This window comes from Choloepus didactylus, chromosome 7, assembly GCF_015220235.1.
Source record: "Choloepus didactylus isolate mChoDid1 chromosome 7, mChoDid1.pri, whole genome shotgun sequence".
Classification (NCBI taxonomy): Eukaryota; Metazoa; Chordata; class Mammalia; order Pilosa; family Megalonychidae; genus Choloepus; species Choloepus didactylus.
Genome location: NC_051313.1, coordinates 84345354 through 84586859, shown reverse-complemented (window position 1 = coordinate 84586859; position 241506 = coordinate 84345354). Strand labels below are relative to the sequence as shown.

General features: G+C 36.6%; 1 protein-coding gene and 1 pseudogene across 1 annotated transcript; both read right to left on the bottom strand.

Annotated features, from left to right (window-relative positions):
• Window positions 1-11857: 11857 nt before the first annotated feature.
• On the bottom strand, window positions 11858-240267 carry LMBRD1 (LMBR1 domain containing 1). Its single transcript, XM_037842304.1, has 16 exons — window positions 239985-240267; window positions 234206-234382; window positions 207030-207090; window positions 162939-163036; window positions 160751-160818; window positions 147583-147671; window positions 135599-135672; window positions 86280-86405; window positions 83027-83179; window positions 48644-48708; window positions 48187-48289; window positions 47533-47637; window positions 45667-45816; window positions 44218-44296; window positions 12580-12671; window positions 11858-12399 (listed from the first exon to the last, which is right to left on the bottom strand). The coding sequence occupies exons 1-16, from the start codon at window positions 240060-240062 to the stop codon at window positions 12283-12285; spliced, it is 1635 nt and encodes a 544-aa protein (XP_037698232.1). The 5' UTR covers window positions 240063-240267; the 3' UTR covers window positions 11858-12282.
• LOC119539136 lies at window positions 65193-66579 on the bottom strand (annotated as a pseudogene).
• Window positions 240268-241506: the final 1239 nt, after the last annotated feature.

Here is a 241506-nt window from a genome sequence, read left to right as displayed (position 1 = left end):
AATAACCTCCAGAATGACCTCTTGAGTCTATTTGAAATCTTTCAGCCACTGCAATTTTATTGTTTCATTTCTTTTCCCCCTTTTGGTCAAGAAGGCTTTCTCAATCCCATGATGCCAGGGCCAGGCTTATCTCTGGGAGTCATGTCCCATGTTGCCAGGGAGACTTACACCCCAGGGCTTCATGTCCCATGTAGTGGGGAGGGTAGTGAGTTTATTTGCACAGTTGGCTGAGAGAAAGAGCTCACATCTGAACAACAAAAGAGGTTCTCTGGGGGTGACTCTTAGGCATAATTATAAGTAGGCTTAGCTTCTCCTTTGCAGAAATATATTTCTTAAGGGCAAGCCCCAAGATTGAGGGCTTGACTTATTAAATTGGGATTTCCTAATGCTTCTGAGAATATCAGGAATTCCCCAGGTGAAGAAAGTTTAATATTTCCACAAGAAATATGATTTTGAGACAAATAAAGGATTGAATATACATCATCTCACCCCCCCCCCTTTTTTTTTTCAGAACTCTTAACTGTAACACAGTGTTCTTTTCTATAAAACCATTTTCAGGCTATTTCTCTCCTGATCTAAATCTTATTGTGGCCAGACTGTACAACAGAAATAAACCATTTTTCCTTTTTCATAGGCTCACAAATTAAGACTTTCCCAATTTTTCAAAATACAGCCCAAAGGGCTACATTCAGGAATGCTGTTAGAATTAGAATTTCCCATTTAAAGAGTTTCAAATAATTACTAACCAATTAGGAACAACTGAACAATACAAATGCAGTACACACCAATTAACAATTAGACAACACTTAATATATTTAATACCAATTAACTGCTGGATTACTTATATTTCAGGGGTATACTCAATAGAGAGACTCAGGTTAGGGCCCTGAACCCCATCAGAATGGTACTCAGAAAGCAGAAAAGATTTAGAGGTCCAAGCAAGGGGGCTCACTCTAGGAGCTAAACCCAGCAAAATCCAGGTCTAGGGATCTTGAACCTCCTTACTAACTTCCAGATCCACTTTTACCTTGGTGAGCCACTCACCAGTCAGATGTCTGGACCTGGAACTGGAAACTGTTTCTACCTTTGATGTTAGCTTCAAGGCACTGATAAGCCTGGAGTGCTGTCAGGGCAGGAAAAAAAGAAAAGCCCAATTGCCAAGTCTCTAGACTAGCTGGTCTAGTAACTGCACTGTGCCTACTTGTACTGCTGGGGCTACTTTGGGCTGTCAGACTCCTGATTTCTTAGGGATCTTGTACCACCAGAGTCACCAAAATGATAAAGATCAAATGAGGGGTTCTCTGCCTGATGTGCATGACAGCCAATCTTTGATACCAGCATTTCAAAGAGAGAGTTTATTGCTAAGCATGCAGCAGAGATTGGCCTAAAAATCTGTCTCCCTGAACTATAGTAACTCTGATAGTGTTATAATATCAAAAGATGGGCAGGCTTGATGATGAAGTTAGAGATGATCTAATTATTAAGCTTGTACAGACTGATAACATGCTAGCTTTGTTTAGTAAGATAGTTTATGAACTGGAGAGAGTTCTGGGTTGGCTCAAGTTCCTTCATTAGTAAGCCTTAGGGACTGTCTTTGTGATCATAAGACTAAAGATGTAAAACAGGAAAAAGCAGATCCAGTCACAAGGTTTTTATAATGACAACATAAAGGTTATATAATTATGCAATCTATCAGAGATCAAGGCACCTGGGTTGCAGTTCAGTAATTTCAGGCATTTCCTTTTGGCTACTTTACAATATACAAGAAGGTAAGAAAGGATCTATGTAATGATTCAATAGTCATAATTGTTAATTGTTAACTTGCAGTTACTATACTATGTGCTTTACATATATTATTGTTAATTTCACAGCAAGCTGCCCCAGATCACAGAGTTTAATAAGCAGTTGAGCCAAATGAATATAACCCCAGAGTCTGCTGGACTGCCAAATCTGTGCTTCCAGGTTGGTGGAATCTTGGAGTCAGTTGCAGCAAAGCCAAAGTATGGAGGGGAATCAGACAGGTTTCTGAGCAGCAGTGAACAAATAGTGGGGGTTAGGTGCTGAGAATGGGTGGGAGATGAGAAAGATGGAGACCAAGATGTAATGCTAGGGTAAAGCCCAGTCAGGGGATAATGACAATGTAGGGTTACTCATGCTAGTTGGTTAAAATCAGTCAAATGCTCAGGACAGTTGAGTTGTGTAAATGGATACTGCAGAACCGAGAAGCCTTCTGGTGGGGCTCCTAAGGACTCGGGATACTTTCCCTGAGCCCACTCTCTCTTTAATGGCGTCTTCTGAAAATATCCATAGAGTCTAGTTATTTTCCTTTTTTTTTTTATTCTAAAATTGCTTAATATTATAAATACATAACATTTATATCTTTTTCTAAAAGGACTGTCAAAACAAAGTATAAATTTGAAGTTACTGCAATTATTATTGCAGGGACTGAATGTGTTTGTTTTTGTTTCTTTGATTGCTTCATTTAGAAATTAATAGTGAGGAACAAACTCATCTAGGATAAAATGTGTTAAATTGTTTAGATGCAGTTTTCAACATTGTTTTTTAAATATATATTAGGGAAAATATGGTACTTGTACCTATGAGCAGCCTGGAACAAAGCAAAAAATTGCAATAGTCATAAGGAAATCCAAGAGAGAAAGAGAGTTGACATGGTTTAGAAAAATGTGGAGAAATAGTTCTCACTCAATAGAAAAGTAGAGTCACGCTGAGAAATGTGGGGCCTCCATAGTTGAAATTTCCTCTTTTTTTCTGTCAAACCAAAGAGAAGAAGATAGAATTTTGAAAGAAAGACGCTCAAAAGAGCCTCTGGAGGAATTAATTCAACAACTAAATAAGGGAGAGACTGAGATAACAGACAGCTTCCATTTTAAGACAAGCTACTGGGAGTGATTTGGCTTTGATACATGTGAAACCATATTTTTTTTTAACACAGAAAATTGACACCTGAAGTAGCATAGATGAAAAATTAAAGTTCAGCTTTTAAAGCTTTAGGAGAAAGAGGAAAAAGAATTAAGATAGAAGAGTTAAAGGAAAGACAGAACTAAGTAATTCATTATATTTTGGTATTTACATGCCTTTAAATTTTCTACACATATTTGTCCTGGTTATAAATAAATATACTATGTAATTTTAATTCTAAGTTTCAGAAAAAAAAATCATTGACTGGAAAAGCTCCTTTTTGACAGAGACCATGCTTTATGTATGTTTATAGCATTCTTCTTTGCTCTGCTCAGTCAGCCCGTAAGAAATTGTTATTAAATGAATGGAAAAAAAATCTCTATTTTTGGTTAACTCCCCCTTTGGGGAACTTATCCATTTGCACAGTGGGGTCAGAACCTAGGGCCCAGGGCCAAACTCAAAAGCTTTCTTAGAACATGCATTTGCAAATGTGTGATTCTCTCTGGTGGAGATTGTGGCCAACTGGAGAATACATGCCTGTTTCAGTTTGTTAAAGCTGCTGAAATGCAACATACCAGAAATCAATTGGCTTTTTCAATGGGGATTTATTAGGTCACAAATTTATAGTTCTAAGGCTATGAAAATGTCCAAATTAAGACATCAAGAGGAAGATACCTTCTCTGAGGAAAGGCTGCTGTCCTCTGGGGTTCCTCTGTCACTTGGGAAGGAACATTGTGATGTCTGCTGGTCCTTCTCTCCTGGGTGCTGGTTTCAGTGGCTCTATCCAAGTATCTCTGGGTGTTTCCTTCTGAACATCTGTGGGTCCTCTCTTGCTTCTCTGGGCATTTCTCATCTCTGCCCTCTCTTTGTGTTTCTGCCTTTTATCCTTTCATAAAGGGCTCCAGTAAAGGAGTAAGACCCCCCCTTGAATTGGGTCACATCCCAATTGAAACAACCTAACCAAAAGGTCCCACCTACAATAGGTCTTCACCCATGAGAATGGATTAAAAGAACATGGTGTTTTCTGGGGTACATAACAGTTTCAAACCAGCACAATTCCCCACCCAAAAGCATTAAAATTCATTTTAGGTTTAAAACCCTGAGCCTTCCTAAATTGTTTGTATGGGGAGTGGCCTTTTTGATATTTTCTTAGGGACTACTATGTTCTGGGAACTGTGGCTCCTTTTGATAACTCAACAAGGTAGGTAACAGCCTTATAGAAATAAAATAACTTGCCTAAACTCACCCAGCTACTAAGTGACTGAGGTTGGATTTTGCTGCGTCTTCTGTTTCTACTTTAATACACTGCTAATGGCAGCAAGTTTGCTGTAGGTGTGCATGTTAGGAAACAGATGCCTATGTATTAAATTGCAAATTCCAACCTCTAAAGTGAAAACAAATGTTTCATTCAATTTTACTTTGTACATGTACCATCATTGCTGAGTTCAAAAACATTTTTTTTTTTTATTCATGGCTTAAGATGAAGAAAGTTTTACAAATGTTATTTTTTGAATTCACAATGTTCCCATGAGGAATTGAAGTCCTCCACTCTGTACATTGAAGGAACCAGAAAAAACAAAACCTTGGAGACAGGCTATACAGTCACCTTTTTAAAGCAACCCAGCAAGACAGCAACATGAAGAATGTGGAACCCAATGTCTTGTGCTTCACAATTAGGCACTCTAACTACTACCTACTGCTCTTTTGCTTGAAATGATTGTGATGTTTTATTCTTACATGTCATTATTTGGAGTTCTGAAATATAGTTTGAAGAAAATAAGGTCACTAAGAAGAAAAGTAAATACATTAATAGTGATGATTTACACTGCAAAAAGTTTTTTTTAGTAAAACATATTTACTCTCTAGGATTTCTTGCAGTCTGAGCTCTCCTCATACAATTAGATGCTTATATTTTAATCATTAAGTACTTAACCTAGAGGTTAAGGTTCAGGGATATTTCTTAAATATAGTGTGGTTGGAGCCCTGATGATTAATGAGCATTAAAAAATAAAGATAAAGCATCTTAGATAAACAATAACAACAATAATATTTAGGGCTTATCACCTACCAGGCATTATTCTAAGCACTCTGCACTAATTTAGCTCTCCCAATAAGCCTATGAAGGCAGTAATATTACTAATCCAATTTACAGATGAGGAAAACTGTGGCACAGAGACAAAAGTCAGCTGTACTCACATTTTTTCAACATGAGAATCATGAAATTCTCTCTAACCAAAAGAGAGAAATGGGACACAAATGTTAGAGGTGGAAGTCAACTTAGTATATTGTCATGTCTGACATTTCTCAAACTGGTCTCCATATAAGAAGGTATAGGACAAATGAATCTCTAGTCAAGTAAGTTCAGAGACCACTCATACCTTCTTCGTTACTTCATTGGTCAGAGACAATTTTCTCATGATTTCCCACTTTCCCTTCCTCTCCCCATGCCCTCTGCCTCATAAAGTTAGGGTACTAATACGCTTTTACCCTTAGGTCTCATTCCACCCCTCTCCTTCAATGTTCCAATTTTAATCAACTGTATTTTTATTGTCAAGGCTGATATTACATTCAGTGCTATAATCAATATCACTATATTTTGACAATAGATTGATTCTGAAAGTGTATTACTGTAACTATGTAAGTAGCATTCTTTGAAGATCTCAGTAGTATTCTGTGTGATCATCTTTTATTGTTTTCCCAGACCTCCTAACTGCTTCTTTTCCTTTCTCATACAATATGCACCTGCCATCTCCTTTGGTATAGTAGCACTGAGCTAAAGAATTCAGTTCCAGAGTCATTTGCCAGGACCTTGCTGCATGGCTGAATAAATTGATGCTTGTTTGAAGGTTGCTTAGAACATGAGAGCTTTGACCTTGTGGAAAGTCATGACACTAGGTGATCTCTAAATTAGGATTTTCAGAAAGACTTCAAAGGAAATGTTCTTTATGAGTAGAAGTTACAATGCTTAAATCAGTTTCATGAAAATATAAAGTTGAAGCCATCCCATATGACTGGGAGGAAAAAATCCTTAGGTGAAAATAAAAGTAAACCTCTGTGCTGGTTTGGATGTATTCTGTCCCCCCCAAACGCCATGTTCTTTAATGCAATCTTGTGGGGGCAGATGTATTAGTGTTGATTAGGTTGGAATCTTTGGATTAGGTTGTTTCCATGGAGATGTTTCCCATCCAACTGTAGGTAATTCCTCTGATTAGATTATTTCCATGGAGGTGTGGCCCCGCCCATTCAGCACCGGTCTTGATTTAATCACTAGAGATCTATAAAAGAACACACAAACAGAAGGACCTCAGTGCATCTGAGAGTGACATTTCAGACAGCAGCTGAGAGACACATTTTGGAGAATAGCATTGAAAGCAGACTTTTGCTAATGCTTCGGAGATGCTAGCCCAGAGTTTGCTCTGGAGAAGATAAGAGAGGACAAAACACCCCAAGAGCAACATTTTGAAGAATGCACAGGAGCTGAGAGAGGAGCTGGAACACAACCTGGGATCAGCAGACGCCATCCACATGCCTTCCCAGCTAACAGAGATTTTCTGGATGCCATTGGCCTTCCTTTGGTGAAGTTATACTCATGTTGGTGCCTTAATTTGGACATTTTCATGGCCTTCAAACTGTAAATTTACCAAATAACCAAATAACCCCCTTTATAAAAGCCAATCCAATTTCTGGTATTTTGCAAAATGGCAGCATTAGCAAACCAGAACAACTCCTAAGTAGGTCAGAAGCAAATTTTTAGAATCTAAGGAAAAATATTTTTAAAAAATACAGCTAGCAAAATAAAGAGCTAAGTGGTTTGACAAAACAAAACACAAACTCACTCATAGAAATAAATGAAAAGTATTTAGAATATTCATGAAAATATGATAATACTTCCAAACTTCTAGATAGCAAAAAACAAAAACAGACATTAAATATATTTTTCCCTAAATCACAATGCAGTTTATATAGGCTTAAACCATTTATACAGGTTTCAAGCTTCTAACTAGCAATTATTCACCTGCAAACTGAATGTCATCCATGTGTAAGGAGCTATGGTAGGCACCAGGAACAAACTGAAAAATCAGATGTTGTTCAAGGATCTGGAATCCAAAGGAGGCAGATACAAAAGTAATATAATACACCATACAGGGTATCATATGAGTAGGGGTGAGCCGGCATGTAACTTTGCCTGTGGGAGTTAAGGAAAGCCACACCAAAGAGATAAGGCTAAGACTTGAAGAACCAGAATTTTTCTAGGAGACAAAGTAGAGGGGAAGGGCATCACAGGCAGAAGGAACAATAGGGTAAAGATGTAAAAAATTATACCCTTGGATAATGGTGAGAAATTTGTTAGTTTGGCATATATAAAAGATGTGATGATGGCAGAGACAAAAAAGATGAGCTATCCTTTCAGAAAGGAGCCATGATTTATGTCATCAAGAAGAACGATGATGGTTGGTATGAGGGAGTGATGAATGGAGTGATGGGGCTCTTTCCTGGCTATTACGTTGAGTCTATCATGCATTGTTCTGAGTAAAGCTCAGCAGGGCTGTGCTTCCCTCACAGGAATAGTCAGGTCTTCTCAGATTGTCAGCAGGCCCTGGGGATTACCCTTCAGTGAAATGAATGAAGGATACAAATGATTAACAACTACTTTTTTTTTTTTTTTTTTTTTTTTTGTTCCAGTTGGCTCTAATTGTCCGCCTTGATCCCTAGTCTCTATAGGGTCATCTGTTTGAAGATTTCCCCAAAAATGTCTCTATAGTTTTTAAAGCTCTTCTGTGTTATATCCTGAGAGGACTTCTAGAACTTCAGGTTGGGATAGTGCCTAGTGCGTAATTTACATATAACACAATACTTGTGTTTCGGTATGCTAAAGCTGCTGGATGCAACGTACCAGAAATGGAATGCAGTATACCAGATATGAAACAACTTTTATCAAGGGGGACTTATTAGGTTACATATTTACAGTTCTAAGGCCATAAAAGTGTACAAACTAAGTTATCAACAAGAGGATACCTTCACTGAAGAAAGGCGAGTGGCGTCCAGAACATCTCTGTCAGCTGGGAAGGCATGTGGCTGGTGTCTGTTGGTCCTTTGCTCCTGGGTTGTGCTGTTTTCACCTTCTGATTCCAGTGGCTTTCTCTTTAAGCATCTGTGGGTTCTCTGGGCTTCATCTCTTAGCTTAACATCTCCAAGTGTCTTTCTGTCTGCATCTCCAATCATCTGGGTCTGTGCTGGCTCTGAGCTCTCTCCCTGAGCTCTCTTAAGGACTCCAGTAAACTAATGAAGACCCACCTTGAATAGGCAGGGTCATGTCTTCATGAAAACAACCTAATCAAAAGATCCCACCCATAAAAGGTCTGCCTCCACAAGAGTAAATTAAAAGAACATAGTCTTTTATGGGGTAGATAGCAGATTCAAACCAGCACAATTTGGAAATTGAAACCAACAACACATTAAAAGAATTATACACCATGATCAAGTGGGTTTTATCTCAGGTATGCCCATCTCTGTTGACACAGAAAAGGCATCTGGCAAAATTCAGCATCCTTACTTGATATACACTTCAAAAGACAGGAAGAGAAGGAAGCTTCCTCAACGTGATAAAGGGCATATATGAAAATCTCCAGCTAACATCATACTCAGTGAAAAATTGAAAGCTTTCCCTCTAAGATCTGGAAGAAGATTAGAATGCCCGCTGTCACTATTGATACTCAGTATTATATTAGAAGTTCTAAGTGGAGCATTTAGGCAACAAAAATAAAAATAAAAAAAGATACCCAAATTGGAAAGGAAGAAGTAAAATTTTCACTATTTGCAAACAACATGATCCTATATATAGAAAGCCTTGAAAAATCTACAAGAATGAGTTAATACATGAGTTCAGCAAAGTGGCTGGTACAAGACGAATATGCAAAAATCAGTATTTTCTATACACTAATCTGAGAAGGAAATCAAGAAAAAAAATTCCATTTACAATAGCAACTAAAAGAATCAAATCTCTAGGAATATATTCAACCAAGGACTTGTACACAGAAAACTATAAAACATTGCTAAAAGAAATCAAAGAAGACCTAAATAAATGGAAGGACATTGCATGTTCATGGATTGGAAGACTAAATATTGGTAAGATGTCAATTCTACCCAAATTGATTTACAGATTCAACACAATCCCAATCAAAATTCTGTCTACTTTGCAAAAACGGAAAAACCAATTATCAAATTTATTTGGCAGTGGTACTTGTAAAGAAGTATGATGCTGGAGACGTCACACTTCCTGACTTTAAAGCGTATTACAAAGACACAGTGGTCAAAAAAGCATGTTACTGGCGTAAAGGTCGATATACTGACCAATGGAATCAAATTGAGAGTTCAGAAATAGACCCTCACATCTATGGTCAACTGATTTTTGACAAGGCTGCCAAGTTCACTGAACTGGAACAGAATAGTCTCTTCAATAAACGGTGCTCAGAGAACTGGCTATCCATATGCATAAGAATGAAAGAGGACCCCTATCTCATACCTTGTGCAAAATTAACTCAAAATAGATCAAAGACCTAAACAAGAACAAGGACTATATAACTCCTAGAAGAAAATGTAGGGAAGCATCTTCAGGATCTTGTGGTAGGAAATGGTTTCTTAGTCTTGACACCCAAAGCACAAACAATGAAAAAAAAAATAGTTAAATGGGAACTCCTTAAAATTAAAAACTTTTGTGTTTCAAAGGACTTTATCAAGGAAGTGAAAAGACAAGCTCCTCAATGGCAGAAAATATTTGGAAAGCACATATCTGATAGGAGTTTAATATCCAGAATATGTAGAGAAATCCTACAATTCAACAATAAAGACAAACAACTCAATTAAAAAATGGGCAAAAGACTTGAGTATGGTATGTAAATACATCTCAATAAAACTGAATTTAAAAAGACTTGAACAGGTACTTCTCCAAAGGGGAAAACCAAATGGCTAAAAGCACATGAAAAAATGCTCAACACTGCTAGCTATTAGGGAAATGCAAATCAAAACCATGAGATATCATTTCACACCTACTACAATGGACGCTATTAAACAAACAAAACTACAAATGTTGGAAGGATGTGGTGAAATAGGAACACTCATTCATTGCTGGTGAGAAAGTAAAATGGTGCAGCTGCTGTGGAAGACAGTTTGGTGGTTCCTCAGGAAACTAAGAATAGTCTTCTCATATGATTTAGCAAACCCACCACTAGTTATATACTCAGAATAACTGAAAGCCGGGACCTGAACAGACATTTGCACACTGATTGTGCTGGTTTGGATGCATTGTGTCCCCTAGCACTCTATGTTATGCTGTCTCTTTGGATATACTAGCCCAGAGTCTACTTTGCGAAGCTAAGCCCAGAGACATTTTGGAGAACGCTGTTTTGAAACGCAATCTGGGAGCAAGCAGACGCCAGCCACGTGCCTTCCCAGCTAAAAGAAGTTTTCTGGACAACCAAGGGCCTTTCTCTAGTGAAGGTATACTCATGTTTATGCCTTGGTTTGGGCACTTTTATGGCTGTAGAAATGTAAATTTGTAAACAAATAACCCCCCTTTATAGAAGTCAATCCATTTCTGGTATTTTGCATAATGGCAGCATTAGCAAACCGGAACACTGATGTTCAAAGAGGAATTATTCACAATCCCCCAAAGACGGTAGCAACCCAAATGTCCATAATCGGATGAATGGATAAACAAAATATCATACACACACATACACACACACACACACACACACGAACATTATTTTGCTCTAAGAAGTAAGTCTTGTTGCATGTGACAACATGGATGAAACTTAAGGACATAATGTTTAATGAAATTAGCCAGACACTAAAGGACAAATACTGTATGATCTCACTGATATGAAATAGTTATAAGGAAACAGTTAGTTAGAATCTAGAATATAGGTTAACCAGGGGGACAGAATTGGGGTAGAAAATTGGGAGCTGATGCTTAATTTATGCAGAATTTCTATTAGATTAATTGTAAATGTTTGGACATGGATAGAGGTGATGGTAGCTCATTATTGTGAGGGTAATTAAAAGCACTGAGTTGTCTGTGAATGTGGTTGAAATGGGAAGTTTTGGGTTGTATATGTTACTAGAAGGAAAGTTAAATACAAAACATGGGACATATAACTGTGAACTCTGTCATGGATAATGGACTATGGTTAATAGTACAAATATAAGAAAGTTCTTTCATGAATTAAAACAAATGTACAACACTATTATACAGTGTTAATAATAGAGTGGTATATGGGAAAAAATACGCCTAATGTAAATTATGGACCATGGTTAACAGTAACATTTCACTATTATTTTTTCATTAATTGTAAGAAAGGTACCACATCAATGCAAAGTTTCAGCAATGGGTATGCAAGAATGCTGTATTTTCTATGTGACTTTTCCGTAAACCTACAACTTCTATAATTTAAAAAACAACTTAAATACCAAAAAATATGCTAAGTGAAAGAAACCAAACACGAAGTACTACATATTGTATGATACCATTTATATAAAATGTAAACATAAATAAATTTCTAGAGACAGAATTACATTAGTAGTTACAGGGCTGGGTAAGGATAGAGTGATTGAGAGGTGACTGCTGAGGGGTATGGAGTTCTTTTTGGAGTAATGAAAATGCTCTAAAATTGACTGCGGTGATGAATGGCACAACTCTGTGAAGATGCTAAAAGCCACTGACTGTACACTTTGGAATGATAATAATATATGAAAACAAAAAAGTCTACCTAAAACAACAATATATACACCTTAAATACCATAAGGGTGGTAAGATATCTGCTGGATTAATATACAAACAATATAACATATTTTAGAATGTCATGGTAGTGTGAAATCTCTTCATGAAACCTGTGAGTGGCAGTAATAATTCTATGTAGAAAACTGAAAACAAGTTGCATATGGGAGTAACATTTATTTATCATCCATATTGTGATTATTACCTAACAGACAATCAGAAACACTTTAAATTCCACATTACTCTAGAGACCCAAAGGCACAAATACAAGTGATTTATTATGTCTTTAAAAAGCAACAAAAGGAATATTAATTATGGAAGATTTTTAATCAATTCAACACTATTATACATTATAGAAAACAATTTTCCACAAACATTCCTTCACAAAGCCAGTATTTTTGTATTTACATAGCATTATAGTAATTTTAAGTGTTTATCTATGATACAGTGTTACTTCAGAAAACATAAAAATATAGTTTTTTTAATAGCCATGCTCCCATTTTTGATGAAAGCTAATTAGTTCATCCTGATGTTAGTTTAACACTTTAAAAATGCATAATAGATAAAATCTTTAAGACAGAAGACTGTTAAACAGAATACACAGAGGGCTCATCATCACTTAGGTCTGAATCATCTTCATTTACTCCTTCAATGACTGATTTCTTCCCTTTACAACAGGATACAATTAATCCAATCAAAAAGACCTGTAAATGTAAGTAAGATATGTGTTATTTCTCAACTCTAAAATCATCCAGAAAACAATGAGTATAAACTCCAGTGGCACTACTATGATACAACGGAACTGCTAAGGTACAAACAATTAAAGAGTTTTTAAAATTTTAATTAAAGGAAGGTCAAATCATTCCTAGGAACCATGTACTTACCCCAAGAAAGGCCCAATTACCAAAATAATATGCAGCACTAAAGAACCAGAACTTGTGAAGGAATAGGTATGTCCGGGTAACAGTACATTGATCTATAAAAGGAAATAAAGGGCTATGGTGAGACAGTAGTTTCTTCTTAAAATTAACTATTAATACCACATAATCAAGGTCGTAAAGCTAGTGTTGGAGATGGGAATGAAATCTAGGTCTGTCTCCAAAGTCCACTCTTACAACCACCTTAATATAGTGTTATATAACCGATTTTACATATGTTTCAAAACGAAGGCCAAGATAATCCTAGATTTCAAGAGTAAAAAAAAAATTAATTGGCTAGTTCAATTTCTTTGAAATAGAAAACTTATTTTAACCTAGAATGCCAGACTGTCCTAAAACAAAGCAGAGATAAAGATTTCCTGATGAACATCAAGAAAAAATGAGTAAAGTAATCAGATGTGGTTAGTACTGAGTTGTACTTATCTAAGAATCCAATTCTCAGGCAGCTCAGAGGTATCTTAGACTTGAGAGTTATATTAAAAGTCTCATGTACATTGGCAGTTAATATTAATTTTCTCCTTCTCCTCTTCAATGTATAACTGAATCCATGATAAAGAACAGGTCTGAAGAGCTAGCTCAAATGGTCACAAAATAAACATTTATTCTTAAGATTTTAGAAGAAAAAAAGGAAAATAATTGATTAGACATTAGTATCACGACTACTCTGGAAATGTTTATTAATTTGCTGCTTCTATGGTCAAGACAGATACAAATGGATTTGCCGAAATTCAAATGTGTATAATTAAGTAAGATAATACACTGCTTAATATTATATACCTTTAAATAAAAGTACCCAATTTAAATGTTTCAAAAGTGAAGAAAGGGACAGGTTTGGAATGATGTAAAAAGCTTATTCACAATATTTTTAAAAAATAAGAACAGTATCTTCAATGGCTTCAGCATTATGTAAGTTCCATTGTACAAGTATAAATCTGTGTGAAAAAAGTCACTGAAGCTTCTCAACATTCCTAATGCTGTACACTTAAAACATAAAAGTTCTATTACTTGTTTCCATGCTTGAAGATATTTTTGGGGTCAGAACTTGACTGAATTAGAAATGTCAGGGCTAGCAGAGGGATTACAAGACAGAGACTGAAGTGGCAGAAGCAGGAAAAATCAAATTATTTTCCCCCAGAGGTGTAGGAATCCATTCAGTGATATTTTAAATTGGTTTATCCCTTTGATTTTTGTTGCTCACCACCAAGTGAATATCTCAAACATTTTTAATCACATTTTTTTAATATGTTTTACATTTTCAGAGGCTCTGGACATTGACACAAACCCCCTAAAATAACATAAGGTAAAATCATTGATAGTGTGCCACTTTATTTTTGAAAAATGCCACTAGACCTAAAATCTACACACATAAGTACATAACTCTCTACAGTAATTTATATATACACACACATATATAAATGTATATACCATTATACTTATATTTATATAGAGTGGCATTTACCCACAGAAGAATTGTGGTTCATAAGTCCTATGCATATATTTCATATTCAAATAATGATTTTACCCTGAATAAATGGACAGGGGTTCTTTCCTCACCATCTGCTGTCTTCCACCTGCTCACCTGAATCACAGATATCTAGGAGATCTATATAAATGTCTTTCTACAATTAGCTGACTAAAGAAATTACAATAAATATTTTGAATTTTGACTTTCAAAGTAAATTTAAAATGTTGGCTATTTCACTGAAGGAACTGTGTTTTAAAATGAGAAGTATTCAGGAGACTTCTGACTGTTGTACCTCAAAAGGATATACAATAATTCCAATTAAAATAAAGATTAAGTATTAATAATGAAAAACTAAAATTAGGGGCTAGATAAAACTTTTCTCCTTCTGATGACAGGGTGGCCATACAAAAATGATCAAAAATAAAAGCCAAGACAGGCAGCTGGAGCAATGAGAATAAATCAAAGCCATTTGAATCTTGCTACTGCCCTCTTTCTCCATCTCTTTTCACATATCATCAAACTACAGAAATACTAATAGACAATGCAGCTAAATCTTTGGTTCTCACAAAACAGCAGCCTTTACAAATTTATCTAAGTTTCATATGTTTGTTTCCCTCTAGATTACTTACTATGTCATTTTAAATGTATATTGACTGCCACTAATATAACTTTATTAACTATGATAAGTTAATTATGATAAGCAGCACCTCCTACTTTAAATATATATTTAAAAAAACACATTTAGTGTTGATTTAAGCCACAACTAAGTCATCATGTTAAACCTTCACTAGAAATCAATATATAATTAATTACAATCTATAATTATACTTTATTTCTAAGACAAAGACTTATGCTACAAATGCATATAGAGAGAAGGCGTATGTGAAAACTCATGTGCCAAGGAGAAAGAATTTTGAAGTAGGCATTTTGTTTGACTAGTGACCAAAATATTAGACTATGCCACTTATGCTTGTCCATAATTATTATTATTATGGTTTCTGACTGAGGTCTTGCTACTACAGAATATTTATAACATATATATAAATCTTAACTATACACAGGCTAAAGAGCTTGGACTGTATTCTGAAATGATTGGGAATTACTTAAGGAGGGAGGTTCACCATGTCAGGAAACTATTCAAGTGAAAACAGGAGTTCATTAATCTCACGTAGGATGTAGGAATGGAAAGGAAAGTTGGATTTGAGAGGTTCTTTAGGAAGTGAAATACATATATATAAAAGTATTTGAGAAACTAGAAACATACCTCCAAATAAGAAAAGGGGAGAAAAATTAAAATACTTAATAAAAACTAAAGTATATTTATCTTAAAATTTAATGGGTGGCATGCAGTTAAATCTTACTGGGGAAGCTAGGTAAAAGGGAAAGAAATAACTGGGAAACATAAAAAATCATAGAAATTCTAAAGGAAATTGTTTTATTATATTTTAAGAAGACACAAACTGCATCAGCTTAATAAAAAAGACAGTCTTTACTAGAGGTTTTGTACTAAAGAATGAATTTTACAATGACCATATTTAAGAAACAGTATAATTTGTATTGCACTCTGATTAGGGTTAATTAAGGTTAAGGTATTTTTAAGGTGCTAAAATATATATTGCTTCTTTAGGGAAGAATTCTCCTAATTTTATATATATTACTAATTGGCAACATAAAACTTACTAAAAGTATCACATATAACTTGTAAAAACAATCATAATTAGTGAACTCTAAATTACTGAGATTTACTATCTGCTAGTTTTAATTATCCAAGGATACTCAAATAAAAAACACAATTGTTTTCTATCACTTTGTTTTATCTATTTCATAAAAGATTAGGGAGTATGGTAGAAAACATTAAAGATAGAGACAAAAAAAACTTAGATTTAGCTCTTGAGTCTGCCACTTTGAGGTAAGTAACTTCTAAGTCTTAGTTTCCTTGTAAGTGATGTATGGATAATATCTGCTTGTGGTGGGGTATAGATAAGATACAGCGACCTTCTGAGAATTAAATTTAGAGAGTAATCTACATATGATAAAAATTTGAATGTTTTAGAAGTCGGCAACCTTAACCAATAATCTATAAATGAGTGACTTTGAAACTTCACAAAATTACTTAGGTTGGCTTTTGTGTGAACTCCTGGAGAAGTGAAACAGCTTACATATAATTAAGTTCTCTATATTGTTTTAGTTGAGCATTTATCAACATAACCAAATGTTATCTAGAAAAAGAACCTTGACATTAGATGATTTTCTGGGTTTCCAGCAATATCAAAGAAAAATGGTGTCCTGATCAATAACAATTTTCTGGTCTGCATAGGTGATCTCATCTAACAATGGACATAATATATGACACTAACCAATAAGATCAATAAGGCCCTCTTTCTGACCCTACCCTTACTTAGAAATTGTGTGACAAATTTGGTTTTCCATGCAGATTCTCTCTCTGCTAAGAATTCACTAACCCTGAGACTCTGGTTTTCTTAACAATTATACTGCCTATGGTAACTAAACTTCCATCTGGCTGATACATTAGTCTCTCCTCTGTTAGATTTTATAAAACCATATACAGACTCCAGAGACCAAGAAATAGCAGCATTCTTAGATAATAAGTTTCTCTCATCACTCTAACTAACTTCAATACTGCTCTACCTACCTCATAGGTATCCTAGAATCTAATGAGGTTAGCAACACAAATTTATTATTTGTCAAATAAGAGATTACAAACTTATGTTACTTAACCAAGAAGAATTATTTGAATTGTTAAAAAGAAAGCTTTCTGACTCAAGATGACAGAGAGCACAGGCAGCCATGTGTTTCTATCCTTCTGAGAAATTCATTATTGTACACAAATAAAGCCAGAGCAAACTCTTAGCAGAGAAGAGAATAAAAAGAGGACCAATCAGCAGATAAGAGATTTCAACACTCATCTGGACAACAGAAAGCAACATTTAAAGGTCCCCAGTAAAAGAGCGGGGTTCTCTCCCATGTGTCTTAAAATATAATTTGAAGATCAAGAAACTCCAGCTACATGCACAGAGTTCCCAGTTATGAGACTTCCTAGTTCCTGATTCATAAATACAAATGGGCATAAATATGAATGGATAATCAGATATCTACATAAAACTATCAGCATGAGGTGCAAGTAACAAGATAAACAGAATTGTTCCAAGTAGAAACAGTAATTTTACTTAAAGAAAAAACATTAAGAAAAAAGTTTAGTATCTTCAGATATAGAAGATATTATGTCCACAAAATAAGATTAGAGTACTTGAAAAAGAACAATCAGAACAATAAAGTATTCAGGGAAAATATGGGTTTGATATATGAAATAAAAAATTCAGGAGAATGACAATAAAGCTGAATCTGGAGAACAATTTCAGACAGAAATTATGAAATATGAGATGAGACAGACAGCCAACTGAAGAGATGGAGCAATTAATGACAAAGAGCTCCAGAAAGGGAAAATGAAGAAAACAGAAAGAAACACTCAAAGAAGAAACAGATTTCTTAGCAATTATAATGAAAGCTAGAAGATGATATAATGCTTTTAGAGAGAAAATTTTTTCTTATGTGGAATCCTAAGCACAACTGAATTATCCATCAATAATGAGGATGAAATAAAAACTATTCAGATATTTATGTTACACCATCCTTTTTCTTTTCATTTTTTTACAAAGGTTTTTTACATACTCTAGCAAAAATGAAGCTCAGGGAAAGAAATCAAGAAAGAGAGATACAGTTTATAAGATATCAGACGTCTAATAAATAGAAAACATAGGATGATAGCTGAGTAGCAAAAAGCAACCGGTCCAAATAAAAACAGTAAGTCAAACAAACAAAGTGAGCAAGGAGCTAGAAGATATTTGGCATATCAATACATTATGTTATATTAACTATGTTACTTGGATAACATTTTTCCAAAAAAGGAAACAAATAAAAAAAAAAGTGGTCCAATTCCACAAATGTTGTTTGAGGGTGACAAAAAGATATATTTTCTTATCCTGAAGGAGCTTACACTCCTATAAAGAAGTAGGATACAGGTGAGATATATAAATGACCATAAATCAAGAGAGAGGTAACTTTATACAAAGTATAAATGCTATGGAAATTCAAAGGAAAAAAGAAAAGTGTACACATGTTTAAGAAGGCTGGGAAAAAATTACAAGCCATACTAAGAAACAGGAAGATACGGCTCAATTGTGAGAACAAATTAAAACTTCAGCGTAGACAGAATTTGGAATAACTAATCAAAGAAGTTCAAACAAATCTCCTAAATCAATTCAAGGAGATGAAGGGAAATATGCATGTAGAGATAAGGGCTATTAAGATAATGTGTGAGCATAAAGAAGAATTTGAAAGTATAAAAAGAAACATAATAGACATTATGGGGATGAAAGGCAGAATAGTAGAGATTAAAAACATAATAGAGGCATACAACAGCAGATTTGAACAGGCAGAAGAAAGAAACAGCAAATCAGAAGGCAGGACAATTGAAATCATACAGTCATAAGAAGAGATAGAGAAAAGAACAGAAAAATTGAGCAGGGTCTCAGGGATTTGAGTGATAGCACAAAGCACACAAACATAGGCATCTTGGGTTTCCCAGAAGAAGAGAAGGGAAAAGGGGCAGAAAGAATATTTGAGAAAATAATAGCCAAAAGTTTTCCAACTCTTATGAAAGATGTAAATATACGTGTCCAAAAAGCACAACATACTCTAAACAGAATAAATCCTAATGGACTTACTCCGAGACACACACTAATCAGAATGATAAATGCTAAGGATAAAAAGAATCCTGAAAGGAGCAAGAAAAAGCCAGTCATCACATACAAGGGATCCTCAATGGACCAAGTTCTGATTTCTCATCAGAAACCAAGGAAGTAAGAGGTAGTGGTTTATCTTTAAGGTACTGAAAGGGGAAAACTGCCAGCCCCCCATTTTTTATCCGGCAAAACTGTCCTTCAAAAATATGGGGGAGTTGCAAATATTCACAGATAAACAGAAACTCAGAGATTCGTCAATGAGACCTGCCCTACAAGAATTACTAATGGAGTCCCACAGGTTGAAAGAAAAGATAGGAGAGAGTGGCTTGGAGTAGCGGGAAGAAATGAAGATTATCGGTGAGGGTAACTAAAAGGACGTAAAAGGATAAATGCAAAACCCAATAGTACCATATCCTCAATACAACTTTACTCTTTAGTTCCTATAACAGAATACAGTTGAACAAGAAAAAGGCATATTTCCTGATAATGTACATGCAAAATATAAAGTGGTAAGGTAGGACAAAAACATCATGAGGTGAAACAGAGATATGAGTGCAGAGACTGTGTATGCTATTAAAGCTAAATTGGTATCTTTTCAAATCTGTATGTTACAGATTTGGTTGTGTAATATAACCCCCAGGGTAACCACAAAGAAAGTATTTAAAAATTACAGAAATGAGAAAGGGATAAGTCAGATACATCACAAAAGATCTATACAGATATGAAGGTTGCAATAAGAAGAAAAGATATCACATAAAAACAAAAGTTCAAAAGGGCTGAAGTAACTACTGCTTTTACAGTAATAACACTGTATGTTATTACTCCTCAAAGACACAAAGTGGCAGAATCGATAAAAACCATAATCCAACTATATGCTGTCTATAAGATACTCACCTGAGACTCCAAAATACCAATAGTTTCAAAATGAAAGGTTGGAAAAAGGTATTCCATGCAAACAGTAACCAAAAAAGAGTTGAGGAAGCTATATTAGTATCAGACAAAATAGCCTTTAAACAAAAAACTGTCATAAGAGACAAAGAAGGACACCATATATTTTTAAAAAGGGGGCAATCCACCAAAAGAAATAACAATCATAAATATTTATGCACTTAACCATGGTATCAAAAAATATGTGAGGCAAACACTGGCAAAACTGAAGGGAGAAATAGACATCTCTACAATAATAGCTGGAGGCTGTAGCATACCACTCTTATTAACAGATAGAACATTTAGACAGAGGATCAATAAGGAAACAGAGAACTTGAATAATATGATAAATGAACTAGACCTAAGAGACATATACAGAACACTGTACCCCAAAAGAGGAGATACATGCTTCACAAGTGCTCATGGAACATTCTCTAGGATAGACCACATATTGGGTTACAAACAAGTCTCATTAAATTTAAAAAGTGTGAAATTAGACAAAGCATCTTCTCTGACCATAATAGAATGAAGCTATAAATCAATAACAGGCAGAGAACTAGAAAATCCACAATATATGGAAATTAAAAAAAACACAATTAGTGGATCAGAGAAGAAACTGCAAGAGAAATCAGTAAATATCTCAAGATGAATGAAAACAGAATACAACACATAAAATCTTATGGGCTGCACCGAAGGCAGTGTCGAGAGGGAAATTTATAGCCTAAATGCTTACCGTAAAGAAGAAAGAGCTAAAATCAAAGACTTAACTGCACACCTGGAATAACTAGAAAAAGAACAGCAATCTAATTCCAAAGCAAGAGAAAAGAAAGAAATAACAAAGATTATGAGAATAAAAAAAAAAATAGTATCAACAAAACCAAAAGTTGGTTCTTTGAGTACATCAATAAAATTGACAAACCCCTAAGCTAGACTGACAAAGACAAAAAGAGAGAAAATGCAAATAATAAAAATCAGAAATGGGAGTGGGTGCGTGGGCATCATTACCACCAACCCCATAGAAATAAAAAAGATCGAAAGAGGATATTATGAACAACTGTATGACAACAAATTAGACAACCTAGATGAAATGGAGAACAATGTACACAGATTCTATATGAAAGAGAAGACCTCAACCAACCAATTACAATTAGAGACTGAATCAGTTATCAAAAACCTCCCAACAAAGAAAAGCCCAGTACCAGATGACTTATTAGTTGAAGTCAACCAATCATTTCACAAATAATTAATACCAATCCTGCTCAAACTTCTCCAAAAAACTGAAGAGGAGGGAACACTCTCTAACACATTCTATGAAGCCAACATCACCCTCATACTACAGCCAAAGATGCTGAAAGAAAAGAAAATTACAGACCAATTTCTCTAATGAATACAGATGCAAAAATCCTCAACATAATACTTGGAAATCAAAACCAACAACATATTAAAAGAATTATACACCATGATCAAGTGCATCTCAGGTATGCAAGGGTGGTTCAATGCAAGAAAATTAATGTAATATACCATGCATTCACAAACAGAAGGGAAAATCCACAGGCTCATCTCTGTTGACACAGAAAAGGCATTTGACAAAATCCAGCATCCTTTCTTGATAAAAAACACTTCAAAAGACAGGAATAGAAGGAAGCTTTCGCAACATGATAAAAGGCATATATGAAAAATCCCCAAGTAACATTGTACTCAATGGTGAAAAACTGAAAGCTTTCCCTCTAAGATCTGGAACAAGTTAGGATGCTCACTGTCACTACTGTTATTCAATATTGTGTGAGAAGTTCTAGTTAAGAAGTAAAATTTTCACTATCTGCAGATGACATGATCCTATATATAGAAAGTCCTGAAAAATCTACAGGAAAGCTACTGGAGCTAATAAACTAATTCAGGAAAGTTATGAGGTCTAAGACCAACATGCAAAAATTAGCAGTGCTTGTACACACTAGACATGAGCAATCTAAGGAGGAAATCGAGAAATACTCCATTTACAATAGCAATTAAAAGAATCAAATATCGAGGAATTCATACAACCAAGGATGTAAAGGACTTATACACAGAAAACTACAAAACATTGCTAAAAGAAATTTAAAAAAGGCCTAAATACATGGAAGGACATTGCATGTTCATGGATTAGAAGTCTAAATATTGTTAAGATGGCAATTCTACCCAAATTGATTTACAGATTCAACACAATCCCAATCAAAATTCTCACAGTTTACTTTGCAGAAATGGAAAAACCTATCAAATTTATTTGGTAGTGTAAGGGGCCCTGAACAGCCAAAAATCATCTTGAAAAAGAACGAAATTGGGAGACTCACACTTCCTGACTTCAAAGCATATTACAAAGCTATAGTGGTCAAAACAGCATGGTACTGGCATTAAGACAGATATATTGACCAATGGAATCACACTGAGAGTTCAGAAATAGGCCCTTACATCTACGATCAACCAACTGTTGACAAGGCTGCGAAGTCTACTGAACTGGGACAGAATAGTCTCTTCAATAAACTGTGCTGGGAGTATTGGCTATCCATATGCATAAGAATGAAAGAAGACCCCTATCTCATACCTTGTACAAAATTAACTCAAAATAGACCAAAGACCTAAACATAAGAACCAGGACTATAAAACTCCTTAAAGGACTTTGTCATGAAAGTGAAAAGACAGCCTATTCAATGGGAGAAAATATTTGGAAACCACATATGTCATAAGGGTTTAATGTCCAGAATATATAATGAAATCCTATAATTCAACCATAAAAAGATGAACAACCCAATTAAAAAATAGGCAAAAGACTTGAACAGACATTTCTCCAAAGAGGTTATACAAATGGCTACAAAGCACATGAAAAGATGCTCACCATCACTAGCTATTAGGGAAATGTAAATCACAACCACAATGAGGTATCATTTCACACCCACTAAAATGGCTACTATTAAAAACACAGAAAACAACAAGTGTTGGAGAGGATGTGGATAAACAGGAACACTAAATCATTGCTGGTGGTAATATAAAATGGTGTAGCCAATGGGGAAGATGTTTGGCAGTTCCTAGGTAAGTAAGTATAGAAGTACCATAATATGATCAGGGAATCCTGCTACTAGATATATACACAGAAGTGAAAGCAGAGGCTAGAACAGATCTTTGCACACCGATATTCGTAACAGCATTATTCACATTTGCCAAAAGATGGAAGCAACCAAAGTGTCCATCAAACATTGAATGGATAAATGAAATGTGGTATATACATACAATGGAATATTATTGAGCTGTACAAAGGCATGAAGTCCATGGATGAATCTTGAGGACATTATGCTGAGTTAAATAAGCCAGACTCAAAAGGACTAATGTTGTATGATCTCACTGATAGGAACTAATTATAATAAGCAAACTGAGAGCTAGAATGCAGAATATAGGTTACCGGGGATAGAATGGGAGTAGAGAATTTGTATAGAATTTCTATTTAGGTTTATTGTAAAGGTCTGGAAATGTATTGTGAGTGTAATTAACAGCACTGTATTATATAAATAAATGTAATTAGGAGAAACCTTGGGTTGTATATTTCTAGAATAAAAATTAAAAGATAAAACATAGGAACTTATGAACCCTATTGAAGATGACAGTCTATAATTAATAGTACAAGAATGTTATATACCTAATGCAAACTATGGATGATGATTAATAGTGCTATTTTAATGACCTTTCATTGATTGTAACAAATGTTTCACATCAATGTAATGTGTTGGTGATGGGGTGTTTTATGGAAATCCTGTATTTTATGCATGATTGTTCTGTAAACCCACAACTTCTCTAATAAAAAAATTAACCCCTCCCCCCCAAATTTTCTTAACTATTATTTTTACTGCTTAGAATTTACAGTACTTTGGGGATGATGATTTAGAAGATCCAAAGCACACATAAAAGCTGTAAAAGGAGGCTGTGCTTATGTCCTCTTTTTCTCTCAGTGCCTTTCTTTACAGCAACGAGAATTGCTATGGAAGCTCAGTAAATACTATTTCTTCTACTGGGGTGGGGGTGGGGGAAGAAGGCTGGGTTTGAAATGAACCTTGTAAAATGTTTGGGATTATAACTAATGAAAATGGGTTGGGTGTAGTGGAGTCCTTTTGAAATATTTCAAGAACAAATAATTGAAAAATAAAGATAGAAAAAGATGGTATCTTCAGAAAATGTATGAATAAAAGTTAGAAACTTGTGGGATGGGCTAAATAGTGGCAGTGCTTTAAATGCTAGACTGAATTTATCAGATGATGAGGGGGCAACACCCAAGGTTTTTTGCTGGAGGAATGGCATTAACAGGCAACTTTAGAGCAGTGGTTTCCAGACCTGATCCATTAGCATATTCTTGGGCCTCATCCGAGACCCCTCAATTAAAAACTTTGCAAGCTATTTTAGAAACCCTCCAATGATTCCAATACCTACCAAAGTTTGAGAACCACTGCTTTAGAACAATTAAGCTAAAAGCACTATGTAGTGTGAATCAGACTGAAGAAATAGTTAAAAGGTATGATAATGAAGGTGAGATGTGAGAGTTAGCCTGTAGCAAATGATTAGGTGTGGAGAAAGAGTAAATGAAGAAGACTGCTTTGGGAAAAGGTGATAATATAAGAAACAGTGAAGTCAATAAGTATAGTCCAAAATCTTTATCTAATAGTTTGTACTGTCTTCCCCCAAAACTATCCACTTTAAATATGCTTATAAACACATTATTAAAGTAAGGCAAGACTATGTAACTACATTATTTTCACATGATGATAAGAGCTACCCAAAGACAGTTAACAAATTAACTTCTTTGCTTTCTTTCTTGACCATGAAGTAATGCCTTAACCCTACCCACATAACAATTACACATACGCTTTCAACCATAATGAAAACCTAATGAGAAAATGTACAGTGACCAACAGTGGGGCTGAGAAGTTACTAGTTCTCTATTTATGAAGGAATACCAGGAACAAAACAGTCAAACAGACTGAAAAGTAAATATGCATAAACTTATTAGCTGCAAACAGATTTTAAATTAAAGATAATTTTCTTGATATTATCAAAAGTATAGTGACACATTAAATAAATATTTTCTAAAAATCATGGGCAGCATTCTTGACTCCTTTCTCCTCCTGTCCGCCCCCCCCCATACCCCATACCAAACTCATCAGCAAATCCTATTGGCTCTATCTTCAAAATATATCCAGATTCTGACACTTCTAACCACTACCACCACCATGGTTCAAGATACCATAAGCTCTCTCTTGCATTACTGCAATAGTTACCTACCTGTCAAATTACTTTTGCCCTTGGCTCATTGTAGTCTATATCAGCGGTTGGCAAATTTGCCCATAGGCCAAAGCTGACCCGCCACTTGTTTTTGTAAGTAAGATTTTATTGGAACAAGGCCACAGCAATTCTTTTATGTATTATTTATGGTATGCTGCAATGGCAGAGTTGAGTTGTTTTTTGTTTGTTTTTCCAGGCAGAGTTGAATTTTGTGACAGACACCATTATGGCCCACAAAACCTAAAATATTTACTATCTAGGCCCTTTACAGAAAATTTTCTGACTCCTGGTCTATATGCAGTTATTCCTTTGGAACATAAGTCGCATATTGCTCTTCTGCCAATATCTTTTAGACACTCCTCATCTGAAAGTAAAATGTGAAGTCCTTAAATTTGTCTACATTTTCAAGCACACTAACAGTTTGCACTTGCTGTTAACTCTGTTTGGAGTTATCACTATCTGCTCTTCCCCAGATAGCCACATTTGCTCCTAACTTCCTGAAAGTCTTTTTGCTCAAATGTCACCCTGTTGGTAAGAATTACCTTTTCTATTCTATTTAGAACTTGAAATCAAGCCTCCTTCTGGACACCACCTAACCCTCTTTGGTATTATATTTTTCTCTATAAAATACATCATCTGACATAGTTATTTGTCTCCTTCCAATAAGTAAGCTCCACTGGGACAGGAATATTTGTGTTTTGTTCACTGTTGTATCCCTAGTACTCAAAACAGGGCCTGTCACACAGTAAACAATTATTTGTTAAATGAAAAACACAGGAAAAATAGATAAGCAAAATTAAATGATCATATGGAACACTGGAAATTACGACATTTATATAATCATCTTAGAACTTCAAGATTAACAGAACTGTGGTTTTCAGTATGACTGAAGAAGTTGTCTGTAAAGGTACTTGAACTGCAACACAGCCATTAATAGTAATATTTCGCAAATAAACAGGATAGCTTTATAAATAGGGCTAGCAAAATTATCACAATTCTAATAGTTACTTATTCTTATCTTTTAAACTAACTTTACCAACCCTATCCCCAAGTTTGCAGATTATAAAACAACAATGCCATATAGTTTTTTTTTTAAAGGCCACAACTCATGTTCCTGAGTCAGAGGGACAGCACAACTTCTAGTCTCCTGAAAAAGGGTTTTCTTTTTAGTAACGAAATTCCAGAAATATAAAATGAATTCACTTCACTTTACTTGGGGTAGGTGGTGGTAAGTTGATAGTCCATGTTCAAACCTGCCTTTTAAATCAATGTAATAACAGACTGGGACCATTCTTGTTTCGAATTATATTTATGGACCACCTTCTGGGCGACATCAATGAAAACTGTCATCACAAAGTATCAGTGTCACTTTTTTTTACCTCAGCCCTTGAGGCTTCCTTCCTAATAAAATCCCTTGACCAGCTTCAATTTTCAGCCTGTTAAAACTGGCTTTCTTTAAAATGAATGTTTTACCTATAACTATATAAATCTAACATAAAATATAAACCTGTGTAGAAATTCTTTTAATAACATTAGTCCCCCCCCCTTTTTTTTTCTTGCTTAAACACCAAATTAGACTTTGGAGGGATAAATCACTTGAATTCGTGGTTAAGATAAAGAAAGTGTTTAAACAGAATTGCTTAGATACCCGGACTTCTAAATAAAATTTCCAGGAACCTCAGAAATTCAAGTAGAAAGGAATATGCCATATTCCAGGAAGAGATGGTAGCAAAAATTTAAGAACCAAACTTTTAAAGAAGCCTCAGCAGCTATCCTACCCACTACCATTTTCAACAACCTGGAAGGAAAAAAAATCTCTGTAATCAATATACACCTGGAAAATTTATGCTGCTATTTTGTCTCTCATTGTTTTCATCCTTAAAACTGCTTTAAAAAGGTTCATTTTAAAATTACAGAATGAAAGCTATTTATTTAAAAAGTATCTACCTCTTCTCCTCACTCCAAATCTCATTTCCCTGACATATAACCAGTTTTAGACTATATGAACAAAAGCATAAAAAATGAGATAATATTGTATGTATTTTTCAACCTACTATCATATGGTATATACTTTTCTATGTCAAAATACATAAAAAAACAGCCATGTTCCCAGGGAAGGGGCCACCCCTCCCTGTCCCCTCAGGGAGGTTGATAAGTCTAAGCCAATCAGGTGCTTCATATCTTCTTGACAATGATTGATTTAGGCATAGGCATATGACATAAAGCTGGCCAATAAGACATAAGGGGACACATGTTAGGGGAGGGGTTTCTGAAAGAATCACAGAGAAGCTGACTTGGAGCTTTGACATTATTAAGATTGAATTAACCCTCCCTGCCTCTAAAAGGTGATAAATCTGCTCATTGTTTAATAAGCCACTTCTAGTTGGTTTTTACTGCTTTCAACCTCAAGATTCTTACTGACCTACAAATGACAAATATCTTTCCCAGAAACTTTGTGAGGTGAAGGCAAGGGAAAAAGACTTATAGTTAAAGGGTAGGATTGATAGCAGTCTAAAACACACATACTAAGAGTTACATCATTACACTGTATATAATGCAATTTAAACTGTCCTCATTGATGAATATCCAGTCATGTTTTTATATTTTGTTTTGTTATTTTTACCTAAACTTAGTGGGACTTGGAAACTGGTAAGCTAATGGAAATGTGGAAAAGGGTGAATATAATTCCAAAATTTCTGTCTGTGTAAACAGGTTAAGGGACAGAAGATAGGACAACTCACCCTACCTGATGATTTGGGAATGTGGAAGGGAGAATTGTTCAATTGTGGATCTGAGGTTTGAGGGGTTGGCAGGACCTGCATGCCCATGAAGATAGGCAGTTAGAAAATGGCAGAAATTTAAAATTCTGAATTTTTTATTTTCTCCCCATTAAATTACTCAGTATGATTAGGCTTATAAATTTTCAACTGTCAACTCTCCAAAAGTCTACTAGTAAACCTCATAGGGCTAGCAAAGCAAAGTTTATTAAGCTAACTGTAATGAGAGAGAACAAGAAAAGACAAGACAGAGAAGGGTGCTTATACGATTTTAGGGGGTAGGGAGGGCTGGAGGACTTTAAGCAACATCTTGCAGGGTGGGGGCTAGTTAGAGTTGGGCTGAATTTTGATACAACAGCTTTGGATTGGTGGGCACGGTGAAGTCACAAGTCCTGGAGCAAGTCTTATTGAGCAATTAATTTTGATAAACTATTTTAGTTGTTTCAAAGTTAGGATTTCCTGGAGCAAGTCAATAAACTATTTTTCTTGTTCTCAGTATTGCTTAACATAGGGACAGGGAAATATGCCCAGGGCCCAAAATTGCTTAATATAAGAACATTATGTTAGTGTCAGTTCCCCACATTTTATGAGATTAGAAAGCTTTTAAAATTTATTGATCAGCATGTTAGAATGGTTTGGACTTTAGATGGTCTATAATTAATTGCTAAAATTAAATTTGGTACTCTGGAATGGACAATATGCTGCAGTTGACAGAGAAAATTTGGGAAATAACCACAAAGATGATGACTGGGTTGCTGACACTAACATAAGAAACTGCATTGATTAGAAAATCCACCTGCATTAGCTTTCAATGCAAATGCTTCACATAGGAAAATGTAAAAATCTCTCCGTTATTCAAAATAGGTGAAAGTTACAGGAAAATCTTAATTATTTAAGAAAGTTGGATTATGTCAACAAATGCAAAATACCATCTTCACATCGAAATTGGTGGGTTATTAAAAATATTAAAAAATTCTTCAATAAGTTTTCAAGTAATATGTGCCTTCAGAGAAAAGGCTTAATTTTTGATGCGTTTTTAATATCATCTCTGTGGATTGAAACTGTACATTTGTACACAGCCTTAAAAATAATAGATTCTGTAAACCTAGTAAAAAGAAAAGACTCACTTTATATGATTATGTCTTTAATTAAATCAAAGTTATAACAGGAATGACAAGAAAATCTATTATTTTGTAGCAGACTCAAAAATAAACAAAACAAGAAAGATTAACTTAACTTTCAATCTAAACAGTTTAGGGAATTACTAGATAGTATTGTATTCACTAACTTTTACATTCAAAGTAAGTTCTGACACTTTTTTACAGCAAATTGCAACATCATGTTGAACCACTAGGGATATAAATGTAAATTTATGAAATTAATGGGAAATAATGTATAATGACCCTTGAAATGGGATTTAGAAATAGTTATTTTGGGTGGTTCCATATCTTGGCCAACACTTGTTTGGTATTGTCAGTTTTTAAAATGGTAGTGGTCTGGATGATGTATACTGTTTCTCACTGTGGTGTTCTTCCCCGCCCCACCAACCACCTTTATTTTTCCCTCAGTATATAAGCACTTAGGTTTTCTGAACTGCATATTATGTACATGACCTCTTAACATTTCACTATTTTTTTTTTTTAGCAGAAGGCTATTCTTTTACATAACCACAGTAAATTATCAAATTCAGGAAATTTAATATTGATATGGTATTTAGATTTACTCTACAGTTCATATTCCAACTCATTAATCCTAGTAATATTCTTTATAGCACTTTTATCCCCCAGTCCAGGGTACAATTCAGGATCATGGACTGCATTTTGTTATCATGTCTCTTTAGTATTTTTCAATCAGCAAGAGCTCCTCTAGTTAGATGTCCTCTCTATAGGTCTTTTTTTTCTTTAACATTCTAGTTTATATTTGAAAAACTGTTCATAACTTTTATATGGTTCTTTATTTCCCTTATACCCTTTCCTATGGCTCCCACAAAAAATGGAGAAAAGAAAAAAATTATTTATACCTAACATACAACATCTTAGACAAATGTTTTTCGAGGGATTAAGTAAACTGGACGTTCTATGAAGATAGGTCAACCTGACTTTTGTTGCCAAAAGCAAAACAGCCATTTAAACAAGTTTTATTCTTAGAGAAACAGAAAATGTATTTTGAATCATCTTTTGATAGTGGGATTGCTTACTCCAAAACTTAGTATTTAGCTACTGTTTAAAGCAAAATACTAATACAATTTTATTTTACTAGTTTTCCTATAACATTATCCTTATTCAAAATTATTCTCACTTTTCCCTCTGTAGTCCCTATACATAATTATAAGCCTGCTTTAGCTTTCAATTTTAAGTCTGTTCAATTTTTTAATAATTCATGTAGTTTGGTTAGCACACCAGTTTCTATTTTAGCATCATCTGCTAACTTGAGTCATCTTAACCAACTGTCCTAAAAATATAAAACAAATCGAGTGAAAACCTACCCCTATAGATCATCTGATTAATTTTTAAGGCTCTCTATTTATATATTGAACTAGCGATATACTTAATCAAATTAAACACATGAAAATCAAGTTTGATTTATATAGATCTTTCCATATCTGGTTACAATAATACATTAATGTCAAAATGACAATGCAAGTTTCCTTCAAAAAAAAAAAATAAAATAATTAAATAGGACAGCAGAAATAAGATTTTGGGATCATGGATTTTTAAAAACAATCATCTGGTAACATATAAATTTTAAAATATAATGTAGCTCCTTACTCTTGGAAGATAAATTTAATAAACTGATGGAAGAGTCCCAGAAGTAATGATATCTTTACTACAGGTAATATAATGTACCTCCAAGGGACCTGAGAATACTGCCCAAAGTGGTCTCTCACTAAAGAGAAATCTTGTCTTTTAAGCTGTAATGGTGTTTTTCTTTAATGGTAGGCTTATCACATGGCTCACTCTATCTCTATTGCATTGCTATGTACTCTGGGGGTATTCATACCCCGATTAAGGACCAGACTTAGGATGCAAAAGTTCACTAAGATCTACATAAGCTACAATGGTTTAAAAACCTTTGGTTTTAATAGTTTAAACACCATTAAGTCCCCAAGAAGAGCTGAAACTGTAGTTAAAAAGGTGATCCGATGTCAACACTTAAATTAACCATACCCTGTCTTTAAAATTCTGAACTTTAGGAGATCCTTAATTAGAATGGAAATAAAATAATTCATGACGAATAACTATTGTGCTCAAAACAATATACTGAAGTATATTAATATGGCTAGAGAATGGCTAAATTACTCTTCCTCTTTTGGAATTCCTCTTCCATATTCTCACCCTAATCAGAATCTTGAACCTTAAATACTTACTGAGGGCTAGAACTGATCTGAGCAAATTTGCTTCTGCTTGGACCCCTCCCTAACTGAGGCACACTATATCCACAATGGTCCCAGCCAGAAGCTCTGTTTCCTTTCCTGCTTTGATATATTCTGCCTTTAAGTCCCATCAACTCCACCTCATTAATCTCTCAATGCCATTCTTCCTTTCCACTATCCTTAGTTCTAAGGTCCCTTTCACCTCTCACCTTGGTATTTCATTAGCCACCCAACAAGTTGCCTAATCTTCAGTCTTGCCTCCTGCCTTCAAACTTACACAATGCTGAGTGGAGATTCTGAACATAAATCTGTTCATCTCTCTCCCCTATTTCAATTTCATCAGTGGTTCCTCACAGGTTTTAGGAAGAAACACAAACTCTTCACAATATTGTATACAGGTCCTTCATTATCAACCCTTTTAATGGTGTAGCTGCTTCTGAATTCTCCCCAAGAGAATAGGATGAATGAATAATGATTAAAAAAAAAAAAAAGGGCAGCTAAATGTTTTGAACAATTATGTTTAAGGCTTTACATTTCCATCTCCTTTGATTTTCAACAATGAGCCTTAGTAGTAAGTTGCAGAACATCTGTGAACTAAAGTAATTTTTGTTGTTGTTTTCAGTGATGAAAAGACAGTTAATAGAATACCTGTTATGAAAAGAGATGCTATGGCTTAAAGAAGAAAAAGAGGAAATATGATAATTATTTTAAGTATCTTAAATAACAGAAGTAACAATAGCTGATTCTCAACACACATTTCTCTTGCTTACCAGTAACTTCTAGCCTTCGGTTTCCTGCTCTGAGCAGTTAATATAATTGCCTTCTCAAAGGTAAGCAGTGACTTCCTGATTTCCCAATCTACAGCTTAAGTCCTTCAATTTTACTCAACTGCCCTTCACTCTATGATCTAATGCTTTCCTTAAAACATCTCCTAATTTAGCTTTCATGGCATTCAACTTTTATTTTCTACCTAACTTTCTTTAAAAGACAATCACCACAAAAATCTTTCAAGTATATGTAAAATAATCTAATACTCTGTATCACAATCAAGATTTAATAAGTTTTTAAATAACATTTTGCATATCTGTTTCAGGTATTTTTCTTTAAACAAATGAAATACTTAAATGCAGTTGAAGCCTTCATTATTGCATTTCAGATTTCATTCTCCTATCGTTACCTCCAGTGAAGTCAACTGGAATTGGGATGAGCTTTAGGGGACAAAAATCTGCCGTGTGCATTGGCTGGCCTGTATTGGCATTCTCTTTCTCTCTCTGGATATTTCTTTTAGGGTTTTCTTGATTGCTACAATTTCTAATCTATGGCTAGTGCCACCTGGAAATTGTGTTCATTTTCTGTTGCCTTAGAACCTTTGTAATAGTAGAATTAAGATCCACCTATTGGGATCACCTTATGTAATTTTCAAATTTATTTTAGATATTGATGCTGGACCTTGGGGTACACATGTATGGTTTCATGGAACCTCACAGTTATCAGATATTGTGATGATGAGGGACTGTTTTTTTAAATAACATACTGTACTATGACTTACTCCATTCCTCAACCCTATCTACTTAACAAGGAATATAAGCAGTAATGTGGATCTGAATTGGGAAGGGACTTATTTTAGTTTCCTGGCTGCTAAAACAAATGCCATACAATGGGTTGGCTTAACTACAGGAATTTATTGGCTCACTGTTTCAGAGGCTAGAAGGTTTGCTTCCTCCCAGGGCTGGTATCTTCTGGCTGGTTAGAAGTCTTTGGGGTTTCTTCACATGGTGTGCTGGTTTGAATGTATTATGTCCCCCAAAACGCCATTATCTTTGATGTAATCTTGTGTGGGCAGACATATCAGTGTTGATTAGACTGCAGATCATTGACTGTTTCCATGGAGATGCGCCCCACCCAACTGTGGGTGATGATTCCGATTGGATAATTTCCATGGAGATGTTATCCCACCCATTCAGGGTGGGTCCAAATTAAATCACTGGAGCCATATAAATGAGCTGACCAATAGAAGGAACTCAGTGCAGCTGAGAGTGACATTCTGAAGAGGAGCTACAGCCAAGAGGGACACTTTGAAGAATGCATAGGAGCTGAGAGAGAAGCTGCAGATGAGAAACAGTTTGAAGATGGCCGTTGAAAGCAGACTTTTGCTCTGGAGAAGCTAAAAGAGGACAGACACCCAAAGAGCAATTGAGAGTCACATTTAAGAGAGAAGCTGAAGCCTAGAGAGGAACGTCCTGGGAGAAAGCCATTTTGTAACCAGAACTCTGGAACAGACACCAGTCACGAACCTTCCCAGCTAATGGAGGTTTTCCAGGTACCACTGGCCATCCTCCAATGAAGGTACCCCCTTACCTTGGACACCTTATGGCCTTAAGACTGCAACTTTGTAACCAAATAAACCCCCTTTATAAAAGCCAATCCATTGCATTCCAGCAGCATTAGCAAACTAGAACACATGGCAATGTACATGACAATGTCTTCTCCTTTTTCTTCTGGGTTTTGCTGACTTCTAGCTTCTGACCGCTCCCCATGGCTTCACCTTCTGTGTCCTATTTCCTTTACTTATAAGGACTTTAGCCATATTGGATTAAGGTCCACCTTTATTCAATTTGGGCATACCTTAACTAATAACATCTTAAAAGGACCAACAGGTGGACTTGCTGCCCTCCCCCTATGTGGGACATGATGTCCAAGGGATTGTAAATCTCCCTGGCAACGTGGGACATGACTCCTGGGGATGAGCCTGAACCTGGCATCATGGGATTGAGAAAGCCTTCTTGACAAAAAGGGGGAAGAGAAAAGAAACAAAATAAAGTTTCAGTGGCTGAGAGATTTCAAATGGAATCTAGAGGTCATTCTGGAGGTTATTCTTATGCATTAAATAGATATCCCTTTTTAATTTTTAGTGTATTAGAAGGAAATACCTGAAACTGCTGAACTGCAATCTGGTAGTTTGGATTCTTGAAGATGACCGTATAACTAAATAGCTTATATGGTGTGAATGTGTGATTTTGAAAACCTTGTAGTTCACACCCCCTTTATCCAGTGTATGGACAGATTCGTAGAAAAATGGGGACAAAAATTAAATGAATAATAGGGGGGAAGAGAGGGTGGGGTGTTTCAAGTGTTCTTTTTTTACTTTTATTTTTATTCTTTTTTTTGAGTAATGAAAATGTTCAAAAATTGTGGTAATGAATGCACAACTATATGATGATACTGTGAACAACTGATTGCAAGGTAAGTGAATATATCTCAGTAAAATTGTATTAAAAAAGACCCTACATACAAATGGATTCACACTCACAGGACCAGGAGTTGGGACGTGAACTTGCCTTTTGTGGGGTATATGCTTCAATCTTCAACAGAACTATACAAATGTTACTATGGAACAGAAAAGAGTTTTGTACTGTAAGAATCTTTCTTGAGGAATTTTTTTTTTTTTCATCTCAAAATGGGCTTAAAAGGTGTTGCTGCTCTAAGGTTTATTAATAGTCTCTATAAGGCAAATTGTTCTGTGTTCTCTTCATTACCCTGGGACACCAGGTTGACGAAAGGCTATGTATGTGTACTATGTATGTATGATGGAGTATGGGACTATTTCTTGATACTAGTAAAAAAGCATTCCCTTATAAGCTCTTGAGCTGCTTCTCTTATGATCTCTATACTTTCTTCCAGGACAGTCTTATTCAGTCTGAAGTAAATATCAGCTCTATGGTGAGCCTCTCATCCCCTGGCTATTCAGTTTAACACTTCCCAAGGTAAACTGTGAAGGAATTTTGCAGATGGGATTAAAGCAACTGATCAGCTGACTATAACTTTTCAGTTGGCTTTAAAATATAATATCCTGGATTATCCAGATGAGTCCAATGTAATCACATGGGCCTTTAAAAGCAGAAGAGGAAGGCAGAAGAATTATCAGAAAAGTGTGGCACAGAAGAGAAGGCAGGAACTATGAGCAGAAGAAGAAATCAGAGAGATATGCAGCGTAAGAGACTACCCGTCATTACTGGCTTTGACGATGGAGGTAGAATTGCCATAAGTCAAGGAATTTGGACAGCATCCAGATGCTAAGAATGATCCCATAGATTGATAGCCATAAAGGAAACAGGGAACTGAGTCCTACAACCTCGTTGAATTGAAATCTGCTACCCAAATGAGCCTGGAAACAGATTCTCCCCTAGAACTTCCAGGGAGGAGTCTAGTTCTAACTGAAATCTGATTTCTGCTTTGTAAGAGACTCTAAGAATAAAAACCAATCAAACCCTTCTTCTGGCCTAAAGAACTGTGAGATAATTTGTGTTGTTTTAACCTACTAAATTTGTGGTAATTTATTACAAAGCAAAAGAAAATAATACGCTTGATTTGTCCCTTCCTTTTCTACTCCTGTCGCAATCCTTATTTACCCCTGATCCAGATTAATATTACAATATCTGACATTATGTGTCTTGAATGACAGGAGTCTCAGTAATACTATATATTTCATCAACACAAGAGTTATTTCAAGAATGGAGTCAAAACTCTTTTAAGGCATTAAAAAACCTCTACAATCTCAAACTTACTTCATCTTTTCATTGCATTCCCCAAATATTCAATGCTTCTGCCACAATTTATTGTTAGTATAACACATGCCAAATATATTTATGCCTTTATGCCTTGTTAATGCAGGCTCGTTCTCTGCTTGGAATATCCTCTGTTTTTTTGTTTGTTCATTTAGATTTTACGTATTCTTTTGGGTCCAGCTGAAATGTTATACTGCCCCCTAGGCAAAATAAATCATTATCCCTTTCTGCCTTTCTATAGCATTTTGTTTATAATTTCATTATAGGTTGCAATTTATTTTTCCTTGTATTCCAATGATTTATTTTCATATCTAGCTCCTCTATTAGGCTGTATACTTTCTCTGTCATCTTTCTCCCAAAACTTAACTCAGTTTTCATGTCTGTTGTGTTTCTTTGTTATGGCACAATGAAATTTAACCTTTCTATTTTGACCCAAATACTTATAAAATTTCCAAATGTATATGCTCCTTTTAACAATACCTTGTTTTAAACAATTTTATTTACATTTAAACCTAAATTGTCTAGGTTTAGATTATGTTACCAATTAATATAAAAATACAAACGTAAAGGGCCCTTTGTTGTGATCTCATGTAAAATTTAAAACTTGACTTCTAATTTGCTCAGTTGATTCACTTGCAACATTTAAACAATATATTATCTATCATGATAAATTAAGTAATGATGCCAATGATTATGGCTAAATCATTGTATTCATTCTGTTAACAGATTATTTTAATCCTAAAGTGCCTAAGACTATTTTTAGACTAATGACTCTTTTGAGTCCTAAACATTATAAACACTTAAGACTAGGGTTTTGGGAATGATTTGTTTAGTTTAATAAATATCAGACCATCCATATAGGAACAAAATATTACTTAAAGTCTCTAAAATGTACTTAATATTGATAAGAGATCAATATATATATATATATATATATTTAGAAATTGTTGCTCTAACATCTTTCCATAAAGATGACCTTTTCTTGGAAATAGTTTCAATTATAACATAAATTAAAATTTTTGTTTCTAAATCTAAAAATCATTCTCCCAAATTTTGTCAGTTGCAACAGACACATGGGAAAGGTAGTATCAAGTGTGTTATGGATTACTTTTGTTATAGCATCAACTTCTCCAGTCAAATGTTCCCACAAAAATGTACAAAGTATAAGGCATTGATTTTTTTTTTCTTTAGTTTGTGTTTAAAAAGATACTGCCATACCAGTCTGTGGTGGATTGAAATGTGTACCCAGTTTGGACATATTTCTGGTCTTGGACTGTACTCTGGCTGGTGTGGACCCATTATAAATAGATCTCTTCAAGATGTTACTTCAGTTAAATTTGGCCCAACTGAAATCAGGTTGGGCTTTAATCTGGATTACTGGAGTCCTTTATAAGCAGAGTGAAAGTCAGACCAAGAAAGCAGCCACTGGAAATAGCCAGAAGCCCTAAATCAATGTAACCTGGAGGACACAGGAGAGAACATCGCCGTGTGCACTGCCATATGACAGAAAAGCCAAAAAACAAAACAACAACAACAACAAAAAAAAAACCTTTTCAGATTGCTGGCCAACTAGAAGATAGTGACTCCAGGAGGAAGCAAGCCCTCTCGCCTCTGAGCCATTAAATTCCTGTAGTTAAGCCAACCTATTCGATGGTATTTACTTTAGCAGCTGGGAAACTAAAACACTACTAAACTCATGTCCTACCAAATCTGCTTCTTCATCTCTCTATCATTTTATTTAAACTATTCTCTTAAAAATCTACCCTGACATCCCAAATTCAATTATCCTATTTCTATTACCTTCTTCAGGCATCCACAGACAAATTTAAAGTTTATATATATGCTACAGAAAAAAAAGGTTTGGAATAATAAATCCATAAACCTGAAGGGTATGTTTTCAAACTGCAAAGCAACATTTCAAAAGATAAAGTCAACTCAAATGTTTAAGAAAAATAGTTAGCAGTTCAATGGGAGTCATTTGTAACTGCTGTAAATTAGATTAGACTTCAAAAGAAAAATACTGAATGTGATTCATAAAAAAGTTATAGTTGAGTATCACACTAGACTAAAGGTTATTGATTTGTAATATACAAATTCACTCAGTTCAACAAGATAGGACCCCTTAAAGGTTTCAAAATTATGTTGCAACATTAATTTGTTTTTATTTGTTTTTCTGCTAAGGTTTCAATACTAGTTTAACAATTTGAGGAAAAGAATCTATTTGAGATCTTCAGGATCATCTTCCCCTTTGCAAAAATAAATAAATAGATTACAAATCAACTCAACAGTAATTTTTCACTCTGTTTTCATCTAGCTAAAAATAACAATCCAAAGTACTTCAACTATCAACCCTACCTGTAACATTTCAAAGTAAAAATATGAGACTGAAAACATTAAAGGAGAATTAGAAATTAATTGGTATTGATTCTAAGATTTTACCGATTCTAACATTTTACTATTATTTCTTTGGCCAAAATAAAGTTATGTTCACCATATTTGTTTCTCCATTTTGATTCTGCTCCTTTCTCCCAGTTTTACAGTCCCTTCCCTTATTTCCCTATGCATCCTGAATCTGTGGTTTATCACTTTATTCTCTAACTCTCAACTCTGACTTGCCCTTTCATTTCCATCCTCGAATCCCCAATTCATGTCAATCCTTCAGCCCACCTTCCCCAGGTAACTTAAGCATTGATGGAGTCAAATCAATTGTCAGATTTGTTCAACAGGTATACAAAGCTACGATTTCACCTCTGTCCTTTGACATATTTTTCTAACATTTAATTTATCTTTAGTAGATCCTTCTATTCTCCTTAATGATATATCAATAACTTTTACCACTCTTTTTCAATTTTCTACCCCATGGCCCAGTTATTCTCTCTCAACAAATGACCAGAACTTAGACTTCACAGCAAACTGATGCAAACATAGAAAAATGCCAACTTCCTGCCCATCCTTATTAAGAAATTAGTATTAACTATTACTTGCTGCCTTTCTTGCAATCTAGAAAAAGCAGTATATCCCTCCTTTTATCTAAAGCATTCTGGCTCTGGTGTTCTTAATACCATCTCCTCTGAAACTGGATGATTCTGGACCATCATTTTTCCTCTCTGGCATTTTTCTTCAATCTCTCCCTCTCCATTAGCTCCATCCCATCATTTCTGAAGTATCTCCTAATCTTAAAAAAAAAAAAAAAAAAATTCCTTGACACTGCACCCCTTTCTCTAGTTTCCATCCAATCTTGCCCAGTCTATGTTGTAAATTTCCATAAAGACTAATGTCAACTCATTCACTGCTTTATTTTTATTCAATACAATTAATTTTTATCTCCATCACTACAACTTTTCTTACTCACTTTCAGTCTTCTTCATTGTACCTTCTTCATCTGCTTGACCTTATATAATTATTTTCCCCAGAGTTCCAGTTTCCAGTATCTTCTTATTCTCTATTCTCCGAGTTCTTTACACATATATTCAGCTGACTCTGAGATCTCCCCCCTGAATGTCCCTGAGATATCTCAAGTTGACTAATCATTTCTTCCCACATTTCTCCCTAATCTCAATATATTTTTTTTATCCCAGCTGGTAATACCAAAATTTATCAAACTACCCAAAAACCCAAGGGTCATTCTAGAATCTTTCTTTTCCCTAATCACTGCTCTAGATCCAAGCACTAATGAATTCTCTCAATTTACTCCCTAAATTTCTGTCATAATTCCATGCCCTCATGGCCACTGTCTTGGTTCAGGGTTTCACCACCTCTCTTGAGTTACTGTAAATAGTGCTGCCTCCCTCTAACTGATTTCCATGCTTCCAGTTTCAATTTCTCAAATCCTTTCTCTAACTGCTAAAAAGTTACTGAAAATAAATCAGATCATAACTTGCACTTTATTTCTTAAAACTCTTCATTGACTCTTTAGTCACTTTCTAAGATCTTTTGTATTCTGATTCTTAATTTTTCAACCTCATTTCCTCCCTCCTTCCCAGACTCATCCCTATAATTTAAAAAACAACACATGATCTAAGATGGCGGCACAAAGAGGAATGGAAGCTATTTAGTACCCCTGGAACAACTAATAAACAACCAGGAACAGCTAGTAAAGACTCTGGAATAACCACTGGGGACAAGCGTGACCATCTACTCATCATACAATGACCTGAATTGGGAGGAATGCCCAAGATCGCAGCATAAAATCTGTAAGTAAAAACTGCGGATCCAAGCCACAGCCCTCTCCTCTCCTCTCCCCACAGCCCAAGCTGCAAAGTCCCGTGGTGCTAGAGAGAAGCTCTCTCCCAGCAAGTTAATATAGCTCAGCTGAGCTCCAACAGGGGCTTTAAATAACAAGCATGGACTGCTCACTATGGCTACGAATCCCCAACAAGCAGACAGAGGCTTTGGGTGATGACTGACCTTGGAGAGCCAGAGAGTGGCCATGGACTGGCCTTGAAGGGGGCTTTCTGTCCCTGTTTCAGCTCAGTGGAGAAAGCCTCAGCCACTTTCAGTTCCCAGTGCTCTGACCCAGACAAGGGTGGAGACAGCACAGGCAGAGTCTATTCAAATGCTAATGACCTCTCCCTAGGGGGGTTATCTTCCCTAAGAGGAAAGGGGTAGGACCCAGCTCTACTACCAGCTTTCCATTCAGAACCAGACCCCAGAGCCTGGGGGAAAACAGCCATGGGCCACACCTCCTTACACCAGTCTGGAGTTGCAGGCTGATAGGCACCACCTGCTAGGCGGAAAAGCACAGTAACCTGAGGCATCACAAGGTGTACCAATTTTCTAAGACACACCCTCAGGGAAACCAGATACTGAATATTCTTCCTTCTGGGACCTGAGCCCATTCTGGTGTGGGAAAACCTGATTGGGGTAACCAAGGAATCCATGCCTAGACAACAGGAAATTACAGCCTACCCTACAAAAAAAAAGTTATGGTCCAGTCAAAGGAACAAACTTACACTTCAACTGAGATACAGGAATTTAAACAATTAATGCTAAATCAATTCAAAAAGTTTAGGGAAGATATGGCAAAAGAGATGAACCGTATAATGAAAACACTGGGCATACATAAGGTAGAAATTGAACATTCGGAAAACCAACTGGCGGAATCCATGGAACTGAAAGCCACAACACGAGATGAAAGACACAATGGAAACATACAACAGCAGATCTCAAGAGGCAGAAGAAAACACTCAGGAAATGGAGAACAAGGCACCTGAAAGCCTACACACAAAAGAACAGGTAGAGAAAAGAATGGAAACATATGAGCAACATCTCTGGGAACTTAAGGACAAAGTAAAAAGCAAGAATGTACATGTCATTAGTGTCCCAGAAGGAGAAGAGAAGGGAAAAGGGGGAGAGGAAATAATCAATGAAAATTTCCCATCTGTTAAGAAAGACATAAAATTATGGTTCCAAGAAGTGCACCATACCCCAAACAGAATAGATCTGAATAGGCCTACAACAAGACACTTAATAATCAGATTATCAAACGTCAAAAGATAAAGAGAGAATCCTGAAAGCAGCAAGAGAAAAGCGATCCATCACATACAAAGGAAGCTTGATAAGACTATGTGCGGATCTCTCAATAGAAACCATGGAGGCAAGAAGGAAGTGGGGTGATATATTTAAGATACTGAGAGAGAAAAACCACCAACCAAGAATGCTATATTCGGCAAAACTGTCCATCAAATAAGAGGGAGAGCTTGGAATATTCTCTGACAAACAGACAGTGACAGAGTTTGTGAACAACATATCTGCTCTATAGGAAACACTAAAGAAAACACTGCAGACAGAAAGGAAAAGACAGGACTGAGAGGTTTGGAAAACAATTTTGGGAGATAGTAGCACAGCAATGTCAGTACATTGAACAAAGATGACTATGAGGATGGTTGAAAGAAGAAGGTTGGGACCATGTGGGACACCAGAACAAAAGATGAAGGATAAAGACTGGGACTGTGTAACTCAGGGAAACCTAGGATGCTCAATGATTGTAATAAAAGGTACAAATATGTTTTTACATGAGGTAGAACAAATGAATATCAACATTGCAAGGTGTTAAAAATAGGTTGGGATTGGGGGGAAAATATAATCAATGCAAACTAGAAACTATAATTTACAGAAACATTGCTTTATGCTTCCTTTAACATAACAAAGGCGATATACCAAAGCTAAATGCACATGGTGGGGGTGGGGATTAGGGGAAGGGTATGGGACTCCTGGCATTGGTGATGCTGTTTGACTCTTTATTCTACTTTAGGTTAATGCTATCTTTCCTTTTGTTGCTCTCTGTCAAGTTTTTTTGTTTGTTTGTTTTTCTCTCTCTCTTTCTTTTCTTTCTCTTTTGTCTCTCTGCCTTCTTTGACTCTTCCTCCTCCTTTGTGGAAGAAATGGAGATGTCCTTATATAGATAGGAGTGATGTGCTAAATACATAAATACGTGACTACACAGGGAACAACAATTGTTTACTTAGGATGGAATGTATGGTGTTTGAACAAAACCATCTTAAAAGAAATGGGTTGATGAAGAAACCTTGAGGGCACTGTATTGAGTGAAATCAGACAGACACATAAAGGCTAATATTGTGGGGTCTCACTGATATAAACTAATTATAATATGTAAACACAGAGACATGAAATATAAGTTACCAGGATAAAGAATGAGGCTAAAGAATGGGGAACGGTTGCTTATTATGAGCAGAATGTTCAACTAGGGTGAACGTAAATGTTTGGAAATGGACAGGGATGATCGCTAGCATGTTGTGAGAATAACTAACAGTGCTGAATGGTGTGTGAAAGTGATAGAAAGGGTAAGCTCAAAGTCATGTATGTCACCAGAAGGAAAGCTGGAGATTAAAAGATGGGAATGTATAAAACAGTGAATCTTGTGGTGGACAATGTCCATGATTAACTATAGAAATATTAGAAATCTCTCTCAGGAACTAGAACAAATGCATGACACTATAACCAGAAGTTAATAATATAGAGGCTTATAGGAAAAAATATATACCTATTACAAACTATATACTACAGTTAGTAGTATTTTAACATTCTTGCAACAGTAGCAAATGTACTATACCAAAACTATGAATCAATAACGGAGAGGGGCATGGTTAGGGGTATGGGAGGATTTGAGTTTCCTTTTTTTGTCTTTATTTTTCTGGAATAATGAAAATGTTCTAAAAATTGAAAAAAAAATTGTGTTGATGGATGCACAGCTGTATGATGGTACCGTGGGCAACTGATTGTACACTTTGGATCTTTGGATAGTTGTATACTATGTGAACAATCTCAATTAAAAAAAAAATATATATATATATATATATATATATATATATATATATATACACACATACCATAACAATGTTTTAAATTCTCTTGAACATACACCCATGCAGTTTAAGGATAATTCTGTTCATATACATTTTTCCTCTTCCTAAAATAGCCTTCCACTGATGCACATTACCTGATACATTCTTCTTTAAGCCTGAAATGCAGCTTGGATATCCCTTTTCTGAAGCCTTTTTTTTTGACCACCATTCCATATTGAGCCCCTCCAGGCAGTTACTCACTTCTTCCTCTGGGCCACTGTTGTTCCTCATGTTGCATTTATCACATTATATAATTGACCCCACTAAAATCAGAATTTATCTTTTTTAAAATGGAACCTATGAATGATCTATAAAGACAGACAATGCATTTGACACATCACCCTGAAATACAAACATTTTGAATGCAAGGTTCAGAAGAAACTTGCAAATTCTGAAAGTTTGAATACTATAATCAGGATTGAATACTATAATATACAAAGGGGGCATGAAATCACCTTAACAGCTCACAGAAAACAGTCCAAGCAATTCTCTAAAAATACACAGAGGTTAAGAGCACAGAAACACAGAGTTTTTTTGTCAGAAAACACAAAGTACTTAGCACACCTGGTACCCAGAGGTGGTACCTGGAACACAACTGCATGTTCTTTAAAGTTAGCTCCTATTATTAGTTAACACTTTCTTTATTCTAAAGTAGCTAGAATTGGATGTAGTAAAAGTTGTTCTAGACTATAGGTACTTTTGGTCTCAATCCTAAGAATTAGGGATTACACCAATACGTTCTTGAGGTTTTTCAAGGAAAAAACGTCATTAAGAGTGATTTCTTATTATGCCAGTAAATGTGATAAATAATACCTACTTCTAGTTACTTCAGAAATAACAAATGTGTAATGGTCTTTTCCCTAATAGGAAGAGTCTAATGATAAAAGTTTAAGTCTATTGAAGAGACTTAACAAATTCTACTTCTTAAATAACAATTCCTGTCATACCACATAATAAAACAAATGGATCAAATGATTAACACAGTAAAATGGGAGGAAATTCTTCTCTTAAAGAGTTATAAATTCTAAGATAACTGATAAAAGCTGATATACCTTCAGGGGCATCGGCATCACATCTCTTTGGCACAGACATGCTTGAATTACCTTTATGGTCATTATAAGTTGCATTGTTCTGGAAAATAAAAATATAGTTAAAATGTAAATATTAAACTAACAAATATATTTTGATTTAAAAAGTAATCACATTATGAATTTTATACTGTTTTTCTTAAACTACATTTATCTTATATTCTAAAAGTTAGGCAAAATTTGAATTAGAAAAAGAATAATGGTACACCTTAATAATAGCATTTTTGGCAACAATCTTTAGGTTCCATGATGATTGGGAGAGCTTCTTCCCAGAACAAACCCTATATCTAGTCCAAACACAGAATTCCCAAATAAACGGACTACTTATTTTTCTGGTGTGGAACAAGAAAAGGTATCTTTTGTCCATGTAAAAGCATGATCTTCATTCATTCACAGAAAAATGTTTAATAAGCATGAGCTAGTAAACTAGATACAAGAGAAAAGAAGCAGGAAGAGAATTAAAAGGTATAAGAAACACAATTCAGGTGATCTCCCAGTATAGTGTTTCTCAACCTCAGGTCATTTGTGTACCTTCATCATGATTCATGGCATATCTTGTTCCATCTACTTTATTACTTAATATTGTTCAATAAACTAACTTTTTTTAAACTGAACAATACTATGGATAGCATTGATTAAATATTTGATGTGCTTGTTATATTTTATTTTTGCTTTTAATTACATGTTCAAGTAAAGTAAGCACCAAAGTGTAAAGAAGTGATCTGGGAAGACAGTATTAATAATGAAAAGTTCCATTAGGGCAAGGCTTGAACTAGGCCCTGAAATATGAATAGGATTTGAATTGTAAGAAAGTAGGGCAAGAAGTATTTTAGAAGAAGGAAACAAATTAAACAAAGGTTGCATCAGAAATGGTCAAAATATTTTACAATGTCAGAAAATCCAAACTGGCTGTTCAAATACAACTAGCAACTACAGTCGGCTCTTGAGAGATAAATAGCATAAAGAGATCAGTGGAAACAATTTGAGGATAGAAATCATGTTAAAAGAGAATCCAGTTACCCACAAATAAGATACTGATTAAGCTGAGGTGGGATTCACAGTACCAATGAATACTGTGCTCATCAAAATATTTTTGAGGAGTCATGTTATTAAAAACGACTTAATACATTAATTTGTAGGAAGTACTAGGAGCTTTAATAAAGTGCTGAGATAAAGCTCAGTAGTATAGCACCATGGGAACCACTTATGAAACTACTGTAATGAAATTCAGCGTGTTATTTTAAAAAGAACTTACAAGGAAACAAAAATTGGCTAAAAAAATGAAAAATCATTTTAAGCAATATTTTAATTTGATGGCCTAATAGTCATATGCCAGCCTTCTTTAAATAAGATCTGCTTAAAACATCACTATCTTTAATATCAAAACAATCAAGTTTAAAATTTTTTACCTACCTCTATTAAGTAATTTTGGCTTCCATACATAACATACTGGGGAGCAAGACTATAAATCATGTAGCTAGTGTGAAGGACAATAAGCAGAAGTATCATGCAGAGAAATAAAAGTGCTTGGGGCCTGGTTCTACCTCTTCTGATTTTATATAACTGGAAAGAAAAAAGACAGTGAAAATATATCAGCAATATGGTTTATTTGTAAGGCCTTGGGTCCTGCTCTTGGATTAGGTTCTATCATATTGTTCTATCAATTATTTCTTTCCCCAAAATAAGCACACAAATTCTTCATCATTCCAGAAAAATTATAAGAATGATAACATAATTCTTTCCTTGTTAAGCTTTCAGGTTTAATTTTATATTTTACATTTATATTTCATTTTAAAAAATGGCAAAATACCTATATCCAAAGACCCATTAAAATTCAGAACTCAGAAAATATAAAACTATTCACATGGTGTATTTCCAGACAAACCTTCTAATATTATTGTGTAACAACATCTGTTATAATTTCATAATGCTAAGAAGAATTGTGAATGATCTCCAGTTCTAGGTAAGATTAGAAGAATGAGATTAAACTGTAAGTACTAATAATATATTTATAGCTATATATTATTTTCCTACATAAGAACAGACATATCACATTTATAAATACTCATGACATCCTCATAATAGCCTATAAAATTTAGTTTATAATTTATAATAACCTTGACTACAAACATTTTCACATATATCTATACTATAGGGCAACTAAATATGGAAACTGAAATATAAGGAAGCCAGTGACTTGCCCCATTTCAAAGGCAGAGCACAATTTTATTTTAGCAACTAAGATATCACCTCACTGTTGTATTACTAGATTGTAGTAAAGTACACAGTAACTGAACTCCAATTCTGGATGGTATGACAATGTATTCATCTAAAGTTCTATGTTTCCCATCTTCCCTTACACCTAGCTGTAGCCATGTAATAAAATATTAAAGATGGAGAGGAAAATAGAAGTCTGCTAGAGATTTCTGGGTAAGTCTTGCTTTATTGATACAAATGTCACTCCTCCCTTTAATCTTTTCCCTTAACTGGAACAAGGACAGGATAAATAGAGCTGCAGCAACCGTCATGTAATCATGAGGGAAAGGCCATGAGAATTACAGAGACAATAGACCTGACATTTTTGAGCTACTGAAGCAATGCTACATTTTTTTTTCCCCTTAGCAAGAAGCCCTTCAATAGTTCAAGCCCACTCACTGTTTAACTGGGTTTTCTTTTACTCACAGCAGCAATTAGTCACTACTTGATATAGCTTCATTTAAAAGTTCTTAATTTTATCTCAAAATAGATATAAGAAGACAGTATCTTTTTCTCCAATCATTCAGTAATCTTTAACTCCTAGTAGGGAAGCCCATCTGTTGAGCTTCAGTGTATCCATTTGTGCTTTGATGTGTTTCTATGCAGCCAAACACTACAGAAAATAATTATTGTATCTAAACCAGGGTTTCTCAACCTCTGCACTACTGACATTTTGAGCCAGATAAGTCTTTGTTGTAGAGGGCTGTCCAGTGCATTGCAGGATGCTCAACAGCCTCACTGGCTTCTACTCAGGAGATACCAGTAGCAACTCTCAGTTGTAACAAACTTTCCATGTCTCCAGACTGCCAAATGTCCACTGGGGCGGGGGAGGTGTCACACTAGTTGAAAACCACTGCTCTATACAAGAAGTGATTTTATGTTAACATAAAATGAAAAAGCTGCTATTTGCATTATTTTTGCTATCAAAACACAACTTTTGTATTATAAGTCTAAGATAACTTGAAATGATGGACATTAAGCACAAAATGATGAGAAAAAAATAAAATTTAAATATATACTCACTCTGATCCAAAAGAACCATATGCCAATATTTCGAATCCCCGCCATTGAAGTAAAAATAAAGTACATAACAATAATTGTTATGAGAATATAATCAAGAGGAAAAACCTGAAAAAAGATAAAATTAAATTTAATACACAAAACGCAAGGGCTTTAAAAATCATATAAAATTTATTGAAAATGTCATTGTTTATATTTAACAATGTTTAAAATACCAAACCTGATTTAGATCAGGCTACTGTGATAATACAAAAAACAAAACAAAACAAAAAACACACACACAAAAAAAAAACCACTCAAAAAAAACAAATTATTACCAACTTATTTAGTACCTTTATCCTAAGAAAAATCCCCTAATAAACTAAAAATTACATTTATATATAGAATAAAAGACTTCATTAAAAATGAAAACCAAAAATAGTTAAGAAAAGTTCACTTTAAGTTTTATGACTTCAAAATCAAATTAAATATGAGTCTGGCAATATATAAATATAAAAATCTTTAAAGCAACATAGTGTGAAAATTATATATAAATGAAAGTAGCAAAGGGTAAAACCATATTCTAAAAGTATTACTAGACTTGTTGGCAAAATGGTTTTATGTGAAAGAGAATGTCAAGCGTTTGCTAGAGTATAAAAGAATGGACTTTTTACTTACTGTCTGTAGTACAGGCAAAAGCATATTTAGTGGATTACTCAGGTTAGCTCCAAAAATTATGAAACCAGAATCTATTCCAGCTGAATGGAGAGCTTTATCCAAACTAAAATAAAAAATTATAAAGAATGAATTGATATATGTAACACTAACATATTTACAAAGCATTTAAATTAGTTAGAATATCATCATAACTTAAGCATGCAAACTCAGTGTAGTCAAAGAAAAACCATGGATAACAAAAATTAAACCTCACATATATCTTATGGATTTTGATATAGTATAAAAAAAATACAGTCTATTACTGGACCTATTTAGTCATTCTTTAGTTAATGCTGTAGAACACTTCAAGTGAAATATCTGCTTAATATGAATAGCCTATACGAATGGAATTCAGCAGGGAAAATAATATCACAGAATTTGTATACGTGCTCTAGGAAAATGTGTCTACTCTACTTACTTTGACAGGAAGAGAGAAATTACAAACAGCAATGCAACTAAGATGAAAAATATTCCCCAAATGATCTGAAAGCAAAAATATATTCATTAAAATACAGTTTTGAGTTGATATTAAAAAGCACAAAACCATTTTGCTCAACATGAGTTGCTAGCATAGAATAATGATTACCAAAATGATCAAAGATACATTTTAATTTAGTATATAATCCCAGGCATCTGTCACATAAATTTTCATTATAAGGCTATTTGAGAACAGGTACCAACAAAAGAGATAAGGCATTTGAAGTCTTCATTAATAAACAAACATATGAGATTGTTGTGCTGTATCAAATACGAGGTTTGTATATAGTTATATTCAAATTAAACTTCAAAATTAACTGAAAAATACGTTTAAGATTAACACAGATGCAAAAAAACACAAAACAAAAACAAAAACAAGATACTAATCACCTTATATTATCCTGTTAAACACAGGGAACACGGAACATTTACCATAGAAGTAATGATGTACATAGTAGTTAAATTATATAACAGCCAAGAAAAGTCTACATAACTGAAAATATTCCTGAAATGGAGTATTAACAACATTGAAGAAACTGTCATGTAAACCAATGTTTCTGTGGAGAAATGTATTAATTGTAATTGGTGGAACACATTTCCTTCTACTGAACTAATTTTATATTAGAGATGGTTTTAAAGAACCATGATTGGAACTGGGTCTCTAAGGAATCAAATTTCAGAGTTAAAAAAAGGGTGAAACCAATGTTAGTGACAAAGTAGGCTCTTTTTTCTTGACACGTTCTTCCCCAAGTTCCAGGGGCAACTGGGCTGTAGCGTTTGCAAGGCCAGGGAATAAAAGGAGAATTCTTCTAAGCACAGTTAAATGGTTTTGACTTCTTCCACTGAAATTGATAGAAACAGATGGATAACATCACTAATGACAGGGAAATATTTTCATCTCACTTCAATGACCAGTGAAAGTTGAGGGGATTAAAAAAAAAAAAAAAGTACCTAAACTGGCATTGAAAGATGATTTTTAGAAATGACTGTAGGCCTGTGTTCTGGGGAATTCTTCAGTTCTGAGAGGTGCCATAGGGGCTTGTTGGGAAGCAAAGGGTTGCAAACAGGAGGGAGTCAAGGAAACTATAGTTATCACTTAAAAATAGAAGAACTCTGAATGTACCTATTTTATATACTAAGATTCCACAAGATGATTCATTTGTTATAAAAGGGTTTCATTGCTGAAGAAGTTTGAAATGAATGCTTTATAGTAACAAGTGTTCATTAGTAGAGGGCAAAAAGAGGCTTACACATTCTTTTTCTGCCGGAGTTAGACACTTACATTTGATACTTAGGTTAACTAGAAGGCAATAGTCTTATATTGAGGCACCACAAGTGAAACACATTACTCCTTAATAGCCTGTTAACAAAAATTAGCTTGGCATGAGGCAGTATAATTGCCAAATGCCAATTATTAGTAGAGGTACATGACATAGAAATAGCACTTGAAGTTAAAATTCCCTATCCTTAATGTCCTTTTTGGTAAAAATAAAATCCTAAACTATCTTCCTGATCTGTTGGCATGTATGGCCAGATACAGACTGTCCTGTTATAACTGCTTAACAGAACACAGAAATAAGTGCAGGAAACAAAAATGACAGAAAATACTTATAAAGACCAAGAAAACTATATATGAATAAATATGAGAACATATACCAAAAGTTACAGATTCACATTGGTGATGACCATTTAGAGTTGATCTCCACTCTTATAAATCACACTCTAGCTATGTCAACTATGAAATAAAAAAAAAAAAAGCTATAGAAGTTACATCAGCAAAAAATAGCAGAGTAAGAGCCTCTGAAAATTATTTATTTCATAAAAGCAATGAGAAAACCGGCATACTGTGTCAGAATCAACTTTTCCAAGGCTCTGGAAATTATCCAAAGACTTACAACAACCCAGAAGTATATATTCAATAAATATGGCTAAATCTAAGTAAGCACACTGAGTTTTTATGGCATTTTAACTTGCTATTGTACCAGTCCTACTAGTCCACACTATGGTAGCCTTGAAAAATAGCTTGCAAGTACAGTAAAAAACAGAAGTTCAGCAGATATGAGAGGAATGAGAGTCAGGCTGGTGATCTTTCAAAGTCTTATTCCCAGAGAACTGTCATTATTTGACTCGTCTGGAGGTTCTTTAGAATACCTCACTTGCATGACTGTATTTGACCTAACTTGGAGCTTACACAGTAAAAAAAAAAAAAAAAAAAAAAGCCTTTTTTCCATGGGCATTTGTTGAAAACAACTACAAGAAATTTAGCAACTTCATGGCCATGAAAGGTGGTGAGTAACAGGGCAAAAAGTAAAATAAGCAAAAAGTTTAAGCTGAGGAATGAGATATCCATTGGGACTCTAAAAAGCTCTGAAATATTTCTGGGAAACCAGAATGCCTTCCACATGCCCAGGACTGTGCATGTGCTCAAGAAAGATCTGAGAAGGCTTAATCTCTCATCTCTGGCTGTCCTTGAGGCTCTGTGTAAGCAGGAAGTGAAAGCCAGGGCAGAGTTATAAAGTGCCTTTTGAAATGTTCAAGTTATGCCCCAACATGCACACACAGTCCCTTGGCAAACATTGGAGACTTATTGGTTCCAGACATTTAAGAAAATTTCTGATCATTAAACTAGTCAAGAAGAGACTTCACTGGCCACTTACAGCAAAGAATATAGACTTAACAGAATTGGTTCAGAAAAGTCACTAAATAATAAACAACAATAACAAAGAGGAACAACAGCATACTCTGGGGAAGGGGAAGAACCTTGTTTCCAGAGTTGCCCCATTATATTATTTAAAAGCAAAGAAACAAAGTACGGCCCATATGGAAGGGGAAGAAATCAACAGAAAACATCCTTGAGAAAGCCCAGAGTTTGGACCTACTGGAGCTCACTAAATGAGCTTTTAAAAATATGTCCAAAGAACTAAAGGAAAACATGTCAAAAGGACTAAAAGAAATTATGACAATGATGTCTCACCAAATAAAGAATATCAGTAAGTATACAGAAATTAAAAAAAAGTGAAAATTCTGGAGATGAAAAATAAAATATTTGAAATGAAAAATTCACTAAGAAGGGCTTAACAGCAGATTTGAACAGAGAAAAGAATCTGCAAACTTGAAAATAGGTCAATTGAGATGATCCAATCTGAGGAACAGAAAGAAAAAGGAATGAAGAAAAATGAACAAGCATCAGAGACCTGTGGGACACCATCAAATAAAGCAACATAAGCATGATGGGAGACCCAGCAAGAGATGAGAGAAAGGGCACAAAAAATATGTGAAGAAAAAAATGGCTGAAAATGTCCCAAATTTGATGAAAAACATTTACCTACACATCCAAGAAACCCAATGAACTCCAAGATACAAACTAAGACATGACATAACTGTAAACATCCTAAAACAGAATCTTGAAAGCAGCATGCAAGAGTGACTCATCATGTAAAAGGAACTGTCAATAAGATTGAAAGCTGATTTCTGATTACAAACCATAAATACCAGAATATAGTGGAATGGCATATTCAAAGTGCTGAAAGGGAAAAATAATCCTGTCAACCAAGAATTCTATATCCAGCAAACTATCCCTCAAAAATAAAGGAAAATTTTAAGACATTACTAGGAAACAATAAATGAGCAAAATTGTTGCTAACAGATCTGTACTGAAAGAAATACTAAAGGGAATCCTTCAAGATGAAATGAGAGGATACTAGACAGTAACTTGAATCCACATGAAGACATTAAGGGCACTGGTAAAGATAACAACATAGGTAAACATAAAAGAATTTTTTTTTTGGTAACTTTTTTTCCTATGTGATTTAAAACATAACTGCATAAAGCAATAATTATAAATCTGTAATGAAGGGAACTGTATTGGTTTGGATATATTATGTCCCTCCAAAAACCATATTCTTTAATGCACTCTTGTTGGGGCAGACTTATTCATCTTTTTGATTAGGGTGTGGCCTCTTGATTGAATGTTTCCATGGAGATGTGACTCCACACATTCAGGGTAGGTCTTGATTAGTTCACTGGACTACTTAGAAGAGCTCCAACTCAGACGCTTGCTGACACTTAGATGCTAGCCCAGAGTTTGCTCCAGAGAAGCTGAGAGAGGACAAAACGCCCCAAGAGCAGCTGAGAAAGACTTTTGGAGAGATGCTTGGGAGCTGACAGAGATGCTGAGAGATGCTTGGAGAAGTCTGGAGATGCTACCCCAGAGTTTGCTCTGGAGAAGCTAAGAGAGGAACCCAGATGCTTAGATGAACTGAAAAAGCTAAAAGAGATACCATTTTGAAACGCAACCTGGGAGCAAAGGAACAGCAGACGCCAACCATGTGCCTTCCCAGCTGACAGAAGTGTCCCAGACACCATCGGCTGTTCTTCAGTGAAGGTATCCTCTTGCTGATGCCTTAGTCTGGACACTTTTATGGCCTTAGGACTGTAAATTAGTAACTGAATAAATCCCCTTTATAAAAGTCAACCCATTTCTGGTGTTTTGCATAATGGCAGCATTAGCAAACTGAATAAACTGAATAAACTCAATGTATAAACATGTAATTTGTAAAACAATAACACTACAAAGGAAGGAAGAGGAATAGGGCTATTTAGGAGCAAAGTTTTTATATACTATTGAAAATTACACTATTGAACTAGATTATTATAAGTTAAAATGTTAACTGTAATCCACAGGACAAATAACTAAAAATTATACAGTAAAAGAAATGATAAGGTGTTAAAATACACTACAAAATATTTAATGCAAAAAGGAAGTAATGTGGGAATAAAAGGAAAAAGACTTAAGACATAGAAAAGCAAAATGGCAGCTGTAAATCTTATACTCAGTAATTAATTTACATATAAATGGATTACACACTCCAATAACAGTCAGAGATCAGCATAATGGATTAAATAAAAAAACATGATCCAACCATATTCTATCTACAAGGGACGCATGTTGTTGGAAAGAGGATGGAAAAAAGATACATCATTCAAACAGTCATCAAAGAGAGCTAAAGTGGCCCTATTAATATCAGACAAAATAGAATTGAAGACAAAAATTATTAATAAAAACAAAGAAGCACATTTTATAATGAAAAAGAAATACAAGTCTCAATACAGGAAAAGGTCCACTACCAAATCGTGATAGAAGGTTAAGAGTAGTAGACAGGATGAAGAGAAGGACATCTTTAAGAAAAACAACCAGTATTTAAAATTAAAAATAAAATATGGTCAAAAAGTAAAAAAAATAATGTTTCTTTTCTAACCATTTAGTCCCTGTTCCGCTAATCAGTAACTACCATAGTTTCTTACGAATCCTTCCAGAAATGGTGCGTGTATATGTGTGCGTGTGCGCGCGTGTGCACACACACATTAAAAAAAAGAGTATCATGTATAATATCTACAACCTGGGCATCAGTTTCAGTTAAAATATAACATGTCTTGACAACATTATAAACATTTGTTCAGGATATGATTTCTATTTATATAAATACATAGGGCTTTCATTCATTTTTATGGCTAGGAAGCACAATACTTCCTTATATGGGTGTTACAGTTCATTACGCCAGTATCCTACTAATGCATACTGGTTGTTTTCATTATTTGGCTATTATAAACAATGCAGCAACGAACAAAAATGATTTTTTCATTAATAGATTTCATTTTTTAGAACAATTTTAGATTTACAGAAAATTGAGTTGATAGTACAAAGAATACTATGCCCCATTCCCCTGGACATAACATTGCATTTGTCTGGTACAATGATTATTTTTAATGAAAGTGCATAGTTTCATTAAGGTTCTCTTCTTGTAGTATGGTCTGTCTGGGGTTTTGACAAATGCATAATGTCACATGTATCCATCTTTAACAGTATCATATAGTATAGTTTTACCAGCCTAAAAATCCTTTGCTCAACCTATTCATTCCACTCCCCCACACCAAGAAACCCTGACAACCACCAATCTTTTTACTGTCTCTAAAATTTTGCCTTTTCCAGAATGTCACTGTACTGGTTTGTTCATATTATGTCCCCCAGAAAAAGCCATGTTCTTTGATGCAATCTTGTGGGGGCAGACATATCGGTGGGGATTAAGTTGCAACGTTTGGATTAGGCTGTTTCTGTGGAAATGCGCCCCACCCAAATGTGGGTGATAACTCTGACTGGATAATTTCCATGGAGGTGTGACCCCACCCATTCAGGGTGGGTCTGAATTAGCTCACTGGGGCACTATAAGCTCAGACAGAAGGAGCAAGCTTGCTACAGCCAAGAGGGACACTTTGAAGAACACACTGGAACTGAGAGAGGAGCTTCAGCTTACAGAGACATTTTTGAGATGGCCTTTGAAAGCAGACTTTTGCTCCAGAGACTGAGAGGACAAATGCCCCAAGAGCAACTAAGAGTGACATTTTTGAGGAGATGCAGCCTAGAAAGGAATGTCCTGGGAGAAAGCCATTTTGAAACCAGAACTTTGGAGCAGATGCCAGCCATGTGCCTCCCCAGCTAACAGAGGTTTTCTGGACACCATTGGCCAGCCTCCAGTGAAGATACCTGATTGCTGATGTGTTGTTACCCTGGACACTTTATGGCCTTAAGACTAACTGTGTAACCAAATAAACCCCCTTTTATAAAAGCCAATCCATTTCTGGTGTTCTGCATTCTGGCAGCATTAGCAAACTAGAACAGTCACATAGAGCTGGAATCATACAGTATATGGTCTTTACGTTATATTTGCAAGTTTCACTTAGTAATAATTATTTAAGGTTCCTCCACGTCTTTTTGTGGCCTAATAGGTCATTTCTTTTTACTGTTAAATAATATTTCATTGTATGGATGTACTACAATTTATCCATTCAACTTTTTTTTTAATTTTTAAAGACTTTTTTAATATTAAATTCATACATCAAAGTGCTCTCTGTTTTTACCCAATAAAAGAATTTACTATCAGATACCATGTCCTGCAGAAGCTCAAATAAAAATTAAGTCCCTAAGCACATTGTTTTCCCTTTTTTTAATTTTAAATTCAGTTTTATTGTGATATATTTACATAGCATAGAATCATCCAGTGTACAATCAACTGTTCACAGTATCATCATACGGTTGTACATTCATTACCCAAATCAATTTTTGAACATTTTCCATACTCCAAAAAGAATAAAAATAAAACTAAAAATAAAAGTAAAAAAAAACACCCAAAGAATTCCATCCCACCCATCCCACCCTATTTTTCATTTAGTTTTTCTCCCATTTTTCTACTCATCTGTCCATACACTGGATAAAGGGAGTGTGAGCCACAAGGTTTTCACAATCACACTGTCATACCATGTAAACTACACAGTTATGCAATCATCTTCAAGAATCAAGGCTACAGGGTTGCACTTCCACAGTTTCAGGTATTTCCATCTAGCTATTACAAAACCCTGACAACCACCAATCTTTTTACTGTCTCTAAAATTTTGCCTTTTTCAGAATGTCACTGTACTGGTTTGTTCATATTATGTCCCCCAGAAAAAGCCATGTTCTCTGATGCAATCTTGTGGGGGCAGACGTATCAGTGGGGATTAAGTTGGAACGTCTGGATTAGGTTGTTTCTGTGGAAATGCGCCCCACCCAACTGTGGGTGATAACTCTGACTGGATACTAATAAAGGGATATCTATATACGCATAAAAATTCCCTACAGAGTGACCTCTCGACTCCATCTGAAATCTGTCAGCCACTGAAACTTTATTTTGTTTCATTTTGCTTACCCCTTTTGGTCAAGATTTTTCACTTGCCCACGATGCCAGGTCCAGGCTCATCCCTGGAAGTCATGTCCCACATAGCAGGGAGGGCAGTGAGTTCACCTGCCCAGTGGGCTTAGAGAGAGAGAGAGGCCACATTTAAGCAACAAAGAGGTTCTCTTAGGTGCAATTTTAAGTAGGCTTAGCCTCTCCTTTGCAGTGACAAGCTTTACAATGGCAAGACCCAAGATCGAGGGCTTAACCTGCTAAACTGTTAGTCTTCAATGTTTGTGAGAATATCAGTAATAACCCAGGTAGGGAAGTCCAACATTTCTGTATTTTCCCCCAGTTCCTCAGGAAGGCCCAGAAAATAATTTCATACTCTGCCCAAATTACTTTGGGATGTATCGGATTTCACACTAACCTGTACAAACCTACCAGATCTCACCTCCAATTCAAAGTTCCATGTAATTATGGTGTTTCAATAAACTGACCATAAAAGTTAAATTATTTCATGTGCTGCAGAAAACAGAGATCCTGCAACAAATAAACATCTTTTCCCTTGGTCTCACACAGAAATTGAAGTTTTAAAGCGCATTAATAACATCTTTTACCCTTTGGTATGATTTGCCTTAGTTTTAATCAGATCCACTTCATTCATCTCTCTAATTGAAGTCTGCAATCTTTTTCAGCCTTTTTTTTAACAGTTGCAGTATAAGGTAATACTGACATTCATAGCTGCCTAGCTCTAGCACTGAGTTTCAGGTGTCACTCAGATACCCAAAGTTCCAGAGACCAACCAGGTTATACACAAAGAGCTCAGCATCTCAGAATTTGGAGATAACCATTACAACTCAGGAAAAGATGTGACTGCTGTAAGAGCTTACAATCTAGGGACCATTACAATAAGCGTTTCCCCAATAAGCTGTGCTCTAAGATGCAATTCTCAGAGTTTACACATTATAGTTGGTCCATATTAGTGAGGCATCACAATGTTTGTCTTTTCGTTTCTCGTGTACTTCACTCAAAATGTTGTCCTCAAGATCCAGTCACCTGGTTGTGTGTCTCACAGCTTTATTCCTTCTTGCAAATGCTCAATATTCTATTGTATGCATACACCACAGTTCACCATTCTGTTCATCAGTCCACATACCCTTAGGCCATCTCCATCCATTGCAAACCGTGAATACTGCCACCATAAACACCAGAATGCAAATGTCCATTCTTGGGTACCTGCTCTTAGATCTTTCAAGTATATATCCCATAATGAGGTTGCAGGACTTTTTGGCACCCACATGCTTAGCTTCTTGTGAAACCACCACACTGCCCTCCAGATAGGCTACACCATTCTACTTCCACACCAACAGTAAATAGGTACACTCCTCTCTCCATGTTTTCTTCAGGACTTGTATCCCTTTGTTTATAATTTTCCCTGCAATTCTATAGATATATTCACATACCATATGATCATCCACAGTGTAAAATCAGTTGTTCACAGTATCATCTAGCTGTGCATTCATCACCATAATCAGCACTTGAATCTATTCATTACTCCAAATTCTTTTTTTAAAAATAAAAAGATAAAAAAAATACAATACAATAATAAGGTCAGACAACACTACCACCAAGAATCCCATACCCCACCCTTAATTCCCCTCTCATAGACATTTAGCTTTGGTATATTGCCTTTGCTACATTTAATGGAAGCATATTACAATGCTACTGTTAACTATAGACACCAGGTTGCACTGATTATATTTTTTCCCCAATACCATCCCTATTTCAACACCTTGCAAAGTTGACATTCATTTATTCGCCCACACGTAAAAAGATCTTTATATTTGTACATTTACTCACCATAACTGACCACTCTAGGTTTCACTAAGTTATACAGTCCCAGTCTTTATCCTCTATCTTTCCTTCTGGTGTCATAGATGCCCCTAGCCCTCCTGTTTCAGCTTTACTCACATCTTTGTTCAGTGTACTTATAATATTGTGCTACCATCACAAAGAATTATGTTATCCTTTTCTGGATCTATATAATCAATCCTGTTTAATATTCTATACTTCAGCACCAAATGCCCAATCTCTACCCTCTTTCACCTGATAACCTGTGTTCTCAGCTTTATCGCCAAAGTTTACTCATTTATGTTAGTTCATATTAGGGAGACCATACAGTATTTGTACTTTTGTTTCTGGCTAACTTCGTTCAACATAACATCCTCAAGGATTGTCCATGTTGTTATATGTTCCATGACTTTAATTTCTCTTACACCTGTGTAATATTCCCTTGTGTGTATATACCACAGATTGTTTATCCACTCATCCGTTGAGGGACATTTGTACTGTTTCCATCTCTTGGCAATCGTGAATAATGCCACTATAAACATCAGTTTACAAATGTCCGTTCGTATCTTGGTTTTCAGTTTCTCTGAGTGGTAATGGAATTGCTGGATCACATGGCAGTTCCTGAGGAACTGCCACACTGCCCTCCAGAGTGGCTGCACCATTCTAAATTCCCATCAACAGTGAATAAGTGTGCCTCTTTTTCCACATCTTCTCCAGCACTTGTACTTTTCTGTTTATTCAGTAATGGTCATTCTAGTAGGTGTGAGATGACATCTCATTGTGGTTTTGATTTGCATTTCCTTAATAGCCAGTGAAGTTGAACATCTTTTCCTATGTTTTTGAGCCATTTGTACTTCCTCTTCAGAGAAGTGTCTATCCATGTCTTCTGCCCATTTTTTAATTGGGTTGTTTTTCTTTCTGTTGCTGAGTTGTAGGATCTTTTTATATATTCTGGATATTAAACCCTTATCTGATATATGGTTTCCAAATATTGTCTCCTATTGCATAGGCTGCCATTTTACTTTACTGACAAAGTCCTTTGATGTGTAAAAGTGTTTAATTTTGAGGAGATCCCATTTATCTATTTCTTCTTTCATTGCTCGCACTATGGGTGTAAGGTCTAGGAAACCACCTATGTCACAACTGTCACAACATATTTAAGATATTTCCCTACATTCTCTTCTAAAAGTTTTCTGTTCTTGGCTCTCATGTTTAGGTTTTTTATACAATTAGAGTTAATTTTTGTACAGGGTATGAGATAGGAGTCCTCTTTCCTTCTTTTGGATATGGATATACAGTTCTCCAAACACCATTTATTGAAGAGCCTGCTCTGCCCCAGTTGCTCTGGCTTACCTGCCATATCAAATATCAATTGTCCATAGATGAGAAGGTCTATTTCTGAACACTCAATTCAATTCTATTGGTCAGTATGTCTAGCTTTATGAAAGTACCATGCTGTTTTGACCACTGTAGCTTTGTAGTATGCATTAAAGTCAGGTAGTCTAAGACCTCCTACTTCATTCCTCTTTCTCAAGATATTTTTGTCTATTTGGGGCACCCTGCCCTTCCAAATATTTGGTTATTAGTTTTTCTATTTACGCAAAGTAAGTTGTTGGGATTTTAATTGGTATTGCATTGAATCTATAAATCAGTTTAGGTAGAACTGACATCTTAACTATGTTTATTCTTCCAATCCATGAACATGGGATGTTATTCCATTTTTTTAAGATCCTATTTGATTTCTTTTAGCAGTTCCTTGTAGTTTTCTGTTTTTATAGGTCTTTTGTGGCCTTGGTTAAGTTTCTTCCTAAATACTTGATTCTTCTTTTGATTTCTGCATGCTGATATTGTAGCCTGTCACGTTGCTGTATTCACTGATTAGCTCTAGTAGCTCTGCTGTAGATTTTTCTAGATTTTTCTGGATTTTCTAGATATAGGATCATGTCATCTGCAAAGAGTAAAAGTTTTACTTCTTCCTCTCCAATCTGGATGCCTTTTATTTCTTTTTTCTTGCCTAATTGCTCTAGCTAGAATTTCCAGCACAATGCTGAGTAACAATGGTGACAGTGGGCATCCCTGTCTTGTTCCTGATCTTAGACGGAGAGCTTTCAGTCTTTCCCCAATGACTATGATGTTAGCTATAGTCTTTCATATATTGCCTTTATCATATTGAAAAGTTCCTTTCTATTTCTATCCTTTGAAGTGTTTTCATCAAGAAAGGATGTTGAATTTGTCAAATTCCTTTTCTACATTGATTAAGATGATCATGTGGTTCTTCCACTTTGATTTATTGATGTGGTGTATTACATTAATTGATTTTCTTGTGTTGAACCAGCCTTGCATACCTGGAATAAATCCCACCTGGTTGTGGTGTATCATTCATTTAATATGCTGCTGGATTCAATTTGCAAATCTTTTGTTGAGAATTTTGCATCTATATTCATTAAAGAGATTGGTCTACAATTTCCTTTTTTTTCCAGCCTCTTTCTCTGACTTTGGTATTAGAGTGATGTTCGCTTCATAGAATGAGTTGGGTAGCTTTCCCTCTCTTCAATTTTTTTGAAGAGTTTGAGCAGCATTGGTACTAATTCTTTCTTGAATACTTGGTAGACTTCACATGTGAAGCCATCTGGTCCTGGGATTTTCTTTTTTGGGAGCTTTATGATGAGCGAGTCAATCTCTTTACTTATGATTGGTTTGTTGAGGTCCTGAATTTCTTCTCAAGTCAGTATTGGTTGTTCATGTTTTTTAGGACGTTGTCTGTTTTGTCTAAGTTGTCTATTTTATTAGCATATAGTTGCTCATAGTATCTTCTCGTTATCTCCTTTGTTTCTGCAGGATCAGTAGCTATGTCCCCTTTCCCATTTCTGATGTTATTTATTTGCATCTGTTCTCTATTTTTTTTTCTTTGTTAGCCTAGCTATGGGTCTATTAATTTTATTGATTTCCTCAGAACCAACTTCTGGTTTTGCTGATTCTCTCTATTGTTTTCCTGTTCTCAATTTCATTTGTTTCTGCTCTAATCTTTGTTATTTCTTTCATTCTGTTTGCTTTGGGGTTAGTTTGCTCTTCTTTCTCTAATTCCTCCAGGTGAACAGTTAATTCCTCAATTTTTGCTCTTTCTTCTCTTTTGATATGGGCATTTAGGGCAATAAATCTCCCTCTCAGCACCACCTTTGCTACATCCCATAAGTTTTGATATGTTGTGTTTTCATTGTCATTTGCCTTGAGGTATGTTCTAGTTTGCTAATGCTGCCAGAATGCAAAACACCAGAAATGGATTGGCTTTTATAAAAGGGGGTTTATTTGGTTATACAGTTACAGTCTTAAGGCCATAAAGTGTCCAAGGTAATGCATCAACAATTGGGTACCTTCACTGGAAAATGGCCAATGGCGTCTGGAAAACCTCTGTTAGCTGGGAAGGCATTTGGCCGGCGTCTGCTCCAAGTTCTGGTTTCAAAATGGCTTTCTCCCAGGACGTTCCTCTCTAGGCTTCAGCTCCTCAAAAATGTCACTCTTAGTTGCTCTTAGGGTGTTTGTCCTCTCTTAGCTTCTCTGAAGCAGAAGTCTGCTTTCAACAGCCATCTTCAAAGTGTCTCTCATCTGCAGCTACTCTCTTATCTTCTGTGTATTCTTCAAAGTGTCCCTCTTGGCTGTAGCTCCTCTTCAAAATGTCACTCTCAGCTGCACTGAGTTCCTTCTGTTGGTCAACTCATTTATATGGCTCCAGTGATTTAATTTAGACCCACCCTGAATGGATGGGGTAACACCTCCATGGAAATTATCCAATCAGAATCATCACCCACAGTTGGGTGGGGCTCATCTCCACAGAAACACTCAAAGAATTACAATCTAATCAACACTGATACATCTGCCCATACAAGATTACATCAAAGATAACTGGCATTTTGGGTGACATAATACATTCAAACCAGCACAAGTTATTTACTAATTTCTCTTGTAATTCCTTCCTTTACCCACTAGTTGTCTAAGAGTGTTGTTTATCCTCCAAATATTTGTGAATTTTCTGACATTCTGCTTGCTGTTGCTTTCCAACTTCATTCCATTATGATCCAAGGAAGTGTTTTGTATAATACCAGCATTTTTAAATTTATTGAGACTTGCTTTGTGACCCAATATGTGGTCAATCCTACAGAATGATCCATGGACATTTGAGAAAAATGTGTATCCTGCTGTTGTGGGGTGTAGTGTTCTATATAAATGTTTGTCAAGTCTAGTTCATTTATTGTACAATTCAACATCTCTTTTTCCTTATTGATCCTCTGTCTAGATGTTCTATCCATTGATGAAAGTGGTGTATTGAAGTCTCCAACTATTATTGTAGAGGTATCTACTTCTTCCTTCAGTATTGTCAGTATTTGCCTCATGTATTTTAGAGCACTCTGGCTTGGTGCATAAATATTTATGATTATTATGTATCCTTTATGAATTGTCCCTTAATATATAATGTCCTTTTTTGTCTTTTTAATTGTTTCACATCTGAAGTCTAATTTGTCTGATATTAAAGTAGTTACTCCCACTTTTCTCTGGTTGTTGTTTGCATGAAATGTTTTTTTCCAACCTTTATTTTCAATCTGTTTTTCTCCTTGTGTCTAAAGTGAGCTTCTTGTAGATGACAGCATATAGATGGGTCCTGTTTTTTAATCCATTCTGTCAGTCCATATCTTTGTATTGGGGAGTTTAATACATTAACATTTAGTGTTATTACAGTAAGGGCAGTGCTTTCTTCTACCATTTTGTCTTTTGGATTTTATAAGCCATGTCTTATTTTTTTTCTCTCTCTCTTTTTACCCTTCCTGATAGTCTTCATTTCTACACTCTTCTCCAAACCTCTCTCTCCTGTCTTTTCCTATCACACTGTAGCACTCCCTTTAGTAATTCTTTTAGTGCAGGTCTCTTACTCACAAACTCACTCCGTGTCTGTTTGTCTGCAAATATTTTTTTTTTAATTCAGTTTTACTGAAATATATTCACATACCATACAATCATCCATGGTATACAATCAACTGTTCACAGTACGATCATGTAGTTACGCATTCATCACCACAATCTATTTCTGAACATTTTCCTTACATCAGAAACAATCAGAATAAGAACAAAAAATAAAAGAAAAAAAAGAACACCCAAACCATCCCCCCCATCCCATCCTATTTGCCATTTAGTTTTTGTCCCCACTTTTCTACCCATCCATCCACACACTAGACAAAGGGAGTGTGATCCACAAGGCCTTCACAATCACACTGTCACCCTTTGTAATCTACATTATACAATTGTCTTCAGGAGTCCAGACTACTGGGTTGGAGTTTGGTAGTTTCAGGTATTTACTTCTAGCTATTCCAATACATTAAAACCTATGAGGTGTTATCTATATAGTGCATAAGACTGTCCATCAGAGTGACCTCTCGACTCCACTTGAAATCTCTCAGCCACTGAAAGTATTTCATCTCATTCTGCATCCCCCTTTTGGTGAAGAAGATATTCTCAATCCCACAATGCCAGGTCCAGATTCATCCCCAGGAGTCATATCCTGCATTTCCAGGGAGATTTACACCCCTGGGAGTCGGGTCCCACGTAAGGGGAAGGGCAGTGAGTTCACCTGTTGAGGTAGCTCAGTTAGAGAGAGAAAGGGCCACATCTGAGCAACAAAGAGGTACTCAGGAGGAGACTCTTAGGCACAATTATATGCAAGTTTAGCCTCTCCTTTGCAGTAAAGAGCCCCATGAGGGCAAGTCCCATGATAGAGGGCGTGGCACATCAAACCGCCAGTCCCAATGTTTGTGACAACATCACTACCAGTCCAGGTGAGGAAGTCCAACACTTCTGCACCTTCCCCCAGCTCCTCGGTGGGGGTGGGGGGGGCAGTAAGGGGGGACTGTAAATATATTTTTTATTCTCTGCCCAAATTACTTTGGGATGTGTCACTATTTCACTCTAACCTATACCAACCCACCATATCTCACTTCCAATTCAAAGCTCTATGCAATTGTGGTGGTTGAACAAACTGACTGTAGAGTTATACTGTTTAGAAAATATAGCTCCTTGTCTGCAAATATTTTAATCTCTCTCTCTCATTTTTCTTTGATTACTAATTGTACACTGAAAGCAGTAAGAGGTTCCACAACACCAAATAAACCAGTTATGAGGTTGTTTTTCCCCAAGATAAAGTTTAACAGCTCCAGCTTCTTCAGTGTTTATCAAAATACAAAAGAAAAAAAGGATAGAGGTCATCTTGTTCCGATGGCAAATCTGACCCTGGCAGGAGGAGGGAGTGAAAACTACTTCACACATATACAGACGGGCACTCTGAGACGGGCTGTGCATTCTAGAATGGAATGACTCTCCCAACCTGCATGCATTTCTGGAGGTGACACCCCAGGGCCCCTGAGAGATCTGTTGAGTAAACGCTGGGAGTAACAGGCTCTCGGCTCTGGCAAGTGGTTTCCAACAAAAGCACCACACAGCTGACCAAAATAAAAGGCTGGTGGCTCCTTGCTTTCTTCTCAACTGAGAGCCAGAGGCTGCTGCCATGCCCATGGCCAGTGCACAGGCCCTCCTGCAGATTGAGTGGCTCTGACACAGGGGGGACGTCTGGGGCCCCAGAGACCCAACAGAGAGGCCGCTGGTCTCACAGTGGCCGGGGCCTCGCCACAGCTTCAAAGCTTGTTTCCTAGGTAACCCAGTTGAGCACAAGTACAAACACAAACTCTATGAAATACAGGATGATCCAAAGACAAAGTGTAATTACAGGGATCTCTATTGTGACCATGCAAAATTTGATCGTGGGTTTGACCTGCGTCACCTTCAATACAGACGATCAGATGGACTGTATTCAGGTTGTTACTGCAAAACCTACACTAGGCATATTTCTCCCTTCTGTGTGTTCAAGCGTTCTCCTTATCTTTTATTTTTAACTAGTTTAAAAAATGCACTAAGTTTGGGTTAAAAACCAACCTCCAAAATGGATCTCAACATAGATCTAAAGCCAAGCAGAGGCACTCTCAGCTCTTCTAATACAGTAACCCCCAGAAGCCCAGGTGCCAGTGTACCTGAAATCCCTTCTCAGTACTAAACAGCGAGTTGATTTTCCTTTTTTTTTTTCAACAATAAAAAAGCTCAGTAATATTGCATAGGAGTACCAGAAACTGCCTCATTGGAAACAAAAACTATTTACATTAAATAAAAAACCTGTTTGCAGGCTGCATCTGCCACATTTACAGCATGGTGCAATACATACTGTGACCAAAACCCATGTAAACAGCTTCTGGCACTCAATACCACAGAGTAGCACAGTTTGCTACATGAGAGTAAAGCCGAGGGTGAAGAGGAGGAAGGAAGAGGGAGAGGAGGGAGGGGGGGAGGACACGGTCTTGGTTCACTTCTGATTTCGGAGCTGACTGGACAGCCAGTCCAGTCCTAGGTACAGCCCGTCCCCACTGGTGGCACAAAAGGCCTGAATGCACCACTTTCTGTGGTGCAGAAAATGCAATCCCAGTTTATCTCTGATTTCAGCAGCGTTCATGGCATTGGGGAGATCCTGCTTGTTAGTGAACACTAGTAAGATAGCATCCCTCAGCTCATCTTCAGCCAACATCCTCATGAGCTCCTCGCAGGCCTCGTTCACACGCTCTCTGTCATTGCTGTCGACCACAAAGATCAGACCTTGTGTGTTCTGGAAGTAGTGGTGCCACAGAGACTGGATCTTATCCTGCCACTCACGTCCCACACGGCAAAGCTGATGTTTTTGTACTCTACAGTTTCCACATTGAAGCCTATAGTGGGAATAGTAGTTACTATTTCACCAAGTTTCAGTTTGTACAAAATTGTAGTCTTTCCAGCAGCGTACAGGCCAACCATGAGAATGCACATTTCTTTTTTGCCAAAAAGGCCCTTGAAGAGGTTAGAAAAAATATTCCCCATGCTTGCAGGATAGTGTAATCAACACTGGCCAGAGAAACCCCCTCAGCAGCCGTTGTAGCTGCTGCTGCTAATGCTAGGAGCCAGGCGTTGGTTTTGCTCCCCTCTCTCTCATTTTTGAAGGACAGTTTTGCCGGATATAGAATTCTTTGTTGGGAGTTTTTCTCTTTCAGTATCTTTTAATATATTATACCACTGTCTTCTTGCTTCCATGGTTTGCAGAGACATTTGTGCATAGCCTTATCGACCTTCCGTTGTATGTGACTGATCACTTTCCTCTTGCTGCTTTCATATTCTCTCTTTGTCTTCAACACTGGACAATCTGATCAGTAGGTGCCCTGGAGTAGGTCTACTGGGATCTATTCTGTTTGAAGTATGCTGTACTTCTTGAATCTGTAATTTTATGTGTTTCATAAGAGTTGGGAGATTTTCGGTGATTATTGCTTCTGTTATTCTTTCTGCCCTTTTCCGCTTCCCTTCTCCTTCTGGGACACCCATAACACCTATATTTGTGCACTTCATTTTGTCATTCAGTCCCTAAGACCCTGTTTGTATTTTTCCATTCTTTTCCATATCTGTTCTTTTGTGAGTATGATTTCAAATGGTGTCTTCCAGTTCAGTGATCCTTTCTTCTGCCTCTTCAAATCTGCTGTTGTATGTCTCCATTGTGTTTTTCTTCTCTTCTATTGTACCTTTTATTCCCAAAAGTTCTGCCATTTGTTTTTTGAAACTTTTGAGTTCTTCCTTGTATCTTCTTTATATCTTTCACCTCTTTTGCCATATCCTCCCTCAGCTCATTAATTTGATTTTTGAATTGATTTAGCATGTTTATTTGGACATCTTTAATTAGTTGTTTCAGTTCCTGTACCTCAGTTAAGTATTAGTTCATTACTTTGAGTACTCCATATTTTTGCATTTCCTAGTACAGCTTGTTATTTTTAGCTGTCTTGGCATCTCATTTTCTCTATTAGTTTATTCTGGAGTTCATTTTCACTGTTTTATCTAGGGTTTTCTTTTTGGTTGGCTTTGTTTTCTATCTGTACTCTGGCGTTCTGTTCAACTTATTCTAGACATCTAACATAGCTTCTGTTTAATTGATCAGAATTTTTCACCTCTTGTTTTTCTGTTTCCTGCCCTGCTTCTCTATAACCTTTCTGTGAGAGGGTCTCCTTAGGTATTATCAATCCCACTCAGATTTTCCCAGTCCAGACAGGCCCAGGTCTCAGGAGGAGGGTATGAAATTTCCCTGAGAATGAGACTCCACAGGTTGCCAGACCCGCCTGTGAAGCATCTAGACTCTGTGCTTTCCCTAGCCTGTCCTGTAGGTGGCGCTTGTCAGCCTGCAGCTCCCCATAATGGGAAGAGGTGCCACAGATGTCTTCAGTTCTCCACAAACCCTGTTTCTGCCAGTGGCATAGCTGGCTGAAGCTGGTTTCTGTTTTCCAGTCCCTGGGGTCTGAGTTCTTTTAAGGATGGCTGCCACTTGAGCTGGGCATCCCCCCTCCTGCCCTGCCTTTTCTTGGGGAAGTTATGCTCTTTAGGAAATTGTCTCCCAAACTAGACTCATTGCTTAGTCTCTCAGACCTATCTTAGCTCTGCCCTTGCCTGGGTCCAGAGGCCAAATGCAAGTATCTGAAGCTTTCAGTAGTGAGCTATATAGAATAGTTACTTCAAGAAAAGAAAGAAAAAAAGAAAAAATAAAAGAAATTCCTTTGCAAGACCTTTCCCAGCCCCCAAGTTTTATCAGTCCGAGTATAGGCTAAGGATAGGAGTTACTCTCAGATAACTTTAATTCCGCCCTTGCCCAGGGGAGTGCTGAAGCAGGAGCTCTGATGGGCTATCGAAAAGTAAAAAGATACAGAGTTGCAGAGCAAGAAAAGAAAAAAAGGTGGTGGTGGGGACCCAAAAAAACCTTTTCAGATCTGGACCGCCTCCACTGTTTGGAAGAGAAGGGGAAGAATATAAAAATATAAAACTACTTATTTAGGAGACTCAAAGTGGTATCCCAATATGAATGTCAGAAGATATCTGAGACAAACAAACAAAAAGGGATAAAATAAAGGAGTGAAGACGACTAAGGAATATAGGAATAAACAAATCATTAAATGAGCTTGAACTCAAGAGACTCTTGTGTTGTTTGCTATTTCTGTAAAATAATAAAGCTTCTAGTTTTATTTTATCATACATAGTTAAGAAACAATTTGGGGAACTTCTAGTTGGCAAATGGCAGTGTGAGATACTCCAAGGTTCAGTTCCCCCACAGAATATATGAGCAACTAGCAAACATTAGCACGACCATCTTCCTCAGAGCTTCAGAAAACAGTCAAAGTGTTGCAGAAACAGGGCAAATGCCAAATTAAGAATATGGATCTTAAAAATGATAGGGAAAGCTTCTGTCAGCCTTGCTGGGCCCTCCCCTATCTCACCCTGGCTTGGTGTGGAGCTGGCCTGCATGATCCTTTTTCTGCTGGAAGCAGATTAACCCTTACGTGCATTGCTCAGGACACTCTCTGGCTTGCTTTGCAGAACTTGCTCTGCAAAAGAAAGCATTTTGCAGAAGTTAAATCAGTATAAGAAACTATCAAATCAAAACAGCCTTGAGCACAGCATTACTGGCTTTAAGACATACAACAGAGCACCCAGGAGGGAGAGGAAAATTCATTCCATATAGAGATAAGTGGGCATATGGATTCATGTAAAATTGGGAATTCCTAATGCCATGAGTGTATGCCCAGTACAAGACACATGCTAAGAAAAGAACACACCTTTACATGATCCATAGGAGGGCTAAGCTCTGAAGGAGAGTACCAGCCAACACAAAAACAATTTGGAAAGACTGTGAAAGGTGTTTTTTGCATTGATTTGTTTTTGCTGGCTCCCAGTACTCAAGGAAATCCCTGTCATATCACAGCTAGATAAAAACTTAAGGAACAGACAGCTCAGGGGTTAAATTACAGCATTAACCCTTTAAAATATTAAAATTAACAATTTGAATCAAAAGATTACAAGATGAACAAAACAAAACAAAAAAAAAAAAAAAAAAAAAAAAAAAATGAAGGCCCAACCAAAGGAATAAGATAAAATAATAGAAGCCATAAACAAAGAATACCAGATTTTTAAATACTGAAAACTTTAAAAAATATGCTCCAAGAACTAAAGGAAATCCAGGAGAAAGAACCAAAGGGTATCAGAAAAATGAGGTATGACCAAAAATGGAAATCCCAATAAAGAGATAGAAATTAGAAAGAGAAACAAAACAGAAATCCTAGAGATAACGACCACAAAAAACTGAAAAAAAAAAAAAAAAAAAAAAACCTAGAGGATTCAACAGCGTATTGGAACAGAAAGAAGAATCAGTGAATTTGCAGATAAGACAACAGACATTATTCAGGCTGAAAAGCAGAAGAAAAAAAGAATGGAAAAAACTGAACAGAAACTAAGAAACCTGTAGAACACTGAAGTGTTTTGAAACTATGTATGTACTCCCAGAAAAACATGTTCTTAAAGTTAATTTATTCTTGTGGATGTGAACCCATTTTAAGTAGGATCTTTTGATGAAGTTAATTCAATTAAGGCATGGCCCAGTGTGGGTCTTCATCCTCTTACTGGAGACCTTTATAACAATGAAATTCAGGCAAAGAAAGAGAAAGTCACAGAAGCAAGAAGCTGAAAGCAATAAAACTCAGAAAAGAAGGGGAAGACCAGCCAATCCTGCCATGTACCTTGCCACATGACAGAGGAGTCAAGGATCGGCTGCAGCCAGTCTTCAGGAAGAAAGCATCACCCTGATTTGGACATTTTTCTCACTATCAAAACTGTAAGCTAATAAATTCCCATTGTTAAGCCAACCCATTTCATGGTATCTACTTTCAGCAGCCTTGGAAACTAAAACAGACACCATGAGGCATACCAATATACACAAGATGGGAATCCCTGACAGAGAAGAAAGAGAAAGGGGCATAAAGAATATTTGAAAAAATAATGGCAGAAAACTCCCCAAATTTAATGAAAAATATGAATATACACATTCAAGAACCTCAACAAATACCAAACACAATAAACTCAAAGAGATCTACACCAAAATACATTATAAGCAAAGTCTCCAATGCCAAAGACAAAGCAAAAATTCTAAAAGCTGCAAGAGAAGCAGCATGTCATGTATAAGGAAGATTCAATAAGATTAAGTGCTGATTTTATATCAGACACCATGGAGGAAAGAAGGCAGTGGGAAAAATATTTGAAGTGCTGAAAGAAAATAATTGGTAACTGTGTTGGTTTGGATGTATTGTGTTCCCCAAAATGCCATGCTCTTTGATGCAATTTTGTGGGGGCAGATCTATTAGACTGGAATTCTTTGATTGAGTGTTTCCATGGAGATGTGACTCAATCAACTGTGACTGAAACATTTGATTGGATAATTTCCTTGGAGGTGTTACATGGCCCATTCAGCGTGGGTGTTAATTGGATCACTGGAGTTGTATAAAGGAATTCAGAGAGAAGGAGACAAGAGCCGCTAAGAGTGACATTTTGAAGAAGAGCCACAGCCAAGAGGGACACTTTGAAGAATGCACAGGAGCTGAGAGAGAAGCTGCAGCTTACAGAGACACTTTGGAGATGGCCTTTGAAAGCAGTCTTTTTTTTTGCTCCAGAGAAGCTAAGAGAGGAGAAATGCCCCAAGAGCAACTAAGAGTGACATTTTTGAGGAACTGCAGCCTAGAGAGGAACGTCCTGGGAGAAAGCCATTTGAAACCAGAACTTTGGAGCAGATGCTGGCCATGTGCCTTCCCAGCTAACAGAGGTTTCCCAGACACCATTGGCCATCCTCCAGTGAAGGTACCCAATTGTTAATGCCTTAACTTGGACACTTGATGGCCTTAAGACTGTAACTGTGTAACCAAATAGACTCCCTTTATTAAAAGCCAATCCATTTCTGGTATTTTGCAAAAGGGCAGCATTAGCAAACCGGAACAGCAACCAAGAATTTTAAATCTGGCAAAACAACTGTCTATCTAAAATGAGGGAGAGATGAAGAGGTTCACAAATAAACAAAGGCAGAGGAAGTCTGTCACAACTAGATATGCCCTACCAGTAATGCTAAAGGACATTCTTCAGATTGAAAGGATACCAGACAGTATATCAAAGTGACATGAATATGTAATGATCTCCAGGAAAGGTAACAACATGGGTGATTATAAGTGACGTAGAATTGTATTGTATTTTTGGTATATGACCCCACTTTTACTTCTTATAGGAACTTACTGCAAATGCATAAAACGTAATGATAAAGCTATGGTATGGGACACACAATATATAAATATACAATTTGGGGAAATAAGAGAAGCATAGGAAAATAGTTTGTGTATGTTACTGAACTTGAGTTGGTATTAAATCAAACAATATTATAGATCTAGGGTGTTAAATTTAAGCCCCATGTTAACCACAAGAAAATATCTGGACAATATACACAGAAGGAAATGAGGAAGGACTAAGAATCATTTACTACAAAAGGTGAAATAAATATGAAAGTAGGCATTAATGGAAGAATGGAAGGTTCGAAAAAGGAACAAGACTTACTAAGACCAAATAGCAAAATGGCAGAAGAAAGTCCTGCATTATCAGTAAATACTTTAAATGCAACGGATTAAATTGTCTGGTCCGTAGGCAGTGATGGGAAGAAAGGATAAAAAAGCATGACCTAACTACATGTTGTTTACAAGAGATTCACCTTAAATTCAAAGACATGCAACTAGTAAACAACAGAGAGCTGGGGTAGTTATACTAATATCAGATAAAATAGACTTTAAGACAAAATCGTTACAAGGGACAAAGGAGAACACTATATACTGATCAAGAGGATAATTCAACAAGAAGATATAACAATTATGAATATATATGTATCTAACAGTATTGCCCCAAAATATATGAAACAAATACTGACTGTTTGAAGGGAGAAATTGATGTTATTACATTAACAGTAAGAGACTTCAATACACCACTTTCAATAGTGAACAGAACATCTAGTCAGAAAATCAATAAAGAAATAGAAGACTTGAACAAGACATTACACAAGGCATATAAACCAACTAGACCTAATTATAGGCTGCCAAAATGCAAAATACCAGAAATGGATTGGCTTTTATAAAGGAGGTTTATTAGATTACAAATTTATAGTTCTAAGACCATAAAGTTGTCCAAACTAAGGCATCAACAAGAGGATACCTTCACTGAAGAAAGACTGCTGGCAATCTGGGGTTGCTCTGTCACATGGGAAGGCACATGGCGATGTCTGCTCATCGTTCTCTCCCAGGCTCCAGTTTCAAAATAGTTTTCTCCAAAATGTCTCTGGGTGATCTCTCTCAAAGCATCTCTGAGCTCTCTTTGAAATTTCCCTGCTTTTCATTCTCTCACAGAGGATGCCAGTAAATGGATTAAGACCTACCTTGAATGGGCGGGGTTACATCTCCATAGAAACAACCTTATCAAAAGATCCCAACCACAATGTCTGCCCTCACAAGATTGGATTAAAAGAACATAGTCTTTTTCTGAGGGTACATAACAGATCCAAACCAGCACATCACCCAATAACAGAAGAATACACATTCTTTTCAAATGCATGTGGATCATTCTCCAGGATAGACCATATGTTAGGTCACAAAACAAGTCTCAATGAATTTAAAAATACTGAAATTACACAAGGCATCTTTTCTGACCACAGTGGAATGAAGCTAGAAATCAATAATAGGATGAACTGAAAAATTCACAAATTTGTAGAAATTAAACAAAGACACTAAAACAACCAATAGATCAAAGAAGAAATCACAAGGAACATTAGGAAATAACTTGAAATGAATGGAAACAAAACGACTACATGCAAACACATACGAAATGCAGCAAACACTGCTCAGAAAGCAATTTATAGCTCTAAATGTTTACATAAAAAAAAAAAATCTCAAATCAGTGATCTAAACTCACAACTTGGAAGAAAAGGAAGAGCAAATGAACCCAAAATGAGGATAAGGAAGGAATTAAGAGATTTAAGGGGAGAATAGAAAAAAAGTAAAATCTAGAAATCTTTAGTTAGCCTGACATAAAAAAAGAGAGGATGAAAATAACTAAATTTTAACTAAAAAAATTTAAATAAAACAATTTTTGGTTAAAGTTTGTACCATCAGCAAATTCAAAGCTTCACTTTATACTTAAGAGGTATTTTCCAATGGCTTCATTCTTGAAGTTCGTCATTTCAGACTTTAATTTTGAAGTATCATCATTTTAGGAATTTCCAAAGCATTCTACTCTGAAAAGTGATGTTATTTATACTAGGTTTATCTTGTTAAAGTAAAATAAGAAGAAACATACTACATAAATCTGTAACACTTTTTTTTCACATCAGTGACACTACAGTTAATATTCAATGGCTCAAAATAGTATCTTTAAATATAGGTTAAATATAGATGCCTGAGTGAGCAGGTAGCCTCAATATTATATCAATTTCTGAAGTGAGCAAGTGAAGCACATTACAGTAAAGAGTAAATCGTATGCAAAAAAGCTCTTTAAGAATCACAAAGGAGTACCAGCTTTATAATATGATCTTTGTGGAAACTCTTTAATTCAATCGAGCTATCCCCAGCTGCAGAAAAAGGTTAATTTGAACATAATAAATGCTCCTAGTACAATGTTTGACATATTAATATTCAGTAGCTTTTATGAATGAAGTTCCCTTTAAAACTACTGCTTTGAAAAATTAAGTTCAATGGACTGTCTTGCCTCTGTTACTTTAAAAACTTTTTTTCTGCAGTAACAACAGGTCATTTTCCCTAAACAGCTAATTTTCAAGTCCCAATCCAAGCTTTTATATGCACTTGAGCCTCAATGTAAAGACAGGTTAGAATGCTTACAGGTAGGTTACTCTCCATATTAGAAATTCAACATTCATACCATAAAGTTACTGGCAATCCACAAAGACACTGTAAGTTATGGGACCTCTAATACCTAATTACTATCAACAAAAACACCAATTATTTTTAGCTCAAACTAAGAAATACACCAAAACCTAAAACTTACCTCGCAGATGAAGAATGACCAAGTAAAAATGTGCAATGCAAACTTACACATCCAATAAAATATATAATAAACCTTCTTTAAAGTTAGAAAATGCCAATCATTGTCTTTGGGCATTTTCATAAAGTGGTCCAAAACAAAGAAAAAGTATACATGCTTTAAATACTAGTCTTTGAAGAAGAAAGCCTGCTACATATTTAAACATAATTCATATTCAATTTCAGATAATTCCAGGAAGACAAAGTTTAGTAAAGAAAAACTGAAATATTCCTACAGACCTTCAAAACCAAGGACTATCAGCATGTGATAAAATTATATTTCATTGCTTGCTTATCTTATGAAATTAAGGTGTGTTTAGGTTTGCTTGTTTATTGAGGGAGTTGGAAAACAGGTGGGACAAATAAAAATCTTATTTTTACTAGTTCTTTATTATGGGTCTTATTCAAATGAACAAATTTCTTTTTTAAAATGTAAGCAATATAATTAGGAATGTAAATTTATAACATGCTATGTAAACACAAGAGGTATACATAGGGTAAAATCTCTATGAACAATGGACTGTATGATTAGAGATGTGTCAGGTATTACATATAAAAGCTGTGTTTTAAGGAGCCATTAATATATGCTAATTAGATGCTTATTTTTTTATGTTCAAAGGCAGTATTTGAGAAATTGAAAGTTTCTATAAATAGAACTAACTATAAGAATAGCAGCTGCAATTTTCTGAGCTGTTTACATCAAAAGGCACTGTATAGCAAACATTATTTCATTTATTCCTCACAACAAAAACAAGTATAGAATTCCATCTTAAGGATGAGAAAATTGAAATAACAAGAAGTAACACAGTTGGTGAGGGGCAGAGCAAGGACTCAAACCCAGGTATACTGGACAGCTAAGCACCTGCCCTTAACCATCATGCTTTTGAAACAAGGTGTGCATTTCCCAGGGACCACATGGGAGTGTGAGGTAACAAGATCAACATAGTGCATCTACATAGGTATCTACACTTGTGGAACAAAAATTGTAGAAAATAGACTTTAAGTTTTGCATTTGCTAAATTTAAATGTAATATATATTATAATAAGAAAAATATGGATACATAGCACAGAGTGAAAGGCAAGAGTATCACAAAATTTCTAGATAAAATAACTTCAAAGAATTTTGAATTGGGAAATTCTTTGGGGTCTTAAATCATCTTCAGTGTGTATAGTTGGTATGAATGTGTAAAGAAGTGAGTGTACCTATCTCTACTCTCTTCCACTAAGTCTATTTGGATGCTGATGTTTAAGAACCACTGAGACATAGCATAATGCTTCCTATTTCGGAATTATATCAACTGTGGACAAACAAGTGATATAATAATTTTCATGTTTCATGTTTCATTTGAACAAAAAATTCAGTGTGTATCTCTTCAAATTCACGTTAAACCTTCAATTACATAACAATAACTTTGCACTCCCAGAGCTTTCCTTCAGGAATGTCTATTAAACTATTCCTAATTTAGGACCAGATAATGGCAACATAGCTAAGAATTTAGATTAATGTTCAAGAATGTTATATTTATATAACAAATGAACAAAAGGCAAACTGAGTAACAACTACAGCTTTACCAAGGGTAGAAGTTAATCTCTTTTGACAGCATGTACAACAAGTAGGTAGAATACACAGAAGCAGAGTTTGGAAAATTGACTTTAGATGATAGTTTAAGAACACTCCAGGGTACTTTCACTTACAGCCATGACTAATTAATTTCTACAAGACTTGCCCCTCCTCCATAAACAACTAGACAAACAGAAAACATACATTTAAAAAATCTTCTCCCTTATATTTTGGAATATATAGGAGGTACAGGGCTATGAGATCCCTGAGGAAAGGAAAGTAAATGAGGTAAACAAAAATTATAGCCCCAGGTTTCTGGCTAGAAAACTTTTGAGATGACAGCACAGGAAGGAGCAATGGAAGTAGAAAACAACAGTCTCACTGAGTTTAATAAAAGAATGGAGCTCAAGGAGGCTGAGATGGTGTGGTGTGAAGCCGTATATATCCCCAGAAAAAAGCCAGTCTTCAGGAAGAAAGCATTGCCTTGATGATGCCTTGATCTGGACTTCTTTTCAGCCTCAAAACTGTAAGCTAATAAATCCCCATGGTTTAAGCCAACCCATTTTATGGTATTTGCTTAAACAGCCTAGGAAACTAAACCAGATTTTGGTACAAGGAGTGGGGTGCTGCTATGGCAAATACCAAAAATGTGGAAATGGCTTTGGAATTGGGTAAATGGGTAGAGGCTAGAATAATTGTGAGGTGCTTAAAAGAAGGCCTAGATTGCTTGGAAGAAACTATTGGTATAAATATGGACACCAAGGGTACTTCTGATGAGGCCTTGGATGGAAATGATGAATTACTGGAAACTGGAGGAAAGGCAGTTCTTGTTTTAAAGTGGCAGAGAACTCGGCAAAATTGTGTTATGATGTCAAATGGAAGGCAGAACGTGAAAGCCATGAACTTGGATATTTACAGTTGAGGAGATTTCAAAGCTAACTATGGAAAGTACAGCCTGGTTTCTCCTTGCAGCTTATAGTAAGCTGTGAGAGGAAAGGGATAAGCTGACAACTGAACTCCTGGGCACAAAGAAAACAGAAATTGAGGGTTTGGAAAATTCTGAGCTTCTGGAAAGTGAGACCCCAGAGAACAGTGTTCCATTTGAGGGTTTAATTGAACATGGGGATCCAGTTAGCCATTTCAGTGCAAGTCAGGATAGGAGGTACAGTTATCCAGGAAGGATCTGTGGGAAGTCCTACTGTCTGATGGTTTGGACCACTGTGAACCACATGCAAGGCCACCAGTTTTTTTTGTATAATTTGTATGAATGGAACCACTGCCACCCTGGATCAAAAGAAACAGAGAAATGACAAATAGAAGGAAAAAATCACTTAAAGGGCAGAATGGTGGAAGCTGAGGTCTGGACCAAAGATATCTTGTTGAGCCAAGAAAGCAGACACACCCATGTCTGTGGAGGGGGTGAGTCTGCCCTGGTGCTTGAAATGAGCAGGCCTTCCATCCTGTTGTTCAGGAAGTGCTGCCACCTTATTGCTTGCAGAGGAGGGAGCCTTCACCTCACTGTTAAGGGAGACATGACCGCTAGGCAAGCGCTTGGAAGGGGTGAGGCTGCCACACCATCAGATCTAGAGGACAAAACATTATTCCAAAGATGACTCTCAGACCTTGAAATCTAATGGAGTGTGCCCTGCAGGGTTTCAGAATTGCTTGGGATCCATGACCTGTTTTCTTTCCAATTTCTCCCTATGGGAATGGGAATGTTTATCCTATCCCTGTCCCTCCAGTGTACACAGAAGTAGATAACTTGTTCTCTAGGTTTCACAGGTCCACAGACAGAGGGGAACTGCACCCCAGGACAAACCACACCTATAACTGATTTTGATGAGACTTTGTACTAATCATTGTTTCTAAAATGACTCAATGCTTTCAGGATATTGTGATGGATTGAATATATTTTGCATATAGAAAGAACATGTCTTTTGGGGGTCAAGAGGATGGAATGTAGTGGTGTGAAGTTGTAGGTACTCCAGAAAAACAGGTTCTTAAATTTAATCCTTTCTTGTGGGTGTGAACCTATTTTAAGTAGGACCTTTTGTTGAGGTTACTTCAGTTAAGGTATGGCCCACCTCAATCAGGATGGGTCTTAATCCTATTACTCGAATCCTTTGTAAGTGGAATAAAATTCAGACAGAAGAGAGAAGTTCTCAGGAAGCAAGAGGCTGGACATCGATGGAACCTGGAAGAGAAGGGAGAGACTGGAGGTGCTGCCATGTACCTTGCGATGTGACAGAGGAGCCAAGGATCGCTGACAGCTAGCACCACAATGCTGTTCTTTAGGAAAAGAGTATCACCTTGATAATAACCTTGATTTTGACTTTGTTTTAACCTCAAAATCACAAACTAATAAGTTCTCATTGTTTATTCCACCCCATTTCATGGTTTGCTTAAGAAGCCTAAGAAACTAAAACACATAGCTAGAATTCTGTGAAGCAAAGAATGCTGAGAAAGAGCCACAGAAATCTGAATCAGGGTTCCCTTGAATCTGTTATTGAGTACTAAGGAACACGGAGAGGGCAAGCAAAGAATTACTGTTATAAGCTGAAGAATTTCCTATACAATGTTGGGAAACATTTGTGTTCCAACTAATCAGAGAGAGCTTTCAGTAAAGACTCTAAAAGGATCATACCTTAGTAGTAGGGCTAAAGTAGCCCTATCCTGAAAAAGGTTAAAAACAAACCTTGAAAAATCAAGCTGATCCACAAGTAAATGAACTTCAAGTCAACAATCTTTGAAAGCAGGTAACAAAATTCAGACAATCAAAAACATAATACAACATTCAGCATCCAATTAAACATTATAAGACATATAAAGGCAGGAAAACGTAACCCAAAATATCACTCAGAATTAGAAGAAAAATAAGTCAAAAGAAACAGACCCAGAAATAAAATAAAAGGGCATTTAAAACAGCTGTTAAAAACATGCTCATGGATTTAAAAGAGAACAATCATAGTAAAGAAATGGAAGAACAACCTTATATCTACTAAAGAAATTGAATTTGTAGTTAAAGAAAACTCCAGGCATGTAAGTCTTTACTAGTGAATAAAAGCCAAAATTTAAGGAAGAAATAATAGTCATACATAAACTCTTTCAGAAAATAAAGTAGGTGATAACACTTCCCGACTCATTTTAGTAAAATATCATTACCCTGACACCAAAAGAAGATACCAAAATAGAAACTTATATACCAATATCTCTTATGAATATAGAAATAAAAATATTCAATAAAATATCAGAAAATCTAGTCCAGAAACTTATTATATAAGAAAGATAATATCATGACCAAGTGGCATTGATCCTAAGAATGCAAGGTTGGTTCAATATCTGAAAACTCCAAATATAATACACTGTCATGGAATAAAGAAGAAAAAATCATACAATTATCTCTATAGAGTCAAAAAAAGTATTTAACAAAATTCAATATCTATCATGATAAACAAAGGAAAATTTACAAACTAAGAACAGAAGGGAATGTCCTTTATCTAATAAAAGGCACCTAAGTAAAATCTCCGGTTAACATCATACCTAATGGTAAAAGGCTGAATACCTTTTCCCTAAGAAAAGAAACAGGGCAAGGATGTCAGTTCTCACCATTTTTATTTAACATTATACTGAAGGTTCCAGACAGTGCAATAAGGAAAGGAAAAAAAAAAAAAGCAATTGGAAATCTCAGATTTGAAAGGAAGAAATAAAATCATATTTTAGCAGCTGATATGATCATGTATGTAAAAAGACCTAAGGAATCTAAATAAAGCTTACTAGAAATAAAAAGTTGCAGGATACAAGGTCAATGTAGAAAAAAATTGTATTTCTACATACTAGCAATAAATAATCGAAATCTGAAATTAAATAGGAAATACTTGCAGACAAATTTATCAAATTTATTTACAATACTTCTAAAGTAAACACTACAAAACACTACTAAAAAAGAAATTTAAGAAAATTTAAGTAAATGGAAAGATATATCATGTTCATGGATTGGAAGACAGAACATTGTTAAGATTTCAATTCTCCGTGAATTTACCTATAGATTCAAAGTAATCCCCATAGAAATTGTGAGTTGATTCTAAGATTTGCATGAAAAAGCAAAGGACATAGGATAGCCAAAACAATTTTGAAAAAGGAAAAAAAAAAAAAAAAAAAAATGAAGAACTTACATTACCTGATTTCATGACTGATTATAAAGCTCCAGTAATAAAGTATTAGTGTAAGGACATACAGGTCAGTGGAACAGAAGAGGGAATCCAGAAATAGATCCACATGTATAGGATCAAATGATTTAACAGCAGTGCCAAGGAAATTCAGTGAAAAAAAGGGTAAATGTTACAAAAAAATAGTGCTGAAACAAACAGAAAACCACACGGAAAAAAATAAATAAAACCTGACCCTTAAGTCGTACCATCTCCCTGAATTAACTTAAAATGGACCACAGACCCAAACATAAGAGCTAAAAATATAAAACATCTAAAAGGAAATAGAAAGTGTTTGCTACCAAGGGTAGACAAAGGTTTCTGAGGACAAGAATATAAACTAAAAAGAGAAAACATATATATATATATAAATGGATTCATCAAAATTTAAGGAACATCTCTTCAAAAGACAGTGTTAAGAAAACACAAAGGCAAGCCACAAACTAGTAGAGAGCATTCACAATAAATAAATCTGACAAAGTACTTGATCTAGAGTATATAAATAGCTCTTACAAACTCCTTAATAATACAAAAATTCCAATTTAAGAAAAGGCCAAAGGATTAAACAGACATTTCACAGAAGATATACAAATGGCCAATAAGTATATGAAAAGATGCTAAATATCATTGATCACCAGAGAAATCAAAACCACCATGAGATACAGTCATCAGAGTAACCATTACACACATTTATAATGTAGCTGTCAACAAGGATGTGAAACAATTGGAAATATATTGCTGTGGGAATGCAAAATGGTACAACCACCTTGAAAAGCACCTTGGAGGTTTCTTATAAAATAAAACACACATTAAAATATAACCCAGCAATTTTACTCCTAGGTATTTATCTAAAAGAATGAATGAAAGGAAAACACATCTACACAAAGTTTTGTATATACATGTTCATATCAGCACTATTCATAATAGTCCTGTTTTAGTTTGCTAATGCTGCAGAATGCAAAACACCAGAGATGGATTGGCTTTTGTAAAACGGGGGTTTATTTCGCTACACAGTTACAGTCTCAAGGCCATAAAGTGTCCAAGGCAACACATCAGCAACCGGGCACCTTCACCGGAGGATGGCCAATGGCGTCCGGAAAACTTCTACTAGCTAGGAAGGCAGCTGGCGTCTGCTCCAAAACTCTGGCCTCAAAACGGCTTTCTCCCAGGACGTTCCTCTCCAGCAAGCTTGCTCCTCTTCAAAACATATCTCCCAGCTGCACTCAGTTTCCTCTCTTTGAGTCAGCTCATTTATATAGCTCCACTGATCAAGGCCCACCCTGAATGGGAGGGGCCACGCCTCCATGGGATCATTGCATCAAAATCATCACCGACAGCTGGGTGGGGCACACTCCAAGCAAATCCAACCAGCACCAAAACTTCTGCCCCACACAAGACCACAAAGATAATGGCATTTGGGAGACACAATACACTCAAACCGGCACAAGTCCCAAACTGGAAAAAATCCAAATCTCTAAGCATAGATGAGTAGATAAACAAATTATGATATAACCACACACTGGACTACTACTCAGCCAAGACAATGGAAAGGAAAGACAATGCAACCTGGATGAATCTCAAAAACATTCTGCTGAGCCAAAGAAAGCAGACAAACAATTGAATGCTCTATGATTCCACACAGATGAAATTCTAGAACACATAAAACTAAACTATAATGACAGAAAGGACATCAGTGGCTGCCTGGAGCCAAAGCCTAAGGGGGCACAAGGTAGCATTTTGGGTGCATGAAAGGGATGTTCTGTATCCATATATCTACATTTGGCATGATTATTACAGATTGATTTATCTGTACACTTAATAAAGTTAATTTAAAAAATCCCTTTAAACATATGTTCAGTGAAATGGGACAGAGCATGTTTAAAAGAAGGTAGGTAATCTTAGTGATCAGATTGTAAATTTTTAAAAGAAGCTAAAAACAATTTAGGATTAAAATACGGTTTGGGGAGGGTTTCATCATATCTTTGGCACTTCAAATACAAATCACTTTGGTGAAAAGGACTGGGAGTTCTTCAAAACTTCCAACAGAACGTTAAAAAAGCAATAGATAGTAGGACTGATTATGGTTTATTTCTGAAGAACTCTTTGAAAAGAGGAGCTTTTAAGGGTGAGTAGTAAGTGTATTTCCTTTCTAAATAATTAGAAAGTAAGACAAAGCAGCATCAGGATTCAACCTGACTGATCTTTGATGGAGCTCTCTGAAATGTATATATATTTTTTAATTTAGCCAAAACTCACTTTCTAGCTTCATGTTGCCTTTCCCTGCAAAACAGTCTATTCATTGGACTTTCTGAATTACAACTTGCATACTACTGCATAAACAGCTCTGATGTTTGATATGTTCTCTGCAATCGAGATACAGACTGGGCACATATGGAAGTCTATGGCCAGCAGTTTTAACTAACTTTTTAGTCCCAGAGACATGTTATGATGGCATTAATTCAATCAAGGTACTTAAGTTTAGGTACTTTAGTCTGAAGAATTGCAGGCAGGCAAATGATGGTTTCCAAAAAAGAGAAAACAATGGTTTTCCATCTCAAATAATATTTTCTGAGATATATTCTCTAACAATGAGGCAAATTCTACTACTTTCAGTTAGGATTCCTGAGTTCTAATATGGGTCTCAGATTTCCTATTTACAGAAAAGTACAAGCCTGCAAAATATGCTGACAGCATACTACATAACTTATCTATATTTTTATTTAAATTTTCTAACAACTATTATAATCTTTACATTATTCATGAGTAAATGAAGCTCAAACAGGTTACGTAACTTGTCTTAACTACCAAACGGCAGAGCTATTATTCAAAATTGGGACATTTTTAACTCCAAAATCTATGCTCTTAAGCACCATGCTGTATTGCCTCAGGAGAACTCAATCTCTCTGAGAAGTACTGTATACATTTAGACGAATAATGACAGCTTAATTTTTTTAAAAATCCATTTACCTTCAGGGGACGCAGAGCACCACAAAATTTTGTCCACCAGCTGTTTTCAATGAATTCTAAGTGCCTCTCTCTTTTCCTAAGTGTTCGTAACCTTTCTTCAAATTGTTTTAAGGCGCGTTTATCCCTTGCTGGCAAAGGTCGACCATCTTTGCTCTGCAAACAGCAGAAACAAAACACAGTTTTTACCATTAAGGTCTTAATAAAGTACCCATAAGATTTAGCAGATTAGTCAACAAAACTTTTTTTAGGTTTGGACACTCTTAGGAAAATTTACAAATTGGAAAATATTGACAACTGCAATGTGACAATAAAAATCTCTAACCCAAGGTAAGCATCAACTTGTGGATGTGTGCACATTTACTTCTGACCTCCCTTCTGATCACTGTTTTCCAAACATATGGTAAAATTAAGTGGAGAGAGCTAACTTTGTTAAAGGCACCAGAGGAAAAAAATGGTGTTTGTTTATGAGAGGTGCTATTATGTACCTTTTAGGTTATACTGCCTGCCTTCAAACTGTATTCTTCTATCCCTGATATTGATATATTTTGCCATATCCTTTCTTGCTCTGTGGTCAAGTGATTATGTTTTATAGCACATTTGAACTAATTTGTCTCAGCCTCCAATTCAAATACAGCAGAATGACACAGCACTAGTGTAAGTGGCATAAAAGGTTTTCACAATTGTCAATAAATGCCACTCCCTCATTCTCCAAGTACATAAGCAAGTAAGTCATGCTTTCTTTGGCTAATCTATCTGACAGATAATTTCTCTCTATATTTATGTAATGCTTACTGCAACCATAAGCAGAACCTTTTTCATGATGTCTCATAGTTGACATTTCCCACTTGAATTCCCCTGCCTCTGAGTGTCTTCAATGCAGTACAATAATAAGCTACAATAATAAGATATAACTACTAAACACAAAAAAAGGAGGAATGTAAATCTGTTTGCTTTTACTGGAAAGAATGAGGAAAATATTTACATGTGATCACATTTTTAAAATGAAAAACATTAGATATTAGAACATTACTATCCCTATTGAGGTTTAAACAGGTTCTTAGCAGATTCACAATATATTGCTCCCCAGTATATCCTAGAGAAGACTCAGTTTGAAATCACAGATATAATGATGATGCCCAAACAACCTTTGGTAAAAATATTTACATAGTTATAATCATCTCTTTATATCATGGCACCACCATACTCTTCTGGTACTAGTCATCCTCTTCTATACCTTATCTCATTACTTCTCAAACTTAATAAGTAAACCTGAAAAGTTTGTTAAACACAAATTTCTGAACCCTTCCCCCAGATTATCTGTTTAGTAGGTCTTGGATGGATCCTAGAATTTGCATTTTTAACAGATTCCCAGGACATGCTGATGACACTGATCCAGAAACCACATTTTGCATAAACTGTACAATATTTACTTGTCTTCACTTCTTATGTCTGGTACAATGGGTATTATTAAATTGGATCCCAGAGACGGTAACTTTGCAGAAACAACAGAAGAATACTCTATTCTATAAGACAGATCCAAATGCTTCAAGTCCGTGGTATGAAAAGGAGGCACATTTTATATCTTAACCCTAACAATTTTTTCTCAAAACTGTCATTATTTGTATTGTGTTGCTTGTCTCTTTTCTTACCAACTTGAAGATGCTCCTTATCTGTTACCTATACTGCAGATTATTTTCTCCCATACTGTTAGTTTTTTAACTTTCTTTATGGTATCTTTTTTCAATAAAGAAACTTTACAATATAAAAATTTAGAATTAGCCAATCTCTTAACTAGCATATGGGTTTGGTGTTTTGTTTAGAAAGGTCTTCTACACACCAAGATAATAAAATTTTACTCTTACTTTCTCCTACTGTTTTATAAATTTTATATTTGAGATGAATTCAGGATCCATTTTTCTACATGATATAAGTATCATGCAAATTTCATTTTGGTCTTTTATAGGTTATATTGAATTTACACCTGAACTTGTGAAAAACTGTCATCTCTACAATATTTATTTCAATGTTCCATTATATATTTCAGTACATTTTATAATTTCGCCTAACAAGATACTGACATCTGTTATATTATTGTTTGTAGCAACTACGAATGGAAATTTTTCTATTACATCATCCAACTGGTTAATGATTTTAACAAACATGTATCCAGGTACCTTGAAAACTCTTATTAATTATAATCTGTTGATTCCTTTTTTTTCTTGGTAGACGCTAGCATCTGCAAATAAAAGTTGTTTCCCTTTTTCTCTTCCCCAATGTTTATACCTAATGTCATTCTTGTCCAACTAAGACCTATAGGAAAATGCTGATGAGTAGCAATACTACTTGGTATCACTATTCTATATCTGACTTTAATGGGAATGTTTCTATTCTTTTGCTATTAAGTATGGTGCTCACTACAGGCTCCTTTTGTTAAGTAGTTTCTTCGCTTCTAATTTAGTAGGACTTTTTTAAAAAAAATCGTTACTACAAATTGAGTTTAACCAAACATTCTTTGCAATCTATTAAGATGCTTATATATCTCAGTTAATCTCAATATCTTAAACTACTTCCTTATATTTCCTAATATCTCATCCTTGCATTCTTGGGATAAAACTAATTTGATTCTTATGAAATATTTTATTACAGTGTAGGTTTTAATTGCTAATATTTTTATCTATGGCTTTTAAATACTTGGCTCTACTTTCATGAGAGAACAGTTTATGGTTTTCTCTTTCTGTGTGCTACTATTACTGTCTTGTTTCTGTATCAGAATTATGCTAGCCTAGCAGAATAAATTAGAAAACTTTCCACTTTTACTACATTCTTTGAATAATTTAAGACGTATCTATTAATTGAAAGAGGAAGAAAAGCTTTTATTTTATTTTTAGAAGTGCATATAATTGGCAAGTAGTTACATGTAATTTTTAGCCTATTCAACTAGTACACAAAACCTAAACATAAGTGAGAGTAAAATCTGGTGGTACACATAGAATCAGCATACCTGAGAACTAGCAATGTCTTATTTACACATAAGCAGATTTTTTTTTTTTTTTAGTTGTTAGAACGTTGAAAGAAGTTCTAACTGCCAAGGTCCTACATTTGACGAGGACAAACTTTTAAAATATGGGCTTGTTTCTTCAAGGATATGTCACACAAAAAAAATTGAACAACGTTAAGAAAAATGGGTTTGTCAATATCTAAGTCACATCAGATAAGCAGCTCAATATGCTTCCCAATTACAACACCAACTCACTTTTGATTTAATTGTTTGAATGTGTTGCTCCACTTCTTCAATGTCTTCAGTATTTTCTAAACGTTCATATGCAGCACTTCTAGTGCCTTTTATCAGATTTAAAGGTAATGCTGACATGCCATAGGCCTGTAAGGAACAAAATTGAAATGTGTAGTAAGAATAGTTTAAACCTTAAACACAATTTTCAGGGAAAAAAACATCCTTTAAAGTAATAACTTAGAGTGAGCAGTTATGAAATCACGATGAAATTCTCTCATAATTTACTGTTTATTTCACATGTACATTTAAACAGTTACATTTATAACACTAAGTATTTCGAGAATAGTTAATATACCTCAAAGGGCAAGTTACATATTTTCTGTAACTATAATAATTTATAAAAGCAAGAAATTTACAGCTTAAGGCTAATCAGGGGTTAAGATAGTGGGAATTAGTAAAAACAATTTACAAAATTATTTTCCAAGGGAAAAAGAAACTATTTTAGTCAAGTATAGCAAACCTTTAGTAAAATACGTATTTTAATATACTCATGGTATGTGATTAGTATATCAATTTTATGAATATACAGGTTTTTAAAAAAACGTAGTGATATATGTACTTCTTTATTAACTCATTAAGATCTGGCAGTAAGTTTCTAACTACTGAATTTCAAAGTAATAATGAAGGCAAATTATATTCCTGAAATAAGTATGAAATGATTTGAAATTATCTGAGATTTCTACTGTTGCAAAGTCACAGGTACTGTTTATATTGCTTTGAACTAATGCCTACATTTTTTTCTTTTTAATGCAGTTTTATGGAGGTATACTGACACTCCATACAATCCATCCAAAGTATATAATCAATGGCTTACAGTATCATCACATAATTGTGCATTCATCACCACAATAAATTTTAGAACATTTTCATTACTCCAAAAAAAAAAAAAGAAAAGAGACAATCCCAAACATTCCATATCCTTTATTCCCCCTTATCATTATTAATATGAAAACATATTAAGACACTACTGTTACCTATAGTCCATAGTTGGCAACAGGTAGGTTTTTCCTATATACCACTCTATTATTAACTCCCTGTAATACTTCATACATTTGTTCTAGTTAATGGAGGAAATTTTTCATGTTTGTACAGTTAATCACAGTCATGGTCACCACAAGATTTACTGAGTTATACAGGCCCAAGTATTAATCTCTGGCCTTCCTTCTGGTGACATACATGACTCTGAACTTCCCCTGCCACCATATTCACCAACAGTTCAGCACTATAAATTATACACACAATGATGTGCTACCATCACCTCTATCTATTTCCACTCATTTAAACTCAGCATAGTAAAAATTCTGTGCACATTCAGCAACTGCTTCCCATTCTCTAGCCTCATTTTATCTCCTGGTAACCGATATTCTAGATTCTATGTCTATGAGTTTACATATTATAATTAGTTCATATTAGTGAGATCATACAATAATTGTCCTTTGTTGTCTGGTTTATTTCACTCAACATAATGTCTTCAAGGTTCATCCATGTTGTTGCGTGCTTCAGGACTTCATTCTTCCTTACTGCTGAATAATATTCCATCGTCTATACATACCACATTTTGTTTATCCTTGATCTGTTAATGGACACATGGGCTGTTTCCATCTTTTGGCAACTGTGAATAATGCCACTATGAACATTGGTGTGCAAATGTCTATTTGTGTCCCTGCTTTCAGATCTTTTGGGTATATACTGAGTAGCAGGACTGCTGGATCGAAGAGCAACTCTATACTTGGCTTTCTGAGGAAGAGCCAAACTGTCCTGCACAGCTGCTGTACCATTTTACATTCCCATCAACAGTGAATAAGAATTCCTATTTCTCTCCATACTCTCCAACACTTGTAGTTGCCTATTTGTTTAATAGTGGCCATTCTAATAAGTGTGAAATAACACCTCATTGTGGTTTTGATTTGCATTTTCCTAATAGCTAGTGAAGATGAGCATCTTTTCATGTGCTTTTTAGCAATCTCTATTTCCTCTTTGGAAAAATGTCCATTCATGTCATTTGCCCATTTTAAAATTGGGTTGTCATTTTACTGTTGAGTTGTACAATTTCTTTGTGTAACCTGGATATTAATCCCTCATCAGATATGTTGTTTCCAAATATTTTCTTCCATTGAGTCGATTACCTTTTCACCCTTTTGACTAAGTCCTTTGAAGCACTTAAGTATTCAATTTTGAGGAGGTCCCATTTATCTAGGTTTTCTTTCATTGTTTGTGCTCTGGGTATCAGGTCTGCCTACCACTAGATCTTGAAGATGTTCTCTAAATTTCTTTGAGGAGTTGTATGGTATTGTCTCTAATTTTTAGGTGTTTGCTCCATTTGAGTTAATTTTTGTTTGGGGAGTCAGATATGGATCTTCTTTCATTCTTTTGGATATGGATATCCAATTGTCCCAGCACCCTTTCTTGAATAAACTGTTCTGTCCTAGTAATGTGGACTTGGGAGACTTGTCAAAAATCATTGATAGTAGATCTGAGGGACTATTTCTGAACTTTCAATATGATTTCATTGATCAGTATGTCTATCTTTATGCCAGTACCATGCTGTTTTTTTTAAATTCAGACTTACTGAGATATATTCACATGCCAAATAATCAACAGTGTACAATCATTGTTCACAGTACCATCATATAGTTGTGCATTCATCACCACAATCAATTTTTTAACATTATTTTCATTACTCCAAAATAACAAAAATAAGAATAAAAAACCAAAATATCCAATCTACCCCACCAACCCCTATTATTCATTTAATTTTTTCCCCATTTTTCTACTCATCTGTCCATACACTAGATGAAGGGAATGTGAGTCACAAGGTTTTCACAATCACAAAATACACCATATAAGATATATAGTTATATCAATCATCTTCAAGAATCAAGGCTACTGGGTTGCGGTTCAACAGCTTCAGGTATTTCCTTCTAGCTATTCCAATGAACTAAAAACTAAAGAGGGATATCTATATAATACATAAGAATAACCTTCAGAATGATCTCTCAGCTCCATCTGAAATCTCTCAGCCACAGAAACTTCATTTTGTTTCATTTCTCTTCCCTGTTTTGGTAAAGAAGGCTTTCTATATCTCACAATGCCAGGTTCAGACTCATCTCCAGGAGTTATGTCCCACGTTGCCAGGGAGATTTATACTCCTGGGAGTTATATCACACGTAGGTGGGAGGGCAGTGAGTTTACCTGCCATGTTGGCTTAGAAAGAGAGGCCACCATGTAAGCTATAAAAGAGGTTCTCTGGGGGTGACACTTAGGCACAATTGTAAGTAGGCTTAGCTTCTCCTTTGCAGTAACAACCTTCATAAGGGCAAGCCCAAGGTCCAGGGCTTAGCCTTGTAAATTGGTAGTCCTCAATTCTTGTGAGAATTTCAGTAATTCCACAGATGGGGAAATTTAATATTTCCACATTTTTCCCCAGTCCCTTAAGGAGACTGCAAATACATTTTTATTCTCTGCCCAAATTACTCTGGAATGTATCAGGACTTCACACTAACCTATACAGACCAACTAGATTTCACTCCCTTTTCAAAGTTCCATGTAATTGTAGTGTTTGAATAAACTGACAATACAAGTTAAATTATAATGCTGTAGAAAATATAGATTTTGCACCAAATAAACGTCTCTTCCTTTGGTTTCACATAGAAGTTGAAGTTTTAAAACATTGTCAATATCGTCCTTTACCCTTTAGTCTGATTTGCCTTCGTCCTAACCAGATCAGCTTCATTCATACCTCTAATTAAAGTACTAACTCTTTTTCAGCTTTTTTAACAGTTGCTGTATGGGGTAATACTGACATTCGTAGCTGCTGAACTCTAGCTCTGATTCTCAGGTGTCACAGAGATACCCAAAGTTCCAGAGACCGACCAGGTTTTACGTAGACAGCTCAGCATCTCAGAATTTAGAAATAACCATTACAACTCAGGAATAGATGCAACTGCTGTAAGAGCTTACAATCTAAGCAACTTTACAATAAGTCTTACCCTGATAACCTGTGCTCTAAAATTCAATTCTCAGAGTTTGCACATTATGTTTAGTACATGTTAGTGAGGTGTTACTATGTTTGTCTTTTTCGTTTCTGGCTTATTTCACTCAATGCTGTCCTCAAGGTCCATTCAGCTGGTTGCATGCCTCACAACTTCATTCCTTCTGTAGCTGCTCAATATTCTATTGTATGTATATACCACAGTACACCATTCTGTTTATCAGTGATGTACCCTCAGGCCACCTCCATCCATTGCAAATCATGAATACTGCTGCCATAAACACAGTATGCAAATGTCCATTCCTGTCCCTGCTCTCAGTTCTTCCAAGTATGTACCCAATAATAGGGTTGCAGGACCTTATGGCAACCCAATTCTTAGCATCTTGTGGAACTACCACCACACTTCCTTCCAGATCAGCTGCACCATTCCACTTCCCTAACAACAGTGAATAGATACCTCCCTCTCTCCACATTCTCTCCACCACTTGTATCCCTCTGATTATTTTCCCCCTGCTATTTTATAGACATACATTCACATAACATACAATCATCCACAGTGTACAATCAATTGTTTACAGTACCATCATATAGTTATGCATTTATCATCACAATCAGTCCTTGAACACATTCATTACTACAAAAAAGTTAAAAGAAGAAAAAAAAAGAAGAAAAAATAAAAACAAAACACAATAGAAAGGTCGGACCCACCACCACCACCAAAAATCCATACCCTCCCTTATATCACCCCCTTACAGACATTCAGGTTTGGTATATTGCCGTTGTTACAATTACTGGAAGCATATTACAATGTTATTGTTAACTATAGACTCTGGTTTGCACAAATCATATTTTTTCCCCAATACCATCCCACTTTCAAAAACTTGCAAAGTTGACATTCACTTGTTCTCTCTCCTGTAAATACATTTTTATATTTGTAAATTTAATCACTATCATTGAACACCCTAGGTTTCACTAAGTTATATACCCCCAGTCTTTATCTTCTATCTTTCCTTCTGGCATCATACTTGCCCCAAGCCTTCCTCTCTCAACCATACTCACACTCAGTTTTGTTCAGTGTGCTTACAATAGTGCACTACCATTACACAGTATTGTGCTATCCATTTCTGTATCTACACAATCAATCCTGTTGAACATGCTATACCCCTTCAGCATTAAATGCCTGATCTCTATCCTTTTTCTGTCACCTGATAACCTGTGTTCTCAGTTTGAACTCTCAAAGGTTGTTTATTAATGTTAGTTCATGTAAATGAGATCATACAATATTTGTCCCTTCATTTCTGGCTAATTGTGCTCAACAGATCATCCTCAACGTTCATCCACACTGTTATATGCCCCATGACTTTATTAGGTCTTACAGCTGTGTAATATTCTATCATATGTATATACCACAGTTTGTTTATCCACTCGTCTGTTGATGGACATTTGGGCTGTTTTCATCTCTTGGCAATCCTGAATAATACTGCTAAGAACACTGGTTTACAAAAGTCTGCGTCTTAGCTTTCAGTTCCTCCAAGTATATACTCAGTAATGGAACTGCTGGATCACATGGCAGTTCTATACTTAGCTTCCTGAGGAACTGCCACACTACCTTCCAGAGTGGCTGCACAATTCTAAATTCCCATCAACAATGAAAAAGTGTGCCTCTTTCTCCACGTCCTCTGCAGAACTTGTTCTCTGGTTTTGTTTTGTTTTTTTTTGATAGTGTCTATTCTAGTAAGTGTGAGATGATATCTCATTGTGGTTTTGATTTGCATTTCCATAACAGATAGTGACATTGAGCATCTTTTCATATGTTTTTAAGCCATTTGTACTTCCTCTTCAGAAAAGTATCTGTCCATGTCTTTTGCCCATTTTTAAATTGGGCTGTCTGTATTTTTGTTGTTGAGTTGCAGGATCTCTTTATATATATTCTGGATATTAAACTCTTATCTGACACATTGGTTTCCAAATATGTTCCTCCCATTGCGAAGCCTGCCTTTTTACTTTTCTGACAAAGTCCTTTGATGCATAAAAGTGTTTAATTTTGAGGTGATTCCATTTATCTATTTTTTTTCTTTCATTGCTCATGCTTTGGGTGTAAGGTCTAGGAAACCACCTCCTATAATAAGATCTTTAAGATATTTCCCTAAATTTTCTTCTAAAAGTTTTATGTTCTTAGCTCTAATGCTTAGGCCTTTGACCCATTTTGAGTTAATTTTTGTATAAAGTGTGAGATAGGAATCCTCCATCATTGTTTTGATTATGGATATCCAGTTATCCAAACACTATTTATTGAAGACAGTGCTCTGCCCCAGTTGAGTTGCCTTCACCGACTTATCAAATACCAATTGTCTATAGATCAGAGGGTCTATTTCTGAACACTCAATTCGATTCCAATTGTCAGTATATCTAACTTTATGCCAGTACCATGCTATTTTGACCACTGTAGTTTTGTAGTATGCTTTAAAGTCAGGTAGTGTGAGACCTCCCTCTTCTTTCTCAAGATATTTTTGGCTATTTGGGGCACTCTGTCCTTCCAAATAAAATTGGTTATTGATTATACTACTTCTGCAAAGTTGTTGGGATTTTAATTGGTATTGCATTGAATCTATAAATCAATTTAAGTAGAATTGACATCTTAACTATATTTAGTCTTCCAATTCCTGAACACGGTATGGCCTTGCATTTATTTAGGTCTTCTTTGATTTCTTTTAGCAGTTTCTTGTAGTTTTCTGTGTATAGGTCTTTTGTGGCATTGGTTAAGTATATAACTAAATATTTGATTCTTTTGGTGGCTATCATAAATGGATTTTTTTTTCTTGATTTCCTCTCATGTTGCTCATTACTAGTGTATAGGAATACTGATTTTGCCTGTTGATCTGGTACCCTGCCACTTTGCTGCTTTCATTTATTAGCTCTAGTAGCTTTGCTGTAAATTTTCTGTATATAAGATTATATCATCTGCAAAGAGTGAAAGTTTTACTTCCTTTCCATTGTGGATGCCTTTTTGTTTCTTTTTCTTGCCTAATTGCTCTAGCTAGAACTTCCAGCACAATGCTGAATAACAATGGTGACAGCGGGTATCTTGTCTTGTTCCTGATCTTAGAGGGAAAGCTTTCAGTCTTGAGTATAATGTTAGATGTAGGTTTTTCATATATTGCCTTTATTACATTGAGGAAGGTCCCTTCTCTTCCTATCCTTTTGAATGTTTTCATCAAGATAGGATGTTGAATCTTGTCATATGCCTTTTTTGCATCAATTGAGATGATAATGTGGTTCTCCCACTTTGATTTATTGATTTGGTGTATTACCTTAATTGATATTTTTGTGTTGAACCAGCCTTGCCATAACTGGAATAAATCCCAGTTGGTCAGGATGTACAATTCTTTCAATGTGCTGCGGGATTCAATCTGCGAGTACTTTGTTGAGAATTTTCGCATCTATATTCATCAAAAGAGATTGGTGTGTAACTGTCTTTTCTTGTAGTATCTATGGTTTTGGTATGTTGACTTCACAAAATGAGTTAGGTAGCTTTCCCTTCTCTTCAATTTTTTTGAAGAGTATGAGCAGGATTAGTACTAATTCTTTCTTGAAGGCGTGGTAGAATTCACATGTGAAGCTATCTGGTCCTGGGCTTTTCTATTTTGGGAGCTTTTTGATGACTGACTCAATCTCTTTACTTGTGATTGGCTTGTTGAGGTCATGTATTTCTTCTTGAATCAGTGTTGGTTGTTCATGGCTTTCTAAGAAGTTGTCCATTTCATCTAAGTTGTATAGTTTATTAGTATACAGTTGCTCATAGTTTCCTCTCATCTCCTTTATTTTCGTGGAGTCAGTAGTTATGCGCCTTTTCTGGTTTGCTAAAACTGCCATCATGCAAAATACCAAAAAATTGAGTGGCCTTAATAGAGGGGATTTATGAGGCTACAAATTTACAGTCTAAAGCCATGAAAATGTCCAAATTTTAGGCATCGACAAGAGGATACCTTCACTGAAGAAAGGCTGATGGCGTCTGGAAAACCTCTGTCAGCTGAGAAGGCAATTGGTTGGTGTCTGCTGGTTCTGTGCTCCTGGGTTGTTTCAAAATGGCTTTCTCAAAAACGTCTCTGGGCTTCTGTCTCTCTTGGCTTCTCTCAGCTCTTTGCTTAGTTCTCCTGGGGCATTTCTCTCTAAACATCTGAGAGTCCTCTCTTAGCTTCTCTGGAGCAAACACTGGGCTTCATCTCTTAGCTTAGCATCTCCAAACGTCCTTCTGTCTGCATCTCCCAGTATCTCCAAGCATCTGGGTCTGTATCTGCAATTAGCTTCTCTTCAAAAATGTCTCCCTCAGCTTCTCTGAGATTCTGCTCTCCATGAGCTCTCTTGAAGTACTCCAGGGAACTAATCACTGGATGGGTGGGGTCACACCTCCACGGAAATGATCTAATCAAAAGGTCTCACCTACAGTTGGGTGAGTCACATCTCCATGGAAACAACCTAATCAAACATTGCTGTACCAGTTTGGATCTATTATATCCCCCAGAAAAGCAATGTTCTTTAATGCAATCTTGTAGGAGAAGATTTACTAGTCTTCTGATTAGGGTGGAAACTTTTGATTGAGTGTTTCCATGTTGATGTGAGTACACACCTGTGGGCGATACTTTTGATTAGATTATTTTCATGGAGGTGTGGCCCTGCCCATTCAGGGTGGATCTTGATTAGTTCACTGGAGTATTTAAGAGAGAAGCTAAGAGCTGACACAGGCCCAGATGCTCACTGATGCTTGGAAATGCTTGGAGATGGAGACAGAAGGATACTGGAGATGCTAAGCTAAGAGATGAAGCCCACAGTTTTTCCTGGAAAAGCTAAGAGAGGACCCCCAGACACAGAGAGAAACATCCTGTGAGAAAGAAGCAAGGACGCAGAGAAACTGAGAGAGAGTTGCCAATACAGACACCCAGAGACATTTTGGAGAAAGCCATTTTGAAACACAACCCAGGAGCAAAGGACCAGCAGACACCAGCCATGTGCCTTCCCAGCTGACAGAGGTGTTCTGGACACCATAAGCCATTCTTGAGTGAAGGTGTCCTCTTGTTGATGCCTTGTATGGACACTTTCATGGCTTTAGAACTGTAAATTTGTAATCTAATAAATACCCTTTATAAAGGCCTATCCATTTCTGGTATTTTGCAACTCTAGCAAACTGGAACAGTTCCACCTTAATCAAAAGACTAATAAGTCTGACCTCACAGGATTGTACTGAAGAACATAGTTTTTGTGGGGGACATATTAGATTCAAACAAGCATGATCCCCTTTTCTATTTCTGATGTTATTTGCACCCTCTCTCTCTCTCTCATTTTTTTTTAACCTTAGCTAAGGATCCATCAATTTTACTGATTTTCTCTGGGAACCAACTTCTAGTTTTGTTGATTCTCTACATTGTTTTCATATTCTTATTTTCATTTATTTCTGCTCCAGTCTTTGTAATTTTTTTTCCTTCTGTTTTCTTTGGGGTTAGTTTGTTGTTCTTTCTCTAGTTCTTCCAGGTGAAAAGTTAATTCCTCAATTTTTGCTCTTTCTTCTTTTTTAATATAGGTGCTTAGAGCAATAAATTTCCCTTTAAGCACTGCCTTTGCTGTACCCCATAAGTTTTAATATGTTGTGTTTTCATTTTTACTTTCCTCAAGATATTTACTAATTTCTCCTGTGATTTCTTGCTTTACCCACTGGTTGATTAAGAGCCTGTTGTTGGGCCTCCATATAGTTGTGAATATTCCAGACCTCCACCTGTTACTGATTTCCACCTTCATCCCACTATGATCCAAGAAAGTGTTTTGTATACTATCAATATTTTTAAGTTTAGAGACTTGCTTTGTGACCCAACATGTGGTCAATCCTACAGAATGATCCATGAACATTTGAGAAAAATGTGTATCCTGCTGTTGTGGGGTGTAGTGTTCTATAAATGTCTGTCAAGTCTAGTTCATTTATCATACAATTCAACATCTCTTTTTCCTTATTGATCCTCTGTCTAGATGTTCTATCCATTGATGAAAGTGGTGTATTGAAGTCTCCAACTATTATTATAGAGGTATCTTCTACTTCTTTCCGTATTGTCAGCATTTGCCTCGTATTTTGGAGCACTCTGGCTTGGTGCATAAATATTTATGATTGTTATGTTTTCTTCATGAATGGTCCCTTTAGTATTTCTTGTAAAGCAGGTCTCTTATTCACAAAAGCTCTATTTGTCTGAAAGTATTTTAAAGTCTCCCTCATATCTGAAGGACAGTTTTGCCAGATATAGAATTCTTGATTGGCAGTTTTTCTCTTTCAGTATCTTAAATATATCAAACCACTGCCTTCTTGCCTCCATGGTTTCTGCAGGGAAATCCATACATAGTCTTATCAAGCTTCCTTTGTAGGTGATGGATCATTTTTCTCTTGCTGCTTTCAGAATTCTCTTTGACTTTGACATTGGACTATCTGACCAGTAAGTGGCTTGGATTAGGTCTATTTGGAGATATTCTATTTGGGGTACTCTGTGCTTCCTGAATCTGTTATTTTATGTCTTTTATAAGAGTTGGAAAATTTTCATTGATTATTTCCTCCATTATCCCTTCTGCCCCTTTTCCCTTCTCTTCTCCTTCTGGGGCACTCATATAACGTATACTTGTGCCCTTCACGCTGTCATTCAGTTCCCTAACACACTGTTCATATTTTTCCATTCTTTTCCCTATCTGTTCTTTTGTGTATATGATTTCAGATGTTTTGTCTTCTAGTTCACTTATCCTTTCTTCTACCTCTTCAAATCTGCTGTTGTATGTCTCTATCGTGTTTTTCATCTCTTGTATTGTGCCTTTCATTCTCATAAATTCTTCCATTTGTTTTTTCAAGCTTGCATATTCTTGACAGTCACCCAGGGTCTTCTTTATGCCCTTCATCTCTTTTGCTACATTTTCCTTCGGCTCCTTGATTTGATTTAGAAGATTTGTTTGAACATCTTTAACTCCTGTGTCTCAGTTGAAGTGTTAGCTTGTTCCTCCTGCCTGGTCCATATTTTCATAATTCCTAGTATGACTCATAATCTTTTGCTGTCTAGGCATCTTATTTTCCTGATTAGTTCATTCTGGAGCTTGTTCTCACTCTTTTACCTAGGGTTTTCTTGTTGGTTGACAACATGTTCTTTAGTGTTCAGTTCAACTTATTCTAGACCTCTAGAATAGCTTGTTTAGTTGATCAGAAGTTTTCAGCTCTTGTTTTTCTGGTTCTCGCCCCTCCTCTATATAACGTTTTTATGAGGGGGTCTCCATAGCAATGATTGGCCCCAATCAGCTTTTCCCAGTCCAGACAGGCTCAGGTCTCAAGAGACAGGTGTAATCCATATCAAGTTTCCCTGAGAATGAGACACCATGCTGTTTTGATCACTGTGACTTTCTAAATATGCTTTAAAGTCAGGAAGTATGAATCCTCCCAATTCATTCTTCTTTTTCAATATGGATTTTGCTATTTGAGGTCTGTTTCCCTTCCAAATAAATTTGATAATTAGCTTTTCCATTCCAGAAAGTAGGTTCTTAGAAATCTGATTGGTATTGCATGGAATCTGTAGATCTTAACAACATTTAGCCTTCCAATCCATGACCACAGAATGTCTCTTCCTGTGGGGAGGACTTCCCTGTCTCTGCTGTCAGCAGTAGCGATTTGGATGAAAATCATGCTGCCTCAAAGCTGCTGGCCTTGGGGGTGGGGAATGGGTGCTGGGAGCCATAGTGGAGTTCAGTCACTCACTGCAGTTTCTTTTTGTTGAGAATATGGTGCCACAGGTGCCCCAGGCTCCTCCCTGAAAAGGATCAAAACTGCGGGATCCAGACACCCAACTTTGTCAGCCAGCAGTTGGATCAGAACTGTGCCACATCCCCCTCTTTTCCTGGCAGGAGGATGTCCCTGTCTCTCCCAGTCTGCAGCAGCCATCCAGGTGAGAAACCAGCCAACCCAAAGCTCCTGGCCTCAGGGGTGGAGGACGTGCACTGGGAGCCCTGGTGGAGTTGAATCCTACAGTTTTTTTTAAAAAAGATCTAAATATTTATAAATAATCTTAAAGTAAAATTGCCAAGTATCACTTCCTGGTTACAGCAACAGGCTCTGAAGCACATACAACATTATATATTTAGATCTTTTTCATTTGGTGATTAAGCACACAAGCTGCATTACTCAGTCACCCCTGTAGTTATCTAGAGTCATGAGACTGAGTTTGAGAATGCATGTTGGCAAAAGTGATAAAACACTTCTAGGCTGAAACCTTACCCCCCAAATATCTTGGATGGTATTTTCTCCCATGCTTTTTGCTACCTAGCTGTCAATTTCAAGGATGGTCTCAGATATCTTTAGTGCCCATTTTAATTACTTTAGATATTGATTAAAAATTGATTAAACCACAATTCAAATGGCAAAGCATGAGCTTTTTTTTTAATAGACAATATGAACAAAAAACACCTCACTAAAAAGAAATCTCATAAACCTATGAATTTTATCAGATAATATCAATTCCATAGAGATAAATAACTGGCTGTAACTACCCAAAATGCCAATATTTATATTTTTTGAAGGAGAAAACCCTGAGTTTTAAATACTGTTAAAACATAAAAATGTTCTCATGGTTTCCCTATCCTCATTTAAAAAAAAAAAAAAAATTGTGGGGGTAGAGGGGAGAGGTTTGTTTATATTAGAAGAAAATGAAATCCGGACAGATTTTAAATCAATTCTTGTCAAATTTATACTTGTCAAGGTCTTGATAAAATAAAAGGAAAATATAGAATTGGCTTAAAATTTTTATTAACATTAAATTTTATATCCTTAAAACAGTAAAAATGTAAAGCCAAGGAGCCTGTGGGAGCTAAAATATTCTTTAACCTTTTCTTATAGGTCTTTCCTATTCCTATCAGCATTTTAACTTCGATTCTAATATTTCCATATCCTTTTAAACACTGGAAAAGAGTAACATAAAATTTTAAAACTCTGATGAACACATAGTATTAACAATGATTATTTAGCAATTCTTCACATTCACAACTTTTAAGCAAAAGCCAGTATCATATTGCTTATTTCAACCAAATGCCAAGACAATATTTTGCTAAACCCATTTTGTATTCTTGTATATTTCCTAGTCCTCCCAACCTTTTTTAAACTAGACTTACTTTCCCCAATGCTTTGTTATTGTGTTGGACAGACTTGGGTCCTTTAATGTACTAATCTCCTTACTCAATACTATTTCCCTAGGAATCTGTTGGTCTATTCAATGTTAATAATGTGGCCCTTATTTAGAGTCTACATACAGATACAAGCTCATCTATATTCTTCTAACTCATCTGCCAGTCTTACTTTCTACAAATTCATCCTCTATACTGTTTCCAAAATGAGCTTGCTCTAACACCCAAGTTGAATTATGTCATTCACCTAACAAATACTGTATGCTTTACACTCTCCAGGACTAATAAAGGTAGTTTTCAAAGTACTCTAGGAGGTGTCCCTAGGATGCTAGAAAGGTGCCTCTAGGGTCACTACAGAAGATGAGAAGGCACCTAGCCATGCAGGGACATGGGGCCCTACTGCTACTTTGACTAGAGCATCCTACATTGTTCATCTATTTCATATGTAAGATTGTTTGAACAGTTGTTTTGCTATTTTTTTTCCCAATAAGAGGTGGAATCATTGGTTTTAAGGATATACTCCAATCATCTAATCATGGTATACAAAATCCCATATGACCTGATCCCTACCAACTTGTCTAACCTTATTTCTGGCCTTTACCATATATATATCTAAATTCCAGCCATGCTGAACTGTTTACTGTTCTTAAACATTCCAATTTTACATGAGTTCAAACTGTGTCCAGTATCCATCCCTTTGCATATACAGTACCTTCATCTAGAATCCAACCTTCTCACCCTATTTTATTAGCAAATTTCAACACTTTTCAGCTCTCAGCTTAAGTACATCATGTCTGAGAAACATTCACTGACTTGTAAATAAGCCTTGTTTGTAACTCAATTATAGCACATAACATTGTACTATAATGGTCAACACATTTGTTTTATCACTAGATCTGCCAAACTTGAATTGGAAAGTACTTAAAAAGACAGATTTTTGAGTCAGACAAGTAACACCTGCAGATGTTACTTGGTACTTAAGGACCAGGCTCCAATTCTTTATCCTCCATCCTTAATGCCAATAACAAACATTTCTTAAGTTAATAAAATTATTTTCCTAAGAAGATAGTATTAGACTAAAAATCTTTTAAAAACAGAGACCTTATAATTCACATCAACTAATTTCTTTACACAGAAGTGACATATTTATTAGGTAAGTTGAACCGAATTCCTAAATAGCTTAATTTAAGAAATGAAAGAAAATAAAAACATGTCTTGCCAACAGCTTAGTACCATGGGGCCAGAATACAACAACCTCTTTTGAATTTTTAATTGTTTGAAGAGAGCAAGTAAGAAAAAATAACCAGCATTTTGGTTACTGACCTTTTAGCTTGTTTCTACACTGCAGTTAAGTTTCAATGATAATCAGGAAATCTAGCTATAATATTTAGGTTATGATAAATTTGACATAAAACATTATATGAAACATCTAATCATTGCACCTTTAAAGCTCTTTAAACAAAGATCTTTTGAATTTAACCTCAAACTTTTTGAAGAAAAAAAAAATCTGAAAATACCCTTTTCAGAAACAAAAAACTTTTATTGCTTACTACTGCCCTCTAGTGAGTTACCAGAAAATCAACAAGTTTTTAGAGGTGATCTTTTTAAATGCTTCTAGGTCTGTCACAATTGCCTCCAATTTTATCTGATTCAAATTCCAAGAAAAAAAAATCACCATCTGTATTTTAAAACCAAAACATTTTGAAAGAACATATACCAATTACAAATATTTCTAATACCTTTTTGTACTGCTCAGTTTAGAACAGCACTGATTCCTTATATACCTCACCTCTACATAGGATGATGGTTTCCTGTGAGCCTAATTACTGCCAAGGGTCAACATCAAGCACTTCATGGAGGCTGAATAAATGCCTTGCACATATTTGTAACATTGATTATTCCAGGACACCTATGCTGTTATGAATAATTGACAATTCATTTAACACACATTCGATTAAGATTTTCCTTTTAAGTGTTTCTTGATTCCAAGATTCATATGTATTTCCTCACATTTAACATCAGTTAAATTTGGATACATTTTAAGCAGAAGTGATGACATAGTTGTCATTACCTACACATACAAATTTGGACATAGCTTGTTACATTATAGTTATTAATATAGTGATTATTAGGAATGACTGTTCTGGTTCATGGGGCAGACGACGTTTCGTGGGTACAGTTGAGTTATGTGATTACTGGTATGAGCGTCGAGTTTAATTCCCACTTAAAATGCCTAAGAATACTATGACTTGACATTGAAACAAAAAATAAATGTGTAAGGAGAGAGACATAGAACAAAGGCACATAAACAGTGGAGGAAACAGTCGTTCGAACAATGAGCAAAATTCTATATTTTCTTGCCAAAGTAGCAATCAAGTGATTTATGAGCTTAAGAAAGGAAGATACTGAAAGCAGAAGCCTTGTTGTATTTTGCTATTTAGATATGTGTGAAGGGATTGCCTTTTATACAGCAAGCCAAACAAGAACAACAGCTTAAGTTTACAAAATGGATGTCAGCAGCTTGAAAGAAAACCCCAGAGACAAGAATGGAACACTCTTAAGAAAAACTGCATCATTAATTCTCTTGATAGCACAAAACACAGTATTGTATAGTAAAACACAGACATCAATAACCCACTCAAAAAGCGATTCAGAAAACTCAAGACTCAAAATGTAAAGTTTTTGGAATGGCTTTCCAATTTATTTCACTTACATATTCCTTGTTACGTATGCAGAAGAGTAACATGATTTTTAAAAAGTGTCTATATAAGTGTAAAAGACTTCTTTCACTCAACATAAAACAAAAATAAAAATAAGAAAATATTGGCAAGGTTTTTTCCTTTCAGTGGTACACAAAATAAAGTTGCATCTTACAATCAATGACATAGATTCAATGAAATATGGTATCACGTCGAAGCCTGAGAAATGGGACTTTTAAAAGGGATTCCTGTATTCAAAGATTATGGCGAACCACTGCTCTAGTTCATGCGGGCAAGACAACTTTTGATGGGTACAGGAAGAAAAGTTTTATTTCTACTTTGGAATCACCAAATCCTTAATTTGTCAACCTTTAATCCATTAGTTTATATTTTATATTAAATGTACACAGATTAGCATAATAGTATGTATATAGTTCATAAACACATCTTGAAGGGTATATTCAATTTTATACTGGTAAGGTTATAAGATAAAACATTCAGTAGTCACTACTTCTATAGGTGCTTCAATGATCCACATGATCCATTTTGTATGAAAATATAATTTTTCAACATTTCCCCACTTGGTGGCACCAAAAATTAAAACATTTGTATAAATATTTGTACCTAGAGGTTTTATGTTTTTTAATCTAAAAAGTAGATTTGCTTTCAATTTAAGCTTAAAACAAAGGCAAGGTAATATGCTATCTGACCATCTTCTAAAACTGGATTTCCAATATTTGGTTATTCCTTAGGACATGGTAAAGTGGTCATAATGTTAGTAAAATTTAAATAATCAATGTACTTCTAAAAGAAACAATAATGCAGGTACAAGAAATTCACACTTGACAGGTATGTAAAGAACAAAAACTTTTCTACAGTCTCCATACGAGTAATTAGATTACAGATACTATAACAGACATGATTTCAGCTCTAATAATTAATTTCCTGTATTCAGGTCAAATTACTCCAATAACAACCTCCTAGTTTCAGGACTTTAATTAAAATTAAACCTCTTCTACATCCCATGTAAATATGCACTATACACTTTCTCATGCTACACCATATGGAAAGCCAAATTCTTATCTTTCCATAAGTTAGGAGAAAACTCTGCATTCCAACTGCAAGCAAATATGATAATTAGTGTCATTAACAATAAAACCACCTATCTCAAACTGCTGATTTTCAACTAATTGTTACTAAAGTTTAACTAAGGCCTTTTGTGCTGTAGTTAGCAAACAGGCTAGACACCCTAACCCTAACTCCCTCTGAGCTCCCTTTTCAATTGTCTCCAATCTAGAAATAAGGTCTTTTAAGTGTTTCTTTTTTATAAGGGAAATTAATAAGAATCAAAAAGTTACAAATGGGATGAGTCTCTATTACTAAATTGAACATTATGTACTTAACTTTAGATCAGAGCTCTGTAAACTTTTTCTGTAAAAGGCCAGATAGTAAATAGTTCATTCAGGCTTTGTTGGCCATGTTGTCTCTGTCACAACTACTCCACTCTGCTGTTGCAGCTCAAAAGCAGCCATAGAAAATATAGACATGAATGAGCATGGCTGTTTCAATAAAACTGTTATCAAAAACAGACAATGGGCCTGTTTGGCTGGGAGAACTCTGCTTTAAATCAGGAATGTAAAAGTAAGTACATGCATGGAAGGCTCAAGTCATTTTTATATTATAATAGTGGGATCATAAGCCCTACAAAAGTATGTATTCATATTAAAAACATTTATAATAATCTATGATGAGATAAAGTTAAAAATATAATCTTAAAATACAAAGAGTACATATATAAGGCAAGATAAGAATTAGAATTTGAAAATTGGTTGGTCACCGTCTAAAGAAATAAAACCTCTAATTTGGTAGACACAAATAGTCAATATAGTTAAGAAGGAAATAATCACTGAACTCAATACAGAAGTCTCCAAAAAGTGTCCTCAACCTTTTAACTTCCCTTTTACCAAATCTATACTCAACAAATAGAAATATTCAATTAAGGAAGAATTTATGTTACTCTATTATAAAATACAAATTTGCATTTATCTATCTACCATAGTCTTATAAATCTGAGATGTATAAAAGTAATATCTGATCAACCTCAAATGAAGTGATAACTTCTAATCTAACAAAGCTTAGAACCAAATTCTGATTTATAACAACAAACTTCAGTACTATCCACCTGAGATCAAATGAGGGAATTTTAGCCATGAATTGACTACACAGTGATATTAATATAAGCAATGTGTATCAAAGACTTAGTGTAACTGAAAACTTTTCATAATATAAGACTTCCCTTATAACAAAAAAGTATAACCACCGAGGCACATTTCTGCTGTAATGCTATTATTCACTCACCATTATCTTAATATTAGGAGAAACAAAGTAAATTCAAAGACTAGCATTTCATGGTAGTAGTTTGGCTTTCTTCATAGTATTGAACTATACTGCTGCTTCAAAGTTTCTGATTTTCAGAGGACTTTTTCAGAAAATGATTAACTGTTTAATGAATACTTGAGAGATGATATAACAGGAAGTAAAAGTTTTTATAAAGTAATTACAGTGAATGTTAAAACAGCAGAATCATATTGTCATCAAAATCACATGAAGTTTCCATGCATGTACACACTGTACTTCAATGGATGGGCTATGGAGGTGGATTTTTTCCAATTATTAGCTAATGTGTCATGTAACAACATGCTTGGCCTGTCACTTGGTTATGCAATTCCTGCTTAATTTTTTAAAAATACCTTAGACTCCCATATTTTATGAAGTTGTTCTTAAAAGTGACAGATTACTGATATTTTAGGTTGCATAATTTCAAATTTACAACCATAGAATTTGTATAAGAGTAGACTACAATATGCTAATGACACTCTGTATGTTTAATTTTAAAAACAAAAACACCTCAGAGCGCGATTATTTCTGGTATAAATGAGGTAACAAAGCCTAAACAAATGATAAAATTTCTTCAAGATAACCTGGCTGATTGATAGAAGATCCAGACTATAGTGTGGCTCAGGATTCCCCGGTCTATATTCTTTCTATCTTGTTATTTATGATTCAAGGAATTACCCTACAAAAAGAATACAACTTGACACCCACTAGAAGATGGCTTCATAGAGAGGAGTGAAAACTAGTTAGTCCCCTGGAACAACTAACAAACAACAAGGAACAACTAGTAAATAATCCGGAACAACTTGGGGGACAAACGTGACCGTCTACTCATCATACACCAACCTGAACTGGGAGGAACGCCCAAGATCGCAGCATAAAATCTGTATGTAAAAACTGCAGATCCAAGCTGGGAGCCCCCTCCCCCCACAGCCTGAGCTGCAAAGCCTGGTGGAGCTACAGAGCAACTCTCTACGAGCAAGCAAACACAGGTCAGCTGAGCTCCAACTAGGCTTTTAATTAACAAGCGTGGACTGCTCCATACAAATCCCCAACAAGCAGACCGAGGCTTTGGGTGAAGACTGACCTTGGAGAGCCAGAGGGTGGCTGCAGACTGGCCCTGAAGGGGGCTTTGCAAATGTCCTTGTTTCAGTTGAGTGGAGAAAGCCTCAGCCATTTTCAGTTCCCAGTGCTCTGACTCAGACGAGGATAGAGATACCACAGGCAGAGAGAGACCACTGAAATGCTAATGACCTTTCCATGGGGGTCTATCTTCCCTTAGAGGAAAGGGGTGGGGACCCGCTCTACTATCCGCCTTCCATTCAGAACCAGACCCCAGAGCCTGGGGGAAAATAGCTACGGGCCACACCTCCTTACACCAGTCTGGAGTTACAGGCTGACAGGTGCCACCTGCTGGGCAGAAAAGCACAGTGACCCCAGGCCTCACAGTGTGTACCAATTTTCTAAGACAAACCCTCTGGGAAACTGGAGACTGAATAGTTCTTCCTTCTGGGACCAGAGCCCGTTTTGGTCTAGGAAAACCTGATTGGGGTGACTAAAGAAAGCATGCCTAGACAACAGAAAACTACAACCTACACTAAGAAAAATGAAGTTATGGCCCAGAAACAAACTTACACTTTAACTGAGATACAGGAATTGAAACAACTAATAATAAGTCAACTAAAAAAATTTAGGGAAGATATGACAAAACAGATGAACCGTATAATGAAAACACTGGATGTACATAAGGTAGAAATTGAAAGGTGGAAAAAACAACTGGCAGAATCTATGGAAATGAACGGCACAACACAAGAGATGAAAGACACAATGGAAACATACAACAGCAGATCTCAAGAGGCAGAAGAAAACACTCAGGAACTGGAAAACAAGGCATCTGAAAGGCTACACACAAAAGAACAGATAGAGAAAAGAATGGAAAAATACAAGCAATGTCTCCGGGAACGTAGGGAAAAAATGAAAATCTGCAATGTATGTGTCACTGGTGTCCCCAAAGGAGAAGAGAAGGGAAAAGGGGCAGAAGCAATAATGGAGAAAATAATCACTGAAAATTTCCCATCTCTTATGAAAGAAATAAAAATTACGGATTCAAGAAGCGCAGCATACCCCAAACAGAATAAATCTGAATAGGCCTACAACAAGACACTTAATAATCAGATTATCAAACGTTAAAGATAAAGAGAGAATCCTGAAAGCAGCAACAGAAAAGCGATCCACCACATACAAAGGAAGCTTTGTAAGACTATGTGTGGATTTCTCAATAGAAACCATGGCGGCAAGAAGGAAGTGGTGTGATATATTTAAGATATTGAAAGAGAAAAACCACCAACCAAGAATCCTATATCCTGCAAAACTGTCCTCAAATACAAGGGCAAGCTTAAAATATTCTCTGACAAACAGACGACGACAGAGGTTGTGAACAAGATACCTGCTCTACAGGAAACATTAAAGGAAGCACTGTAGACAGAAAGGAAAAGACAGGAATAAGAGGTTTGGAAAACAATTTTGGGAGATAGTAGCACAGCAATGTAAGTACACTGAACAAAGATGACTGTGAGTATGGTTGAAAAAGGAAGGTTGGGACCATGTGGGACACCAGAACAAAAGACAAAAGATAAAGACTGGGACTGTGTAACTCAGGGAAACCTAGGGTGCTCAACAATTATAATAAAAGGTACAAATATGTTTTTATGTAAGGTAGAACAAATGAATGTCACAATTGCAGGGTGTTAAAAATAGCATGGGACTGGGGGAAAATACAATCAATGCAAACTAGAGACTATAATTAACAGAAACATTGCTTTCTGCTTCCTTTAATATAACAAACGCAATATACCAAAGCTAAATGCATACAGGGGGAAAGGGGAATAGGAGAAGAATGGGGACCCCTCGCATTGGTGATGTTGTCTGACTCTTTATTCTACTTTAGGTTAATGCTATCTTTCCTTTTCTTGCTCTCCAGCTATCAAGTTTTGGTTTTTGTTTGTTTTTCTCTCTCACTGTCTCTTTTCTTTTTCTTTTGTCTCTTTGCCTTCTTTGACTCTTCCTCCTCCTTTGTGGAAGAAATGAAGATGTCCTTATATAGACAGTGGTGATGGTGCTGAATACATAAATACGTGACTATATAGGGAACCAACGATTATTTACTTAGGATGGAATGGATGGTGTGTGAACAAAACTATCTTAAAAAAATGGTTTGATGAAGAAACTTTGAGGGCACTATATTGAGTGAAATAAGACAGACACATAAAGGCAAATAATGCAGGGTCTCGCTAATATGAATTAATTATAATATATAAACTCACAGACATGAAATATAAGTTACCAGGATATAGAGTGAGGCTTAAGAATGGGGAGCGGTTGCTTATTATGAGAGAATGTTCAACTAGGATGAACTTAAACATTTGGAAATGGACAGGGGTGATGGTAGCATGTTGTGAGAATAACTAACAGTGTTGAAAGGTGTGTGAAGGTGGTGGAAAGGCTAAGCTCAGAGTCATGTATGTCACCAGAAGGAAAGCTGGAAGTTAAAAGATGGGAATGCATAAGAGAGTGAATTTTATGGTGGACAACGTCCCTGATTAACTATAAAGATATTAGAGTATTGTGGGAGGCGGGGCAAGATGGCGGACTGGTGAGCTGTATGTTTTAGTTACTCCTCCAGGAAAGTAGGTAGAAAGCCAGGAACTGCGTGGACTGGACACCACAGAGCAATCTGACTTTGGGCATACTTCATACAACACTCATGAAAACGTGGAACTGCTGAGATCAGCGAAATCTGTAAGTTTTTGCGGCCAGGGGACCCGCGCCCCTCCCTGCCAGGCTCAGTCCCATGGGAGGAGGGGCTGTCAGCTCCGGGAAGGAGAAGGGAGAACTGCAGTGGCAGCCCTTATCAGAAACTCATTCTACTGATCCAAACTCCAACCATAGATAGACTGAGACCAGACACCAGAGAATCTGAGAGCAGCCAGCCCAGCAGAGAGGAGACAGGCATAGAAAAAAAACAACACGAAAAACTCCAAAATTAAAGCGGAGGATTTTTGGAGTTCTGGTGAACATAGAAAGGGGAAGGGCAGAGCTCAGGCCCTGAGGCGCATATGCAAATCCCGAAGAAAAGCTGATCTCTCTGCCCTGTGGACCTTTCCTTAATGACCCTGGTTGCTTTGTCTCTTAGCATTTCAATAACCCATTAGATCTCTGAGGAGGGCCCTTTTTTTTAATCCTTTTTTCTTTTTCTAAAACAATTACTCTAAGAAGCCCAATACAGAAAGCTTCAAAGACTTGCAATTTGGGCAGGTCAAGTCAAGAGCAGAACTAAGAGAGCTCTGAGACAAAAGGCAATAATCCAGTGGCTGAGAAAATTCACTAAACACCACAACTTCCCAAGAAAAGGGGGGTGTCCGCTCACAGCCATCATCCTGGTGGACAGGAAACACTCCTGCCCATCACCAGCCCCATAGCCCAGAGCTGCCCCAGACAACCCAGTGTGACGGAAGTGCTTCAAATAACAGGCACACACCACAAAACTGGGCGTGGACATTAGCCTTCCCTGCAACCTCAGCTGATTGTCCCAGAGTTGGGAAGGTAGAGCAGTGTGAATTAACAAAGCCCCATTCAGCCATCATTTCAGCAGACCGGGAGCCTCCCTACATAGCCCAGCAGCCCAGAACCGCCCTGGGGGGACGGCACTCACCTGTGACATAGCACAGTCATCCCTCAACAGAGGACCCGGGGTGCACAGCCTGGAAGAGGGGCCCACTTGCAAGTCTCAGGAGCCATACGCCAATACCAAGGACTTGTGGGTCAGTGGCAGAGACAAACTGTGGCAGGACTGAACTGAAGGATTAGACTATTGCAGCAGCTTTAAAACTCTAGGATCACCAGGGAGATTTGATTGTTAGGGCCACCCCCCCTCCCTGACTGCCCAGAAACAAGCCCCATATACAGGGCAGGCAACACCAACTACACACGCAAGCTTGGTACACCAGTTGGACCCCACAAGACTCACTCCCCCACTCACCAAAAAGGCTAAGCAGGGGAGAACTGGCTTGTGGAGAACAGGTGGCTCGTGGACGCCACCTGCTGGTTAGTTAGAGAAAGTGTACTCCACGAAGCTGTAGATCTGAGAAATTAGAGATAAGGACTTCAATTGGTCTACAAATCCTAAAAGAACCCTATCAAGTTCAGCAAATGCCAAGAGGCCAAAAACAACAGAAAATTATAAAGCATATGAAAAAACCAGACGATATGGATTACCTAAGCCCAAGCACCCAAATCAAAAGACCAGAAGAGACACAGCACCTAGAGCAGCTACTCAAACAACTAAAGATGAACAATGAGACCACAGTACGGGATACAAAGGAAATCAAGAAGACCCTAGAAGAGCATAAAGAAGACATTGCAAGACTAAATAAAAAAATGGATGATCTTATGGAAATTAAAGAAACTGTTGACCAAATTAAAAAGATTCTGGACACTCATAGTACAAGACTAGAGGAAGTTGAACAACGAATCAGTGACCTGGAAGATGACAGAATGGAAAATGAAAGCATAAAAGAAAGAATGGGGAAAAAAATTGAAAAACTCGAAATGGACCTCAGGGATATGATAGATAATATGAAACGTCCAAATATAAGACTCATTGGTGTCCCAGAAGGGGAAGAAAAGGGTAAAGGTCTAGGAAGAGTATTCAAAGAAATTGTTGGGGAAAACTTCCCAAATCTTCTAAACAACATAAATACACAAATCATAAATGCTCAGCGAACTCCAAATAGAATAAATCCAAATAAACCCACGCCGAGACATATACTGATCACACTGTCAAACACAGAAGAGAAGGAGCAAGTTCTGAAAGCAGCAAGAGAAAAGCAATTCACCACATACAAAGGAAACAGCATAAGGCTAAGTAATGACTACTCAGCAGCCACCATGGAGGCAAGAAGGCAGTGGCACGATATATTTAGAATTCTGAGTGAGAAAAATTTCCAGCCAAGAATACTTTATCCAGCAAAGCTCTCCTTCAAATTTGAGGGAGAGCTTAAATTTTTCACAGACAAACAAATGCTGAGAGAATTTGCTAACAAGAGACCTGCCCTACTGGAGATACTCAAGGGAGCCCTACAGACAGAGAAACAAAGACAGGACAGAGAGACTTGGAGAAAGGTTCAGTACTAAAGAGATTCGGTATGGGTACAATAAAGGATATTAATAGACAGAGGGGAAAAATATGACAAACATAAACCAAAGGATAAGATGGCTGATTCAAGAAATGCCTTCACGGTTATAACGTTGAATGTAAATGGATTAAACTCCCCAATTAAAAGAAATAGATTCGCAGAATGGATCAATAAAAATGAACCATCAATATGTTGCATACAAGAGACTCATCTTAGACACAGGGACACAAAGAAACTGAAAGTGAAAGGATGGAAAAAAATACTTCATGCAAGCTACAGCCAAAAGAAAGCAGGTGTAGCAATATTAATCTCAGATAAAATAGACTTCAAATGCAGGGATGTTTTGAGAGGCAAAGAAGGCCACTACATACTAATAAAAGGGGCAATTCAACAAGAAGAAATAACAATCATAAATGTCTATGCACTCAATCAAGGTGCCACAAAATACATGAGAGAAACACTGGAAAAACTAAAGGAAGCAATTGATGTTTCCACAATACTCGTGGGAGACTTCAACACATCACTCTCTCCTATAGATAGATCAACCAGACAGAAGACCAATAAGGAAACTGAAAACCTAAACAATCTGATAAATGAATTAGATTCAAATGACATATACAGGACATTACATCCCAAATCACCAGGATACACATACTTTTCTAGTTCTCACGGAACTTTCTCCAGAATAGATCATATGCTGGGACATAAAACAAGCCTCAATAAATTTAAAAAGATTGAAATTATTCAAAGCACATTCTCTGACCACAATAGAATACAATTAGAAGTCAATAACCATCAGAGACTTAGAAAATTCACAAATACCTGGAGGTTAAACAACACACTCCTAAACAATCAGTGGGTTAAAGAAGAAATAGCAAGAGAAATTGCTAAATATATAGAGATGAATGAAAATGAGAACACAACATACCAAAACCTATGGGATGCAGCAAAACCAGTGCTAAGGGGGAAATTTATAGCACTAAACGCATATATTAAAAAGGAAGAAAGAGCCAAAATCAAAGAACTAATGGCTCAACTGAAGAAGCTAGAAAATGAACAGCAAACCAATCTAAACCAAGTAGAAGAAAAGAAATAACAAGGATTAAAGCAGAAATAAATGACATAGAGAACAAAAAAACTAATAGAGAGGATAAATATCATCAAAAGTTGGTTCTTTGAGAAGATCAACAAGATTGACAAGCCCCTAGCTAGACTGACAAAATCAAAAAGAGAGAAGACCCATATAAACAAAATAATGAATGAAAAAGGTGACATAACTGCAGATCCTGAAGAAATTAAAAAAATTATAAGAGGATATTATGAACAACTGTATGGCAACAAACTGGATAATGTAGAGGAAATGGACAATTTCCTGGAAACATATGAACAACCTAGACTGACCAGAGAAGAAATAGGAGACCTCAACCAACCCATCACAAGCAAAGAGATCCAATCAGTCATCAAAAATCTTCCCACAAATAAATGCCCAGGGCCAGATGGCTTCACAGGGGAATTCTACCAAACTTTCCAGAAAGAACTGACACCAATCTTACTCAAACTCTTTCAAAACATTGAAGAAAATGGAACCCTACCTAACTCATGTTATGAAGCTAACATCAATCTAATACCAAAATCAGGCAAAGATGCTACAAAAAAGGAAAACAACCGGCCAATCTCCCTAATGAATACAGATGCAAAAATCCTCAACAAAATACTTGCAAATCGAATCCAAAGACACATTAAAAAATCATACACCATGACCAAGTGGGGTTCATTCCAGGCATGCAAGGATGGTTCAACATAAGAAAATCAATCAATGTATTACAACACATTAACAAATCAAAAGGGAAAAATCAATTGATCATCTCAATAGATACTGAAAAAGCATTTGGCAAAATCCAACATCCCTTTTTGATAAAAACACTTCAAAAGGTAGGAATTGAAGGAAACTTCCTCAACATGATAAAGAGCATATATGAAAAACCTACAGCCAGCATAGTACTCAATGGTGAGAGACTGAAAGCCTTCCCTCTAAGATCAGGAACAAGACAAGGATGCCCGCTATCACCACTGTTATTCAACATTGTGCTGGAAGTGCTAGCCAGGGCAATCCGGCAAGACAAAGAAATAAAAGGCATCCAAATTGGAAAAGAAGAAGTAAAACTGTCATTGTTTGCAGATGATATGATCTTATATCTAGAAAACCCTGAGAAATTGACGATACAGCTACTAGAGCTAATAAACAAATTTAGCAAAGTAGCGGGATACAAGGTTAATGCACATAAGTCCGTAATGTTTCTATATGCTAGAAATGAACAAACTGAAGAGACACTCAAGAAAAAGATACCATTTTCAATAGCAACTAAAAAAATCAAGTACCTAGGAATAAACTTAACCAAAGATGTAAAAGACCTATACAAAGAAAACTACATAACTCTACTAAAAGAAATAGAAGGGGACCTTAAAAGATGGAAAAATATTCCATGTTCATGGATAGGAAGGCTAAATGTCATTAAGATGTCAGTTCTACCCAAACTCATCTACAGATTCAATGCAATCCCAATCAAAATTCCAACAACCTACTTTGCAGACTTGGAAAAGCTAGTTATCAAACTTATTTGGAAAGGGAAGATGCCTCGAATTGCTAAAGACACTCTAAAAAAGAAAAACGAAGTGGGAGGACTTACACTCCCTGACTTTGAAGCTTATTAGAAAGCCACAGTTGCCAAAACAGCATGGTACTGGCACAAAGATAGACATATAGATCAATGGAATCAAATTGAGAATTCAGAGATAGACCCTCAGATCTATGGCCGACTGATCTTTGATAAGGCCCCCAAAGTCACTGAAGTGAGTCATAATGGTCTTTTCAACAAATGGATTGATTTAGGTGATAAATGTACAACTATGTAATGGTACTGTAAACAATCGAAAGTACAATTTGTTTTGTATGACTGCGTGGTATGTGAATATATCTCAATAAAATGAAGATAAAAAAATTAGAAATCTCTCACAAACTAGAACAAATGTATGACACTATAACTAGAAGTTAATAATAGAGAGGCATATAGGAAAAAAATATAAACCTATTGCAAACTATATACTACAGTCAGTAGTATTTAACATTCTTTCCTCAACAGTAACAAATGTACTATACCAAAACTATGAATCAATAATGGAGGAGGGGTGGTTAGGGGTATGGGAGGATTTGAGTTTCCTTTTTTTGTCTTTATTTATTTTCTGGAGTAATGAAAATGTTCTCAAAATTGAAAAAAATTAATTCAGGAGTATGGGAGGGTTTGAGTTTCCTTTTTTTGTCTATTTCTTTTCTGGAGTAATGAAAATGTTCTAAAATTTGAATAAAAAATTAATTGTGATGGATGCACAGCTGTATGATGGTATCATGGGCAACTGACTATACACTTTGGATCTTTGGATAGTTGTATGGTGTGTGAACAATCTCAGTAAAAAATATATTAAAAAAAAAGAATACAACTTAAAGTAGGAGTCTGTTGGTAAATTCTTTGGTTAGGTTAGGTAGCCTATCACAGAAACACTCATTTTTATACAATTAAAATTACAATTTTCTCAAACTGAAAACTAATACCATGAGCTTTTAACAAACATTAACTTGTAAAGGTAAAACAGAAAAGATGCTAAAGTTATTAAATGTACAGGAAAGAATTCACACCAATTAAGTTTATCTTTCTAAATCAAATTAAAAGATATATGCAATCATTCAAAAATTAATCTACCTATCATAACGTAAACTATACTAATCTACTACATAGTCAACTATCAACTTATACTTTACAACAACTACATATTAATAACTGAGGCTGTATCAATACATTCCAAAGCAAAATGCTTTAATGAACCTACAGATACAAGCTTGTTCTAGTTTGCTAATGCTGCCGGAATGCAAAACACCAGAGATGGATTGGCTTTTATAAAAGGGGGTTTATTTGGTTACACAGTTAGTCTTAAGGTCATAAAGTGTCCAAGGTAACACATCAGCAATCAGGCACCTTCACTAGAGGGTAGCCAGTGGTGTCCGGAAAACCTCCGTTAGCTGGGAAGGCACGTGGCTGGCATCTCCTCCAAAGTTCTGGTTTCAAAATGGCTTTCTCCCATGATGTTCCTCTCTAGGCTGTAGTTCCTCAAAAATGTCATTCTTAGTTGCACTTGGGGTATTTGTCCTCTCTTAGCTTCTCCGGAGCAAGAGTCTGCTTCCAATGGCCGTCTTCAAAATGTGTCTCATCTGCAGCTCCTGTGCCTTCTTCCAAGTGTCCCTCTTGGCTGTAGCAAGCTGGCTCCTTCTGTCTGAGCTTATATAGTGCTCCAGTAATCAAGGCCCACACTGAATGGGTGGGGCCACACCTCCATGGAAATTATCTCACCTACAGTTGGGTGAGGCACATCTCCATGGAAACACTCAAAGAATTCCAATCTAATCAGCACTAAAATGTCTGCCCCACAAGATTGCATCAAAGAATATGGCTTTTTCTGGGGAACATAATACATTCAAACCGGCACAAAGCTGTATCATCTGTGAAAATAGTACAAAGGAATCTAGCCTTGGTTATCATTTATTCTAAGCATCTGTTTATCGGTAGCTCTCAGAATAAACCATGAAGGTTATAAAATTTTGAATTTCCAAGGTTAAGAGTTTGAAACTTAAAATGTTATCTTCTGAGACACACTTCCAGCCTTCTGAGACAGACTTCCAGCATGACAGTGCTGCTAACCCTCTTCCCATCGAAGCTGTTAAAAACTACTTAAAAAACAAAGCAAAACATTTAAAGCCTTTGGAAATGAACTTAAAGGGAAATAGCAAATGAAATATCTATTTAAGAACACCTACAAAAATTTGGTAAGAAAGATGAACATCTGAGGTATTGGAACCCAGATTGCTCCACCCTCCCCTATCCCAGTTCCACAAGGTCGAGATGACTACAACTGCCACACCAGGAACAAGAAGCTCCCTCTCCCCTCAACTCCCACTCAGAGGACTCAGCCCAGGAGAAAAGGGACTTCAGAGTTTTTTATTCAAGACTCAACTGCCACTTGCAGACCCAAGTACAAAGCAAGTGCTTTAGAAAAGTGGTGCTCCCTTTGGCCATGCAGTCCCTACATAGTGGGCTTTACCTTGAGCACCATGTACTAAGAGTGGGGTCCTAATAATCCTTGCCCTGGCTAGTGAGGTGTGGTTCCAGACTGTGAAAAGCAAACCAAGAGGAACTCTGGCCTCACATCCCTGCTTCAGTATCTCTGTTCCTAGAGCAGAGGTCTCACTCAGAAAGAAGTCTGCCTTGTCCCCACACCCAGCTCCAAGGCCCAGACTCAAAGATTTTAAAAGAAACAGTCCTTAAAACAGATAGCTCATCATCTCTTCCCAAAGGACTGACTTCACTTGTAACAGAGCATGAAGAAAGCAAAGCCGAGGGGCTCACTCAAAAAACGTGGAGGTTGAGATGAAAAGCAATTGAGAGGAAATTCAAAATACAGGCTAAACTGCACTCCAGCTGGTTTAAGGAGAGAAATGGAGGAAAAGCCAGCTTGGAGGAGCCCTCCTGAGGTCAGAACAATTATCAACCACTAACCTCAGAAGCTATTCCATCAAGGAGGGCTACAACTTGATTAGATTAGTTTTAGAGGATTATATCTGCCTCCAGGCATTGTTGTAAACAATAGAAGGATCAGTCTGCAAGTAGTGGAATTTAACAGCTGGGTGTGGCAGGAAAATCTCTGAGAGAGCCCTACCAGTGTAACAGTCATCCCATGGTGACTGTGGGCATACACAAAGCTGCACTTCCCAGAAGCAACATCAGACACAATACTGCGGGCAGCAAGTACCTAGAGTTGCTATAATATATTACCTAAAAGGTTCAGTTACCAACAAAATATTGCAAGGCATACAAAGGAACAGGGAAGTATGATCTACATGCAGGAAAAAAGCAGGCAACGAAAACTGCTTCTGAAAGCTACTACATACTGGATTTAAGAAAAAGATATTAGTCATTATGAATACGTTCAAAAAACTAAAGGAAAGCCTGATTAAAGGAAGAGTAACCTTTACACTGTATCCTTCACAATAATAGGATTAAGGCCCAACCCCATTCAGTTTGTCCACACCATAATTCAAAATAACATCTTCAAAAGGTCCTGTTTACAAGGGGCTCACACCTGCAAAAATGTATTAAAATTAAGTACATTTTTTTCCAGGGACACAAAATTCAACCTACCACATTTAGGTTTGCCAACTAAAACCTAAAGCAAACAGTAGGAAGGTAATAAAAGAGTGGGAATTAATGAAATAAGAGTAATAAAATAATAGAGAAAATAAATGAAAGTCCAAACTGGTTCTTTGAAAAGATCAACAAAAGTGACAAAACTTGATCTAGTTTGAGCAAGAAAACAGAAGACTCAAATTACTAGAATCAGATATGAAGGAAGAACAATAATACCAACATTACAGAAATAAAAGGATTATAAAGAATACTATGAACTCTTACATGCCAACAAATTAGTTAACTAAGATAAAATGGACAAATTCTTAGAAAGATACAAACTAACAAAAACTGACAGAAGAAGAAACAGACAATCTATAACAAGTGAAGTGATTGAATCAGTAGACAAAAGGACCCACAAAGAAAAGCACTGGTGGACAGCTTTGACAGCTTCACAAACTTAAAAACAAATTCTTCACAAACTTAAAAACAAACAAACAAACAAAAGAAACAGGAGAGAACAATTCTCAACTTATTCTATGAGGCCAGAATTACGCTGATAAGAAATCAGACAAAGATATCACAAAAAACTATATGCCGAAGTCTGTTATGAATATGGATACAAAAATCCTCAGCAAAATACTAGCAAATTCACTCCAACAACATATGAAAATAAATATATATTATGACCAAGTGGGATTTACCCAAGGAAGCAAGGTTCTTTTAACACTTTAAAATCAATGACCTATCAATATAATAAAAGAACAAAAAACACATAATCATCTCAATAGACACAGAAAAAGCATCTGACAGAGTTGAACACTTTTTCATGATAGAAACACTCAACCAACTAGGAATAGACTGAAATGTCCTCATTTTGATAAAAATCAATAAAAAAACCCACAGCTAACATTACATTTAATGGTCAAAGACCTCATGCTTTCTCTATAAGATTAGGAACAAGCAAGGATGTCTGTTCTCTCCAATTTTATCCAACATTGTATTGGAGGTTCCAGACAAGGCAATTAGGAAAAAAAAAAATAAATAAATAAACAACCAAAAAACAGTATCCTGATTATAAAGGCAGAAGTAAAACTATTTCTGTTCACAGATGACATGATCTTGTATATAAAAAATCCTAAGGAATCCACTAAAAAACTATTAGAACTAAGAAAAAAATTCCGCAAGGTTGCAGGATACAAGATCCTACCAGTGAGATTATACAATATTTGTCCTTCTGTGTCTGACTTATTTTGCTGAATATAATAATGTCCTCAACATTCATCCATCAACCAGTTTTTTTAAAGACAGTTTTGTTCTTGACCATACATTCCATCCTAAGTAAACAATCAAAGGTGCCCTGTAACAACACGTAATTATGCAGTCACCATCACTATCTAAGGACATTTCCATTTCTTCCACAAAGAAAGAGGAAGAGTCAAAAAAGGTAGAGAGACAAAAGAAAAAGAAAGAAAAAAATGACAGCTAAAAAGCAACAAAAGACAAGACAAAATTAAAATAAAGTACAAGAAAAGAGTAGAAAACATCACCAATGCTAAGAATTCCATACTCACGCCTTATATCTCCCTCTTATAGGCACTCAGCTTGGTATATCACCTTTGTTACATTAAGGGAAGCATAATACGATGTTTCTGTTAACTAAAGACTCTAGTTTGCATTGGTTGTATTTTTCCCCAACCCACCCCCTTTTCAACAGCTTACAAGGCTGACATTCATTTGTTCTCCCTCATGTAGAAACATATTTGTACATTTTTTCACCATCACTGACCACTCTAGGTTTCACTAAGCTATAGTCCCGGTCTTCACCTTCCCTCTTTCCTTCTGGTGTCCCACATGCCCCTAGCCTTCCTCTTTCAACCATACTCACAGTCATCTTTGTGCAATATACCCACATTATTGTGCTACCATCACCCAAAATTGTGCCCCAAACCTCTCACTCCTGTCTTTTCCTATCTGTCTGTAGTTCTCCCTTTAGTATTTCCTGTAGAGCAAGTATCTTGTGTTTCAAAAGAGATGGGAAATTTTCAGTGATTATTTCCTCCACTATTGTTTCTGTTCCTTTTCCCTTCTCTTCTCCTTCTAGGACACCCATGACATGTACATTAATGCACTTCATGTTGTTGTTCAATTCCCTGAGATGCTGCTCATATTTTTCCATTCTTTTCCCTACCCATTCTTTTTTGTATAGGATTTCAGGTGTCTTGTTCTCCTATTCCTGAATGTTTCCTTCTGTATCTTGATATCTGCTGTTGTATGTTTCCATTGTGTCTCTCATCTTTTGTGTTGTGCCTTTCATTTCCATAGGTTCTGCCAGTTGTTTTCTCAAGTTCTTCCTTATATCCCCCAATGTTTTCTTTATATCCTTCATCTCTTTTGCCACATCTTCCCTCAACTCATTGATTTTGTTTTTGGAATGTTTTAGAAGATGTGTTTGATTGATAATTAGTGTTTCAATTCCTGCATCTCAGTTGAAGTGTAAGTTTGCTCCTTTGACTGGGCCATATCTTCATTTTTCCTAATGTGATCTGTAGTTTTCTGTTATCCAGGCAGCTGGTTTCCTTGATTACCCCAGTCAGATTTTTCCCAGGACAAAATGGGCTCAGCCCCCAAAAGGGGGCTATATTCAGTATCAGGTTTCTCTGAGAGTGTGTCTTAGAAGACTGACAAACTGTCCTGTGAGGCCTCTAGCCGCTGTGCTTTTTCTCACCTGCCCAGGAGGAGAGGCCTGTCAGCCTGTCACTCCCATTGGTGTAAAGAGGTGTGGCCCCTTTAATTCTCAGATTAAGTTATTTCTGGTTTGATTGTTTTCCCCCAGGCCCTGGGGTCTGAGTTCTAAAGGGAGGGTGGCACTTGAGCTGGTCCCCACCTCCCTCCTCTTAGGGAAGATACACCCCCTAGGGAGTTATCTTCTGCACTTGAACTACTCCTTTGACTCTGTTAACTCCACCCCTGGCTGGGTCAGAGCACTGAGTGCTGAAAATGCTTGAGGCTTTCTCCACTGAGCCACTCAGATTGAGAGAGAAAAAGGGGGAAAGAAAGCCCCTTTTCAGAGTCAGTCTCTACACCCCCCTCCCCGTTTTCGCTGTCAGCTAGACAGTGTCCAGTCTTCTGTGCTCCTTGCTCCTTTTCTTGGGATATGTGCTTTTCTGAGTACTCTAAGCACAGTTGACTCCAAAAGTTTCTGTACTTTTTTTCCATAAGCCCCACCTCCTTGCCAATGGAAGCAACCTCAGGGTACTTTGATGCTTGTTAGGGGCTTGTCTGTGTTTGTAGCTTGTATTTAGCAGTCCACATTTGTTAATTAAAATCCCAGTTGGAGCTAGGTTGAGCTATATTCACTTGCTCCTGTCTGGGACTGCTGCTTTCTCCCACAGCAAGGTTTTGCTGCTCAGCCTGCCATGGGGAGGAGGGGGCTCCTGGCACGGTTCCATAGCTTTTACTTACAGCTTTTATGCTGCGATCTCAGCCATCCCACCCATTCCAGGCTGGTGTATGATTTTTGAACAGTCACGGCTATCCCCAGCAGTTGTTCCAGAATATTTTCTAGTTGTTCCTGGCTATTTACTAGTTGCTTTAGAGGGCTAACTAAATTCCACACCTCTCTATGCCACTATCTTGTCCCGCCCTCTCAAATGATTTTTGACAGTGGTGCCATGAGTAATCAATGGGGTAAGAACAGATTTTTCAGGAAATGGAGCTGAGAAAACTGGATAGTCACATGCAAAATAATGAAGTTGGACCTGTTTCACACTATATGTAAAAATTAACTCTAAATGGATCAATACCCTAAGTCTAAGGGCTAAAACTATAAACTTTTTAGAAGAAAACATAGGGGGGTATATCTTCATGACCTTGTATTTGGCCAAAGAATTCAACATATGACATTAAATAATTACAAGGAACAACAGGAAAAATAGATAATTTTGACTAGTTCAAAATTTAAAACTATTGTGCTTCAAAAGACTCCATCAATAAAGTGAAAAAGACAACCTACAGAATGGGAGAAAATATTTGCAAACCACATAATTGACAAGGAACAATTATCCTGAATATATAAAGAACTCTTAGAACTAAATGATAAAAAGGCAAATAAACTCAATTAGCAGATAGGCAAAGGATGTCAACAAACATTTCTCCAAAGAAGATACACAAAGTGCCAATCAACACAAGAAAAGATTCTTGACATCATTAGTCATTCAGGAAAATGCAAATCTAAGCCATAGTGAAATACTAGTTCATGCCCATTAGGATGGCTTGAATCAAAAAGTCAAATACCAAACATGTAGAAATTGGAACCCTAAGATGCTGCTGATGCAAATGTAAAATAATCCAGCTGCTTTCAAAAATGGTCTGACAGTTCCACAAATGATTAAACATAGAGTTATCGTCTGATCCAGCAATTCCACAACTAGATATATACCCAAGAGAAATGATAATATATGTCCATACATAAACTCATGCAGAGATGTTTATCAAGCAGTATTATCCATAATGGCCAAAAAGTGGAAACAACCCAAATGTCTATCACTGGACAAATAAACAAAATGTGGTATACTCATATAATGGAATATTACTCAGCCATAAAAGGAATGAAGTTCTGAAACAAGCAACGACATGGATGAACCTTGAAAACATTATGCTAATTGAATAAAGCCTGTCACAGAAAACTACATATTATATGATTCCATTCATATAAAAGTCCATAATAGGGAAATCTGTAGAGACAGAAAGTAGATCAGTGGTTTCTTGGAGCTGGGGGCAATGTGGTTAGTGGTGATAGCTAAAGGATACAGGGTTTCTTCTTGAGGTGATGAAAATGTTCTAAAATTAATTGTGGTGATGGTTGCACATATTGGTGAATATATTAAAAACCACTGAATTGTATACTGAAAATGGGTGGATTGTGTGGTACTGTAAATTACATGTCAACAAAGCTGTTAAAAAATCTCATTTGCAATTTTAAAAATAAAATATGTAGTGGGTATAGGGGGGAGCAAGGGAAAAAGGAAAAGAAAATATTAAAAAAAGCAGAAGTTAGAAACAAATGGCAATTAGAGTTTTGATCAGAAGTCTCTAACACAATCTTCCTATTTAAGAGAAGGAAAAAAGAAATTAACATGTGTCAAGGGCTTATGTGCCAAACTGGGCACTTTGCACATAGCACCTCATTAAATTATCACAATCCTATAGGTATAATTAGCTTCATTTTTACAGATGGAAACGCTAAGATTCAGATAATAGAGTTTACACAAAGACTCATACTCATAATGAGAGCTCACCTACACACTTTATGCTGTTCCTTAAACAGGGGACTCCTCTATCCTATCCATCCATTCCTTCTATACACAGTAGGTAGTAAAAGTGGCCGTACCATGTTTGTTTCTATTGCAATTATATTGAGATATATTCACACATTATTTAATCAATCTGAAGTATACACTCAATGGCTCACAGCACATCACTATGGTCAATCTTAGAACATTTTCATTAGTTCAGAAAAATAAATAAAAATTTAAAAAAAACAACAAAACATCCTATACCTCTTATCCCTCCATATCATTAACCCCTAGTATTGGCATGTTATGTTTGTTACTGTTGATGAAAGAATATTAAGATACTACTGTTAACTATAGCCTACAGCTTACAAAAGTTCATTTTTTCCATATAATCCTCTATTATTAACTCCTTCTAATAGTGTCATGCAGCTGTTCTAGTTAATGAAAGAATTTTTTAATATTTGTACAGTTAATCACAGTCACCATCCACCACTAGATTCACTGTGTTATATATTCTCATGTTTTAACCTCCAGCTTTCCTTGTGGTGATACACATAACTCTAAACTTCTCCTTTCCATCATAATCACCCACAATTCAGCACTGTTAATTATACACACAATAACGTGCTACCATCACCTCTATCCAGTTCCAAACATTTAAGTTCGACCTAGTTAAAAATTCTGCACATATTAAGCAACCACTCCACATTCTCTAGCCTTATTCTACATCCTGGTAACCTATATTCCAGATTTTTTGTCTATGAGTTTACATGTTATAATTAGTTCATATTAGTGAGATCATACAATATTTCTCCTTTGGTATCTGATTTATTTCATTAACATAATGTCCTCAAGGTTCATCTATCTTGTTGCATGTTCAGGACTTCATTCCTTCTTACTGCTGAATAACATTCTATTGTATGCATCTACCACATTTTGTTTATCCATTCATCTGTTGACGGACTCTTGTGCTGTTTACATCTTTTGGCAATTCTGAATAATGCCATTATGATCACTGATGTGAAAATGTCTGTTTGTTTCCCTGCTTTTAGATCTTCTGGGTATATACCGAGTAGTGGGGTTGCTGGGTAACTACATTTAGCTTTCTAAAGAGATGCCAAACTGTCCTGCACAGCTGCTGTTACAATTTTATATTCCCAACAGCAGTGAATAAGTGTTCCTATTTCTCCACATACTCTCTAACACTTGTAGTTTCCTGTTTGTTTAATAGTGGTCATTTTAATAGGTGTGAAATGATATCTCACTGTGGTTTTGATTTGCATTTCCCTGATAGCTGGTAAAGATGAGCATCTTTTCATGTGCTTTTTAGCCATTTGTATTTATTTCTTCTTTGGAAAAACGTCCAGTCATGTCTTTCGCCCATTTTTTAATTGGGTTGTCTTTTTATTGAGTTTTAGGATTTCTTTATATATTTTGGATATCAACCCTATATCAGATATGCGGTTCCCAAATATTTTCTCCCATTGAGTCAGTTGCCTTTTCACCCTTTTTGACAAAGTCCTTTGAAGTACATAAGTATTCAATTGAGGAGGTCCCATTTATCTAGGTTTTCTTTCATCGCTTGTGCTTTGGGTGTAAGGTCTAAGACAATACTGCCAATCACTAGATCTTGAATATGCTTCCCTACATTTTCTTCTAAGGGTTTTATGGTACTGGCTCTTTAGGTCTTTGATCCATTTTGATTTAAGTTTTGTATAGGGTGTGAGATGGGGTCTTCTTTCATTTTCGGGGGTATGGGCATCCAGTTCTCCCAATACCATTTATTGAAGAGACTGTTTTGTCCCAGTTGAGTGGACTTGGGAGCCTTGTCAAAAATCAACTAATAATAGATCTGAGAGACTACTTCTGAGCTTTCAATTTCATTCCATTAGATCAATATGTCTATCCTTATGCCAGTACTCTGCTGTTTTGACTACAGTGGCTTTATAATATGCTTCAAAGTCAGAAAGCATGAGTCTTCCCAATTCATTCATCTTTTTCAAGATGGTTTTGGATATTCAAGGTCCCTTTCCCTTCCAAATAAATTTATAATTAGCTTTTCCATTTCTGCAAAGTAGGCTGTTGGAATTTTGATTGGTATTGCATTGAATCTGTAGACCAATTTGGGCAGAATTTACATCTTAATAATATTTACTCTTCCAATCCATGAACACAGAACGTCTTTCCATTTATTTAGGTCTTCCTTGATTCCTTTCAGCAATGTTTTATAGTTTTCTGTGTACAGGTCCTTTAGATCTTTGGTTAAGTTTATTCCTATATTTTTTATTCTTTTAGTTGTTATCGTGAATGGATTTTTTTTTCTTGATTACCTCCTCAGTTCATTACAGGTGTATAGAAACACTACTCATTTCTGCATGTTGATCTTGTATCCCACAACTTTGCTGAACTCATTTATTAGCTCTAGTAGCTTTGTCATGGTTTTTATGGGCTTTCTAAATACAGGATCATGTTGTCTCAAATAGTGAAAGTTTTACTTCTTCCTTTCCAATTTGGATGCTGCATTAGTTAGGGTTCCCTAGGGAAACAGAATCAATGAGGATATAAATGAATGTAAGATTTAAAAAAGTGATGCAAGCTACTGTGGGTATGCATGAGTCCAAATTCCGTAGGGCAGTCAGCAAACTGACTCCAACGAAGATGGTTCAATGAACTCCTCAGGAAACGAAGGGGCAACTTCAGTGAACTCCTCAGGAAATGAACTGGGATCTTTGACAAATGCGTTCAATGAACGCCTCAGGAAACAAACTGGCAACTTTGACGAACTCCTCAGGAAAGTGAAGGTCCTCTGTCTTTCTCACTTAAAAGTCTTCAACTGAATGCATTAAATCCAGCCAACTGCATTCTCTCATTGTGGAAGACACACCCTTCGTTGAGTCATCACAGCTGCAGCTAATTGACTGATGATTTAATAAACCAGCCTGTTGGTTTATTAACCAACCACAAACGTCCTTGAGGCAATGGTTAGGCCAGTGCATGTTTGATCAGTCCGCTGGATACTATCACCTAGCCAAGTTGACACATGAATCTAACCATCACAGTCCACCCCTTGTCAACTTGGCAGTTATACATATCACCTAAAACCATACTTTATCTCTAAGTAGAGAACAATAACAGACATATATTTTGCCTAACAATACTCCGCTGTGCAGCGTACAACTGGAAACACACTAAATCTCTCCAGAATAGGGTGCAAGTCCTTGGGTGACATTAACTCTTAAAACTGATTTTCTTTAGCTTAAGTACAGCAAAATGAACAGTACAGCTTATGCCATATGATAAGGGTATAAGATAGAAGAAAGCAAAGATATTTGCTTTACAGACAAACACAAACATACTCATAATAAAACCAGGAGGAAATATTCATGTCATCATAGTTCTCATTTCTATAACTGGTCATGTGGCCGTAGTTCATATTTATCACTACCTTCTTCCACTACCCATTCCATGTTCCCTTTACCCTCAACAAGCATTTCAGTTGGCCATGCTTCTTTGCCTGGTGGGGTGACCCAAAACTTCATTCCTGAAGTTTCTTGGACATTGGTAGTCCTGCCTGGATTGGGTTGTTGCAGTTTTCCATTGACTTTAATCACGGGGCATGGTAGTACTAAGAGACGCCCTAGGGGATCTCCTGCATTCCAGGAAAACTCTTCTTTACTTCTATTGTGTAGTTGCAGTCTTATTCCTCTTGATAGTCAGGATCAATCCCCCAGCCAGTACAGTAATCCCCTTCCTTGCCTGTTGATTCAGAGACATAAGAAGCCCAAAGTGGCTAGATGGCAGTCTTAACTTCCAGTTCAATGGGATTATTGTTATGTTTCCTGGTAGAAGCACTCCTCCTTTTGGAACAAACACTTGTAGACCAGCAGAGCTTAAGCCTGCAGGGACAGGAAGCAAAAATTTACCTAGTGGATCACTAGGAGTGACAGTGAGTGGTGCCACTCCTGTTTCCAACCCTTGATTCCTGGACCCATGAATCCTGGCTATGGGAGAAATAGCACTACAGAGTGGACACTGATTCAGACAATACATAGCCTCCTGGAGAACACTGCCCCAGCCCTGCAAGGTATTGCCACCTAGTTGGTGCCATAATTGAGTCTTCAACAGGCCATTCCACTGTTCTATCAACCCAGCTGCCTCTGGATGAAGGGGAACATGGTAAGACCAGAGAATTCCATAAGCATGTGCCCATTCCCTCACTTCATTTGCTGTGAAGTGGGTTCCCTGATCAGAAGCAATGCTATGTGGAATACCACGATGGTGCATAAGGCATTCTGTAAGTCCACGGATGGTAGTTTTGGCAGTAGCATGTCGTGCAGGGAAGGCAAACCCATATCTGGAGTATGTGTCTATTCCAGTAAGAACAAATCGCTGCCCCTTCCATGATGGAAGTGATCCAATGTAATCAACCTGCCACCAGGTAGCAGGCTGATCACCTCGGGGAATGGCGCCATATCAGGGATTGAGTGTGGGTCTCTGCTGCTGGCAGACTGTACACTCAGCAGTGGCTGCAGCCAGGTCAGCCTTGGTGAGTGGAAGTCCATGTTGCTGGGCCCATGCATAACTTCCATCCCCACCACCATGACCACTTTGTTCATGAGCCCACTGGGCAATGACAAGAGTTGCTGGGGAAAGAGGCTGATTGGTATCCACCAAACGGGTTATTTTATCCACTTGGTTATTAAAATCTTCTGCTGAAGTCACCCTCTGGTGAGCATTCACATGGGACACAAATATCATCATGTTTTTTGCCCACTCAGAAAGGTCTATCCACACACCCCTTCCCCAGACTTCTTTCTCACCAATCTTCCAATCATGTTCTGTCCAAGTCCCTAACCATCCAGCCAAACCATTAGCAACAGCCCATGAATCAGTATACAAATGCACCTCTGGCCAGTTCTCCTTCCAAGCAAAGAGAACAACCAGGTGCGCTGCTCAAAATTCTGCCCACTAGGAGGATTTCCCCTCACCACTGTCCTTCAGAGACATCCCACAAAGTGGCTGAAAGTGCTACAGCTGTCCACTTTCAGGTGGGGCCTGCATATCATGCAGAACCATCTGTAAAGCAGGCCCAAGTTTTCTCTTCCTCGGTCAACTGATTGTAAAGAACTCCCCAAGATGCCATAGCTATGGGCTAGGAAAGAGAAGATAAGGGGGAAGGAGTGGGGGCCATGGGCATTTGGGCCAATTCCTCATGTAACTTACTTGTACCTTCAGGACCCACTCAAGCTCTATGTCGTATATACTATTTGCATTTTACAATGGAGTGCTGCTGTGCACGCCCAACTTTATGGCTTGGTGGGTCGGAAAGCACCCAGCTCATGATATGTAACTCAGCTCTCATGGTAACTTGGTGGCCCATGGTTAAGCATTCTGTCTCTAGTAAGGCCCAGTAGCAGGCCAACAGTTGTTTCTCAAATGGAGAGTAGTTATCTGCAGAGGACAGTAAAACTTTACTCCAAAATCCTAAGGGCCTGTGTTGCGATTCTCCTATGAGAGCCTGCCAAAGGCTCCAAACAGCATCTCTGTTTGTCACTGACACTTTCAGCACCATTGGGTCAGCTGGATCATATTGTACAAACGACAGAGCAGCTTGTATAGCAGCCTGGACCTGTTGCAGAGCCTCATCTTGTTCTGGTCCCCACTCAAAACTAGAAGCTTTTCTGGTCACTTGGTAAATGGGCCAAGTAGCACATCCAAATGAGGAATATGTTGTCTCCAAAATCCAAAGAGGCCAACTAAGTGTTGTGCCTCTTTTTTGTCATATGAGGGGCCAGATGCAACAGCTTATCCTTTACCTTAGAAGGAATATCTCAACAGGCTCCACACCACTGGACAGCTAGAAATTTTACTGAGGTGGAAGACCCCTGTATTTTTATTGGATTTATCTCCCATCCTCTGCCACGCAAATACCTTACCAACAAATCTAGAGTAGTTGCTACTTCTTGCTCACTAGGTCTGATCAACATGATATCATCAATATAATGGACCAGAGTGATGTCTTGTGGGAGGGAGAAATGATAAAGATCCCTGCGGACAATATTATGACATAGGGCTGGAGAGTTAATATAACCCTGGGGTAGCACAGTGAATATAAACTGCTGGCCTTGCCAGCTGAATACAAACTGTTTCTGGTGGTCCTTACTAACAGCAATTGAGAAAAAAGCATTTTCCAGATCAATAGCTACATACCACGTACCAGGAGATGTGCTGATTTGCTCAGGCAATGATACCACATCTGGAACAGCAGCTACAATTGGAGTCACTACCTGGTTAAGCTTATGATAATCCACTGTCATCCTCCAAGACCCATCTGTTTTCTGCACAGGCCAAATAGGAGAGTTGAATTAAGTGGCCCAAATGCCCCTGCATCCTTCAAGTCCTTAAGAGTGGCATTAATCTCTGCAATCACCCCAGGAATCCGGTATTGCTTCTGGTTTACTATTTTGCTAGGCAGGGGCAGTTCTAGTCGCTTCCACTTGGCCTTTCCCACCATAATAGACCTCACTCCACGAGTCAGGGAACCAATGTGAGGATTCTGCCTGTTGCTGAGTATGTCTATTCCAATCATATATTCCGGCACTGGGGAAATAACCACAGAATGGGTTCGGGGACCCACTAGACCCACTCCATCGATCACCTGACCTCCATAAGCCCCAACTCTGATTGGTGGACCCGAGTGACATTTTGGGTCCCCTGGAATTAATGCCACTTCTGAACCAGTGTCTAATAATCCATGAAATATCTGATCACTTCCTTTTCCACAATGCATAGTTACCCTGGTAAAAGGCTGTAGGTCCCCCTGGGGAAGGCTGGAAGATTAACAGTACAAATCTTTGGCAGTGCTAACAGGGTCCTTCTCCAAAGGAACCTGGCCTTCCCTTCATTCAAGGGGCTCTGGATCTGTAAACTGTTTCAAGTCTGGGAATTGATTAAGCGGCCATGACTCTCTGTTTTTATAATTCAAGGTAGACTTTTGTTCACTTGACCTAGAATTCTTCTGCCTATATAGTTTAAACAAGAATTTGCCGACTGCCCATCAATTTTACTACTTGGTACTCCATGATCTACTAGCCAACGCCATAAGTCTCTGTGAGTCATATTACTTCGATTGCTGCTGTGAGCCTCTTTTCCATTATGGAAGCCACGCCCACCTTGTCTGTGACGATTAACTGCAGTCACTTGGCTTCTGCCACCTTGGGACCTGATTATCCCCATTGTGTTTAAGGATTCCAGCTCAGTGACAGCAGTTCCTACAGCAATATCTGATCTACAGAGAAGGGCGACTACAGAGCTCTTCAGGAATGATGGAGCTAGTCTCACAAATTTATTCCTCACAGTCCTGGTAAAAGGTGTGTCCTCTGGACATTCCAGGGGTGTGTGAGCAGGTCTTCCATGATAAATCCACTCTAACAATCCAATCTCTCTAAGCCTTTGAATCCCCTCCTCCACATTATACCCGGGCAGTTCTGGTATTTCAACCTCCAGTAATGCCAGCCATCTTTTGATCCATGCTTCAGCCAACCACCCAAACAAACTGTTAACGCCCTTTTTAACCCCTTGAGCTACAACATTGAATGCAGAATCTCTGTTTAGTGGGCCCGTATCAGTAAATTCAGCCTGATACAACATTCTATTCCTTCCACCATTATCCCACACCCTTAATATCCATTCCTACACATATTCCCCTGGTTTCTCTCTGTATAAGTTGGAAAACTCATACAGTTCTTTTGGAGTATAGCATACTTCCTCATGGGTCACACTTTGTACCTCACCCTTCAGGGCCTGTTGGAACTTTAGTCTAGTTATAGGTCTTGAAGCAAAGACTCATGGTGGGGGTGGGTCATGAAAAGAGTTAGAATTATCCCTCAAGCCATTTACCTCAGAACATTCTGTTGCATTTTCATCTCTTAAAACAGGATTAATCTCTCCAGACAGAGGAGTGAGGGCTGCTTCCTCAGGAGAGGTGATTACAGGATTAGCAGGCACTGAAGGGTTAATCTCTTTAAGTGGAGGTTGGATGGCAGGCTCCTTAGGGCAGACTGGAGGTAGGGAAGCTGTTTCCTCAGGACAGCCCTCTACAGGTAAATCTAACAATGACTCAGCAGAATCCAGGGTTCCAATGTCCTCACTGCCATTATCATCAATCCATATGTCCCCATCCCAAGTTCCAGGATCCCATTCTTTTCCAATCCATACCTTTATTTTAACAGCAGACACCCTAAGAGGTTGAGATTTTAGTTTACGTTGTAAATCTGCTATTCGCACAATGAGAGTCTGCGTCTGGTTTTCAGAAATCTCAAGTCTGCAGGCACAGGAAATAAGATTTTCTTTCAGGGCACAAATAGAAACCTTTACATCTGTCATCTGGCGTTTAAGTTTTAAGTTTGAGGCCTTTAGCTTGTCCCTTTCTCTTACAACTTTACCCAATGTATTTAAGAGCAGCCAGCCAACATCAATATACCTCTTAATTCTGCAAAACTCTGTGAAGGTGTCGAAACAGTGTCACCCAGAGCCTTGCTTCATACAAGAGTGTGATTAGGAGAATCAAATGGTGCTATTTTGCGTATCTCCTTTGCCAACTCATGCCATGGACTGTCAGTGCCCTCTTGATTATCGGAAATGGAGTCATTAGTGCCTTTGAATCTAATCAGAGTAGAAAACAAATTGTAAAAGCCCATTTTCAGATTCTGTCTCTCAAGAACCACTCCCGGTACCAAGTTGTATTAGTTAGGGTTCTCTAGGGAAACAGAATCAATGAGGATTATCTGTGAATATAAGATTTATAAAAGTGATGCACAGTTGTGGGTATGCATGAGTCCAAATTCCGTAGGGCAGTCAGCAAACTGACAACTCCAATGAAGATGTTCGATGATCTCCTCAGGAAACAAACTGGCAACTTCAACGAACTCCTTAGGAAATGAACTGGGATCTTCGAAGAATGTGTTCAATGAACTCCTCAGGAAATGAACTGGCAACTTCAACAAACTCCTCAGGAAATGCTTCGCTTGTCGGCCAAAGAAGAAGTGAAGGTTCTCTGTCTGTCTTGCTTAAAAGTCTTCAACTGATTGACTGGATTAAATTCAGCCAACTGCATTCTCTCATTGTGGAAGACAAACCCTTCGTTGAGTCATCAGTCACAGGTGCAGCTGACTGACTGATGATTTAATAAACCAGCCTGTTGGTTTATCAACCAACCACAAACATCCTTGCAGCAATGGTTAGGCCAGCGCTTGCTTGACCAGACAGCTGGGTACCATCACCTGGCCAAGTTGACACATGAATCTAACCACCAAAGATGCCTTTTATTTCTTTTTCTTGCCTAACTGCTCTAGCTAGAACTTCTAGCACAATGTTGAATAACAGTGGTGACAGTGGGCATCCTTGTCTTGCTCACAATCTTAGAAGGAAAGCTTTCTGTCTCTCACCATTGAGTATGTTAGCTGTAGGGTTTTCATATATGCCCTTTATCATGTTGAGGAAGTTTCCTTTGTTTCCCACCTTTCAAAGTGTTTTTATCAAGAAAGGATGCCAGATTTTGTCAAATGCCTTTTCTGTGTCAATCAAGATGATCATGTGGTTTTTCCCCTTCGATTTGTTAACATGGTGGTGTATTACATGAATTAATTTTCTTGTGTTGAACCACCCTTGCATACCTAGAATAAAACCCACTTGGTCATGTGTATAATTCTTTTAATGTGCTGCTGGATTCTATTTGCAAATACTTTGTTGGGGATTTTTACATCTATATTCATTTCAGCAATTGGTATATAGTTTTCTTTTCTTAGTATCTTTATCAGGCTTTGATATTAGGGTGACATACCATGTTTTGATAACAAAACAGATTCTCCCACTTAACTGTGAATGCATCTTGTAATGCTATTTACATGATTTTTATCTGTCTATTCTCACATCTCCAACTACCATCCATTGTAAATGCCTCTTTTACTTATTCATCTTTGAATAGTTCATATTCTCACTGGTCTGGTCATAATATGATTGTTCTTAGAATTTGGTTCATCTTCACTGTGAGATGAAAGAGATGGGAACTGTAGCGTGAACCATATGAATAATTACAAATATTCAACCGTTATATTTATTGGGTGGCCAATAGATTCCAACACTTGGTGGATTCTGTCATTAAATACTACAACCCTATTACTTAAAGGTTATTCCAACTTTAGAGATTATAAAATTTAGATGGTGTTCAGGATTGACTGATGTCCTGTACAGAAGGCATGTTTAGCACCCAACCCCTAGTACTGTGGGCGTGAACCCATTTGTAAATAGGACCTTTGAAGACGTTTTAGTTAAGATGTGTCCAAACTGAATGAGGGTGGCCCCTAATCCAGAATGGCTGAAGTCCTTATAAGCAAAGGACATAGGACATGGAAGGAGAAGCCACAGTGAGCAGCCAGAAGCTGGAAGTCAATGGAACCCGGAAAATACACGGGAAGACACTGCCATGTGCACTGCCACATGAAGGAAAACCCAAGGAACCCAAAGATTGCTGGCCAACCAGAATATACCAACTCTGGGAGGAAGCAAACCTTCTAGCCTCTGAAACCTGGAGCCAATAAATTTCTGTTGCTAAGCCACACAACTGTCTGGTATTTCCTTTAGCAGATAGGAAACTGAGTCAGATGGTGACGTAGCTCAAGAGACGCACTGACTTAAGGGGGATTCACATTTAAGGCTCTCCACCAAGGACCATAATTTTATTGCTTATTCTACTTAAAGAAAAATCATAATACAACTCCTAGGTAGTTTGATCTTGGTGTGCTGTTATATTGAACCCTCTCCCTTGATCTTAAGCTTTAAGCGTGCTCTCCCTATCTATTCAACATCTTTCCCATGTCTTTCTGGTTCTTGGCCCCAGCCTCCATTATAAAGTATTCTGGCTATAGTAATATCTTTCAGCCCTCTATACTCTAGAAAAATAAAGCTCCTCTAAGGATATGTCACATTAAGTCAGTGTGATTATTATATTTGGTTTAATTGATTAATAAACAATTTTCAAGGTTTTTATTTGACTAATATAAAATTTTTTAGTTAAAAATACTTATCTTTAAACCAATATTGCTTTATGCAGAATCTCCCTTTCAAATAGTTTTAAGTATTTCACAAAATTTTTCATCCCCACATTTTATTTAATTCAGAGCCACTAGAGTAATTCTGTTAAAATGTTAAATCACATTGCTCTTCCATTCAAAACTTTCCAGTGGCTTCTAATCTCAGTGTGAATAAAATCCAAAATCCTAACCATGGCCTATAAAGTCATATATAGAATGGCCTCTGGCTACCTCTCATCTAAATTTCTTCTACTCCCGCACTTGTTAACTGAGCTCTAGTCACACTGGCTTTACCTCCTTGCTATTATCTGAAGAGAGTAAACACATGCCCACCTCAGGATCTTCGTACTTACTCTTCCCTTACGGCTGACTGTTTCATTCATTCATTTCTCTGTTCAAATGTTAGAGAAGCAACTACTGACCTCTACATTAGAATCATCCTTCACCACTGTCTATCCTCTTATACTGCCTTATTTTTCTTCTAACATGTGCCACATGACTGTTGAGAGATAATTCTCTATGGGGTCTCTCATGTTTGCACGTCTTGCAAGCTAGGCACTAAATGCCTTTTTATTCCGGACTATCTTTTCAAGGATGTTTGGATCCACCTTGGAAGGTAGAAAGTGTCTTCCTACAGAGCAAAGAGCAGGCATGCTTACTCTCTATTACAAATGATTCCATTTCCCTAAGCTCAGGGTTCCTCCTTGTAGCGCAACCCTCTATGTGTAGGTGTCAATCGGTAGCCTGTGGAAAATGGAACTCAGGGAACTAACAAAAGAAAATGCTGACACTCTGACTACTGTTATTGCTGTAATAAAGTTCTTTGTCTCTGACCCAAAGGTCTGGCATCTTCAGCCAGCACCCATGAAACTCGGGCTGGCTACAGGGAGGGTAAAATCTCAGACCCTTCACAGTTCTGGATACTGACATTACATATTTATTTCCTCTTTTTCCATTTGTTTCTCCTGACTAATCTTTCACTGTCTTCCAAATCCCCACTTCCCTATAGTTTTTCAAAGCACTTTTACAAACAGTATCATTTGACCTCAAAACTTCCTTTGAGATATGTTTACTATCATTTAAGAGGGAAGACCCCGAGCCAGGAAGTTTAAAGACGGATGTAACATAATAAATTGGGCACACAATAGCAATTAGAATCAATTTTAATTTATAATTTGTAATTAACTTTTGACTACTTCTTAAAGGCAAGTAACTAATAAGTAGCACATATATTCTGTAAGATAGGAGGATAATCACCCACTGATATTGGATGGAAAATTAAATTCCTTACATGGTAATACATGAAAAACAAAAATGGCAATGAATAATAAAACTGAGTACCCAAATAAGCACCTGAAAGATACTGAAATGCATCTGTTTTTTAGACATCTTTTATTATATATTATTATACCTCAATAATTATTTAACAACACTAGATTCAGCTTTACACTAATAGAGCATTTATTTTACATCTGAAGGAAGATATATTGAAACAATATCCAAAAATGTTTCCATTATAGCCAGTATTTTCCATCTTTGCAAAAACTAAGAATGCTCTAAACATAAACTCCATTAATCTAAAAAGCTTCTGATAATTTTAAGGATTCTGGCACAATTTTCTTTCAGGGGTAAGTAGCATTTATTAATGGATTTTCCTCTATAACTTGAGCAAAAGACTCAAAACAAGTCTGTACACAAGTTTGTCAGACATTTATAATTCATACCTTAACAATTCCAGAAAAGACGACTGAAAACAAAATCAAAGTCTCTGAGGTTAGATTCTATATACTAGAAGCATCAAGTCACATAAAATAACTGATCTTAAAAGTCCTATATCTCTAAGCAGGATAAATCTACAGAATCAGTAACAGATGTCAATATACAGTTCAGAGTTCTAATATGCTTTTAAATCAACAAATCCATTATTACATAGTGTAACCTTCAAGGTACATGAGTTATAAAATTCGGCTCTATATAATTTCACAAATGCAGATAAATGATTGTGATCAAGTAGTTAAACTGTGCCCTCCTCTTAAGTAAACAAAACTCAAGAAAAATGAGAGGAATGCACTAAAATATTAAAGAGAAAAACAGAAACTGAATACATGTCTGAAGTAAAAAGAAAACAAAATTGCTTCAAAATTCTTTAATTTTAACTCATTTATCACAGTTATCTTAATCACAGTTATCTTAATCACTTACCGTGTAAGTTATAGCTGCCAGCATTCCAATCAAGGTGAGAGAACTAATGGAAAATGACAATGCTGCTAAACCATCTGCAAAGAAAGAAAACTGTTCAGAACAGAAAGAAAACTCTGTTGAAAATGCACACACACACACACACACACACACACACTATTAAAATGTTTATATTTAGCAAATCAATTTTTAAAAGTTGGATTCTTTACATATTCAGAAGGAGTAAATCTAATATGTATTATCACATACTTGGAATGCTAACTCCAAGTGGAAAAATGTTTTTAAGGGGCTCTTCACAAAACAATTTGCAAAAACTCTTTCATACTCAGATTTTCTTTTCCTTCACCTCTTAAAATTAAGAGGAAAATTTCTGCCTAATTACTGGGCATAAAAAGAGATTGGCAAAATATCAGATGGTCAAAAGGTGATAAAAAGATTTCCTGGACTTTCTGAATTGCAGACTTGAGAAAGAGTATTACATAAGAAAGCTGTTGAACTTCAAACTTGATACTTCAAATTTCTTCATTCCTAATTTTCAGTATATAACCTAAAAAGAAAATCTTAATTAAAGAGTTTATTTTACTCTTTAATTTGAAAGGGGCCACTTGACCCATTTAGCAAATAAATAAAAGCAAATACAACAAGAAAATAGATTCAAACCATAACACCAAAAAAAAAAAAAAAAAAGAATACTATGTTAACAAGTTAGATTTAGAAAATTATTTTGAGAAGTCATCCCAAGGATGACCCTTTCAAATAAACATACCATTATGTAATAAAACAGTATACAAATTTGAATAATCTTAAATGGGGGCAATACTAATTTTTCTAGTTTAATACAGGCCCTGTGGGACAAGAATATAAAGTTTTGATTAAATTATTGTATTAACATTAATCTTTTCATGAGTAATAATAATAAAATTAGAATGATCACTTAAAATCCATGTCTCAGTTTTACATAACACATAAAGAAAACAGATTAACAAGTTCACAAATTATGCGAGGGACATTTTTTTTTTTTTAAATCATCATTTTATTGAGATATATTCACATACCACGCAGTCATACAAAACAAATTGTACTTTCGATTGTTTACAGTACCATTACATAGCTGTACATTCATCACCTAAATCAATCCCTGACACCTTCATTAGCACACACACAAAAATAACAAGAATAATAATTAGAGTGAAAAAGAGCAATTGAAGTAAAAAAGAACACTGGGTACCTTTGTCTGTTTGTTTCCTTCCCCTACTTTTCTACACATCCATCCATAAACTAGACAAAGTGGAGTTTGGTCCTTATGGCTTTCCCAATCCCATTGTCACCCCTCATAAGCTACATTTTTATACAACTGTCTTCGAGATTCATGGGTTCTGGGTTGTAGTTTGATAGTTTCAGGTATCCACCACCAGCTACCCCAATTCTTTAGAACCTAAAAAGGGTTGTCTAAAGTGTGCGTAAGAGTGCCCACCAGAGTGATCTCTCGGCTCGTTTAGGAATCTCTCTGCCACTGAAGCTTATTTCATTTCCTTTCACATCCCCCTTTTGGTCAAGAAGATGTTCTCCGTCCCATGATGCCGGGTCTACATTCCTCCCCGGGAGTCATATTCCACGTTGCCAGGGAGATTCACTCCCCTGGGTGTCTGATCCCACGTAGGGGGGAGGGCAGTGATTTCACCTTTCAAGTTGGCTTAGCCAGAGAGAGAGGGCCACATCTGAGCAACAAAGAGGCATTCAGGAGGAGACTCTTAGGCACAAATATAGGGAGGCCTAGCCTCTCCTTTGCAGCAACCGTCTTCCCAAGGGTAAAACTTATGGTAGAGGGCTCAACCCATCAAACCACCAGTCCCCTATGTCTGTAGTCATGTTAGCAACCATGGAGGTGGGGTAGGCCAATACCCCTGCATTCTCCACAGGCTCCTCAAGGGGGCACTACATCTTTTTTTTTTTCCTTGTTTTTCTTTTTTTTTTTTTTTTTAACTTTCCCTTCTTTTTTAAATCAACTGTATGAAAAAAAAAGTTAAAAAGAAAACAAACATACAATAAAAGAACATTTCAAAGAGACCATAACAAGGGGGTAAGAAAAAGACAACTAACCTAAGATAACTGCTTAACTTCCAACATGTTCCTACTTTACCCTAAGAAAGTTACCTAATATAGCAACATTTCTGTGAACTTGTTCCTACTATATCCATCAGAAATTAACAGACCATAGTCATTTCTGGGCATCCCCAGAACGTTAGCTTATCTGTTCTTCTTGGATTATTGTTCCTCCTTCCTTAATTGCTCTCTACTGCTAGTTCCCCTACATTCTACATTATAAACCATTTGTTTTACATTTTTCAAAGTTCACATTAGTGGTAGCATATAATATTTCTCTTTTTGTGCCTGGCTTATTTCGCTCAGCATTATGTCTTCAAGGTTCATCCATGTTGTCATATGTTTCACGAGATCGTTCCTTCTTACTGCCGCGTAGTATTCCATCGTGTGTATATACCACATTTTATTTATCCACTCATCTGTTGAAGGACATTTGGGTTGTTTCCATCTCTTGGCAATTGTGAATAATGCTGCTATGAACATTGGCGTGCAGATATCTGTTCGTGTCACTGCTTTCCGATCTTCCGGGTATATACCGAGAAGTGCAATCGCTGGATCGAATGGTAGCTCTATATCTAGTTTTCTAAGGAACTGCCAGACTGACTTCCAGAGTGGCTGAACCATTATACAGTCCCACCAACAATGAATAAGAGTTCCAATTTCTCCACATCCCCTCCAGCATTTGTAGTTTCCTGTTTGTTTAATGGCAGCCATTCTAACCGGTGTTAGATGGTATCTCATTGTGGTCTTAATTTGCATCTCTCTAATAGCTAGTGAAGCTGAACATTTTTTCATGTATTTCTTGGCCATTTGTATTTCCTCTTCAGAGAACTGTCTTTTCATATCTTTTGCCCATTTTATAATTGGGCTGTCTGTACTATTGTCATTGAGTTGTAGGATTTCTTTGTATATGCAAGATATCAGTCTTTTGTCAGATACATGGTTTCCAAAAATTTTTTCCCATTGAGTTGGCTGCCTCTTTACCTTTTTGAGAAATTCCTTTGAGGTGCAGAAACTTCTAAGCTTGAGGAGTTCCCATTTATCTATTTTCTCTTTTGTTGCTTGTGCTTTGGGTGTAAAGTCTAGGAAGTGGCCTCCTAATACAAGGTCTTGAAGATGTTTTCCTACATTATCTTCTAGGAGTTTTATGGTACTTTCTTTTATATTGAGATCTTTGGTCCATTTTGAGTTAATTTTTGTGTAGGGGGTGAGGTAGGGGTCCTCTTTCATTCTTTTGGATATGGATATCCAACTCTCCCAGCCCCATTTGTTGAAAAGACCATTATGGCTCAGTTCAGTGACTTTGGGGGCCTTATCAAAGATCAGTCGGCCATAGATCTGAGGGTCTATCTCTGAATTCTCAATTCGATTCCATTGATCTATGTCTATCTTTGTGCCAGTACCATGCTGTTTTGGCAACTGTGGCTTTATAATAAGCTTCAAAGTCAGGGAGTGTAAGTCCTCCCACTTCGTTTTTCTTTTTTAGAGTGTCTTTAGCAATTCGAGGCATCTTCCCATTCCAAATAAATTTGATAACTAGCTTTTCCAAGTCTGCAAAGTAGGTTGTTGGAATTTTGATTGGGATTGCATTGAATCTGTAGATGAGTTTGGGTAGAATTGACATCTTAATGACATTTAGCCTTCCTATCCATGAACATGGAATATTTTTCCATCTTTTAAGGTCCCCTTCTATTTCTTTTAGTAGAGTTATGTAGTTTTCTTTGTATAGGTCTTTTACATCTTTGGTTAAGTTTATTCCTAGGTACTTGATTTTTTTAGTTGCTATTGAAAATGGTATCTTTTTCTTGAGTGTCTCTTCAGTTTGTTCATTTCTAGCATATAGAAACATTACTGACTTATGTGCATTAATCTTGTATCCCGCTACTTTGCTAAATTTGTTTATTAGCTCTAGTAGCTGTATCGTCGATTTCTCAGGGTTTTCTAGATATAAGATCATATCATCTGCAAACAATGACAGTTTTACTTCTTCTTTTCCAATTCGGATGCCTTTTATTTCTTTGTCTTGCCGGATTGCCCTGGCTAGCACTTCCAGCACAATGTTGAATAACAGTGGTGACAGCGGGCATCCTTGTCTTGTTCCTGATCTTAGAGGGAAGGCTTTCAGTCTCTCACCATTGAGTACTATGCTGGCTGCGGGTTTTTCATATATGCTCTTTATCATGTTGAGGAAGTTTCCTTCAATTCCTACCTTTTGAAGTGTTTTTATCAAAAAGGGATGTTGGATTTTGTCAAATGCTTTTTCAGCATCTATTGAGATGATCAATTGATTTTTCCCTTTTGACTTGTTAATGTGTTGTAATATATTGATTGTTTTTCTTATGTTGAACCATCCTTGCATGCCTGGAATGAACCCCACTTGGTCATGGTGTATGATTTTTTTAATGTGTCTTTGGATTCGATTTGCAAGTATTTTGTTGAGGATTTTTGCAACTATATTCATTAGGGAGATTGGCCAGTAGTTTTCCTTTTTTGTAGCATCTTTGCCTGGTTTTGGTATTAGATTGATGTTAGCTTCATAAAATGAGTTAGGTAGTGTTCCATTTTTTTGAATGTTTTGAAAGAGTTTGAGTAAGATTGGTGTCAGTTCTTTCTGGAAAGTTTGGTAGAATTCCCCTGTGAAGCCATCTGGCCCTGGGCATTTATTTGTGGGAAGATTTTTGATGACTGATTGGATCTCTTTGCTTGTGATGGGTTGGTTGAGGTCTTCTATTTCTTCTCTGGTCAGTCTAGGTTGTTCATATGTTTCCAGGAAATTGTCCATTTCCTCTACATTATCCAGTTTGTTGCCATACAGTTGTTCATAATATCCTCTTATAATTTTTTTAATTTCTTCAGGATCTGCAGTTATGTCACCTTTTTCATTCATTATTTTGTTTATATGGGTCTTCTCTCTTTTTTATTTTGTCAGTCTAGCTAGGGGCTTGTCAGTCTTGTTGATCTTCTCAAAGAACCAACTTTTGGTGATATTTATCCTCTCTATTGTTTTTTTGTTCTCTATGTCATTTATTTCTGCTTTAATCCTTGTTATTTCTTTTCTTCTACTTGGTTTAGGATTGGTTTGCTGTTCAATTTCTAGCTTCTTCAGTTGATCCATTAGTTCTTTGATTTTGGCTCTTTCTTCCTTTTTAATATATGCGTTTAGTGCTATAAATTTCCCTCTTAGCACTGCTTTTGCTGCATCCCATAGGTTTTGGTATGTTGTGTTCTCATTTTCATTCGTCTCTATATATTTAGCAATTTCTCTTGCTATTTCTTCTTTAACCCACTGATTGTTTAGGAGTGTGTTGTTTAACCTCCAGGTATTTGTGAATTTTCTAAGTCTCTGATGGTTATTGACTTCTAATTGTATTCCATTGTGGTCAGAGAATGTGCTTTGAATAATTTCAATCTTTTTAAATTTATTGAGGCTTGTTTTATGTCCCAGCATATGATCTATTCTGGAGAAAGTTCCGTGAGCACTAGAAAAGTATGTGTATCCTGGTGATTTGGGATGTAATGTCCTGTATATGTCTGTTAAATCTAATTCATTTATCAGATTGTTTAGGTTTTCAATTTCCTTATTGGTCTTCTGTCTGGTTGATCTATCTATAGGAGAGAGTGATGTGTTGAAGTCTCCCACAATTATTGTGGAAACATCAATTGCTTCCTTTAGTTTTTCCAGTGTTTCTCTCATGTATTTTGTGGCACCTTGATTGGGTGCATAGACATTTACGATTGTTATTTCTTCTTGCTGAATTGCCCCTTTTATTAGTATGTAGTGGCCTTCTTTGTCTCTCAAAACATCCCTGCATTTGAAGTCTATTTTATCTGAGATTAATATTGCTACACCTGCTTTCTTTTGGCTGTGGCTTGCATGAAATATTTTTTTCCATCCTTTCACTTTCAGTTTCTTTGTGTCCCTGTGTCTAAGATGAGTCTCTTGTATGCAACATATTGATGGTTCATTTTTTTTGATCCATTCTGCGAATCTATATCTTTTAATTGGGGAGTTTAATCCATTTACATTCAACGTTAAAACCGTGAAGGCATTTCTTGAATCGGCCATCTTATCCTTTGGTTTATGTTTGCCATATTTTTCCCTCTCTCTATTAATATCCTTTATTGTACCCATACCGAATCTCTTTAGTACTGAACCTTTCTCCAAGTCTCTCTGTCCTGTCTTTGTTTCTCTGTCTGTAGGGCTCCCTTGAGTATCTCCAGTACGGCAGGTCTCTTGTTAGCAAATTCTCTCAGCATTTGTTTGTCTGTGAAAAATTTAAGCTCTCCCTCAAATTTGAAGGAGAGCTTTGCTGGATAAAGTATTCTTGGCTGGAAATTTTTCTCACTCAGAATTCTAAATATATCGTGCCACTGCCTTCTCGCCTCCATGGTGGCTGCTGAGTAGTCACTACTTAGTCTTATGCTGTTTCCTTTGTATGTGGTGAATTGCTTTTCTCTTGCTGCTTTCAGAACTTGCTCCTTCTCTTCTGTGTTTGACAGTGTGATCAGTATATGTCTCGGAATGGGTTTATTTGGATTTATTCTATTTGGAGTTTGCTGAGCATTTATGATTTGTGTATTTATGTTGTTTAGAAGATTTGGGAAGTTTTCCCCAACAATTTCTTTGAATACTCTTCCTAGACCTTTACCCTTTTCTTCCCCTTCTGGGACACCAATGAGTCTTATATTTGGACGTTTCATATTATCTATCATATCCCTGAGGTCCATTTCGATTTTTTCAATTTTTTTCCCCATTCTTTCTTTTATGCTTTCATTTTCCATTCTGTCATCTTCCAGGTCACTGATTCGTTGTTCAACTTCCTCTAGTCTTGTACTATGAGTGTCCAGAATCTTTTTAATTTGGTCAACAGTTTCTTTAATTTCCATAAGATCATCCATTTTTTTATTTAGTCTTGCAATGTCTTCTTTATGCTCTTCTAGAGTCTTCTTGATTTCCTTCATATCCCGTACTATGGTCTCATTGTTCATCTTTAGTTCTTTGAGTTAGCTGCTCTAGGTGCTGTGTCTCTTCTGGTCTTTTGATTTGGGTGCTTGGGCTTGGGTTATCCATATCGTCTGGTTTTTTCATATGCTTTATAATTTTCTGTTGTTTTTGGCCTCGTGGCATTTGCTGAACTTGATAGGGTTCTTTTAGGGTTTGTAGACCTATTGAAGTCCTTATCTCTAATTTATCAGATCTACAGCTTCGTGGAGTACACTTTCTCTAACTAACCAGCAGGTGGCGTCCACGAGCCACCTGTTCTCCACAAGCCAGTTCTCCCCTGCTTAGCCTTTTTTTTGGTGAGTGGAGGAGTGAGTCTTGTGGGGCCCAATTGGTGTACCAAGCTTGCGTGCGTAGTTGGTGTTGCCTGCCCTGTATGTGGGGCGTGTTTCTGGGCAGTCGGGGAGGGGGGTGGCCCTAACAATCAAATCTCCCTGATGATCCTAGAGTTTTAAAGCTGCTGCAATAGTCTAATCCTTCAGTTCAGTCCTGCCACAGTTTGTCTCTGCCACTGACCCACAAGTCTTTGGTATTGGCGTATGGCTCCTGAGACTTGCAAGTGGGCTCCTCTTCCAGGCCGTGCACCCCGGGTCCTCTGTTGAGGGATGACTGTGCTATGTCACAGGTGAGTGCCGTCCCCCCAGGGCAGTTCTGGGCTGCTGGGCTGTGTAGGGAGGCTCCCAGTCTGCTCAAATGATGGCTGAATGGGGCTTTGTTAATTCACACTGCTCTACCTTCCCAGCTCTGGGACAATCAGCTGAGGTTGCAGGGAAGGCTAATGTCCACGCCCAGTTTTGTGGTGTGTGCCTGTTATTTGAAGCACTTCCGTCACACTGGGTTGTCTGGGGCAGTTCTGGGCTATGGGGCTGGCGATGGGCAGGAGTGTTTCCTGTCCACCAGGATGGTGGCTGTGAGCGGACACCCCCCTTTTCTTGGGAAGTTGTGGTGTTTAGTGAATTTTCTCAGCCACTGGATTATTGCCTTTTGTCTCAGAGCTCTCTTAGTTCTGCTCTTGACTTGATGTGCCCAAATTGCAATTCTTTGAAGCTTTCTGTATTGGGCTTCTTAGAGTAATTGTTTTAGAAAAAGAAAAAAGGATTAAAAAAAAAAAAAAAAAAAGGCCCTCCTCAGAGATCTAATGGGTTATTGAAATGCTAATAGACAAAGCAACCAGGGCCATTAAGGAAAGGTCCACAGGGCAGAGAGATCAGCTTTTCTTCGGGATTTGCATATGTGCCTCAAGGCCTGAGCTCCGCCCTTCCCCTTTCTGTGTTCACCAGAACTCCAAAAATCCTCTGCTTTTATTTTGGAGTTTTTCGTGTTATTTTTTTTTTTTCTATGCTTGTCTCCTCTCTGCTGGGCTGGCAGCTCTCAGATTCTCTGGTGTCTGGTCTCAGTCTATCTATGGTTGGAGTTTGAATCAGTAGAATGAGTTTCCGAGAAGGGCTACCACTGCAGTTCTCCCTTCTCCTTCCCGGAGCTGACAGCCCCTCCTCCCACGGGACTGAGCCTGGCAGGGAGGGGCGCGGGTCCCCTGGCCGCAAAAACTTACAGATTTCGCTGATCTCAGCAGTTCGACATTTTCATGAGTGTTGTATGAAGTATGCCCAAAGACAGATTGCTCTGTGGTGTCCAGTCCACGCAGTTCCTGGCTTTTTACCTACTTTCCTGGAGGAGTAACTAAAACTTACAGCTCACCAGTCTGCCATCTTGCCCCGCCTACGTGAGGGACATTTTTAAACCTTAATTTTTCAAAAACTGTTATACTATCTTTTATCAAATCAAAACCCCACTCTTATGTTGCTACCTTCTTGATCTTACCACAAGTATCAACAAAAGGTGTTCATACAACTAGGACAGGTCTGCCACCTGGCTAACAGCAATTTAAAGGCACTATCACTTATAGAACACATCCCAACATCAGAGACATAACAAGGAGAAAAACTATGCATCTTAGAAGTGATAAAATACAGTATATTTGGCCAATCAAAAAAGTTAATATTACTAATAGTAAAAAAGATCATCTGTTTAGACATTAAGTTAAGGCACAGCTTTGCCATTGGACCAAAAACTTCAAAACAGATCACTGAAATTATTCCTATTTGGGTAAAGGATGGATAAATGTGTATCAAAGACCCTGAATATAAGTTCTTTTAAGCTGGTAGAGCCTATGATCTGAGTGAATATATTTTTATAATATAATAGATAAATCCTATGATAAAACAAATTGTTTATATTCATAAAATGCATTACTGTGCTAAGATAAAAAGAAACCACCTAACAAGTAAAATTTAAAAATACTGTTCAGTGAAAGAAGCCAGACACACAAAGAATCATAATATATGATTCCATTTGTAATATTCAAAAAAAAAAAAAAAAAAGCAGAAATCCTAACAGTGGTTGTCTCTCACGGGCGAGGGTGTTGACTGGAAAAGCACAATAAGGAATGCTAGATATGCTCCATACTTTGACTATAGTATGGGTTACACTGAATGTATACATGTGTCAAAACTCAAACTGTATACTTAAGATCTATTCTAATAAATAAAAAACTTGTAATTCCATTTTTAGATGTGAGTTGGACATGTCTCCGTGTAATTCATGCCTATTCAGTTTATTTTTATAAAGATACATTTCATAAATAATGCTCCCTTATATACTATGGAGCTGACAGAAAAAAAATCTGTCCCAATTTCTCCATATCTGAAATTCCTTAACTACAGATCTTCTGGTTTGGAGTAAAGCTAAAAAGATTTCAAAACCCATCAAGTAGCATACGCGGGGATACAGTAACAACTCATAAAGTGAAATCATGTAAAATCTGAATGATGCACAACCTGTTTTTTAATCATTTTAAAATAAAAACTGATACTAAATGAAAGCCAGTAGAAAGCCAAAGACTTCATATAGTCTGCAAGACCAAATATGGTCATGATATGACCAATTTTATACATTTGCCAGAGAGTTCTGCCTCCTTTGAAATACATTTGTACTGTAGAAAGGATTGCCTTTTTGACTCTTCATTCTTCCACATTTTCTTTTTTACTGTACTCTTTCACATCTCCACACCCATCTTACACCCACCTTTTTGAACAGATTTCTCACGTACTTTTTAATTCAGATTATTTTATTTTTATCCATTTTTTTCTACCCATTTTTGCAGGGAGCCCTGAAAGACCTTTGTTGATTCAGAGTAGCTACAGACAAATGCAGTTAAATTAAACCCTGGTGGTGGGGTTTCCCTCACACACCCATGACTCCCTCCCCAGGAATCAAGATGAGAATATAGAAAACACATCTCTAACAACAGTAAAAATTAAAAAGGAACAGAAATATTTGAGATTAATATCCTGGACCTAGAAGATGACCTTGATTATATATAACCATTGTCTTCATTACACAAAATACTTAAACTCGTGTGTACATATAATACCTGCTTCTGCTCCCATTGTTTTAAGCTCATCTTATCTGTGTGGTAGTAATATTTGTCTCTGATACCTTTAATCAAATTGTTCTAATAAAGGCTACAAATTATAAAGGTACTTTGATCAGGAAGATTTCTCAAAGAACATTTACAAAACCAGCTTTGACAAAACCTAGAACATATTTCCTAGCAATCTGGAGTAGTAATTGTATTTTCACATTATGATGTTGTCTGTATAAGTAACCAATGCAGTGACTCTTTTGTTCATTATTGGTGTTTTATTTTTAGCCTCTGTGTTAGCCACCATTGGCAGGAGGTTCCAACCCCCTCCCCTTTTTATTTTGCATTTGTAGGATTGTCAGGTAATATACAAAATGCCCAGTTAAATTTGAATTTTAGACAAATAACAATTTTGAACACAAGTATGTTCCACACAATGTTTAGCATATACTCACACTAAAAAATTATTCATTATTGATCTGAAATTCAAGTTTAACTGGACATCCTGTTTTTTTGTTTTGTTTTGTTTTTCTAAATATGGCAACCCTATCAATTTAGTCCTGTCAGGCCTGTTATCCTCATTCTTCCTGGTAAATGGACTGAAATTTAAAGCAAGAAAATTGAGAAACTGTACAGCAAAGACTTTAATTTAATCATCATTTAACGTTGCATTTGGGTAAACAGAAATGATGATCAAAGAATGCATGGTACTTATTAATTAGAAAGAATAAACAGACAAACGCAATTTAACTTTTTGACATAATGTTTACAAAATAATCTAGGTTTCTTTGAAAATAAATCTACTATGCTCAACTGCACATGGAATTTGAGTAATATGGTACATATTCTTATTTGATACCAGTTTCTAATGCCAAAACTATTTTTTCAATGATTAAGCAGTTTTCTTAACCTAACTCTCTGAACCTGCCTTTTTTTTCCCTCTAAAAACATACATCACATGATCAAGTTAAGGAAAACTCCTGAGTAAAAATTCAATCCCAAAATGTTTTGGTAAGGTAAATTTATAATAAACTAATATTTAATTCACATGCAACCTCTGCAATTTATATTCCACATAAAAATTTACTTAATCTCAAATACCAATAGCGTTCTTTCATCATTTAAAAATTAAAAATAATCCAGTATATTTCTTTAACATAATATCCTAAGTGAATTAAAGACTAGATAGAAATAACATCTTCATTTAATTACAAAACACTGAGGAAAAGATTACATTTTCTTTTCAACTTGTAACTTTACCAAAAAGTCAAGAGATTACATAATAACAAGGCTAGAAGTGAGCCTTAAAAACACAAAGTTCCTAATTCGTGCAGCAAACTTCTAACCCCAAGTTAGAAGACTTGTTGGGTTAAATTCTTAAAATTAAAATAGGTTACTGCTAAGAATCATGAAATACGGATTATGACCTTTTTTTTTTTTCCTCCAAAAAATACTTACGACTACTTCCAAGTTCTTCAAATAAGAGCTTCACTTTTTCCCACTCTGTAGAATTTTTGTTATTGGGAACATTCAATGGAACGAAAGCACTATAAAGGGAAAAATAACTCTTTTTAATGGTTCTAAAGATAAAAGGCTGAATAAAAGGAAATGGTCTGAAACTCAATATTTAATAGATTTTTAGAACAAAGACCAACTTTTCCCAAAAAGAATTAATAAATCAAATCTGCATCATCTACAGAGAAATCTAAGTTTCTCATTTAGGTATTTCCTGTATCATCAATTTGTTTTAGTGTATTACTGCAGTCAATATAATTGGTTTCCTTTGAAATCCAATGTATTTTATTTTTTGCATTTAAAAATATTTTGAGAAATGGCCAGTCTTACACTTGTCAAAATGGTCCATGGCACACACACAAAAAAGGTTCAGGATCTCTGTGTTCAATCAGGGGGACAGAATATAAATATATACAATTGTTTCAATACATTTATATGCATAAAAAATAGAAAGGAAATATATTAGAATAATTTTTTAGATACCTCTTTGTAGGATTAGAAGTGACTTCTACTTTTCTCTTAGTATTTTTCTTTATCTTTCAAGAGTGTACACAATAGCATAATAGTTACTACTTGTTTTTCAATCCACAGCTGAAAGGGAACTCTAGAAATAATAGAAGATAGCTAACTTCCCAGGACTTGCTCTAGGAGTTTAGAAAGTCACTTTATTACCTAGACCAGATCAATAAACAAGAAGACAAATGAAAGATTAAGGTAAAGGGCTAGAGGTATTCCTTAGATTGTATATGTTGAGAATCAAACAGGCATACAAAAAAGTGACTCTAATACCACTTTCTTTCCAATCTAATTTTAATTGCAAATTAAAATTGTAAATTGTATAGCAGCAAGATTTATCTTCTTTTGTAAAGAGAAAAACACTGAAAGAGTTTAACAATATATTAAATTTCTACACTAGGTCTAATGTTTGATAATGTATTCAAGTAAAGCAAAGTGATTACTGTAAAATTAAGTCTTACTTTTTGATACTGCTGATATTCTTATAAGACAATGAACAGTCAAAGCATGTCAGGAAGTTATCTGAATTTCTAACTATTTGCGCATTGACTTCAGTTTACTACACTCTTCTTAATCTTGAAAACTTATTTCTTACCACTTTTAGAAAGAAAAATGATTACTCACAGGCACTGAGCAATAAAAGTAAAAAGTTAATTATCTGTTGCCTCAGCTGTGAAATAAAACAAATAAAAGCAGAGAGGTAGAATAAAAAAATTACTCTTGTATATTATACTTATATAATGACAGTAATTTATTTAGCATTTGAACAGAAGTTTAAAGTGAGCAAGAAAAAAAGTACTGGACAGTGTATTTTCTGAATATCCCCAAAAGTATTATTTTGAACTTGTCAGTTGAGAATAACTAACTCTGAGTATCGGAAAATAAAAACTTGTATATTATACAAAATATCATCTATAGTTTTATTAAAATAGAAATATGGATTATAAGTATCTATAAATAGCATTCATGCTTAGAATATTAAGTATCAAGATATCAGTTTTACGTAATTGAAAGATTCTGTCTAGTGGTTAGAAGAAAATGAATTAACTCTCTTGATGATACTCTCATGTTAAAACTCCTGAACAGGTCTACTCAGAAGTTCAAATATTTAACAAAGAATAACACCAGAGGAAATTTCATATGACCAAAAAAAGGTTAAATTGTTGGAATGACTTTAGGAACATATTTACTTTAAAGATATCCATCAGAGAGTTAATATTTCATCACTTACTATTATTTTAGGTAGGAACTAGAGAATAAAAAAATAACAATCCAAAGTGGTTCCTCAGGTACCTTGCCATCAATGTTTTATAAACCAAGAGAGAGACCTAAAATATTTTCGCATAAACTGAGAGAAATATCCATGACAGATGCAAAACATTTGTAATTAAATATGTTTATATATCCTGAGCAATAATATTCAAAACATTTAACAATCAATATGGCAAAACACTAGCCACTTAGTTCTGGAGGACTCCTACTGAACCAAGCATTACCTTTCAAATGGGGCTAGGGTAGAGTAAGAAGACTGAGGAAGGCAGAGGAACAGCCTACTCATGTGAAAGGATTTTAACCTTTAAACAACCAGGCAAATATCAACCCTGTAGACAAAGTTCTATAAAGAGAAAGGAATATCTCTTAACAAATGCACAGGCAATTGAAGTCAGATGGGGCTATAATACAGAAATACATCAAAACTGTAATACATCAGTTTTGATGAGGAGAGGCAGCAATTACTAAGATTATAAAATATGTACTAGGGCAGCAAATACTATTATAAGGCATGGTAATACTAAAGTAACCAGAAGTTAAGGGTTATATATAATGGGCCTTGTCTGGTAGAAAGGTACAAATATTTTCTTTATCATCAGTACCGCTCTCCAAAAATGAATACAGAGTAAACCTCAACTTCCAAAGATACACACTACTAGATGAAGATAAGAACTTGAGTGTAGTGAGATGATAGCAGGTCAAGATAAGAACTGCAATTTTGTAAGACGATAATTTTCCCTCACACCCTTGAAAACAGTAAAACTGAAAAAAAAAATGCTTATTAAAAATATTCTACACTTGATCTGACTCGCTCAATTAGCTTACTATAGATTACCTCTTCAGGAAGAGAACAAAGGAAAACTTAATGAATTTAGACAGATATCAAATTGAAATTATGAATTCAGCAGAACTGAAAATAAGACTTTCACTCCTATCTATACTCAGTCACCAAGCAAGTCATATCTATCTTCTGAGATAGTTTTCTTACCTGTTTCTTCCACTCTACTGGTCTTTGTAACTACTCTAGTTCAAACCCTACATGGTGGTACAATGACTCTTAAAACAAATTCATATATATTTACTTACATGCCAGTACTCGTACACACAAATATAAACACATCTTTGTTGTCTCTCAATTGCCCACTGGGATAAAACTCAAAAACTTACTAATATCATATACAGTATTAGGTATATTTAATATCTTAAGTATTGTATATAATACTTATATACCTTAAATACTGTATATAAGTCTACCTACCTGATTAACACCATGTCCTGTCACTTGGTCACACAAACACTTGAAATGTCACCATCATACTTTTTTTTTTTAATTTTAAATTTACATCATACTTTTTATACGTCATTCTTCAAATAGTTCACACCAACCTCAATCTCCCAGTTACTATACATACTACTGGTCTTTATCTAGTCTGCTGACCAATTTTCACTCTATCAAATCTCAACTCAAATATTCCTTCCTCTTAGGTCTTCCCTGACTCTGCAAGGCTCCTCCACCCTCAACATCTGGTGTGTGCCTCTTATTAGAGCACTTAAACACTGTCATTCAGGTTATTTGCTTGCCTCTCCTGTTTGAACCTTGAGGACAGCAACCACGACCTTCCATCTATATCCCCAAGACTTAGTATAGCACCCAACACATAAGCACTCCAAAAATATTAGCTGCATGAATTAAACCTAGATCATGTATTTACCACAAAATTATCTACTGTTTTATCAACTAAAATACATCATTTAAAATAAACTAGGAAGTATGTTACCTTCAAGAAAATTTCAGGAAATTTAGTCAATCACTGAATCTAAAATTTACCTCATTCAAATATTTTACATATGATGACAAGAACAACTTCCCCAGATAACAAAACACTACTAGCCTTTAACTCACAAAGTTTAGGCCTATGAAATACAGGAGTCTACAAACCCTCCCCTCTATAAGTGCTCTCAGCTTACAACCTCACCTCAAATATTAACGAGAAAATAAAGACCAATCAAAACCTTCCATTTGCCCATTAAAGCTACACACCTACCAGCACTTCTTTTCATTTTTGCCCCTTACACGACGATGGAGGAATGTGCTTCCACTTCTACCTAGAGAATCCCTCTCACCTGTTACCATTTCTTTCACCAGCATTGTCAATTCCTTGCTTCTTATCAGGTTATTCTCATAAGCAAATGAAATTTTCCCATCTTAAAAAGCAAACTCAACCTCTCTCTTGGCTGGAGGGGGATGAGGTACAAGAGCCCTATTTCTCTGCCCCACTTCAAGGCTTAACTTGTCAAAAGAACTGTCTAGACCAGACAACAGCAAACCTTTTCTATGAAATACATATAGTAACTATCTTAGACTTTACAAGCCAACAGTCTCTGTTGTACCTATTCAAACTGCCAGAGATGACATGTAAAAGAATGAGTGTGACCAATAATTCTATATCTGGTAAAACTGTCCTTCAAAAATGAGAAACAGTTTAAACCATTTTCAGACCATCAGATACTGAGAGAGTTTTTGAACAAGAGACCTGCCTTCAAGAAATACTAAAGGGAGTGCTACAGGCTGAAAGGAAAAGCCAGAGAAACACTGAGAGGAGAGTGTAGAAATGAAGACTATCAAGAAGAGTAAAAGGAAAGAGAGGAAAAAATGAAATATGACATATTATCCAAAAGACAACAAGGCAGAAGAAAGTTCTGCCCTTACAAATACAATACAAATATACAGACTAGCAGAATGAATTAAAAACAGAGACCATCTATATCCTGTCTATAAGAGACTCATTTTAGCCACAAGGAAAAAAAAACAGGTTGAAAGTAAATGTTGGAAAAAGATATTTTATGCAAACAACAACCAGAAAATGGCAGGGCTAGCTATACTACTATGAGACAAATTACACTTCAAATATAAAGCAATTAAAAGAGACAAAGAAGGACACTATATATTAATAAAAGGGACAATTCATCAAGAAGACACAAAAATCATAAATATTTATGCACCTAGCCAGATTGCCCCATATTACATGAGGGACACACTGACAACACTGAATGGAGAAGTGGACCCTTCTACAATATTTGGAGATTTCATTACACCACTATCATCAATGGACAGACGATCTAGACAGAGGATCAATAAGTAAACAGAGATACTGAATAATATATAAATGAACTAGACTTAGACATTTATAGAACACTTCACCCTACAACAGCAGGATACACATTTTTCTCAAGTGCACATGGAACATTCTCCAGGAGAGCCCACATGTTGGGTCGCAAAGCAAGCCTTTATAAATTAAAAAACATTGATAGTGTACAAAAATAAAAAATAAATAAATGAACAAACAAATAAATAAAAGAATATGTGTGGCTGTGTTTCAATCAAGTTTTGTTTAGAAAAACAGGCAGCAGACAGGATTTGGCCCATGAACCACAATTTGCAGACCCCTGGTTATTTCCATTTCCACCCTTCCCATTCACCCTTCAACTCATTTCCATTTAGCCTGTGCACCCATTACTCCAAAGAAAATGCTTCAAGTCACCAATGAGCTCCCATGTTTGCAAATCCAAAAGATAATTATTGATTCTCATCTCATTCTCCTTTATTCAAAAAAACCTGACTCAACCAAGAACTTCCTCCTACCTGAAACACTTGGTTTCTCTTGGCTTTCCAAACTACCAGACCTCCTCCTCTATCTCATTAGCTCTGCTCTTAAATTTCCTTTCTTAGATCCTCCTCTTCAACCTTTCTAAATCTGGGCTTTCATTAGACCTTTCATTATCTCATTACTCATTCCTATTGCTCTAAATACCATCTATACAGTGATGAATCCCATATCTTTACCTTTTGCCCAACCTTTAAACTTCAATCCTGCATCTCTAGATACCTTCTTGATACTTTTCGGCTGATACAGATACCACAAGTTTATTATTTTCAAAGTAAATTCTAGAATCTTTTTTTTTTTTTTTTTTGCCTTCTTTCTAATGACAGAAAATGGTGCTATCCACCCGGCAGTTCAAATAAGTGACAAAAGAGCAGTAATTTCTCCGTTTTATCCCCATGCAATTCATCAGCAAGTCATATCCAATCTCCTTCTGAGACATAAGACAGTTCCATCAACTTTAGCTTCTGTTCTAACCTACTTTCACCATCCCCACCCCCATTAAGATCAACATCATTTCTTGCCTGAAACAGGCCCTTCTACTTCCACCTTTGATCCCTCTACTATTCATCTTCCACAAGGCAAAGAGAAAAAGATTTCAATCCAAGACCAAAATCATATTAGGTCTATTAGGTCAGTTCACTGCTTAAAACACGTCAGTGGGGTCCCACTATACTTAGAATACCTTACTATGGTTTCTAAGGCTCTAAATCTTTAATTCCATCCCATGTTCCTTCCTTATTACCAAGAAAGCTCAAGGCAGGCTTTTCTTACATCACTTCCTTGTGTATTCTAAATTTTCTGTTATCACAGAACCTTCTCACATGCTTTTCCATTCTCCTGGAATGCTCTTCTGTCTGTTTTTTTACAAAGCTAATTCTTTTTTTTTTTTTTTATTAAATTCAGTTTTACTGAAATACATTCACACACCATACAATCATCCATGGTATACAATCCACTGTCCACAGTATGATAACATAGTTATGCGTTCATCACCATAATCTATCTCTGAACATTTTCCTTACATCAGAAAGAACCAGAACAAGAATAAAAAATAAAAGTGAAAAAAGAACACCCAAATCATCCCCTCATCCCACCCCATTTGTCCTTTAGTTTTTATCCCCATTCCTCCACTCATCCATACACTAGATAAAGGGGGTGTGATCCACAAGGTCTTCACAATCACACTGTCACCCCTTGTAATCTACACTATTATATAATTGTCTTCAGGAGTCCAGACTGCTGGGTTGGAGTTTGGTAGTTTCAGGTATTTACTTCTAGCTATTCCAATACATTAAAGCCTAAGAGGTGTTATCTATATAGTGCATAAGAATGTCCACCAGAGTGACCTCTCGACTCCATTTGAAATCTCTCGGCCACTGAAACTATTTCGTCTCATTTTGCATCCCCCTTTTGGTCAAGAAGATACTCTCAGTCCCACAATGCCGGGTCCACATTCATCCCCAGGAGTCATACTCTGCATTTCCAGGGAGATTTACACCCCTGGGAGTCAGGTCCCATGTAGGGGGGAGGGCAACAAAGCTAACTCTTTTCTAATCCTCGGGTCTTAGCATAACCATCAACCTCATTAATACCCTGGCATTCTGTATTTAGTAATTCATTTGTTTCCTTTAAAACACTTAATATAATTTTGAATTGTCCTCCTCCCCCTTTTTATTGGCTATCTCCCCTGTTAGACTGTAAGTGCCATAAGGTCAAGAACCTTGCTTATCTTCTTTCTTCAATGCATCCCCAGAGCCTAATACTGTTGGCTAACACATAATAGGAGTTTAATAAATACCTGGAGAATTGATAATTATATATTCACATAACTTACTTAAGCAGTGTACAGCCTTCTAAGTGGAAAAAATATATACAAGTTGAATACTAGTACTAGGAAAACTTAGCCTTATTTTTCATAAATTTACTGAACCTGATATTCACCTACCATTAAAATTATTTAATGCAGCAATATGCATATAGGTAATGAGATAATCAGCTATGAAGATACTTGTTAATACACTGTAAAGTCAAAATTATTCAGAAATGATCATAAAATCTAAAAACAGATTTAGAATTCACTATGGTTCAGAACTCTAAAACATATTATTCAAACATCAAAATCATTTAACTTTAAACTCAGTTCATCACAGTTAAAATTAATCACTAAAGTTAGTAAAATAATACGAACTAAACTGAACTGAAAAACAAATTAGATTAGGCTAACCACAATTACTGAGAATGAATAAGACTGCAGCAGCTTCATTCAGCAGCAATTTTGGCATCCTGCTCCACTGCAACCTCTGCTCCTGAGGCAGCTTAGCAAAGGAAAGGTATGTATGAACTTGGAACCTGAAATCCAAGCTCCAACTCTTACTAGCTATGTCATACTGGCAAAGTTTCTCAATATCTCTGAGTCTCATGGTGTAACCATGTATACCACGGAGGACTGTTGCCAGCATTAATAAGGTAATATATAAGCATACCTATAATACTGTGTAGTAATATTTTTCTTCCATAAACTGAATTGCTGTTCTCCCCAGAATTTGTAGAATTACTAAAGCCTAAAAGCCAAACAGAAAACAAACTCTAATTTAGCCAACAGCACCACTCCGAAATTCAAAGAAAAGCAGTATAGTCCGCTGGTAAAATTATCCCATAGGGTGGCTTACAAGGATAGATCTGGATATAGCCAAACAAATTAAAGGCTCAAGTCTCATTCCCACCACTCCTTTGAGTCCTCCTCCAGTTTGTTACCTCCACATTTGTAACAAGTTCAGTGAACAATTCTAACAAATCTCAGTCACAAAGTATTGCTAACCTAAATTTATCTTTATTACCAATAATGTTATTTTCATAAGCCTCATTTGATCCATCTTCTAAAAAGATAAGGTTGAATCAGAAAACTGTTTAAATTTCTTTTAGTAATAAAATTCTAAAGCTATAGGCTCCGACACTAATGACTTTTTCTACCTTGACATTTTCCATTTTCCTATATTGTGCTATCCAAATACTATGGTGCAGCAATAGAACAAAATGTTTTATGCCCATCTTCTCAGAACACACAATCTAAGGCCAAGTCCCATGCTTAAAGTTTCAATGTATAATTCCCCGGTCAGCAAATAAATTACTAAAAAAAAAAAGTGTCTAGGGCTGGGCTCAACCTTTCAAATAAAACTTAAGGAAAGGAACTAACAGGTGTGAACTCCAAAATTCTTGTTCCACTATCCTGTTCACTCATTTACATTTGAACAGTGGTATACAGTTCAAAGTACTACTTAATAGTACTTACATCTGTTCTTATTTTACACTTAAACTGTTAAGTTCAAAGAGTTTTCGTGGCTTATTAAAGGTCCCACAGGTAGAAAACAACAAAGCCAAGGTACTCAGATTGACAGTCCAATATAACAATTTGAATCAACAGCCTAAATGTTGATCTCAGCTTGATGACCAACCTTTAAGACAAAAAGATCCTAGCAGTAAGAAAGGCGGAAGGGGCAAATAAAACTTAGTACTATCATTTGACTTAACTTTCACATTTTGCAAATGAGAAAACTCATTTTCTCATTGAGCTAGATGTTGCTTTTAAAAGAGCAGAAACTAAAATCTGGGTTTCCTAATACCTGGTCCAGTGACTTAATCAACATCTCTTCTTGAATGCCTACGAAGCCAACAAATTTGAGTTTCTGATATTCTGCCACCAACCTGTTCCTCTTTCAGACTTGCCTAACTCCACTGATACCCCACATAATCACCCATCTGAAAACCCTCTCGGTTCTGTCTTCAAAAGATAGGAAGAATCAAATCACTATTGCTACTGTCTTACCTAGGTTATTGCAATAATTTCCTAACAGATCTTGTGTTTGTACCCTTGCCTCCCTAAAATCACTTCTTAAAACATCCAGAAATCCTTTTAAAATGTCAGATCATGTCACTCAACTACACAAAACCCTCAAAAATAGCTTCCCACCTCCCTCAGAAAAAATGCAGAAGTCCTTACAATGGCCTTAAAATGCCCTACATACTTTGGAATCTTAAGTTACCTCTGACCACAACTCCTGCTACTCATTTATTCACTCCACACACACTAGTCTCCTCACTGTACTGAACATGCCAGCCATCTTCATGTCTCAGGACTTTTCATTTACTGTTTTCTCTAACTGGGATGCTCTTTCCCCTATCTATATTCATAGCTCTTTAATTCCTTCAAGTCTCTTCTCAAATGCCACCTTCTCAGCAGCACCTTCCCTAAAATTTTGCATATCTAACCCCAACACAACCTGTTATTTGTGTACTTTCTTTCTTCCCCATAAGAATGCATGCTCCATGAGGAGAAGGAATTGTCTTTTCAGTTCACTGCTGCTTCACCAGCATCTTGTATGGCATCTGGAACATAACAGGTACACAATACATCTGGATAATAATGAATGTTATACTGTTAAAATGGCTGGTCACAGTGACATGAACAGATATTTGCACACCAGTGTTCATAGCAGCATTGTTCACAACGGCCAAGAGATGGAAACAATCCAAGTGTCCTTCAACAGATGAGTGGATAAACAAAATGTGGTATATACATATGATGGAATACTATGCAACAGTAAGAAGAAATGGGGTCATGGCACATATGACAACATGGATGAGCCTTGAAGACATAATGTTGAGTGAAATAAGCCAGACACAAAAGGAGAGATATTGTACATTACCACTAATGTGAACTCTGTGAAAAATGTAAAATAAATGTCTTAGAATGTAGAATATAGGGGACCGTGAGATAGACAAAAGTTGGTGAAGGGAGAATAACAATCTAATTTGTACAGATATGATAATGAGGATGAACTTAATGGTATGGGAATGGTCAGGTGTGACTATGGTTTGTTAATGGGATTGTAAGTACTAGTGATGAATTGAAGGCAAACATGTTAGTACATGGTTGTTTAAAGGCATGTAAACCCACAGAGTAGCACCACAAACCTAAATAAGTGTTAGCATGATATACTTACAAGGTATGACACTGGTACAGAGGGTTAACAACTGAGTGGTATATGGAAAAACTATCCATTACATATTATAGACTATATTTAATAGGACTATCTTACCAACACTACATCAATACTAGGGGTGACTAATTAGCAGCTGATAAGAACTCTGGAATGTATTATGTTACGATAATTGTTTAAAGATGAGAGTGATGATGATTATACAACTAAAGACAATGTAAGAAACTGTTTATCCTGGGATAGACTATATATTAAGTGACATTAGGAACCCACTACTTAATAAACCAAGCCCTCAACTTAAGGCTTGCTCTTGTGAGACTTAGGGGTGTAAATGGAAGGCTGAGCCCTCCTATAATTATGCCTGAAAGGCACCTCCAGGGAGCCTCTTTTGTTGTTCAGATGTGGCCTTTCTCTCTCTAAGTCCAACTCCGCAAATAATTTCATTAACCTCCCCCCACACAAGGGACATGACTTCCAGGTGAACGAATCTCCTTGGTGACATGGGACATGACACCCAGGAATGAGCCTAGCTCTGGCAGCAAGGGATTGAAAATGCATATTTGACCAAAAGAGGGAAAAAGGTAACAAGCTGAGGTCACAGTGGCTAAAAAATCCCAAATAGAGTCAAGAGACTACCCTGGAGGTTTCTCTTATGCAAGCTCCAGCTAGCCATCCCAGATGGCAACAGTACGCCATACTCTTACCAAAAGTAGTCCCCAAATACCTAGGTCCCTACCAGAGATTCTATAAAAGACTCACTTACTATGTTTTTCTCTCAGAAACTTAAATCCACCGGAGTGTTCCTATGCCAGACAAGTCCTAAAACCCAGAGGCAACAGCCTCTTTAAGAACTACAATCAGATACAGCCCTCTTGCCCATACTGTCGACACCTCCTTTCTATATCAACAAGTTTGGGTGCTCACTGTCTAGACATCCCTGAAGATGGAGAAAGATTAAGTGAGAGGAAGGGGTAGTAACAAACAAGATAAGATTTACCAAAGTCTATGAATACTGAAACATTATGTAAATATATATACATTTTTAGATGTTGACATGTTGGAATAGCTGGAAGGAGGTAAATTACATGGTGAAACTGTACCCTATAACATCCTTTGAAATTTGCTCTAGAGCTACTTGTTGAATTGTGCTTTTAAAGTCTTCACCTTTCTGTATATACCCTATATTGTATAACAAGGAAAGAACTGAAACTGAGGAACTATAACCCATAACAATTTTGAAATCACCTATATAACTGTTTGTTGAGCTATATATCGCAAGTTAACACCTTTCTGTATGTACGTTATATTTTACAATAATGGAAATAGCTAGAGTTGTGGAATTGCAACCCATGACATTCATTGAAATTTGTTCTCTACTTGTTCAATCATACTTTGAAAGGTATCACTGTTATGTATATAAGTTAAAGTTCACAATAAAAAAATGCATTAAAAAATGGCTGGTCAAACTGTCACCTTTTGCTATTAATGTAGTCATAAGGAACCATGTGCTTTCCTTTTAATTTACTACTTCTATTAATAACCATCATCTAACTTACTAGAATTGTGCAAGATGCTAACTCTTTAAATAAGGACTGAAAGTGATTTTCCCATGAAAAGAATCAGTATATTTTAGAATAAACTACAGGTTCCCTTTTTTTGGTGATGGACATTCTGGCTGCTACAAAGATTTGTGATTTTATTGATGGTTCTCATAATGTTTTAAGAAATCAGAGTTTGGCAAACTATGGCTGACTGTGTTTGTAAATAAAGTTTTATTGGAAAATAGTCATCCCTTTTCTTTATGTACCATCTATGACTGCTTTAGAGCTACAGGGGAGAATCAAGTAGTTGCCAACAGAGACTATGTGGCCCACATATCTAAAATACTTCCATCTACCATTTCAGAAAAGCTTGTTATTCCTGTTCTAGATAATTTAGGTTTACAAATAAAGCACCTCCATATTAACAAAGCAAAGTAACACTGATTTGACTTTCTTTAACATCAAAGAGACTTTTAAAAAAGATACTCAGTGGCTAAAATAAATAACAAAAACCACTAAAAAATTAACTTTCAGTAAGTACTCTTTTCCATGATACATCAAGGCAAGCAAAGGGAATTGGAAACATGCCTGGAAGAATTAAGGAAGTAACTCACAGACAAAGATTAATTAAAAGATTTAATCTCTGATGGGTCAAATCTGAAAGATGTATGGACAAGGATTTTTATCAAAGTGTTGTTTATAATAATGGAAAAACTGCAAACATAAATGTCCATTAGAAGATCAGCCAAATAAATTGTTAGATCCTAAGAAGGGAAAGCAATACAGACAAAATTGATGGATCTATACTTTATTATCCCGGGGATAATTGCCCACAATGTTAAAGAGTAGATTACCAATAATTAGGCAAAATGCAATCTCATTTGTGTAAAACTAAAACATGGGGGTGTATGTACTGGTGGGGGAGGTGTTCAGCATACACAAAAGTGTTAATTGTGGCTATTTGCTCAGTGATTGTATTAAGGGTGGTTTGGTTGGTTGGTTGGTTGGTTGGTTTTTACATTTTGTGTTTTTTCTTCCCTAAACTTTTGTGCATGGACCCTTTTTTCTTATTATTAAAAAATGCTATTAACATTTTTCAAAGGAAAAAAACAAGACTTACCCAACTAAAAGAAGAAGTGCACAGATCACAGCAAATCCCAAAGTGTACTTGAATGCTGTTTTAATTTGCTAGATGTCGATGTCAAGAGGAAAAAGGTACACAATTTAGTTAGAACTTTTAAAATATAAAATATACTTACTATAGTGCAACAGTATACACATCAAATGTACATTCACATTCACGAATGCAAAGTTTACATTGGTGAAAACAAAAACTAAAATTTAAAGGAAAACATGTATGCTACATGTTAAATTACAAGTCACACTAGCAGATTCTAAAATCTTTTCAGTGATCACTCCCTTGTGAAAATCAGTACACCTAAAGCACAGTTAATTCTCCAGTGAGCATCTTTAGTAAAATAATCAAAATATTTAGGAAAACATTCCCCCAAACAGGGAGCAAACAGAATTTATACTGCCCCCTCCCCCACACTCACCAAAATGGGTCATAATAATTGCAATAAATATTTTATATAACATGCCAAGCACTGTTCTAAGAACTTTACATATGTTTATTTATTTAATTTTCAGTGATTAAACAAGGACCTGACACCAAGAACTCAGGCTTCAGAATCTGTGTTTTACATGGTGACCATAATGTAATTCAAAAGTAAAGAAAAACACAAAGCTGGATTTTATGAACTTAAATAGAAAAGTTAATAACTAACAATATCAAAAGAAGTTAAATCAGCCAAAAATAAATTTTCGTCCTCTTGTCCTACTGAAGTCACTAAAAATCACATTTTAAAATTTAAATTCATATTTCATATGGGAAGTTCTTGTTCACAAAGGAGGGTAACATGGTCTTTAGAAAAAAACTAAAGAAAAAGTAAGGAGGATCTTAAGATCAACTAAAGTGGGGTAAGATGCATTTCAGAAGTGAGTAGAGACATATGTCTCATTGAGTTTTTCAGCATTAATTCTATAACCAACCATCTTACCTGACATACCTTGGGTTTCTCAAATATATACACATATAGCATCTGAAAATAATGATATTTACTTTATTTATAAATATTTAACCATCTTATTTTTAATCTCTAACAAATTGCACTGATTACCATTCTGGGGATCATTTTAAATATTGCTGAAGTACTTGCTCCCGATCTTAACGCAAATGTTTTTAGAGTTTTAAGCATGATTAAGCACAATGTTGGCTTTTTAGTGTATACATTTGTTTTTGTATTTAAGTACTGCTCGTTTATTCCTATTATATATGCTTTTTTCTCTTAAATCAGAGAAAATGTTCAATTTTGGCAAATAGATTTTTAGTTTCTATAGAGAAAAGCATGCAATTTCTCCTTTGACCTATTAATTCTGATAAATTAATAAGACTTCCTGATTCCAAATCACCCTTGCAAATCTACAGACAAAAACAACTTATATTTTTAAGATAGCTGTGAATTTTATTTGCCAATATTTTAGTTAATATTGTTGTGCCAATACTTAAGTGATATTGGTCTACTGGGTGTTCATGTGTGCTACATTTATCAGGTTTTTATATCAGTGTGATACTGGATTAGAGATAATAACTGCAATTGTTCCTTTTTTATGCCCTAGAACAGTGGTCAGCAAACTATGCCCTGTAGGGCACACCCAATCCACTCACTGGATCATATCCATGCTCATTCATTTATATATTGTTTCTGCCTACTTTTGCACTATAATGGCAGAGTTGAGTACTTGAGACAAAAACTACATGGCATGCAAAGCCTAAAATATTTACTATCTGGCCCTTCACAGAAAGAAGTTTAGGGAAACCTGCTCTAGGCATCTTGCCATCTAAAACAATAGCCACAAGCCACATGTGGTTACTGAGCACCTGAAATGTAGCTAGCCCAAATTGTGATGTACTGAAAGTGTAAAATACACACTAAATTTCAAAGACTTAGTATGAAAAAAAAGAACTTTAATATCTCATTAATTTTTATATTGACTATATTTGAAATGATAATATTTGAACTATACTGTATTAAATAAGATGTATCAAAATTATTTCAACTGTTTCTTTTAATGTATTTTAATGTGACTACTAGAAAATTTAAAATTTCACATAACTCTCATTATATTTCTATTAGATGATGCTGCTCTAGAATAATTTAAATTAAAACAGAATCACATCCTTCTTTTAAAAAAGAGGGAAATCTTTTTTTTTTCCTAAATTGAAACCTCTAAAGTAAAATACTTACAGTGCATTTACTAGTATCATCATCATCCTTTTCTTCATAATAGAAGTAGACAAATGGGATCCAGAAGAACACACAGAACAATATAACAGAATATAAAGCTGTGGAAAATAAATAATAAACTGAGTTCTACTAAATATGTATGCACTTAAGCTTAGCAATGTGTGTGTGTGTGTGTGTGTGTGTATGCATACATTTTCACTTACCAAATTCACTCCATCTATCTGATTTCATATACCCATAACTCTGTGTATACGTGATATTCTAATCAACTTTTTCTCTCCCCAAACCTCAAGAAACCACTAGCATTATTAGAAAAACAAATCATAATCAAAGTAACTATGGGGAAATTTATAGTAATAATGATAATAATTATGCCAACAACAACATCTGAGCTCTTACTATGCCATAGTGTTAAGAACTTCTTGTGAACCATCTCATTTAACTCTACAAATGAACTTTAACTTTTGTAGTTATTCCAACTTAAAATCAAGTTTCATTGATACATCTGCCAGTCAATCCAGCAAGTTAAGAGAAATAGCTATAATTAATACTGCTCCCCATCCTAACTTTAAGATATATAATGTTATAAAACTGATCTTATAAAAATCAAAAAATAGAGAAATGGTAAGAAGAACAGTAAAACAGTAAACTTAGGTTCAAAGTTAACTAATAGGAATTATTATCTACCTGCTTAAAAATAATGATGTTAGATTTGAGCTATTTTCAAACCAGTAGCAAGTCAAATACTTCTTTTAATTTACTACAGAACTTAAATTAAAGATATAGTATATTTAAGGATAAAAACAGCATAAACAAATTTTAGGGCTTAATAAACCTACCTAAGAAACCTGTTTTTAAAATCTGTGTATTCATAAAAATAACAGTATCAATATAATTATTTAAAGCAATCACGGGACATTAACCATTGTACTCCTTTGTAAAAGAAAGCATTTTGTCTGTAATGTATAATAAAACTTTGGTTATTTATTGTGTTGGAAAGAATTCTTGCATGAATTGTAAAATTTTAAAACATGAATTTACACTGGCTAGCACTATATATAAGCAGCCAAAGAGTTTAATGCCTATTTCATAAACACTCCTGAACTTGTGTGATCAATGATTACTAATTACATAGTTTATCATATTTAATTAGCATAACAAAGTAGTAATGTGAATGAATACTTCATTCAGATATATGATTAATCTCAGAAGAATCACTTCCAAATACAGTTAAGGATTCTAGAAGTTACATGAAGATATACTTATGTGATTTATATGTTGAAATCCCAGCAATCAGTTGGAGTAAAACTTGTTTTATTGCAAAGGGAAAATGCCATAATAACTAACAATGACTGTGAAAGCTATTAATTTTACGTACAAAAACAATTAAGAATCCTCCAATGGATAAACTGGGATATATCTCAACAATTATGCTAAATGATATTAAAAACATATCTTTTGAATCAAATTTTATTAAAATATAGTAAAAGAAGAAGAATTAGATTAGATTATAATTATAATCTTTGCAAACATGGCAAACTAGCATTCCTGACAAATAAAATCTTTGAGGACTGTATTTAACATTTTCGTTATCTAATGCCATTTAGAGGAATAAGAATGACTTGACTGCTTCCTTCACAACAGAAAATGTAATAACATTTTGTGCTAATAAAAAAACAAAAACAAAACTGCCAGCCTAGAAGTCTAATCCCAATGAAAATATGCTTCAAAAATAAAGGGAAAATAAATAAACATTCTGTCAAAATCTGAGTGTATTCATCACAAGCAGACTCTGAAGTAAAAGAAATGTTTAACACAATCCTAGATGAACGTGTGGAACTGAAGAAAAGGATAAAGACTACAAGGAAGATTAAGGACCTAGGTAAATATAAACTATCTTCTTAAATTAAAAAAAAAAAGACTGTTAGAGCAAAAACAACAATACAGTCTAAGATTTATAATATATTAAATTAGAAATTAATGGCATTAAGGTGGCTAGAAAATCTCAAAATGTTTGAAAAGAAAGTATTTTCTAAATAACACATGGTTCAAAGACAAAATCATTAAGGAAATTATAAAACAGTTTGAAGTGAACTATAATGAAAAAAAAATCACAATTTAGGAGATATACTTAAATCAGCATTTAGGTGGAAATTTACAGCTGCTTAAATGCCTATATTAAAAAGAAAGGTTTAAATCAATGATCTAAGATTCCACTTAAAGAAGCAAGGAAAAGTACAAATTAAATTCCCAAACAGTAGAAGAAAAGATAAAAGCACAAATCTATCAAATATAAAACAGATGCAAAATAAAGAGCAATCAAGGCTAAAAGGAGGGCCTTCAAAAAGATTTTACAACATTCTGAAATTGACACAAGAAGAACAGAAAATCTGAATAGTTCTATGTCTGTTAAAGAAATTGAATCTATAATTTAAAACCTTTCCAAAAAGGCAACTCCAGGCCTATGTGACTTCATCCAAAAATGTGGATAAATACATCCAGAAATTTCAGAAAGAAATAACACCAAATAGATATTCTAGTTGCAAAGACTAGCAAAAGAGGGAACATTTCTCAACTTGTTTTATGAGGCCAGGGTAACCCTGATAACCAAAACCTGAGAGGAACAATAATTTTCTTCCCTTATACACACTAATATGCTTCATGAATGACTCAAACTCCTTAAAAAACATTACCACATGGAACCCAGCAATATATAAAAATGATAATATAGATAACAAAAACATTAAATACAGTCCTCAAAGATTTTATTTGTCAGGATTTTATTTGTTAATGTTTATACAACTTGATTTAACATTTATTTGAAAAATCAGTCAATGTAATTCACAACATTAACAAAAATGGAGAAAAACCATCAGATAATCTTAATATTCAGAAACAGCATTTGCCAAATTCAATAGCCATTCAGGATAAAAACTCTCAGCAAACTGGGAAAACAATGGAACTTCTAAAACCTGATAAATGGCTTTTATGGAAAAACAGGAAAACTTAAACTAATCTCATACATAAATGGTAAAAGAACTGACTGTTTTGCCCTTGGATATCAAATGAGACAAGAATGTCTGCTCTTGCCATATCTATTCAAAATTTCATTGGAGGTCCTAGCCAGTGCAATAAGGCAAGAAAAACAAAATAAAAGACACACAGAGAAGATGGCAAAGAGAGACGCTTCAGGGCTCTAGGCCCCCACAGAGGCTTTGAACAATGAGCAAGAACTGTAAGAAATATCTTTCTCAACGCTCCAGAAGACAGTTAAAGGACAGCAGTAACAGAGCAAACACTGAATCAACAAAAAGGCTACTTAAAAGCAGTAGGATTTCACTGTGCACCTTGCTGGCCCCTCCCCCACCTCCCAACTTGACAGAGCCAGCCAACCATCCCAGTACTGGTAGCAGAGGGAACAGAGCAAATATTATGCACATAATGGGAACACAGATGTTTGGCACACTCTGTCTGATGGTGGCCTGAGGACTCGCTATCCGAGAACTTGCCCAGCATATAGAAGGCAGCTCACAGTGTTCTCCTACAGAATGTGTGGTGTTGCCTGAGATAAAGGATTGCTGGCTGTAGTACATATAGTACAGTGCCTAGGTTCGTGAAGAAACTTCCCTAGCGAAGGGCGAACATTTGTATTCTTGTGAATGGGGGAATTCCTAGGGACACACATGCACAGACAACAGGCTCAAGATGAGGCACATAAGCAGAAGGATAAGGGAGGCCCCTACACTTTGCCCTGGAGCTATCCTCTAAACTCTTTGTATGGACAAGCCCTGAAGAAGGAGAAGGTATGTACAGGTAATCTGCCAAGACTGGGAAGGTGTTTTCTTTCGTTCCTTATTTTTTTTTATCTTTGTTAGCTCCTGGCATTCAAGAAAAGTTCTGTCATAACACTTTGGTAGATAGAAGCTTAAGGAACAGATGCCTCAGACTCTAAATTTCAGCAATAACACCTTAAAATATCAAAATGTCCAATTTTCAACAAAAGGTAACAAAACATATGAACAAACAGGAAGCATTGGCACAGGAAAAGGAGATGATTAAAGCATTAGAGATCATCACTGAGGAGGACAACATCTGGGACATACCAGACAAAGACTTTTTAAAAAATGGTGTTCAAAATGCTCAAACAGCTAAAGAAAAACACAGAAAAAAAACTAATTAAGATCAGTAAAATGATGGATGAACACAGAGAGAATATCAATCATGAGATGGAAAATATGAAAAGGAACCAAACAGAGGTGAAGACCACAAAAACAGAAATTAAAAATTCCCTACAGGGGTTCAACAGCAGATTGGAGCTGTCAGAAGAAAGAATAATCACTGAACCTGAAGATAAAACAATTGACATCATTCAATCTGAGAAGCAGAAAGAAGAGAGAATGAAGAAAAGTAAACAGAGCCTGAGGAACCCATGGGACACCATCTGGGATTCTGTGGGAATCCCAGAAAGAAAAGAAAGAAAGAAAGGGACAGAAAAAATACTCAAAAATTAATGGCTGAAAACTTCCCAAATTTAAGGAAAGACATGAATATACTCAACCAAGATGTTCAACAAACTCCAAATAGGATAAACCCAATAAAACCCACACAATATATTATAGTCAAAATGCCAAATGCCAAAGATAGGAGGATTCTGAAAGCCACAAGAAAGAGGCAATGTGTCACATTCAAGGGAACTACAGTTATGATTTAGTGCCAATTTCTCAACAGAAACCATGCAGGCAAGAAGGCAGTGGGATGACATATTTAATGAAAGCAAAAAACAAAACAAAACAAAACAAAAAATTCCAACCAAGAATTCTATACTCAGCAAAACTGCCTTTCAAAAATAAGGGAGAGAGTGGGTGGGACAAGATGGCAGAGTGGGGAGGTATGGAATTTAGTCACTCCTCTAGGGTAGATGGTAATTAGCCAGGAACTGTATGAAACAGTGTTTTCAGGGTCTCCAGGTACCAGTCACGCATTGTATGTTAGCCTGGAATGGGTGGAACAAATAAGACTGCAGTGAAACCTGTAAGTTTCTGCAGCCATGGGTATGGCACCGCTCCCCACCCAGACCCCATGGGCTATCTTACAGCTGGCTCCCTGAAAGGAAAAAAAAAAAAAAAAACAACAATCTGCTGGGAGCAAGAATGGGGGCTCAACTCAGCCTAAAATGCAGAATTAATTAACAAATTAATTAACTTTTGGAGTTGGGAGTGTCTGGGGGAGAAGGCTGGGCTCCAGGAAGGGGGGTGCACCTAGAAGTGGGCACCCATTCCATTGCTCCAAAAAGGTTTTTTTTTTTTATTCTACATTTTGTCCCTTTTCTTTTCTTCTCTCTGATGCCTTATCTTTTTACATTTCAAAGCCCCCTGGCAAGGGCAGAATTAAAGCTGTTGGAGAGAAACTATTCAGATAATAGCATAAAGCACATCTTTAAATACTTGAAACTGACACTTATGAAATTTCCGGCCAGGGAAGGCCTTAAAAAGAGATTTCTTTTTTCCTTTTTCCTTTTCTTTTGTTTTCTTTCTTTACTGTTTAAATAACTATTCTAAGTAGCTCTTTACAGAAAGCCTCAGATATTTGCAACTGGCCTCTGGACCCAGGCAACAGAGAGCAGAGATAGATCTGACAGACAAAGCAATGAACCTAGTAGGGGAGACAACTGCCTATAGGGCATAAATTCCCCAAGGAAAGGGAGACATGTCCACCTCAACTGGCAGTCATCCTTCAAAGAACTCAGACACCAGGGGTTGGAAATCAGAAACCAGTGTCAGACAGCCACACCCCTGACAGGGCCAGAGTCAGAGAACTAAAGGCACCAAACCTACTTTTTGGTGGGAGAGTTTTTGGCTGGCAAACCCACCTGCTGGACAGGATAGGAAAAGCACAGAGTCTAAAGGCCTCACAGGAGGGTCTCATTCTCAGGGAAACTCCATACTCTCATAAGGCCTGGGCCTCCCTGGACTGGAAAACCTGACTGGGTTGAAAATATCTGAAGAGACCCTCTCACAAAAAGGCTACATAGAGGCAGGGCAAGAAACAGAAAAACAAGAAGTGAAAAATTCTGATCAACTAAATAGAACCTGAGTTAGAGGTCTAGAATAAGTTGAACTGAACACCAAAGGTTAGAGAACAAAGCCAACCAACAAGAAAACCCTAGGAAACAGAGTGAAAATGAGCCCCAGAACAAACGAACCAGAAAACCAGATGCCTAGACAGGTTAAGATAACAACCCATACTAGAAAACACAAAAATAAGGACCAGCCACAGGAACAAACTAATAGTTCAACTGAGATACAGGAGCTGAGAAAACTAATTAAAACTGCTCAAACAAATCTCCTAAATCAATTCAACAAACTGAAGGACAGTATGGCAAAAGAAATGAACGATATAAAGAAGATGCTGGATAACCATAAAGAAGAATTCGTAAACTTGGAAAAACAAATGACAGAACTTATGGGAATGAAGGGCGCAAAGGAGATGATGAAAAACACAATGGAGGGATACAACAGTAGATATGAACAGGCAGAAGAAAGGATCAGTGAACTGGAAGACAAGAAATTTGAATTCACACACATGAAAGAACAGGTAGTGAAAAGAATGGAAAAATAGGAACAGGGTCTCAGGAAGCTGAGTGACAACATGAAGCATACAAATATACATGTTATGGGTGTCCCAGAAGGAGAAGAGAGGGGAAAAGGGCAGAAAGAATAATAGAAGAAATAGTTTCTGAAAATTTCCCAACTCTAATGACAGAAAATTACAGATTCAAGAAGTACAGCATACTCCAAACAGAATAGATCACAGTAGACCTACTCCAAGACATTTACTGATCAGATTGTCCAATGTCAAAGACAAAGAGAGAATTCTGGAGGCAGCAAGAGAAAAGCAATCCATCATATACAAGAGAAGCTTGATATGACTATGTACAGATTTCTCTGCAGAAACCATGGAGGTGAAAAGACAGTGGTATGATATATTTAAGATACTGAAAGAGAAAAACTGCAAAAAAAGAATTCTATATCCAGCAAAACTGTCCTTCAAAAATGAGGGTAAGATCAAAATATATTCAGACAAACAGACACTGAGAGAGTTTGTGAGACAGAGACCAATGCTATAAGAAATACTAAAGGGGGTGCTACAGACTGATAGGAAAATACAGGAGAGAGAGTTTTGGAGAAGAGAGTAGAAATGAAGATTATCAGGAAGGGTAAAAGGGGAGAGAGAAAAAATAAGATGTGATATATAAAATCCAAAAGACAAAATGGGAGAAGAAAGTACTGCCCTTACTGTAGTTAACACTAAATGTTAATGGATTAAACTCTCCAATCAAAAGACATAGACTGGCAGAATGGATTAAAAAACAAGACCCATCTATATGCTGTCTATAACAAACTCACTTTAGACACAAGGACAAAACTAAGCTGAAAGTGAAAGGCTGGAAAAAGATATTTCATACAAACAACCAGAAAATAAGCAGAAGTAGCTGTACTAATATCAGATAAATTAGACTTCAAAAGCAAAACAATTAAAAGAGATAAAGAAGGACACTATATATTAATAAAAGGGTCAATTCATTAAGAAAACATAACAATCATAAATATTTTTACACTAAGCAAGGGTGCCCCAAAATTCATGAGGCAAACACTGAGAACACTGAAAGGAGAAATAGATACCTCTAAAATAATAGTTGGAAACTTCAATACACCACTCTTGTCAATGGATAGAACATCTAGAAAGAGGATCAATAAGGAAAAAGAGATGCTGAATTGTACGATAAATGAACTAGACTTGACAGACATTTATAGAACACTATACCCCACAACAGTAGGATACACTTTTTTCTCAAGTGCTCATGGAACATTCTCTAGGATAGACCACATGTTGGGTCACAAAGCAAGTCTCAACAAATTTAAAAATACTGGTATTATAAAAAAACACTTTCTCGGATGATAATGGAATGAAGTTGGAAATAAATAACATGCAGAAGACTGTAAAATTCACAAATATATGGAGACTAAAAAACACACTCTTAGCAAACCCGTGGGTAAAGGAAGAAATTACAAGAGAAATTAGTAAATATCTCGAGGCAAATGACAATGAAAACACAACATATCAAAAGTTATGGGATGCAGCAAAGGCAGTACTGAGAGGGATATTTATTGCCCTAAACACCTATATAAAAAAAGGAGAGCAAAACTTGAGGAATTAACTGTTCAAATGGAGGACCTAGAGAAGGAACACAAACTAACCCCAAAGCAAACAGAAGGAAAGAAATAACAAAGATTGAAGCAGAAATAAATGAAACTGAGAAGAGGAAAATAGAGAGAACAGACAAAACCAGAAGGTGGTTCTTTGAGAAAATCAATAAAATTGACGGACTCCTAAGCAAGGCTAACAAACAAACAAAAAAAACAGAGATGCAAGTAACTACAATCAGAAATGGGAAAGGAGACATAACTACTGACCCTGCAGAAATAAAGGAGATAATGACAAGATACTATGAGCAACTATATGCTAATAAACTAGACAACTTGGACGAAATGGACAACTTCCTAGAAAGGCGTAAACAACCAACACCGACTTGAGAAGAAGTAGAAGACCTCAACAAACCAATCATAAGAGACTGAGTCAGTCATCAAAAAGCTCCCAAAAAGAAAAGCCCAGGACCAGATGGCTTCATATGTGATTTCTACCAAGCATTCAAGAAAGAATTAGTACAAATCCTGCTCAAACTCTTCAAAGAAAAAAAGGAAGGGGAGGGAAAGCTACCTAACTCATTCTATGAGGCCAATATTACCCTAATATCAAAATCAGACAAAAATATTTAAAAAAAAAGAAAACTATAGACCAATCTCTTTAATAAATATAGATGTAAAAATACTGGCAAATTGAATCTAGCAGAACATGAAAAGAATTATACACCATGATCAGGTGGGACTTATTCCAGTTATGCAAGGCTGGTTCAACACAAGAAAATCAATTAATGTAATACACCACATCAATAAATCAAAGCAGAAGAACCACATGATCATCTTGATCGATGAAGAAAAGGCATTTGCCAAAAGTCAACATCCTTTCTTGATGAAAACACTTCATAGGATAGGAATAGAAAGGAACTTTCTCAATATGATAAAGGCAATATATGAAAAAACCAGCTAACATCATGCTCAATGTGGATAGATTGAGAGCTTTCCCTCTAAGATCAGGAACAAGACACGGATGTCCACTGTCACCATTGTTATTTAACATGGTGCTAGAAGTTCTAGCTAGAGCAATCAGGCAAGGAAAACAAACAAAAAGCATCCAAATTGGAGAAGAAGTAAAACTTCCACTGTTTGCAGATGACATGATTCTACACATAGAAAATCCAGAAAAATCTACAGCAAAGCTATTAGAACTGATCAATGAATACAGCAAAGCTGCAGGCTACAAGATCAACGTGAAAATTTGCAGTGTTCCTATATGCAAGTAACATGCAACAAGAGGAGGAAATCAAGAAAAAAATTCCATTTACAATAACAACCAAAAGAAACAAGTATTTAGGAATAAACTTAACCAAGGCCACAAAAGACCTATACAGAGAAAACTACAACAAACTGCTAAAAGAAATCGAATATGACCTAAGAAAATGGAAGAACGTACTGTATTCATGGACTGGAAGACTAAGTATAGTTAAGATTTCAATTCTACCTAAATTGACTTACAGAGCCAATGTATTACCAATTAAAATCCCAACAACTTACTTTGCAGAAAAAGGAAAACCAATAGCTAAATTTATTTGGAAGGGCAAGGTGACCCGAATAGCCAAAAAAATCTTGAAAAAGAGCAACAAGAGGAAGGTTTCATACTACCTGACTTTGAAACATATTACAAAGCTACAGCAGTCAAAATAGCATGGTACTGTCATAAGGATAGATATACCGACCAATGTATATCTACAGACAACTGATTTTTGATAAGGCAGTCAAACAAAAGCAACTGGGACAGAGCAGCCTCTTCAATGGTGCTTGGAGAACTGAGTATCCATTTCTAAAAGAATGAAAGAAGACTTCTATCTCACACCTTATACAAAAATTAACTTGAAATGGATCAAAGACCTAAACATTAGTGCTAAGACCATAAGACTCTGAAAACGTAGGGCAATATCTTGAAGATATTGTGAAAGGAGGTGGATTTTCTAGACCTTACACCCAAAGCACAAGGAACCCAAGAACAAATAGACAAATGGGATCTCCTCAAAATTAAACACTTTTGTACATCAAAGGACTTCTTTATAAATGTAAAAAGACAGCCTATGCCAATGGGAGACAATATCTGCAAACCACATTTCAGATAAGGGTTTATATCCCGAATATATAAAGTGATCCTACAACTCAACAACAGAAAGACAAACAACCCAAGTAAAAAATGAGCAAAAAACATGGACAGACACTTTTCTGAAAATACAAATGGCTCAAAAACATATGAAAAAATGCTCAATTTCACTGGCTATTAGGGAAACGCAAATCAAAACCACTATGAGATATCATCTCACACCTACCAGAATGGCCATTATCCAAAAAGCAGAAAATTACAAGTTCTGGAGAGGATGTGGAGAGAGAGGCACACTTATCCACTGTTGGTGGGAATGTAGAATGGTACAACCACTCTGGAAGACAGTGTGGCAGTTCCTCAGGAAGTTAAGACACAAAGGGACATTTGTAAATTGATGTTTATTGTGGCATTATTCACAATTCTCAAGAGATGGAAGCAGCCCAAATGTCCATCAACAGATGAGTGGATAAACAAACTGTGGTATATACACACAATGGAATATTACACACTGTAAGAAAGAACAAAGATCCTGAACATATAATAACTTGGATGAACCTTGAGGATATTATGTTGAGCGAAATTAGCCAGAAACTAAAGGACAAATACGGTACTGTCTCACTAACATGAACTAATATTAATGAGCAAACTTCGAGAGCTAAAAGCTGATTACACAGGCTATCAGGAGATACAAAGAGGGTAGAGATCGGGCATTTGATGCTGAAGGACTACAGAATGTTCAGCAGGATGGACGGTACAGATCCAGAAAGAGATCGCATAATGCTGTATGATGGCAGCACAATATTGTAAGTACAATGAACAAAGATGTCTGTGAGTAAAGCTGAAAGAGGTGGGCTAGGGGCATGTATGACACCAGAGGTAAAGACAGATGATAAAAACTGGGACTACATGACCTAATAAACACTCTGGAGTGGTCAATGATTGTAACTAAATGTACAAATATAAAAATGATTTAACATGTGGGAGAACAAATGAATGTCAACCATGCAGACTATTGAAAAAGGGATGGTATTGGGGAAGAAATATATTCAAAGCAAACTGGAGTCTATGGTCAACAGTAACATAGTAATACACTTCCATTAACTGTAACAAAGGCAATATACCAAAGCTAAATGCGTAAGAGAGGGGGATATAAGGGAGGGACATGGGATTCTTGGTAGTGGTGATGTTGTCTGACCTTACTATTATATTGTATTGTATGATATTTTTTCTTTTTATTATCTTTTTTTATTATTCATTTAAAAAATTTTTTTCGTAGTAATCAATATGTTCAAGTGCGGACTATGGTGATAAATGGACAACTATATGATGATACCATGAACAACTGATTGTACACTGTGGATAATTGTATGGGATGTGAATATATCTCTATAAAAATTGTAGGAAAAAATATAAATAGGGATAAAAGTACTGGAGTAAATATGGAAAGTGGGATGTACCTATTTACTGTTGGTAAGGAGGCAGAATGGTGTAGCCTTTCTGGAGGACAGTGTGGTGGTTCCACAAGAAGCTAAGTATGTGGGTGCCAGAAGGCCCTGCAATCTCATTAGGGGGTATATATGTGAAAGATCTGAGAGCAGGGACATGAATGGACATTTGCACAGTGGTGTTTATGGAGGCAGTATTCAAGATTTGTAAAGGGTGGAGGTGGCCTAAGGATACATGGACTGAAGAACAGAATGGTGAACTGTGGTGTATGCATACAATGGAATATTGAGCAACCGTGAGAAGGAGTGAAGCTGTGAGACAGGTAAGGAGGTGTATGGAACCTGTAGACAGCATTTTGAATGATGTACGCCAGAAACAAAGGCAAACACTATAATATCTCTCCAATACGAACTAACTACAATGTGTAAACTCACAATTGAATCTTAGAGCACAGCTTATCAGGGGAATGTTTATCGTAATGGTCCCTAGATTGTAAGCTCTTACAGCAGTCACATCTATTCCTGAACTGTAATGGCTATCTCCAAATTCTGAGATGCTGATCCCTTTGTGTATAACCTGATCAGTCTCTGGAACTTTAGGTATCTGTGTGACACCTGAAAATCAGAGCTAGAGCTCGGTAGATATGAATGTCAGTATTAGCACACAGAGCAACTCTTAAAAAAGCTGAAAAAGGTCCAGACTTCAATTATTGATATGAATGAAGCAGAACTGGTTAGGACTAGGACATATCGGGCCAAAGGGTAAAGGACAAAACCGACTGTGTTTTAAAACTTCAACTTCCACTTGAGACCAAGGGAAGAGATATTCCTTAGGGAAGGATCTATATTTTCTAAACAATTTAACTTGTACAGTCAGTTTATTCAAACACCACAATTACATGGAACTTTGAATGGGAAGTGAGATCTGGTAAGTTTGTATAGGTTAGTGTGAAATAGCAACACATCTCAAAGTAATTTGGGCAGAGAATAAAAATTTATATGCAGGACAACCCTGAGGAGCTGGGGGGAAACACGAAGTATTGGACTTCCTCACCTGGATTGTTGCTGATGTTCTCACAAATATTGAGGACTGACGGGTTGGTATGCCCAGCCCTCTATCTTGGGCCTTGCCCTTGTGAAGCTCATCACTGCAAGGGAGAGGCTAAACCTGCTGATAACTGTGCCTAAGAGTCTCCCTGAGTGCCTCTTTGTTGCTCAGATGTGGCCCTCTCTCTCTTGCTAAGCCAATTCAGCAGGTGAACTCACTGCCCTTCCCCCTACATGGGACCTGACTCCCAGGGGTGTAAATCTCCCTGTAAATGCAGGGTATGACTCCCGGGGATGAATCTGGACCTGGCATTTTGGGACTGAGAACATTTTCTTTACCAAAAGGGGGATGCGAAATGAAACAAAATAAAGTTTCAGTGGCTGAGAGATTTCAAATGGAGTCAAGAAGTCACTCTGGTGGGCATTCTTACGCCATATATAGATAACCTTTTTTAGATTTTAATGCATTGAAATAGCTAGAGTAAATACCTGAAACTATCAAACTCCAACCCAGTAGACTTGACTCGTGAAGACAATTGTAGCTTACAAGGGGTGATAGTGTGATTGTAAAAATCTTGTGGATCACACTCCTTTTATCCAGTATATGGATGGATGAATAGAAAATGGGGACAAAAAAGAAGTGAAAAAATAGAGTGGGATGGGGGCCAGGATTTGGGTGTTTCATTTTACTTTTATTTTTTATTCTTATTTTTATTCTTTCTGGTATAAAAAAGATGTTGAAAAATAGATTGGGGTAATGAATGCACAACTATATGATGGTACTGTGAACAGTTGATTGTACACCATGGATGACAGTACGTGAATACATCTCAATTAAAACTGAATTTAAAAAATAAATAACGGAGAGATGAAGATGTTCCCAGATAAATAAAAGCTAAAGGAGTTTTTCATCACTACACAGGCCCTACAGGAGATGCTAAAGAAGTTCTACAGAAAAAAAGACAATGGACAGCAGATCAAAGCTGCAAGAAGAAATAAAGATCTCTAGTGAGGGCAATAACATGGGTAACTATAAGTGCCAGTACTATTGTATTTTTGGTTTGTAACTCCACTTTTAACTTCCTGTATGATCTAATAGGCAAATGCATACAATGTAATGTAAATCAGTGGTTAGGACTCATAATGTATAAATGTGTATTTTGTGACAAGAATCATACAAAGGTGGGGAGATAAAGGAGTATAGGAACATAATTTGCGTATATTATTGAAGTTAAATTGGTACTAAAGCAAGCAAAATTGTTACACATTTAGGATGTTAAATTTAAGCCCTATGGTAACTACAAAGAAAATATCAGAGAAAATGCAAGCCAATACAGGCAGAAATTAATATACAGGTTCAGGATTGGGGGCAGAGGGAATGGAGAGTTAAAGCATAATAGAGTTTTTCTGTTTGGGGAGATGGGAAAGTTTTAGTAATCAAAGGTGGTGAGAGTACCACAATAATGTGAATATGATTAATGCCACTGAATACTATGCTTGGGAAAGACTGAGATGGGAAAGTTTTTGTTGTATATGTTCTCACAATTAGAAAAAAAAAAAAAAAAAGAGCAAGCAATTAAAGAGACAACAATTAAACACAGCACACAATCCTGGATGGGATCTAACAAATGAAGAGAAAAGGCTCAAAGGGACATTACTGGGACATGAAAAATAAATTGAATATAGACTGTAAGTTTTATATCAATATTACATTTCTTGAACTTGATAACTGAACTTAAAGTGATTACGTAAGTGAACATCCTTGCTCTTAGAAAATGTACATGGCAGTAGTAAGTGCTCAAGGAACATGATATATACAACCTACACTCTAGTGATCAGAATATGGATTGATAAAGGGATAGAAATAGACAGGTAGATGGATGGATGGATGGATAGACAGAAAGATACAACAAACGTGGCAAAATGTTAAAACTGGTGGATCTCGGTATTGCGGAAGAGGGGATAGTAATATGTTGGAGTTGTCTGTATGGGGTTTGTATTAATTTTGTAATTGTCCTGTAAGTTTTAAAGTATTTCAAAATTAAAAGTAAAAAAAACAAGGGGGGGGGCATATAGATTAGAAAAAACAAAAATTGCCTTTATTCACAGATGATTGCTCATGTACATAGAAAATGCAAGGGATTCAACAAAGGACTAGAATTAATAACTGAATTTAACAAAGTCACAAGATACAAGGGTCAGTATTATAGTGTATTTCCACATTCTACTACAAAAATTTGAAAATGACCTTTAAAATAGAAAGCCATTCACAGCAGTAGAAATTAATAACATAAGATGAGAAAGACCTCCTCACTGAAAAGTATAAAACACTGCTGAAAAGAAGGCCTAAATAAATGGAGATATACCTACTCATGGCTTTGAAAGCTCAATACCGCAAGGATGGCAATTATTCTCAAATTTACTGAGAGAGTCAATGCAATTCTAATGAAGCTCCCAGCAAGCTTTCTAAAGAAATTAACAAACTGCTCCTAAAATGTACCTGCAAATGCAAATGCAAAGGACCTAGAACAGCAAAACAATTTTGAAAAATTTTTAAAATTGGATGTCTTAAACTACCTGCCTTAAAGACTTACTATAAAGGTACAATAAATTAAAAAGTATATTATTGGTGTATAAGGACAAACAAATAGATCAATAGAACAGAGTTCAGAAATAGACTCACTCATACAATCACCTGATTTGACAAAGGTACCAAATTAACTTTGTAGAGGAAAGAAAAAAGATCCTGTCAATAAATGGTGCTGGAGCTACAACTGGTTATCAGTAGAGAAAAAGGACGAATCTTGATCTCTACTTCATTACATACTCAAAAATGTATTAATATGGGATGAATCATGGACCTAAATTTGAAAGGTAAAACTACCAAGTTTCTAGAACTCATTCTTCAATGTTGCAGCCACTAGCCACATGCAACTACTTAAAATTTTAATTTAAATTATTAAAATTAAATACAATCTATAATTCAGTTCCTCAGTTGCAGGAGCCACATATGAAATGCTCAATAGGCATACATGGCCAGTGGCTATAGTATTAGTGCAGATACAGAACATTTCCATTATATCCAAGTCTTATTGGACAGTATTGTTTTCGGAAAAAAACACTGTTTACTCTCTGACCAACTGCACTGTAAAGAATTTGGCTTCCAAGAAAAGGCTTTTAGGCTTTGGTCTAGCTCCTGTGGAGGAAACCTCTTCCTCCTCAAAATTTCCAGGGACCATACCTGATAGTTCGTATGCTAAGGAGGTGACTCAGGGTTAGGTGAGCCTCACCAGGAATCTTCAGGTGGGGGCTGGCCACATCCAAAGACCAACCACGTGATTAGGGGATTGGGGCTTTGAGCCATGACACATCAGCCAGACTTCCGCATCCACTAGGAAGAAGAGAAAGGCTGAAGGCTGAGTCTAACCATGCAGACATCCATTCATTCAGTCATGCTTACGTAATGAAACCCCATATAAACTTGAAGCTCTAGTGAGCTTCCGAGATTCTTAAGGTAATGTAAGATTAAGATTCATGACTCCACATTGAGATAACATAGAAGCTTGAATTTAAGACCTTCCCAGACCTTTGCCTGTGTGTTTCCTCTTTTGGTTTCTTATTTGTATCCTTTTACTACAATAAAACTAGATCTTAAGTATAGCACTTTCAGTAAGATCTGTGAGTCATTCCAGTGAGTTACTGAACCTGAGGGGATGATACGAACCCCGAATTTGTAGCCAGTTGGTCAGAAGTGCAGGTGTGCTGAACCCCTGAACTTGTGACTGCTGCCTGAAAGGCTATCCTGTAGAGGACTGTTTTGAACCTTTGGAGTCTGACCTAACTCAGGATAGAGTCAGAATTAAACTGTATTGCAGTTGGTGTTTAAATTTTGTGCAGACATTTGCAGTATTGTCAGAGGTTTTTTCAGTCTTTATCCCAACTTGTGAGTAACCAAAGATTTCTTAGTAGACAAAGGCACTAACCACAGAAGAAAAGAAAGTTAAAAGTAAAACGTTTGGAACATCAAACTGTAAAAAGCAAGCGATCTTGGGGCTGGCCCCTATGAAGCTTGTTGCTGCAAGGAGAGGCTAAACCTGCTTATAACTGTGCTTAAGAGTCTCCCCCTGAGTGCCTCTTTGTTGCTCAGATGTGGCCCTCTCTCTCTAACTAAGCCACCTTGGCGGGTGATCTTGCTGCCCTCCCCACTATGTGCGACCTGACTCCCAGGGGTGTAAATCTCCCTGGCAACGCAGGATATGACACCCAGGGATGAATCTGGACCCAGCATTGTGGAATTGAGAACATCTTCTTGACCAAAAGGGAGATGCAAAATGAAACGAAATAAAGCTTCAGTGGCTGAAAGATTTCAAATGGAGTTGAGAAGTCACTCTGGTGGACATTCTTATGCACTATATAGATAACACTTTTTAGGTTTTAATATATTGGAATAGCTAGAAGTAAATAACTGAAACTACCAAACTCCAACCCAGTAGCCTTGACTGTTAAAGATGATTATACAACAATGTAGATTACAAGGGCTGACAGTGTGATTGTGAAAAACCCTTTGGATTGCACTCCCTTTATCCAATGAATGGATGGATGAGTAGAAAAATGGGGACAAAACCTAAATGAATAATAGGGTGGGATGGGGGGGTGATTTGGGTGTTCTTTTTTTATTTTTATTTTTTATTCTGAATCTGATTCTTTCTGGTGTAAGGAAAATGTTCAAAAATAAGACTGGGGTGATGAATGCACAACTCTAAGATGGTACTGTGAACAGCTGATTGTACACCATGGATGACTGTATGGTATGTGAATATATCTCAATAAAACTGAATTATTAAAAAAAAAAAAAAGCAAGCCATAGGTTGGGAGAAAATATCTGGAATAAATATTCCACAAAGGACTCACAGAAAGAATATAGAAAGAACTCCTACAGCTCAATAAAAAGATAAAGATAAACCCACTTTTAAAAATGGGCAGAAACTTAGATACTTCAAAATAGAAGCTATGGCAAATAAGCACATAAAAAGGTGTTTAATATCTTTAGTCATCAAGAAAATGCAAATAAAGCCACAATGAGATACTACATCCCCGCTAGAATGGCTAAAACTAAACAATTAACAATACCAAGGATGTAGATACCAAATGACAAGGATGTAGAACTGACACTATCATACTTTCTGGTGGGAGAGTAGAACAGTAATCACTTTAGAAAGCTGTTTAGAAGTTTCTTATCAAGTTAAACATACACCAACCTTGTGACCCAACAATTTTATTCCTTGATATATAACTATTTCAGTGGTCTCACAAGCATCCATATATTTACTGATGTGTTAGAAGGACTCAGAGGACACAGAGGCAGTTATGTTCATAGCTCTGCCTGCTTATTATGACAAAAGGACACAAAGCAGAATCAGTAAGGAAAAAAGATACATCAGACAGAGTCTGGAGGGAACCAGGTATAGGTTTCCAAAATCCTCCCTCACAGGGACTACAGAAATCATACCTGTATTACAGCAATGAAGTGCAGCAATATGTGCAACATGTTTCTGCTCGGAGAAGCCTGCTTGAGGGCCTTTATTGAGGGCAGGTAACATAGGCACATTAACTCGAGTGACCAGCCATGATTACCAAAACTACAGACCCCCAGGAGGAAAGCAAGTGTTTCCCATAAATCATATTTTCTACAATTTAAAAAGCTGGTACTGCATGGTTTAGTACCCATGTATACAAAACAATCTTATGATTTAGTAACATAGGGAACATCCCAAGAGCTAAGTTTCTAGGAATTGGGGAAGGGTCACCACACAAGCAGGCCTTCCTGAAGATTATTTTGGAATTAAGAACAACTTCAGGTCTGCTGTGTTAACTCTATCCCAACAAGAGTGTTCATAACAACATTAATCACAGTGGTTAAAAACAGGAAATGACCCAAATGTCCATCCATAGGTGAATCGATAAGCAAACAGTAGAACAGTAATACAAAAGGTTATTACACAGCAATAAAAAATAATGAACAGTACTGATACACGAGACATGGATGAATCTCACAGATCTTATGCTGAACGAAACAAGCCAGACACAAAAGTACATTCTCTATTAGTGAGTTTAAAGAAGTTCTAGAACTGGCAAAACTAATCTATCATGAGGCACAAGTTAAAAAAAAGTAGGTGGGGAAGCTACTGACTGCAAAGGAACACAAGGATGTAGAGCAAGGAAAACCCTCATGTGTTGCTGGCAGAAGTACCCAGAAATAGACACCCCCCAAGTAGTATCCAGAAATAGATATCCTCCCAACCATGACTCAACACAGGTTCAAAACAACTGCTCTAAATCTTTGTTTCTCTGACGCCACACACTACAATATTTTCTGCTAATCTGACTATTCCTTCTAAGTCTCTTTCATGGAGATTTCTTCCCATAAATGTTCAACAGGCAAGATGAAATTAAATTAACATTAAAATCAGTTTTAATGTCAAGTCGCGTTTATATATCTGCACATGAAAACCAAAAAAGGCTGCTACCACTATCATGAAACAGAGAAATTGCTTCTTTTAAAGTTCTACTTCAAACTGATAGCTATTTTCAACAGAAAATTGTTCTTAATTCAAACAGTTATGACATTCTCAAGTCCTAACATCTTTGTAAAGCATGCTTTTAATTCTTAATGTTTTTGTTAAAAGACTGCCCCTAGTAAATAAAAGATAAGCAGACTATTTGGTTTAACAGATTCACTAACATCAAATAAAACATACTAAGAAAAAATGTTAAAACCTCATAGTCCACAAAAATTGGCAAATATTAAACTCTTAAAACAAGTCTTCTTTTTAAATAAACTTAACAAGAACTAGCAGAACCAAATGAACAATGAACCGTCGACTCTTAAAAGGCCAGGGACAAAAACTGCAGCAAAGAATACACAGTAATTCCTATGATTTTTTAATACATATTGTGGTAGGTTAAATTATGTACACCAGAAAAAGACATGTTCTTAATCTTAATCCATTCCCGTGGGTGTGATCCCATTGTACATAGGATTCTTTAAAAATGTTAACTGTAATTACGGTGTGACCCAAATGAATGAGGTTAGGCCTTAACCCTCTTTTTGAAAAGAAAGCCATGTGGAAAAGCTGGAACCCAGAAGAGAAGGGAGAGGACAGTGCCATGAGACAGGAAAGTCAAGGAATCACAAGGTTTGCTTGCCTGCTACAACTCTACAGACCCCAGGAAGAAGCAAGCCTTTCAGCTTCTGAAGCTGTAGTCAATAAATTCCTGTTGTTCATGCAAACCCACTGTGTGGTATCTGCCATGGCAGTCTGGAAATTAAGATACATATAAAACAATTACCTTTTAAAAATTGTATACCAATTAGTTATAGCTCACATGAAAATTAAGTGGATACATCATGCTTTTGAATAGACATTCTTTATTCCTTTCAACTACTAATGTAAATAACTAACCTTTAAATCAAGAGATTATGGCAAAGAATAATTTGTCAATATTGTGAAAATATAATAAGACATAACAAAGATTTTTTGTTTTAAAGGGTCAAAGTATAAAAAAGTTCTGGGAACTCTAAAAGCCTTCTAAAATTATCCCATTTACCTAGCTGAAGAAATCTGGGGTTAAGAAGGCTAGCTGCATATCCAATACCCACTTTCCTGTCAGCTATAATTGCCCTATTTGTCCATTCCCCTTCCTCCTGCTTCCTGTCTGAAATGGATACACGGTGGCTTAAACTCCAGCCACCAATCTGTATTAAGAAGTGACCTGAGGAGAGGGGCAATATGGTGGCATAAGTAGGTATAGAATTTAGATAGTCACTTAGAGCAACTAGTAAACAGCCAGGAACTACTAGAAAATAGTCTGGAACAACTGATGGGCAGACGTGTGACTGGACAATATGGCACACCAGCCTGGAATGGGTGGAACAGGTGAAATCACAGCATAGAAGTGAAAGTAAAGCTCCCCAAACTGCAGAGCTGGTGTCCCGCCCCAACCGGCACAGCAGGCTGAGTTGCAGAACTTCGCTGTGGGAAAAACAAGCAGTTCCTGCCAGGAGCAAGGGAATGTAGCTCAACCAAAGTCTAACTGCAGTTGTAATTCACTAAATTTGTACTACTGAATACATGTTACATGCACAGATAAAACCAGAGAAAGCAGGAAAGGAACCTGGAGGTTTATCCTGGCAGAGAGGAAGCACGGCTAACAGGAAAAAAAATGCTTAAATAAATAAAAACACAAGTTTTTGGAGTCTGCTGAGCTCAGAATATTGCCAAAATGCCGTGTCCCAAGAAAAGGGGCACAAAGAACCGGGTAACAACTCCGGTTCTTGCTGGGTGATCTGGAGGGCTAAGGACTGACTCTGAAAAGGAGACTTCCTCCTTTTTCCTTTTTTTCCTCTCATTCTAAGTAGCTCATTAGACAAAGTCTCAGGCAGTTTCATTTCAGTTGTCAGCACTGACCCAGGGAAGGGTGCAGTTAAGATAGCTAGAGAGTCAAAGGAAAACTCAAGTATAGGAGATAATCCTCTAAAGGGTTTATCTTCCCTAAGAAAAAGTGGGGTGTGTGTGGCCCACCTCAAGTGACGGTGCTCCCTCAGAGAAGTCAGACCCCAGGGTTTAGGGGTGAGAGTGGGGGGACACAGAAACAGCCTGAACTTGGCTTCTGACACCCTTGGTCCCTGGCCGGGCCAGGATCCAATGAGAATTAAATACACCACACCTCTATATGCTGGTGGGGAGCTATGGGCTGACAAGTACCGCCTTCTGGGCAGGATAGGAAAAGCACAGAGACTAGAGGCCTCACAGGAAAGTCTGACAATCTCCTAGGTCTCACTCTCAGGGAAATCTGATACTGAATACACCTTCCTCCTGATACATGGACCCATGTGGTCTGGGAAAATCTGATTGGGGTAATCAAGGAAACCAGATGTCTAGACAACATAAATTACAAATCACAGCAGGAAAAATGAAGATATGGCCCAGTAAAGGACAAACTTAAACTTCAACTGAAATACGGGAATTGAAACAACTGATTATTAATCAAACAAATCTAAGTCAATTCAAAAATCAAATCAACAACTTGAGGAAAGATATGGCAAAAGAGATGAAGGATAAAAGAAGACACTGGGCGAACATAAGGAAGAACTCGAAAGTTTGAAGAAACAATAGGCAGAATTTATGGGAATGAAGGGCACAATAGAAGACATGAAAAACACAATGGAGACATACAACAGGAGATCTGAAGAGGCATAAAGACATGAACTGGAGGACAGGACAGCTTAAATCCTACACACAAGAAAACATAGGGAAAAGGATGGAAAAATATGAGCAGCATCTCAGGGAACTGAATGACAACATGAAGTGCATGAATATATGTGTCATGGATGTCCCAGAAGGAGAAGAAAAGGGAAATGGGGCAGAAACAATAATGGAGGAAATAATCACTGAAAATTTCCCATCTATTATGAAAGACATAAAATTGCAGATCAAAGAAGCGCAGCATACCCCAAACAGAATAGATCTGAGTGGACCAACTCCAAGACACTTAATAATCAGATTATCAAATGTCAAAGACAAAGAGAGAATTCTAAAAGCAACAAGAGAAAAGGAATCCATCACATACAAAGGAAGCTCTATAGGACTGTGCAGATTTCTCAGTAGAAACCATGGAGGCAAGAAAGCAATGGTGCGATATATTTAAGATACCTTAAGAGAAAAACTGCCAACCAAGAATTCTATATCTGGCAAAACCGTCCTTCAAAACGGAGGGAGAATTTAAAATATTTTCAGACAAACAGACACTGAGAAAGTTTGTGAACAAGAGACCTGCTCTATAAGAAATACTAAAGGGAGCACTACAGACAGAAAGGAAAAGACCAGAGAGAGAGGTATGGAGAAGAGTATAGAAATGAAGACTATCAGTAAGGGTAAAAAGAGAGAGAGAGAGGAAAAAATAAAAACAAGATATGACATATAAAATCCAGAAGACAAAATGGTAGACAGTAGACATTACGTTGAGTGAAATTAGCTAGAAACAAAAGGACAGATACTCTTTGGTCTCACTAATATGGACTAACATTGATGAGCAAAATTTGAGAGTTGAGAACACAGGTTATCAGGAAATAGAAAGAGGTTGGAGATCAGCATTTAATGCTGAAGGAGTACAGAAGGTTCAACAGGATTGACTGTATAAAGCCAGAAGTGGAATGGATAGCATAATAGTATGTGATGGTAATACAATACTGCAATTACTCTGAACAAAGATGAGTGTGGGTACAGTTAAAAGAGAAAGGCTAGGGGCAGATATGACACCAGAGGGAAAGACAGAAGATAAAGGCTGGGATTATCAAAACTTAAGAGTGGTCAATGATGGTGATTAAATGTATAGATATACGAATGTTTTTAAATCAGGGAGAAATAATGAATGTCAATATTGCAAGGTGTTGAAAATTGTATGGAATATGGGAAAATATAATCAATGCAAACGAGAGACTACAGTTAACAGTAACATTGTAAGATGCTTCCATTAATTGTAACAAATGCAATATATCAAAGCTAAATGTCTATAAGAGGGGGGTATAAGGGAGTGATATGGGATTTTTGGTGGTGGTGATGTTGTCTGACCTTTTCATTGTATTTTATTTTTATTTTTCTTCTATCTTCTGTATTTTTATTCATTTTTTTCATTTTCCTCTTTCTTTGGGGAAGAGATGGAAATGTCCTCATATAGACTGTAGTGGTAATTATGTGATTATACTGGGAATCATTATTTATTTACTTAGGGTGGATTGTATGGTGTGTGAATAAAACTGTTAAAAAAATAAAGAGGGATACAAGTACTGGAGAAAATGTGCAGAGAGTGATGTACCTATTCCCTATTGATTGGGAAGTAGAATGGTGCAGCCCAGCTGGAGGGCAGTGTGATGGTTCCACAGGAAGTTAACTATGGGGTTTCCAAATGGTCCTGTAACCCCTTTATTGAGTATATACTTGGAGGAAATGAGAGCAGGGACACGAGTGGACATTGCACACTGGTGTTTTGGGCAGCCATATTCATAATTCGCAACAGATGGAGGTAGCCTAAGGGTACATCAACTGATAAACGAATGGTGAACCATGGTGGATACATACACACAATGGAATACCAAGTGCCAGCAAGAAGAAATTAAGTTGTGTGTTGTGCACCTAGGTGAATGGACCTTGAGGACAGTATGCTGAGTGAAATAAGCCAGAATCGAAAAGACAAACATTATGACGCCTCACTAATATGGACTAACTATAATGTGCAAACTCTGAGAATTGAATCTGAGAGCATAAGTTATCAGGGGAAAGCTTATGGTAGAGGTTCCTAGATTGTAAGCTCTTAAAGCAGTCACATCTATTCATGAGTTACAACACTTATCTCCAAATTCTGAGATGACTGAGGTGGTGGGTCCCTGTAGCTGCAGGTACTGTGTGACACCTGAGACTCATAGCCAAGTTTGGCAGCTATGAATGTCAGCATTACCCCATACAGCAAATGTTTAAAAAGCTGAAACTGAGATCAGACCTCAACTAGAGATATAAATGAAATGGACTTGATTACAGCTAAGGCAAACCAGACTAAAGGGAAAAAAATGATATTGACTGTTTTAAAACCTAAACTTCTATGTGAGACCAAAGGAAGAGATATTTATTTGGTGCAAATCTACACTTTCTGTAGCACACTGTACAATTAAACTTGTATGGTCAGTTTATTCAAACACCATAATTACATGGAACTTTGAATGGGGGTAAGATCTGATTGGTTTGTACAGGTTAGCGTGAAACCCCAATACATCCCAGAGTAATTTGGGCAAAGAAAAAAAAGTATTTGCAAAGCCCCCTTGAGGGCCTGGGGGAAAATGTGGGAACATTAAACCTCCCCACCTGGGGAACTGTTGATATTCTCACAAGCACTGGAGACTACCACCGTAGTACGCCAAGTCCTTAATCTTGGGGCTTTCCCTTATGAAGCTTGTTACTGCAAAGAAAAGGCTAAGCCTACTTATAATTGCACCTAAGAGTCACCCCCACAGAACCTCTTTTGTTGCTCAGATGTGGCCCATCTCTCTCTAAGACCACTCAGCTGGTAAACTCACTGCCCTCCCCACTACATGGAACATGACTCTCAAGGGTGCGTAAATCTCCCTGGCAACATGGGACATGACCTCTGGGGATTAAGCCTGGAACCAGCATCATGGAATTGAGACAGCCTTCCTGACCAAAAGGGGGAAGAGAAATTAAACAAAATAAAGTTTCAGTAGCTGAGAGATCTCAAATGGAGTTGAGAAGTCATTCTGGAGGTTATTCTAATGCATTATATAGATAGCCCTTTTTAGTTTTTAGTGTACTAGAACAGCTAGGAGGAAATACCTGTAACCGTTGAACTGCAATCCAGTATCCTTGATTCTTGAAGATGATCGTTTAACTATATAGCTTATACAGTGTGACTGTGTGATTTATAAAAACCTTGTAGCTCACACTCCCTTTATCCAGTGGATGAACAAATGAGTAGAAAAAAGGGGGACAAAAAGTAAACGACTAATGGGGGCAGAAAGGAGTTTTCAGTGTTTTTTTTACTTTTTAGTTTTATTCTTATTTTTCTTCTTTGGAGTAATGAAAACGTTCAAAATATTGATTGTGGTGATGAATGCACAACTATGTCATGACACTGTGAACAACTGATTGTTCACTTTGGATGATTATAGTATGTAAAAGTATCTCAATAAAATTGCATTAAAAATGTAAAAAAAAAAAAAGTGACCTGAACCTGAAATCGCGTGCTAAGGATGAAAAGCAGAAAAAAAAAAGAGTTTAGGGAACCTCACGATATCATCATTGCACTGCCATTCAGCCCTGGATTGCCTATCCCCAAACTTACTTTGTGAGAGACTAAAAAACTACAATGCTGTTTAAGCCACTTATTTCTAATCTGTTAATAGCAGCTACATGTAATTTCTGAAACAGAAATTGGTACCAGTAATGGAAGAACGCAAACATGCATACCTGAGCTATCCTGAGCTCTTGGTGGTTTTGTCTATGTGAGGTGTGCGGTAGATGTAATAGACTTCAACTAACTTTTGCCACTGAATACGGGAGTATCTTGAGGTCCCACAGAGCATCCCCTGTGTTCAAGATATACTTTCTGCCTTTATTGAGTAGCAGAAATCCTACTTCTCCTAATAATTAGGATCAATCACTGCCACTGATAATGGTAATTATTTATTGTTTGCTCATTCAGTGGAAAAAGGAAATCAAAATAAAGTGATAGAAATCATACCTTCTAATTTAACGAAACCATTGTTTCATCCTATGGTGAAGAATTCTAAACTAACAGAGCTCAGTTGCAGGGTAAGAAGCAAAAGTTCTAGAAGCAGCTCATTAGGAATAATAGAATACACTGCTCCCTTTAGTTATCAGTAACGCATGTATAGATCATGGGAGAAATAGCATCATATAGTGTTCATTTTTCCACAATATTCTCCAAAATAGAGAGAAAATAATTCATTTCATAAAGCTATCAGAGTCTTGATATCTGTGCTGATTTGGAGTTGTTATGTACCGGAGAAAACGCCATGTTCTTTTAATCCACTCTTGTGAGTGCAGACCTATGGTTGATGGGACCTTTTGTTTAGGTTGTTTCCATGGAGATGCGACCCAACCTATTCAAGTTGGGTCCTAATCCTTTACTGGAGTCCTTCATGAAGAGGATAAACGACAGTAAAATCCCAGAGAGCTGAGAAAGAAAATGCCCCAGGAGAAGCAAGAAGGACCCACAGAAACTGAGAGAGCCACTTTGAGACCGGGGCCTAGGAGAGAAGGACCAGCACTTGTCGCCATGTGCCTTCCCATGTGACAGAGAAACCCCAGATGCAAACAGCGTTTCCTCACAGAAGGTAAGGCTTCCTCTTAATGCCTTAATTTGGACATTTTCATGTTCTCAGAACTGTAACTTGTAACATAAAAAATCCCCATTGTTAAAAGCCAACCCATTTCTGGTATATTGCATTCCAGAAGCTTTAGCAAACCAAAATAATACCCAAACCTGGGAAGAAGAATATGATAAAGGAAAAACACAGGCCAATCCTGCCCCTGAATCAATTTTAAAAAGAATCCTAAATAAGGGAGTAGCAAATCAAATCCAGCAATAGATTACTATATTTTTTTAATTAAAATTTTGAGATTGTTCAGATACCATACAACTATCCAAACATCCAAAGTGTACCATCAATTGCCCATGGCACCACCATACAGCTGTGCCTCCATCAACACAATTATTTTTTTTTTTTCAATTTTTAGAACATTTTCACTACTCCAGAAAAGAAACAAAGACAAGAAAAGGAAACTCACATCCTCTCATACCCCTAACCACACCCCCCCCCCATTATTGATTCATAGTTTTGGTACATAGTCAGGTAGTATGAGACCTCCAACTTCCTTTTTCTTTCTCAAGATATGTTTAGCTATTTGGGGCACACTGCCCTTCCACATAAATCTGATCATTGGTTTTTCTATTCCTGCAAAGTGAGTTCTTGGGATTTTTATTGGTGTTGCACTGACTCTATAAATCAATTGGGTAGAACTGACATCTTAACTATATTTAATATTCCAATCCATGTACATGGCATGTCTTTCCATTTATTTAGATCTTCTCTGGTTATTTAGCAAATTTTGTAGTTTTCTGTGTATAAGTCTTTTATGGCTATGGTTAAATTTATTCCTAAACATTTGATTCTTTTGGTTGCTCTTTAAATGGAATTTTTTTCTTGATTTCTTCCTCAGATTGCTCCTTACTAGAGTATAGACACACTACTGATTTTTGCACACTCATATTATATCCTGCCACTTTGCTGAAGTTGTTGATTAGCTCTAGTAGTTTTACTATAGATTTTTCAGGATTTTCTATATTTAAGTACACTGCATCTGCAAACACTGAAAGTATTACTTCTTTTCCAGTTTGGATGCCTTTTATTTCCTGTTTGTTTGTTTTTGTTTTTGTTTTTGTTTTTGTTTTTTTGCCTAACTGCTCTAGCTAAAACTTCCAGCACAATGTTGAAAAACAATGGTGCCAGTGGGCATCCTTGCCTAGTTCCTGATCTTACAGCAAAGGCTTTCAGTCTTTCTTCTTTGAGTAAGATGTTAGCTGTGTGTGTTTCATATATTCCCTTTATCATGTTGAGGAAGTTTCCTTCTATTCCTATCCTTTGAAGTGTTTTCATCAAAAAAGGATGCTGAATTTTGTCAAATGCCTTTTCTGTGTCAATCCAGAAAAAATTGTGTGGTTTTTCTTCTTTAATTTATTGATGTGTGGTACATTATGTTAATTGATTTTCTTGTGTTGCACCACCCTTGCATACTTGGAATAAAACTCACTTGGTCATGGTGTATAATTCTTTTAATGTGCTGCTGAATTTGATGTGCAAGTATTTTGGGGGAATTTTTGAGTCTATATTAATTAAAGAGATTGGTCTGTAATTTTCACATAGTATCTTTGTCTGGCTTTGGTATTAGGGTCATATTGGCCTCATAGAATGAGTTAGATAGCTTTCCCTCCTCCTCAATTTTTTTGAAGGGTTTGAGCAGGATTGGTACTAATTCCTGAATGCTTGGTAGAATTCATGAATGAAGCCATCTGGTCATGGACTTTTCTTTTTTTGGGGAGTTCTTTGAAGACTGATTCACTCTTTACTTCTGACTGGTTTGTTGAGGTCTTCTATTTCTGCTCAGGTGAATGTTAGTTATTCATTCTTGTTCCGGTTTGCTAATGCTGCTGGAATGCAAAACACCAGAAATGGATTGGCTTTTATAAAGGAGGTTTATTTGGTTACAAAGTCACAGTCTTAAGGCCATAAAGCGTCCAAGATAAGTCATCAACAATTGGGTACCTTTACTGGAGGATGGCCAATGGTGTCTGGAAAATCTCTGTTAGCTGAGAAGGCACGTGGCTGGCATCTGCTCCAAAGTTCTGGCTTCAAAATGGCTTTCTCCCAGGACATTCCTCTCTAGGCTGCAGTTCCTCAAAAATGTCACTCTTAGTTGGACTTGGGATATTTGTCCTCTCTCAGATTCTCTGGAGCAAGAGTCTGCTTTCAAAGGCCATCTTCAAACTGTCTCTCATCTGCAGCTCCTGTGCTTTCTTCAAAGTGTCCCTCTTGGCTGTGGCTTCTCTTCAAAATGTCACTCACAGCTGCACTGAGTTCCCTCTGCCCATCAGCTCATTTATATGGCTCCACTGATCAAGGCCCACCCTGAATGGGTGGGGCCACACCTCCATGGAAATATCTCATAGGAGTTATCACCTACAGTTCGGTGGGGCACATTTCCATGCAAATCTAATCAGCACCAAAACGTCTGCCCCACCAGATTGCATCAAAGAATATGGCTTTTTCTGGGGGACATAATACATTCAAACCGGCACAATACTTTTCCAGGAAGCTGTCCATTTCATCTAAGTTGTCTAGTTTGTTATCATATAGTTGTTCATAGTATCTTCTCATCATCATCTTTTTTTCTCAGGGGTCAGGAGATACGCCCCCCTCCCATTTCTGATTTTATTTATTTGCATCCTCTCTTTTCTTCTTTGTCAGCCTAGTTAAGGGTCCATCAATTTTATTGATTTTCTCAAAGAACCAACTTCTGGTTTTGTTGATTCTCTCTACTGTTCTCATGTTCTCTATTTCATTTATTTCTCCTCTAATTATTTCTTTCCTTCTGTTTGCTTTGGGGTTAGTTTGCTGTTCTTTCTCTAGTTCCTCCAGGTGAGCAGTTAAGTCCTCAAGTTTTGTTCTTTCTTCTTTTTTAATGTAAGTGTTTAGGGCAATAAATTTCCCTCTCAGCACTGCCATTGCTGCATCCCATAAGTTTTGAGATGTGTTTTCATTTTAATTTACCTCGAAATATTTACTGATTTCTCTTGTACTTTCTTCCTTGACACACATTGGTTGTTTAAAAGTTTAGCCTCAATATATTGTGAATTTTCCTGCCTTCTTCCTGTTATTGATTTCTAACTGCACTCCACTATGATCTGAGAAAGTGTTTTGTATAATTTTGATCTTTTTAAATTTATTGACACCTGCTTTGTGACCCAACATGTGGTCTACCCTGGAGAATGATCCATGAGCACTTGAGAAAAATGTATATCCTGCTGTTGTTGGGTGCAATGTTCTGTAAATGTCTGTTAAGTCTAATTCATTTATCACTTTATTCAAAAATCTGTTTCCTTATTGATCTTCTGTCTAGATGTCCTATCCATTGAAGACAGTGGTATACTGAAGTCTTCAACTATTATTGTAGAAGTGTCTACTTCTCCCTTCAGTGTTGTCAGTGTTTGCTCATGTATTCTGGGGCACTTTGGCTTGGTGCATAGATATTTATCATTGTTACATCTTCTTGATGGACTGCCCATTTTATTAACACATAGTCTCCTTCTTTGTCTCTTTTAATGGTTTTACATTTGAAGTCTAATTTGTCTGACATTAGTATAGCTACCTCCACTCTTTTCTGGTTGTTGTTTGACATACCTTTTCCCAACCTTTCACTTTCAACCTGTTTTTGTCCTTGGGTCTTAAGTGAGTCTCTTGTAGACACCATATAGATGGATCCTATTTTTTTATCCATTCTGCCAATCTATGTCTTTTGATCAGGGAGTTTAATCCATTCACATTTAATGTGATTACTATAATGACATTACTTTCTTCAACCATTTTTCCTTTTGGATTTTCCAAGTTGTATCTTATTTTCTTTTGTTTTTCTTTTTACCCTATTAGTTCCCCTCAGTGCTAATCTTCATTTCTATATTCTTCTCCAAACCTCTCTCTCCTGTCTTTTTCTGTCTGTAGTGTTCCCTTTAGTATTTCTTGTAGAGGAAGTCTCCTGTGCACAAACTCTTGCAGTGTCTGTTTATCTGTAAATATTTTCAACTTCCCCGTATTTTTGAAGGACAGTTTTGCCAGATATAGAATTCTTGGCTGGCCGTGTTTCTCTTTCAGTATCTTGAATATACCATACCACTGCCTTCTCGCCTCCATGGTTTCTGCTAAGAGATCTGCACTTAGTCTTATCGAGCTTCCCTTGTATGTGAAGGATTGCTTTTCTCTTGCTTCTTCCAGAATTCTCTCTTTCTCTTTGACTTCTGACAGTCTGATTAGTGTCTTAGAGTAGGTCTATTAGGATCAACTCTGTTTATGGTATGCTGTGCTTCTTGTACCTGTAATTTTATGTCATTCATAAGAGTTGGGAAATTTTCCTTGATTATTTCATCTGTTATTCTTTCTGCCCCTTTTCTCTTCTCTTCTAGTTCTGGAACAGCTATGACACATGTATTTGTGCGCTTCTGGTTGTCATTCTGTTCCCTGAGACCTTGCTCATATTTTTCCATTCTTTTCCCTATTTTTGCATGTAAGATTTCAGATATCTAGTCCTCTAGTTCACTAATCCTTTCTTCTGCCTCTTCAAGTCTTCTGCTGTATGTCTCCATTGTGTTGTTCATCTCTTTTATTTTGCCTTTCATTGCCATAAGTTCTGTCATTGTTTTTACAAGCTTTTGAGCTCTTCTGTAAGGACACCCTGTGTCTTCTTTATATCCTTCATCTCTTTCGCCACATTTTTCTTCAACTTGTTTATTTGATTTAGAAGATTTTGTTTGAAAATCTTCATTTAGTTGTTTAAACTCCTTATCTCAGTTGAAGTCTTAGTCTGTTCCTTTGACTGGGCCATATCTTTGTGCTTCCTGGTGTAAATCGTGTTTTTTTGTTTGTCTGTTTGTTTGTTTTTTTGCTGTCTAGGCATCCAATTTTCTTGATTAATTTATTCTGGAGGTCATTTTCTCTCTTTTGCCTAGGGTTTTCTTGTTGGTTGTCTTTGATCTTTATCTGTCCTTTGTTTCTCTCACCAGTTGTCAGATTGGCTCTGCCCCCCAGTCTCCCCCAAAAATGAGGTACTCACTGAAACCTGCCTCAGGGACAGGGGGAGGGGTGGTGAGTTGGGTAGGAACTTGGCACCCCAGCAAGTTCACTGTGTGTGTTAAAATAAATCTGCTGTCTTCCAGTGGTCACTGGCCAGCAAGGCCTGGGTTTGTTTTAGAGTCCTGCTTTAATAGTTTGGTCGTCTATATCTCAGTCAAAACAGGGCTGGGTTTCCATGCAGAAGGTACAAACCAGTTCCAGTGTCCTAAGAAATTGTCTGGAGCATGTTTTTAAAAGTCTTTCAATTCTCTTGCACTTTCTGGTCTGTCCAGCAGATGGCGCTGTTCAGTAACTTAATCATCCTCACAGGTTGATTTGTCTCCAAGCAATGGCTGTGTCTGCACAGGTGAGCTGAGACTGCGGGATTACTGTGACCTCACTTTGTCGGACAAAATCTGGTTCTGTGTGGGGCTCTGTTCCCATTTCACTTGTGGCAGAGGACTCCCCTAGCTGACCCAGTTTTTCAGCTGTACCCCAGGCAAGGAAATGGCTGCCTGCTGTTGTTTCCCTCAAGAGTGGAGGAAGGTCTTTCCGATTCAGGGCTGGAAACACTGTCCCTGTCCACATTTTCTCAGAGTCTCCATTCCTCACTGACCTGGGCGTTGAAATGCCCTTCCCTTTCCCCAGTCTTCAAATGGTGGGGGTATGTCTCACTGCTGTGATTTTATAGTCTGTGTCCCTGGTGGGAGGAGTCCCAGCTGCTCTTTCTGTGCCTTTCCCACACTGAGATGAAGTGAGGGGGTGGGGAAAGGACCAGCTAGCCTGGGACAGAAGATACCTACCAGATATTTTTCTCTTTCTTCAATATGGCATTTGTAGGGTCCTTCTCCAGTCTATATCTTCCTCCCGAGTTCTTAACAATTCAGAGCTGTCCCTTTTTTTCATTGACTCTCTGGAGAGAAGCTTTCAGTAGCTGTTGATGTTGCCACATTGATGACATCCCATTAATTTCTTTTTCATGTGGATATCCAACTTTCCCAGAAACAATTTTTTTTTTAATGAACTGAATTGAATTAAATTGAATTAGCACCTCTGTTGAAACTCAACTGATCATGAATGTAAAGGTTTATTTCTGGACTCTAAATTCTATTCCATTTATCTATATGACTCTCTCTGTGCAATATCACATTATTATATTTTATAGTAAGTTTTAAATCTGATACTTTAAAGCTATTCTTACATTTTTTGTTAAATTTAAGTACTTTTTTCCTTTTCATACCTTGTAAATGAAATTGTTTTCATCTGAATTGTTCATTTCTAATTTGTACATTGATCTTCTACTCTGTGACCATGCTAAACTTGTTAGTTTTAATTGTCTTTATGCAGATTCCTTGAGATTTTCAACCTATAGGATCTTATGATAGCTGAAAAAATAAGACAGTCTTAATTCTTCCTTTCCAATTTGGATGGCCTTAATTGGGGGAGTGGGGAGGGGAGGTATGTTACTGCACTGGCGAAAACCCCCAGTGCCAATGTTGAACAACAGTAGTGAGAGCCGACATTCTTACATTATCTCTAATCTTACAGGGAAAGCATTCCGTCTCTCACCATTAAGTGCAAGAAATGTGGGTTTTTCATAGGTGTCTTCTATAACTAGTTTACTGAGAATTGTTACCAATAATGGACATCAGATTTTTTACATCTATAAAGATGATCACATGGCTTTGTCCTTTCTTCTATTATTAAGGTGTATTACATCAATTGAATTTTGGATATTAAATCTACTTTGCATTCCTAGAATGAATCCAATTTTGTCACAGTACATAATCTTTTTTATATGATTCTTGATTTGGTTTCCTAAAATTGTGTAAAGATTATTGTGTCTATATTCATGAGTGATATTAGTCCATAATTTCCTTTTCTTGTGATGCCTTTGCCTGGTTTTGGTATCAGGGCAACAATGGCCACAAAAAGCACTTGGGAGTATTCCTTCATCCTCTACTTTCTGAAAAAGTTTGTAAAGGATTCATATAACTTCTTTAAATTTCTGATATAATTCCCTAATGAGAAAATCTGGTTGTGGGGATTTCACTATGGGAATATTTTTAATAACAAATCCAATTTCTTGGTTATAGGGCTATTCAGATTTTCTATTGCTCCTTGAGTCAATTTTGATAATTTTTATCTGTGATGGATTGGAGCTGTGTATCCCAGAAACATATGTTCTTAAACTTAATCCATTCCCATGGGTAAGAACTCTTGTAAATAGAACCTTTTGATGAGGTTAGTTCAGTTAAGGTGTAGCCCAACTGCATCAGGATGGGTCTTAATCCTATTTCTGAAGGCCTTATAGGGAAAGTCACAGAAAAAGAGAAAAACAGAGGCTGAAAGTCAAATGAACCTGGAAAAGAAAACACTGCCATGTGCATTGCTATATGACAGAAAAGTCAAGGACCAAGGATCACTGGCAGCCAGCCCCAGAATTCAACAGTCTCCTGGGAGAAAGCATCACCTTGTTTGATGCATTGATTTTGGACTTCTCCTAACCTAAAAAAACCGTGAGCCAATAAATTCCTGTTGTTTAAGCCAACCCACTGCATGGTTATTTATTTTTGGCAGCTAGGGAACTAAAACACTGTCATTCTAAAAACTTGTCTACTTCATCTAACTTGTCTAATCATAACATTCTCTAAAATTCTTTTAATTTCTACTAGATTGGTAGTGATATCTCTTCTTTCATTTCTTATTTTTATAATTTGTGTCTTTCTCTCTCTCTTCAGTCTAACTATGGATTTGTTGATTTTATTGATTTTTATCAAAGAGCCTACTTTCAATTTCATTGATTTTTCTCTCATTTTTGTTTTCTATTTCATTGACTTCTGCTAATATTTATAATTTCCTTTCCTGTGCTTGCTTGGGGTTCACTTCGTTCTTCTTTTTTCTGGTTTCTTAAGGTAGAAACTTAGGTACTTGAGATTCCGTTTCTAATATAGTACTTTAAAGCCATGAATTATCTACTAAGCACTACTTTATTAGCTACATCCCATAAATTTTATTTTTTGTTTTAATTTTCATTCAGTTTAACATATTTTCCAATTTCCTTTATGATTTTATGTTTGACCCATGTATTCAGCAGTATGTTTCTGAATTTTCAAATATTTGTAGGTTTCTCAGGTTACTGTCTGTTGTTGATTTCTAATTTAATTCTACTATGGTTGGGAAATATATTTATATGTTTTTTCCCAGTCCTTTTAAATTTGCCAAGCTTTACTTTAAGGCCTAGCATATGGTCTGTCTTGAAAAGTGTTCTGTGTATGCTTGAAACAAGTTGTTATTATGAAGTCACTGTGTGAATATTTTGTATTTGTCACTTGACCAAGTTGGTTAATAATGTTATGTCTTGTTTACTCTTGATCATTTTCTGTCTGGATAGTCTAACAAGATAGAGAATTGGGTACCCAAATTTCCAACTATCCTTGTTGGATTATCTACTATTCTTAAAAATTCTGTCAGTTTCAGGTTCATGCATTTTGAAGCTCTGTTATTAGGTGCCTACATAAATATAATTGTTCTATCCATTAAGTTTATTAGACCTTTCACCATCATGAAATATCCCTCTTTGTCTCTAGTGAAATTTCTCTTAAAGCCAATATTTTCTGATGTTAGTATTGCTTCTCCAGCTAATACAGTTATTTACTTGGCATCTCTTTTTTAACTTTTGTTTTCAAACTACTTGTATCTTTGAATCTAGGTGTGTCTTTTACAGAAAGCACATTGGTAGATCTTGATTTTCTAATCTACTTGAAAAATCTCTGCCTTTCGAATGGGATGTTCAGACCATTTATTTTTGATATAATTATTGGTTTGGCTATATTTACACTAGGCACTTTGTATTTTGTTTACTATATGTCTCCTGTCTTTTTTGTCCTATATTCCACCCTTAATATAGCTTACTATATTAATTCCTGATTTATTCTATTGTGTATTTTCAACATAATGAAATAAAACCCACTCCATATTCTATATAATTCATCTATATAAAGTACAGAATTCACTGATTTTTGGTATATGCTCAAATATGTGCAATCATCTCCACAGTCAATTTCAAAACCTTTTCACCACTTCATACAGAAACCCTGTGCTCTTTATTACACCATTAACCCCATTTCCCCAAGTCCAAAGCAACGATTAATATACTTTTTGTATCTATAGATTTCCCTATTCTGAACATTTCATATGAATGGAATCATGTAAGAAGAGGTCTTTTGTGACTGACTTTATTCACTTAGCATGTTTTTGAAGTTCAACCATGTTGTAGCATGTATCATTACTTCATTCCTTTTTATAGCCAAATATGCAACTGTATAGATATATCACATTTGGTTATCCATTCATCAAATGATTGGCACTGAGCTTTTTTCACACTATCCTATTTTCACATTTTCTTATTTCTTTTCACACTTCACAATTTTGTTGAAAACTAGACATTTTAGATAATATACTGTAGTAACTTTGGATTCTGCTATTTCCCCTTAAAGGTTTATGTTCCTGCTCTTTTGTTTATTTCTTTGTTCAATAACTTGTCAAGGCTCTACCTGTGATTTAAATGTGGGAGTTTGGTGTAGGGATAGCACTGAAAGTTAAACAACAGTATGAGATCACCAAGGGACTAACTCAGATAGAGAACAGGTCCAAGGATCAAATACTGGGACATATAAATATTAAACAGGGTCATGAAAAAGAGAGAAAAACAGCAAAGGCACAAATGGGGATGTAAGAAGGAAAACCAAGAATGTCTCTCTCTCTTCAAAATGTGGAGTGTTAAGGAAAGTTTATGACATTATTGTGACAATTTAGCAGTTTGCTTAAAGACTGAACATAAAAGTCACACTAACAGTAAGTCCTCTAGAGTACTCACTGCCACTTGTTTTCCTTGTTTCCACTGGGAAACAAATTCTTTGGCTACTAGTAGGTCTCTCGAGAAGTCTTCATCCCAAGATTCTCATGCGCAAACCTAACCAGGAACCACTTAGAAAACTCCCTCTGTGATTACAAACACATTTTTAAATAATGGTGTTTAGGTGTGTGTGTGACAGAACCATATCTTATCAGAAAACACTTTACAAACATGAATTAAAAAAAAAAAATCCCAAAATTAGTTTGACTTTTTATCTTGTCTAGAAAAGCACTGAAATATATTAATTTTTTTTTTCAAAACAATGAAGTGTCCAAAAGAGTCACATTTGATGAGATGCTAGGTCAATTCTTTCATTGCACTAACTTCTCCAAGAAGGTGTCTTTCTTTTGTCCTCATACTTGATTTGAATAAACAGCAGGTAACATCTATTTACACTTACCACATGCCTTGCACTCCTAATACTGTGAAATAAGTAGTACTTTCTCACCATTTTACTGATAGGTAAGTCACAGAGAAGTGAACTTCAATGACCCCAGCACTTTTCTCAAATTAGGCACTAGGAGGATGTAAGTCCCAAGCTCAAAATATACAGTAAAGACCCCAGGTACAATTGGTCACCAATTTACCAAGAGCAAATGTGAAGACATTTTCTAAAAACTTTCTTAGGTGCTCTAAAAGGTCCTGGGACAGAAACAGGAATTTGAAAGCCTCTTGGTTCACCTTACTCTTTTTTAGTTCCATAACTTAACTCATTTAAATATATGCACACTTTGACACACTATCCTATTTTCACTATAAAAATTGCTTAAAAGCAAAAAATAAGAACTTATTAAATAGCTATTACTTTGGGATTGTGTGACTAAGTTATGGTGCATCCAAACAATGGAATACAGTGCAGTAAACAGTTTTTTTAAATGTATACACATACAAGAATCTTCATAGCAGCGGTATTTGAATTAAACAAAAACTATGAAAAACCCAAGTGATCATCAGTACTAGAAATGGTTAGGTAAACTATGGTACGTTGATGAATGGAACATTATACAGCGATGAGAATCAATGAAGTTCTGCTAAATGCAACAGTATAGATGGATCTCTGTCATAATGTTGAACAATAAGGGGACCAGTCACAAAGAATACATACAGCATAATTCAATTAATATCTACCCACAAAATGAAAGCCTGAGAACAGCATCAAGCTTCTGAAGATAGAGTCTCTGGCAGGAATTGACAGGACAACTACAGAAGAGATTATTTTAAAAATAGACTCCAATAATTCCTCCTTATGGTTTGGGCTATCCCATTTCTACAATCCCAGCATGCATGCAAAAACAAAAGGAGGAGTTAAGAAAAAAACATTAAGTAAAAGGAAAATTCACTTAAAAGAAATGAAAGTAGAAGGTGAAAGAATTAAAACTAAAAATTGATAGTACGGTCAGAGAAAACATGGAAATAAACATTTACTATAAATTATAATAAAAATAAAAATTTAAAGATAAGAATATTTGAAAGATAAAAACAGAAGATAAAAACAGAAGGCAGATGAAAGTTAAAAAACATACATAAAAGATAAAGGATTATTTGGGCTCAAACATGAGCAATTACAACCGAGTTCAGAACTAAAAGGTCAGACAAGAGCAGTTTTTTTAAAATAGCAAAGAAGCTTGAAGAAATAGATGAATAAATAAATTAAAACATTCAAAAGGATAAAAAGGAACAAGTCCTTCAAGTTTCTGAGGTAAGCACAGCATCCTCAGATGCGTAGGCTTCTGAGTACAGGGGCCCTGTAAGTAAAAGGCAAGGGAAAGAGATAAACAACTTTATACTCTCATCCTTTGATGAGCTACATGAAGGTATCTGGTAGCTTCAGTTAACTGAGGGCTGTTAATAATCAATCAAGAGTTAGGAAGCATTCAGTACGTAGAAGTGACAGTCAGCCTGACTTTCTAAAAACTTCCAAGGGAAAAAAAAAAAAAAAAAAAAAGCACCTAAAGTTCCTTTAATGTAACAGAAAGTTCTCAAAAATGTGGTTTCCAGTCCCCTAGGATATACAACACAGAGATGCTTTCAGGACAGCCACACATGAAGGCTATTTACATAATAACACAAGAATGTTACCTGTCTTTCTGCTATGTGGACATCTGCACTAATGATACAAAAACAACAGTGGCTAAAACTGCTGACCCTTTAGAAGAAATCAAGACAGTGGAGCTAAACAATACTAGCAATCATTGTATTCTTCACCACCAAGCGTTCCTGGGAATGGGGGTACTCTTTCATTCATCAAAGCCCTTTTGGGTCGGAAGAAGATGGCGGCATAGAGAGGAATGGAAGGTAGTTAGTCCCCCTGGAACAACTAATAAAAAACAAGGAACAACAGGTAAATAATCTGGAATAACTGCTGGGGACAAACGTGACTCTCCACACATTGTACACCAACCTGGATTGGGAGGAATTGCCCAAGATCACAGCATAAAATCTGTAAGCAAAAACTGTGGACCCAAGCCAAGAGCCCCCCGCCCATGGCAGCCAAAACTGCAAAACCTCACTATGCTAGAGAGCAGCACTCTCTGAACAAGCAAACATACCTCAGCCCAGCTCCAACTGAGGTTTCATTAACAAATGTTGACTGCCCAATACAAGCTACAAATCCCCAATAAGCAGACAGAGGTTTTTGGTGATGACTGACCTTGGAGAGCTGGAGGACCTCTCTGGGAAGGAGGGGGAGCCTGGAGGACTGGGTGCCATCTCTGGCCAACAGGCAAAACTGAGGGTGGTCACAGACTGGCCCTGAAGGGGGGCTTTTTGTCCCTTTTTCAGCTCAGTGGAGAAAGACTCAGCCATTTTCAGTTCACAGCTCTCTGACCCTGACAAGGGTGGAGATAGCAGAGTCAGAGAGATTATCTTCCCTAAGAGGAAAAAGGTGGTGCCAACCTCTACTACCTGCCTTCCATTCAGGACCACACCCCAGAGCCTGGGGGAAAACAGCCACAGGCCACACCTCCTTACACCAGTCTGGAGTGATATGCTAACAGGCACCACCTGCTGGGCAGAAAAGCACCGCAGCTTGAGGCCTCAAAGGGTGTATCAATCTTCTAAAACACACCCTCAGAGAGACCTCATACTGAATATTGACCCTTCTGAGATCTGAGCCAGTTCTGGTCTGTGAAAACCTGACTGGGGTAACCAAGGAAACCAGATGCCTAGACAACAGAAACCACAACCTACATTAAGAAAAATGAAGTTATGATCCAGTCAAAGGAACAAACTTACACTTCAACTGAGATACAGGAATTAAAACAACTAATGCTAAATCGATTCAAAAAGTTTAGGGAATATATGGCAAAAGAGCTGAACAATATAATGAAAACACTGGGCGTACATAAGGTAGAAATCAAAAGTTCGAAAAAACAACTGGCAGAATCTGTGGAAATGAAAGGCCCAAGAGATGAAAGACACAATGGAGACATACAACAGCAGATCTCAAGAGGCAGAAGAAAACACTCAGGAACTGGAGAACAAGACACCTGAAAGCCTACACACAAAAGAACAGATAGAGAAAACAATGGAAAAATATGAGCAATGTCTAAGGGAATTGAATGACAACATGAAACATTTAAATGTATGTGTCATTGGTGTCCAGAAGGAGAAGAGAAGGGAAAAGGGGCAGAAGCAATAATAGAGGAAATAATCAATGAAAATTTCCATCTCTTATGAAAGACATAAAATTACAGATCCAAGAAGCACAGCATACCCCAAACAGAATAGATCTGAATAGGCCTACGCCAAGACACTTAATAATCAGATTATCAAATGTCAAAGATAAAGAGAGAATCCTGAAAGCAGCAAGAGAAAAGTGATCCATCACATACAAAGGAAGCTTGATAAGACTGTGTGCGGATTTCTCAATAGAAACCATGGAGGCAAGAAGGAAGTGGGGTGATGTATTTAAGATACTGAAAAAGAAAAACCACCAGCCAAGAATCCTATATCTGGCAAGACTGTCCTTCAAATATGAGGAGAGCTTAAAATAGTCTCTGACAAGCAGACAATGACAGAGTTTGTGAACAAGATACCTGCACTACAGGAAACACTAAAGGGAGCACTATAGACAGAAAGGAAAAGACAGGAGTGAGAGGTTTGAAACACAATTTTGGGAGAGAGTAGCACAGCAATGTAAGTACACTGAACAAAGATGACTGTGAGTATGGTTGAAAGAGGAAGGTTAGGAGTATGTGGGACACCAGAAGGAAAGAGGAAAGATAAAGACTGGGACTGTATAACTCAGTGAAACCTAGGGTGCACAACGATTGTGATAAAAGGTACAAATATGTTTTTATATGAGGGAGAACAAATGAATGTCAACATTATAAGGTGTTAAAAATAGGGTGCGACTGGGGGAAAAATACAATCAATGCAAACTAGAGACTATAATTAAAAGAAACATTGTATTATCCTTCCTTCAATGTAACAAAGGCAATATACCAAAGCTAAATGCATATGGGAGGTATAGGGGAAGGGTACAGGACTCTTGGCATTGGTGATGTTGTCTGACTATTCTACTTTGGTTTAATGCTATCTTTCCTTTTGTCACTTCCTAGCTGTCATGTTTTGTTTTGGTTTTCCTTTCTTTTTTCTTTTTCTTTTGTCTCTCTACCTCCTTTGACTCTTACTCATTCTTTGTGGAAGAAATGGAGATGTCCTTATATAGAGAGCAGTGAGGGTGAATACATAAATATGTGACTATACAGGGAACCATTGATTGTTTACTTAGGATGGAATGTATGGTGTATGAATAAAACCATCTTTAAAAAAATGGGTTGATGAAGAAACCTTGAGGGCACTATATTGAGTGAAATAAGACACGTAAGGACAAATATTACAGGGTCTCACTGATATGAACTAATTATAATATGTAAACTCATAGACATGAAATGTAAGTTACCAGGATATAGAACAGGGCTAAAGAATGGGGAGCAGTTGCTTATTATGAGCAGAACATTCAACTAGGGTGAACTTAAACATTTGGAAGTGGACAGAGGTGATGGCAGAACATTGTGAGAATGACTAACAGTGCTGAATGGTCTTTGGATGTAGTGGAAAGGGTAAGCTCAGAGTCACGTATGTTACCAAAAGGAAAGTTGGAGATTAAAAGATGGGAATGTACAAAATAGTGAATCTTGTGGTGGACAATGTCTGAGATTAACTGTACAAATAGTAGAAATCTCTCTCATGAACTAGGGCAAATGTATGACACTATAACTAGAAGTTAATAATAGAGGGACATATAGGAAAAAATATATACCTATTGCAAACTACAGACTACAGTTAGAAGTATTTTAACATTCTTTCATCAATAGTAACAAATGTACTACACCAATACTATGAACTAATAAAGGAGGGGAGGCAGTGGTTAGGGGTATGGGAGGATTTGAGTTTCATTTTTTTTTTTGTCTTTATTTCTTTTCTGGAGTAATGCAAATGTTCTAAAAATTGAAAAAAAAAATTAATTGTGGTGATCAATGCACAGCTGTATGATGGTACCATGGGCAACTGATCGTATACTTTGGATCTTTGGATAATTGTATAGTTTGTGAACAATCTCAATTTTAAAAAAAGCCCTTTTGAAGCAGCAAAAAATTTTATTAAATGTCCACCCTTAAGCACACTACACATCTTTTTAAAATTCTGTGTGAACAAAATGAAAGTACACATAAAGCTTTATGACATCTGAAGTAAATAGTCACCTCAAAGAAAAACACCTGGACTATTTGAGTTGCAAGCTACAATAACTTCTGGCACCAACTGCAATACAATTCTGGCTGTAACCATTCAGAGTTTGGTCAGACTCCACAGGTTAAGAGAACAATCCCCATAAGATTGCCCTTACTTCAGACACTAACCACAAGTTCCAGAATTCCCAGGCAACCTGCAATTCTCAGCCCTGGCTACAAGTGCAGGGGTTCCCACCTCCCCCTCAGGTTCAATAATTTACTAGATTGACTCACAGAACTCAAGAAAGCCCTATATGTATAATTACAGTTTTATTACTGAAAAAAAGATGCAAATAAGGAGCAGCCAAAAGAAGAGATGCACAGGGCAAGGCCTGGGAGGGCTGCAAACACAGAGCTTCCATGTCCTTTCCCTGCTGAGTCAGGATCTGTCACCTTCCCAGCACAATGATGTATATTAGCAATTGAGGATGCTCCCCCAAGCTTGGGTGTTCAGACCTTTTATTGAGGTTTTATTATGTAGGCATAATGTGGTTGAACTCAATCTCCAGAACCCCTCAACCCTCCTGGAGGTTGGGAGCAACAGAATCACCAACCTCAAAACTTTTAGGCTCAGCATACTTTAATACTTTACTGTCTTAAAAGCTACTTAGTTTATCTGCCAAATGAAATCAAATCTGTTTCTTAAATCTATTTGACCACAGAATCTCTGCCTCATTGTCTACCCCAAGTCCAAGAACTGCCTCAGAAGTGAGGTGGAAAGTTCAATCAGTAATTTGAAGGTGTTAACACTCCTAAAATATTTTCATTAAGGAAAATGGCTAAAAATACTTTGAGTGCTATTCATAAAAAATATTAAATTTCTACACTAAAATACTATAAAAACTTTTCCAAAATCTGCAAAAGGACAGAATTTCATGGATCCTCTATATTTTAGATCAAGAGAAAAGGCAAAAACATTAGAGCCAAAGTAGCTAAATTAAAGCCCAATGAAACCCTTGAAAATTATTCCACTGAAATTTCTGAAGATGTTTTCAGTTTTCAATTTAATGTCCTACGGAAACTTTAACAACTTGTTTTATGGCATAAAAAAATGGCATCCCTTTCCCAGCTCAGCACTTAACACATTCTCACAAAGGCGTCAGTCTCACATTTACTCAAGAGCAAATTCTGGAAACATTTAGGTGGTTTGTTTCCAAGCTTTTATAATCCAGTATTGGAGAAAGAAGGAAAGAACGAACAGAGGTAGGGTGGAGTGGAGGGGAGGAACCAACAAACCAACCAACCATAATCTTCTGGATTAAACTGGCTCTGTAGAATCCAATAAAAGTCAATCCTACAAATTCTCCAATACAGTACACTCTACTGATGTCAACACTTTGAAAATTTAAAAACATTTAAATTTAAATTTTAAATCAAGAGATGAAGTTGGGAAATTGGTAATGGTAATAACAAAGAGAAACCTGAGATTTAAAGTAACTTGACTAAACTACCACAAAGAAGTGGTAACCATGAACCTAAATGAAGCAAAGTAAGTTAAAGAAGTTTCAGAAATGTGAAAGTCTGCTAAATCCCTTATTTCTGGTAAAGAAAACAGTAATCTCCCATGTGGTGTCAAAATTAACAGTTAGTTTTAGTCTTATTCTACATTTTGTTTAACAACCCAAATAGGAAATGAAACTGAAAAATACTTACTATAGTAGCCATATAATACTGTGTCTTCAATCTGTCTGCTGACATTAGCATTAGCCCAGTCCTAGCATAAAAACAGAAACAATGGAAATATTAATGCGTTTATTTGCTTAATATTTATATTTAAGTTTTAAAATGGATAATGTAATTTCTAAAATGTATCATCAACTGAAACAAGGTATGATTCATACCTTGATGAGAGCCAGAAAAGTAGGTAATTTTCAATAGGCAGATGCTGAAATAAGATTACAGTTGGTAAGATGGCTCACAGTCCAAGTTCTTGGGGAACACATAAACAGGAGATGTGTAACAGACTAGCAATTAGGGATGGCTTCCCAAAAAAGACTCTAAACTGAGACCTGAAGGAATAGAGGAAGTTATCAGGGAAAAGATGAGAAAACGGTAGGAAGAAGAAAAGAAAGCATAGAGGGTTCAAAAAACTGCAAGGAGCTGAATATAAATTCACTAGAACTTCTGGAAAGATAAGAAAAAGTAGGTATGAGGGAGGGAAGGGAGGGACATATGTTTGAGGGGCTTGTTACTCAGCCTAAGTATTTTGGACTTTGTACTAAAAACAGTGGAAATTACTGATGTATTTTATGCAGAGAGTGAAAAATCTGATTTGTATTTTAGAAAGAACGTATTACATATTAAAGGAACTAAAGGAAATGTCAACCTAAACTCCTTTGCATTCTTCCCACAAAAGTTTTCTTTAAATTACTAAACTTAAAAAATATAATTCAAATTAATCTTGCAACAAAAAAATCTGTATACTAATGAATCAGAACTAAAGTACATACTCCAATACCCTAAATTTTACACACATGAAAAATTAAACCTGGAGAATCTAAGTGACTGATTATTGCTAATTAAGTAACAAGTCTTAAATTAGAATGTAGGTCAATTTTTTTCTGTAAACACTGTAAGAGCTCAAATTGGTACCAATATCTTATTAAGAAAGAGAATAAACGTTCAATTGTCTTAAAATATTTTAGTTTTATTCTTTTCTTTGCCTACAAATACTTCAACATTGAGCATCTATAAATTTCTTACTAACAAATAGCTAAAAGAACAAAAATGTGGAAAATTGAAACTTGACTCTACAAATACATAATTTTGACATACAATGAACAATAAATAGTACTTCCCAACAGAAAATTATAATAATATTTGTTCATCAATTGTAACAAATATACTACTACACTAATGAAAAGTGTTAATAATGGGAGGGGAGGGATAAGAGAACTCTATTTTCTGCATGACTTTGTAAACCTACAATTTCTCTAATTAAAAAAACAGACTATAAAAAAACTTAATAGGCTAAATTTTAAAAAATTTTTAACAGTAACTATTTAAAGAAAACTAACTTAATTGAATGATATAAAAGATCTAAATAAATGGAAAATCACATGTTCCCACATGAAAAGATTATAAATACCAACTTCCTCCATATTAATCTATATACTGTCAATCAATATCCCAATGCAGTAAGGGGTAGAGTAGTTTGACATGTTCATTCTAAAAGGCAGCTGAAAAAACAGATATGCAAAAGTGAGGAAAATTTTTAGAAGAAATCTAACATTGAGGAGTTTACCCTACAAAATATTAGACTTTAGCATAAAACATGAACATCTATTATTATACTAACTTTTCACTTATCCAATTGGTAAAATTTAAAACATTAATAATATCCAATAGTGGCAAAATGTGGAGGAAAAGCTATCTTCTACACATTAAAAATAAGAAACATAATCGATGCCATAGACACTCTTTAGTATAATCTATCCTAAAAATATTCACACGAATCAGTACAGATTATCAGCACATAGATATTTTTGAAAGACAAGTAGTGTTGCCCAATGAAAGCCCCCAGGAGCCCTTACCAGACTGCCTGGCAACAAGCTAGCCCAATTAGGGCCTTCCCTTCCCACACACTAGGAAGAACCGCACCAATTTTCAATATCTCATGGGACCAAAGGACACTGACATCTCCAGGAATATCCCAAAACCCCAAAAATAGCTTGTGCCTAAACTGAGACTACATACCCAAGCCCAAGTGTTTTTCTACCCCAAGGCCAATCTTCTGCTTGCCCTACAAGAAGACAGAACAAAAAGACAGTAAAGTTCCTCTGGTGAAACAAAACCCCATGATGCTTCTAGCTGCCCTTTGCAGAAAGTTCAGAGTATAAGAACCTGTGCACTTGCTGACCCTTCTCCCCATATATTCCAGCCTGCATCAAGGAGTATTTGTTGGCTTTTACTCAAGCCCTTTACTCAGCAATATTCAGTGCAACATTGTTTAAAATATTTTAAAACATGGGAAAAATGGTAAAATGCATTACTGTATATTCATAACATAGAATAATATAGACACTAAAAACAATGACAGATCTGTATGAACTGGTGTACATGGATACCCATGAAGTACTTGTGAGTGGGAGAAGGAAGAAAAAGAACAAGATGCAAACCAAGAGTTGTAACACAATGCAATCTAAAAATATATTGAAAGAAACACACGTACATAGATAGAGAAACGTCAAGTAAAGTATAAATAGTCCTTAGCACATGGGAAGGGGAAAGCACTAGGGGAATTCTGTGCAACGTTTGGACATTTTTTCATCAATAATCCAAGAATCTAAAAAGCTAAGAGCTGTTTTGTTAGTGATCATTTATGCACCAAAGCAGAAGTTAAAAAAATTCTGAAGATGATCAAATTACGAACAATACTTCATTAGGCTGAGAATAATTACACCTTTATCTCTTTGTTCTTATTATACATTATACACATTATACAAACTCCCACCAACTAAAATTGCACAAGCGCCCAACCTCAGAAAAAGACTAAAAGAAGAAAGTTTGAAGGTAATTTAAAGCCAAGAATAACTGGAACTAATATCTTTCATTCTACAAGTTCTCTTGTTTATCCAAAACTTGTAGCCATAACAGAGTATTACTGTTACTATTTTTAATCCATAAATATGTGTAAAATATACATCATTCAAGTACTATTAATGTATTTGGCTTTTATACACTATCTTGCCTCCAAGGTATTTGATGTGCTGTCAAGTGAGCTTAGTTTATGAAACCTTCCATCTCCTATATTCTGAGAACCACTATGCCCTTGATATGTTTTATAAACTATTGTTTCCCAAAGTAGAAATCAAAAGGAACAGAGTCATTTAAGACCCAAAGGAATGTGGGACAATCAGAAGTAAAATTAATCAGATAATATTAAAGAAGAATATTTCAGAACAAAGGGGAAGAGTATGAATTCCATAGGACAAAAATGCCATGGACCTCACATGTAAATTCCCTTTTTTATTCTTCAAGATGACTTTTTGAAACTCTCTGTCCTCAAAACTCAAACAGACTCTCCTCACTTCTACCGGATAACCTCATCTTAGAAAAATGACTCTGAACAAGGGTTTATTTTGTTCTCCAGGGAACATTTGTAGAGTTTGGAGACATTTTTAGTTATCACACTTGGAGGGCAGTGCTAGTAGAATCAAGTGGAGAGATCAAGGATGCTACTAAACACCTACAATGCATAGGACAGTCCCCAGAATAAACAATTATCCGGCCCAAAATTGCCAAGGTTGAGAAAACTCCAAATTGGAGGTCTCTAAAATAATTTGAAGCCAAAAAGCAGCTCAGTCAAAACTGAGCTCAAAACCTACCTCAATCTGTATCCAAATTCTAGACCTGCCTTCATGCAAAGTGCTTATGCTCCTATTTACAGTAAATGCTTTCTTTCCCCTTTGAGATGCCAACCCATTTGCCTTCTCAAAGACACCGCAACTGAAATTAGACCCTCTCTCCTCTCCGAAAAATTTTCTTTCTCCACTGAATCCTACAATTACACAAAGTCTAGTAACTTCCTTTACACACACACACACAATTGCATACATGACCACCAAAAACAAAAAGACCTCTCTTGATCCCATTTCCCTCCTTGTCAGCATTCCCTACAACTATACTTCCTCATCACCCTGACCCATTTAACCCACTCCAATTTGACTGCCCACTAAAATTATATTCATGGTCACCATTGAACATAGTCAACCGTCACTTCTAAACCTCTCTCACTTCATCTCTCAATATCATTTTTAAAAGCTTTCACTCTCTCCTTCCTGAACTAGGTTCTTCTCCAAATTTCCACAAAGCCTCCCTCTTCTGTATTTGTCTCTCCTCTTTGGCCGGCCTCTACATAACAGAGCACTCCAGTCCTTGATCCCATGCCAAGCCTTTTCTGACTACTGAGTCTCCCCACCTACAATTTGGTCATGGGTCTAAATACCATCCATATGCTGATGACTCCCCAATACTTCTTTCCAGCCCTGAGCTCTCCACAGAGCTTCAACTCTACTGGACATCTCCACTTGAATATATGTGATAAGCACTTTGAAGGTTAACTTGGTCAAAATAGAGCTCATTCCCTCTATCCTCCCTTCCCCAAAAAAATCCTGCCCACATGCATGGATATACCCTATTATACCTCCAGACATCCCTATTTCTCTAAGTTGTACAAAGCTAGGCTTCCATGCTTCAATTCGATTCTTCCATCGTCCCCATATCTAATCTATCAGCAAATCCAAGCAGTTCTACTTTCAAAATATATACTGATTTAGTCACTTTTCTCCACTAGCACCATTATAGTTCAGATTACCTTTATCTTTTACCTTCATTACTTTTCAATTGCATTTAGAATAAAATCTAAACTTATTAACATGACTTAAAGTCATAAACAATCTGTCCTCTGCCTTCCTTTTGATCTCAGCTAGTACCAAACCACACTTCAGTCAAAAACGCCACCCTAAACACTGCTTCTTTTCTGAAGGGCTCTCCCTCTGGCTCTTCACCTGACTGGCTCCTCCTCATTCAAATCTCAGTGCAAATTAACCTCAGCAATACAGAATTCTTATCCTCCTATATGAACTACCCAAAACCTAATAATACTCTCATATTGATCTGTTATAGTTTCTCATAGAATTTATAACTGTAAGGTTGGCTTCTTTTATTTGTTTGTTTACAACTGGTCTCCCCCTACAGAAAGTAAGCTCCATGAGAGCAGCAGCCTCATTTGTTTTCATCATTAATCTCCAGCACCTATAATCAGTCAGATACATATCACATGCTTGATAACTATTAAATGAATAAATATATTTAATGTACACAAAAAAAGACAAAGTTCTAAGATAGAATTAACACCATTGAGAACAGAAATAAGGCAGCAGTAAAGAGTTCAACCCAAGTTCAACTAATGATAACAAATTCACAAAGAATAATCACAGGGGTAGGAGAAAGATAAGATATTAATATTCTAGCTACCAAAACACCAAATTTTCTTTGATGCTATATCTTAACTGCTAAGTTTTAAAATTTTACATGTTGTAAAAAATAAGGAATATTTGTTCACATTACTCTCTTCTGATTTTTTTTGTTTCGGATTGGAACATACTGTGTATATCACTATCCAAAATTACTGGCCAGCCACACAAAACACTTTAATAGAACACCTACAGCTATTCTTCAGGATTCCTTTTTATCTAAAAAGAAAAAAGAAAAAAAAATTATTCCATAAAGAACTGAAAAGAATTATCTAGCTAAAATTCTCCATAATGCAATATGATGAGAAAAAGGTCAAAAGAAACAAGCTGGCATTACAACATGCCCGAGATACAAAGGCAGAGAAAGGTAAAAGGGTAACTAAGCCTGCCCGCAGAAAAGCCTGGAGACCCTCTGTTACTTAAGCCAAATATTAACCATCACTGGCATCCTGGAGTTTCCAAATAGTTATAACTTATAAAAAGTCTATAATCAGTTTGGAGGCTTTAAAATATTTGAGGCAGGAATGAAGTTAAAGAAAACATATATTCATTTAGAAACAAGAAATGTACACTGGAAAATTAGGATACAGCATAATTCATCAAGGAAGACAATGTCATTGCACATTTATCCTAAATATTAAGGTTGAGACAGATTAAAGCCATTGTGGCACACTTTTATTCAAACATGACTAAATTGTGGAATAAAATTTGAAGAACTATTTCTTAAATACTTAAACATCCCTATCACTGGGCAGCTGAAGAGAATTCAGCAATAACCTTTTGGAGAAAATACATTCTAAAACTCACTGGGGAAAAGTTAAAAAAAATATTTTCAGTTCTACTTTTGAGAATTAGCATAAGCCAGCTTCAAATGACAACTCTTGTGAATTTCACAGCACAAAACAAGAAACAGATAACGTTACTGAAAGCAGGGTATCAAGAAAAAAATTTGGTATATTATCTAAGCTCTGAAGTGGCTGGAAATGATTAGAACTAAATAGAGACATTCAAAGTAAATAGGAAATGGAAAAAAAAGAAAAGGAAAAGCTACATTTGCTGAATAAATAATCCACTAAAAGTGAAAAAAAGCTTTTAAAAGTAGAGGGAAAAAACATTAAAATGGATTTTTTCCATTCTAATTATTAGTGTCACATTTAGAATTAACAGATATAAACTACATGCATTAAATACAGCTATCTGTATTCTACTCTTAGGGGACATTTACTAAATAGGCACTCTATGTCTTTATAAGTAATATTTTGCTACTGTAGGTGGGTGGATTCTAAAAGACTTACCCAAACAAGTACAATGCAATCTCAACAGAATAAAAAACAAAACAAACTAGTACCCAGAGATTACTAATTTAAGCATAGGCCCAGAACAGCTGTATAATATAAAGATAGTAATTTCATGAAAATACTTGTTTTAGAAACTTCAAGATGGAAAAAAAATAGTATTTTCCCATAAAATTTAAACAAGTCAAATATTCTAAATTCAAAATTTAAAAACACTTCTATTCATGATGCTAAAGGACTACAGAATATTCAGCAGGATTGACTGTATAGATTCAGAAATAGCATAATACTAAAAAAACTTCTATTCAAATGATAATTATACTTCTATTATATCAATATACTCAAGGACAATTCAAGGCTACTATAAACCTTAGCATATATTTATATCTTTGCCTATTTCAATTTAAGAGTTCTTAGACTGGAAAATATGCTACAAGGTTATAATTATGTAAAAAGAATATCCTGACACACTAAAATTGTCAAAATCTATTACTCAAGAAACACAGCTGTGGATAATTGTGGGAAGATGGCAGCGTTAGGGTGCCCCAGGAATCACTCCCTCTACCATACTAATTAATAAACAGGCAGGAACTGTCTGAAACAACTATTTCAAAACTCCAGAGTCCAGCAGAACACTGTACAGTATCCAAGGAAGAGCAGAAGGAAGAGGCTGGTAAATTACAGTGAAGACCAGTAAAGTGCTCTCTCCACATGGAACTGACCAGTGCTCATCCCCCACTCTTGCGGTAAGCCACAGTGGGGTCTGGCCTATGGCGTAGCTTGCTGGTGCCAGAAAAGGATGCAAAAATTCCTGTCCACAAGATCTGGGATGGGGATTCCAGATCAGGTTGATCACTGATTATAGCTTTTGATTAGCAATTTTGGATCTCTGGGGGCCTGGCTCTGAGGAAGACAATTGTGGTGGAGGAGACTTAAAGATGGTATACTTCCTCAGAGCTGCAGAGGACAACTGAAGAGCTGCACTGGCTGGGCAGGTCAAGAAAGCATAGTTTTGGGAAGCCACAGAAGCTCCTGGTACCCTTCCCAGCCTCCATCTCAGCTTGAGACAACAAAAGCAGTGTAACAATTGAGGCAGACAGCCTAGGGAAAGGGTTACTTGCTTTAAGTCTGGTACTGGAACACCACGGAAAGGGAGGTTTGTCTCCTAGGGAGTAGATGGGGCATTCAAACTCATGTAAACAGGGGAACTCCTAAGCCACAAGCAAGCATAAACCCAGGACAAGACAAGGCCCAGAAAAGACAAAGAACACTTCACTTTGCATTCACCTTGGGCAGACCTTCCTGATTGGAGGGCTCACATTCAAGAAAAATCTGTCACGTCACCAGCTGGTTACAGGCTGTGAATATACCAGACAAAGACTTTAAAAAAAAAAAAAGATCTTCCAAATGCTCAAAAATTTGAAGGAAAATACAGAGAAAGAAGAATATAAAGAAAAGAATGAATGGACAATATAAGAATCTCAGTAAAGAGACAGAAATTTCAAAAATGAACTAAACAGAGGTAAAGGAATGGGATACCAGAATGACTGAAATTAAAAATTCCCAGGAGGGTTTCAAAGGCAGATTAGAGCTGGCAGAAGAAAAAATTCAGTGAAATCAAGGACTGATTGAAAATGAAATGAGTAAGAGTGAAGAAAAGAAAGGAAAACAAATCACAAAAAGAGAAAATAGCCTAACAGACCTCTGGGATACCATCAATCTTACGAACACAGACATTGCAGGAGTCTCACAAGGAGAAGATAGAAAGGGGCAGAAGGAATATTCAAAGAAATGACAGAAAATTTCCCAAACTTAGCAAAAGAAGTGAATATGCACATCCAAGAAGCTGAGAAAACACTAAACAGTATAAACTCAAAGCAAACTATACCATGTCACATATTGATCAAACTGTCAACTGCAAAGGATAAGGAGAGAGTTCTGAAAGCTACAAGAGAAAAGCAAACAATGGGTTAGGCACAAGGTAATCAAAATTAGATTAAGCTCCAATTTCTCTCCAGAAACCATGGAGGCAAGAAGACAAAGGGTAAAAAGACTTAAAGTGATGAAAGAAAATACTTAGCAACCTGAATCTTATATCTGGTGAGACTTCCAAAAAATGAGGGGGAGATTAAGACATTCCCAAATAATCAAAAGCTGAGGGACTTCATTACCACTAGATATGCCCAACAAGAACTGCTAAAGGGAGTTCCTCAAATTGAAAGGAAAGGACATAGACAGTGTTTCAAAGTGGCAAAAAGAAATGAAGAACTCCAGTACAGGTAACCATTTTTGGTATGTAAATCCACTTCTTACTTCCTACAGGTGCTAAAATGCAAATGCATAAAAAAAGTAATGATAAATCTATGGTTTTGGACATACGATGTAAAAACATAATTTGTAACAAGTACAAACAAGCTGGGGATAAGGAAGGGTAAAGTAACAGTGTATATGTATGCTATTGAAGTGAAGTTGGTATCAAATCATGTATGACTTAAATATTTAGGATGTTAAATTTTAACCACATGGTTACCACAAGAAAAATATATGAAAAATATATCCAGGTAGATAGAAGGAATTCATCATTGTACAATACAAAAATTCAAATATAAAGGTAAGCATTAATGGAAAAATTGAGGGACAAAAAAAGTATAAGACTTACAAAAACTAAATAGCAAAATGGCAGAAGAAAGTCCTGAATTATAAGTAATGTTTTTAAATATAAATGGATTACATTCTCCAGTCAAAAAACAGAGACTGACTAATGGATTAAAACAAAAAAGCAAAACCCAACTATATGCTATCTACAAAATATTTAAATCCAAAGACATAAGCAGGTTGAAAGTGAAAAGATGGAAAAAAATACGTAAGAAGTAACCAGAAGAGAACTGGAGTAGCTATACTAATATCAGATAAAATAGACTTTAAGTCAAAAACAGTTAAGAGAGACAGAGACTACAAAAGGGGTCAATTCAATCTGACAACGTAAAAATTATAAACGTATATGCACCTAACAGTAGAGCTCCAAAATATATGAAGTAAATACTAACATATTTGAAGGCAGAAATAGATGATTCCATGTTAATATTAGGAGAATTCAGTACACTACCTTCAATAATGGATAGAATATCTAGACAGATCAATAAGGCAATACAAGATCTGAATGATACTCTAAACCAAACAGACCTAATAAACATATATAGGACACTTCACCCAACAATAACAGAATAAACATTCTTGTTGAGTGCACTGCACATGGATCATTCTACAGGATAGAAGATACCTTAGGTCACAAACATTGTATCTTCTACAACCACAATGGAGAGAACTATAAATCAACAACAGAGGGAGAAACAGAAACTTCACAAATACGTGTTAGCTAAACAATGTACTCTTTTTTTTTTTTTTGAAATAAATTCAAACTTACAGGAATAGTTGCAAAAATAACACAAAACCCATACACAGAACTCCAGCATACCCCAAACCCCCTCCACCGATACCCTGATCTACCAACTGTAGTATTTTGTCACTTTACCATTTCTTTCTTTCCCTCCCTATCTATCATCCATCATCTATTGCTCTGTCTTCTGAACATATGAGAGCAAGTCGCACACATCCTTGAACAAATAATATAATTCACATATACATTTCCTATGAACAAGAATATTCATTTATGTAATCACATTAAGTGTAGTTAAGAAGTTCAAGAAATTTAACATTGATATAAAGCTTGCATTCTATATTTCATTTTTTTCCTTATACCCCAATTGTGTTCTTTTGAGCCTTTTCTCCTCTATTTTTAGATCTCGTCCAGGATCATCTATGGCATTTAATTGTCATTCTGTTTAGCCTGTCTTTTTTACAATTGTGGAAACATATCTACAGCATAAATCTTCCCATTCCAACCCCTCCCAAGCATTCCATTTAGTGGGATTAATCGCATTCACAGTGTTGCAATGCCATCACCTTCCCATCATCCATTACTAGAAATTTCCCTTCACCCCAACAGAAACCCTACACTCATTTCTTATTAACTCACCATTGCCCTTCCCCCACTTCTCATAACCCATACTCTACTTTTCATCTCTATGATCATATTCTCTGACTTTCTTGTGTTTAGTGTGCAGCTTAAATTTAACATCTTAAGTCTATAACAATCTTGTTTTCTTTGACACCAACTTAATTTCAATAGGACACATAAACTATGTTCCTCTACTCCTCCATTCCCCCACCTTTATGTAGTTCTTGTCAAAAATTACATATTTTACATTGAGTTCAAAACTACTGATTCATCATTACACTATATGTATTTCAGATCCTGTAGGAAGTAAATAATGGAGTTACAAATCAAAAATATAGTAGTATTGGTATTTATATTTACCATGTGATCTTTACTGGAAATCTATTTCTTCATGTGGTTTCAGTCAATTGTTTACTGTCCCTTCCTTTCAGCCTGCACAATTCCCTTTAGCATTTCTTATAGGACTGATATACTGGTGATGAAGTCCCTCAGCTTTTGATTATCCGGGAAATGTTTCCATCTCCCCCTCATTTTTAACCTCCAGGTGTTTATGAATTTTCTAAGTCTCTGATGGTTATTGACTTCTATTTGTATTCCATTGTGGTCAGAGAATGTGCTTGGAATAATTTCAATTTTTTTAAATTTATTGAGGCTTGTTGTATGTCCCAGCCTATGATCTATTCCGGAGAAAGATCTGTGATCACTAGAGAAGAATGTGCATCCTGGTGATTTGGGATGCAATGTTCTATACATGTCTGTTAAATTTCTCTATCTCTCTCTCTCTCCTTTCTTTGTTTCTCTGTTGGTAGGGCTCCTTTTAGTATCTGAAGTAGGACAGGTCTTTTATTAGCAAAATCTCTCAGCATTTGCTTGTCTGTGAAAAACTTAAGCTCTCCCTCAAATTTGAAGGAGAGTTTTGCTGGATAAAGTATTCTTCGTTGGAAATTTTTCTCTCTCAGAGTTTTAAATATGTCATGCCACTGCCTTCTCGCCTCCATGGTGGCCACTGAGTAGTCACTGCTTAGTCTTATGTTGTTTCCTTTGTATGTGGTGAATTGTTTTTCTCTTGCTGCTTTCAGAACTTGCTCCTTCTCTTCAGTATTTGACAGTCTGATCAGAATATGTCTTGGAGTGGGTTTATTTGGATTTATTCTATTTGGAGTTCGCTGGGCATTTATGCTTTGTGTATTTATATTGTGTAGAAGGTTTGGGAAGTTTTCCCCAACAACTTCTTTGAATACTCTTTCTAGACCTTTACCCTTCTTTTCCCCTTCTGGGACACCAATGAGTCTTAAATTTGGACGTTTTATTTTATCTATCATAGCCATGAGATCCATTTTGATTTTTTCAATTTTTTCCCCCATTCTTTCCTCTCTTCTTTCATTTTCCGTTCTGTGGTTCTTGAGATCGCTGAGTTGTTGTTCAGCTTCCTCTAGTCTTGTATTATGAGTACCCAGAATCTTTTTAATTTGGTCAACAGTTTCTTTTATTTCCATAGTTTCTTGTATCTCCATAAGGTCATCTATTTTTTTATTTACTCTTGCAATTTCTTCTTTATGCTCTTCTAGGGTCTTCTTCATGCTCTTCTAGGGTCTTCTTCATGTCCTCTATATCCTGTGCCATGCTCTTCCCCATGTCCTTTATATCCTGTGCCATGCTCCCATTGTTTGTCTTTAGTTCTTTGATTAATTGCTCCAAGTACTGTGTCTCCTCTGATCTTATGATTTGGGTGTTTGGATTTGGGTTATCCATAGTGTCTGGTTTTTTCATATGCTTTAAAATTTTATGTTGTTTTGGGGCTCTTGGCCTTTGCTTTACTTGATAGTGTTCTTTTAGGATATTAAGGGTTACTGAAACCCCAATCTCTAATTTGTCAGATCTGCAGCTTGGTTGCATACACTTTCTCTAACTAACCAGCAGATGGTGTCCGCAAGTCACCTATTCCCCTCAAGTCAGTTCTTCCCAACTTTGTCTTTGTGGTGTGTGAAGGTCTGGTTCTTGTGGAGTCCAATTGGTGCACCAACTTTGGGTGTGTTGTTGGTGCTGTCCGCCCTGAATGTGGGGCATGTGTCTGAGAGGTTAGGGAGGCAGGGCAGTTTTAATAATAAAACCTCCTAGGTGTTCCTGGAGATTTAAGGCTGTTGCAGGAGTCTAAACCTTCATTTGAGTCTCCCCACAGACTGTCTCTGCCGCTAACCCACAAGTCCTTGGTATTGGTGTAGGGTCCCTGGGATTTCCGAGTGGGTTCCTCTTCCCAGCCGTGCCCTTCCAGGGCCTCTGCTGGGGGAAGGCTATGCTATGTCACAAGTGCATGCCGTCCCTCAAGGGAAGCCCTGGGCCGCCAGGCTGTGCAGGGGCGTTCTTAGCCTGCTGTAAAGATAGCTGAATGGGGTGTGTTAACCACCCCCTTTTTGCACAGCTCCACCTTCCCAGCTCCGGGACAACCAGCTGTAGGCACGCGAAAGGCCACTGTCCACGCCCAATATTGTGGCATGTGCACGGTGTTGTGGGAAACACTTTCCATCACACTGGGTCCCTTGGTGCAGCCCTGGTCTGGGGCTCCGGTGCCGGGCAGGAGCATTCCCAGCCTGCCGGGAAGACGGTTGCAAGGGGTGTGGTTTTTTCTCCTTTTGGCTCACCTCTGCCCTCCCCATTCCGAGACAATTAGCAGTGGGTCCACGAAAGGCTATCTTCCACATCAGATAATGAGGCGTTCACACAGCCCATTCCCGCCGTGCTTCACTGTGTGGTTCTCACTGCTCTATCTGCAGCTGCTCCTGGGTTTTTTTCAAAGAAGAACTAGTCCAGCTCCAAACACCAACCCATGGTTTTCCCACACTGCAGTGTGGCTGCCGGACATTCAGCAGGTTCACTCACTTGTTTCAGAATGCAGACTCCTGGTTTCATCAAGTGCATGGTCCCTGTGGATTTAGCAGACTTTGTCCAACTGGTGCATCTCTGGAACTGGTGTTCTGGGTCACTCTTTGGCGTTTATCTAGTATTTTTCACGGAGGTGATTTTTTGCCCTGTCTCTCCTAGGTGTCATATTAGGTTCTCTCAACAATGTACTCTTAAATAACCAATTGATTAAAGAGGAAATCACAAGGAAAATTCAAAAATATCTTGAGGCAAATAAAGACAAAAATACACTGTGGGAGCCCCCTGGGCCCAGGGCTTCCCCAAGTGCCTTGAAGACTGTACAAGGCAGTTTGCTTGGCCTAGGACAGTTAAGGTTTGACCTGTTCTCCTTGTAAAATCAAGCGCTAAATGTCATCTCTATACCTGAAATTACATTCTCCTTGAAACTCCCTGAGGCTACAAGATAATCTATAATCCTCCCCTCTTCTCTACTGACTACAATCAACCCTCCCTATATCACAAGACCCCTGATCCCCTCATACCCATTTGAATGTCTTTGTCCTAATCCTTGTAAACCACCCCCTGGCACCCCCTGCTTTTGTGGAGTATCTTCATGTTGAGGTCTGAACCTGCCACCATTCAGGGCAGCTCCTGAATCCATTCAGAGCATCTCCTAAATCCATTCAGAGCATCTCCTGAATCCAGGCAATGTGACCAGCTTCCATTTTTCCTTGTAAGTAAGCCCTGAATAAAAAGTTCATGCCTCTGAACATGCCCAGCTTCTTTGGCCTCTCAACAGCAAAGACCTACTTGGGTCGTGACATACCACATACCAAAAATGTATGAGAGGGAAATTTACAGCTTTAAATGCTTACCTTTAAAAAGGTGAAAGTTTTCAAATCAGAGGCCTAATTTTAAAAAATGGAAGAACTAGAAAAATAAGAGCAAACTAAACCCAAAGAGAGCAGAAGGAAGGATATAACAAAGATTAGAGTGGAGGTAAATGAAACAGAAAATAAAAAAAACAGAGAGGATCAGGAAAACAAAAGTTGGTTCCTTGAAAAGATCAATAAGATTGACAAACCTTTAGCTGGAATGATAAAGAAGAAAAATGAAACAAGAAACTGAAGTCAGAAATGAGAAAGGAGACATTATTACCGACCACACTGAAACAAAAAGGACTATAATGGAGTAACATCAGCAGCATAGTGATGTAAGATATCCCCTGGAAAAGTCACCCCTCAGGAACAACTAATAAAAGGACAAATGCCACTTGCTTGGACCTCTGGAGGATGCCAGAGACTGGAGAAGGACTCCAAAAACATTAAATCAAAGAAAAAGGAGGAAAAAAACAAGGCAGGAAATCCACCACCCAGAATTACCATGGACCCCTCCCCTACCCCCGGTCCAGTGCAGCTTAAGTCATGCAGAGGCAGCAAAGTACCTTCTGCCATGGATACACACCACAGAGCTACTCATAGCAGCAAGTCAGAACTCCACACATATTCAGGCACAAGGACTCAAGACTGCAGAGACCACAGGGTGCAACACAAGCAGCTGGCAAGCACACGCATACAAAAGGATGCTAAGGAAATAAAAGAGAATGCAGACCACTGTTAGCAAGACGTATATACAGCCAACCCAGTCTCTCATGGCTGGATCACCTAAACAAAAAAAATGGATATTTTAAAACAGTAACCCCATCTGGCTTCCCAGGCCAGGATATTTTAACACAGAAGTAATGGGGGGCAAAAAAGCTTCATGGCAGAGGGTGGAAAGTGGGGGACTGAACTGCTATAAGGCAGGATGAGTCCCAGAACTGAAAAGTGCAATAAAAAGAGGCACTGAGAGGAGGGAAGTTAAAAAAAAAAAAAAAAAAATCATAGGAGCTGGGTAGAAAATTCTTCACAAAAACAAACAAAAAAGATACGAGTACTCCTGGAGAAGGCAACAGGGGAAAGGAAGCTTTCTCCTGGAGGTGAAACAATAGCATATGATGGGGCAGTCTATAAAGTCGTACCACATGTCCAGAGCATGAAACAGGTACTGAAGACCTGAGAAAATCTGAACAGTTTAAACACAGGCTATTCTAAAGATTCCATGTAAGTTGGACCAAGCATCGAAGAAGGGCCTTAACATATAGACAGTTTACAATAAAACCCAAGGCAAGAGGGAGAAACTGACCTTCAGAGTCAGCACATCAAAAGAATCAGATGCTCAGACACTGGCAAAAAAATTATAAGCCACACTAAGAAACAGGAAGCTGTGCTCAAGGGGAAAAAAAAAACTTCAGAGGAGACACAGAATTTGGAAAACTAATCAAAGAAGTTCAAATAAATCTCCTAAATCAATTCAAAGAGATGAAGGAAAAGATGATAGAAATACCTAATGATGGATATATAGAGGTATAGGATGTTAAAAGACAAGGTGTGGGCAAAAATAATTAGAAAATTTAAAAAGAAACATGACAAATTATGGGGATAAAAATAATGGAGATTTAAAATACACTAGAGGCATAAAACAGCAGATCTGAGCAGGCAAAAGAAAGAATCAGTGATCTAGAAGACAGCACAATCAAAAATCATGCAGTCCAAAGAACAGATGGAGAAAAGCACAGAAAAAAATTGAGCCATGCCTAAGGAACTTGAGTGACTGCATGAAGCATACCAACATGCACATCATGGAAGTCCCAGAAGGAGAAGAGCTAGTCTCAAATCAGTGTAGGTTGTTCATGTGTTTGTAGGAAGTTGCCTAGCTTGTTGGCATACAGTTGTTCATTATAACCACTTATGATCTTTTTTATTTCTTGGGGTCCATGGTAATAGCCCCCCTCTTATTTCTGATTTTATTTATTTATAGCTTTTGCTTTTTGTCTTTGCCAGTCTAAGGGTTTGTCAATTTAGTTATCTCAAAGTACCAACTTTTGATTTTATTGATTCTCTCTACTGCTTTTTTATTCTCCATTTCCTTAATTTCTTCTCTAGTCTTCATTATTTCTTTCCTTCTGTTTGCTTTGCAATTAGTTTGCTGTTCTTTTTGCAGTTTCTCCAGTTGTTCAGTTAGGTCATTGATCTCAGCTCTTTCCTCCTTTTTAATGTAGGCATTTAGGGCTATAAGTTTACCTCTTGACACTGCCTTCTCTGCATCCCATAAGCTTTGATACATTGTGTCCTCATTTTCATTCATCTCAAGATTTTTCCTGATTTCTCTTGCAATCTCTTCTTTGACCCACTGATTGTTTAAGAGTGTGTTAACTTCCATATATTTGTGTATTTCCCGGCTCTCCATTTGTTATTGATTTCCTGCTTCATTCCATCATGATCAGATCAAGTACTTCGTATCATTTAAATCTCTTTAAATTTATTAAGACTTGTTTTGTGCCCCAGCATATGGTCTATCCTTCGGAATGTTCCACGAGCACTTGAGAATAATGTATATACTGCTGTTTGGGGATGCAGTGTTTAATACACGTCTGTTAGAGCAAGTTCATTTATCACATCATTTAGGTTCTCTGTTTCTGTATTGTTCCTCTGTTTAGTTGTTCTATCTATTATAGAGTGGTGTGTTGAGGTTTCCTACTATTATGGTAGGGTCATCTATTACTCCCTTCAGTTTTGCCAGTGTTTGCCTTAAGTACTTTAGGGCACCTTAATTAGGATATTTATGATTGTTATTTCATCTTGTTGAATTGCCCTTTTACTAATACACTGTGTCCTTTATCTCTTAAAACAATTTTTGCATTTAAAATCTATTTCGTCTGGTATTAGTATAGCTACGTCAGCTTTCTTCTGGTTACTACTTGCATGGAATATCTTTTTCCATCCCTTCACTTTCAACCTGTTTGCATCTTTGGGTCTAAGATTTGTCTCTTGTAAGCAGCACATAGAGGGATCATATTTTTAGATGCATTCTGCCAATCTCTCTCTTTTGATTGAGGAGTTTAATTCATTAACATTCAAAGTTATTAAAGTAACCAGAGTTCTTGATTCGATCATCTTATCCTTTGGTTTTTATTTGTCAGATCTATTGTTTTCTCTCTCTCTCTCTTTATCCTTTAAGTTACTCTTATTAATATCCTTCAGTTCTGTACCCTCCTCCAGACCTCTCTCTCCTGTTTTTTCTTTGCATCCAGCAGGACTCCCTTTAGTAGCACTCAAAGGGCCAGTCTCTTAATTAACTCTCAGCTTCAGGTTTATCTGTGAATATATTAAACTCTCCCTCATTTTTGAAGGACAGCTTTGCTGGATAGAGAATTTTGGCTGGCAATTTTTATCTTTCAGTATCTTAAATATATTGTACCACTGCCTTCTTACCTCCATGGTGTCTGAAGAGAAATTGGCAGTCTTATTTGGCTTCCCTTGTATGTGGTGAATCACTTTTCAATCTTGCTGCTTTCAGGACTTCCTCCTTCTCTTTGGCATTTGACAATCTGATCACTGTATGTCTTGGAATGGCTCTATTCAGATTTATTCTGTTTGGAGCACATTCGCCTTCTTGGATTTATATATTTATGCCTTTTATAAGGGTTGGGAAATTTTCAGCCATTATTTCTTTGAATATTCTTCCTGGCCCTTTTCTCTTCTCTTTCTGGGACACCCATGATGGGTATATTTGTGCATTTTGTTTTGTCAATCATTTCTCTGAGCCCCTGATCAAATTTTTCCATTGTTTTGTCTGTTCAAATTTAATTCATCTGTCTTCTAGCTTGCTGATTCTTTCTTCTGCCTCTTCAAATCTGCTGTTGTGTGTCTCCAGTTTATTTTTAATTTCATCTACAGTATCTTTTATTTCTACAATATCCATTATTTTTCTGTGTATTCTTTCATATTCTTCTTTATGCTTCTCTATTGTCTGCTTAATAACCTTTCTCTTTTTATACACATTTTCCTTCATTTCCTTGAACTGATTCAGGAGATTGGTTCGCACTCCTTTGATTAGTTGTTCCAAATTCCGTATCTCCTCTGACTTTTTGCTCTATTCCTTTAACTAGGCCCTTTCTTCTCGAGTTTTATGCCTTGTGATTTTGAGCTGATATCTGGTCATCTGATTATGCTGATGGGTCTACTCTGAAGATGAACTTCTTTCTCTTTTTTAGGGTTTAGATGCTGACTGAGTTTGTATTAGGGCATTGCTTTGACAGTTGGGACAGCCGTATTTCTCAGTCAAAACAGGGCCAAGTACCCATGCAGGAGATGTAGGACTAGCTCCAATGGGCACGGGATAGGATCTGGAGTGTTTCTCAAAAGCCCTTAGTTCTCTTGCACCTTCCAGCTTACCCAGGAAATGGCACTGTTCAGCAATTTACTCATCTTCAAAAACTGTTTATCTCCTGGAGCCCCGGCAGTGTCTGACTGGGAGGGGCTGAAACTGAGGGGTTCCTATGCCCTCGTTTTGCAAGCCAAAATCTGGCTCAATGTGGGGCTGTATCCCCCACTTTACTTGTAGTGGAGGATTCCCCCAGCTGCCCCAGCCTGCAGCCACCCCTTAGGCAAGGACTGGACCTCCAGCTGCTGTTCTCTTCAAGAGTGGGGAACGGGCACCAGGACCCAGGGCTGGAAACACAGTTTCTGTCCACATTTCCTCAGACTCTTTGCCCCTCACTGACTTGGGCCTTGAGATGTTCCCCCTGTCCTCCAGGTCCTCAAACAGTTGATTTGGGTAGTTTCTGCCTGTTTACTTGCTGCTTTTAGGCAATATTTGTGGTTCCCTCCTGGATCCTCCATTTAAGAAGGTCTTTATTGCTGTCCTCTTGTATTGTACCCTCCCCTTCAGTTTAAGTCCTGCCATGGGTCCCTGTGGGCTTGAGTTTCTGTATCCGGATATACAGGGAGATCTGCCTCACCGCTGTGAGAGATTTTATAGTCTGTGTCCCCGGTGGGAGCTGGGAAGAATCCTGGCTGCTGCTTCTGAGACCGAACTGCATGGGACCAAGTGAGGGGAAGGAGAGGGATCTGACTGGTGTTTTCCTACCTGATGTTTTTCTCTTTCTTTGATTCAGTATTTGTGGGATCTTTCTCCAGTCTATACCTTCCTCTAGAGTTCTGAACAAGTGAGACTTATACTTTTGCTTTCACTGAATCTCTGTGGAGAGGTAATCAGTAGCTGTTTATGTCACTATGTTGATGACATCGCTCTCTGGCCAACTGATTTTTGACAAGGATGCCAAGTCCACTCATTTGGGAAGGAATAGTCTCTTCAACAAATAGTGCTGGGAGAACTGGATATCCATATGCAGAAGAATGAAGGTAGACTGCTATCTCATACCATATACAAAAATGAACTCAAAATGGATCAAAGACTGAAATATAAGAACCAGGACTATAAACTCTTAGAAGAAAACATAGGGAAACATCTTCAGGAACTTATGTTAGAGAATGGTTTTCCAGCCTTTACCAAAAGTACAAGCAACAAAAGAAGAATTAGGTAAATGGGACTCCCTCAAAATTAAAAACTTTTGTGTAAAGAACTTTATCATGAAAGTGAAAAGACAACCTACAGACTGGGGGTAAATATTTGAAAACCACATCTATGATAAGGGTTTAATATCCAGATTATATAAAGAAATCCTACAAGTCAACAATAAAAAGACAACCCATTTAAGAAATGAGCAAAAGACTTGAATAGACATTTCTGCAAAGAGGATATGCAAGCGGCCAAAATGCACATGAAAAGATACTCAACATCATTAGCTGTTAGGGAAATCACATCTAAACAATGAGATACCATTTCATAGCCACTTAAATGGCTACTATTAAAAAATAACAGAAAATTACAAGTGTTGGAGAGGACGTGGAGAAATGGGAACATTCACTGTTGGTGGGAATGTAAAATGGTACAGGTGCTGTGGAAGACACTTTGGTGGTTCCTAGAAAAGTTATATAACAGCATTATCATAAGACCTGGCAAACTCACTTCTAGGTAAAGACCCAAAAGCTTTGAAAGCAGGGGCTCAAACAGATATTTGCATACCATTGTTCATGGCGGCATTATTCACAACTGCTAAAAGGTGGAAGGAGCCCAAGTGTCCATCAACTGGTGAAAGGATAAATAAAATGTGGACCATATATACAATGGAATATTATTCAGCCATAAAAAGGAATGAAATTCTGACACATGCAACAACATGGCTGAACCCTGAAGACATCATTTGAGTGAAATAAGCCAAACATAAACAGACAAATATTATATGATCTTACTGATATGAAATAATTAGAATAAGCAAACTCACAGAGTTAAAATCTAGAATATAGGTTACCAGAGGCTGGGAAATGGGTAGGAAATTAAGAGTTAATGCTTTCATTGTACAGTTTCTATTTAGGTTGGTTGTAAAGTTTTGGTAATGGATAGTGGTGATGGTTACATAACATTGTGACTGTAAATAACAGCACAGAATTATATATTAGAATGTGGTTAAAACAGGAAACTTTAGGTTGCATATATGTTACTAGAAGAACATTTTTTAAAAAGAAAACATAGGACTTGTGCTAGTTTGGATATACCATGCCCTGCCAAAAGCCATATTCTTTGATACAATCTTGTGGGGGCAGATGTATTAGTGTTGATTAGATTGGAATCCTTTGAGTGTTTCCATGGAGATGTGACTCAATCAACTGTGAGTGAAACGTTTGATTGGATAATTTCCATGGAGGTGTTACCCCGCCCATTCAGGATGGGTATTAACTGGATCACTGGAATTACATAAAGGAATTCACAGACAGAAGCACCTGAGAGCAACTGAGAATGACATTTTGAAGAGTAGCTGCAGCTAAGAGAGGCCAAAACGCCCCAAGAGCAACATTTTGGAGAATGCCATTTTGAAACACAACCTGGGAGCAAGGAGGCGCCAGCCACATGCCTTCCAAGCTAACAGAGGTTTTCAGGATGCCAGTGGCCATCCAGTGAAGGTACCCTATTGTAGATGCCTTACCTAAGATACTTTATGGCCTTAAGACTGTAACTGTGTAACCAAATTAACCTCCTTTATAAAAGCCAATCCATTTCTGGTGTTTTGCAAAATGGAACAGGACTGTACAACACAAACAGGGAAGCCAACTATAAACAATGGACTATAATTAGTACACTTATAAAAATGTTCTTTCATAAACTGTGACAAATGTACCACACTAACACAAGGTGTTTAGGGTGTTACGAGAAGTGTATCTTCTACATGATTTTTCTGTAAACCCACCACTTCTCTAATAAAAACAATATTTAAAAATAAATAAATTCACAAATTAAAAAAACTCGTTGAAAGAATAACAAAATTTATAGGCAGCAATTGCAAAACATCAAAAATATGGATTCTTTATATGCAATAAAATTTTATTTGTAATTGTTTAAAATATATCAGATTTAAAAAAAATGCTACCTGGAACAAACTTTCCTTGTGACATCTATTTTCTCCCTAACTTCCACGCCATCTCACCCCTCACAAATCATCCCTTCCCCATCATATTCTATAAAATGCAAACCCTGCCACCTTCTGAATCCCTGATTCCCAGTTATACAGCCTGCTTTCTTCTCTTATGTCACTCCAGTAGGTCATACCATTTACCCACTGAGCTTTCAAGCAGATTTCACAAAATGTAAAGTGAAACAGCCACAAATCCTGAAGTCTCCCCTAAAGTCTGGATGAAAAACTGTATACCAAACAAGATAAACTAGATGAAATGAACAAATTCCTCGAAACACACAAACTACATACACTGACTGTTCTGGTTTGCTAAAGCTGTTTACCAGAAATGGATTGGCTTTTACAATGGGGCTTTATTAGTTCACAAATTTACAGTTCTAAGGCCATGAAAATGTCATAATTAAGGCATCAAGAGGTAGATACCTTCTCTAAGGAAAGGTCAATGGCATCTGGCGTTCCTCTATCACATGGAAAGGCACATGGCTGGCTCTGCTGAACCTTCTCTCCCAGCTTTAGTTTCTGATTTCAGTTGCTTTCTCCAAAATGTCTCTGGGCTTCTGTCTTAGCTTCTCCCAGAGGCAAACTCAGGATTACATATCTTAGCTTTTCTGACACTCTCCAAAATGTCTCCGACCTTTATCCTCTCATAGAGGACTCCAGCAAGGCTAGTAAGACCCACTTTGAATAGGTAGGGTCACATCTCCATGGAAACAACCTAATCAAAAAGTCCCACCCACAGCAGGCATGCCCCCACAAGAGTGGACTGAAAGAATGTAGTTTTTTATGGGGTACATAACAGATTCAAACCAGCACCCTGACTCAAGAAGTAAAGATCTCAACAAACCAATAACTAGGAAAGAGATTGAATCAGTCATCAAAATCCTCCCAACAAAGAAAGCCCAGGACCAGATGGCTTCACAAAGGAATTTTACCAAATATTTCAAGAAAGAGTAACAACAATACCACACAAACTCTTCCAAAATATTGAAGAGGATGAAACACTCCCTAATTCATTCTACGAGGCCAACATTAACACTCATCGCAAAGCCAGACAAAAAGAATACTACAAACAAATATCTCTTATGAATATAGATGAAAAAATCCTCAAAATACCAGGAAACTGAATTCAACAGATACTAAAAGAATTCTAACAATGACCAAATGGGATTTATCTGAGGTATACAAGGGTGGTTCAACAAAAGCAATCAATTAATGTAATACACCCTATAAACAGAATGAAGGGGGGGAACCATGATATCTCAACTGAAGCAAAATTGACAAAATCCAGCACCCATTCTCAATAAAAATACTTAGAAAAATAGGAATAGAAATAAACTTTCTCAACATTTTGATAAATTGGCACATATGAAAAACCCACTGCTAACATCATACATAATGGTGAAAGACGGAAAGCCTCCCCTCTAAGATCAGAAACAAGACAAGGATGCCCTCTGTCACCACTGCTATTCAACACTGTACTGGAAGTTCTAGCCACAGCAGTTAGGCCAAAAAATAAAAAATAAAAAAAAAATAAAAGGAATAAAAGGCATCCAAATTGGAAAGAAAGAAGTAAAAATTTCACTATTTGCAGATGACATGATCCCATATATAGAAAATCCTGAAAAATACACAACAAAGCCCCTAGAGCTAATAAATGAATTCAGCAAGATCAACATGCAAAAGTCAGTAGTGTTTCCATATACTAGCAATGAAAACTGGAAGAATAAATCAAGAAAAAAAGTTCATTTACAACAGCAACTAAAAGAATCACATATCTAGGAACAAATTTAATCAAGTATGTAAAGGACTTTTATATAGAAAACTACAAACATTGCTGAGAGAAACTAAAGACTACCTAAATAAATGGAAGTACATGCCATGTCCATGAAAAGGAAGACTAAATATTGTTAAGCTGCTATTCCTATCCAAAGCAATTTACAGAGTCAACACAATCCCAATCAAAATTCTAATACTTGTCTTTGCATAAATGGGAAAGCCAATCATTAAATTCCTATGGAAGGGTTAGGAGCCCTGAACAGCCAAAACCATCTTGCAAAAGATCAAAGTTGGACGATTCACACTTCCTGATTTTAGAATTTTAACGCAGCTACATTAATCAAAACAGAATGGTACTGGCAGAGTTGAGACATATACACCAATGGACTAGAACTGTGAGTTCAGAAATGAACACTCACATAAATGGCCAATTGACTTTTTTGTTTTTTTAATGCAATAGCTTTTTTTTTACTTTATCAAAAAATGAAAAAAAAAAAAATTCAAACAAAACAAAACAACGGAGTAAAAAAAACAAATAACCTAAAATAATTGTATTGCTTCCAATATGTCCCTACCATACCCTAAGAAAATTAACAAACCCTAACAAAACAAAGGAATAAGAAAAACAAATAACCTAAAATAACTACATTGCTTCCAACATGATCCTCCCATACCTAAGAAAGTTTATTTGAGTTTTGATAAGAGTGCCAAGTCCACTCAATGGGGAAATATTAGTCTCTTCAACAACAAGAACTAGGAAAACCAGATATCCATGTGTGAAAGAATGAAGGTGGGCCCTTACCTCACAGCATATACAAAAATAAACTTAAAATGGATCAAAGATCTCTATATAAAAACTAAAAGTATAGGGAAACATCTTCAAGAGCTTGCATTAGACAATGGTTTCTTAAAATTTACACCAAAAGCATGAGCAACACAAGGAAAAATAGATAAATTTGACTTCATCAAAATTTAAAACTTTTGCACCTCAAAGGACATTACCAAGAAAATGAAAAGACAACCAACAGAATGAGAGAAAATATTTGGAAACCATATATCTAATAAGGGTTTAATATCCACAATATATAAAGAACTTCTGCAACTCAACAAGACAAACCATGCAATTTAAAAAGGGGCAAAGAACTTGCATAGAAATTTCTCTAAAGAAGGTACACAAATGGCCAATAAGCGCATGAAAAGATGCTCAACAACATTAAATACAAGGCAAATGCAAGTCAAACCAAAACCACAATGAGATACCATTTGACACTCAATAAAGTGGCTACTATTTTTTGAAAATTGGAAAATAACAAGCATTGGCAAGTATATAGCAAAACAGGAACCCTTATTTACTGTTGGGGGAATATAAAATGGTGCAGCTGCTATGGAAAGCAGTTTGGAGTTCCTCAGAAAGTTAAGGATAGAATTACCATTTGATCTGGGAACCCCACTTCTAAGTATTTATCCAAAAGAGCTGAAAGCAAGGACTCCAACAGCTATTGCACACCCATGGTCATAGCAGTATTCACAACTGCCAAAAGTATCCATCCATGGAAGAAGGATAAACAAAATATTGTATATACAAAAAATGGTACATTATTCTTTAAAAAGGAAAGTTTTGATACATGCTACAACATGAGGATCCTTGAAAACATCATGTTGAATGAAATAAGCCAGACATAAAAGGACAAATATTCTATGATCTCACTGATATGAAATAATTAGAATATGCAAACTCACAAAGTCAGAAATTAGAATACAGGTTATAGGAGCAGGAGTAGGGGTGGAGAATGGGAAGTTATTGCTTAATTAGTACAGTTTCTTTTTGGTAATGATGGAAGAGATTTGGTAATGGATGGTGGTGATGGTAGCAAAACAATGTAAATGTAGTTAACACTATTGAACTGAAAATGGTTAAAATGGAAAATTTAGGGTGCTATATGTTACCTGAAAGAAAAAATAGATAAATAAACCATTTTACTAGTTTCTTTAAAAAAGAGGAAGCCCAGTGATTCCACTGAAAATAGTCATTTCTCCTGAAATGTTTCAGCCCCAAACACAAAATGTGAATTAAAATGTAAAAAAAAAAAAAAAATGGGGATTCACTGATAGACATCCTATTCTGTAAGTTCCTTGAAAATATCTCATTTCCTAAGAGGCCATCTTCCTAAGAGCCTCATGAAGAAAGGGCTCTGGGGCCAGACTGCCAAGCTTCAAATCCCAGCTATGGCACTTACTAGCTCTGGTACTTTAGATGAATTACTTCACCTCTCTGAACTTTGTTATCTCTCCTTAAAGAATTTAGATAATACTACTTACCTCATCATGTTTGGCAATTAAAGGGAGTTAATATATGTAAAACACATAGGACAGCATCTAACACAGTAATTATTAAATAGATGGTGGCTACTATCTTTGTAATAATAGAGTTTTAGACAGACGAAATGCTCAATTAATACTTGCTATATGAATGACTGACTTGGAAAAAATAATTGTAGTTTTCACAACAATCAGAATATATCTAAACCTAAGTATGAAACACTTCCAAATTATTTAAACCAGTTGCCTCAATTAGATAAGTTATTTCAGAACCATGCATTCTGAGGTAATTGTATACCCCAGTTTGGACATGTTCTCGGTCTTGCTCTGCATTCTGGTGGGTGTGGACACACTGTAAATAAGATCTCTCAGAAATTTACGTCAGTAAAGTGTGGCCCAACTGAATCAGGTTGGGCTTTAACCCAGATTACCAGAGTCCATTTTAAGCAGAATGAAATTCAGACATAGGGAAAGAAAGCCACGAAGAAGCTGAAGTCAAAGGAACCTAGAAAAGGGGGAAGACATCACCATGTGCATGATCCTGTGACAGAAAAGCCAGGGACCAAGGATTGCCGGCAGCCAGTCCCAAAACTGCACAGTCTTTGGGGAGAAAATATCGCTTTGCTGATGCCTCAATTTTGGAATTCTCCTAGCCTCAAATTGTGAGCCAACCCAATATATGGTATGTGTTTTGGCAGCCGGGAATACTATTTCATTACAATATTTAAGTACTTATGTGCTAGACAGTTCCTGCCCTATAGAAACTTAAACTAGTAAGAAACTTAAAAGCTATTTGCATAATTGAAAGAGAACTCAAAAATCTTATAATCCACACCCTTAATTTTAAAAATGAGGAAACTAAGAGGTCCAAAACAGTTAAATGACAGGGTCAAAGGAACATAACTATGTTGTAATTACTTAAGATATCTTCAAACTAGCAAACAGCATTCTTCATATTCAGAGACTTGTTGATTAATAGTTCTTATGTGAGTAAATAGTCTGCTTCTGGTCCTTCAAGTTAGATGTCACATTTGCAGCCTCTAACGTAGGATTTCCATTCTTATTTCTTTCCAGAGCTAAACAAAAAGCAATATATAACTTATTGCTCAACTTAAACGTTTAATTGCCATGAATTTGAAAGAAAAAAAATCAGATAATATGATAATAATTACCTTAAATGTACCATTTTGATTTTTCATGTAAGAAACCAAAAATATATCCACTGGTAGAAGTGCTGACGTGATAAGTGCAACTGCCAGAGAAAAAATTGCTGTTATGGTGGAGACAACTTCACTTTCCCGTTGACTTTGGTATTTACGAACATATATCCAGCAGAATGCCAAAATAGCCTGAAATAGAACAAAAAGAAATGTTTTGTTACTACCCTTTCTATTCTCTAAAACTGATTTCAGTATGTGTTTGAAAATTTCCAGTGGGCAGTTCAAAATTTTGAATTTTGTCAAATAAAACTTCTTTTAGAAGTTAAGGAAAGCCTTCTACTCCTTATAAACTTATTCAAGATTTACAATTTTCAATGCCTATTTCATGAATGAAGTATACAACCTCGCTTTGGTACAAAAACAAACAAACAGGTACAAGTTCTTAATAACAGGGCTTAATTACATATTTCCTAACCATACAGTGTAACCATCAATGGTTTCAAACAACGTCATAGTTATAACCAGCTTTGAGCACTTTTTTTCCTGTAGAGCTCTCCAAGTTAAAGGAGATATAACTAGAAGTTGTTTTATCCTAGGCTCATTACTGAGGCATCACAGACATTCACATGGTTTGAAATTAGCTTCAACCCTTTATGACAGTTGAAGAGTACTATTCCTCTAAAAATTAACTGCCAATAATCACCAAGCAATTAACATATTATACTACAATTCCAATTTTAAAGGGCTTTAAACAAAGAAAAATGACAACTGAAAACGGATATTTATGCACAGCAAAGAGCTTTCCAATGGGAAAAAAGTACATTCTGAGGTAGAGGTTGTTATCTCTAATCAACCAGTGCCTTTCTAGTGACTAATACAGAGGATAGATATACTCTATTCCAGTGATTCTCAAACCTTATCATGCATCAGAATCACCTGAAGAACTTATTAAAAAGAAATTGCTGGGCCCTACCCCCAGAGTCTTGAGGTGGGGCCTGAAAATCTGCATTTGTAACAAGTTCCAGGCAATGATGCCTGATGGTCCAGAGACTACACTTTGAGACATGTGCTACACACTCAGAAGAATCTGTAGACAGACACTAAATTAGTGATTAGAATCACCTGGGTAATTTTTAAATCTCCTTAAGATCTTCCCCCAAAATAATTTATATCAATTAAAGGATGAGGCCCCTCCAGGCATTAATACTTTAAATGCCTCAGAGGCTTCCAATCTCAGCCAAACTTCAGAATCACTGTTCTAAATAAACTTAAGAGCTCTGGGACAAGTCTTGCTTAGTCCTTTCAACTCTTTTCAATTTATTCAATCTGTTACTTCCTTTCTGGTCTATCATCCTAGCTCAGGAGCCTGGACTGTACTAATAAAATCAAGTTACTAATTTTCACAGCTTCCAAACTCTCCTACAGCCACCACAATCAAGACATAAGAACAGTTTCATCACCCTCCTTGCCAATTCCTCTTTACCCCTTTGTAGTCCACCCCTCTCCCCACCTCCAGCCCGTGACAACCACCATCTATCAACTGTCCCCATAGTTTTGCCTTTTCTAGAATGTCATAATGTGATCATAGAGTATGTCATTCTTTCGAGTCTCTTTTTCTTAGCATAATGCATTTGAAATCCATCCAAGCTGTTGCATGTCCTTTCTTCATATTGCTGGCATTTCAGCTGGTGACAGAAGAGTAGAAAAAGTACGATGGGAAGGGAATTATGAGTTTGCAGTCTGGATGGTGGTGCAAAAAAAAAGACATGGCTTCAAATTCTGGCTCAACTGCTTATTGATTTCTTTGTTTGTTTAGGGAAATTCAGTGATTTTTCATAAAATTATTTATGTTAACATTTTAATGGTCTGTTTTTAAATGAATTCATAAATATTTTAAACATTCCTCAATTTTATTTTGAAGTCATTGGAAACTGAGCCTTATCCTATCCATAGCAGTCCCTGACAATGTTCAATAAAATTTTCTTTAGATTTCAAGAATGAAAGAAGACCTGCACTTGCACAGAGTTCAAAGTAATAGGTGTTATTGCAGAGGAAGGAGTTTACCAATACCAGTGACCAAGACTGCCTTAACCTACCTTGACCTTGACTTAACTTTAGACAAGTTTCTCTGAGAAACCATGTCCCTGACCTCCCTCTCACCCCAGTCCTTATACCTGAGGACTGCTAACCAGGTAGTTTCTTATCTCCCTATTCCTCCTCCCTCTCCTCCCTCCTCTCACCCTTATGTGACTCCAAGTGGCCTAATTATCACAAAGAAAAACATTCCAAACCAAGGTCCTAATCTCAACCTCAGTAAATCACTCAACCTTCCCAGTAATCAAATCCCCTAATATTCTCAAGTGCTTTTTCACAAGCCCACTGCTGCCCTTAAAAAGCTTGCTGTCCTGTTTCAATGGAGTTGAGTTCAGACTTGGTTTCTATTCTCTACTCGCCTGCTATAGCAGCCCCTGAATAAAATCCTTGCCTGTTTAACACTGTCCAGTACAATCTGTTCTTTGACACTAGGCAGACAAGCAAGGAAAAGGCACCTTAGGCAGAACAATTAAGCCAAAGGTTCTCAAACTTCTTGGCCTCAGAATCCTTTTACAATTTTAAAACTAGGAACCCCAAAGAGCATTTTGCTTATATGGAATATATATATATATACCCCACACACACACGCATATATATATAGATATCAAAAATAACTCTATTATAAAATAAACCAAGGGTCCTCATCTACAAAATGGGAATAAGAATACTTCTTTCATAGTAAGTTTATAAGTATTAAATGAGATGTAAAGAGCTTAGCACAGTGCCTGGCCATAGTAACTGCTTAACAAATAGTAGTAATTTTTATTAAATGTCATGAAATAACATCTTAGAGCATTTTTATACAAGAAACTAATACATGTTTTTAACATTTATAAGGAAAGATTCAGGGCAGCCCCCACCCCTCTACCCCCAAGTGACTGATTTAATTGGCTTGGGCACTGGGAATTTTTAAAACTGCCAGATTCACAGCAGTTTGCTCCAAGTGTGGATTACTTGGATACCCGGCACTCCCTGGAATCCTTTCTGGGGATTCACAATATTACAACTATTTTCATAGCAATATTAAGATGTTATTTTTCTTTTTCATTGTGTTAACAAAGCACTCGGTAAATGCCATGGTAGGTTACCTTAGCATGAATCAAGAGAGTGGCCACCTCTTTTAAACTCAAGAGTTAAAAAAAAAAAAAAAAAATTCTACTGTAAGACTGTGCTTAATGAAGCGATAAAAATTAATTTTATTAAACCTTGACCCTTGAGTCGTTTTACTACTCTGGGAGGAAAAAATGTGAAGCATGCATAAAGTACTTCTGCATAAAAGGTGAGACAGCAATAGCTGTATTAAGTAAAAGCACCTGGACACTTTTTTTTTTGGTTGAAAGCTAAATCAGCCAGTGTTTTTAAGGAGCACCATTTTTTAATTGAAAGGACAACTGACTAACTATGGTTATTCAGACTTGAGAATCTGGCAAATTTTCTCAACTGAACAAAAGGAATCTATCACTTCAAGTAAAAATGATAGCATTTGTTGCCAATGATAGCATTCAAGCTTTCAAATGGAAATTAAAATTTTTGAAAACTTGTATTCATGATTGTGAGCTTAACAGCTTCATAATACTTAGATTTTTCTGATAAGATCAGTGGTGATGTTAACAAATGTGATTTTTTGATATTCTATAACTAAATGTATCCATATTTGGAAGATCTGCATAACTCAGTGAACCATTTTCTAAATGACCAATGCATCATATTATAAAATTATGCATAGGTATGAGAGCCATTCAAAGTGCAAGATGGACCAATGGATTTTAATGTAAACGAGAACAAAAAGTTCAGCAATAGGGTTTGAGACTCCATATTATGACTAACCTTTAAAAAGCTTTTACTTGTTGAGTTTTGGTATAGCATCAAAGAATATCCACAATTATCTGAAAAATACTCCTCCACCTCCAACTGCATATCATTGAAACTGGATTTTCTTCATAACTTCAACCAAGATATATATTCCAAAGACTGAATTTGGAACAGATTTGAGAATCCAGCTCTTTTCTATATAGCCAGGCATTAAAAAGATTTACAGAAATTTAAATAATGCCACTTATTACTAAATTTTTTCACTCCAACATCCAAGTTCCAAACACCTTAATTGCCTCCTCAAGTAATCTTTTTCCTGCTGTGCTATCACCAACTTAAATGCCTTCCCTTCTTCATCTATCCAAAGTCTACCTTATTTCCCATTTCTTCCCATATTGTACTGTTCTCTGGAGTCCTGTTTCATTTACAAAATCATACCCTACGTTCTGTCCTTAAAGTACCAGTATCAAGAATGCCTAGTTTTCCCACCTATCTACAGGCCCTCCTAAATGGAATGCTTTATGTTGTTTGCATCCTCCTACAGTTTTTAACACAGCTGTTGTACCTTCAATGTCCATTCATAACAACTGCCAGGATATTCCCACTAGTCTTAGTTACTAGTTACTTTGCTCTTTTCTTTCCTTCTAAACTAACAGAGTCTCATGGACCAGAAAAGCCAGAAAACTCTCCAAGAGGGGGACTGGACGGTTCTGGGGAATGCAGCAAACCTTTAGGGTTTCCAGTTCTTCTACTGAGAGAAGAAAAGCATATTCGGAGCAAAGGCAGTCTTTTTTTCTGTAAGAGCGAAATTAACAAGAGAAGCCTTTCCTTAAAATTTTCACACAAGCATCTTTTTTTCTTTGTTGTGTCTCTGATGCAAAAACTTACTGACAGAACGTACTACATAGGTTTCAAGCAACCTAATGGAATGTGCTAAATAAAGTAAAATCACAAATTAAGTCTCAATTTCTAGAAATGAAGTATTTATGTGTGTGTCTGTGTGTGATGCAAGAGGGTAAGATACGTTGGGACATGAAGTAGCAGGACCGGCTGAAAGAGAATAGGGAGAATGGGAAAGAATGTTACCAAGGGAAACAAACTGAACTCCCAAAGTAAAGCCAAGGGTTTCAATCTTATGTAGGGAAGTAATAACCAGACGACTTTGGGCCATTACGGCCCACGTTTTACTTATTAAATAAACAGTAACAAGATGGCTGGGAAACAAGGCATGTGAGGTAGCGTAAGATACTGGTAGTATATCCTGATAACCAGCAGTTTATTTTCATATAAATGAAAGAGGACAGCAGCTCTGCCCTACCCAGGTTTCTAAACCCATCGCAAAGAAGCGTGAAACCTGGAACGGGCAACTCACGTCATCAAGGCAAAATCGCACAATGGATAGAGAAGGTTGGAGACTAACTCCAGGGCTAGGGAACACGAAAAAAAGACACGCGAACCAGAAAGATGGCCTTCAGATCAACAACGCCGAAGCTTAACTAATCTCTCACAGCTCCGGCACCATCGCCCCACACCGTGTACTCTCCTTTAACAGAGAACCAGAGGCCACCCCCGAGGGTCTCTTTTTCCGTCCCCAAACCCCATCATCCCCAGTACCCAAATCAGGGAAAAGAGCAAGAGTCTCCAGAAAGGAAACCTGTAACGTCAGACGTCATCAAGAAAAAGAAAGCAAAAGCGGCCGGCAATCAGCGACCTCTCCGACCCCCGGCCCGCTTCCACCCCAGTGTAGAGAAGACCCCAAACGCCAAGCTAAAAGCGGGGCGGGGCAAGGTGGGTCTCCTCGGCCCAGAGAGGCCAGTGGCAAGACCAGCCCCTCCTTCCATCCCACCAGTCCAAACACTGGAAAAACTCCAAGCGCCTCCCCTACCAGTAGTAAGAGGCCGAATATGCACCAGCCGATCACCAGCTCCGCCGAAGCCGCGCCAGCAGCCACTACCGCCGCCATATTCGCTTCCGGCCCCGACAGTCAGGAACCAAGGGGGTGGGAAAAGGGGAGGGGAAAAGGGGAGAAGAGTGCGAGAGACGCGGTGCTCGCGCACCCTAAAGGTTAAAGAGGCGAAGGGGCGGAGCAAATGGTTGTCAAGGAAACCCGGCCCGCGAGCGTCCCCTGACGATAGCCGGCCTGGGGGTGGGGCGGGCAGGCTAGGCGCGCTCCCGGGACGCCATGACGTCACCGCGTTGCCGCTACCGCTCTCGCTCTTGCTGTGATACGAGGGCTCGGTACTAGGGTGTTGTCATAGAGCGACGTAATCCTTTCGGAATATCTGATTCAGGCTAAACTGATGGACTGGGAGAGTCCTCAAGGGCTGGACCAGGTGGCTCTAGAAAGCCAAGCCAGCTTTAGGAGTTTCCACTTCCTGCTGAAGAGGAAAGTTTGTTCCTAGTGTCCACAGTAGAATGGGCAGTGTAATTTACCAGATCCTCTCACGAGGTTGCTGCAGTGGCTAATTATGAACGATTACCAGCTGCCCAAATAGCTTTTCAGTTTGCTGGCGAGTGTCCCTAGTCTGAGTAACTGCTTAACTGGGCCCCGCATTATCGCATGATGTGATGGCTTTTCTATTTAGTTCTATACATGTCTGTGAATTTCCACAATGACTTCATACCTTAAGTGTCTGTAAGTCTGTAAACATGAAACTGCAGGCTCTTGTAATATTCATAATTCAGTGAACAATACAGAAGATAGTCTTGAGAAAATAATGGTTCCCCTGCATGCCCTCCACACAGTTTAAACTGTTGCTTTTGGTTTAGATTCTCTTCTCATTTACAAAAGAGTAGTGATTAGAATCGGTATCCAAAAAGTGACTCTTGGTAACAAGTTTGAATGTATTGTGTCCCCCAAAAGCCATTATCTTTGATGTAGTCTTGTGGGGCAGATGTTTTGGTGTTGATTAGATTTGCTTGGAATGTGCCCCACCCAGCTGTGGGTGATGACTCTGGTGGGATACTCCCATGGAGGCATGCCCCCCCCCATTCAGTGAAGGTACCCGATTGCTGATGTGTTACCTTGGACGCTTTATAGCCTTAAGACTGTAACTGTGTAACCACATAAACCCCCGTTTTTATAAAAGCCAATCCATCTCTGGTATTTTGCATTCCGGCAGCATTAGCAAACTAGAACACCTTCCCAGGCATATCCTTCACTACATTCATCCCTGACCCCTTTGCTCCAACCAACTGGAAATCTCACACCCGTTTCTGGGCTGCCTTTATTTGTAAAATTCCCTACACTCTTTCTGCCCATCGCAATTCCACAATTCATCCTATTTTTCTGTGCCCACCTTTAAATTCCGCCTCCTCTATTTAGCTCTCCTTGATTCCAGAAGCAAGCACAACCCCCCACCCCTCGCTCACTGTTTCCATCTCTCTCCTCCTGTGCCGGTTTGAAT

Coding starts and splice junctions, on each gene's coding strand:
- LMBRD1 (XM_037842304.1), bottom strand. CDS start 240,062: ATGGCGGCGGTAGTGGCTGCTGGCGCGGCTTCGGCGGAGCTGGTGATC. Junction 147,672..160,750: donor GCACTTCTTCTTTTAGTTGG/GTAAGTCTTGTT, acceptor TTCCCTTTATAG/TGCTTTCGTTCCATTGAATG. Junction 48,290..48,643: donor ATTTCTCTCTTCCTGTCAAA/GTAAGTAGAGTA, acceptor TTTTTATTTTAG/TTTGGATAAAGCTCTCCATT.